We start from the raw sequence: 288,358 nt of genomic DNA, 5'->3' as shown, positions 1-288,358 counted from the left end.
TCATAGCACTGAATTCTTCTATGCCCCTAAGGATAAGTTGGAGGAGAACCCTTGTATAGTTAGATTTTAAGAACTCATAGTCAAGTAACACAGCCTTAATTGGGAGAGAAAGGAGATAGTGGTAGAGGAAGAAAAGTTAAGTGAATCATCATGTTGTAGATAAAGGCAAGGTGCACTTAGAAACTTTTCAACCTCTGTCTTTTGTATGCTCTTTTTTTTGTATGTTTTTATCAATTCAGTACATGTTATGATACATTTAAGAATATTAAGTTAATTTTTACTATCCTTGGTGTGGTCTATAGGGGTACTGGGTAATTGTTTGCTAATTGTTTTGACTAAATTAGCAATTCTTTCAAACAACTTGTGTAGCTAATCTAGTTTTTCACTGACTTAAGCAATTTTTTATTTTTCTTACACATTGGACGAGTAAGCCTAAGCACACTTAGCCTCTGAGTAGGTAACCCAGACTGCAGTTCAGTCCCCAAGACTATCTCTGGCTCACAGGGAGAATAGGAAAATAAATCAATCTAAAGGGCTTCCAGACTTCTGAGGTATGCTGGGATCAGCCCTGATGATCCCTTACTCATCTTTCTTCTAGTTCTGGTGAGATGACTCAGTAGTAATAAGATGATTCACCATTGTCTCACAAGCAATTATAAAAATATCCCTGTGTGTGTGGTTTTAAAAAAAAGTTCAGAGATCAAGCTAATGAAGTAAATTTCATGTAGACCTATATACCATATTCTATTAATATAAAGCAAAGTCAGCTTTTCAGCCTCTTCTTATTACTAAAAACTGTTTTAAAGTCCCTCTAGTACAACATCTTCTAAGAAAATCTAGAACAATGTGGATACTCACTGGAACAGAGCCACCCATACATGAAGACAGCAGGCAAGAGAAAATGAGAGCTCTGCTGCATTGAGTGACTACTATGTGCTCTTTTTAAAGATGGGGAAACAAGGGCCCAAAGATACTCAAACTTGCCTGAGGTCACACAGTTATAAGTAAGATTCAAGGTGAGGTCATCTAACTCCAAAGTGTTTCCACTGCATTGTGGTAGAAAGCCTTACAGAAATGTACCTTCACAACTCTAAATAAAAAAGTTCTCTCCCATCCAAGCTTCTTCACCCTGTAGGAAGCAATTATCAAATTCCCCTGTGCTTTGGGGTCTGGGCTCTCGTGATAGATAGTTTGCCATTTATTAATGTATGATCTGGAGCAAGTTGAATAAATTCTTTAAGCCTCATAAATTATATTTTTAAAATATAAATATTTTATATGATTATAAATATGTATGTCAAAGGATGGTTGTGGAAATTAGATGTGATAATGTTCTAAAGGTCTGAGTACATAGTAAGTATTTTATAAGGGACCGTTATTATTAACTATTATTATTTTTCACTGAAATAATGACTGCATAGATATGGTGTTTTTTTTTTTAATCATTGCAATGGGTTAATAACATTTTCTCCTCCTCTCTTTCTAATCTACTTTTAACTTTTTATTAATATTAGCCTCTTTTTTTCTTTGAAACTGTATATTTAACTTTTTATTATAGAAAATTTCAAACATAAATTAGAGATTAGAAACTCCAATATACATCATTCAGCTTCAACAATTATCAACTTGTAATTAACAGTCTAAAGGTTAACACCAGTAGGAAAATTCCTCTTCAATTTACTTGTTATATAGAATCACTTGAGTTTCTCTCATTAAAACGCCAAACATTCCAGAAATTGTTTTCAAATATATTGGGTTGGCCAAAAAGTTCATTTCCTTAAAAGTTCATTTTTCCTTTTGGAAAAATCTGAACAAACTTTTTGGCCAATCCAATGTAAATACTGTTCACAGTTATTTCCCTCTTTGCTCATTTAAAAAAAAAAAAAAAGGAGCCCAGTCTTTTTAGAATCACAGTATACAGTATAACAAGCTGAGAAAACTTTACAAATGATATATGATCCAACAAATTCTCAAATCCAGCATGGAATCAAGAAAAGAATATGAACTCGACAAGGGTCTAAGATCTGTGAAAAGTTTACAAATCCTCTAGCAAAGTTTTTTCCTGAATCTGATCCAAGTGTTGGATTCTAAACAAAATACAAAGAAAATGAGTTAAACCAAGCTTTGTCCCCTAGTTAGAGGAATTCCCCATAGCTCTATCATTGAAAATTGGGCCTTTGTCTTCCAATGTGGGCCTCCAAAGTTTAGGTTGTTGATGCAGAACCACTTAAGTTATTGTAAACCATATCTCATGGACTCCAAAAATGGTTTTTTAGTAATGGGGAACTAATTATGTGATTACTAGACTCCCTTCATGTACCATTAGTCATATGAAGCTGGAAAATATGCCTGTTTTCAAGGCAAATTGCTCATTTTGAATTATGCCTCAAAATGGAGCCTCTCCTCTGTAGGCCTAAACTAAAAACCCCCAAGCCAAATTTTCAATTATAACTTCTAAACAGCCATCTTTAGCCAGGCCTGTGAATGGTCTGGACTGAGTTGGGGAATCTTCTAAATGGGAGACAGAAATGAAAAGAATGAAGTCTTCTGCAGATTTTCTTCCTTTCCTACAAGTGCTTGAGGGGAATTCAAATCACAGCCATCTTTTTTCCCATAACTCAGAAAAACCCAGCATAACAATTATTTCCCCTGACAAATCTATGGTTCACCAAGATACTGGCTCCGCTTCTCTGATAATGACAACTGACCTCATTTTCCAGTCCAGATGCACAGGCTCATCCTTCTGAGGTGGTTATAGCCCTCGAACTAGGAAGACGATAGCAGAGTTAGGAACAGGGCCTGACAGAGTTCATCCGCGGCAGAAGGAAGACCTAGCGGCACGTGGTATAAAGAGAAACAGAACCATCACCCCTTCCCCAAAAAAGCGAGAAGGAGTGGGTGGTGGGGGAGGGAATAGAATATGGCTGCAAGAAAGCCAGGGAGAATGAGAGACTCCAAAACTTGCTAGGTCAAGAACTCCTTCAGGCACAAACCGCATCCCATTCATTTCTGTAACCACAGTGCTTGGCACACAGTAGGAATGCAATGAATGTTTGCTAAATTCGATTTAATTGAAATGAGAAGAAACAGATTGACCCAATGTAGCTGGCAGTGTCTCTAAACATAATTAATTCTGGAGATTCTCAAAGTCATCTGAGAGTTGCTTGCAGGCTCAGTAATAATTTTCATCTAATGACAGCTCCTTAGACCCGATATGAATTTCATTAAACGAGTCAGCATGCCAGCAGCTAGAATATGAGCAAAATGTTAAAGAAGATCTGTATATCGCCAGGGACAGGGGACAGAACAGGATATGGGTTAATTATGCTCTCTCAAGCTTTTGCTGTATGGAATTTGTTTCCTAGAACAGGAGCAATCTGTTTCAGATGGGAATCAGGGTGATAACAATTAGGATTCTGCCAAAGCGTGTGTGGCCGGGACCAAAGCTGCTGACTTCCAGGATGCTCAGCTGTGGCCAGTCCCAGCTCTGCAGGCACACCCTGGAGGGTGCAGCACAAAAACTGTGCATTCTAGGCCGGCAAGTGATGTCAGCCAAGCCAAAATTAATTGCTCAGATTGGGCTTTGGTCCCCTTTAAAACAACTCTACGAGTCAGTCTGATTTCTACTGTGACATTCGCTGTTTTAAGTTCCAAATGACACTCAAGTTCAATCTTGTTTCAGCACCAAACTTTTCATTCAGGTGTGGCCTCAGCAAAGCTGATAACAATTCCGCACTTTCCCTGACCTTGTCCCAACTTTCCTGTAAACAGGTAGAAGATGGGGAAAGAAATGCAGAATGGTAACCTAATACCAATGCCAGCTCTGGGGTGGCTGGTAACTTGCTCCGTTGTGTGTCTTTCTGCTTTCTGCTACCACTTTAATGTAGTCAAAGGAAAGGATGTGATACTGGAGGTCTAAGAGACAGCACTGTAAATTGTGTCTTCTTTTCATAAGCTGAAGATGAGCCTTATACCAATAAACATCTGGGCCTCCCATTGTTCTGTGTCTGAGTATCAGGAAGTTTTGGTAGCAGAGACAATGCAAAATGCTAGAGACAAAAATAATTACTTTAATCAGTACAAGTTATGCTGGTGTGTTGATTTAAGATGCTCTGTTAGCTACTGTACCAAGTTAGGGCTTGATTTCTTTTTTGTTGTGTTTGCTTTCTTCCTAAGTGAACGAATAAAAGAAGTACAAGACCGGAAACTGAAGAGTACATAAGACAGGTAGGTGGGATTTAACGAGTTAAACCTTTAAGCTTTAGAGAAAGCTAGACTTCTAGGGGACAAAAAGTTGCTGACTAGAGGCTTAAACTGCATGCTTTCATCTTTGGGATGACAGCTAATTAAATATGTCTTTACAGTATCTTAGATTTGATACTCTGCATGACAAAGCATGACCTGACATTGTGTAAATAGAATTTTCTATGTTTCCAAATGCTGTTTAGTAAAGATATATTTCTTTTATAATAAGAAAAAATTAATGTATTAACTATTTGAAAAGTGATCCCTCAGGAAAACAAGAGAACGGATGAAAGATTTGATTCCAATTGAAAGGGTCTGGGTTCAAGTTCTAGCTCTGTTACCTCCTAGCTCCATGAAATTGGAAAATTTCTTTACTTCTGTGTGAATTGCCGTTTTCTCACCTGTGAATAGTGAGTGATGACATCAACCTCTTCACAGAGCTGTAATGGGGACTGAAACAGTAAAAAGTGCCTCAGACTTACTAGTCACTCAGCATATGACAGCTATGGATGGCCATGACTAAAGAACTCCCTTCAGCCCACAGCTGTTGTGAGGAAAAAGCCAATGCCATTTTGCAAAAAAAAGCATTTTTAAAAAACAAGTCAATTCTATATAACCATAAGTTTTTCAAATGCTAATTGAAAAGCACAGAACTGATATGAAAGGGTATTTTTTAACCTTTTTTTTTTTGGTTGTACTGCTAGTGGGATTTCAGTTCCCTGACCAGGAACAGAACTCAAACAGGCCTTCTGCAACAAGAGCCCAAGAGCCTAGAATCCTAACCACTGGACCACCAGGAAATTCCCATAAGAGAGTATTTTTAAAGACTGTACAATTCAGTGGAAATAGCCAGGAGGCCTTGGCAGTCCCAGAAAGAAAGCAATCTTAGGTAAGTTTCCTTGTACCTCAGTCTCCTCATCATACCTAGCCCAGGCAATGCTGTGAGGGTCATAAAAAAAGCATGTGAAAGAGCTTTGAAAGCTAAAAGATCTATAGGCACAGAAGATAGATGTTACTATAATTCCATAATTTGAAAGTATACATGCATATTAGTATCTACTCAGAGTTTGGTCATTCTTTTGAAACATAATCTACCTAACCAGCAGCCCTAAAACAAAACCAAAAAAAAAAGATTTTGCTTGGTATAAAAAAGAAATCTCCTGATGATCTCATCCTGAGGATGAGAAAAAAAATCTTATTTCTATATATACTTTTACAAAAGATTCAGATAATGTAGTATGTATTGATTCTCTGTATGTTCCAGAAAATTTGGAAAAATATCAACAAATCTATAAAACCAAACAGGCAAATGAGCATTACATGCAACAACAACCTACTTTTTTTTCTAGAATCTGAACTATTAGAACTCTTGTTTATTCATCATACACAGTCTCTTTGTTTTATTTACTTATTTCTTATGAATGAATGAGTCAGAAATGGAAGGTCCTGGCAGACAAGGATCCTGGGACATGCCTTCACACATGGCTGGTGAATAATTGATTTAAAATAATCACTTTAAATGACACACATTCATTGCTGGTGTCAGGTTCATTGTTACTAGCCTTTGGAAAGCAATATGGCAAAATCTATTAAGAGCCATAAAAATGCCCATATAGTTTCACCCAGTCATCACATCCCTGGGGGTTTATTCTAAGGAAATAAATCATGCACAAATATGTTTGTGGCAGTTTCATATGTAAAAGTGAAATCACTTAAATGTTCAACCATGGTTTTAACAAACAATACTTATAAAGATAATACAGCAACCCAGAACCATATTAATTAAAAATTATTAAGCTACAAATATTAAGTATAAAATGGTATCCTAACATGATTTCAAATCTATAAAAATTTGATATGTGAATAATAACCAGAAAAAATATGCAAAAATAAAAAATAAGGTGTTAAGAAGATATGATACATAATTTAAATTTTTTTCTTAACTATGGTATTTTTCACAATTAAAAAAATAAATATCAGTTGAAATGTTTTTCATTTGAATAAAGCTGTAAGGGGATCAGCTGGCATGGTCTTATTTGATTTTCAACACAGTCCTGGAGAGATGGCAAAGGCGTATCCATTATCATTTGACAAATGGAGTATCTGAGACTTCAGTTCAGTTTAGTCGCTCAGTCGGGTCCAACTCTTTGCGACCCCACGAATCACAGCATGCCAGACCTCCCCGTTCATCACCAACTCCCAGAGTTTACCCAAACTCATGTCCATCGAGTCAGTGATGCCATCCAGCCATCTCATCCTCTATTGTCCCCTTCTCCTCCTGTCCCCAATCCCTCCCAGCATCAGGGTCTTTTCCAATGAGTCAATTCTTCCCATGAGGTGGCCAAAGTATTGGAGTTTCAGCTTCAGCATCAGTCCTTCCAATGAACACCCAGGACTCATCTCCTTTAGGATGGACTGGTTGGATCTCCTTGCAGTCCAAGGGACTCTCAAGAGTCTTCTCTAACACCACACTTCAAAAGCATCAATTCTTCCGCACTCAGCCTTCTTCACAGTCCAACTCTCACATCCATACATGACTACTGGAAAAACCATAGCCTCGACTAGACGGACCTTTCTTGACAAAGTAATGTCTCTGCTTTTGAATATGCTATCTAGGTTGGACATAACTTTCCTTCCAAGGAGTAAGCGTCTTTTAATTTCATGGCTGCAGTCACCATCTGCAGTGATTTTGGAGCCCAAAAAAAATAAAGTCTGACACTGTTTCCACTGTTTCCCCATCTATTTCCCATGAAGTGATGGGACCAGATGTCATGATCTTTGTTTTCTGAATGTTGAGCTTTAAGCCAACTTTTTTACTCTCCTCTTTCACTTTCATCAAGAGGCTTTTTAGTTCCTCTTCACTTTCTGCCATAAGGGTGGTGTCATCTGCATATCTGAGGTTATTGATATTTCTCCCGGCACTCTTGATTCCAGCTTGTGCTTCTAGAGAGATCCAGTTTTGTCTAGAGTCCTTCTTGGAAATAACTGAGCCAGGGCTTGAACCAAAAGTGTCTCCTGACCCTTAGTCCAGTGACCTGTCCCCAAAGTGCCTGAATCTGACCAAGCCTCTAGATCCACATACCAATTTATAAGAAACACAGATGGAAAGTAGAGGAATATGTTAGGTACACTGCAGGGATACAGTCTACAAAATCCAGAAATGAACAGTTCTACAGGCAAACAGTCTCATTTCTTCAGCAAATAAATAACATCACATGAAGAGAGAGAGGGGGGAAAGGAGAGAAACATATAGATTAAAAAGACAAAAAACATCAACAAATCATGTGTGAACTGCATATGACCGCTGATTTCAATAAACTTATAAAAAAGGAAATTTGTGAGACAATTGCAAATTAAAATAGTGACTAGGTATTTGATGATATTAAAGAATTATTGTTAATTTTTTGAGATATGATAATAGTACTCTGTGTTTTTATTTAGAGGCTTTATTTTCTGAGATATGTGCTTCATTACCTATGGATGAAACAGTATGATATCTGGGGTTTGTTTCAAAATAATATGGGACGTGGGAATGGAGGATTTAGGTGAAATAAGAATGTTCCTGAGTTGAAGCTGAGTGTGATGGGTTCATGGGGTTTCATTATACTATTTTTCTATTTATATTTGTTTAAAAATCTTCCTTAATAAAGAGGGGTTTTTGAAAATAAATGGTATCTGTATTTGTTAATTTTTATCTTACCCTTCTCCCATCAGTAAAGTAAAAGTTTAATACAATAACCTGGGTTGAAAATGAGAAGCTACAGCTGCATAACTTTTAGTTTGTTAAATATTTATCTATTTGGCTGCATCAGGTCCTAGTTGAGGCACACAGTCTGTGTTGTGGTGCACAGGGTCTCTTATGGCTCTCGGGTTTAGCTGCTCCAAGGCATGTGGGAGCTTAACTCCCTGACCAAGGATTGAACCCACATGCCCCACATTGCAAGGTTGGTTCTTAATTACTGGACCATGAGGAAGTCCCTTACCTTTTTAAATGGAGCAAATGATATCTTTGGTAGGCTACAGAGTAGAGCACAATGAATGAAATTGCCTGATACATTTTCTTCAATTTAAATGTTTTTCTTTGTTTAAAAGATTAAAAAAGAGAGAGAAATAAAACAGAATGGATAAAAGTAAGGAGGAAAGAAAGTGAAAGGGCCAACATAACAGTATAAACTGATAAGGATTTAAATAGGCCACTTGAAAATAATCAAGGCTGGGGGATTGTGAATACAATGAAATCATGGTATTAGTGATTGTACTGGCATCAGGTTTTCAGCCAGACAGATTTGGATTCCAAGCACTGGAAGTTTCAAGACTAATGACTTAAGTTCTCTGAGCCTCAGTTTCCTTGTCTGTAAGGGGAAGGATAATCACGTCCACCTTGCAGAGTTTGTGTAGAGATGAGATAAAGCATGTGGAATGCCTCCACAGAGGACCGTGAGTACATAATAGTCTGCCTCCTAGTCTAGTGAAGCCAAAGGCTTTGTTAATCAAAAATGTCAGATGAGAGCGCACTTAGCCAATGGGGCATGAGGGAACCCTGAATTCACGGTTCCATGGCTCACCTAAAACGCTGCCACTCAGCAATGAGGCCAACTGTCCATTCACCCACTGCATATCTCTAAGGCAAAGAGTTGGCAAAGTCTCTACTCAGTATTTCTGAACACTAAAATAGACTACCGTGTTGACTGGGAATAAATGAACTATTTAACCTCAAACATTTGGACAAGAATTTTTTCATCCTCAGAATATTCATCAGCAACAAATACTTGGATAAAATATTTCCTTTCTGTGACAAAGTCAGTGTCACCCTGGCTTATGAAACCTCAAACCCCCACATATAAACCAGGACCCAGCCAATGTCTTTATCTACCATCACATGGACTTGGAACTGGGAATGAGCATGAATGGCAACATAGTAAAGGCTATGGCTTTTTAAGAGAATTTCTGGGTACTTTCTGCCATTTGATCTTTCCATAATTATGCCACAAGATGCCAACTGCCAAACACAAAAGTGAGAAGCTCCGAGTTCAGTTCAGTCACTCAGTCGTGTCCAACTCTTTGCAACCACATGAATCGCAGCACGCCAGGCCTCCCTGTCCATCACCATCTCCCAGAGTTCACTCAGACTCACGTCCATCGAGTCAGTGATGCCATCCAGGCATCTCATCCTCTGTCGTCCCCTTCTCCTCCCGCTCCCAATCCCTCCCAGCATCAGAGTCTTTTCCAAAGAGTCAACTCTTTGCATGAGGTGGCCAAAGTACTGGAGTTTCAGCTTTAGCATCATTTCTTCCAAAGAACACCCAGGGCTGATGCTAAAGCTGAGAAGCTCTAAGAGTACCATATAATGTTTCTTTTCTTAAATTATAGTATTATCATTATTATTACTACCAAAGTAACACATATTCTCTGTATCTTCAAATTCAGATAAACAAAAAGAAAAAATTAAATTCCATGCTGTCCCACAGAGCATAGACAACTAATGCCAGGCTAGCACTTTAACATTTTGGAATTCATCTTCCAATCTTTCTATATGGATTTACCTTTTTCCCTTCTTTATCTTTCCATTTTCCCCCAAACTGGGATAATATTGTATCACAGATTTATAATTTTTTTTGGTTGTATAACAACATATCATGAAACTTTTACATTATCTTCTATTTCTCCACTTTTAATAGCTATGTACTATCCCATTATATGGACATATTATAATTTATTTAATAATTCCCTATACTGGGGATTTCCCTGGCAGTTCAGAGATTAAGACTCCACACTTCCACTGCAGGAAGTACGGGTTCCATCCCTGGTAGGAGAACTAATATCCCACATGACTCAGGATGAGGCCGGAAAAAAAAAAAAAAACTTGTATTGGGTACTTTCTCTACTAACATAATCTAGTTTATTAGTGAGAGAGTTGGGAAATTCTGCTTTAGTAGATCCAGACTTAATTAAACCTGATATCCAAATGGGCTAAATGCATGCAAGAAAGCCTGAATCTAAAGTTCAAAACTTCTTTGAACTTTGGCGCTTCCATTCAGGTGCCTCAGAAGACCTGCACCTGTGAGGCCACCGCCCCAGCTCGGCTGGAATTCCCAAAGGGACCATGCCATACGACGGAGCAGGCAGCTTTGTTTCTCCAGAATCCCATGGGAGCATTCATCTCAGGGTTCAAGCAATGTCATGTTTGCAAAAACTGAGTCAGAACCTCCACCACCCACCAAATGAAAAGCATTTTTACTGTAGCTTTGTTTCAAGTTTTGCCACAGACATAAAAGGAATGTGGGGGAGGGTAGGAGAAACTACCAAACTTAAAGCATGTTTTCATTTCCAGTTGGGTGGCTGATGCTCCATCTCCTTCCACTTCTTGCGTTCTCCGCACCAACTCCCATCAGTCACTGGAGCTGCTTTGACTCTCATGCAATCCTAGACATCCAACTTTATACTCTGGGTGGTTTTGCCCAAAAGAAAATGAATGACTCTTGAATAGAAGAAGCAAACCCAGAAGCAACTGTGAAAGGAAGTCAGATGTGGTTGGGGTAGAAAGTCCTTCTCAGAACGTGGCTTTTTCCAGTGTTAATTTTTCTGTACAAACAATATAAAACCAAAAAGCTGGCAACAGGATTCATCCTAAAGAAGAAGAAAAAAATATGTGTGTGTAAATATATACACATTTCTTTACAAATATTTTGGAAACATGAGGTCCAAAAGAATGGTTAGTGTTTTATGGAGGAGAGAGAGACCGAGAGGACAGAGAGGGAGCCAGGACAGGGCACACAGGGACAATTATTAAGGTGCCCCCTCCCAGAAAAAAGAGGTAGAGAATTTTCTGCTAAACCTGGATTATCTCACTGCTTTCGAGTGTTTGCAATGAATACTTTTTTCCTCCAAGCAAATTAGTTACCAGAAAAATATACTGCCTCCCAGCCCCTTGCTCTGCCTGACAGTACCTGTCAAAAAGATAAGATCTTTCAATGAATTAAAGAAGGTGAAAGGCCAATCCCTCCCAGGCATCTGGCTGTGATTTACATCAGTATAATTATATCTTCTATTGCTGTGGGAAATTGACTATACCTACAGGGAAAAGTTACTTGTATATAGGAAGTTTCCTTTTTAATTACTACAGAATGCAAATCTGCAACTTTATTTTTGGACCAATCTCATGTTGTGCTTGGGTGGGGGGAGTATGGTCCACAAACATGGAGACATTTTTTTCTTCATGAGTAAAAAATCTCAAGATAGAATTGGCTTAGTACTAAAGAGAAAAGGAAAGCAAAGGATTGATATTAATTGCAGTAATTCTTTAATTGTGAATATGCATGCACATGCATGTTCTGGGAGGGGTTTGTGTCTTAAGTTCTTCTATATGTTTTATTTCCATACACAAGATAGCTTATTAAACAGATCATACCCTTGTAGTTGTTCCTTGAGTTGCATTTAATCTGAGACTTTGATAAGTATCTTCATACAATTGAGGTTTTACTCCTTTGCATCATGCTCTACTGTCTACCTCATGTACCCTAGAATGTTATCACACACAGTGTGTACATAAAAAAGACATGTCAATGTGTACACCCACAAGTATATGTACACATATAAAATATTTTTATTTAGAGAGAGTCTTATCTACAGTCTTCATTTTTCATTGAAGGAGTGAAGCAACTTTAATTATTAATGGGTTCTTCTCAATTTCAACATTAGTCTCAGGGGATGTATTACTTTAAAAACATTAGTCTATGTTGTTTATTTAAAAGTAAGCAAAATTTGAACTTAAATTGAAGAAAGTAGGGAAAACCACTAGACCATTCAGGTATGACCTAAATCAAATCCCTTACAGTGAAAGTGATAAATATATTCAAGGGATTAGATTGATAGTGTCTGAGGAACTATGACATTGTACAGGAGGTGGTGATCAAGACCATCTCCAAGAAAAGAAATGCAAAAAGGCAAAATGCAAACAGATCTGAGGAGGCCTTGAAAATAGCTGAGAAAAGAAGAGAAACTAAATGTAAAGGAGAAAAGGAAAGATAAATCCATCTGAATGCAGAGTTACAAAGAATACCAAGGAGAGATAAGAAAGCCTTCCTCGGTGATCAATGTAAAGAAATAGAGGAAAACAATAGAATGGGAAAGACTAGAGATCTCTTCAAGAAAATTAGAGATACCAAGGGAACATTTCATGCAAAGATGGGCTCAATAAAGGACAGAAATGGTATGGACCTAACAGAAGCAGTAGATATTAAGAAGTGGCAAGAATACACAGAAGAACTGTACAAAAAAGATCTTCATGACCCAGATAATCATGATAGTGTGATCACTCACCTAGAGCCAGACATCCTGGAATGTGAAGTCAAGTGGGCCTTAGGAAGCATCACTATGAACAAAGCTAGTGGAGGTGATGGAATTTCAGCCGAACTATTTTAAATCCTAAAAGATGAGGCTGTGAAAGTGCTGCACCTAACGTAACAGCAAATTGGGAAAACTCAGCAGTGGCCACAGGACTGGAAAAGGTCAGTTTTCATTCCAATCCCAAAGAAAGGCAACGCCAAGGAATGTTCAAACTACCGCGCAATTGCACTCATCTCACACCCTAGCAAAGTGATGCTCAAAATTCTCCAAGTGAGGCTTCAATTTTATGTGAACTGTGAATTTCCAGATGTTCCAGCTGGATTTAGGAAGAGCAGAGAACCAGAGATCAAATTGCCAACATCCATGGGATCATAGAAAAAGCAAGAAAGTTCCAGAAAAACATCCACTTCTGCTTCATTGACTATGCCAAAATCTTTGGGTAGATCACAACAAACTGTGGAAAATTCTTAAAGAAATGGAACTACTAGGCCACCTTACCTGCCTCCTGAGAAATCTGTATGCAGGTCAAGAAACAACAGTTAGAACTGGACATGAAATAACAGACTGGTTCCAAATTGGGAAAGGAGTACATCAAGGCTATATATTGTCACCCTGCTTATTTAACTTACATGCAGAATATATCATGCAAAATGCCAGGCTGGATGAAGCACAAGCTGGAATCAAGATTGCAGAGAAAAATATCAATAACCTCAGATATGCAGATGACACCACCCTTATGGCAGAAAGCGAAGAAGAACTAAAGAGCCTCTTGATGAAGGTGAAAGAGGAGACTGAAAAAGCTGGCTTAAAACTCAGCATTCAAAAAAATGAAGATCATGACATTGGTCACATCACTTTATGGCAAATAAATGGGGAAACAATGGAAACAGTGACAGACTTTATTTTCTTGGGCTCCAAAATCACTGCAGACATAGACGGTGACTGCAGCCATGAAATTAAAAGACACTTGCTCCTTGGAACAAAAGCTATGACAAACCTAGACAGCATATTAAAAAACAGAGACATCACATTGCCAACAAAGGTCTGTATAGTCAAAGCTATGGTTTTTCCAGTAGTCATGTATGAATGTGACACTTAGACCATACATAAGGCTGAGAACCAAAGAACTGATGCTTCTGAACTGTGGTGTTGGAGAAGACTCTTGAGAGTTCCTTGGATTGCAAGGAGATCCAACCAATCAATCCTAAAGGAGATCAGTCCTGAATATTCTTTGGAAAGACTGATGCTGAAACTGAAACTCCAATAGTTTGGCCACCTGATGCGAAGAACTGACTCACTGGAAAAGACCCCGATGCTGGGCACGATTGAAGGAAGGAGATGAAAGGGATGACAGAGGATGAGATGGTTGGATGACATCCCTGACTTGATTGACATCATCACTGACTTGATCGACATGAGTTTGAGCAAGCTTTGGGAGTTGGTGATGAACAGAGAAGCCTGGTGTGCTACAGTCCATGAGGTCACAAAGAGTCAGATACAACAGAGTGACTAAACCAAACCAGTATTGCTTCCTGCCTGGGATTAACCGAGTACTTAAGAAAGAAGAAACTTTGTAAGTGCCATTAAGGCTAATTCAGTTGCCCGCCCCTCTTCTCTCTTAAATGGTCTGATTTTATCATATAGGAATGATCCTTAAAATCTAGTACATAGTCTCGCTAATTGAGTTAGTTTAAAAACTGATCTGATATTATTTGTAACTAGGGGAATTATTTTAAACTATCAGTTTAGACTCTGGTCTAATTTTTAATCCAGAATATCTCCATGGCAACATTTGATGGATTTTTAATGGACTTTTCAAAAAATTCATTAAATCTGAGCCTTCAACTTGTAAACTTTCTCAAAGGAAATTCCAACTCTATCTCAGTTACAAATATATCATTGTGACGCTGGATGTTCTCAAATCTCTTGCTATCAAGCACCATCTGATCTATGTGTTGTTTAGAAAAGAGATCACAAGCTCTCTCAGGTTGACGCAGAAAGCTAGCAAGCCATCCGAAATATATGGGCTAATTGTGATCCGCTTTATCTACGTTTAGAAGTAGAAGTCATCACCTTCTTATTTACAGGTGAGAAAACTGAAGCCTGAAGATGTTACATAATGGTCCCAATTTTAAAGGATAACATAATGGTAAAACTAAGACCATAACTCAAGCCTCCTCAATATCAAATCAATTATCACAGTATCTTCTACGATGGAATGTTTCATACATCAAGCTCCCTGTGGAAGATTATCACTCTTTTCAGCAATGGGTTTCTCATAAGGATTTCAGTGTCTCTTTAAGGGAAATATATTCTGGGAGATGGACTCCCTCAGTGGCTCAGTGGCAAAGAGTCCACTTGCAATGCAGGAGACGAGGGTTCAGTTCCTGGGTCAAAGAGATCCCCTGGAGAAGGAAATGGCAACCCACTCCGGTATGCTTACCTAGAGAATTCCACTGGACAGAGGAGCCTGAATTGGACATGATTTAGTGACTAAACAGCAACCACAAAATTCTGAGGGATGATATTTTTCCAAAAATGGCTGCAACGCTATCCGCCATCCTATATGCTCTTACTATAATGTACTGAAGCTTCTCCCACCAAAATGAGGGGTTTATGGAATTTCCCTGGTGGTCCAGTGGCTAAGACTCCACATTCCCAATGCAGAGGGGCTTGGTTCAATTTTTGGTCAGGGAACTAGATCTCACATGCAGCAACAAAGAAAAAAGATTCCAAGTGCCTCAACCAAGACCTGGCACAACCAAATAAATAAATAAATATAAAAGATGTGGGGTTTATGTTCCATTCCCTCAAATCTGGGCTTTTGTTTGTTGCAGAAGTGATGCTATGTGACTTCTGACACTAATCGTACAAGATGATATAGCTTCTCCCTGGTTATTCTGGAATATTCACTCCTAGGACCTAACTACCATGCTGTAAAGACATCAAAAACAGCCAGACAAAGAAGCCCTAAGAAGATGCTCTGGCCAATAGACCCAGCTGGGTTCCCAGGCTACAGCCAACATCACCCACCAGATATGTAACTGAATGAGCCCTCAACAGTTTATTTCTCCCCAGTGACCAAGTCACCCCCATCTCTGGATCCATTGACTCCTGGCTGCAAGCACAGCCTTTGTTGTTCACAGTGTATTGGGAAAGGTATGGCAGACAAGCCAGACTCCAAGGCAAGGACAGTCCAGTTTTCTCCCTACTTCTTCCTCACCCTGTTCTCAGCTGCTGAGGAAAGCTCAGCAGGAGTCACTTGGGTCCCCTCTTTTCCTGTCTCCAGTGATTTACTTTTTCTTTCACATGCTATCTCTTCTTTCCTTAAAGACTCAGTTCAAATGACCTCTTTTTCCAAAAAGCCTCCCTTGAACCCTTCACCTGGAATAGCACCCATATGCACCAGTTAAGATTATATCAGCTACAAATGACCAATAAAAATATAAACCTTCTTGGTTCCATCCATATTCAAAAGTTAACATATCTGGTAGTATTCAGTCTTGAGGCTGTGGGAAAGCAAATATTCTTATATGTTACTAGTGAGACCATAAAGCTGCTCATGCACTTTCAAAGGCAATTCAGCAGAATCTACTGGGGTGGCCAAAAAGTTCATTCTGGTTTTTCTGCAACACCGTACATTTAAAATATTTAAAGTGTTACACTTTTAAACATGCCTACCATAGACTCTATTTCTCCATTATATTTCTAGAGAAATATTGTTGTATGTTAGCAAAGAATTGGAAACAACATATGCGTCATCAATACAGAAATAGTTAAATAAGTTACGATACAGCCATGGCATGCTGTGCAGCAGTGAAGGAAGGATGAAATACACCTATAATTCAAAGATACAAGATTCTCCAAGACATTGTACAGTTTAGAAAAAAATAAGCAAGTTATCAAATAATGGATACAGCACAAAAAATACTTACATAAACACTTTTTTAACTTAAAAATTATGTATTTCTCTAGGTTTATATATTTGTAAACACATGTAAAGTAAAAGGTCTAAAAGAATACACACCAAACCAACAATGGGGATATATGTCGCTTGTAGGTTTTGGTCCAAGAGTCTTTATCTTTATCTGTATTTTTTTAATATTTTAAAGAGAATCCCTTCATATATTACTGGTGTTATTTTAAACGAATGCAATTTAAGAGGTTTGAAAACATGGCAATGCAAAATAAGTGCCCCCGAAAAGTGCCAAAACAGAGATATGAACAAGGTATTATGCAACCCAATAGAAGGTGAAAATAATCTATTTTGCGAATTTTCCAATCCACTAAACATACCTTTATTCATTTTAAAAAATAAATTATATATCTCAAGTGTTCATACACACTCAGAGACTTAGACTAAGCAAAACTACTTTGGCAGTCTGTGACAGCTTTAGAATGCTCATTAATTTACAAAAGTTAGAACCAAAATTATAAAGCACTCAGGCTTATTTGTTATTTCTGCCAGCGACTCTCTGCAGTGTCAGTATCCCCAGCCTTAGCTAACAGGTGGGAAAATAGGAAAGGGAAAAGGAGTGTCCTGCCCAGAATCATCCAGTAGTCAGTGGCAAGAGCAGAATTTCGAATCCAAAGGACCTGCTGAAATTGATTGTGTTGAAACTGTCAGATGACAATAGGTGATGGTTTAGAGACATCTCCTCTTCTCGAAAAAGAAGAAAGTGTGTCTGGCCTCACCTATTAGATGTCTTTACAGGGCCATGTGGCTCATGTCCATAGGACAACTGAGACATTTCAGTCCTTCTTCCAGAGAAAAGCCACAGCAAGAGGCAGGTCTCCAGGAACATTCTGAGCCTGCTTCTCCAAGCTCACTCCTCTGCTGCACATCAAATATAAACTCGGCCTCCACACAGTGTGAATCACTGCCTTAGAGAGGTCCTTCTATGTAGTAACAATTTGTCCTTATCTCAAGCTAGAAGAAAACCTAGTGACTTGAATAAATCTCCTAGCATTTTTTCCATGATAAAGTAAAAAGTTCAATTTATCCCTGACTTAGCTTCACAAGTAAAAGTGTTCCTGCATGCCACATGTAATTCATAAATAAAGCCAGCACTCCTGTCAGCCCTCATTTATTCCCAACAGGTGAATCAGAAGCACACGCTGACAAGATGTGATGCTGGGTAACTTGGCTTTTTTTTCTCCCTGATTTAACTGAGACCTGTAATGTTATTTGATGCAGTTTTCTGTATTTAATTAATCTAACATTCCAGATTTTTAATTTGCATTTAATTTAACATTTCAGGTTTTTAATTTACCAGATATTGTTTATCAAATATTCATTTCAGAGACTTTCACCGTATATACAGTGCATACCCCTCTTTAATTAGTGTGTGGCAAATTAATTCTTCTCTCCTTGCTCCGTCATCAGATATTGGATTAAGGAAGTTGCACTGTTTCAACACAGCACGTAAACGCGTTTATTAAACCAAGATGGTAAATTTCCCCGTGTATGTGCCTTGCTAGTCTGCTTTCATGTTTAACCTGATAAAAGCTGTTTTGGTTAAAACCAGAAATCTATTATTTAAAGCCCATCGCTTGGTTTGACAATGGGAGTGTTACATTTTGTTCAGTTCAGTTCAGTCGCTCAGTCGTGTCTGACTCTTTGAGACCTCGTGAATCACAGCACGCCAGGCCTCCCTGTCCATCACCAACTCCTGGAGTTCATTCAAACCCATGTCCATCAACTCGGTGATGCCATCCAGCCATCTCATCCTCTGTTGTCCCCTTCTCCTCCTGCCCCCAATCCCTCCCAGCATCAGGGTCTTTTCCAATGAGTCAACTCTTCTCATGAGGTGGCCAAAGGACTGGAGTTTCAGCTTCAACATCATTCCTTCCAATGAACACCCAGGACTCATCTCCTTTAGGATGGACTGGTTGGATCTCCTTGCAGTCCAAGGGACTCTCAAGAGTCTTCTCCAGCACCACAGTTCAAAAGCATCAATTCTTTGGCGCTCAGCTTTCTTCACAGTCCAATTCTCACATCCATATATGACCACTGAAAAAAACCATACCCTTGACTAAATGGACCTTTGTTAGCAAAGTAATATCTCTGCTTTTCAATATACTATCTAGGTTGGTCATAACTTTCCTTCCAAGGAGTAAGCGTATTTTAATTTCATGGCTGCAATCACCTTCTGTAGTGATTTGGGAGCCCCAAAAAATAAAGTCTGACACTGTTTCCACTGTTTCCCCATCTATTTACCATGAAGTGATGGGACCGGATGCCATGATCTTAGTTTTCTGAATGTTGAGCTTTAAGCCAACATTTTGTAGTCGAGCCCATTATTGGGTCCAGTTTTGCTCTTTTATTTCTCCTCAATCTGTGACTTGGCCACCTCCCTTCCTGGCCTTCTTCCTCTCTCTCCCTTCAACCACATTACCAATGTTCTCCCTCCCTAGTATATTGGCTAAAATAAGATTACACTCGTCAACTTTTCTCCAAGACACAGGCTCTCCCAAATTAAAATTTTACCTTCTCTTCCTTAAGTTTTACACTTCACTTTTCTCTTACCTCCTCCCTACCTCCCTGCAAATAATAACCAGTTCCCAAAGTGATTACTATGTCTAAATTATATTGGAAGGGACCATTGTGGCCTGAGGGGGTCTTATCTCTCCCATTATGTTGTCAACTTTTTGAGAACACATTTTTCTCAATTCTGCATCCCAAACAGGGTCTACCTAGCATAATATTTTACATAAACTGACAAACAGTCTGGATAAGTGAATTAATAGATGGATGGAGTCATAGATAGCAAGATGTCATCTGTGTGCCTGGTACCATGCTCGTTCTTTAAACTATGTTTTCTCACATAAATGTTTCTCATAAGGAGGAAATAGTCCCATTTAACTGATGAAGACACTGAGGCCCAGAAGTTCAGGTAAGGTTTTACTCATGATCTCATGGCTAACAAGTAGCTGAGCCCAAATTTGAACCCCAATTTGTCTGATTGTACTTAGCCAGGACCGGCTGCATAAATGTGGGACTGCTATGATATGAATGTGTCTCCCTCAAATTCACATGTTGAAACCCTAATGCCCTAAGTATCAGGACAGTATCAGGGGTTGGAAACTCTAGTAGGTGGTTAGGTCATGAGAGCAGAGCTACTCTTGTGAGTGAGAAAGACACTGGGAGACCCCCTCAGCCCTTCCCCCACATGAGAAAACACCACCAAGTCTGCAGCCCCCAAAGAGGGCCCGCACCTGACCATGCTGGCTTCCTGATCTCTGACTTCCAACCTCCAGGACTGTGAGAAATAAGTTTCTGTTGTTTCTAAGCTACCCAGTCAATTGCATTTTGTTATGGAAGCCTCAACAGACTAAGGTGGGGGCCCTGTGAAAAATTAAAATGTATAAACATTCAAAAATTATTAATAATTTCAAGACAGTGACATAAGAGCCTTAAACTTCAGCTGGAGCCCTTTTAGGCATGGAATTTGTGGGGCTTCATAGCCAGACACCCATGAAGCCAGCCCAGTTTCTGGGGCCCCTCACTCCCAGGCTGCCATCCAGCCCACCTGTCTAAGGCAGAAGTACACCAGCTGCACCCCAGCTACACACAGGAAACTTGAACCTGGTTCAGACACCTGTGGTTAAAAGTTAGATATACATCCTAAAATAGATTGGGGATGGCCATGGGCAAGGATCACCTCAAAATATGTTTCTATCACATTCTCCATGTCTGTCACCACCAACACCATCAATTGCCCTGATCAGGGACGGCAATGGGAACTAGGAAAATATTACACTTTGCTCTGCAATTTCTCACTGACCAACCAAATAAAGTCCCTAAGAATAGGTGTCCTGCCCTTGTTACTCTGCTGAAACAGATTTAATACATCAGCAGGTAAGGAAGAGCCAGATGGGAGATGAGAACCATGAAAAGTAAAGGGTAACAGTCCAGTACTTGAGCTCATGAGAGCTGAAACTGACCGTGATATCCAGAAAGGATCCTTTCTTTGAAATTCCATGAACCAATATCAGGGCCAGTGAGAGCTAAGTCTAAGGAGACCTAGAGTGAAACTCAACTTCATACAGCCACAAGCTAAATGACTGCCCCTCCTACCACTAAGGCCATCTCCCCATGGCTACTATTCTTTTCAAAGGAAAGATAATGACACACTGATGGCTATTTAAAGAAATCCTTCAGTTCAGTTCAGTCACTCAGTCATGTCCAACTCTTTGTGACCCCATAAATCAAGCATGCCAGGCCTCCCTGTCCATCACCAACTCCCAGAGTTCACTCAGACTCACGTCCATCGAGTCAGTGATGCCATCTAGCCATCTCATCCTCTGTCGTCCCCTTCTCCTCCTGCCCCCAGTCCCTCCCAGCATCAGAGTCTTTTCCAATGAGTCAACTCTTCGCATGAGGTGGCCAAAGTACTGGAGTTTCAGCTTTAGCATCATTCCTTCCAAAGAAATCCCAGGGCTGATCTCCTTCAGAATGGACTGGTTGGATCTCCTTGCAGTCCAAGGGATTCTCAAGAGTCTTCTCCAACACCACAGTTCAAAAGCATCAATTCTTTGGCGCTCAGCCTTCTTCACAGTCCAACTCTACATGACCACTGGAAAAACCATAGCCTTGACTAGATGGACCTTTGTTGGCAAAGTAATGTCTCTGCTTTTGAATATGCTATCTAGGTTGGTCATAACTTTCCTTTCAAGGAGTAAGTGTCTTTTAATTTCATGGCTGCAATCACCATCTGCAGTGATTTTGGAGCCCCCAAAAATAAAGTCTGACACTGTTTCCACTGTTTCCCCATCTATTTGCCATGAAGTGATGGGACCAGATGCCATGATCTTAGTTTTCTGAATGTTGAGCTTTAAGCCAACTTTTTCACTCTCCTCTTTCACTTTCATCAAGAGGCTTTTTAGTTCCTCTTCACTTTCTGCCATAAGGGTGGTGTCATCTGCATATCTGAGGTTATTGATATTTCTCCCAGCAATCTTGATTCCAGCTTGTGCTTCTTCCAGTCCAGCGTTTCTCATGATGTACGCTGCATAGAAGTTAAATAAACAGGGTGACAAAATACAGCCTTGACGTACTCCTTTTCCTGTTTGGAACCAGTCTGTTGTTCCATGTCCAGTTCTAACTGTTGCTTCCTGACCTGCATACAGATTTCTCAAGAGGCAGGTCAGGTGGTCTGGTATTCCCATCTCTTTCAGAATTTTCCACAGTTTATTGTGATCCACACAGTCAAAGGCTTTGGCATAGTCAATAAAGCAGAAATAGATGTTTTTCTGGAACTCTCTTGCTTTTTCCATGATCCAGCGAATGTTGGCAACTTGATCTCTGGTTCCTCTGCCTTTTAAAACCAGCTTAAACATCTGGAAGTTCACGGTTCACATATTGCTGAAGCCTGGCTTGGAGAATTTTGAGCATTACTTTAGTAGCGTGTGAGATGAGTGCAATTGTGCGGCAGTTTGAGCATTCTTTGGCATTGCCTTTCTTTGGGATTGGAATGAAAACTGACCTTTTCCAGTCCCGTGGCCACTGCTGAGTTTTCCAAATTTGCTGGCATATAGAGTACTGCACTTTCACAGCATCATCTTTCAGGATTTGAAATAGCTCAAGTGGAATTCTATCACCTCCACTAGCTTTGTTCGTAGTGATGCTTTCTAAGGCCCACTTGACTTCACATTCCAGGATGTCTGGCTCTATATGAGTGATCACACCATTGTGATTATCTGGGTCATGAAGATCTTTTTTGTACAGTTCTTCTGTGTATTCTTGCCACCTCTTCTTAATATCTTCTGCTTCTGTTAGGTCCATACCATTTCTGTCCTTTATCGAGCCCATCTTTGCATGAAATGTTCCTGTGGTATCTCTAATTTTCTTGAAGAGATCTCTAGTCTTTCCCATTCTGTTGTTTTCCTCTATTTTTTTGCATTGATCACTGAGGAAGGCTTTCTTATCTCTCCTTGCTATTCTTTGGAACTCTGTATTCAGATGCTTATATCTTTCCTTTTCTCCTTTGCTTTTCGCTTGTCTTCTTTTCACAGCTATTTGTAAGGCCTCCCCAGACAGCCATTTTGCCTTTTTGCATTTCTTTTCCATGGGGATGGTCTTGATCCCTGTCTCCTGTACAGTGTCGCAAACCTCCATCCATAGTTCATCAGGCACTCTATCTATCAGATCTAGGCCCTTAAATCTATTTCTCACTTCCACTGTATAATCATAAGGGATTTGATTTAGGTCATACCTGAATGGCCTAGTGGTTTTCCCTACTTTCTTCAATTTCAGTCTGAATTTGGTGATAAGGAGTTCATGATCTGAGCCACAGTCAGCCCCTGGTCTTGTTTTTGTTGACTGTATAGAGCTTCTCCATCTTTGGCTGCAAAGAATATAATCAATCTGATTTCGGTGTTGACCATCTGGTGATGTCCATGAGTCTTCTCTTGTGTTGTTGGAAGAGGGTGTTTGCTATGACCAGTGCATTTTCTTGGCAAAACTGTATTAGTCTTTGCCCTGCTTCATTCCATGTTCCAAGGCCAAATTTGCCTGTTACTCCAGGTGTTTCTTGACTTCCTACTTTTTTGCATTCCAGTCCCCTATAATGAAAAGGACATATTTTTTGGGTGTTAGTTCTAAATGGAATGGGTGAATTTAACTCAGATGACCATTATATCTACTACCGCGGGCAGGAATCCCTCAGAAGAAATGGAGTGGCCATTATGGTCAACAAAAGAGTCTGAAATGCAGTAGTTGGAGGCAATGTCAAAAACAACAGAATGATCTCTGTTCGTTTCCAAGGCAAACCATTCAATATCACAGTAATCCAAGTCTATGCCCCAACCAGTAACGCTGAAGAAGCTGAAGTTGAACGGTTCTATGAAGACCTACAAGAAATCCTTAAGATACCAATTTCAGAGGTGGTAGCCATTGATAAAATACCACAAAGCAGGGATGAGAAAGTCTGAAAACTTGTGAAACAGCACAAGGTGGTAATGGCAACTCTGCTTGGGACCTAGGAGAGTGCTAAAGACCAACAAATAATAAACAAAACACTGAGGTCATTCAGAGTGAGATGAGCCTCAAATTAGGGGAAAACCTTACTCCTTGACTGTTGAAGGCCACGTTTTTGTGTCCTTGAAGGCAGGGTTCACATCTGCCCTGTTCTTTGAGGAATTCCCCAGGATCTAATGCAGTCACTCAATAAATGTGGGTGGATAGAAGTAAAGGAAAATGTTCCAAGAGGAAAGATGAGACAAGTTTAAAAGGTCCAACTTCCTTTGTCCTTCCTTTGTCACTTTATTTCCAAAATAGTTTATGGCATTTGTGTAAATTCTTTGTTAAGATGTACTTGAGTGTTTTAAAACATATAAAGCGGTTAATTTCATCTCTTAGGTGTCATTGCTGTCACCTGAAGTCCAGAACTGAAGTGTCAGCATTTAATTTTCCCCTGATCATCTGCTTTCCCTTCTCCTGTTCACCTGAGTCCTGGCAGCCCCACTGGAACACAGCCCTACTAGATGGCAGCCAGGAGGCTCTGTTATTTGCTGTAAGGCATTTTTTTAAAAACATGTTTTTCATTTTGGATTAATTTTAGATTTCCAGAAAAGTAACAGACATAGTATAGAGTTCTCATATATTACTTACTTTGTTTCCCATAAGGTTAACTTGCATAACTACGGTAACTTTATTAAAACTAATATATTAACATTAGTACATTACTATTAGCTAAAATCCAGGATGTATTCAGATTTCACAAGCTTTTCCATTAGTGTTCTATTTTTAAAAGATTAATAGAATTTATTTTTTTGATTGAATTTTAGAATTACAGAAAATTTGAGCGGGTAGTATAAGTCCTACATACCCATTCTATTCCAGCCTCTCCACACCTTGCCCACAGTTTCTCTTGTTATTAACACCTTGTGTTAGTGTAGTACATCTGTTAAAGTAAAGGGCTAATATTGATACACTATTATCAACTAAAGTTCGTAGTTTGCGTGAAGGTTCACTCTGTGTGTTGCACAATTCTATGGGTTTTGACAGATGATGAATGACATTTATCTATTGTTATGGTATCATGCAGAATAATTTCACTGCTCTAAAGATACCCTGTGTTTCACTATTCATTCTTCCCCTCTCTCTCCTGAAACTCCTGACAGCCACTGATCTTTTTACTGTCTCTTTAGTTTTGGCTTTTCTGAAATCTCATATAGTTGGAATTGGGCTTCCCAGGTGGCGCTAGTTGTAAAGAACCTGCCTGCCAGTGCAGGTAGATGTAACAGAAACTGGTTACATAGATCCCTGGGTCAGGAAGAGCCCCTGGAGAAGGAAATGGCAACCCACTTCAGTATTCTTGCCTGGAGAATCCCATGGACTGACAGCCTGAAGGGCTAAAGTCCATGGGGGCACAAGAGTCAGACATGACCTAGCAACTAAACCACCATAGTTGGAATCATACAATAGATGCAGCCTTTTTAGATTGGTTTGCTTCTTCGAGCAATGTGCATTTAAGACTATTCCATGTCTTGTCATGCCTAGATTAATGTCCTTTTTTCTGTTTCAGGATCCATCCAATACAGAGTACTTAGTATTTAGTATGGAAGCATTTTTTAACACTCCCTTTTCTATGGTCAGAATTCTTTTCAAAGCAAGAGATTCAGTTTAGTGTCCTTTGGTAATTTTTTTATACTTAGTGTTATATTTATTTCTCTAGCAAATACTGGGTTTTGGCCATGTCACGCAGAATGTGGGACCTTAGCTCCCCCACCAGGGAGCAAACCCACACACCCTGCATCTCTGCATTGGGAACTTAGAGTTTTAACCACTGGACCACTAGGGAAGTCCCTTTAACAAATATTAATTGTGCTCTTATCATGTGCCAGGCATTGTCTTAAGCAAAGACTATTACAGATATGAGCAAGCGTACAAGATTCTTGCTCCTATAGAGTTTAAAAACCATTCCTAAAATTACTATTCATGGCTGCATACTATTCAATTTTATCAATTTATTTTGGAACAAATCATCTACAAATTTTTCTTATTTTAAATAACACTGTGATGAATACAAATCTTTGACTATCATTCATTCTGTGCTAGGAGAGAGTAGTTAAGATATGTATGACAGGCACATTTGAGGTGTTTAATACCTGGTGCCGTATTCCTGATCAGAAAGGATGCAGTTACTGACACTCCCTTCAGCCACGAACGTTCCCATCTTATGTTACCGTGTCTGCTATCTCCCCGCTGATGTTCCCCCTACTCTTGGTAGTTGCCCTCAGTCCGTTAGCTCTCTTCCAATGCAAGCAATCTAAGCAGTCAGCCTCCAGTCCCAAGTTGCTTTCTTGGCCCTAGATCAATTCATATAATCCACCTCCCACCAAAACTCCTTTTTTCTGTGTGTATACTGATCATGCATATCTCATTTTTCTGTATTCCATGCCATCTGGGACCCATACTTAAATTCGTCATGGCCAAGTTCCTCACTGTAAAATTGGCACACTCTAATGATGAAGGTTAACCATTACAAGGAGAAGGCAATGGCACCCCACTCCAGTACTCTTGCCTGGAAAATCCCATGGATGGAGGAGCCTGGTAGGCTGCAGTCCATGGGGCTGCAAAGAGTCAGACATGACTGAGCAACTTCACTTTCACTTTTCACCTTCATGCATTGAAGGAAATGGCAACCCACTCCAGTGTTCTTGCCTAGAGAATCCCAAGGACAGGGGAGCCTGGTGGGCTTCCGTCTATGGGGTCGCACAGAGTTGGACACGACTGAAGTGACTTAGCAGTAGCAGCAGCAGCAACCATTACATAGGGTTTACAACCATTAGTTGCTCGCAGGTGACCATGCTATATTTCCATGACCCCAGAATGGGATGCTGTGTGCGTGTGTTAGTAGCTCAGTTGTGTCCAACTCTTTGTGACCCATGGACTGTAGCCCATCAGGCTCCTCTGTCCATGGAATTCTCTAGGCAAGAATACTGGAGTGGGTTGCCATTTCCTTCTCCAGGGGATCTTCCCGAACCAGGGATCGAACCTGTGTCTCCTGCCTTGGAGGCGGATGCTTTACCATCTGAGCTACTAGGGAAGCCCCAATGTCATGCTAGACTATGAAAAGTATGTAAACTGAGGGCAATTTTCTGTCATTCATCTCAAAACCCACTCTCTTTTTAACTCCTTAATGTGTCACTATGTTCTTATTAAAAGTACATATTTAAGAGACAACCTCTCATTCTGAAAAGCTCACTGTCTTTATCTCACTGAATGCAGTAATATGCACTAAAAATAATATGGTCTTTGGAAGCAGACATACCTAGTTTTAAAAACTCAGTGCAGCTGGGACTCCTCTGGTGGTCCAGTGGTTAAGACTCCATGCTCCCAATGCAGGGGCCTGGGTTTGATTCCTGGTCAGGGAATTAGATCCCACATGCCATAACTAAAGATACTGCATGCCACAGCTAAGACCTTGTGCAGTCAAATTAATTAGTTAATTTAAAAAAATGTTTTTAAATCAGTGCAACCATTTCCTGATTAAATGGCAAACAAGTTACATAACCTTTTCATGTCCAAATTCCTCCCCTCTAAAATCAGGACATTCTGAAGAACTAGGGCTTCTCTGATGGCTCAAATGGTAAAGAATCTGCCCACAATGAGGGAGACCTGGGTTTGATCCCTGGGTGGGGAAGATCCCCTGGAGAAGAAAATGGCAACCCATTCCAGTATACTTGCCTGGAGAATTCCATGGATAGAGGAGCATGGTGGGCTACAGTCCATGGGGTTGCAAAGAGTCAGACACGACTCAGTGAGTAACACAATGAAGAGTTAACCCTTGGAAAGAGGTTACCATTTGCCAGACACTGTTAAACTGATCCTCATTACAACCTTACAAGACAAGTTTGATTATCATCATTTCCATTTTACAGAGAAACAAACTAAGCCACAGGCAGGGTAAGTGACCTGCCCAAGGTCATTCAGCTAGTGAGTAGCAAAACTGGGATTGAATACTGGGGGAAATGGCTCCCTATTCTAAATTCTTAATCCTTATATACATGTGCTCTCGCTAACACTGCTGACACTCCAGGAAATGATTATGAGTAAGTGAAACAACTTATACCAAGAATCTATTACACAGTGTGCAGGACACATAAATTTATACTCCCTTTTACCCACTCTTGTTGTATGCGTGCTCACTTGTGTCCAACTGTTTGTGACTCCATGGACTAGGGCCCACCAGGCTCCTCTGTCCATGGGATTTCCCAGGCAAGAATACTGGAGTGGGTTTCCATTTCCTACTCCATGGGACCTTCCTGACCCAGGAATTGAACCCACATCTCTTTCGTCTCCTACATTGGCAAGTGGATCCTTTACCACTGGCGCCACATGAGAAGCCCACCTACTCTTGTGAAATTGTCATCTTCCCAGTCCTGGGGACTCAGATCTCAGCCAAACAGACCATTCTGCCTCTGGATCAGACACAGCTTATCACGGCCTTTCTCATTCTTAGAGGGAAGCCTGAGCAGAGAGAGGTGAGACTGTTTTGATGGATGGAAGTGTAGTCATGGAGGGCTTTGAGTGTCCAGAGGGAGGCAGTGCAATGTAGGGTAAAAGACCTGGGCTTTGAAATCAGCTGGGTTTGGATCCCAGCTCTGCCTACCTTATAGGGTAGTTGGGAGGATTAAATGAGATACGGTGAAAATGACACTGACTATACCTTCTCTTAAATTCATTCACACTCACATAGTTGGACCTGTCCAGCTGCCTAAATAGAAATAAGACCAACCTCAGAGTGAAAACTTCTAGAAATATATAGTCTTGGGACTTGCCTGGTGGTCCAGTGGCTAAGACTCCACGTTCCCAATGTAGGGGCCCCGGATTCCAGCTCTGGTCAGGGGACTAGATCCCATATGCCACAAGTATGACCTGGAGCAGCGAAATAAATAAATTAAAGAAAAAATATATATATACAGGGATTTCCCTGGTGGTTCTGTGTTCAAAAAATCTGCCTTTCAATGCAGGGAACTCAGGTTTGATCCCTGGTCAGGGAACTAAGATCCCACTTTCCAGGGTGGCAGGGAGGGGTGGAACTAAGCCTGAGTGCTGCAACTGCTGAGCCCATGGGCCCTGGAACCCACGCTCACCAATGAGAGAAGGCTGCACACTGCAACGAAGAGCCAGTGAAGCCAAAATAAAGTAAAAAGTATATAGTCCTGTCTTAGGTTTAGTCAGCAAATAGATTGCACTGGCACTGCTGCTGGGAAGGTCTGCTGGGGCCTGAGATCAAGGCAGGCCTTTGTAGGGGAAGGAGGGGTCAGGGGAGGGGAAGCTGGTGTATGTGGTAGGTGATGGTAAGTCTGTCCTTAAAGCGGTGTGCTTGCCCAGGAGTCACCAAAACCTGAATGAAGTAACCCTTATGATTCTCAATCCTTTACAGCTTGGATTCAATATTCACCAAGCAACCTTCTGATGAATACCTAGATCCCCAAAAGAGTGTCCAGGTAAACTGCACAGAAATATTCTGGCCCTTAAGGGGAAAAAAGTCTCTGTCATAAACATACAGAAATCAACTTCACAGAAATTAAGAGCTTCGCTGTCCAGAAGGTAGAATAACCCTTATTCTTTTAACACCCTTTTGATTCTATCATCAAGAAAATTTTGGAAACCCCACCTTGTATCTTTGACTGCCTGAGCGCTGACTTTGTGCCAGACACAGTGAGGAATTCAACACTGAAATGACATGGTCCCTGCTGAAACAGCTTAAAACCTAGTAGAGATAATAAGGCAAATACACCAAGAACTGAAATAAGGCACAAGTTGGACAAAATGCCATCTCATTATCACCTTGAGAAACCCCCAAGGCCAAGTCCAGGCCTCCCAGTTCTATTCAATTTAAGGAAGTGATAATGAGGAGAAAATGTTCTTGCCCATTAAAAGGGTTCTAAACTGTAGATCAAGACTCGTTGCTAAATGGTGGGATTATACCTTTCAAATGACATAGGTAACACATGTTAGCTTTTAAGATATATACTTTACAAAGACTGTTTCTATGAAAAGAGAGAAAAAAAAGAGAAATGCATACATAGGGGAACAAAAGCATAATTTATTTATAGATAAAGAAACGGCAGGAGAAGCTGCCGGCAAAGGCCATTTGTCCGCACAGTGATGAGCGAATCAACAGGCATAATTCAGTGACTCCCAAATCAAGCCAGTGCTGGACAGGCTGAGGCTGATGACAAGAGTCTGCACTAGCCCACACCCCACGCTCACAGATAGACCACCCTCCCTCCACACAGGTGCTCTCTTCTTCCCCTCTAACATCTTACCCTGCCTTCTCAGCCCAGACCAAACAGTGTGTCTGTGATAAGCTCTTCCTGCCGTCAGCTAATAGAAGGTATCCTTCCTCTTCCAAATTCCCACATATGTTGTCTCAGAGGCTTTATTGGATTCCTCACATTTTGTCCTCCAGGTGGCTATGAGGTAACAAAAAGAACATCAGAAATTGATTCAGAAAGCCTGAGTTGGTACTCAGATTTTACTGCCAACGAACAGTCTAACAGTAGGAAAGTCATAATCTCCCATTTCAACAAATAGAGAAATTGTGTCCACTTCAAAGGGTAACCAGATTTCAATGAGCAAGTTTATGATAGTGATGAGCCAGCTGCAAGAGCCACACAAAACTGAACCCAGCAGGAAAGCAGAGCACATGTACCTCCTCAAAGATGGTTTCAGGACTTTGCAGGCGGTCCAGCGGTTACTACTCCAGTGCAGGGGACACAAGCTCCATCCCTAATCAAGGAACAAAGATCCTACATGCCGTGCGATGTGGCCAAAAGATTTAAAAAAAAAAAAGATGGCTTCAAAGGGAAAAATCTAGTTTTGAGGAAGAGGAGGAAAAACTGATAAAAAAATCCACAGAGGGAATATTTAGCTTATCTGTGATCTTCTAGTGGTGAAAGTAAAATCAAAATAACTGATGTCCCTTATGTTTATGACAGGGGTCAGAAAGAATTACAGACCTGAGAAAAGCAGGGGGATATGTGTTAATCAACTGTGTGTGTGGGCTAAGGTGCTTCAGTCATGTTTGACTCACTGAGACCCTACGGACTGTAGCCTGCCAGGCTCCTCTCTGCATGGGTTTCTCCAAGCAAGCATACTGGAGTGGGTTGCCATGCTTTCTTCCAGTGGATCTTCCCAACTCAGAGATCAAACTGCTGTCTCTTACATTTCCTGCACTGGTGACTAGAGTCACCTGGGAAACCCTGTTAATAAACTAAGTCATATTTTAATTTGAATATATAAACAATAGAGACTTGACTTTAGATAAACAAGAATAACCCCAACATGGACTCCACCAGAATCTTTAGTCTGTTCTGTGGACAAGACAGATGGTCTCTCAGAAGCTGTGTTATTAGAAGTGAAGTTGGGTTCCTATGGACCAGTAGTAACGACTTAAAATCAGTCCAAAGGGAATAAAGAATAAAGTAATGGGGAAAACATCAAATGGAGAATCAGGGGAACCAAGTTCCCATTGTCTCCCTGTTAATGTTTGTGAAGCAGCCTTGGGAGGGTCTCTGGGCCTCTGCTTCTTCAATTGTGTAATGAAACAAAGCCATGATTGCCTTCTCAGGGCCCTTTCAGCCCTGTGCTTCTCCGACAACTCTCAAATCAACAAAGTTCAAGAGGTCAGTAATAAGCCAAGGGGAAAGCCATTCTGCTCACAGTTCCACCTTGAGGTCCTAAATTATAAAGCCTCCATTCTCAAAGCGTTCAGCAAACCCTGTACTGGGCACTACGAGCTACACACAGGTCAGCTGGAAACTGAATCCCCATCGGGACAATCAAAAAAAAAAAACAGCCAGAGAATCAGAAAATCAGATAATCTTAAACCCAAAAGGAATTAGCTCTCTCCTATATAGAGAAGGAAACCAAGCATCACTGACTCAGAAGTCTTTCTTCCCAAGGATGAACAGCTGGAGGAAGATGCAAGAAGTACAGATGGAAAGAGCGCTGGACTGAGAATCCTTGCTGCTCAAGGAGCTAACTGTGCCGCTCGGGGTCGGTGGCCACATCTTCCCAGGCCTCAGTCTCTCCTTCTGGGTAATTGCATCTCAACTACTGCTTCCTCCTTCCTAACCCTCTCGACAGTTGTGACATTGAGATTGGAATCCAGGTCTCCTGATGCTCTGCCCTATCCCACCAAAAAGAAATACGGATGTCACAAAAATGCACCCAATGGCAAAGTTCTGGGAAGATGAGAAGAGGTAGAAACCAGCTTGTCATGAAGCCCGTTAGTACCCCCAGGAGACTCATCTGAGAATTGGTTTATGTGTTTCTCAAAATACTGTTTACCTGGCATGGAAAGACTTTTACTCATTTACTTATTCAGAAATGTGCAGTTTTTGAAGGGGCGTAAATCTAATAGTGAAGTTAGAAGATGAAAAGGTGTACGTAGACAGAGGCTGTTTTAAAGCTGATAAAAACTTCAGCTCTGAGTTCTTTACTAGCAGGGGCTCCTTCCGAGATGCTGGAAGGGTCCTAGCAGTGGGTTCACATGGCCATATGAGTGTATAAAATTTTCAGAAGTGAGATATTTTTGAATAATTTTTCATAAAGAAGACAATGAGCTTCAGGTCCTGTGAAACCTATATCCACTCCTGTTTTTGGGGCTGAATTCCTTCCCTTCTCTGCTCTTCTCTCCTCCTTCCTTTTTTCTAGGACTGGACAATGGAAAAGTGTGTGGTTTTGTTAATGAAAAGAAATATATTAATGTATTAATACAAATTAAGATCAAGTCAGAGTAATTAAAAATAAGAAGGTATAAAAAGCAAACTCTTAGTGAAATCATCACAGTCCCCTTGAACAAAACAGGTAGGGTGAGTTCTACTATCAGTGTAGTGACGTTTGTTGAAAATACATTGAGTCTGAAACCCGGACTGCCTTTCATCTCATAGAAGTATCAGTCATTGAACTGATTTGACACAACGGTGACAGATCAAAAACAAAAGTTTGTTCAACAACCTGTTAGGCCAGTTTTTAAACTTTTTTATTAACTTGTCTATTCTCCTGATCAGTTAAGTCAAATAAAAACAAATCCATTTGCTGACCTGGTTCACAAATTCATTTGTGAGTGAGATTTGGGGACTCATCACTAGAAGAACCCCAGAGGAGGATTCATTTAACTTCTGACCTCTTCTATCACGGAACAGAAAGGCCAGTTCCAAATTTTCAGCTTCGTTGAATAGAAGCCACCAACTGGGGACTGTTACTTTGTAATGGGAGAAGATGTTTTTTTACAGGAAGGGCATCTGGTAGCGTTCCATAGGTATGCCACAGAAACATCCTCTGCAGTGACTAGTCTGTCCTCCTGAGACACTCACATGTCTGACTACAGAATATTGTGAAGGCAATTAAATCAAGTTTCCCTGGTGGCTCAGATGGTAAAGAATCCGACTTCAATGCCAGAGACCTGGGTTCAATCCCTGGGTTGGGAAGATCCCCTGGAGGCAGGCATGGCAACTCGCTCCAGTATTCTTGCCTGGAGAATCCCCATGGTCAGAGGAATCCATGGGGTCTCACAGAATCGGACACAACTGAGTGACTAAGCACACAGCTGTTAACAGATGCCTCTACTGGGTGCAAGCCTGAACTTTTACATATGGCTCCAAAGATTTCTGAGCTCTGCATTTAAAATAGAAACCTCTGAGAAGAAACTGCAGGTATTTCACGACCTTCTTCCTGTAAGCAAAAATGGAAAAATCAAATATTTTAAGTATGAATCACTAGTAAAGTCTAATGGAGATCCTGAACGTTCTCTCACAGGCCCATGCAAAATGACACCCCGGGAATTGACAGCGCTTGCCCCTTTCTTTCCAGGGAAAGACGTTTATCTTCCAGGTAGAAGAGGTCAGCCTAATGACAGGATGATTCAGTAAAACATCACTTTCCTCTCAAGATTCTACAGTGTTTCCCAAACTTGCCAGATAAGAATTATCTGAGGGAACTGAGCAGATATCCAGGCTTAGGTGGAGTCCAGGAATCTGTTTTTAGCAAGCATCCCAGGTGATTCTTATCACAAAGCCTAGGTTCAGAGTGGCCCTCAGAGTCATCCTATTACTGGAATCAATATAGCAGTCGTGGGGAAATGTACTTTAACCTGTGCACAACTGGGAACCCACTGGGACTCATGGCTTAGAATTTCATCTTCCAGCCAAGATGTTAAACATATCAATGAGTGTGAGTTCCTTATTATCACCCATAATGGTTTCCTTCTTCATGTCTTAGGGGAATGCCATATGCCCAGCGTTCCTGGCAGCAGAAAACCAAAATATTAACAGAATAAATTACTCCAAATTAGACATGTGCTGCTGAACTAACCTAAGGTATTTGGAATATTAGCAAACTTGGACCCAGCCAAAGATCATTAATAGCATTGTCCTGTGAGCATATTCTTTGAATGAAAACCTTCAAAATTTGCTTTCAACTGCCCCAGTATTAGCATCTTCATCATTCTGCAAAGAAAGCAAGGCATTGGTTTTGACAGCTCTTCAAAGCTTTGTCTGTGATACCTGCAGTCAAAAACAGCTCACCTTGGGGACCGTGCCAGAACCCCTGGCTGCCTCCTCCCCTCATCTGCCAATTCCAGCATGACCCAGACAGCTGAAAAATGCAAAGAAGGGTCCTGTTGCTGCTGAAGGGAAGGAAAAGACCTACTTCCTCCTCTCCAGGGATACCCTCCAACTAAGAAGAGTTGCCAAGATCCCAAGGTCAAGCTCATTACACACATGAATGGTGGGAAGAATCCCAGAATTATGAATTAAATATAAACCTGTGAGAAAATGCCTCCTTACTATCAGACCCTGGGCTCTCTCACATGCTAGTAATATGTCATGGTTCTGCTTCCTCAATGCAAGTGTAAATCTTTATTATTATTATATTAATTTTTAAGATGATACATTCACATGTTTGGGTTTCCCCAGTGCTTCAACAGTAAAGAAACCACCTGCAATACAGGAGATGTGGTTCGATCCTGGAGTCAGGAAGACCCCCTGGAGGAGGGCATGGCAACCCACCCCAGTACTCTTGCCTGGAAATCCATGGACAGAGGAGCCTGGCCGGCTGCAGCCCATAGGGTTGCCAAGAGTCTGACACAACTAAAGCGACTTAGCATGCACACACGCACATTCACTTGTTCAAAACAAACAAGATACAAGATGAGAAGTCTCATTTCTACCTTTGTCTTCCATTTGCTTCATTTCCTTCCTCCAGCCCAAACACTACCACTGCATGTAGTTCCTTGTATAGTCCTCTAGAATTGATGCAAAAACAAACACTAATATACATATTTTCCCTTGCCTTTTCTCACCCAACAAACAGACCTTAGAACTCTTTCCATATTTGTGCAAAAAGAGTAGCTGTGTTCTTGTTTATAGCTGCATAGTATTCTATCATAAGGTGCAACAATTTGTGATGAAGCTATGTTTTCAGTCTGTTTTCTCCACAGTGAAATACTGCTTCCTTGGTGGCCCAGATGGTAAGGAGTTTGCCTGCAATGCAGGAGACCTGGGTTCAATCCCTGGGTCAGGATCTTCCCCTGGAGAAGGGAATGGCAACCACTCCAGTTTCTTGCCTGGAGAGTTCCATGGACAGAGGAGCCTGGCAGGCTACAGTCCATGGGGTTGCAAAGAGTCAGACACAACTGAGCGATTAACACACACACACATAGCTGCATAGTACTCTATCATAAGGTGACCAGTTTGTGATGAAACTATATTTTCAGTCTATTTTCTCCACAGTGAAATAAATCAATTTGTTTCAGATACCTGAAAATGAAATAAGACCAGGAACACCACGAGGATTGGCAATGTTGTACAGGTGAAATTTCTGGAGATGCTCAGATGGCTATGACTTGAGACATATACTCTGTTCCATATAATTACAGGAGGTTATTTACTATATCATATTATACAATAAGAGCAGGCATAAAGCATCTGAGAGAAATTAGAACAGAGCATGAACCCAAATCAGGGTTAATTAAGGTAAAAAAAGGGAAAACAAGAGAGACAGAAGACCAGCTTTGTTTCTGTAAGTCTCTTTCAGCTTTGTTAAACTCCTCAGTTCTTGGAGAGACCAAGGCTTATTTGAAAAGCCTCCTTGAGAACATGGGCTCAAATGGCCTAATTAGGAGGGAAGAGAAGAAACTAGGTAAAGGGAAGGCCAGAAGGAAGACAAGGAGAGCCGTTTCCATGTGTTTTCATTCTAAGAAGCCAAACCATTTCCTAAGTAGTTTTCGTGGTAGTGTTTTCCTCTATGTTGTGATTTTACAAAAGGGAAATTTTTACTTCATAACTCAATGTCTTCAATCACAACAGTATGTAAAGCTATGTCCCTTTGTTTTTTAACCACCCCTTGAACTGTTGAGTCATATATGTATCTATAATGTCCACTTTCCAGAGTTTTCCTCTCAGAAGTCAAAACAAGAGATTTCATCTTTGGCTTAAAACCTACTAATACATCAATAAGTACATTTCAAAGCCATTTTAAAGCTCAAAATAAAAATGTTTCAAAAAGTTGGGAGAACTTTAACACAATCTCCAACTTTGTACTCTAGCTGGTGTTCATGACCTGGGATGTTAACTAAATTTAGCCAAAATTAAATGAGCATAATCCAATGCTGATCATAAGAAAGATTATAAACTGGTACCACACTTCTGGAGGGCAATTAAGCATTATAGAGACAAACTGCTTAATACCTGCTTTTTTTCAAATTGAGGTATATTTGATCTACAATCTTATATTAATTTCAGATGAACAACATGATTCACAATTTTTGTGCTCCATTTATGGTTATTATTAAATGTTATGCCCCTGTGCCTATAATAGATATATCCTTGTAGCTTATTTATTTTATAACTTTTAATCCCCAATCTTGCTCGTCCCCCTTCCCTCCCTCACCAGTAATACTAGATTATTCTCTATTATCTGTGAGTATGCTTCTTTTTTTTGTTACATTCACTAGTTTGTTTTTTTAGATCGCACATATAAGAGATTACACAGTAGCTGTCTGTATTTATTCTTAGACTATAAAGTCTAAGATCTCTGAGTTTATACCAAGGAAATGTTATATTTTTCACTGCAGGAATGAAAAGCTCTAGGAGACTAGATTTAGCAGGTGTTCTCAAATATTTTAGTCTCAAGACCCCATTACACTCTTGAAAGTTATTGAGTACACCGCAAAGCATTTGTTTGAGTTGAATCTATTAATATTTGCTATATTAGAAATTTAAACTGAGAAACTGAATTAGAAACTCAAACAATCGCTCAAGGGCTTTTCCTCCAGATGTTCACCGTGACTTCAGCCTGCAGCAAGAGTGCCTTATGAGTACTTCTGATTTCATCACATAGCATATTAAAAGGATATGAACACGTGGGTTGAAATTTCATAAAGTTAGTAATCTGTTATCTAATTAAACCATTACTTAAATGATTATTTAAATAAATTATAGTTTATTCTTTCATTATCTAATTATTACTCAGTTATTCGGAGAAGGCAATGGCACCCCACTCCAGTACTCTTGCCTGGAAAGTCCCATGGATGGAGGAGCCTGGTGGGCTGCAGTCTGTGGGGTCGCAAAGAGTCGGACACGACTGAGTGATTTCCCTTTCACTTTTCACTTTCATGCATTGGAGAAGGAGATGGCAACCCACTCCAGTGTTCTTGCCTGGAGAATCCCAGGGACAGGGGAGCCTGGTGGGCTGCCATCTATGGGGTCGCACAGAGTCAGACACAACTGAAGCAACTTAGCAGCAGCACTCAGTTATTAATTATTATTTATTTGCTAAGTATTAGTTATTACTGCATCTATGCAAAATCAGGCAATAAAAATTGCAAGACTAAAAAAAAAACTATAATACTTACAGGAAAATGGGTTCGGGGCACAATATGAAAATCTTTGTCAGTGACACAATAAAAGGTACAGGAACTTAATTTTTTTTAAAAAAAGCACAGGTTTACATAAGTTAAATGTGAATTTTATAAATATGGTGGTAATTTACATTGAAAGAGACCAGGAATTTGTTGTGGAAGCAGGTGTCTGCCTGACTGGCAGGGTGCCCACTGGGGTCCCAAAGCCCAGCATCCTGTGTGGGAGAGGCAAAATACCACAGTGGGGGAAAGGGTGAGAGAACAGCGAGAAGAAAGGAGGAAAATAAGCAGAGTGCAGGGAGAAACAGTACAAAATAGGCTGAGAAGAAAGAGAGAAACTAAAGGCAGGGAGGGTACCCCAGTGCCAGGGGAGGGAAGGGTTACAGGTTGCCTGTTATGCAGAAGTGCCGGCAGGAGGGTTATCAGAACTGGGACAAAAAGTTGTAACATCAGGACTCCCCTGGTGGTCCAGTGATGAACAATCCACCTGCCAACGCAGGGAACAAGTATTCAGTCCCTTGTCTGAGAAGATTCTACATGCCTCAGGGCAACTAAGCCTGAGTGAGTACCGGGACGCTGAACCTGAGCTCTAGAGCCACGAACCACAACTACTGGAGCCCATGCACCCTAGTGCCTGTGCTCTGCAACAAGAGAAACCACGGCAACAAGAAGCCTGCCAACCACAACTAGAGAGAAGCCTTCACTCTCCGCAATGGGAGAAAGCCCAGGGGGCAGGAACGAGGACCCAGAGCAGTCAAAAGTAAATAATATTTTTCAATTTCCATTTAATTTTTTAAAACAAGTTGTAACAGCAGATGTTGGTGGCTGTGGCTCATTTTCCTTGGGAGGGTGTTAGTGTGTGTATGTGTGTGTGTGTGTGTATGGGTGCGCGTGCAAGGAGCCAGCAGTTTTCTGCATTCACCTGGCATTTATCCTGCAAGAAACTAAACATACACAAATCTGCTCAATTGCTTCCTACTAACATTAATCATGTTGGAACAAATTAATGTTTTCAAAACAAACATTACCAGAACCAACTGTATTTAGATGATCTTTATAAATCTGGAAATATGTATACCATGTTGATATTAGTTCTAACTCCATGTAGGATTATAAGTGATTTAAATTTTCTTCTTTCTGCTAATTTGTATTTGCTAAATTTCCTTTGAGCAACATGTATTAATTTCTCATAAGAAATAGAAGAAAATGTTTCTAAGTTTAAAAATCCAGCCAAAGGTTGTGATCTGGTCCTAAAAACCAGTTACAAAATGGATTCTCTCCCTGAACCAATCAAAAATGTTAGTCACTAGCGGGTCTCTGGGGATCACACTAGAACCTCATTTTGCATCTTCCAAGTCAATGAATCAAAAGGTGAAATTCCAGACCGCTGAAGACTTGTCTTGCCCAATCTCTTCATTTTACATTTAAGGAAATGGAGGCCCTAGAAGGAGAAATGACCTGCCCAAGTTCACACTTCCTTGGTGGCTCCGATGGTAAAGAATCTGCCTGCAATGCAGGAGACCTGGTTTTGATCCCTGGGTTGGGAAGATCCCCTGGAGGTAGGGCATGGCAATCCACTCCTGCATTCTTTCTTGGAGACTCCGCATGGACTGAGGAGCCTGGCAGGCTACAGTGCGTGGGGTTGCAAAGAGTCGGACACAACTGAGCGACTAAGCGCAAGTTCATGTAACTGGTAGGTGACAAAGAGGGAACGAAATCACAAAGTCTCCTAGCTTTCAGTTTAATTATGCTTTTCACTCTCACTTGCTTTACTTCCTTCTTTCTTTCTTTTTTCTGCCTAACAGTCACAGAGGTATTGTGGAATTGAGATTGATTTACACAATACCGAATCAACAAATCATTTCAGTCCAAAGAAATCTAACAAAACAAAACTGTCAAAGAGGTGAAAAACAAAATCATGCCAACTTCTTGTTTCACATTGTATAGACAAAACAACCAGTAATTACGTGGATGTTTCCCTTTTCAACTGGTTGCTTTGGCATTGGGTTCTCATAGCCTCAGTATTAGAATAACCAAACATGGTGGGTGGTGGGAGGGAAAGGAAAGAAAATCTTATTTTCTAAAGGCAAATTAAAGTCCTCAAAACCCTACTACTCATATAAATAACTGAATTTGGTTTTTTTGTTTTTTTAAATAACTGAATTTGTACCTTAGATTTAACTGCACTTGCCAGTAACAACTAACACTCCAGACTACAGAAGAAAACATCCATTGAGAGGTCAATCTGCTTGATAAGAATACTAGGTACTCACAAATTCCATGCATTCAAGTATCCTTGATGATCTAACAAAAATAAAATAGGAAATATGACACACTTTGAGGCGTCTTCAAAGAAAAATGGAATTGTATCTCAATGACATCAGGCTGTTTTCATTTATCTGCCTTAAATCAATTATCTGTATTCACTATAGAAATTTTTCAATTTGTTTTTAATATGCAGCTGATTCTGTATATAATTCAGCTGGCCAAAGCCTCAGTGACCACTTCAGGAAAAAAGTACACCTTTTGAATTAGAAAGGGTGGAAAACCTGGCCGGGCCAAACACCCACTGCTCTCAAACTCCTGATGGGAACTAATGAAAGAGGCCTGGTTTCCGGCCTTCAACAATTAAGTAATCAGCTGCCTTTGGTTACCCTTAACAACTCACACAGACAAGGAGATTACCAGTCAAACAGGCTGCGACAATTCAGGATCCAGAGCCAACTGGAGTGCTGAAATGACATATATTCCCAGGGCAGTCACTACCTTCTGGTGTGAAAAAGAAGGAAGTGAGTGGAATTATTTTTTAAAGGTCCAGGTCTTGGCAGCCATATGCTGAGGTGCATTCATCAACATAAAGCAGGCATAGAAAACCTACTCAAGAGGGCGGTTGCAGTCAGAAGGGTTAGACTGTCTGACAACCAAGGGCCCTTGCCTTTTCCCTTAAGTAATATTTGTTGATGTTTTCACTTTGTCTTGTTATACTTTCTGTAACTTTATTTATGGTAATGCTCAGAAAAGTACATTCTGTTAATGCAAAATAATCACCATCATCAAGCAAATGATCACTTAAATAAAATAAACCATCTTGCCCTAGAAATGAAGGATATTACCAATTTAGCAAAGACACACAATAAAATCTTATATTAAGGAAGCCAATTGCTGGATTCAGGGGGGGAATGAGAGAAGAAATGAATTAAAAGCAAAATTTTATTCAAATGGCTTTAACCCAAAGTAGCTTTGGCAGGGGTGGGGAGTGGTATTTCTTTTGAAAAGAAGATTTTTAGTTGCAAATGTAATGTCTTTAATAGATATAGGACTATTCATATTTTCTATTTCTTCTCATGCCAGTTTTGGTAAGTGACCTCTGAAGGAAGATGTTCATTTCTTTTCAAATTATTGACATGAAGATATCCATACCATTTCTTTCTATTCTATTATCTTTTTAATGTCTATATAGGTGATGTTACCTCTTTTATTCCGAATATTGGTACTTTTTCCCCTTGCTGAATCTAGCTAGCTTTTTGAATCATATAGACATTTTTTGAAGAAGTTTTTAATTTTCAAAAGTTACCCTCTCATAGCAACCTTATTTTATAAACATGATCCATCACTTCTACTTTATTTTCAAGATGGTTCTGTGTGTCCCAGCCCATCACCCACAGCAGACTCTGGTAAGGTCAGCTGGGTGGGTCAGAAGGAAAGTACTTACTGAATCTGTGTGCAGCAGGCAGTACTCACAGCATCCCTTTTTTCATCGTACATTTCATTGACTTCTGTTCTTATTTTCAATGTCTTCTTTTTTTTTTTTTTTACTTACTGTGAGTTTAATTTGCTCTTCTTTTTCTTGGTAGAGTGGCTTGGATTGTTGACTTTAGACCTTTTTTCTTTTTCTAGGCAGTTATTAGATTTATTTCCCTCTAAGCATTGCTTCAGCATCAGTCTACAAACTTTTATATTTTCTTTGACCCTAGGGTTATTTAGGAGTAATTGTTTAATTTCCAAACATTGGAGGATATTCCAGGAATCTTACTGTTATTTACATTTAATTCTATTTTGGTCAGAGAATATATTCTGCATTATTTCAAATCTTTTATATTTGTTGAAACTTGCTTTATTTGTTCAGTATATAATCTATTTTGATGAATAGGGAACATGGGCTATGCACCTAGAACCTGTCCTCTGCAACAAGAGAAACCACGACAACAGTAAGCCCACACACTGTAAGAAGAATAGATCCCACTCACTACAACTAAAGAAAGCCTTCGTGCAGCAACAAAGACCCACCAGAGCCAAAGAATAAAATTTAAACACACACACACATACACACATACATCTGGATTGAAGACAATGGTTCTCAAATTTAGCTGAATATTAGAATCAGCTGAGAAACTTTTTAAAACTTAATTTCCAGAACATACCTTAGGCCAGTTAAATCAGAATCAAATAAGAGAAGTGGTGCAGGAGCCTAATAGGAATGGTTCTAGGCCAGCCTACTAAATAGTAAAATTTCTCTTGGGAGGCCTTGACTTTCCTTTTTTCTTGCTTTCCTTTCATGAAGGCTTCTTCTCACTCCATATCATCTTATTAGGTCATAAAAGTTAGTGGAACTGGCCACAGAGTAGGAGGACACAGGTGCACACGACTACGAACGATTTGTGAATACAGTGGTTATACCCCAAAAGTGAAAGGGAAAGTGTTAGTCATTTAGACATGTCTGACTCTGTGACCCCATGGACCCTAGCCCACCAGGCTCCTCTGCCCATGGAATTCTCCAGGCAAGAACACTGAGTGGGTAACCATTCCCTTCTCCAGGGGATTTTCCTGACCCAGAGATTAAACCTGGGTCTCCTGCATTGAAGGCAGATTCTTTAAAAGGATGCCTGAAAATTGATAGGGACCTGAAGAGAATAAGATAATTTAACAGCTGAGGTATTAAAGACAATCTAATTGTGGTCAAATTTTTCCCCCTTTAAAATATTTTTACTCCTGTCACAATGTTGTAAGAAAGATTGAAATAAAGTCAAACTCTAAAAGCTCACCCTTATTTTGGATTATAAATTCCATCTGTAATATCCACTGAGGTTCTCTGGAGCCCTAAAACCCAAGCCTAATATCCTCTCTTCTGTGGTCTGAATATTTGTGTCTTCTCTCCTCCAAAAGCACTTGTTGAAATCCTAACTTCCAAAGATGCTGATATTGGTTAATATGGCTTTTGGGAAGTGCTCAGGTCATGAAGGTGGAGCTTTAATGAAGGGGATTGTTGTTGTTTTAGTCATCCAGTCATGTTGGACTATTTTGCTACCCCATGGACTATAGCCTGCCAGGCTGCCTTGTCCATGGAATTCTACAGGGAGGAATACTGGAGTGGGTAGCCATTCCCTTCTCCAGAGGATCTTCCTGTCCTCCTGCATTGCAGGCCAAAATTTTTATCTGCTGAGCCACCAGGGAAGCCCTGTGAAGGGGATTAGAGCCTTATAAGGCTCCAGAGAGATCCGAAGTCCCTTCCACCGTGTGAGGATATCATCAGAATGCCAAGTCTGTAACCTGGAAGAAGGCCTTTAGGCAGCTATGCTGGCACCATGAACCTGGACTCCCCAGCCTCCAGAGTTGTGAGATGGAAATTTTTGTCCTTTGTTGCCATCCAGTCTGCAGTATTTTGTCCTAGCCACCTGAATAGACTAAGACACTCTCCCCCCTTTTCAGAACACTTTACATCTGTTAATTCTCCTTTGTTTCTGCCACGTGAAGGAAAATTTTCTATTCAAAAGCCTCCGGCTTTTATAAGTATAATTTATTAATTTTAAAATATCATGTTATTCTTTATTCTTCATGTAAATTTTCACAGCTTCATACTGCATCATGATTTGCCTCTGAGTCCCTGTTGGACACTTAAGTTACTTTCACTTTTCACTCATGAATAAAATGCCAGTGAACATTTGTTGATAAATTCGTGGGTTCATTTCTGATTGTTTCCTCTAGATACTAGGCCACATGTCTGGAAGACCATGTTCTCATTCCCTAGATGACATCAGCATTTTGGGCCACAGCCTGAACACACTGCTTATTCATATCAAGCTTTCAATCAACCCAAAGAGCCCTCTTTCCTCACTTGCTCCTGTTTAACACATCTCCTCTACCCAGAGTCTGACACGTTTTGTTATCAACCCAACATTTAGAGCCTATCAAGATTATTTTAAGTTTTTATTTCTTAGTTTCAAAAGCAGTACAAGTTGAACGGAGGAAATGAGAAAAAACAGACAGGCTCACAGATACAAATAAAAACAATATTTGCCATTGGCATAGAAAACAAATTTATGGAGGAACTTTCCTGGTGGTCCAGCCATTAAGACTCCTGGCTTCCAATTCAAGGGGCACGAGTTCCATCCCTGGTTAGGAAACTAAGATCCCATATGCCGTGTGCTGTTATGGCCAAAATATAAATTCATAAATAATAAAACAACAACAAGCCCAACAAATTTATAGTTACCAAAGGCTGGGCAAGGGGTGGAGAGTGTGGGGAGGGGAAATAAATTAGTGGTAAAGAATCTGCCTAATGGTAAAGAATCTTGCTAATGCAAGAGCTGGAGGAGCCACAGGAGACCAGGGGTTCAACCCCTGGGTCTGCAAGATCCCCTGGAGGAGGAAATGGCAACCCATTCCAGTATTCTTGCCTGAAAAATCACATGGACAGAGGAGCCTGGGAGACTAACAGTCCATGGGGTCACACAGAGTCAGAAACGACTGAACACGCATATAAAAATTTAAAAATAAATGGATTAGTAGATACATACAAAAAATTCTTTTTGCTAGTCCACAATCCCCCAAATTTTTTTTCACAGAATTAAGACCACATAGTTTTTATTCTTGCTTGGGACCCACACCTTATAGGAGACTCTGTGGCGATCTCTCCTCCCCCACATTTCCCACCCAATTCTCTGCCTCACAAAGTAAGACTCACTCCATGACTCACTCCAGATGCCTGGACACGATCAGCCTTGCCTACTCTACAGCTTCCTGGCTTTCTCCCAATTCAGAAGGTTCACAGCCTTTGGGAGATGCCCCACACGCCACTTCCTTAGATCCATTCCCAGCCTATATTTCATGTCTACCTGCCTCCTTAATGTGGAATCATCAGAGGAATGAGCTCTGCTTCTGGCAGTACTCAATGCAGTGGCCCCTGTTAGGCAACTATTAATGATATTGCAAGTTCTGAGTTCAGCAAATATTTATTATGGGCTTACTATACGCCCAGATTCAAGCTGAGACACCCTCATTCACTTAAGATGCCAAAAAAAAAAAAAAAGCTTCCTCCAAAGAGCTCAGAGTTCAATGGGTTTGCATCAAATGAGAAGATAGGGAAGAAACGTTCCTCAGAGAGTAATTCACGGATTGTCTAGAAAGCAAATTTTAAGGTTTCAAAGCTAATGATACAAATAGCCTCACGACACCAGCCATCTTCACTGAGCTGATCACCCGGCTCTTTTGTACTGGAGTGGCAATACCCAGCAGAGCACTTAGCTTACCTTCGGACTTACATATTTACAAACCTGTTTGTCCCACCAAACGCCGTGCCCCAATTCCTCGCTGCATGCCCAATACCAGTGCAGTACTGAACAAAGTAGACTGTGAACAAATGCTCACAGAAGGTACAGATATTTTCATCTGTATGTGATTGCCACAGGGAAAACCAGTTTTAAAGTAACAAATACCCCACTTTGAAATCTGTTACTGACTCTTTTGAAATAGTCCTTAAGGATAGGGGAGAGGAGAAAATGAAAAGTATTTTGAAATCTCAAGACTCAAATGTCATTCCCACTATTTTACAACTTTGCAACCTCCTTATGGATTTCCCCTGAGAAGTATTTGTATCTGGGTGGTGAAACCCATGGGATGAAAATGTAGATGCCAAGAAATCTGGGTAATATCTCTGAATCAGATTGCAGGAGAGAAAAAATGAAAGCTCAAAAGTGCTCATCGAACTCCGAGCTGACAAAATAAAGACAAATTAATGTAGGCTTTCTGGAAAGTCTGGGCTGAGTAAGCTCTAGTGCTTGGGGAAAAAAAAAAAATAGGTAAACAAGCCCTTCTTCTGGTCATTATCTTCTGAAGTGCATGAGACATTAAATAAACAGTCATATTATGTTCAAAATACTTCTAAGATGAAAAAGACTGTCAGCCAAGCATTTGAAGAAGACAATGGCAAAGAAAAGACAACGTTGTAGAAGTAAGACATCCGGAAAATAAAAATCATTTAGCGGGTTTTCAGAGCTGACAGGTTTTGAAAGAGACAGGTTTATTCCTACCTAAAAAAAAAAAAAAAATTAAGAAAAAAAGCTTTTAAAAAATAATGTTTTGTTGTTAATTATTTTGTGGCTTAAGGGCTGGAAAGGATTTGGGACGTGCTAAAGCTCAACTCTGCCTTTTTCCCACTGACAGGTGAGGAAACTGAGGCCCTAAGGACTTTTCAAAGTCAAGAGCAGAACAAAACCTGGGGTCTCAGTCTGGAACTCCATTGCCTCTGATCCCAGTGAGCAAGCATGTGCATCACCATCCCCTGACCCTGTTACAAAGGACATTCTCAAAGGATTCAGGGGCAACTGCTAGGATTTAAAAAAAAAAAAAAAGTACAAGTATCATGTATTAGAGGCAAATTCTATAAAGCACATTATTGAGATAACTTCTGAAATCTGATTATCAATAATAGTATTTAATAAATGTTACATTTCCTAATTTGATAAATCCTGTGGTTATATAAGAAAATGTCATTTTTCTTAGGAGATACTCCCTGAAGTATTTAGCAGTAAAGTGGCACATGGTGGATGGAGCTTATTCTTGAATGGTCAGAAAAAACACATGTTTTAGAGATAAAGAAATGAAACAAATTTGGCAAAATATTAACAATTGGTGAATCTGGGAGGAGGGTATACAGGCATTCTTCCTATGAGTCTTGCGACTCTTCTGTAAGTTGACATTTTTTCAAAAGGCTCAAAAATATTTCAAAAGTAGATATTCTGTATATTTATTCTGGTCCAGGGAGCAAAAGTTCTTTATGACTCCATCTAGACTGGGCCTGCTCTGAAGGGGAAGGTGACAAGCCCCTACTTAGCACCGTTTGCAGGACACAGAGTTTCCATGAGACAGAATGCTGAGTCACTGAGTCAACCAAGCTCTCCATTCGAGTCAGAATCAATTGGAAACAGCAGAGGCAGAGCAGAAGCAGCTGAGTTACTTTTTAGGCACAAGCCCTGGGACCTGACAAGCTTATAGTCCTCACTTTGCCGCTCACTGAGGACAAGGAGCTCAACTACTTTGCATTTCAGCGTGTCCAGTAAATGTTGCTAAGAATATCTACTTCACAGAGTGATAGTAAGCATTAGATTACACAGTGCATAAAAACCTCTAAGTAAAGTGAAGTGAAAGTTGCTCGGTGTCCGACTCTTTGTGACCCATGGACTATACAGTCCCTGGAATTCTTCAGGCCAGAATACTGGAGTGGGTGGCCATTCCATTCTTCAAGGGATCTTCCCAACCCAGGGGTTGAACACAGGTCTCCCACATTGCAGGCAGATTGCTTACCAGCTGAGCCACCAGGAAAGTCCTGTCACAAATACATGTCAAAAGTACAGGCTGCCAGAAAACATCTTATTCACTCATTCATTCATTTGCCCCTTCACTTAAATCCACAACTTGTATTTCAGCAAAAGCTGAGCCAGGCACAGGGTATCCAGCAATGCAGATGACCATTCCCTCCTTCAGAGGATTTACCTTCTAGGGGAAACCAGCAGGTAAATGGACAATTACACTACAAGTGTGACCAGGGATGTGAATGGCCGGCTTGAGAGGAGGCTTAGCACTGGGTGAGAAGACTGGGACAGGCACCTAGGCCAACCTGAGGGCGCCAAGGAAGAGGTGCTATCTCGGCTGAGACCAGGAGGATGGGTAGGAGTCAGGTAGGCTAAGGTGGGTCAAAGAGAAGGCCATTCCTGTCAGTGGAAGCAGAAAATGAGAGAGAGATTGCAGAGCCTTTCAGGAACCAGCAGCCCAGGTATGTACCAAATGAGGTGCCAGGAATGCAGGAGACAACGTGTAGTGAGACATGCTTCCTGGGGATGAGGCGAAACAGCAAGTTTAGAGCCACAGAAAGATCCTCCATGTTGGGGATCTGGGGTTTGTCAGGAAGAAACTTCCAAATGATTATGAGCAGAGGACAGATGAAAAATCATGCTGACTGTAACCCACTCCTCTAAAACCAAGGCTGCTGACTGGAGATGATGGTGATAGGAGCTCCACTAGATTCTGGAGAATCTGGAGAGAGCATAACAGGATTTGGGACTTGCCTCAGGGTAGTTTAGAAGAGGGAGGAGTCTAGGAAAACCTGGGTTTCTAGGTCACAGGGGATGTTTCCTTGGCTGGATGGTGGCTCCATTAATGGAAACAGGGACTATCTAGAAGGTGGTAGACACACAGATGAGGAATGCTCTTCTGCTACTAGAAATTGCTAAGTTTACTCAGTGGGAGTAGTGGGGAGGGGCAAGGGTGCATCTGGGTGGGATGGGAGAGATAGGGAGAAGGTGGGGCAGGAGAGTAGAATCTAAAAGGGTCAAACGTGATACAGAGATAAAGTTCCCCCTTCTCACAGTTTTGCCAAGGGCCATTGACAAATTAAACATTTTGAGAACTTGTAATCCTCCCACTAAGAACTATGCGAAAAAATAGCTGACAACTGAAAAAATTTTAAGATGCATACACTCTACGAGCCAGCAATTCCACTTTTAGAAACCTGTCCTGCAACTCTACCCGCATTTGTGAGCACAAGATGAACATACAAAGTCTTCCAATGGGGAATTAATAAATCAACTATGATACAACCTTACTATGGAATACAAATAGCTATTAAAAGAATGAGGTAGTAGGGGGTGAATCTACCTGGGAAATGGAAAAATCTCTGAAATGAATTGAAAAAAAAAGCAGACACAAGCAGAAGGACAGCATCTCTAATATTACCCCATTTCTGTTTACTAAAACACCCACATGGATTTGGGAGCCAGGACTGTATTAGGTTTGTGTGCTTGTGGGTATGTGCAGTATAAAGAAATAAAAAGATATACACTGAACAGTTAATATCTCAGGCAAGAGAGTGAAAGAGGGGAGAGAAGGTTAGGGGGAGGATAAAAGGGAACCTGTAATTGCATTCACATGTTCTGTTTTATTTGATTTTTTTTACAATAAACATGTCTTCACATTACATGTGTATTTTTTTAAACCACCCAAAAATTGGAGGAAGACTTTCGGAGATGCAAAGAGGACTCATTCAATAAACTTTCTTTCAGATTCTACTGTGCATCAACCACTAATTAGATGCTGCTGCTGCTAAGTCACTTCAGTCGTGTCCAACTCTGTGCAACCCCGTAGACGGCAGCCCACCAGGCTCCCCCGTCCCTGGGATTCTCCAGACAAGAACACTGGAGTGGGTTGCCATTTCCTTCTCCAATGCATGAAAGTGAAAAGTGAAAGTGAAGTCATTCAGTCATGTCTGACTCTTAGCGACCCCATGGACTGCAGCCCACCAGGCTCCTCCATCCATGGGATTTTCCAGGCAAGAGTACTGGAGTGGGGTGCCATTGCCTTCTCCGATTAGATGCTAGGGATACTGCAGTGAATAACAATTGCAGGGGTGCTTCCCTCACAAACCTTATAGTCTAGCAGTGAAGGCAGATCATTAAATATGGGATTATATCAATAATGTGCTGTGCTGTGTGTTGTGCTAAGTTGCTTCAGTCATATCTGACTCTTTGTGACCCTATGGACCATAGCCCACCAGGTTCCCCTGCCACTGGGATTCTTCAGGCAAGAAAACTGGAGTCAGTTGCTGTGCCCTTCTCCAGGAGATCTTCCCAACCCAGGGATCGAACTTGTATCTCTTATGTCTCCTGCATTGGCAGGTGGGTTCTTTACTACTAGTGCCACCTGGGAAGCCCATATCAACAATAAGGAATGACAACACCTTGACCAAGAATGATTAGGTCCTACTGGGGCACATGGGAGCCCTAGAAGAAATCAAGGATGGCTTTCTGGAGGGGGTGACATCTAAACTAAGACCTGGAAGATTAGCAGGAGTTAGGAGGGAGAGTTTCCAGCCGAGGATACTGCAAAGGTCACTGAACTGAAGAGACTGATGGTGAGCAGCTGGGCAGAGCTGGAACCTAGTGAGAGAGCAGAGTGAGACCTGAGGCTGGAGGTTTAAGCAGATCTAGGTTATGAAAGAGCTAGTGAACGCCGGGCCATAGAAATTGGATTTTATCTTCACTGTGTGAACCACTGACACATTTTAAGCAAGGCAGTGAAATCTGCAGATTTGCCTTTCAGAAAGATCACTCTGTCAGCAGCTGTTCTCAGTTGTGTATTCAGACATATATAAGTGGGATCAGTTGGAGAGGAAAAAGGTAGAGGATTCAGGATCCCTGGTTTAAAAAAGAGACTGTGGAAGAGCAAATCTGGCACTCTGCTGCTGCTGCTGTTGCTGCTAAGTCGCTTCAGTCGTGTACGACTCTGTGCGACCCCATAGACGGCAGCCCACCAGGCTCCCCCGTCCCTGGGATTCTCCAGGCAAGAACACTGGAGTGGGTTGCCATTTCCCTCTCCAATGCGTGAAAGTGAAAAGTGAAAGTGAAGTCGCTCAGTCGTGTCTGACTCTTAGCGACCCCATGGACTGCAGCCTACCAGGCTCCTCCCTCCATGGGATTTTCCAGGCAAGAGTACTGGAGTGGGGTGCCATTGCCTTCTCCTCTGGCTACTCTAGACCAGTTGAATTAACACAGGCAAGAGATGCAATAACAGAGGTGGGAAACAAGTGGCTGACAGTCTGGTAGAGAAGTTAGGCTGATAACCAGTATGTACAAATAACCATATTAAATATTCAGGGAGAGGTAATTCTAGAGGTCTAAACCCTAACCCTGGAGCATGGAGGAAGAAGTAGCCGATCCTGAATCAGATCAGATCAGATCAGTCGCTCAGTCATGTCAGACTCTTTGCGACCCCATGAATCGCAGCACGCCAGGCCTCCCTGTCCTGATCCTGAATGGAAGGACCAAAAGGGCCCCTGGCAGGGGTGATATTTGAAATAGGTGATGAAGAAAGCCTAGAGCCTTCAAGAGGCAAACATACACAGTAGCATATTTTGTTAGAGGGAACTGTGTGGACACAGACATAAAGACAGAAGAGTCCAGAAAGAAATTCCATGGAGTTGGAGGACATTGGTGCTTGTCATGGGAAAGCAAGATGGAAAAGTGAGTTGGGATCTGATTCTGAATATAGCTCACAGGATTGACATGTGTGCAAAGCTCTGTGTTTCATAACAGTTGGCTTAACACGTATATGTTTCCTCTCCTATCATCTGAATCTGCACTAGCGTGAAAGTTCCATAAGGGTAGGACCTGTCAGTCACATTTACCACTATTCCCCAGTGACTGGCTTTAAATAAGTGCTCAACGAGTATTTGTTGAATGAGCACGTGAATGAGTGAATTAAAATATAAAATATAAAGCATTTATTACAAGAGATGGCACAAACTCTTGAAAAAGTGAAAATGAAAGTCGTTCGGTCATGTCTGACTCTTTGTAACCCCATGGACTGTATGTAGCCTACCAGGCTCCTCTGTCCATGGGATTCTCAGGTAAGAATACTGGAGTGGGTAGTCATTCTCTTCTCCAGGGGAATCTTCCCGGCCCAGGGATGGACCTTGGTCTCCTGAATTGCAGGTAGGTTCCTTATTGTCTGAGCCACCAGGAAAGTCCAAGTCATAACTATTATTCATAATAACAGTTATTATCCTCACCATATATTGGGGAGAATTGTAAGGAAATTCAATTCTTCCAATTGGGTTGCGGAATTGGCCAATTATCTTATCAAAATATTGTTTAAATTATTTCATTACTTCTCAAAGATCATGGACTATACTGTAAACTTAAAATCTTTAATTCCAAACTAACTTCTAAGAAGTTCAAGGTCCATTCATTACAAGCTGTTCTTCCCAAATCCCTACCCCTAATATAGCCAAAGTTTCCTTCCTCCTAGCTCATGTGGCAAACTCAAAAGCCTTGGGTGGTGGTGGTGGGGAGATAGATATTAACATAAAGGCATTAAATAAATAATAATAACAATATCCAGCATTAACCCATTCCCCAGAACTATGCTAAAACAAAGTACTCATTAACAATTTACAGGTAGCTATTATTCTTATTCCCACTCCCCTGGGTGAGTAATTTCCCCAAGGTCAGAGTTCCTAGGAGAGGAACTTGGACTTGAACAGCCCCAGGTGTCACGAAGAGGAACTAGAGAGCCTCTTGATGAAGGTGAAAGAGGAAAGAGAAAAAACTGGCTTAAAACTCAACAGGCTTTATTTTCCTGGGCTCCAAAATCACTGCAGATGCAGACGGTGACTGCAACATGAAATTAAAAGACACTTGCTCCTTGGAAGAAAAGCTATGACAAACCTAGATAGCATATTAAAAAGCAGAGACATCACTTTGCCGACAAAGGTCCGTATAGCCAAAGCTATGGCTTTTCCAGTAGTCATGTATGGATGTGAGAGTTGGACCATAAAGAAGGCTGAGCACCAAAGAATTGATGCTTTTGAACTGTGGTGTTGGAGAAGACTCTTGAGAGTCCCCTGGACAGCAAGGATATCAAACCAGTCAATTCTAAATGAAATCAACCCTGAATATTTATTGGAAGGACTGAGGCTAAAGCTGAAGCTCCAATACTTTAGCCTCCTGATGTGAAGAGCCGACTCATTGGAAAAGACCCTGATGCTGGGAAAGATTGAAGGCAGGAGAGATGACAGAAGATGAGATGGTTGGATGACATCACTGACTCAGTGGATGTGAGTTTCAGCACACTCTGGGAGATGGTGAAGGACAGGGAGGCCTGCAGTCCATGGGGGTCACAAAGAGCCAGACATGACTGAGCAGCTGAACAACAAGGGGTCATTGATAAACCACTCAACCATTTCTCTGTGCTGGCTTCAGGATGTCAAGGAAAGGCAGTGAATCCAAAATTTGAATTTTATTCTGAATCAAACTGTAGCTTGGAAGAAGGATCCAGGCTGTATTCAGGGATTGGTTCCCAGTCACATTTTTCCAGAGCCCAAGGTACATTTAAGGAGACAAGTTAAAAAAAAAAGGGGAGGGGGGAAGCTGGTTGATACGTGATTGCCAGGAAATTGTATTTTACTTGGTAAGAAACAGAGAAACAAAGGGAATTTGAGCAAGAAAGTTATGCAGATAGTTAAGTATTTGTCTGGCACCTCTGAGAAAGCACTGCTCCAGGTGTTTGGCAACATGAGTTGTTTATGGGATGATCACTTGGAGGAGGGCATGACAACCCTCTCCAGTATTCTTGCCTGGAGAATCCCCATGGACAAAGGAGCCTTCAGTCCATGGGGTCGCAGACACAGCTGAGCGACTAAGCACACACGTGGCTAAATGTGATTAGTCATACCGGCAGGAAGTTTATGGTCTAGCGAGGAAGGTAAAGCACACATATACTTAGGCACAAAGTGAGGAGAGCCTGACAAACCCTAGACAAGCCTCACAGAAAGGTGCCTGGTTAGTAGGCAGAAAGGTAAAGGGCTTAAAGGCCAGGAGCTAAAGTCAGTTCCCAGCCCACAGGCTCCTCTTGCTATCCTTTCCATCCCTTTGCTAAGTACTAATTGAAGATAAGGAAGACCTTTATCACTTCCTCACCAGAAATCTGCATTCTCATTCATATGAACTTTTCCCTGGAACCAGAAATCTCTAGTTAAAAATATTCCCCTCAGACCAATCTAGCCTTTTGCATTAAATTAAAGGGCTTCCCAGGCTCCCCAGGTAGTGCTAGTGGTAAAGATTCCACCTGTCAATGGGGGAAACATAAGAAATGTGGGATCTTCCTGGGGTGGGAAGATCCCCTGGAGGAGGGCATGGCCACCCACGCCAGTATCCTTGCCTGGAAAATCCCATGGACGGAGGAGCCAGGTGGTTTGCAGTCCATGGGCTGCAGTCTACGGGGTCACAAAGAGTCACCACAGAGTACACAAGCATGGTGCATGGAAACCTAACTACCTCAAGCTGGCCTCCCCTCGATTCTGGCTGCTCTAATGTAATTCGTCATCTGCAAAATGTTGAAGAGAAAGGACACCTCCATGGACCTGCCTGGGTTAAAACCTGGACAGGATAAATGGCTTTTTTTTTTTTTCCTTTTGGCTGTGCCACTTGGCTTGCAGGTTCTTAGTTCCCCAACTAGGGGGGTTGAACCCAGGCCTCAGCAGTGAAAGTACCAAGTCCTAAGCACTGGACCACCAGGGAATTTCATATATATATATATATATATATAAATACATACACATACACATATATATAGAAAACTAAGAAGAACATATGCTTCGCTAGTTTTATTTTTCACCTGATTTGTTGTTGTTCAGTCGCTAAGTCATGTCCAACTCTTTATGACTCCAAGGACTGCAGCACTCCAGGCTTCCCTGTCCTTCACAATCTCCCAGAGTTTGCTCAAATTCTTGTCCATTGAATCAGTGATACTGTCTAACTATCCCATCCTCTGCTGACTCCTTCTCTTTTTGGTTTCAATCTTTTCCTGATTTCACCTGATTACAAAGGCTATGTCAGGCGAGTGTATGCTCCTCGGTTCTGTCTCGTCACAACAAAGATTTGGAGTGACGGACATTAAAGCCCTCCGAGCATCTCTTGGGTCTTGGACAAACTGTGTTACAGCTCTTAGACAAATCAGTGCTACAGCTCTATTTTATTTAGAAGCTAGCAGGAGAATCCATCCTCGAAGTGTGAGGGCATGCCAACCCAAAGACGCGAAAAGAGAGTGGAGGAGCGTGCCAGCATGTAGGAGAGAAAGAGAGCTCACACACTGGGTTGGGGGTGGGGCGGGGGGAGAGAAAGAGCATATACACACGGGAGAGAGAGAGAGAGAAAGCACTTTGGCTCCTCCTTTTATATGTTTTTTCCTCCCCCTGGGCCTGCCCTATGCAAATTGGGCTTAGCCAGGAGTGCTGTTTGTTCTACCTGAGGTCTTCACTCCAGTCCTCGGACCTTCCTTTGTTCTATTTTTGCGGGCTTTTCCCTTCCTTGTCTTTTAGCCACCACCATTTTGGACTCCTTTTCCCTATTCTACCTACCTAACAGGTAATACATGCAATGAACAATTGAAGCAGTTTAACAGAGACTACATCTTTCATAACCCCACCTGCAACTGTGGTATATATCACCTCCAAATTAGACAACTAGATAGGCAATAGATAGGCAGACAGATAACGTTAATCCACATATACATAAATAAATAAGCAGTATATGCTGTTTTGCATGTTTTGTGGAATTTTCTTTCTTTTTTTATTTATTGAAGTATAGTTGACAAACAATATTAAAGTAGTTTCAGGTGTATCAACATAGTGTTTCAACATTTAAATATGTTATGAAATGATCAATTTAGCAACCCTCTGTCACCAATTATAATATTATTGACTTTTATGGGGAAACAGTGGAAACAGTGGCTGACTTTATTTTTTGGGGCTCCAAAATCACTGCAGATGATGATTTCAGCCATGAAATTAAAAGATGCTTACTCTTAGAAGGAAGGTTATGACCAACCTAGACAGCATATTAAAAAGCAGAGACATTACTTTGTCAACAAAGATCCATCTAGTCAAGGCTATGGTTTTTCCAGTAGTCATGTATGGATGTGAGAGTTGGACTATAAAGAAAAATGAGTGCTGAAGAATTGATGCTTTTGAACTGTGGTGTTGGAGAAGACTCTTGAGAGTCCCTTGGACTGCAAGGAGATCCAACCGGTCCATTCTAAAGGAGATCAGTCCTGGGTGTTCATTGGAAGGACTGATGTTGAAGCTGAAACTCCAGTCCTTTGGCCACCTGATGCAAAGAGCTGACCCATTGGAAAAGACCCTGATGCTGGGAAAGATTGAGGGCAGGAGGAGAAGGAGACGACAGAGGATGAGATGGTTGGATGGCATCACTGACTCAATGGACATGAATTTGGGTAAACTCCGGGAGTTGGTGATGGACAGGGAGGCCTGGCATGCTGTGGTTCATGGGGTTGCAAAGAGTCGGACATGACTGAGCGACTGAACTGAACTGAACTGAACTGATGTTGTATATGAACATCCCAGTGGCACATCACTGCTTAATCTTTTTGTCTCTCAGGAAAAATAAAGACAGAAACAACTGTATCATTTACAGTGCATAGTTTCAGAATGTGGAAATATTAGTCAGATCCAGGCATCTGGATTGGTAAAGGACTTTAGTTTTAGGCCGGAGATTGAAGAAGCAAGAGACCTTGATGGATGGAGAAATGCTTTTCTATGGCAAGTGATAATGTTCTAGTTTGGAAAGATTAATTTGGAAATCTCTAGTGTTCAGCTGGAAATTTTACAGTGTTTTAAAAACTTATCTTGGGGGCCACTACATAGAATACATTGTTATCAGACAAAATAAGTACTTTTGTGGTTAGGTAAGGCAGTGCTAGAAACTCTGAAGGGCAGCTTTTCTCTGGGAAATCACACTTTCTTCAAATACAAGAGCTGGTGGCTTTGTGCCACCAACACTCCACAGTCACATGGACACTCCTGCACCTAGAGGCCCCAAAAGAGCAGAGAGGAGAGTGCAACATGTTGGTCAATCAAGTGGAAAAGCCTGTGACTTGGGTGACAGCTCAGATACTGGCTGACTGCGCAATCCTGGACAAGCCACTTACCATAGCAAAACGTCTGTCCCCTTCCTTATAAAGTGAAAGCATTTGTAGGATGCTTTCCAAGGTATTTTTTAGCTCTGTAAACTGCCAGATTGTAGGTAAGCTAAAAGTTACTAATTCTCAGAGCTGGTGTGTATCAGATTGGCCTGGAGAGCCAGTAAAGAGCACTGAGGGTAGTACCTGGCCCTGCGATTTTTGTAAAGTTCCTGGGGGATTCTCATACTCACCAAGTTAGAGAACCACTGAGTTAGCGAAAGGGTGAGAGCAGAGTTTTTTGAAAATATGTAGCTATTGTGAGAATTAGTGGGGTGATACAGTAAGATGTTAAGTGATGCTAAAATATTTTTTATCCTAGGGGCCCTATTCATTGAACGACTTTACTTCTGGGAAGGATAAATTTTAAATTGTGGTCAGGTCTTTGTTAACTGGTAAAGGTGTCTCCTGCATCGGGTAAACGCATCCCAGTGGACGGTTTGCCCATCTGGCCCTTAGTCGTCACTCTTAGGTGCTATCATTTCCTTACTTCACTTGTGTTTATAGGTCTCTCCATTGCTGAAAATACTAATATCAGCTCTTCCAACGTGTATCTTACTTTGAAGCTTTCAAAGCACTTGCAGATTCATTTTATTTGATTTCACACTCATCCAGTGAGGTAGCAGGACAAGTATGATTATACCCATTTGGGCATGCTAACTTCCCAGGGCTCCCAAATGCCTTTTAGAGACACTGAAATACATGCCCATAGAGAATAGAGGAGGATATCTTGTTCACTGTTGTATTCTAATCAGCTGGAATAGATACACTCACATATACCTACTCACAAAAGAGTAGATATTCATAAGAATCAAATATAAATACTAACTTTTGCTACTCTTATTTCCTAAAGATGCTACATTTTGATCTCAGCAAAGACTATCTCTTGTTAATCTCAACCAGAACTTAACTCTGAGAAGGCGAAGGCAGAGATTTTTGTCTGGTTTGTTGATTGCTATATCCCAAATGTCTAGAACACTGTCTGGCACATGCTAGACCCTCAGTAATTTTTTTTTTAATAAACAAATACATTTTATCTGTGATGCCTAACTTACTGCTTAGACCAGATATAAGCTTACTAAGTATGTGATGAATAAAATACTATAAGAGGAAAAAACCTTAAATATTAAAGCCAAAAAGATAAAATTTTTTCATCTATAATTATTAAAATTATTAAGAACAATTATTAAGTAAATATCCACTGCTGCTGTTGCTAAGTCGCTTCAGTCGTGTCCAACTCTGTGCGGCCCCATAGACGGCAGCCCACCAGGCTCCCCCGTCCCTGGGATTCTCCAGGCAAGAACACTGGAGTGGGTTCCCATTTCCCTCTCCAATGCATGAAAGTGAAAAATGAAAGGGAAGTCGCTCAGTCATGTCCGACTCTTTGCGACCCCATGGACTGCAGCCTACCAGGCTCCTCTGTCCATGGGATTTGCCAGGCAAGAGTACTGGAGTGGGGTGCCATCACCTTCTCTGCTAGGGACTACTAAAACATCAATAAAATGATTATGTGCTGTTTAATTTTTAAACATATATACTTATTTCTTTCAGTGTTAGTCACTCAGTTGTGTCTGACTCTTTGCGACCCCATGGACTGCAGTCTGCAAGGCTCCTCTGTCCGTGGGATTCTCTAGGCAAAAATACTGGAGTGGGTAACCATTCTTTTTCCAGGGGATCTTCCCAACCCAGGGATCAAACCCAGGTCTCCTGCATTGCTGACAGATTCTTTACCATCTGAGCCACCAGGGAAGCACCTCCAAAAAAAACAAAAAAATACTCAGTGGAGGAACTAATTCTGAAGCTGAAGCTCCAATACTTTGACTACCTGATGCAAAGAGCTGACTCGTTGGAAAAGACGCTGATGCTGGGAAAGATTGAGGGCAGGAGAAGGAGACAATAGAGGATGAGAGGGTTGGATAGCATCACCAACGCAATGGGCATGAGTCTGAGATAGTGAAGGACAGGGAAGCCTAGCATGCTGCAGTCCATGGGATTGCAAAGAATCAGATATGACCTACCAACTGAACAACAACAATGTATTTCTTTGATTAAAAAAATAAATTTAAAAAGTATATGCTTATTTTTTTTGCAAGGTAAGTGAAAAGGCAGCTTTACAATATGATTAGAACTAAGTAGAATACATAAATGTTAAAAAAGACTGGGAAGTTTATGTCAAGATAAATGAGTTAGTGGCTAATTTTTATGTTATTTTCTTATCCATATTTTTTTAATTATCTATACTACACATGCATTGTTTTATTAATAAGGAGAAAAAGGAGAAAATAAAAGAAGAGATGGCAGAAAATGTATTAAAATTCTAACAATGGTTTCATATGGCAGTGAAAAAATGGGTTATACTTTTAAAAATTATTTTCTCTTTCTTTAAACATTTTTGAACTTTTCAACAAAAACAAAATTATTACCAGAAACTTGCAAGAATCTGATTTGCTGTGCAGTCTGAGACATACTCTGCAAAATCAAATATTTGTCAGTAACTTGAAGCACACACTGAGAGTCAAATTTGGAAAAAGGAAACTTTTACAGGTTATCAGTAAAAACCATAGTTGTGACTTCCCAGAAAATCCTAGGAACTTTTAGCTATGGGCACCAAAATATGCCCAGAGTGCTGCTGGTAGGGTGGGGAGTGGAGGTGGGGCCAGGTTGGGGAGGCTCTGTGGAATCCTTAATATTCCCATAGACCTTCTATGGCAGGAATGATTGATGGATGATATATAATTAATTTCACTTGACAAGCATAAAAGAAAAATTTTCCTGAACCACTGTAACCTGAGCTAATGAAACCCTATTTAACCAAGGGTGTGTATTTAGACTGGATCTTACCTTAGTGACTTAGCCATTAGTAGGAATTCACTGTTTACCTTTAGGATTCTTATCAGGACTTAGACTCTGTTTGCATGTGATTTTCACCTGATTGCTCAACTTGCTCAGCGTTATATGATTTGGGAAGAAATGAGAACTTTGCAAGATCACTAAAAGCTAATCTCAACTATCTAATCTACTTAAAACTTTATGATTTTCTCATCTCTTTCAGGATGCACTATGACTTTCTCTGAAAAGATTCTGTGAACAAACAAGACACCTGTTTCAGGTTTTGTAAAATACCAAATCCTTCCCATTCCTTTAAGGCTTTTGGAGACATGGGCCATGTCATCACACATAAACACCCCGCCCCAGTTCCTTTTCCAATCTCACTGGGGCAATTTCTTTCAAGAATCTCCCCTGGGGTCTGCTATCCATGAGATCCCTTTTATAGAAAGTTCCAAAAAAAAAAAAAAAAAAGATGAATGAGCTCTAAGAGTTTCTAAGGAACTTTTGGGGAACCCACAACTGGTAAGCCCCAGACAAGGAACCCAGCACACCTGGATTCTGGTTGTACTTTACCCTGTCTGTATGACATTGGATGAGTTGCCCAACTTTTAGAACCTCCATTTCCTATTTGTGCAAGGACAGGACTGAAGTAGATAACCTATTAAGTCTGTTTCAGTTCTAAAATTCTGTGACTCAGAAGAAATCACCCTTGATGGTCAGTGGCAGGAAGACCCAAGGTGGACTGATGGGCCCTACCTCACAGTAAGAGAAATGGGACCTTAACATGGGCTCTAAGTCTCGGGGGAACATGAGGTATTCCCATGCAGCTCTACTCTTGGAAAACTGGGAAGAAAGTGTTAGATTCAACTCTCCTTAAGGCTCCTTGGAATAAAAAATCTGGATGCATCAGGTGAGCTGGCATTTGTCTTTCTCCTGGATGGCTAGAGCTGTGTTTTTATTTCCATGGCAAAGAAACAAGATCATAGCTGTGCCACGCAGAAGTGTTCATGAATAATTAGGGGGCAGTGACAGCGGAACACCAAAAGGATTGTTCTGTGAGCCCTTGGATTTGGGCAGCCTTGAGAACCCTCCACACGAAGACCTAGTCCAGAGCTGCTGTAAAGTCACCCAGCGCCTGGGGCCAGCTACAAGCCCCGGCATTGCCTTGGCTTAACCCCACCCAAACCTCAGTCCTCTGCCAGGTGTGTTCACAGCGGGTGGCACAGATCTGTGGCAGGGGAGGAGGGAGCCCTGCTGGAGCAGCTTTCTCCCCCAACTCCCTGCCCAGGAACCACTTGACGGCCTGCCTTGGTCTCCAGGCTGAAGATGGCTTTTGGAGGACTGCTTAGCCCTCATCTCTACCCATCCCACCTTTGGTGGGATGAAGGAGGGCCTCCCTCCCTCCCTCAGCCTTTCTTGGAAGCCTTGACTCCCTGCCTTCTGCAATCTGCAGGTCCCTCAGAACTGAGGGAAACCCTGGAGTCTGGCCCTGTTTCCCCTCCCCCTCCCCCCAACCTGGTCTCACCTCCACAATACTGAGTCAGTCAGCCCAAAGCATCACATGATATCACTTGCCAGTTCAAAAATCCAGTATCACCTATTTCCTAGCAAATGAATCCAGATGTCTTAATCCAACCTTCAATGTTATATTACGAAATTCTATCATATGCCAGGCATTCCAACTCAAATGGAAAATCCCCCCAAAGCAGCCCAGAGTTCTGCACATTTTTCCCAGTCTACACACACCCCTTTATAGAGCTCATTCATCCTGCTAAGTCTAGCTTAAATGATTCTTCTTTAGGGAAGCCTACCTACCATCTCTCTGCCTAAAATCTTCTAAATTCCCTTAACTCTGATTCACACCTGTTTGGAGACATTCAGCATTTTCTAGTTAAAATCACAGTATGCTTTTAAAGGAACAAAGAATTGCTAACAATTACAACCTTTTAATCTTTGTATATCTGTAGCAGAATACATGCTACATTGGGGGTTCTCAGTGAATGCTCAATGAACCAAGAGGCCACCCAGATACTGCAGGTAGTTATTACACACCTCAGGGAGGTGAAAGATTAAGCTGAAAAGCAGATGTTAGTACCAGAAATTGGAATCCATAAGTTGGAAATACAGTAGCCTGCCTCCCCACACACCCTGCAATCCTTATCCACAGGGGATATGTCCCCAAACCTCCAAAGGATGCCTGAAACTGCAGATAGTACTGAATCCTGCATACTCTATGTTTTTCTATAAACACATACCTGTGATAAAGTTTAATTTATAAATTAGGCACAGAAAGAGATTAATAACTAATAATGAATTAGAATAAGTATAACAATATACTGTAATGAAAATTATATGTGTAATCATACGTAAAATTCTTTCTCAAAATACCTTATTGAACAAATTTAATGTCTGTTCCATCTTAACTAAGCACTTACCACACACTGTGACTGTAAGTTTTGCAATTTGAGGCGCAACAGAAAAACAATCATGAATTCCTTTTTCCTTTTTCATAATTTCACAGGTAGAAGATTTGTTTTTACTGTAGATCTTAGCAATTTCAACATACAATTTCTTTCTTTCCTTATTAAGTCAAGAACTTTCACCTTTTCACCTACAGAAAATATTCATGACTTCTCTGGCCAATTGCCAGCATCACAACTCTCTCACTTTTGGGCCACCAGTAAGTAAAATAAGGGTAACGTGAGCACAAGCACTGGGATAACTCAATCTGATAGCACTGTGATGGTCAATCTGATAACCAAAATGGCTTCTAAGAGACTAACGGGCAGCATACACTGAGCAAAGGACAATTCATGTCCTAGGTGAGACAGAGCAGGCTAGTAAGAAATTTCATCAGGCTTCTCAGAACAGTGCACAATTTAAAACCCAGGAATCATGAATTTTTTGGAATTTTCCATCTAATATTTTGGACTGCAGATGCTCACAGGTAATGGAAACAGGAATGGCAAACTGCTGCTAAGGGAGACTACTATACGTGCTCTTTCTCTTAAAGAATACACTTCTTTCCAATGGAAGATAGTCTTCTTCACAAATCAAGATGCTATATCTCAGTCACTTTTTTCTGTCACACATTCTTACAAAATCTAAGGAAACTGATGGACCTTCTCCCCATGAAAAGGTACATGTACACTTCCAGACAAATATCCATGTACAATTCCTTATTTGGTGATCATTTCAAAAAGATAATTTATAAAAAGTTGAGAAAAATAAATGTGTTGTAGAAATATCCATATATTCTTTACCCAACCTCCCCCACTTGTTTTATCATTTGATTCATCCAGCTCATTCATTCCTGCTCTGTGTGTATGTATATACAAGTAAAATTTTTTGTAAACAACTTATGTAATCACAGTAGATTCCACTTTATAAATTTGTATGTTTTTATCTAATTCACCCTCCCTGTTTTGATTGTACACTAATACTATCATTTTTAGCATTGTTTTCCCCTCTATGACAGGATTCAGTCTAGGGTCATGTACTGCATTTAATTGCCATGTCTAATTAGCCTCTTTTATCTAGATTTCCATAGCTTTTGTCTTTTTTTTGATATTAACATTATTGAAGAATAAAGATCCCTCATCTTTTTTTTTTTTAATTAAATAGAATACTCTTCATTTTGCATTCATTTAAAGTTTCTTCCTGGGTAGATTAAGGCTCTGCATTCTTGGTTGGCAAACTATCTAGGGGATGCTGTGCCTTTCACCATCCATCCATGCCTCATCAGTAAGGTTCATTCTGACCATCCAAAAAAGGTCAATTCCTCCAATGTATACTTGCTGTGCTTTTTTCTCTCTTGCACCTATAACAGACAATCTGTGAGGGCACACCTTAAGACAATGCAAAGATTCTGCTCTCCATCAAATGTACTTTCAGAGTAGCTTGAAGGCATTCCTCTCTGAGGGCCATCTGTGCATTCTGAGTTAAGAACACAAGTGATGTGTTTACTGTTTTTCTCTAGCAGGGGCAGTGGGTTTGTATAAGGTGAATCACATATATGTTCCTAGCACTAGGTGGACACTGAAATAAGAAAAATTCCACCTCTTGCCAGCTCTAACTTTTCACCCAGGTTGCTGGTGAGCATTAAGTGAGATCAGAACAGAGAGCTCCTCCCTGAGTCCCTGACATATGGTCTGTATTTAATCAATGCTAGTCCCCTTTCCCTCCTGATGAATAATTTAAGGCTACTGAGATAGAATAATCTGTGCCCAAGGATCCAAAGGAAAACTTCGCCCTGTGAGAGGCACTCAGCCACAGTCTTTGTTGCAATGAGACTTCTTAACCTCTCTGGACATCAGTCTCTGCATCTGTTAACAGGGTTGACATCATCACCTAACCTGTGGTGTTGTGAGGGTTAAATGAATTAATACATGAGAGTACATGGCACAGAGCAGGCACTGTATAAATGTTAACTCTTACAAATAAAATGTAAACTCCATGAGGATAAAGATTTTGCTCCCTGACATACAACTGCTTAGAAGACAGTCCTGCACATAGGAAACAATGATACCCCCAAGAAACGACTCAGAAATGCTAAGAAATCAGAACGAGCCTTGGACTCTCCAGCTGATGTACCATTTTCCTGTTTGGCTTGCCATTGCCTGTAGCTGGCTGAGACCCTGGGTAGGACAAATCTCTTTAAAGAATACTTTGCTCCTACCGACTCCTGGTAGGCAGTTCCTCAGTTGGAAGCTTTGTGCTCTTATCACAGGACAGGGAAGCAAAGGCCAGAAGCAGGTGCAGCCAACCAGGGCAGGCTCAACGGTGACTGGAGGAGAAGCTCCCCCCAGGCCTCACCTCCAGCAGAAAGAGGGAGATAACCACACAGTAGCCCTGCCTCATGGCACCCCACTCCAGTACTCTTGCCTGGAAAATCCCATGGACGGAGGGGCCTGGTGGGCTGTAGACCATGGGGTCACTAGGAGTCGGACACGACTGAGCGACTTCACTTTATTTTTTCACTTTCATGCATTGGAGAAGGAAATGGCAACCCACTCCAGTGTTCTTGCCTGGAGAATCCCAGGGACGGGGTAGCCTGGTGGGCTGCCATCTATGGGGTCACACAGAGTCGGACACGACTGAAGCAACTTAGCAGCAGCAGCAGCAGCCCTGCCTCATGTGCCGCCTCCTTCCAAAACACTTTGACCTCTGGATTAAGCAACTTAACTGCCAAGTAGGGATTTCCAAGCAGTAGGCTACTTTAGGAGGTTGTAGTTAACAATTGCATATTGAAAACAAGAGTTGCATAAACGGTGAGTCTTTTAAATATGAGCTCCCATCTTCAGAACTTGAAGGCAGAAATTAGGATTTCTGACAGAACAGTTTCCCATCCCTCATCAAAACTGCTGAAAATGCAGATTCCAGGGCCTCACTTCAGAACAGCTAAATCAGTATTGGTGGGGGAGGGGAAGCTGGAAATGGTGATAGGGATGAAATGGAGATGGGGGGAGGCGGGGAGGTGGAGAGGTGTAGCTGAGCAGGAATCTGCATTTTTAAAATTAATTAATGAACTTTACTTTTTTAGACCAGTTGTAGGTTCACAGCAAAATTGAGCAGAAAGTATAGAGTTCACAGATACTTTGTCCCCCCACACACTCACAACCTCTCCCACTATCAACATCCCCCACCACAGTAGTCCATTTGTTACAATTAATGACCCTACCTTGACACGTCAATATCACCCAGAGTCCATAGTTTACTTTAGGGTTCACTCTTGGTACCTTGCATTCTATGAGTTTGGACAAATATGTAATGATGTCCACCATCATAGTATCATATAGAATAGTTTCACTGCCTTAAAAGTCCTCTGGGCCCCACCTATTCATCCCTCCCTCCCCACTAACCTCCAAGAACCAGTGATACTTCTATATTATAGTCTCCATAGTTCTGCCTTCTCCAGAATTGGAGAAGGAATCATACAGTATGTAGTCTTTTCAGATTGACCGCTTCCACTTACTAATATGCATTTAAGATTCCTCCATGTCTTTCTATGGCTTGATAGCTCACTTCTTTTAGTACTGAATAGTGTACCGTTGTCTGGATATACCACAGCTTGTTTATCCATTCACTTACTGAAGAGTGTCTTGGTCACTTCCAGGTTTTGGCAATAATAAAGCCACTATAAACACCTCTGAGTAGGTATTTGTGTGAACATAAGTTTTCAACTCATTTAGGTAAATACCAAGGAGCATGATTGCTAGATTGTGTGGTAGAAGTATGCTAAGCTTTGTTAAAAAAAAAAAAAAAAAACTGCCAAGTTGTCTTCCAAAGTAGCTGTACCATTTTGCATCCCTACCAGCGGTGAATGAGAGTTCTGTTGCTCCTTGCCAACATTTAGTGGTGTTAGTGTTTTGGATTTTGGCCATTCTAATATGTATATAGAGGCATCTCATTGTTTTAGTTTGCAGTTCTCTAACAGCATGTGGTGTGGACCACTTTTTCATAAGCTTACTTTCCATCTGTTTATTTTCTTTGATGAGGTGTCTGTCCAGGTCTTTTGCCTACTTTTTAACTTAGTTTCCCATTTTCTTATTGTTGACTTTTAAGAGTTTTTTGTATATTTTTGGATAACAGTCCTTTAACAGATGTATCTTTTGTAAGCATTTTCTTTCTCCAGTTTGTGGCTTGTCCTCTTTTTTTATTTGCTATATGCAATAAAGTTCGTGCTTGTGCTTTCTGCTCAAACTAAAGAGTGAAGAAATCTCTCCTTCAGTCACCAAAGTGTAGCAATGCACTTTAATTTGTTTTTAAGCACAATCCTATAAATACTCAAAGTTATAAGTGTATAATGAATATAATTCAAATGTACACTTGTGAACATGCCCAAAAGTATCTTTAATCTTTTTAATCCAGTTTTATGAATATGGACAAAGCATCAGAAAAAGTCAAGAGATCCGGGTTCTAAAAAAAATCTGCTTGCTAATTAGCTTTGTGACCTTGCACAAGTCACTGTCCATCTCTACATCTTTTTCCTCAAGTGTAAAATGAACGGGGTGAATTAGATGAGCTTTAAATTTCCCTCTGGCCCTATGGTTCTAGGTTTTTCATCAAAGCCAAAGCAAGGTGCATATTATTACCAATGAAACTTCTGAGTAAGCATAGGTGGGTACATATTAATAAGAAATGCTTTTGACTTGGCATCCCCTAGACTGTGGGTAACAGTCTTCAAAGTCAGGACTTAACACAGATTTGACTAATGCATAGATGAAACAAGGTTAGTGTCCCCACAAAAGTGCCACTGTGGTCGGTAAAACAAACCCAGATTGATAATGGCTAAATTTAAATGAGAAACTGTGTGTGTACATATACACAATTACATATAGGGCAGAACATAGGAAATTTCAGACTCAACAGAGTTTGTGACTGCAAAGAGAAACAAAAATAGAAACCATCAAATAGCCAGATGGCTGAGCTTTCTATTTTTACATATATCATGAGTTCTGTGGGAGTATGTCAATGAGCAGCACTAAGAAAAATGTGGTAACCTTGAAGGCTTCTATTTTTTAAACAAAACAATATCACACAGGGTGTCAGATAGCAAAGAAATTATATAATGAAATGAAAGCAGTGAATGCTTTTAAGTTTGCGAAGCCCAGCCTTTAATATTACATCGTGATTCAAAGCACTAATCAAACATGCTTCATGCTTGAAGCTACAAGTTATTTACAGTGACTGTAAAATTTCCAAGGAACACCTAAATTAGTAGGTGAAGTTACCTTTTTTTTCCTGCTCTCAAATTTCTACACTCGACTTCTTTTCAAATGTCCTAATATAGTTGTGGCGTAGCCGCCAAACGTGACAGAATAAACACATCCGCGGGTCATCGATGAGCCTAACTCTGTGAAACATCTAAGAAAATGTGTTTGGAAAAGGTCTGCACAGTTTAGAAGAATTTTAGAGTAACTCACGAATCAGCTAACCCAGTCAAAAGATTACTCACTTAAGAATGATATAATTACTTTCAGTTTGCTTAAAGCCAGGGAAGAGTTGACACAGCGATTAAAGGAAAATGGGTGAAAAAAATAGAGTTACATTATACCGACTAAATTCAGGCTGTTCCAAGGAGTAGGCCCAAGGCTTATTTGAGGAAAGATTATCTTGACAAATTGGATAAACATTTTCTGCATGACAGGACGCTGATGGAGAGTCTGTTCAGCAAGCACACCTGGTGGTGGTTTGCTTAGTGTTTGACCAAGGTGTTCAGCTCGCCGGAGTTCTCCCAGGGGCTTTGTTTACCGTTTGGCAGGTAGAGGCAGAGCCGAGGTAGGCCTTGGTAACGGTTGTTGGGCTCTGCAGATGTCTTACCCCACCCCAGCCCCACCCCCATCTCCCCATTTGGGCTAAAACAACTCTTGGCTAGACCAGTCCACAAAAGCCAACGCCAGACTTTAGCAAACAGTCCATGCTTAAGGAGACCTGCAGTCTAATGTCCCTGAGGCAAATAAAAATGGCAAATGCAAATAAATGCACTGGCACCACCCCCCTCCCTTCTTTGGTTTCCCTCCATAGTCTGGGATGGTGAGATCAGGTCCCACATAGGCCATTGCTATGGATGGGAATTTCCAGCACACAAATCATCCCAGTATCAGGATGGAGAAGGTGTGAATTCCACTCAAGGCCATGCTTACCTGAGCCCAAATGACCATAGAATATGGGCGGTTGGTGGCCTCCTCTAAGGCCTTTGGGAAGACTCTCATGCTCTCAAGTTACCTAAAGATCTGTAGGCAGGCCCCCAAGTGTCTTTGCTATGACTTGGCATCCTTGAGAAGCCTTCACTTTCTGGAGGCAGTAATTTGCAGAATGGCTTCCGACAGTTGTCTTTCAGTACTTTTTAGTGCTGCTTATCATTCAGGGAAGCACTAATCTGGGGAGCAGCTTAAGAGATGTCATTAGACAGTGTAATGTCTAATTAGACTAAAGGGAAAAGAACAAACAAACCCACTTCCAGGATGAGTTGGCATTTTCCTAGGTCAATTTGGTTCATCCAGAATTGCTCTGTGTCAACTAATTTATGTCAGTTTGTAGCCCATTCAGCTGTTCCAAGCATAAAGGCCTCATGTTACCATGTAAGATATGTTGGCTAGAAATTTCATTAGAGGTAACAGTGGTTTTAATTTGTTGAGTCTATAAATCCTTGGGAAGTCAATCCCAGTGTCAGGACATGAAGCACCATTGAACTTCACCCTTGAGCAGCATCCACTTTGCTGTCCTAAAGCTAAAACTTTGGTTTTATAGACTATAAACCATAATCCACCTGATAATGTGAAAGTACCTCGTTTCTTTCCCATCTTCATCTCTCTACCCATCTTCTTAACTTTTTTGTTTTTTTAAACAAGTAAACAAACCAAATTAAGTAAAATAAAACCCTGGGGGAAAGCCAGAACAATGAAAGTGTTTGATTCAAAATTATCCAACATTTAATACATGTCTACATTCCCTATCTTGTATAATCCTCACCTTGGAGTAGGTATTATCTACCTGTGCCTTAAAGATGTGAGATCTCAAGTCTAGAAAACATTATATGACAAGTCCAGGTTCATACAGCTAGAATCTCCAGAAACCAGGAGTGAATTTCATCGACTTTCTGCCTGATTCAGTCTTAGGGCTCATTTTACAAGACTCCAACTCCTATGTCTTTCAAAGATGGATCAAATCAAAGCCAATGATTTTTCTCTGCTAGTAATTTAGGACACAAAAATGAAAAAAATATCTTTAATGTTATATGTTAATTGTACCTTATTTTCTAAGCCTAACATTTGAAAAAATTTTAGTGTATTTTTCTAGTAGATTTTTTTTTTTTAATTTTTTCCTAATGAAAGATGTTTTGTTGTGATTTGGATCTGACTTTAAATTCTGGTTATAACTCTGATGAATACACGAATTCCTCACTTAACCTCTGGTGGCCTCATTTACTGAATTTATAAACTGGGAATAAAGATACTTACCTCCAAAGAGTGTTACTATTACATATTACTTCTTCTGCTCTTGCTCCTTAGACATTATCTGTCTCTCTGTAGACTAGGAACTCATCTTAAACATGAACTTTGTCCTCATTATCTATGTATCTTCCATTCATTTCATTAGATTGTGCATATATTATTAGTGGAGTCAATAAATGATTTATGTGAGGGTACTTGTCACATAGTAGGACCTCAGGAATTGTTCAGTTTTCTTTTGGCCTTGTTTCTTATTGAGAACTGAAAATCTGTCTATTGTAGAAGACAGGAAATTGTTCAAATAAATAACTGTAGGCACTGTAGGCAAAAATAGGAGAGATATGCAATTGACTCCTTTGTCATGGAGCAAAGGATTTTCTCCAGGTGACCCACAGTAACAGAGGTACAAAAGAAGCCAAAATAACATGATTTAAGGTAAAATTTCTGTACACATTTTACACATGAGTAATATAGGGAACCCCGTTCCTTGTTGATATCACCTGGGTCTGAAAGCAGATCTGATTTCAGAACGTGCTAAAGCCTTTGATGCAACCTTGAATTGTTTGGGTAGAAGATGCTGAGAGGAGACATACAATTTGGGAAAAGAATACTAATCTTTTTGTGGTATCTAGTTCCTCCATCAGGAATCAAACCTTAGCCCTGGTAGTGAAATCACTGATTCTAATCATTGGACCACCAGGGAATTTCCAGAATACTTATCTTGAGGGAACAAAATGTCAATAATCACATGATTATACCAATGGATATGGAAAAATTTGACAAAATTCAACACTCATTTTTTTATTTAAAAAAAAAAACAAAAAACTTTCAGAAGAAGATTAGAGGGGAGCATCCTCCACTTGAGGAAGAACATCTACAAAGGTAATGTTATACTTACTGGAGAAAGACTAAATGCTTTTCTTATGAGATGGGGAACAAGAGAAGGATGCTTACTCTCACCACTCTTATTAAACATAGTGCTAGAAGTTTTAGCTAGAGTAAAAAGTCAAGAAATGTAAATAAAAGGTATAGCTATAAGAAAGGAAAAGGTAAAACCATTTCTATTTGAAGAGAGCCAACCTTCTTCATTGAAAATACAAAAAAAAAAAACCCACCCCCGAAACCCTCCTAGAACTAATAACTGAGTCCAGCAAGATCACAGGATATAAGATAAACTAAAAAATGGTATTTTTAAATTCTAGCAATGGACAGTAAAAAAAAAAAATTTATATGTCAATCTAACAAAATATGTATAAGACTTTTATAATGAGGATTACAAAACACTGATAAAACAAACTGAAGATGCTCTAAATAGAGAGACATACGGTGCTGATGAAGTGAAAAGACTCAACACAGTAAAGATATTTATTCTCCTCAAATTGATTTACAGGCTTAACACAATTCCTATCAAAATCCCAGCAAGATATTTTTATAAATGTTATCAAGATTGCTCTAGAACCGATAAGGAGAGGTAATTTGCTAGACAGTTACTGTGTGCCATACGCTGTGCTAGACAGTCTATTAATGCATGCTGTCAGGGCTGCCCCTTGTTAATATAAATCTCCCCACCCCAAAAAAAAAAGACAAAAATATTTACTCACTCTGACTCCCTGTGACTTCTGTACATACCAAGTGGCAGAAGTCTATCACCCCTGCCCCTGACTGTAAGAGGGGTCAGCATCAGTAAGAGCACTAGAGCTTGCATTAGAAGGGACTTCCCAGGTGGCACCAGTGGCGAAGAACCCACCTGACAATGCAGGAGACATAAGAGATGCAGGAGAGGGAGATGGACACTCCAGTATTCTTGCCTGGAGAATCCCGCAGACAGAGGAGCTGGCAGGCTAGAGTCCATGGAGTTGCAAAGAGCTGGACATGACTGAAGTGACCGTGTTGAATACTCAGCCAACTAGCTGAGGGCAAATCATTCAATCTTTCTGTTTCCTCATCTCTAAAATGAGGAAAGTGACATTAGAAGTATTGTAAAGCTCAAATGAGATAATAAAGGGAAAAGTACTGCTTAAAATTTATATAATTGTTATTTGCTATTAATAAATAAAAAATAACAAAACAGAATAATTAAAGGCTCTGGTGATGTCTAAGTTTGTTAAGGGCACAAGACTCCTTGGAATCTCATTCTGTTGGCATTTCTTCTCTCTCGCTCAGGCACACACACACACCACTCAACACACATTAGGTTCACTGCTATTGCTTCCCTTCTTTACCATCAGTTCTTACAAAAAAAGAAAAAATGATCTTTTAGTATATGAAAATAAGCCTAGGTTTTCTTGGCTCATGTTGTTCTGTCACTAAGTTGCGTCTGACTCTTTGTGACCCCATGGACTGACCCCATGGACTGCAGCATGCCAGGCTTACCTGTCCTTCCCTAGCTCCCAGAATTTGTTCAGATTCATGTCCATGGATTCGGTGATGTTATCCAACCACTTGGTTCATACACAGGGATAAATGTAAAATAAGGAAACAAGGAAAAACTGAGGGATGTGTACTCCCTTCGCTTCAGTGAATACTAATTGTGTGCCTAGTAGGTATTTATACAATGCTCTAAGAGGGCTTCCCAAGTGGTGCAGTGGTAAAGAATCTGCCTGTTAGTGCAGGAGACCTAAGAGATGTGGGTTTGATCCCTGGGTTGGGAAGATCCCCTGGAGTAGGAAACAGCAACTCACTCCAGTATTCTTAACCAAAAAATTCCATAGGCAGAGGAGCTTGGTGGCCTACAGTCGATGGGGTCGCTAAGAGTCAAACACACACAATACTCTAAGAACGCACAGCTGAAGAAAACACAATCCCTGCCCTGAAGGACTTCACAGCATAGGAGAGGAGACAGAACAGTCTAAAAATAACCTATAAAATGTTATAGAGAGGAAATTACCTGGCAGTCCAGTGTTAGTGGGCTTCCCCAGTGGCTCAGCAGTAAAGAATCCACCTGCAATGCAGAAGACACAGGAGACAAGAGTTCAATCTCTGGGTCGGGATGATCCCTTGGAGGAGGACATGGCAACCCACTCCAGTGTTCTTGCCTGGAAAATCCCATAGACAGAAGAACCTGGCAGGCTACACCGTCCATAGGGTCACCAAGAGTAGGACATGACTGAAGCTACTGAGCACACAGCACACTGGGTTCAATCCCTGGTTAGGGAACTAAGATCCTACAAGCTGCTCAGCAAAAAAAAAAAAAAAATGATAGAGAAACACAAAAATCCCTCAGCAATTCCTTGGTATGTCAAAAAGGACACCTGAGCTGAGCACAGTGAGAAGGGACCAGCAAAGGAGCAGGGTGCACAGGTGATTTCAGGTCCCCTATGTCACTAAGTATCAGCAAATATTCTCTTAAAGAGAAGACGCTATGGAGGTGGATAGAAAACAGGTCAAAGAAAGGTGTGTTTACCATGCTGAAAGCATGGATTTTACTCTCTTAACCATGAGAAGCCACTGGAGAGCTTTTAACCCCAAGAGCAACATGGGCAGAGTTGGTGCTCTAGATAGATTTCCTAGTGACAATGAAAATAAAAGACCAGAGGGGGATAAGAATAGAGGTAGTAGGAGAGGGCTGTGGGTTAGGAGGTGGGCAGGAAGTGTAATCATCCAGGCAAGAGATAAGGGAGGAAAGAATTAGGCAGTGGCAGTCAGAAATATAGGAAGGATAAAACTGATAAGACCGTGATTGATTGAACATGGGGATGGAGGCAGAAATGAAGAAAAAGGAAGTAGTCCATCAGTTCAGTTCAGTTCAGTCACTCAGTCGTGTCCAACTTTTTGTGACCCCATGAACTGCAGCACGCCAGGCCTCCCTGTCCATCACCAACTCCCGGAGTTCACTAAACTCACATCCATCGAGTCAGTGATGCCATCCAGCCATCTCATCCTCTGTTGTCCCCTTCTCCTCCTGCCCCCAATCCCTCCAAGCATCAGAGTCTTTTCCAATGAGTCAACTCTTCGCATGAGGTGGCCAAAGTACTGGAGTTTCAGCCTTAGCATCATCCCTTCCAAAGAACACCCAGGACTCATCTCCTTTAGGATGGACTGGTTGGATCTCCTTGCAGTCCAAGGGACTCTCAAGAGTCTTCTCCAACACCACAGTTCAAAGCATCAATTCTTCAGCGCTCAGCTTTCTTCACAGTCCAACTCTCACATCCATACATGACCACTGGAAAAACCATAGCCTTGACTAGACGGACCTGTGTTAGCAAAGTAATGTCTCTACTCTTTAATATGCTGCCTAGGTTGGTCATAACTTTCCTTCCAAGGAGTAAGTGTCTTTTAACTTCATGGCTGCAGTCACCATCTGCAGAAGTAGTCCATAGTGTCCCCTGTTTCTGTCTTGGATAATCAGGTAGGTAAGGTGAGGGTAGAAGTGGGGGGTTCATTTGAGAGCACTTGCATTTGGAGGAGTAGAATGGGACAGGGAAATGGCTATGATGCATCCATTCAGGTGACCCTGGGATGGTAAAGGAGACAAGTAAACAAGAGGAGTCCCTTGGAGGTTTCTTCCTATCAGAAGAGCTGGTGAATGACAGCTAGCTTGGGTTTATACAAGAAATGCTCAAATATTAGAATTCACAGAGACAGTGATGATAAATACCAAGAAAGTCAAAATCTCCATGCTTGCCCCCAGAATACTATCATTCCATCATCCAAACACATAAACATTCAAGAGACCAGCAAAAAGAAAACTGTGACGATTCTAACTTAAAATGGCCCAAAGCAGAATAAGGACACCAGTGTGGTTGGTGTGCTTGCGTCAAACATCTACTCCTCACAGAGCCCAGAGCAGCTACACACAGGCCCCTGCCTTCCTGCTTTACCATCTGAATAAGGAACAAGGAAATGCCACATATATGATGTGACAGGGTGCCAGCAGAGAAGCCTCAGAGTCACTTGTGTAAAATAAACACAAGCCAATACTACAGAGTCCACGTGGTCTCAAAGCCCTTGTGACTTTCTGCCCCCTAACTTCTCCCTCCTCCCACACCCTCCATCTCCCTTAGATCACTGAACCTTATTCCTCTTGTCGCAACTCTGTCACCAACTGGGTTGTTTATTGTGTTTCTGTTTGAGGATTACAGAAGCAAAACTCCCTTAAAAAAAAAATCTGTTCCTCTTACTGCAGGTGCCCCTTACCTATCAGATAACTCATTTGCCCCCATGCACCAAGCAGCTCTGTGCTTTCCCTCTGCTGTTTGCAGTCTTAGTCACCGCTCCATGGAAGGATTAGGTGCAAATGTCACTCTGCTGTTTCCTTCAGTAGATTGTGCAAGTGTAAGTTGGATTGTGTAAGTGAATATTAGCTCTTTCCCCTCCAATGTTAATACAGCGAGCAGTGTTTGAGGGTTTTTTTTTTTTTTTTTTCTTCCTTGCAGAGGAATAGAATGAGCAAGCAAAGAGTCATGCCTTTCTTTCCCTTGGCAGGCAGGAGTAGTGAACTGAGAAGCCTGCCAAACTGCCAGCCCACGTATGGAACGTGTCCAGTGACCCAGGAACTGAAATTCAGAATGGCTACTAACTGTTCCGACGGGTTTACTGGAAATGATTTCTTTAGGAGGAAAATCCTTTTTGGGGAGGGGAGAGGGGCAGTGGCGTGGCACTTTCAGTGAAGTTGTGACAGTAAGACCTCCCTTGCACTAGAGGGAGCACTGCAAAGAACACTTTTACTAGAGAACAGTAATTGGCAACTGGACAAGTGGTATCTTTCTCTGTGGTACCCAGCAGATCTCATCTCAACTTTGATTAGTCTCGTCACTCTTGCAAACTCAGATCCCACTGCTCCTTCAGATCTGTGTGGACCAGAGAGCTCAAATTCGGTCTGGGGACAAGTGCTTATATTGCCATCTGGTTGATCTGTGGGTTAGCCATAAGTATAAAAATTGGGAGTAAGTCTTTAGAAACATTTATAGCAGTTCAACAGGGTAGTTTACCTAGATCCAGGTGGTTATTTACCTGCCTGCCAATGCAGGAGACAAAGGAGATGCAGGTTCGACCTCTGGGTCAGGAAGATCCCCTGGAGAAGGAAATGGCAACCCACACCAGTATTCTTGCCTGGTAAATTCCATGGACAGAGGAGGCTGGTGGGCTACAGACCATAGAGTTATGTCTGACAAAAAGTCAGACACAACTGAAGCTACTTATCTAAAGGATAGTTTGATACCTAATAACTTAAATATTAGGTTTGTCCTTTTAAATATCATTTTTCTAAGAATTCACTTTTATTTTATAAAAGTATAAATCAGCCAAGGTTTAGAAAAAAATTTTAAGAAGATCTGGATTCCCACAGATTGATAGAGAAGTACTGATAAATAAAGAGCGCCAGACAGAATTCAGGTGTCCTGGGCTCCACGCTTTGCTCCTTCATCAACTACGTTGTTATTGCTGTTCAGTTGCCAAGTCGTATCCGACTCTTTACAACCCCATGGACTGTGGCACGCCAGACCTCTCTGTCCCTCACCATCTCCCAGAGTTTGTCCAAGTCTATGTCCATTGCATTGACGATGCCATCCAAACATCTCATCCTCTGACACCCTCTTTTCCTCCTGCCTTCATTCTTTCATCAGCTATATGAACAGACAATTCACTTTGTCCCAGGAGGGTAAAAACTCATGTCTATAAAGGCCAGGGTAGATGGAGAAGCTCTACACGGTCAGCAAAAACAAGACCGGGAACTGACTGTGGCTCAGATCATGAGCTCCTTATTGCCAAATTCAGACTGAAATTGAAGAAAGTAGGGAAAACCACTAGACCATTCAGGTATGACCTAAATCAAATCCCTTATGATTATACAGTGGAAGTGAGAAATAGATTTAAGGGACTAGATCTGATAGAGTGCCTGATGAACTATGGACTGAGGTTCATGACATTGTACAGGAGACAGGGATCAAGACCATCCCCATGGAAAAGAAATGCAAAAAAGCAAAATGGCTGTCTGAGGAGGCCTTACAAATAGCTGTGAAAAGAAGAGAAGCGAAAAGCAAAGGAGAAAAGGAAAGATATAAACATCTGAACGCAGAGTTCCAAAGAACAGCAAGAAGAGATAAGAAAGCCTTCTTCAGCGATCAATGCAAAGAAATAGAGGAAAACAACAGAATGGGAAAGACTAGGGATCTCTTCAAGAAAATTAGAGATACCAAAGGAATATTTCATGCAAAGATGGGCTTGATAAAGGACAGAAATGGTATGGACCTAACAGAAGCAGAAGATATTAAGAAGAGGTGGCAAGAATACACAGAACTGTACAAAAAAGATCTTCATGACCCAGATAATCACGATGATGTAATCACTCACTTAGAGCCAGATATCCTGGAATGTGAAGTCAAGTGGGCCTTAGAAAGCATCACTACGAACAAAGCTAGTGGAGGTGATGGAATTCCAGTTGAGCTATTTCAACTCCTGAAAGATGATGCTGTGAAAGTGCTATACTCAATATGCCAGCAAATTTGGAAAACTCAGCAGTGGCCACGAGAATGGAAAAGGTCAGTTTTCATTCCAATCCCAAAGAAAGGCAATGCCAAAGAATGCTCAAACTACGGCACAATTGCACTCATCTCACACGCTAGTAAAGTAATGCTCAAAATTCTCCAAGCCAGGCTTTAGCAATACGTGAACCGTGAACTTCCAGATGTTCAAGCTGGTTTTAGAAAAGGCAGAGGAACCAGAGGCCAAATTGCCAACATTTGCTGGATCATGGAAAAAGCAAGAGAGTTCCAGAAAAACATCTATTTATGCTTTATTGACTATGCCAAAGCCTTTGACTCTGTGGATCACAGTAAACTGTGGAAAATTCTGAAAGAGATGGGAATATCAGACCACCTGACCTGCCTCTTGAGAAATTTGTATGCAGGTCAGGAAGCAACAGTTAGAACTGGACATGGAACAACAGACTGGTTCCAAATAGGAAAAGGAGTATGTCAAGGCTGTATATTGTCACCCTGCTTATTTAACTTCTATGCAGAGTACATCATGAGAAATGCTGGGCTGGAAGAAGCACAAGCTGGAATCCAGATTTCCGGGAGAAATATCAATAATCTCATTTATGCAGACAACACCACCCTTATGGCAGAAAGTGAAGAGGAACTAAAAAGCCTCTTGATGAAAGTGAAAGTGGAGAGTGAAAAAGTTGGCCTAAAGCTCAACATTCGGAAAATGAAGATCATGGCATCTGGTCCCATCACTTCATGGGAAATAGATGGGGAAAGAGTGGAAACAGTGTCAGACTTTATTTTTTGAGGGGCTCCAAAATCACTGCAGATGGTGATTGCAGCCATGAAGTTAAAAGACACTTACTCCTTGGAAGAAAAGTTATGACCAACCTGGATAGCATATTGAAAAACAAAGCCATTACTTTGCCAACAAAGGTCCATCTAGTCAAGGCTATGGTTTTTCCAGTGGTCATGTATGGATGTGAGAGTTGGACTGTGAAGAAAGCTGAGTGCCCAAGAATTGATGCTTTTGAACTGTGGTGTTGGAGAAGACTCTTGAGAGTCCCTTAGACTGCAAGGAGATCCAACCAGTCCATTCTGAAGGAGATCAGCCCTGGAATTTCTTTGGAAGGAATGATGCTAAGGCTGAAACTCCAGTACTTTGGCCACCTCATGTGAAGACTTGACTTACTGGAAAAGACTCTGATGCTGGGAGGGATTGGGGGCAAGAGGAGAAGGGGACAGCAGAGGATGAGATGGCTGGATGGCATCACCGACTCTATGGATGTAAGTTTGAGTGAACTCCGGGAGTTGGTGATGGACAGGGAGGCCTGGCGTGCTGCGATTCATGGTGTCTCAAAGAGTCGGACACAACTGAGTGACTGAACTGAACTGAACCTTCTTGCCTAACAACACTACTGTCTACCCTGGCTAAAATGTACAGATAGTTCTTTAATTTTTTTCCCCTTTAAACATATCCAACTGGACAAAGTCCTGTGGATTTTATCCCTAAAATGCACCTCACACCTCCTCACCCTGCCTTCGGCCACATTAGAAAGTGAAAGTGAAGTAGTTCAATCGTGTCTGACTCTTTGCGACACCATGGACTGTAGCCTACCAGGCTTCTCCATCCATGGGATTCTCCAGGCAAGAATACTGGAGTGGGTTGCCGTTTCCTTCTCCACATTAGGTCTCCTCCAAATTGAGCCTCCTGTCTCCAGGTTTGGTTCACATCATATTGTTGTTAGAGGGACCTTAATGAAATAAGATGTGTTCCTCTGCTTACAGGGCTTCCCAGGTGGCACTAGTGGTAAATAACCTGCTTGCCAATGCAGGTTAGATGCAACAGACACAGATTCAATCCCTGGGTCAGGAAGATCCCCTGGAGGAGGGCGTGGCAACCCACTCCAGTATTCTCACCTGGAGAATCCTATGGACAGAGGAGCCTGGCAGGCTGCATTCTGTAGGTTCACACAGAGTTGGGTATGACTGAAGCAGCTTAACATGCATGTCTGCTTACAGAGGAGTGCCTTGTTGCCATATACAACACATTCCAAACTTTGCTGAATCTCCAAAGCTGTCGTTAACTGACTCCGGACCACACTTCTGGCCTCATCTCCAAACACCCTCCTAAACCACCCTAAGCCCCAACCACTCCAAGCTCCTTTCTATTCCTCAGAACCATTGTTACACCTCACCTCCATGCCTTAGTTCACACTGTCCCCTCTTTTTCCTCTTCCATGTCCATCTGGCACTTTCATCCTTCAAAGCTCAGCTCACATCACTATCTCTATGGATTTTCTTTAGCATTGCTCTTCTTCTACCAGATATTATTACTCCTATATGTAAATCTTTCTTCTCACTTTATATTTATATTTATGTAAATATTTCATATAGCTATTAGTTTACCTGTTTTGTTTCTGCTTTCCTTTTCAAAACCAAGATGCCTTATGAATTTTTTTTCTTTTTTTTTTTTTTGCCGTGCCACATGGCATGCAGAATCTTAGTTCCTCTGGCCAGGGATCAAACCCATGCCCCCCAAGTAAGTGTGAAATCCTTACCACTGGAGTGCCAGTCCAGTCCCACAATTTCCTTATGAATCTTAATTATGCCAGCAACTAGTATAGTACCCCACCTACAGGAGACAGTTGTTTATGTCCTTATCATAGGTTGAGACACTTTTTTATTCATTCATTTTGGACCATCATGTGCCAAGCTGTCAAGATTTAATGATGACTAAGATAGACAAGGTCACAGCCATCATGGAGCTTACATTACAATGTAGGAGACAGAAAACCAACAAATAGGATGATAAACAAAAACAAATAAACAAGATAATTAGAAAGGATCACTGAGATCATTGCTATGAAGAATCTAAACAGACTGATGAGATAGAGCCTGCCTGGGGAGGCACATCAGGAACAGCTTCTTTGAGAAAATAACCCTTGAACTGAGATCTGAAGACGAGAAGAGCAGAGAGGGAAAGGGCCCGGCCTGTTCAAGGAACAAAGAGAAGGCTGACTTTTTACATAACGAGCATGGTTGAGTCATATGAAATGAAGTTGGAAAAATGGGCCCCAGTATGTAGGACCTCACGAGGGTGTAGTAAGGAGTGTAGATTTTACTCTGGGCTAAGTCTTTGAAGAGTTTTAAGCATGGGGGTTGCCTTGGGCAGAATGAAATCTTAAGAAACTTACTCTAGTTCTATAAAGATTGCATTAAAAAGGAGCAGGGACTTCCCATGTGGTTCTGTTCAGTTCAGTTCAGTTGCTCAGTCATATCCGACTCTTTGTGGCCTCATGACTGCAGCACGTCAGGCCTCCTTGTCCATCACTAACTCCCGGAGCTTAGTCAAATTCATGTTCATCAAGTCAGTAATGCTATCCAACCATCTCATCCTCTATCGTCTCCTTCTCCTCCTGCCTTCAATCTTTCCCAGCATTGGGGTCTTTTCAAATGAGTCAGTTCTTTGCATCAAGAGGCCAAAGTATTGGAGCTTCAGCTTCAGCATCCATCCTTCCAATAAATATTCAGGACTGATTTCCTTTAGGATTGACTTGTTTGATCTTCTTGCAGTCCAAGGGACTCTCCAGAGTCTTCTCCAACACCACAGTTCAAAAGCATCCATTCTTCAGTGCTCAGCTTTCTTTATGGTCTAGTTCTCACATCCCAGGTGGTGCTAAGAACCCACCTGACAATGCAGGAGACATAAGAGACATGGGTTCGATCCCTGGGTCAGGAAGATCCCCTGGAGAAGGGAATGGCAACCTATTCCGGTATTCTTGCCTAGAGAATTCCATGGATGGAGGAGCCTTGCTAGCTATGGTCCATTGGGTCACAAAGAGTAGGACACAACCAAGTAACTGAGCATGCAAAGAGGAGAAGAGATCAGGAAACAGATGAAGAGGTGATTCCAGGGCAGAGGTGATGCTTGCTTAGACTGGGTAAGACTAAGCAAAGGTTGGGGGTGGGGGGAAATGGGCTTATCAGAGATGTCATTTGGAGTTCAAATTTGAAGAGTTGGTGATAGATTGAATATGTGTGGGGCTAGAGGGAACTAATGGGAATGTGGTAATCAAGGATGACCCTGAGATTTTGGCTTGAGTGTCAAGAAGAAATTGGTGGTGTGGACTGAATTGTATTGGACTGAATTTATTCAACTGAATTGAATTGGTGAGGAAGTTTAGGGACTGGGTTCTGTTCAGTGGGCTGTGGGAGAGACTAGGAATTAAGAGTTCTGCTTTGGTAGGAGGTGTGTATTAGACAACCAAGAGGAGCTGTCAAGGATTAAGAAACAATTGATATAAAAGGAAACTGAGGCTGAAAAATGGGTATACAGGTGCCAAGTGTTAGAACTCCACTAAGCTAAGCAACCTCTTCACTATACATGCTTGCTAAGTCATGTCAGCCGTGTCCAACTCTTTGGACTGTAGCCTGCCAGGCTCCTCTGTCCATGGGATTCTCCAGACAAGAATACTGAAGTGGGTTGCCGTGCCCTCCTCCAGGGGATCTTCCCAACGTGGGGATCAAACTTGAGTCTCTTATGTCTCCTGCTTTGGCACGTGGGTTCTTTATCACTAGTGCCACCTGGGAAGCTGTCTCCACTATATGGAAAAATTATCAGTTATTTCTTCCAGCCATGATTAGAATATACGTACAAAAGATTTCGGAAGAGAAAGGTCAAACAAATGGCCAAAGAACAGTTTTTGTTAAATTTGGGGAGGGGAGACTGTTTGTTTTTTCCCAGCATAATCTTTAGAAAAAGAAAGATGAGTGAAACAAAACTTCTCTTGTGGGGTCTAGTTCAGAACACGCAGTCTGCACCAGCTTGGATTCAGATACAATCTCTACCAATTATCCCTATGTGACCTTGAAAAAGTTTCCTCAAGACTTTACTCCTCAGTTCTTGACGTACGTGCTTCCTCTCTCAGTTGTGTTGGACTCTTTGCAATCCCATGGACTGTAGCTCCTCTATCCTTGGGGATTCTCCAGGCAAGAGTACTGGAATGTGTTGTCATGCCCTCCTCCAGGGGATCTTCCTGACTCAGGAATCTAACCAAGCTCTCTGGCATTGCAGGTGGATTCTTTACCGTCTGAGCCACCAGGGAAGCACTTGGTATAAAACATTTTAAAATGGGACCTACCTCCAAATGTTATCATGAGGATTTACAAGTGCTTCTGGTACCGCCTGACACACAAGAGGTCGCAGAGCCCTAACTCTAATCTTAGCTTCTGCAAGAAGCCCCAGCAATGCCGAACAATTTCCAGTCATCAGACAAGCCAAGCTTTCTCTCCACTGGGTCTTCCCCCAATTAGACAGGTGTCCTTAAAAACCACCATGCTCTGAAAAAATGTGAAATAAAAGCCACAAGGCTTACAGGAAGATATCTTCCGTGACTCATTTTTAATGTTTGTACCTCAAAGAGCACTATCAAAAGAGTGAAAAAAGAACCCACAGAACGGAAGAAATTATTTGCAAATCCTATACCTGATAAGGGTCCAGTATCCAGAGTAGATAGAGAGCATTTGCAACTCAACAACAGAAAGACAAACAATTCAATTTAAAAACAGGCAGAGGACTTGAGTAGACATTTCTCTAAAGAAGAGATACAAATGGTCAACAGGAATATTAAAAGATGCTCACTCTCATTAGTCATTCAGATCAGATCAGATCAGTCGCTCAGTCCTGTCTGACTCTTTGGGACCCCATGAATCTCAGCACGCCAGGCCTCCCTGTCCATCACCAACTCCCGGAGTTCACTCAGACTCACGTCCATCGAGTCAGTGATGCCATCTAGCCATCTCATCCTCTGTTGTCCCCTTCTCCTCTTGCCCCCAATCCCTCCCAGCATCAGAGTCTTTTCCAGTGAGTCAATTCTTCGCATGAGGTGGCCAAAGTACTGGAGTTTCAGCCTTAGCATCATTCCTTCCAAAGAAATTCCAGGGCTGATCTCCTTCAGAATGGACTGGTTGGATCTCCTTGCAGTCTAAGGGACTCTCAAGAGTCTTCTCCAACACCACAGTTCAAAAGCATCAATTCTTCAGCGCTCAGCCTTCTTCACAGTCCAACTCTCACATCCATACATGACCACAGGAAAAACCATAGCCTTGACTAGACGAACCTTTGTTGGCAAAGTAATGTCTCTGCTTTTGAATATGCTATCTAGGTTGGTCATAACCCTTCTTCCAAGGAGTAAGCGTCTTTTAATTTCATGGCTGCAGTCACCACCTGCAGTCTGAAAATCAAATATGATGAAATATTATTTCACACCCAATTTTAAAAAGAAGAAAAGAGAGAGAGATGACCCAGAAATTCCATTTCAAGTTCAGTTCAGTTCAGTTCAGTCGCTCAGTCGTGTCCGACTCTTTGCAACCCCATGAACTGCAGCACGCCAGGCCTCCTTGATAAGAGCCTTTTTAGTTCCTCTTCACTTTCTGCCATAAGGGTGGTGTTGTCTGCATAAATGAGATTATTGATATTTCTCCCAGCAATCTTGATTCCAGCTTGTGCTTCTTCCAGCCCAGCATTTCTCATGATGTACTCTGCATAGAAGTTAAATAAGCAGGGTGACAATATACAGCCTTGACATACTCCTTTTCCTATTTGGAACCAGTCTGTTGTTCCATGTCCAGTTCTAACTGTTGCTTCCTGACCTGCATACAGGTTTCTCAAGAGGCAGGTCAGGTGGTCTGGTATTCCCAACTCTCTCAGAATTTTCCACAGTTTATTGTGATCCACAGAGTCAAAGGCTTTGGCATAGTCAATAAAGCATAAATAGATGTTTTTCTGGAACTCTTTTGCTTTTTCCATGATCCAGCGAATGTTGGCAATTTGGTCTCTGGTTCCTCTGCCTTTTCTAAAACCAGCTTGAACATCTGGAAGTTCACGGTTCACGTATTGCTAAAGCCTGGCTTGGAGAATTTTGAGCATTACTTTACTAGCGTGTGAAATGAGTGCAATTGTGAGGTAGTTTGAGCATTCTTTGGCATTGCCTTTCTTTGGGATTGGAATGAAAACTGACCTTTTCCATTCTCGTGGCCACTGCTGAGTTTTCCAAATTTGCTGGCATATTGAGTATAGCACTTTCACAGCATCATCTTTCAGGAGTTGAAATAGCTCAACTGGAATTCCATCACCTCCACTAGCTTTGTTCGTAGTGATGCTTTCTAAGGCCCACTTGACTTCACTTTCCAGGATGTCTGGCTCTAGGTCAGTGATTACATCATTGTGATTATCTGGGTCATGAAGATCTTTTTTGTACAGTTCTTCTGTGTATTCTTGCCATCTCTTCTTAATATCTTCTGCTTCTGTTAGGTCCATACCATTTCTGTCCTTTATCGAGCCCATCTTTGCATGAAATGTTCCCATGGTATCTCTAATTTTCTTGAAGAGATCTCTAGTCTTTCCCATTCTGTTGTTTTCCTCTATTTCTTTGCATTGATCACTTAAGAAGGCTTTCTTATCTCTTCTTGCTATTCTTTGGAACTCTGCGTTCAGATGCTTATATCTTTCCTTTTCTCCTTTGCTTTTCACTTCTCTTCTTTTCACAGTTATTTGGAAGGCCTCCTCAGACAGCCATTTTGCTTTTTTGCATTTCTTTTCCACGGGGATGGTCTTGATCCCTGTCTCCTGTACAATGTCAGGAACCTCCGTCCACAGTTCATCAGGCGCTCTGTTTCTCAGATCTAGTCCCTTAAATCTATTTCTCACTTCCACTGTATAATCATAAGGGATTTGATTTAGGTCATACCTGAATGATCTAGTGGTTTTCCTTACTTTCTTCAATTTAAGTCAAATTCACTTACTTCCTAGTATCCTTGAATAGTTTGCTTAATTTCTCTGAGGTCTTCTCCTTATCAGTAAAACAGAGATAGGAGTAATTATCTCATCAGGTTTTTAAGAGGATTAAATGAGACCTTGCTGAATCATAAATCCAGTAGAAGCCTGATTTACTGCTTGAAGGCCCCAAGGGCTCTCCTGTGCCTTCCTGGTAAAATCCAATCAGTTTGGGAAGCCTGGTCAGCCCAATTCACCCAGGCTCTCCCATTTGCCAGTTACAGAAGCCTACTTATGGAGAGCCTTCAATCCTTCATTCACTCAGTACATTTTTTCTTTTCTTTCTTTCTTTTTTTTTTTTTTTTTTTTTGAGTCTCTGCTGTGAGTGAGGCCCTGGATTAAATGTTGGTAATACAACTATGGAACCAAACCTGAGGTCTGGTGAGGGCTCAAGGGGCTTCCCAGGTGGCACTAGTGGTAAAGAACCTGCCTGCCAATGTAAGAGACATAAGAGATGTGGGTTCGATCCCTGGGTCGGAAAGATCAGCTGGAGGTGCAAATGACAACCCATTCCAGTAGTATTGCCTGGGAAATCCATGGACAGAGGAGCCTGGTGGGCTACAGTTTATGGGGTTGCAAAGAGTTGGACTGAAGTAACTTAGCACATTTGCACAAAGAAACAAAAACATTACTCACTACTCAGCAATCCACACTGAAATAATTGATTTACTGAAAAATCATAAATGGATGCTAACATTATTAGGTGAAAAATTGGGAAATGGGATGCTCAAAAATCTCTTAAAATGGAAAAATGTAATGATCATCACTTAACCCAAATGATCAAACTCAGAGCTTTCCTCTGACCATTTGACAAGATTCTTCTCCCATATCTTTGATATTTCATTTCAAACTTTATTCTGTCTTCTTTTGCCTATTTCTCAATATATGTGTCTCTAGAGTTTAGTCTTCTGCCCTCTTTCCTTTTTCCTTTTAAATGTTCTTCCAGGGAGAGTTCAGCCACTCCCAAGATCCTTGGACCTGTTTCCATCCCACATCTCTTTCCACCTCTCTAAAGTCTTAGTCTAACTGTCTGCTAGCCTTCCTCATTGGGACTTCCTCAAGTGCAACTTTCTTAGTACTTAACTTCCCCTTTTTCTGGCCCTATTCAATAATATTCCCCATCTTGCATTTCTTCGCTTAATTAACGGCCTCATGATCCATCAATTATCCAAACCAAAATTCTGGTGGTCTTTATTTGTATTGTCAGCCAAGATTGATTTATTTTCTACTAATGGCTGGGTGCTGTGTTTATTGTTAGACATGCAATAGGGGCAAACCAATTTCAACACATACTTACCTGGAGAAATAAACATTGATTAAGCAATCATACAAATATATGCATAATTATAAACTGAGACAAGTGTTTTGAGAAAAAGGAATCAAAAGCTAAGAAAGTAAAACAGAGAACCTATGCTAGATGAGGGGTGGAGTGGGAAAGGGGACAAGGAAATCAATTTCAGAACATTTTTCTCCGAGAAAATATTTGCATTCAGATAAGAATTTGGAATTAACTAAGCAGGAGAGGGAAGAGGTGGGTGGATAAAGAGGTGGTGGTCTCCAGGAAGAGAGAACACATGCAAAAACCTTGAGGCAGCAATTTTGAAGATGATATGAATGGAACAAGTAGAGTTCAAGATCGAATTGAAGCAATCACTGGGACCAAAACTTGCTGAGTATTTAAAACTATATACAATGTTTTGAATATCATCTTAAAAATCAATGGGAAGGTGTGGATCCGTTTTAAACAGTGTCTGGTGGAAATGATGGTGTCTTTTATAACAGGCAAAAATGGAAATAATCCAAAATGTTTATCAATTGATGAATGGGTAAATGTAATGTGATATATCCATACAATGCAGTATTTTCATCTAAAGAAAAGCAATCAGAAGTGATATACGCTATAGCATGGATGAACTTTGAAAACACTATGTTCATGGAAAGAAACCAGTCTTAAACATATATATACATTATGATTTTTTAACTATAAAATATCCAGAATAGATAGAACTATAGACAGAAAGTGAGGTTAGTATTTGCCTGGTCTGAGGAAGTGAGTGGGGGATAGCCAATGACTGCTAACAGGTAAATGGTTTCTTTTGGAGATTAGAAAAAGATGTAAAAATTAAATTATGGTGAGAGTGGTACTGCTTGGTGAATATATTACAGATCATTGAAACCCTTGATGTTTACAATTTTGTACGCTTTATTAAACTATTTTATTTTATTTATATTGTTTTTGCCCACACACTGCTGGGCTTGTAGGATCTCATTTCCCTTGACCAGGGATTAAACCCAAGCCATGGCAGGGAAAGCACCACGTCCTAAGCACTAAACCACCAGGGAACTCCCTGAGACATATATTTTAAATGGATGAAATGTATGGTATATGAATTTACCTCAGTAAACCTGTTTCCAAAAAGGAAAAAAAAAAGAAACAGAGATTTAGTCCAGATAACAATAAACTATTTTTAAATAGATGTAATTCCTATTCATTGATTTCAAGGTCCTCTTATTCTAGATATCAAGATAGCTTGGAAACTGGCCATCAGAAGTTTGTGTGATACAGAGAGAATCAAAACAAAAGAAATTTAATGATTTTGAGTGAGGTCTCTCAAGTCAGCTAAAAATAACATAATCAACTAGTGACAGATGTATTTATACATTTAGCCTCCTGAGAATGCTGTAGATACTGTGACAAAACTCTGAGGATTCAAATCATTCATTCATTCATCTGTTTACTGAGAGCCTGTATCTGGTACTTAATAATACATGTTTTAAACAATAGTCACCTTTTTAAAAGTATTAAATCAATTACCCTGAGGGATGGGATGGGGGTTCAGGATGGGGAGCACATGTATACTCCATGGCTGATTCATGTCAATATATGGCAAAAACCACTACAATATTGTAAAGTAATTAGCCTCCAATTAAAATAAATTAATTAATTTAAAAAATCTACTGAAACTTGAAAAAAAAAAGTAGTCACCTTTTTAAAAATATTAAATCGAGACTCACAGTCTGACAATAGCACTGAATATTGAATAGAAATGGAGACTATTCTTTAAATATGACTATAAGCTCTCCTAGTGCACAATTCAATTCTGGATAGCGGGAAGCTGGAAGCAGAAAACTGACATTTATGGATGCCTACAATTTTGTCAAGTACTGTGAATTAATTCAAAAGTATGTTCTGATTTAATCCTCACAATAACACTTTGAGGTGAGTATTATCATCAGATGAGTAAACTATTCAAAGAGGTTATGTAACTTACGAAAAGTCACATCACCTGTAAGCTAGAGAGAAGATACCTGAAACGAGGTCTTCAGATTCTAAAAGCATTGTTTTGCTTTATTTTTGGTTTGTTTTGTCTGTTCTGGTTCCCAAGAAAACGTTTATGAATTAATTAATTTATTTACCAGGGGTTTATACACCATTACCATATGCCAGGTACTGTGCAGGACCCTACAAATGTGGAAAACAATCACTAACCTTGTAGTGCTCACAGTCTAATTAGGAAGACGAATCTTTTAACAAAGACAGCTTGAATCTTCAACATACTGTTAAGATTCGGTTCCCTTGATTGAATTTCACTGTTTTCGGAGCTGTGCTATGTGCTTCAGCATCCAGTAAGATGCCAGCCCCAGCTCTCCTTCCCAACAGCATCTCCTGCCACTTCATCCATGACCCTCTGTGCCAGACACCCTAACCCCTCCCAGCGATGCCCTAGACCACTGCTCTTCCTTTTCACATTCACTCTCCCTCTACTTTTGTATCTGCTTCCCCTTCTGCTGTTTCCTACCTCTTAGAAAAAATGTTAGCAGACTTCAAAATTTCAAGACAGGGAAGGACCTTGCATTCATTCTGAGTTAGCCTCTTCTTTGTAGCGCAGTGGAAGGTTGCTTGGTCTAACCCAGCTTCAGGGCCCCATCTACAAATTGAGAAAGATAATAACCACCTCACCTGATATCTGTGAAAATAAGAGTGATAAACAAGCAGAGTGTTGGTGCAAAGTCTTTTCAAAAATGATTCTTGAATATAGGAATGAGGATGAGAAATGCTATGCATTAATAAAGGAAGAAATACTTGAGAGTCAGGGATGCTTCGTGAAGAAGGTAAGACTTAAATTACTCCTTGAAACATGAGTAGATTCTGAATAGTCACAATTGTAGGAGAGAGGCTGGATAGAGACTTGCTCTTTTTCTGTGTTTTAAATATTCTCTTACAAGATACACTGTAGAGCAGCATCAGGAACTGGCGGTAATAAGAAGGTTAAGCCTCCTTTCTTGAATAGTTAGTGCACTGTGTTTGTAAGAATGTGGAGATTCTTCCACCCTTTTTACTCTCCTGACCCAAAAACGGCTTAAGAACATCTCTAATTATGCCATCCACCAACTCGGCTTCTGAGCCTGACTGCAGATGCCTCCTCCACACATCTTCTTGCCACAAGCTCACAATTATTCACTGATTCTTTTTAACAATTATTTATTAAGACATATTAAAATCTTAATTTTTGTTTGAACCTTGACTCAGCAGTTACATTATTAGGAATTTATTCCAGGGAAATAGTTATAGTTGAACACGAATACCCAACTATAATATAAGAATGTTTACCATAAAGAAAAAAGCCAGAGATGACCTAGGTGTTCAGCAAGGGGCCTTAGTTATGTAAATCCTTGAAAATTCATAAAAGATAATACCATGCAGCCATTAAGGATGATGTATAAAAGAACACAGTATACATGTGAAAATATCAATGTGATTTCATATCAGTATATTAAGAATAACAACGATTGCATCTGGAGTAGTCTTATAAGCATTTTATTTTTCTCTTCTATAGTGAATACCTATTTCCTGTATTAAGAAAAATATGAATATTGTTTTGTTTTGCCCACTCCTCACAGCTTGTGGGATCTCAGTTCCCCAGCCAGGGACTGAACCCAGGCCATGGCAATGAAAGTCCCGGATTCTAACCATTAGGCCAGTAGGGAACTCCGTAAGTTTTTTTTTTTTTTTTAAGTTTATTGGGTCTGGTCTTTAGAATGCCATATTAAAAGAAAAAGGCAGAAAATTATGGCAAGAGGCCAAAAAGATACACATGAAGTACCATAACTATTTTTTTTTCTGTAAGTTTCTTTAAAATAAGAAAATGATGAAAGATGAGTTCTCTTTATAAAGAAAATCACCTCTTTTCATCTTTCTCATTTCTATCTTATAAATGCTCAATAAATATTAGTAGTATTTTAGCAGAAAAAGTAAAATGTTACATAAATATGATATAGTGGCAGAATTGTCACAGTTTTCATCTGAATTGAAAAGTTACTAATATTGAAGTAATTTCGAAGTCCTTTTTACGCCTTTGAAAAGCATGTTTCTTCAAACTAGCAAAGGTAGATTTGAATGAAAAGCAGTTTTCTTTTTCCTCTCTCTTTTTATCTTTTTGTTGAAAGCTCTTGGAACACTTGTTATTTTAACAATTAATGAAAATTTTTAAATAAAATCATATGAAAACAGAATCAAAGTCATAAAGTAAAAGTTAAAAGATTTTTCTGCTTTTCCTTGCTAGGTCATCCGTAGTAACTTTATATTTCTTTAAAAAAATTTTTTTTTCAAACACAAATGGGATTACATTAACTATGCTGCTCCATAATTTATTATCTTACCATATTTTGATATTATATATAGAATTTATTCATTTTTTCTCATATATACATAATTTTAATGGACTTTTTCATATTCAAGAAATCAATGTTCCATCCAATTAATTAAACTAAAAACAGTATCAGCAATAACTTTAAAACTGAGAAAAGAGCACTTTCAGCATTTTGGAAAATCATTTTGTTATATCATTTCTGATTTCTTTCTATGCCAATACATACTAGTATTAGAAAAACAACTACCATTTATTAAATACCACATATGTACTAAGTGCTTTACATATGCTATTCAACATAATAAGATAAAAATATCAGCTTTCCATTTTAGCAATGAGGAAAACAAACTTCAAAGAAGTGAGAGACTTGTCCAAAGTTACATAATGATATGTGACACAGTCTGAATTCAAACCCAGATCAGTCCCCAAAGATCATGTTCTCAAACACGTGCATGTATTAATACATATATGAAAAGGGAACCGTATTATACATATTATTTGGTAACCTTTTTTTTCACTTGAAAATACAGACTTATTTTTATCACAATAAATTACAACATTTTCATCATTATTTCTTTTTTTGGCCATATTACACAGCTTGAGGGATCTTAGTTCCCAAGCCAAGGATCGAATTGGGGTCACGGCAGTGAAAGTGCCGACTCCTACCCACTGGACATCCAAGGAATTCCTTTGTTATCATTTCTAATGACTGCTTTGGCCATCATTATATATAGAGGATCATAAAATATTGATGCCAATTTGTCATTGTTAGATACAGGATTGATTCCAATATTTTACTATTATTGTAATAACTGACATAAATATTTTTATTTGCTGCACATTTTAAAGCAGTCTCTCATATAGAAAATGTCTTTATTATTGCCTACTTCATGCAATAATTTCGTGTAGAACTTCAAAGAAGCCTGCATTAAAATGAATGCAAACTTCTCAAGAATTAATACATGTAATAAAGCAAAAGTAGTTCCTTTTTGTTCTAAAGTTTTACTTGGTTGACAACACTTTGTTTTAAGGAGAAACTGGAAACAATCTAAGAGACTAGCAAACGATTTTAATATAAAGTAGAAATCTGTGCTGTCAAATATGGCAACCACCAGCCACACGTGACTATTTGAATTTAAACTAAATAAAATTCAATTTCAGCACCTCAGTTTCACTAGCCATATTTTAAGTGCTCAGATGCCACGTGGAACTAATGATGACCATATTGGATAGGGCAGATACAGAATATCTCCATCAACACAGAAAACTCTATTAAATGGTGCTGATATAGAACACTCATACTATGAAATACTATACAGTATTTCAAAAGAATTCAGAAGACCTATATATATTGACATGAGAAGGTACAATTTTTTTTAATTTGTTTTAACTTTTTATGTAAGTGATATTGACTCATAGGGCCTTGAGATTTTTATAATTTTATAAGAATGTAGTCATATCTGATGTGAATTTTTATAAAGAACCAATTAAAATTTTTTTCCAGTGAAAATTAAATGTATAGAGTAGTGAAGGGACACAGTGAAGAGATGAAGTCACTTCGATTTAATTTATTGGAGAAAGTTCTCATAGAAGAGGCAACCCTGAGCTGTCTCAAATGTTAGCAAGTAAGGGGATATAAGACAGAGAAAAAAAGGAAATTTATCTATGGGGATGGACAGAAGACTAAAGCCACAGATGAGGGTTTAAAATCCAAAGCACTTTGATCAGTTTTAAATTTCAGGAGTGTCATGAGAATTAAGTAACATAATATATATGAAAACACTTTGTAATCTATAAAGTACTATCTAAATGAAAAAGATTGTTGTAGGAATCAAAAACCCTAATCTATATACTTTGAAAATTTGTGTACTTTGAAAACAAACTGCATGTAAGATAACATTCTTTATATGAAAATAAATGAAATTATTGATAAACACAATTACAAAAATAATGAATGCCTAGATAGCATTACATATGCATTAAGATTGAATTAATAGAATATTTACTTGTTTCATACACCTAAAGAGTCACTATTACAAATTATTTTCTCATAATTATGTTAAAAAAGAAACAGAAAAGCAAAAACATCTACCCAGAAATATCATTCTACCTCACGATGACTTCGTTTTTCTTTTGCATAAGCCTGTGTCTTTCAAATAATCCACAAGCAAATAGCTCCATTCTGTAGATGAGAAATTATAAAAGACCATGTAATCAGCTGACAAAGGAACTGAAAACAAGCCCAGAGGAAATGCATGGCTGTTCTTACAAAGTCACAATGTACTGTTCTGTTTGCCTCCCACTCTCAAAGTGTATATTCCTGACATTTCTTGTCTTATAATTGGACTTTATGAATGAGAGCTGTAGGATGCTGTCTGGTGAATGATCTGAAAAGGATATACTGAAACACAGTGGAGGTGCTGCAAACGCTGAATGCTAGGTTTTGTGTGGGAACTTAAATAAGAGGCATGAATTAGAAATTCAGAACCCCAAATTTTATTCTGTATAAAATAAGGGCTATTTTCTCAGTCCTTAATGGAGACTTTGAGTAGGTTTAGGTGACATATAATGTGAAAACCAAATGCATAGGCTTGGATTTCAGGATAGTCTGGAGTCCCATGGCTTCCCAGAGTTTACCCTTTACAAATGCTCTGGTGAAAAAGAGCTCAATAATGTTTCCTCTTCTTTAATTTCATTTCTTCATCCTAACTGCTGAGCAACTATTAAAACACATGCCTATTAACGTTTCTATAGCATGTTCTTTCTAACGTGCATTCAATTTCATCTCACATGGTCCAGCTGATGTATATACCACTGGTTACTCAAGAATTAGTTCACTGGGACTCTGGAAATAATCAGCTATATTGGTAAATGTGCCCTGTATTCCTACTATGTGCCACGTGAGAACCAACAGCTGGACAGTTTTATTCACATTCAGACAGGGCACAACAAGGATTCTCTTTTGTTGGCAAAACTACTAGGGAAAACGTTTCTGAAGCAGGGGCAGGCAGGAATCAAAAAAGTAGGCTTGAAGAAATTCTCCAAGGAAACAGGCCATTATGTTAATGGTCTGTTTGTCTCTGGGTGGTAACATTGTGGGTTTTTTCCCTTCATTATGCTTTTTTTATACTTTCTAATTTTTTTCCACAATAGGCATATATAACGTATAAACAGAAAATAATAAAGTAAAATCTTAAAAGAAAAGGAGTTTCCAAAAGACTATACAAAACGAGGAAGAGATTCAAATGTAAATAAGTCCATTGATTGGTATAGTTGACTGCCAATCATATTGATGGACAGCATGACTCCAGCTACTTAATGAATTGTTTTTTCTAAATCAAGCATTGGGCCTCAGCCTTTGGTAAGAAGGAAGTGTACCATTCACCTTTTGAAGGTATTAACTCTTCCTGGACTCTAGGACTTTGCTCTACTGAAAGAAGAATTCATGCACCAGCTCTTCCCCAGAAGCCCTAAAATAACTTGAAGTTTTCATCTGTTTTTATCAAGGATAATCATGAGATCCCTGAGGAGAATAATATTGCACTATGGGTTAATATAATACAGGTTAAAAACAACCACCAAATCAACAACAAAAAGTAGGAAATTCAGTCATTGCCTTTTGTTTTTACATTTGTGTGAACCTTTCTGTCACTAGAAATGTCTAGGCCCAGCTAAGTTCTGGCTAGTAAGAAAATCAGAGGGAGCCCCCACCCCAAGTATGAAAGAGTCATTCATCGAGAGCTGGGCATGAAAGTCCTCCGTCCATAGTGCGTTTTATCCTGAACACATACCCTCCAAGTACAGATGGCTCCTCAGGGCAGAAATTAAAGATGAAGAGAGAAATGGCTCTCCAACAGAACACAGTACGTTAATTCACTTAGAAGGCACAAGGGTGTGTCTGCTTTACTGACTTTTCCGAAGGCACAGAATTTGGCCCTATTTCTAGTTATAGTTAATATGTTTACTCCTTAAAATGTGCCTCTAAATTTCCCCCAAATGAAAGCCATGGCTTATCACCAAATTCTAAGAGAGCTGCTCACTGGTTTGAAAACACTTGGGGCCACTTGGGTCTCAGAGTCACTGGAGGCCCAGACGTCACCTTTGTCTTCACCCTCCCCTCAAAGCTCCCAAGAGCCGGCGAGGCCTTTCACTCATGAGTTCTGGCAGTTGGCTGAGGTCTCCCTGCGGAAAAAAGAAAGGGGGAAAACTGTGCTGGGTGAGGTTGGCCTCTCCTAACGCTTATTAATAGAGAACATGTGGGCTGAGGCTAAGGCGGGGGCTGGGGTTGCTGAGTAAACAGGATGGGATGAGAAAGAGAATGATGCTTTTATATTCTTGTCTATTATAGATCCAGCGAGGCTCTTTAATGGAGATAAAAGGGAGAGACAGATTTAAAGGAAGTCGCTTCCAAAGCTAAACGTGCCGACCACTGACGTCTACTGTCTCATTTCCCGGGAAAGAGAGCTGTGTGGTCCTCAGCACTGCTAACCAATCTGCTAATCAGATTCCACCAAGGTGTTCTTGATCTCTGGCTCTGTTGTACCTCTATCATTTGAGAATTCTATTTTAAACTGTCATTTATTTATTCATTCGGCTAACGTTAATTGAACACTACTATTGCCAGGCACTGTTTGGGGCACTGTGAACACAGCAGTGAACAAAAGAGCTTTCATGGACAGTCTAGAGAGAAAGGCCAGCAAAGAAGAATTAACAGGAGTGCAGACTGCAACACCAACCAGACGTAGGTGCCGGGAAACCGGGGGAGGAAGTACTGACCCTAGCTTTGTCTGGGGAAGGGTGGTCAGGGAGGGCACCCTGAGGAGGAGTCCATGACACCTGAATTGGGCCTGGAGTTAGCCAGCTGGAGAAGGGAAGGGAGGGCTTAAGGCTTGATAGGACAAGAACATTCCAAATGGGGGAAATGCCGCCACTGCTTAGAAAAGTCCCGTTCCTCTTAGGGGGAGAAGGCAGAGGTATCCCAAGGACTTTAAGGAAATATACTATAGAAACTACACAAAAAGGATGCTGGTGTTTCAGAGAACATCCAGGTGAGATGCCACACTTAGAGGAAGAATGAGAAACAGTGCTGTTTGCATTTGAAACTTTCTTTCCACACGATGACCTATTTTTGATTCAAGCCCATAAATGCCTTTTTATAGAAAGGGAATTAAAGACTATGAGGCAGGCAGATATGGAAGGGAGTTTTTTCTTTCCTTATTGAAAAATGCTGGTATTTCTACAAATATACAAAGTGTTTAAAGTGTCTTAAGTGTGTTTGTCCCTGTAGTCTTAGACACAGTGTTGCTAAGATACATAAACCATCACATTTTAAATTTTTTGTTGACATCTGAATATTAGGAAGGTTTCTTATTGTTAAAATTTAATTTTTAATACTTTATACATATATCAAATATACTGAGTATTCAGGAGATTGCTATATAAATTTGAACCTTCCCCCAAATTTAGAAAAAATACACAGGAAAGTATCTATGATAAAGTTTTAACCATGAAAAAACATAGTTGTATTAGAGAACTTAGCTGCTACAGTTTTTTTTTTCATTTATCAATTTTATTTCAGACAATATAAAAGAATGAGAACTTTGTCAGTATTAAAAAAAAACTTTATTCATGCCATTATTTCTTTTCAATCTGCTAGCTAAAAACATGTCCATATCAAGCTTTTGTTTCCTGATCCTTATTATAGTCTCCATAAAAATCATTAGAAATATACTGTCTCAAAAAGAGAAGCTGATTCCTCTCCTGTCCAAATTGTTAGTTTTCTGATTGACTTTGAAAACCAAAACTTTACTCTCTTTGAGGGAAAATAATCTATTTTTCCAGAGAATTTCAGTCTGTCAGTCACTCTGATAGACGCATAGCTCCTACTGTATTATTTTTTGCTTCAGCTAACCTATGTTAAAGCAAAATCATTTTTAAAGCTGAAGACAATTCAACATTTCTGATTAGCTCCAAAAGTTCTGCAGTCAGCTGGTGACTGCCAAGTTTTCCCAATGTAAGCCATTATCCTGACTCATTTTCTTCAAGGATCAGACAAGCGTGTGTGCGATCTGCCCTACAAATAAAGTTGCATCTAAACAGTCCGTCTGAGCAAAGAAATTAGAACTGCTAAATTTTTAATGCATATACTTTTCATTTTAAACTCACAGAAAGATACTTTAGCTCCAAGACATGAGATGATTTGTCATTGTTGTTCAGTTGCTCAGTCCTGTCTGACTCTGCAACCCTGTGGACTACCTAAGCACGCCAGGCTTCCCTGTCCTTCACCATCTTCTGAAGCTTGCTCAAACTCATATATATTGAGTCAGTGATGCCATCCAACCATCTAGTCCTCTGTCATCCCCTTCTTCCTGCCTTCAATCTTTCCCAGCTTCGGGATCTTTTCAAATGAGTCAGCTGTTCACATGAGGTGGCCAAGTATTGGAGCTTCAACTTCACCATCAGACAAAAAGTTCAGAAAGTCTTCACCATTCATCATTTTTAGTCAATGATCCACTGGTATGTTGGCCAAAAAGTACTGTTACAATAAATTACTATATGCAGGCAGAGGCCACAATCTTCACTGATATTTCCTCTTGGGGACCAGAGAAGTCAGTGCTTTGGTCAAAAGTACAGATTGAGTTTAGATAGTTGGGGATATTTTTCAACAATTCTTTTTCAGCAAAGTACGGCTATGAAAAATTGTTATTGTGCACACTAGCTGTTATATAAGTCAGTCATCCCAAAGAACTAGAACATCCGAAAACATGGCCAAGGTCACTAAGTTGCTATCCTGAAGGAAGAAACCTGATTAAAATGTTAAGTCAGTGGAATAAAATGAGGAAACTAGCTTACTTGCTAGTTTTTACTTCCTCCCTCCCTCCTTTCCCCCTCCTTTCTCTCTTTTCCTTTTTTTTAAATCCAGATATCTTTAGCCTGAAGCCTGTTTGTTACATGTTTTTACAACTCAGACTCATCGGCATTAAACCACACTTCTGTCAGCCAGAATAGTTATAGCATACCAATTATTTAAATTGTCAGAACCCTCAGGTTAAAATTCTTCAGGTGCCAAAAAGCAGCAAGTCTCTTCAGCCTGTGGAGAAGTTGTTTCTCCCCAGGATTGGAGAGCTGGGCTTTCCTCTGAATCCGAGGGACAAACACCCTTAGACGTTGAGCGGGAGCTTCTTCCCTGCCGCCTGGAAATGGATGTTCTGAAAGACAACAATGTCACTGACCCACCTCTCCCTGGAGGTGAGCCAGGGGTTCAGAGAGACTACATGAGAGGAAAAGGCAGACACTCTGATTCTCAAAAGTAGCTGCTCAGCAGAGCTACCTGGAAAGTATTAAAAACTATTCCGATGCCTGGATTCTATATAATTGGCCTAGGTATTTTTAAAAGCAGCAAAGCATGAGGATAACTGTTTTGAAGTATGCACATTTCACATTTAGGCCTTAGATAAGCTAAGGTTAAAAAAAAAAAAAAAAAAAACTGCCCCTCATCTAAGCTGGAAAATGTATCCAAGGAAAAGAGAGAAAACAGTTCTTACTACAGTGTTCCTCACGATTATTCTGTTGTCATGGCCATCTATAAATCCATGAAGATTGTTAATCAGTTTACTTAGCCCCTCTTCAGAAGCTCTATGTCAGAAACTTTACATCTAAGCAACTGCAAACAGCTGTCAGTACAAACATCCTGCTTCTTAGCTTCTCAGGCCTTCTGCGAGAGAGGAATAGAGAACTAGGTTTCTAGGTACAATACTAGTGAGCTGTCCTTTTCATAGGGTGGCCCTTAGCCAGGGCCAGCAATTGTTGTCTGGCCAGAATGTGGGCCCAGGGTCTCCAGATCATCCCATTTTTCAAAAGAACCCAGAAATCTTTACATTTATGTGAAATCTTCCAATTTCTAAATGTTGGCAAATAATTAAATTGTGAATAATCAAAACACATCTGCTAACCAAAATCAAACTGCCAGTTTGCAACCTCCTATCTGGAAGGCTCTTCTTCATCTCACCATCTCAACTTCATGTGGCTAGTTCATATCAGCCTTCAATACTCTCTTCTGGCGACAGTTCTTTCAAAATGCCCCCACCCCTACCTCTCCTTTACCACCAGTCTAGTGCTACAATTCTGGGCATTCAAACACACCTCCAAAGTTTGTCTCCTTACATTGCTTATCTCCCTCCCCTAGTAACTATCCACCCTGAGGGCAGAGATAGCGCCTTAGTCTTTATTTTAGGAGTTAACTTTAATATGTTAATCCCAAATTGGATTCTGATTCAGCAAACTAATGCTTATTAAATGTTTACAATGTGTATATATAAAAATTTAACCAATTCAAATTATGGTCCCCTCGAAATATAAGCAAAGAAAATACACACTAGGAAAAAAATACATGTTTCTCCAAATTCATATCTTTAACTTTTTGATTTGCGTTTCCTCCCAGATCTAATTCCTTTGTGAGCATACTGGAAACATCTCCATACGGCACTTTTATCTTTAGTATTGCTTAGTAGTTGGCCTTGGAAGCCACTATGGGTTCAACTTTGGGCTCTACCACCTGGGTGACTTGGGTAAGTTACTTGACCTTCTTATTCTAAGTTTTCTTACAGTATTTAAACTGGGGATAATAATAGAACCTGCCTTAAAGGCTTGTCATGAGGATTAATTATGCCAAGAACTACCTACTGTGCTGGGCCATTACTATTAGTAATGATTGAAGAGAGTGGCCTCCAAGAACCCTTAAGGGTAAGCATTATTATCCCCATCTGATAGATGAGGGACCAATGAGACTCTGATGTCAACTGCCCAAGGTCTCTCTGCTAGTACATCACAAGAAGTGGGACGTGAACACGAATCTGCCACCAAACCCATTGCTTTTCCAATTATCCTAGGGAAAATTCAACCCAGTCTTCCCAAATGTTTGCCAGATTACCAATACTTAAAATCTGCTTCACATATTAAGTGAGCCCTATTCACCTTAACAAGTCTCCAACTGCAAGTAAATTTCTTTTATCATTATCCAATATTAATAAAAATAAAAGCTAGCACTACTGAGCTCTATGTTGTGCTAAACACAAGTCTTTCATTGTCTTCTTTAACCTCTGTGGGCTTCCCTGTTGGCTCAGTTGGTAAAGAATCCTGCCTGCAATGCAGGATTCCCAGGTTCAATCCTTGGGCGGGGAAGATCCCCTGGAGAAGGAAACAGCAACCCACTCCAGTAATTCTTGCCTGGAGAATCCCATGGACAGAGAAGCCTGGCGGGCTACAGTCCATGGGGTTGAAAAGAGTCAGACACGACCTAGCAACTAAACCACCAATCTCTGTGAAGCAGTGATTATTATTTTCAGATGAGAAACCGAAACCCAGAAAGTTAAGTCACTTGCCCAAGGACACAAAATAGCAGTTAAGCCTAGACGTCAAACCTCTCTGCCAGGCGTTGGAATTTCCCAGACAGATACAATTTCATAAAATAATAATAATAAAATTATGAACCAACTTACCAACTCTTTATTTCAATTCCATTAACTCACAAAAGAAAGAACATTCTAATACACCATGGAGAGTTCATAATTACAGAATAAAATCATTAAATACATTTAACCTTATGAAAAGTTCCTGACATTGTTTTAACTTTTCTGTGTGAACTGGTGGAAGCTGTGTACCATTGCCTTCCTGCCACTGTTATCCCTCATCCTTCCCCTTCTGGTCACCTGGAGCCCTTTTACTTCATATCCTCCTACTTCTTCCTTCCTTCAGAGCCAAGATAATTGCCCGCACTTAGGCTTGGAATCTCCCACGGGAGGAGGAAACTCAAATGCCAGGGTAAGAAGGTGGTTGGCCCAACCAAGACATGGGAAAATGGCCTGGCAGCCAGGATGTAAATGGTCCTCCGTGCGTGGAGCGAGTGGTCGCTGAGGGAGGCCATGGTGTGCCGCCATATGCAATGCACAGTCCAGGAAAAGGGAGCAGGACAGGGGGCAGTTCCACCTTCCAAATCCCAAGATGGAGACAGGGCTGAGCCTGTGGCAAGAAAAAGGCCCAGTGACAAAGAATGTTTGAATGCCCTGCCAACCAGCCCACCGTACCTCCTAAGTGCGTTCCTCCCACAGAATCACCCAGATAGGTAGTTGTGCTTCATGGGACTAACACCCAAGAGGACAGTTAACCTGCAGTGTCTGTTTTAGTTCTTCTTACTGACATATTACCAGGAGAAGGTTTTGTTCTTTTGAAGATGTGCAGGGTTGGGGGAAAGGGGTAAGGGAAAGAAGAGGGCTTCACCAAATCAGAAGAGAAGTCAAGGGCTTCGCTGGTGGTCCAGTGGTTAGGAGTCGTCCTGCCAACGCAGGAGACGTGGGCTCCATCCCAAGTCCAGGAAGATTCCACATGCCCCGGAGAAACTAAGCCCACGCTTTAGAGGCCCTGCCCAGAAACTAGAGAGTAACTTCGCTTTGGGCAACTATAAAAACCTTGTGCAGCAACACGAGACCCAGTGGCAGCCATAAATAAATAATTTTTTTTTTTTAAAGAAGTCAAAGCTTGTCAGCCCCATCCCTTGTATCAGGAAATGTGCACTTCTTTTATACCCAATCTGTTCTGAACCTGTTTGACTTTAGGTCAGTGCATGTGACCTGCCGAAGTTAATTCTACAGAACAATGGAATTGAGTTAGCCAGGCTTCATCCTATTACCTTTTGATAACAAATTTTTTTTTCCCCCTCTCACAGTGAGTTCCTGACACTTTCAACTATTGGTGTTGCCAGTGAAAAGGGCTGAGTTAAAAGATGGAACCAAGTGCATTTCCTAAAACTCTTTGGTGGGTTTAAGGACATCTTACTTCTTTTCATTGAACATTTTCCTTTTCTCACTAACTTAAAAGGATAAAATGTGTACATGGGGATGTGGGCAGGATTTGACCTCTAAATTCAGGGGCTGGCTTATGAATTCAGTCATGTTTGCTATTAGATTCCAAGAGGTATTTGCCAACAGAAAGCTGATAAAGTTCTTTAAAAGCCATTCCTGAAACATCGCCTATGATATATTCATAAGTAGAAAACAATTAGAAATATTCATTTTATCACCAGAATTTTGCTTGAAAAAATAAAACAAGCAAACACACGTAAATGCACATACAAGTAAAAAGATTAGGAGGAAATATACAAAAAAGTTAGCGGTGGTTAGCTTTGGATGTTGAGTTTTATTTTCTTCTTTGTTGCCTGAGTCTCCTTTGCAATTTTTCTGCTTGTAATAAATATTTGTCTTTTATTAGGAAAAAGAGTGTTTTAAAAAATTTAAAGCTATTTTGTTTATCCTAGAGACCTCCAGATTCATTCCTGCACCCTGCATAGCTGGGTGACAACTCCTCACCAGCCCCTGACAGCTTAGATATGAGCAGGTGGGCAAGACTGACAGACTGCTCAGAAAAGCCTCTAATGTTAAAATAATGTAAAATAAATGGGTGGAAAAGAGAAATATGAATCAAACAATGATTATACAATGAGAAGAAAAATAAAAAAATAAAAATCAATACTATCGGATAAAATATTGCAGTTATGAAACAGGATAAGATTTTTTTCACGAACATTCAGAAAACAAACAAAGAATTACTGGAAATCAAAAATCTGAAAGACACAAAGGTAGGGTTGGAAGCTAAGGCTATTCCAGAAAATAAAGCAAAAAGACCTAAAGATAAAATGAATAGAAAATAGAAAAGATAGAGATACAATATCCAAAGAATAGGAGTTCCAGAAAGAACAGATAAAATATTAATAGAAAGTAGGAACTTACAGTAAAATTATTTTTAACTTTTTTTCTAGTAGAGAGAACATGAGTTTTCAGATTCAAAAGGGCCTACTGACTATCCAGCAAAAAGGATGAAAACAACCCCCCACTAAAGCTATTTTTCCCTGTAATTTTTGGCGTCCCCATGTGGCATGCAGGATCCTAGTTCTCCAACTAGGGATGGAACCCAGGCCCTCTGCGGTGGAAGCACCATGTCTTAACCAATGGACCGCCAGGGAAGTTCCCAACACTAAAGCACGCTAGAGAAAAGTGGAATATCACTGGGGTAAAAAACAAACAAACAAACAAAAAAAAACATCTTACAAGACTCTAAAAAGAAAAAAAAAAACATGTCACAATAAAAGAGCTTCAGATTTCTTGATAGCAACATTGGAAACTAGAAAGCAATGGAAAAAAGTCTTCAAAATTCTAAAGGAAAATGATTATTACTGTGGAATTTTATATCTAACCAAACCTTTACCATGTATGATAGTAGAAAAAATAATACTTTCAGAATTACAAGTTTTCAAAACAGTTACTTCTCCTCCATACTTTCTCAGGAAGCTAGAGTTTGGTCAGTAAACCAAAGAGAGGAAGCCATGGATACAGGAAGCAGTATTTCACCCATGGGAGTGGTGACAGGAATGAGCAGGGTGCTCATGATGGGAATCTATGAGGACAGCCAGTCCAAGTTGGTGCAAATCATAACGCCCCTGGGGAGAATCTGCAGGGAGATCAGATTGGTAGAACATGTGATATCTGCGCATCTTGAGGGAAGACAAATACCAAAGATGAATTAATTAAAAGAAAACAACAGTTAAGAAGCAAGAGAACTGTACATGGAACAACAGACTGGTTCCAAATCAGGAAAGGAGTACATCAAGGCTGTATATTGTCACCCTGCTTATTTAACTTATATGCAGAGTATATCATGCAAAATGCCAGGCTGGATGAAGCACAAGCTGGAATCAAGATTGCCAGGAGAAATATCAATAACCTCAGACATGCAGATGACACAATCCTTAGGGCCAGAAGCAAAGAACTAAAGAGCCTCTTGATGAAAGTGAAAGAGCAGAGTGAAAAAGTTGGCTTAAAACTCAACATTCAGAAAACTAAGATCATGGCATCTGGCCTCATCACTTCATGGCAAATAGATGGGAAAACAGTGACAAACTTTATTTTTTATGGCTCCAAAATCACTGCAGATGGTGACTGTAGCCATGAAATTAAAAGACGCTTGCTCCTTGGAAGAAAAGCTATGACCAACCTAGACAGCATATTAAAAAAGCAATTTCCAGTAGTCGTGTATGGATGTGAGAGTTGGACTATAAAGAAAACTGAGGACCAATGCTTTTGAACTTTTGAATGCTTTTGAGAGAAGACTCTTGAGAGTCCCTTGGACTGCAAGAAGATCAAACCAGTCCATCCTAAAGGAAATCAGCCCTGAATATTAATTGGAAGGACTGATGCTGAAGTGAAATTCCAACACTTTGACCACCTGATGTGAAGAACTGGCTCACTGGAAAAGACTCTGATGCTGGGAAAGATTGAAGGTGGAAGGAGAAGGGGACGACAGAGGATGAGATGGTTGGACGGCATCACCGACTCGACAGACATGAGTTTGAGTAAGCTCTGGGAGTTGGTGATGGACTGGACGGGGAGGCCTGGCATGCTGCAGTGCATGGGGTCGCAAGGAGTCAGACATGAGTGACTAACTGAACTGAACTGAAAAGAAAACAAAGCAAAATACATAGGAAGATAAAGCAAATGGGAAGATAAGATAATTATCAGGGAAAACAAAAGTTACACAAGAAAAAAAAAATCATGGTTTATGAGATGACTCAGCTGTGAAAAGTCATTGTAGTATAAACCCTAGTGCTGACCAAACAAAAATTAGAACATAAATAAATCGGGAGAAGAGGGAGATGAGAAGGGTGGTATGTGAGTGAGTGGAGTGGGGGCAAAGAGAGACAAAGCTTAACCTCATCTTCTACCAGAGTGAAAAGTTGTTAGTTGGCACCTACAACTGAAAAAGCAAGAAGCTAGCAATTAAGCATGTTATATGGAAACGTGGAGGTAAATATAAACAGCAACAGCTGATACATGAAAGTGGTTCTCTCCAGGGAGAGGGAAGTAAGTGTCTAGGAGGTAGAAAACTATTGCTTTTCCTTTTAAACCATATGGAACCATTCTATTCTTTAAGCTATGGGCATGTATAAGCTTGATACAAGAATAAAAACAAAAAACTGAAAATTTAAATAGGAAAGGTAGAACTGGCTTTTATAGCTCTACGTTAAATCTTGGGTTGTAGCACTTCTCTACATCTAACCATGCTTAAATTCCTTAACCTCTCTGAGCCAGTTTGTTTCGTCTGTAAAATCAGGACGCTGGTGGTTGTGAAGATTGAGTGAGGTTTTAAGGCCCTTTGCCTACACTGGACAGTTCATGTCAGCTCCCGGTCAAATGGCCAAGGCTTCCACCCTTCATGTGGTCATTGTAGGAGCCTAGCAGCCGGAGTCTTTCTACCCTTTAAAGTAGAGTTCTAATCACACCAGTGCCCAGTTGTTTCAAGAAAAACTTTAGATCCATGTTAGTTTCAATGGTGGTTCAGTGGTTAGGACGCCACACTCTCACTGTGGAAGTCCTCAGCTGAGGAACTAAGATCCTACATTCCCCACAGCGCAAACAAACAAACAAAAAAGTAGAGCTAGCACTGATTTAGATTATTTTTATTTATTTTTTAGACTATTTTTATTATAATGTTATTTAAATATTGTTTGGGTGTTTAACTCTGTCTATACATAGAACTTAAGCAACAATAAAGTAAAAATAAATTTAAATGAAAGCCAAATCACAAAACCAATAGAATCCAAATAAATATTAACATAATGTGACACAGGTGACGTGCTGAAACCAAATCACAGCTCTTTGAGAGAACATGCTATCGAAGGGTCTTATCGGTCTTCATGACCAGGCTACTGGATGCTAGGTGGTGACCCAAATTCTCCCTACTTTTCTGTGAATCCTTCCCTAGCTGGCTGGGGAACTCTTCAGTCTTAGCTTGATACTAGTGTAGTTCTTATATGATCTTTTCCTATTAGTCAGGTACAATGAAACTTAACACAATTTGGCACCAATTTAATCATAAACGGAAACCCAGGTTCAAAATATTGAGGAAAACCCTAAATTTAAAATCATCATGGAATTCCCTGGCAGTCCAGTGGTTAGGACTCCACGCTGTCACTGCTGAGGGCCAGGGATCAATCCCTGATCCAGGAAGTAAGATTCCACGAGCCATGTGGCAAAGCAATGTGAGAAATTCTAAGACTGATATATGATATGCTGTGGGAACACAGAAAGGAGCCCCTCAACTTACTGGGATTGACTTTGAGTTGGTCTTCAGGCTGCATTAGAGTTCTTCAGCTTAACAAGAGTGGATGGGGGAAGGAGTCTAGGCAGAGAATATTGCATGAGACATAATAAAGCACAGAGCATGCAGGGAAGAGTAAGTAGGTCTGAGGTTACATAATGTATAGTAGATAAAAATAACCAGAAAAGACATCCTGGAGTAGATGATTACATTTGGATTTTTCCTATTGGTTTTCATTTGATGTGTGTGCATTTCTATGTGTCATTCATATAGATAGATAGACAATATATATATATATATATATGACAATATTTCTGTAAATAAAGCATTGTTCTAGATTTGGGGGATAGAGAGAGAAATTTTTTCAGTACTTCTTGAAAGAAGGATACACAGAGCAAACAATAACTCATAGGAAGTAATTCTATAGGAACCACAATAGAACTGGCCAAGTAATGCTTATGGTTTTTCAATGAATAAAATCTAGAATAGCTAGAATGGATAGACTGCATGTCCTTCAAACAGTTTCTTCATAGATAACATTTCTATCAAGTGGGATAGAAATGGGCAAAAAGTGGTTGATTTCAAAATCTTTGTAAAATCTTAAGTCTGGAGTTGTTTTTCATGGCAACTGGTAGCCATTGAAGAGTTGTAATCAATAAGCTGATAGGTTAATATATATAAATTTTAGGGGGTGGGGTGTGGAAAGAAAAGCCAGGAGATGGATGAAGGGTCTGTGTCATTGTCTAAGATGAAAAAAAACAAGACAAAAATGAATTAGGTAGTAAGAATTAAGTAGTAATGATAGACATGCAGGAATGTACAGATATTAAACTGGTAAAATTGATAAGCTTTATGACCAATTAGTGCTAGGGAGTGAGAAGTGAGAGGAGTCAGATTTCTGGCTTGAGTATCTGAGTGAGCTTCAGTTCTCTTTCTAGAATAATATGAAACATATTGAGAGAGATGGGTTATGATGATGAGTTCTGGTAAAATTTGATATTAAGACATGAAGACAGATTGGATGTAATTCATTTTTTTTTTTGGATACAAGAAGACATATTGAGATAGTGAGGGGACTGTACATTGCTACGGCCACATTATGAGGCAATTTGGCAGTATCTCATATAATATTAAAATGCACATACTGCCTGACCCAACAATTGCATTTCTCAGTATCAGCCTCACTAGGAAGACTGTGCCTTGCAGTATTGTAATACAAAAAATTCAAGTTACTTAAATAGCCTTTGATAGGGAAACAGAAAAATAAACCATAATAATGTTTCCAGATTTGCCAAGTAATAAAATCACCTGGGATATTGATTGAAAATCATTTCTCCAACTCCCTTTCCAGTCCTCCTATGGCAATAGACTCTCTTGGGGAGGGTCCTGAATATTTCTGGGGTATATTTTTTTACCACAAGGAAAGTTTCCAAGAGAGTTATGAAAGAAAAAAAAAGAGTTATGAAAAGTGTTTTCAAAACTGTATCTAGAAATAAACAAATGCTAGGCAGGATTTAAAAAGAATGAGGGGAGCTCTCTGTGAAATACCTCACAATGAGCTCCAGGATATATTGAGTGATAAATGCAAGGTATAGAATGAACACACAGTATGATACCATTATGCAACCACAGACCCACACACAGAACAATATATTTCTAGAAGTAAATATGGGTTTGAATGTGATGATTTCAAAGGGAACGTCTGTAATGCTTGGACTTTTTTATGATAAAAAAAGTATGTGTGGGGACTTCCCTGGTAGTCCAGTGGCTAAGACTCTACATTCTCTAACGCAGGGGCCTCAGGCTTGATCCCTGGTCAGGAAACTAGATCCCACATGTTGCAACTAAAGACCTGGCTCAACCGAATTTAAAAAAAGTATTTGTGTGTTAATTCTATAATTAGAAGCACGTATTTATCTACTGCTGGTGTGACTAAGGTGACGAAGTTAGCCTATGCAAAATACGATTTGTCTTAGACCATACACCCTGAAGCATATTCTGAGTATATTATATTATCAAATATTTGAAGTGTTTCTCTACATATATTGAGCTGGTTCAGTGCTTGGAGGGGCCAGGGCAAGGGAGGTGGCAAAGATGGGGAAGAAGTACCCAGAAATTCCCTGCTACTTCCACATCTGCCTATCTTGAGATTCAACTCATATACTGTCTCTAGGTCCCACCAACCTGAATTCATCTCTTCTCTTCTAAACCCCACCCCAGTTCTTTCCTCTACTGATATATACATGTACTCCAAATTTCCCCAAGCCCAGCAGTGGCCTGCATACCTAGCTCTCAGTACTTCGTGATTATTGAAGGAGATGCTCCCAGCTCCGCCTTGGAGGTCTGAGAATGGTCTTCTACTTGCCGCTGTGACTACTGCTCCCTAGAAGTCACTCAGTCCTCTCTCCTCACACATTCTCACCCCAACTCTTCCCTCCTCCTCACTGCTGTCTACAATCCTTGCAATAGGAAACATATGCTTTCATTATATAATTAAAGCTGAGTTTCAAAATTCAGCTCCCCTAGGGAGAGCTGTAAAAGTTAAATGGTTGCATCCCATCCTTCCCGGAGGACCGGATGGGCAGGAGTGGGTGGAGAAAGAGTAGATGGTTCCTACAGACCTGGGAAAAGGTGAGGGGCAGGGGTGGGGAATATAAACTCTGTTGATTCTTTACAAAGGAAAAACAGATCAAAATGGGGAGGGGGGAGCTCTCTTCATAAGTCTGCTACATCAGTTACCCACTCCCACGTTATTTTTTCCTTTTTCTACCACTACACATGGCTTGTGGGATCCCAGTTCCCCAATCAACTGAATCCACACCCTCAGCAGTGAGAACGTGGAGTCCTAACCACTGGACTGCCAGAGAATTCCCAACAACCACTCCCACTTATGATCCCCTTGGCTATCCTAATAAGAAAAATCTTGACATGAGACAGCTTATTTCAAGGCTTTCCTTTTGAAGTCAGTCCATCTATTTGAGATGGGGAACATCTTTGGACAGTGTCACCCTTCAAGCCTGCTGTGAGTGGCTCACTTAGAGGCAAGACTGAGGACACTCTCCAAGAAGTGATGCCATGTCTCCATGTGGTTCCAGACTAGCAACCCCAACAAAACGGACAAACCATTGTTCTTTTTACAGATCGTATGCTCTGGAATCTCATGTCTTTTGGCATTAGTGCCGTCAGCTCGCTGCTCTAACCCTCCCCGACAGACACATTGATTGTATTACTTATTCAAGATATGTATCAGTCAAGGGGCTGGCAGGAAACATTTGGTAGCTCAAATTGGGTAATTCAGGGAAAGTTCATGAAAGGACTATATACACAGTAAGAGATGGTTTCCATACCTCAGTGCTTTGATCACGGGAAAGAAAGGCACACGGATCTCTGTGAGAAAGTCACCCAACAGGTGCTGGATCTTCCATCAAGGCAATAAATACTCCAATAAAGACCCAATCTTAGTCTTCTTCCTTTCATTTCTTCCCCATGTCTCCTTGGCTGAAGCCTACTGGAAGCTGGAGGGCAAGGAAGCCAGTTGATGGGTCCACAGTCTGTCAGCCCCTGCGTCATGAGCAGATGGAAGTGAGTGGAGGGTGACTCTAGAGGGGCTGATGAAGGGTGTCCAGCACAACTTCCATATCAAATCTGCCTCTTGTTCAAGACACTAAGACCCATGGTTTTTGAGTGGTCTTCCACCTGGAGCAGTTCAGCCCTCCCTCTCCCCACTCTCCCATCATTCTTAGCCATGTGGCAGCACTAGGTTCAAGACACGGAATGACATCCCTGCCCAAGTCTCAAACTGTGTACCCTTATGGTTGCCTTGTGCTTCTCTGCCTGGACTGCTCTGCTTCGCTTTCCTCTCCGAGAATTTCTACACGTCTTTCACGGTGAGGATCCCACGTTTCTCTTTGAAGCCCCCCCTCTTCACCTCGGCTTCATTGCTCACATACCTTCCTAACACTGAGGCACTGTGCGTGTTAGTCACTTAGTCGGGTCCGACTCCTTGCGACCCCATGGACTATAACCCACCAGGCTGCTCGGTCCATGGGATTCTCCAGGCAAGAATACTGGAATGGGTTGCCATTCCCTTCTCCAGGGGATCTTCCCAACACAGGGATCTAACCCGTGTCTCTTATGTCTCCTGCATTAGCAGGCAGGTTATTTACCACTAGCGCCAGCTGGGAGGCCCACTTTTATTCAGGACTTTATTCACATACATTTTCCCTGCTGCTATGCTGAGCATGCCTCAAAGATGAAGCCTGCATCTCATCATTACCAGCAACAACCACTATCATCATTTTCTGAGGACCTATTAAGTGCCTGGCCCAGGCACTTTAATTCATGTTCTCAGCTCATTCTTTTGTCTAAAAAGCATGGGTATCCGAGATACCAGTGTAAACACTGATTTTCAGCAGATTGGTCAGCTTGCAGAACATCACTCAGCCAGTAAGCTAGCTGTTGTCACTTGGACTGCTAAACTGAGATTCAAACCCATCTACCTCCCACTCCCAACCTGGAAATTAAAACTGAAAATAATCACAGTGACCATTGCCCCTCAGCTTTGCATCCCTAGAGATGGCCCGGGTCTGGATGATACACGATTAGTGTCCAAGATATGTTTTTGAATAAACAACCAGAAGCGTGATGTGCTGACAGAAATCTTTTGACTGTGTGTGTATTGTTTTCTCCTGACATGAGCTGGCCCACACTCTTGAATTTCTTTTGTCTTTCTCTAGGCTGATGGTTTACAGTCAAGTCCCCTGTTGCTGGTAAACACTGTCTTGACTATGTTTAAGTGGCTTTTCAGAACAGAATCACCAGCAAACTGAATCCCTTAGAAGACTAAGGTATTGGTTTTTCTCCTGGACTGAGTTAGAAAATTTTCCCAAGAACTGGAACAGCTATGTATGAGGAACTTCTAAGCAACATCTCCTTATATTTTTTACATATGAACTGTGAGAGTAGGGAGCTTCCCAGGTAGTGCTAGTGGTAAAGAACCTGCCTGCCCATGCAAGAAATGGAAGAGACATGGGTTCAATCCCTGGGTTCAGAAGATCCTCCAGAGGAGGACAAAGCAACTCACTCCAGTATTCTTGTCTGGAGAATTTTATGGACAGAGGAGTCTGGCAGTCTACAGTCCATGGCGTGGCAAAGAGTTGGACATGAGTAAAGCGACTCAGCTCATACACATGTGAGAGTGGGAGCTGAAGGAGAATGTTTTTTTAAAATCGACCCTGTTATGCCACCATGGGTTGGATACTTACTGTGTGACCAATTCAATGCTTGTTGCTTTACATACATTATTCCTAATTTTTTAGCAGCCCTGCAATGTAGGTCTTACTATTCCCATTTTACAGAACAGGAAACTGAGGCTCAGTGAGCCTAAGTAACTTGTCCAAGGCGTTCCAAACACACATGGTATCATACTTTCTCATCTCTCCACTGTTGCCTTTTTTCCTTACTATTTTCACTGACTGCACAACTTTTTTTTGCTGCTCCATGCTGCTTGTGGGATTTTATTTCCCCAACCAGGGATCAAACCCAGGCCCTCCTCTGCAGTGAGAACATGGAGTCGTAACAACTGGACCACCAGGGAATTCCCAGTTGCACAGATATTATAATAAGAATATGGAAAACAATTAGAAGAAAGTTGTTCATAATTTCAGTACCCCAACATATCAATTATTTTTAGGTTTCTGTTATTTGTCTGTGCATGTGTGCTCAGTCATATCAGACTCTTTGCGACCCCATAGACTGTAGCCCACCAGGCTCCTCTGTCCATGGAATTTCCAGGCGAGAATACAGAATGGGTTGCCATTTCCTCCTCTAGGGGATCTTCAGGACCCAGGGATCGAACCCACATCTCCTGCATTGGTGGGTAGATTCTTGATCACTGAGCCACCTGTCCTTATCCAAATATTACCAAAAAAGCACACACACACACACACACACAAATAATTAAGCCCCTCTAGGAGACTTGGTTGGAGAAGGCAATGGCACCCCGCTCCAGTACTCTTGCCTGGAAAATCCCATGGATGGAGGAGCCTGGTGGACTGCAGTCTATGGGGTCACTAAGAGTTGGACAGAACTGAGCAACTTCACTTTCAGTTTTCACTTTCATTCATTGGTGAAGGAAATGGCAACCCACTCCAGTGTTCTTGCCTGGAGAATCCCAGGGACGGGGGAGCCTGATGGGCTGCCGTCTATGGGGTCGCACAGAGTCGGACATGACTGAAGAGACTTAGCAGCAGCAGCAGCAGGAGACTTGGTGATGATTGAAAGTTGGTGGTCACAAGCTCCTGATTCACAGAATCCAGACAGCCTTGCACACAGTTTCCTCTGAGATAGCATGAATCTTGATATCACAAGCCAGAGAGCTAGAACATTTTGCTCTTGGAGCAAAAGACTTACTCAAAGTTAGTGACCATTCATCTAAAGATTTTTAAAAGAGCCATCACTACCATATCCAAATTCTGATTATGACAATTATTTCTCAGTAGGAAGGACCTTCCTGGTCCTTTGAATGTTATCTTAATAAGAGTGATATTGACCAAAATGTTAACAGCGGTTATTTCTGGGCAGTGAGATTACAGTGATGTTTATTTTCTTTTTGAGTCTCTTTTACATTTTCTGAATTTTCTGCAATGAACATGTACTGTTTTTAGTAAGATTAAAATGAATACCAATGTTGAATAAAATATGAAGTTGATCTAAAGAAAAGAGTCTAGAAAAATTAGAGTCAAGGATATAGATCATATAGTCCCTACAACTGGAGTGCCTACAACCAGTGCCTCCCTCAGATCAGAGAGCCTACTACCCACTAGAACCCAGGAATTATGTAGGATTTCTAGTTCAACTCTCTTTCTAAGATCGGCTGACAAGCCTGTTCTTTTTGTTGTTGTTGGTTTTTGGTTTGGGTTTGTTGTTGTTGTTGTTTTTGTTCCTAAACCATTTGTCAACAGAGAAGATTTGATTCTGAGAATATGTTATGGATTTTCTGTAGCAATGGTCCAATATCATTTAGTAGACAATAACACGCCTAGAAATGTGTGGGAGCCTTGCTGTCAAGTCCCGTAGTGTTTTAATAAAGGAACATGTCATTTTTCTTCAGCTAAATTTCAGCTAGGAAAAATACTACATGAGGTTTCCTTGCCATTCATTCCATAGCCTTTCTGCAGTTTGGACACCTTAATGATTTCATGCAAAATTCACTGTCTAAAGAGTCTTGGTGGCTTCTGTCTGATCCTGGTTTTTCCTTTTGATGCAGATTACTTACGTGCATCCATCATGGTAAAAACAGCAGAGTTTGGGCAAACACTGCTCTCTCAGACCCCTGCTCCCTTTTAGGCCTGGAGATCCTTCATCTAACCCAGTTCCATTCTTGTGCCTCTTCCCGCTGGCTTCCCCAGTGCCATTTTTATTAAAGCTCCAGCTCATCCTACATTCAGCCGCATGACTTCTTACAGGCTTCAGAATAAATCACCACATTGCTCCGATCTTGGCTTCTCTGCCCTCGGCTTTCAATTAAATTTAGAATTGACTTTAAAGGTACAACCTCAATGTACATGGTTGAAAATGACCTTGTTTCCCCTTTCCCACCACCTGCGACTTCCTGCGCGGGGCTCTTATACTCCAGCTCCTGGTTCAAAAAGTAGAAACAGGAATTTGCTACATGCTCCTGTGGCAAACTATAAGTCTCAAGCTGTTTAAAGTCTTTAAAGTCCCATCCAAAAGGTAAAGTACACTCTGCAGAGAGAAATCTGGGGCCTGAATCTCTGGCTGCCTGTGTTCAGGAAGAGACAGAGAAGGAGGAGAAGAAGAAGAAGAGAGAGTGAGACAGAGGGGGAAAAAAAAAAAAAACCTTTGAGCTAAACACTTAATTTGTTTAATTTCTACAGTTTGCATTCAGGATGATTAGTCTATTTATAATACACATCACTATTAAAGTAATTATGTTAAGTTAATATAAATGATCTATGACAAGATCACAAGGACACAGAAGCTGACTTGAACATCAAAACTGACTTTTATCTTCCGTCTTGACATTTGTCTTTCTACTCTTAGCAAGGAATAGAGAATAGTAAGCAGTAGATTTGGGCTATTTAGAGTTGGGCGTGCTCCTGACAATTTCTTCCTCCTCCCTTTGGAAGTGTTCTCCAATCAGAATGACTGAACTAGAAAACCGTTCTTCTTATGTAAAATACTAATACTCTATTAGTATTTTAAGACACTTCAGTTATATCTAAAAGCTATAAGGTCCCTCCCAGTTCAAAAGAGAAGGGAAGAATTATTTGATTGCCTGAAAAAAGAATAAAACAAGATCCAGTATGTGAACAGGATGTATAAGTTGAAAGAACTCTACAAGTGTAATGGGTCAATTTATTCACTCCACCATCACTTAGTTATTGAGTATTTACTATGCATCGGGTTCCATGGAGGCTGTACAGTGTTTAAGAGCTTGAGCCTTAGTTTTCTCACTCTAAAATGGAAACAGAAACCCTTCATTTCAGGGTGTGTGATAATCAAGTGAAAGAATTAATATAAATTACCGGAAAACAGTTCTTAGCACATAACAAATGTTGAATGAATAGCCATATATATAAAAATATGAGAGAGGTAGTCCCAAATGCTAAGCAATTTATAGCCAAATGAATTATTATTCAAAACTTCAATTATTATTCAAAAGTTTTTTGCCTTTGACCCTAAAATTTGCGAAACTTTGAAGATTTAGCCATGCAAATCTCAGAACAAAATACTTTCCTACTGGCTGCCCTTTAGAAAGATATATTAAAAATTGTGGGTGCTTTACCAAAAAAGGAAGAAAGGAAAATGAATTAACACTTACCCGCTAAATGTGAGATCTCAATGATTTTTTATCTTTTTTAATTGAAATCTTGTTAGATCTTAATTAATAGATAGGGATGAATAGTCTCATGTCCTAGATGGGGATACTAAAGAGAATTAGTAACCTCCCCATGGTCACAGAGCTAGGAGGGAGAAGATTAAATCCAAACTAGGTAATAGAATTTCATAGCAAACACCCTCTTCCAACAACACAAGAGACAACTATACACATGGACATCACCAGATGTCAAGACCAAAATCAGATTGATTATATTCTTTGCAGCCAAAGATGGAGAAGCTCTATACAGTCAGCAAAAACAAGACCGGGAGCTGACTGTAGCTCAGATCAGGAACTCCTTTTTGCAAAATTCAGACTTAAATTGAAGAAAGTAGGGAAAACCACTAGATCATTCAAATATTACCTAAATCAAATCCCTTGCAATTATACAGGGGAAGTGACAAGCAGATTCAAGGGATTAGATATGATAGAGTGCCTGAAAAACTATGGACGGAGGTTCGTGACATTATACAGGAGGCGATGACCAAACCATTCCCAAGAAAAAGAAATACAAAAAGGCAAAATGATTGTCAGAGGAGGCCTTAAAAATAGCTGAGGAAAGAAGAAAAGCTAAAGGCAAAGGAGGAAAGGAAAGATATATCCATCTGAAAGCAGAGTTCCAAAGAATAGCAAGGAGAGATAAGAAAGCTTTCCTAAGTGATCAAAGCAAAGAAATAGAGGAAGACAATGGAATGTGAAAGATTAGAGATCTCTTCAAAAAAAGTGAAGATATCAAGGGAACATTTCATGCAAAGATGAGCACAATAAAGAACAGAAATGGTATGGACCTAACAGAAGTAGAAGTTAATAAGAAGAGTGGACAAAAACACACAGAAGAACTATACAAAAAAGATCTTCATGATCCAGATAACCACAATAGTGTGATCACCCACCGAGAGCCAGACATCCCGGAGTGTGAAGTCAAGTGGGCCTTAGGAAGCATCACTATGAACAAAGCTAGTAGAGGTGATGAGATTCCAGTTAAACTATTTCAAATCCTAAAAGATGATGCTGTTAAAGTGTTGTGCTCAACATGCCAACAAATTTGGATAACTCAACAGTGGCCACAGGACTGGAAAAGATTGGTTTTCATTCCAGTCTCAAAGAAAGACAATGTCAAAGAATGTTCATACTACCACACAAATGTACTCAGTGGAAACAGTGACAGACTTTCTTTTCTTGAGCTCCAAAATTACTGCAGCTGGTGACTGCAGCCATGAAATTAAAAGACGCTTGCTCCTTGGAAGAAAAGCTATGACAAACTAGACAGCATATTAAAAAGCAGAGAAATTACTTTGCTGACAAAGGTCCATATAGTCAAAGCTGTGGTTTTTCCAGTAGTCATGTATGGATGTGAGAGTTCGACCATAAAGAAAGCTGAGTGCCAAAGAATTGATGCTTTTGAGCACTGGTGTTGGAGAAGATTCTTGAGAGTCCCTTGGAACCGGTCAATCTTAAAGGAAATCAGTCCTGAATATTCATTGAAAGGATTGATGCTGAAGCTGAAGCTCCAATACTTTGGCCACCTGATGCGAAGTGACTCATTAGAGAAGACCCTGATGCTGGGAAAGATTGAAGACAGGATGAAAATGGGGATGATAGAGGATCAAATGGTTGGATGACATCACCAAGTCAATAGACATGAGTTTGAGCAAGCTCCGGGAGTTGGTAATCGACAAAGAAGCCTGGTGTGCAGTCCATAGGGTTGCAAAGAGTCAGATATGATTGAGTGACTGAACTGAACTGATGGAACTTCAGAGCCCACGCTCTTGGTCAAATTACCAGCTGCCCTCATCCACCATAGGTCCCAGGGGAAAGACTTTGAGTTCTTATCTGAAAACACTAGAGATATTTGGAATCTGCTTAAAGTAGAAGGGGAAATATCAAAGAAGAAAAATACTGCAATAATTAATTTCCTGCTCAAGCTTCTGAACAGTAGTATTATAGTGAGTGTCCTTCCCTTCCATTTAAACTCTTCAAGGTAGAAACTTCTTTTTTCAGTTCTAAAAGATTACTGTTGACAGGCACATGTTTGAAGACTTTGATTCTCATTTCCTTTCTTTCAGTAACACTTAACGCTTTTCTGGGGAAGGAAACCATACAAAAGTTTAAACCTATGAATGGAAAAGTTAGGGAAGAAGGTTATACCATACTGACCCTGTTTTGAAAGACTACAGCCACCCCTAGGTTAACTGATCTTTCCACACTAGCTCTGTATCCACTCTTCCTAAATGAACTTTTCAAGCTCTCAGTCAGCCTTCTTCCATGGACTGCAGAAACAACAGTGATTGCCTGTACCAAGTTCAACCCAGGAGGACAAGGGCCTACAGAGGCTAAAGACTCCTCTGCTAGGCGGGCCTCAGTAGACAGCTCCTTGGGATTTTAAGGGTGTTAAGGAGTTGGGTTCTTATACTTTGTGCCTACCCCCAACTATAACACAGCTAGACCACACTTGGTCACAACCAGCTAATTAAACTCAGTCGCCCCACAGAAGGTCAAATGGCCATACACAAATAGAAATTTCTCTTTCTTACCTGCTCTGCAGTCTTCCTTCCCTTCCTTCTCTGTCTCTTTTTTTTAGTTTCCAGAAATAATTGTTCTTTTTCTAGTGCCCAAAAAGAAGGCACCCCACAGTTCATCTTACTTGGCAGTAGCCTAAACAGCTTCTTATCCTCTCAATATAGTCTTTAAAGTACAAGGATGAAAAAGGCTGAAGGGCGAAAATACCATGTAACTAAGAGAGTTTACAATTATTTATCACTCCAACAGTTGTGCATGTTTGTGTGTGTGTTTTAATATTCCAAACCTCAGAAATCAAACCCATAATTTTGTTAATAACCAAATAGATACATACTTACAGTAAATTTCTGGGAACTTGATCATTTCTTTTATGTGTACATCATTTTCCTTTTCAAAGTACTTTCACATGTACCTAAGCTGGAGTTAAATTATAACACCCATTCTTCAGATCAGGAAACTTGACTCAGATGGACTAAGGGACATGCCAGGGTCACAGAGCTAATTAATTGCAGCATCAGAATTGGAATTCTGGCTTTCTTTACTGTATTGTTTTATATATATATACACACAAAGTTTATAGCATAGCCTTTGAGATTTCCTCCTGGGAAAAAGAAAGTACTGTTCCACAGTTTGTGCCTTGGAGCTTCTGTCAGGAGCTGACTTTTATGTACATTCTACTGACTTTTATGTAGAATGTACTATTGGCATACCCTATTAGTATGACTTATGGCTCCAAGGCATTGAAAGACAGTTTGTAGAGAAAAGACCTGAAATCACCATTTGATACAATATAACTATGGAAGAAATGTTCTTTTACCTCTTTGAGTCAGTTTCTTTACCTGCAAAATGGCAACACTGCCAATCTCATAGAACTGGTATAAGGCTTAAATAAATGACATTTGTAAAGCACTCCGGCAGTAGATTGTGGTGGTAGAATTCTTTCTCTTGAAAAAGTGCTGTTAGAATAACAGAGTGAGACGAATACAGAGAATGGTTAAGAAAAGCTGATGTTGGACTTTCCTAGTGGTCCAATGGTTAAGATTCTTTACTTTCACTGCAGGGGCATGGGTCCTATCCCATGGTTGGGGAACTAAGATCCCATAAACTGTACGACCAAACAAATTAAAAGAAGAAAAAAAAGAAAAGTTGATGTCCCTTACCCTCCTCAAGGACACTCCACTTGCAGACCACCTCTCCCTCCCAAACTGTAAAACTTAGATAGGAGGAAAGATAGATAGGTAAAGGCCAGATCATGTGATGCCCTGAAGGTCTCAGTATAGAATCAGGAATGAAAGTGAAAGTGTTAGTCACTCAGTCTTGTCCACTTCTTTGTGACCCCATGGACTATATAGCCCACCAGACTCCACTGTCCACGGAATTCTCCAAGCAAGAATACAGGAGTGGGTAGCCATTCCCTTCTCCAGGGCATCTTCCTTACCCAGGGATCGAACCCAGGTCTCCTACATTGCAGGCAGATTCTTTACTGTCTGAGCCACCAGGGAAGAATTCATGGAGTTGGGATGCAAAAACAGGTTGAGGCTCTTCTTTCTGTTCCTCTAAGTCACCAAGCTTGTGCCTGCTTCACAGCCTTTGCACTTTCTGTTTCCTCATTTGAACTTAAGATGCTCATTCCCTCACTGCATTCAATGCCATCCTTCAAGGAGGGTATCTCCATCAGCGTTTATTAAAATACTGTCTTCCTACCCTGGTGGCTCAGATGGTAAAGAATTTGCCTGTAATGCGGGAGACCTGGGTTCAATCCCTGGTTTGAGAGGACCCCCTGGAGGAGGGCATGGCAACCCACTCCAGTATTCTTGCCTAGAGAATCCCCATGGACTGAGGAGCCTAGCAGGCTACAGTCCATGGGGTCGCAAAGAGTCTAACATGACTGAGCGACTAAGCACAGTCTTCCCACCTGCCCTCAACCCCTTATCTTGACTGAATTTTTCCTCAACACTTACCAATACCTGAAATTATATTGCATGTTTATTTAATTGTCTATTTCTTCTGCTGGAAAAGTGTGAAAGTGTTAGTCACGCAGTCATGTCCAACTCTTTGTGAAGCCTGCCAAGTTCCTCTGTCCATGGAATTCTCCAGGCAAGAATACTGGAGTAGCAATTCCCTTCTCCAGAGGATCTTTCCAACTCAGGGACTGAACTCGGTCTTCTGCATTGAGGACAGATTGAACTCAGGTCTTCTGCTTTGTGGGCAGATTCTTTACCATCTGAGCTACCAGGGAAATCCTTCTGCTAGAAAGTAAGCTCCATAAAGACAGGGACCTCATTCACTCTGCTTCCCCAGTACCTAGAGGAGAAAATGATTAGTCTCAGATGTTTAATAAATAACGAGCAGATGAATGAATGAAATATATATATATGAAATAATAATACTAGGACCACAGTTATTAACACTGTGGATTCCTTAGACTGCCATCCTTATATTGATTTTAACCACTAAGAACACTTTCAGCATTACGTTAGGATTCTTATAAAGATTAAAACTAAATGACATATTCAAAGAAACTGTAGAAACGTGAACCATTCTTTAAAATTTCACTTAGAATAACTTTCCAAGACTGCTGAGAAAACTTTAAAATGTAAACCTGATCTTGTCACCAGTCAGCCCTAATCTTCAATGGCTGCCGTTGCCCCAGGTGATACTTAAAACAGTTCTCCTCTGAAGGACCCTCAGAATCTCTTCAGAGCTCTTGCTTAAACATCATCTCCTGTTCCCCATATAATGATTCATCATACCTCCTTTCACTCTCCAAAGTGTCCTGGTTTGAGTAATGATATATATGCTCATCCTACCTACATACTCCTTTTCTGCAGGGGCTCCACTCCAATCGGGCTTTCCTAGTGGCTCAGATGGTAAAGAATCTGCCTGTAGTGCCCAAGACCTGGGTTCAGCCCCTAAGTCAGGAAAATCCTCTGGAAAAGAAAATGGCTACCCACTCCAATATTCTTGCCTGGAGAATTCCACAGACAGAGGAGCCTGGCAGGCTACAGTCTATGGGGTCACAAAGGATTGAACACAATTGAGCAACTAACACTCACTCCAACCAGACCCATCTACCAGCAGGTATCCAAATGGCAGAGACTCTTTCATATCTTCCTTTGAGCAATTTTCCCTCAGCCTAGGATATCCTTCATTCTTCCAGATACCAGCTGTAATATCAGCTCCTCCAGAAAGGCCTTCCCAGAATTTTCCTCCAGCCTAATAAAGATTAGGCAACCCACACAGCCAGAGCTACTTTGGAATTGCCTGAGGAGCTTTTGGAAATACAGATTTCTAGACCACCTAATGCCAGGAGGGGTGGGGCCCAGGAAATCAGTTTGCCCCGCCTAACTGTTCCCACCACATCTTCTGCATATTTCCACAGGTATCCCTGTTATCACCAGTTTACCTATCTGTTTCCTTCACTATAAATTCCTCGAGGGCAGGACCTATGACCCTCACCTCTAGTGTGTCTCCATTGCCTGGACCGGGCACTCGATGAAGGATACATCAACACGTGAATAATAGTGGCAAATGTTTGCAGAGCCCCTGCTGTGGACCAGGTGCTATTCTATGTGTTTTTTGTGTGTTAACTCATTATTTCAGAAAAATATTTAACCCTTAGCATTATAATAGCCTGAACGACAAAGGGTATTAAGGGCATTACAGTACTAAGAATTAACTCTGGAAAGTGCAGAGTGTGACATCCAAATTAATTTTTTTCAGTAAACATTTAAAAACAGAATACGTCTGAAAGTCTTCTGTAGGCCTGTGCACACTGAAGAGTGTTGATCATTTCCTACGTGAACATCCAATGTAGCTTGAGGGGGACTTCGTAAGGATGGCAGGGAAATACCTACACCCTCACCCCTACTTCCTGACTGCTTTGTGCTTGATCAGCAGATGCACCATCAAGGGTTTTATCTTCTATTTCTGACCTCTTCGACAGAAACAGCTTCCACAGTGCTGGGGAAGAGAACAAGGATAGAACTTCTTCATTCTTTCAGTCTACATCTCTCAGCTTCAAAATTTAGCCTTCTCTGTGCATATCCTATAAAAACTAAGGGGAGCTTAAGAAGGGCCTGTAACCCACAAAGAGCTTAATGTGTTTTAAATGTACAACTCTGGTAACAGTATCAGATTATGGATTTCCAAATGGCAGCCACAATCATGATTTAGAACAGATGGCCAAAGGACAGGCAACAGAATCAACAGAATTTTCTGTCATTCCCAAGAGGCTAACAGAATCCAAGAGAAGTATCTGACATCACTTAAATTGGTAAACAGCTCAAAACAATCTTAATTAACAGTTTGCTGGAGCACTTAATGACAGAGAGCATGCCTCAGTAGAAATTGGTATTCTTAGGCAGCAATCGTGTGTTATTAACCACATAGGAAGACAGTCTAAAGCCCTGGGAAAAACAATCAAAATTAGGAATTAAGAAATCTTAGTTTGGGCTCTGACACTGGGTGACCTTGGGTAGTAATTTGAACTTTCTGAACCTATTTCCTTGTCTGTAAAATGACATCTGAGTTGCCTTCTCTTAGCTTTAAATATGAACCCAAACCAATCAGGGAATAGGAAGGACTTAAACCATAAAAGAGCAAAACAGGAATCACAAAAACATTTTAGATTACAATGAAGTAAAATTCATCTCTCAACATACAAAGAGACTACAGTAGGTGAAAGTTTACAATTATTGTTTATTTTGCTTACCATAGTTACTATGGCAGAGGATATTATTTTACTAGAAATATTAATGCTTGCAGCAGAGCAAATCAGACTGTCTCTGGGTAAGGAGCCTTTCTTAAATCAACAAAATCATGTAACATTGTCAGTTAAGAAATGTTGAACTATTTTTTATATAAATCATCTTCGGTTCTCCATGTTGTCAGTCTTCTGGAATTGGCTTTGAAAAGAATGGGTAATCTTTTCAGCATTGCTTGTTATCCAGTGCAAGAAACTCTGATAAGGAAAGACTTCACAATGAGCCTCAGCAAGTAAGCAAAAAAAGTTTCAGCCTGAAATAACCCAGAACTAGTTAGGTCTAAATGCCAATAGGCAAATTTACTCTGATTTTTTTTTTTTTTTTTTTTTTGCACCCTACCTGTTTCTTTGACCAAAAAAAAAAAAGTTTAAGGACTGTGTTCAACTTCTCATGAAAAGTTATATTAGTCATGTATTTTGTGAAATGATGGAAGAAGAGAGGAGAGAGGTTGAAGAGAAGGGACAGAGTAGTAGGGGAAGGGGACAGAATTAAGCTTCTGGGAAGGGAGCCCACTGCTTCTCAAGTTACCATTTGTAAACCCTTTACCCAGTTCTGTTTGGGCTATTGTCCTGGGTAAATCATCCATTGAAAATCAAGCTCCTCAGCTCATTATATATTCTTCATTTGAGGTGACCAGAACTATTTCCTGAAACCTGGTTTGGGTGCTAATTACCTGCCCAAACACCTTGCAAATATCTCCGTGGATTTGTCATAGGAAAATTACACTTCTTAAAATTTTTCTTAAATAGAGCACACTTATTCCAAGTTCCCCTTTCAACTTGCTAGTCATGACACTACAACTGCCTAAACAGAAGAGACTCCTACTCTGGTTACTGTGAAGGGACCCTCCCGCCTCCTCAGTTACCCTAAGGCATAGCTTGCAGTTCTGACTCAACTGTGGAGAAATGTTTACCAAAGTCAGCCACGTATTTCTATACAGAGAAGTAAACTGCTTTTCCTTCCTCAGGCTTCTCTCCCTCCCTCTGCAAGGAGGCAAGAGCCCCCTCCTGCAAATAACCAAAGAACACTGTACAAAATAGACTTGCCCTCACAGACGGTTCTTTCTCTTTAGATTTTAAAATAACTCTTTCTGTCAGCCTACCTCCTCTCCTAACCCTCAGAGGGGGGAAAAAAAAGCACCTCAAACTCATAGCATTTGTCTTGCCATTGTGATAGGATAACATTTCTATCAATTTTGAAACTGAATAAAAAAATTTTATTTTACTGGGGAAAATGTTCATTTATGTATCTCTAATTGATTCAATACAAAATGGTGTTGCCTTTTCTTTCCCTTCCACATCTAAATAAATTTATGTCCAAAAGCATGAATGTAGGTGTCATCTTCAAGAAAAATAATCAAGTAAAGCCAGAAAAACGTGGAACATAACTGAACCAATAAAACCAGTATAAGTCAATATTCTAAATACACGTACTTCAATCCCTGGAAAAGAACTGGAAGATAGGAAACACTGCATCCTGACTACACAAGATTTTTTTTTTTTCTTTCCCGTTTTCCTTAAGAAAGCTGAAGGTGAGGGCTGTCTCTATGTGGCACTGTGGTATAAGTGACCGCTGTTGTGGAGGAGAAAAGCCCATGAAGCTTAAAAATTTTGCAAGGAGAAAACAATCCTCCTGCAGACCACAGTAAATAAAATAACAGCAGTGGGGTGATTTGCAACCATGTAACGGGGCTTTTGTCTGGGTCTATTTCTCTAGGCCTTGAGGGTTTCTGTGTTCCTTCTCCGCAGGATCTCAGTGTTGCGCCCCTCCATCACAAAGGCCCAGGGCTTGAGCCCCTCCTCCAGCTGTTCACCCCCAATCTTGCCCATGCTGAGGCTTACTTACAGCAGACTGAAGAGTTTCAGTGGGGTGCAGGGCACTGCAATTTAGGATTTCTGCAGTACAGGGTGAATTTTCAAGAGTGTATCAGAAAGGGGAGCCAGACTTAAAAATAGCCTTTACTCATCCTATTAACCATTTCATTGCTGAACTAATTTCTAAGGCCAGACCAGCAGGGTTGGGTTTTTTTTTTTTTTTTTTTTCTCTCTCTCTCTCTAGCAAACACCAAAACTGGTACAGCTGCCTCTAGTCATTTGTATAAAGGCAACACTTCACCATGTCTTGGATAACAGCTGAATAGATGTTTTGAGTCGTTATAGAAAAAACTATTAAAAAACCGTTGTATTGTATATGACATGTTTGAAGGTGGGAAAGAAGGGAAGGGATTAGAGAAGTAGAGGGAAAATGAAGAGTGAAAGAAAAGAGAACGAAAAGAGAAATCTTGGTGAATAGAGGCGTGAAGCCTCTTATTCTGGTTTGTATTGATCTTATTTAAGTATGGGGAGAACTGATGAGTCTGTGATTATTTAAATGACCATGAAACCTGTGCATTCAAAGAGATAAATGAAGCTATGTAATGACCTTCTACATAATATCAAAGGACCATAAAAGGACAAGGAGGAGGGGCGTCATTGTAGAATAATATTTACGTCATACAGTTTACCACAGGCAAAGGTAAACTGGGGGTTGAAGAATTTCCAGGGAAACAAGAGCCTAAGTTCAATACTTTACAGGCCTGATCCGTCTAAGTTATTGAGGCAATAACTGTTTCTATTTTGTATGTTAGCAACGAAAAGATTGATTTTTTTTCTTTTTTTTTTTTTATGGTGGCGGGGAGCAGTTGTGAGTAGTTTGTACAGCAAGTAAAACTTCAGAAATGCAACAACACAGAATATACCATCAATGGGCAAACTAAGTCATAGGATGCGAACTAGGTAAGGGTCATTAGGACAATATGCTCTAAATTTTATATAATAATAAAACATACTTGGTTCAAACAAAAGACAAACTGATTATTTTAAATATTATGACATTCTTTTAATGTGACATTATAAAATTATGACTGCTTGTCTAAGGGAAGATGCTAAAATGTGTATGAGACACTGACACTACCCTTGCAATTAGCAAGAAAAAGGCAAATACACACACACAGAGATGAGTAGCAATATGATGTTTTTGGTGGTGGTATAGTCGCTAAGTCCTGTCCGACCCTTTTGCGACCTCATGGACTTGTAGCCCGACAGCTGCTCTGTCCATGGGATTTTCCAGACAAGAATACTGGAGTGGGTTGCCATTTCCTTCTTCAGGGGATCTTCCCCACTCAGGAATCGAACCCATGACTCCTGAATTGCAGGTGAATTTACCACTGAGCCACCAGGGAAACCTGTGATGTTGTTTAATGAGTTCTAATTAGCTGATTCCATCATTTGTAACTTTAGTGAACATTCACATTTAATAAGCTATTGCAGCTAAGAGGAGAAGTCTCAACTATGGACTCTGACAAACCTGGTTTTCAATCCTAGTTCTCCCACTTATTAGTTGTCTAGCTCAAGAAAAAGTGTCTCTGGGCCTTGGTTTTCTAATCTGTAAAATGGACACAACATCAACTGTCTCTTCAAATTGCTGTGAAGATTAAATAAGATAATAAATGGAAGGCACCTGGTTGTATTTGGGCAGGTGCCCAATCAAAGTAGCTATTATCATTCATCCCATTACTCTAAAAAGGTAACAGAAAGTCTTAAGGAAATTAGGAAGCCCAGAAAAAATAAACCTAATTTAAAAAAAAGAAAAACCTAAACCCTTCAAACCATAAAGTTTCTGATCATGAATTTATCATTAATCAATCTCTGCTACAAATACCATTGACAGATTTTTTTAAAAAGACACCACTTAAATTTTAATATCAGATGAACAACAAATATTTTTTGTATTGTAAGATGTCCCATGCAATACTGTACCTAAAAAATTATTTGTTGCTCATCTAAAATTCAGATTTAATTGATTGTCCTCTTTTTTATTCACCACATCAGGCCACCTAACTGCAAACAGTAGAGACCTGAGTTTATTTAATTCCTACTTCCTTTAGCCCAGGTCCCTACTGTGCTAACAGGAAAGAAATCTTTATTTCAAAAAGTTTAAAATAAATTAATAGATTAATAAATTAACATTATTAAAACTTTTCAAATATCCAGAACTTTAGCTTTTTAATATGAGGAAAAAACAACTGCCTTTTTTTTTTCTTCTTCTTTTTCATTTTATAGTGTAGCCATTGGCTTTTGGTTTTTAATCATCTCTCACACAAACCATGGCAATGTGCAGTTTCCAGGCTCCCTTGGCCAGTTCTGAATTTTGTTTTGTTTTGCCTTTCCTCTTTCTCCAGTGCAGGGCTCCATGGAAACTTGATTATGCAGACAGACCTGTGGAACTGAGAGTAAACTGACAAATAAGACCCAAATTGAGATGCTCTGTCAAAAAGAATGGTCCTTTCCAGTAAAGTGGTATTGTGTAGTAAGGCAGGATGTATGTCCAGGAGAGGTTCAGGTCAACCAAGCAAGTGTAAAGGGGCGCAGTGAACATGTTTATGACATTTTGCATTTGCTTGATTAACTCTTGGTATTCCTTCGTTGGTTTATATTTTCTAAACAGGGTGACAGGGTGATAGCCTCCCACAGTTTAATGAAATCAGAAACTTACATTAACAATAAAGTTAATACTTGAAGCTTGAGCTTTGAGCTCTTAATTTTGTGAGATACTACCTATGTATGGAGCACATTAATACGAATATCTGATTTAACTTTGTCAACAAAAGACACCATACTAAAATTTGCTTTCACACATATGTACTTGGCTTTGTGGTAACATGGCTGATAAGATGCATGCTTACATATAAATTCAGGTATATTGTTCACTAACAAGTAAAAGGAAAAATGGTTTCAAGAGTAATTTTATTTTACTGTTGAAAAATGTTAAAAAGTTCAAAAGTGGCAGTTTTTACCTCCGTTAAGTTCCCTTATCCACCACTGACACAGATATGTTCTCTTAATTTTTATAATAATTTTATGATATCCCAATATTTATTTAAAATGCGCAAATCTCTTTAACAACTTCTAAGTAAATGGTAAGAACTGGTTGGCTTTAAAAACTCTTTGTAGATATTATTATCCCATCAAAATCCATAGTTCATCTTAATTTAGAATTTAAAACAATGAAACAAAAAAAGAAAAAGAATTGCGAAAGCAAACAAAAAGCCAAAAGAGCATTAGAACTCCGCATTTTCCTTTGAAGGGCAGAGAAAAATCACGGGTAATTCGGGCGAACTGATTTCTAGAGGACTCCAGCCATCAGAATGACTTTGTTGGGAGCAGCCGCCCAACGGTCCTGGCCATTACATGTCAATCTGTCAAACCAACAAACAAAAACACCACAGGCTTTAGCACAAATGGCATATGACAAATGCAGATGTGCCTCTGAAAAGAATCCTTTGCTTTTTAAACACCTGCAAGAATTCCAAAACAACTGCAAGCCTTCCACTCTGCTAGAGCCACTTTCCTGACCCTGAGTTCGGAGTGGTAAAGACAAAAATGCCTAGAATGTACAGTCTTCCATTCCTATTTGGAAGAGCAGTGGGGGGCTGATGAGGAGCTAGTACAGTGTTGATATCACAATGCTGTGCACCTGCTTTGGATGTAAAAAGAAAGGGTTTATTACAGAAACTGCAGCATTTTTCATCTTCTCATTAAGCAGTTGTGAGCAAATTCAAGTGTGTCTCCGTTTTATTAGGTTAACCCATCCTGAATTAAAAGGGCTTCTTGAGAATTTTTTCCCTTTTCTTCCCCAACAAGTGTATTGTCCTCCTTTCACAATTAAATTGCCTCCTACATTTTGGTTTAGGCCGATGGGTCATTTGTAGTAGTGTTGCAAAAGAGAATTTCTTAGACACTTAACAACCAAAACATAAAATTTAGTTTTACATTTTTATAGATTTTTCTTTAACTTTAAAGACAAGCACCCTCCAAACATTTCTCTATTCAATGAACACTTTTATGTCTAAAAACTATGTTACCAAAGAAACTCATTCCCAGAGAGTATTCCTTCTGTGTGTTTCAGTTGGCGTCTTGTGAAATGGCATCCTTATGAAACCAGTACTGTGAAACCGTGGCTAATAGAAATGTCTTTAAGGTTATCAGCTGGTAGAGGAAAATGTCCCTTGGCCCAGTAATTTTGTTTGCCAGAGGCAATTTGATAGTATTTTTCATTTCTTCCTTAATAAGAGTCTGTTATAATATGTATACCTAGTTACCAAATAGATCTCTCGGGTTAGTCGTCCAGCTATAAATAAAGAGAGGGCACTACTCTGTTATCAGAAAGAATGTCAGCGAGAGCAGGCTGCCCAGTAGCAAATTACAAAGTTTTGGCTCCCAAGAATGAGATGCGTTGTTTCTCTTGCACACTGCAGCTGCCTCCCCACCCACCCCCCCTTTTTGGTGGTTTATTACACACAAGCTACTCATGAATGGGAGCCGCTGTTTTACAGTACACCACACTTACAGGACTTATCTCTAGGCCTACCACACATTTGACTGATCAACAGCAGGGCACCGCCATCATAATTCTTCCTAGAAACAGGAGTATAAAAAGGGGTTTGTTGGAGGTTGGCTGGATCTGCAGAGAATCCTGCCCGCAGGGCCTGCCGATGCCATCACTAGCTGTTATGGTCTTTGGCCTAATAAGGTACAGAAACAAAGATTGTTCACTTATTCAAGAAGACTAAAGCACTAGAATGATGGAAAGTAGAGGCAGTAGGGCACACATCCAAGTGGGATTAAGGCCACAAGTGCAACTTTATAGGCCTGTCTGGGTGGCAGAATAAGGATCTGCAGCTGAAAATCCAGTTCAAACATAATTTATTATATGTCATTCATAGTTAGAGGTGGCTGTCATTAGTGGTTAAATTGTTGCCTTGTATCCTACTGAGTTTGATAAGTATTTTTGTAAGCTGCTTATACCTTATCATAATTCAGAAACAGAGGCAGAAGGTAAACAACAGATGGATAAATAAACATACTTCATGGTAAGAAATCTATCTGGAAAAGGCCACGGTGCTTCATTTTTTACCCATTCTCTACTATAAGTCACACTATGTCCTTCACATTTCTAAATGTTGGCATTGCAGTAAAAGGTCACATTTGGCATCTCCGAGGCTTTCTCAAACTTTCAGATAAACACCAATAAGATGAATTCACCTATTTCCCAACAAAATAAACACAGAAACCATGTTTTATATAGGAGGAAAACTTCAACTTGGAGAAGTCATTGTCCCAGGCCTAAAGACAGTGAATGACCTAGTTGAGAATAAAATTCTGAAGTTAAATACTGCTGGAATTAGAAATGCGGCTTATTAGAAGGGTATTTCCACAATGAGCTCTATACACTTTGAAGTCATTGTACAATAGTTTCTTGTCTGAGGGAGGAATATACTTGGCTAATGCTTCATTGTATTATAAATGGACTATATGTTCTAAGAGAACAATAATTTAAAGTTAGTTTCATATTTGTAATTAATGAAGGTTTGATTATCTTATTATTTAATAAGAGTGTGATAGGTTATAGATTTTGGGTATGGGAGGTATTAAGTATTAATATCAGTCATACTAATGCCAGATCAGAGTTAATTAAATGTGTCCCATCTCAGAAGACGAGAGGTCAATATGGCTGTTTTTTAAATAATATTTTTCCAAAAAAAAAAAAATAAATAAATAATATTTTTCCAAATAGTCAAATAGCAAGTCATCCTTTATACTCCCTCTCCCACCACTATGTTTTATTATCCTGATTTCAAACCATTTAAGCTTTTAAGATTGGGGTCATAAATTCAGTATTATCTGTAGTACCTAGGACCTCACCAGGTTTACTATTTCATTCAGTCTTTTAGTTCATTCTCTTATCTCTCTCTGTTCATGCCCACTTTTGCAGCACATTAACTTATGCCTTGTGCTTATTCCAGAAAGCAGAAATGTCTTATTGTGACATAAGGACCACAATGTCTGTGAAACTGTTTTAATTCCAATGGGAAGATTTGAGATACAACAGTGTGAAACTGTGTTAAACTAGTTCTCTGAACTCTGTTACTTATTAGCTGTTTGACCTTACGCAGTTGACTAAATTTCTCTGAGCCTCATTTTGATCATGTATCAAATGGGAATGCCTATATGCCTGCCCCTTCTGCATCTCTTGTTTTATACTCAAGGACAAGATATGAGTAGTGGCTTTGAAGCAGAAATATCTGGAAACAACCTAAATGACCATCAATAGGACAATGGTGAAAGAAATTCTGATTCAACCCTTCTGGGGGATATTAGGCAGCAGTTACAAAGAGTGAACTAGATCGACCTGAGTTATAAGAATGTTTTCCCTGACATATTATGAAGTGAGAAAAATATCATAAAGTCTCATTTGTTTTTAAAAAATTAGTATATATGTAGTCATAATAAGAAGAGTAGTTAACTTCACATAAAATGGTTACTGTGTGCCAAGCGCTGCTCTAAGCAGTTCATATATAAACTCACTTAGTCCTTGCAATAACCCAATGCAATTGTACTGTTGTGATCTTCACTTTAATAGATGAGAAAACTCAGGTGAGATCATACATGGGGTGAGTAGTAGAGTTTGAACCAAAACTTTGACTCTCTAGATCCAGAATCTATGTTCTTCATTCTCTGTTTGCCTATCAATCTATCAACTCCCCATCATCTGTCTGCCTATCTTTCCATCCACCATTCACCCATCCAGCTATTGTCTATCTATCTGAGATCTGAAAGGTTATATACTTTTGGAGAAGTGACAAGGGACACTTTCACTTTTTATCCTACACAACACTTTCACTTCTATAAACCTGTGTATTGTTTGCCATTCCACAGTCAAGTTTAGAAGTACAGTACTGGGGAGATCTGATATACAGCTGCAGTGATTATAAAGGAAAAGCTTTACAGCAAGTGGTCCTTAAGTGGGCACTGAAAGCAATGTCAATAATTTATTTTGGGTGGGGCCTTAAATATGAATATTGTTTGTATCTTTGAGATGGGGGGTGGGTACGACACTTTTCCTTTTAATTGCAACACCTTTTTATTTCAATAGCACCTACGTAATGCATTGTCTCCTATGAGCACTCAAAAGTTTTGTTTCCTGACCAAAAGGAGACTATATGTGAAGGATTTCTGTTAGAGCAGGACTATAATTTGCGGGTATGTAGAAGGGCAAAGTTAAATTGAAATTAAATAAATGATTCTGGACAATTAACCAGTGCTTTATCCAACTTGATTAAACAGCCACAGATAAGAATAAAGGTTTCTTTTGCCCTCACTGGCTTCCCTGGTGGCTCAGCTGGTAAAGAATCTGCCTGCAACACGGAAGACCTGGGTTCCATCCCCGGGTTGGGAAAATCTCCTGCAGAAGGGAATGGCTACCCACTCCAGTATTCTGGCCTGGAGAATTCCATGGACTATATAGTCTATGGAAACACCAAGAATCAGACACGACTGAATGACTTTCACTTTGCCCTCACAAACTCTCACACCAATCCTCATTATTTACCTCATATTTTACTCGAGTTTGGTGTTTACATTTTCTTCTTAAAATATTTCTTGGACCTGGATTTCTAAGCTTTGGAGCTCAGATTTAATTTCCACTTGACTTGAGGTTTCGTGTTAGGAAGATTGCCACAACAAACATTCCATTCTTGGACTCTCGTGCATTACATCACCAAAAACATTTGTATTCGCTTATTATTTTGATTATTGCAGGATGAGTATGAGGTTGCTAGAATGTATTCAGTGAGCTTTTATTCCTTGCTTCTGTGCCTTTTAGTATCTTTTTATCAGAGACTTTGAGTTTGTTTATACAACTGGCTGATACTTCCTGAGTGCAAGATATCTCAGTAGCCTTTTAAACATATTTAAATGTATTTCTAAACTTTCATTCACTTACATAAGCATGAATGTAGAACTTCGGAATGAAGAATTTAAAAAATGATTTTTTTCCTCTCAAGCTGAAGATTCACTAACTTAAAAAATAATACATTTGGGGACTTCCCTGGTGGTCCAGTGGCTAAGACTCCAAGCTCCCAATGCAGGGGCTGGGTTTGATGCCTGGTCAGGGAACTAGATCCCACATACTGCAACTAAATATCCCCAAAGCCACAACTAAGACCTGGTGCGGCCAAATAAATAAATAAATATAAAAAAAAAATAATAATACATTTTAAGATGCAGTATTTATTTGTAATCCTATATTGGAACTCTGAGTGCAAGTGGCACATAGGGAGTGACCCACAAAATATCTTTGAAAAAGTATAATTGATTTTTCATAAAGATCTTCAATTTAATAATTGATATGTTATTTCACAAATATAAGAAAGAGATATCCAGATGGAGATACTGAGGATCACAGAGGCACCCAGATCCAGGAATAAAACAATATGAAAAGTACTAGATTTCTCACACTCAATTCTCATCACTGAATTTTAACTTCCTTTAAGATAAATGCTTTTATTATTAATAAAATGTTTAATGACAGTATTTACTAAATGAATAAAGTATAGGATGACCCATTAAAACAGAATATTCAGCCTCACATTGTGTTATTCTAGAAGCATTTTAAATCCATTAAATCATTTTCTATGGTACACTGTACAATCTCACTTCTCTACTTTCCCCTTCCATATAGAATATGGTCCCATCTCTGTCTACCAGAGCCCCACCTACACTTTAAGGCCCATGTTCTCTATCAAACTTAATACTCTATCAAACAGAAATACTCCATATTTTTAGTCATTTGTTCAGACCTTTATCAAAAACTTATTCTGACGAGACTTCTATACATGCTCATTTCTCTTTCCCAGATAGCTGGACCCAAATCCTGAGCTTTTAAAATATTTTTTAATTCTAATCCTTACTTCCACAAAATTCCACGATGGCAGGGATTTATACTTTTCATCTTTGAATAACTTAAAGGAATATGTTATACTTACTTAGAGGTAGTCAGTTATGCTTATTCAACGGGTAGTAGGCACCCAACAATACTCAACATAAACAAGTTACGCTAACAAATTAAGTTCCATAATCAGCAGTTACCAAAGTTATAAGATCAGCATAATCACCAAATCCATAGATGCAGCAGAAACTGCATCTATCAGCAGTCAATTATATAAGATATATTCACAATATTGAGAGACAGAAAAAAATCTGATATTATAGAAACTAATACACAAATAATTGACTGAATTTTCACTACATACTGTGATCTTCTACTACATAGATAAATAATATTCCTTTCAGAACAATATAAAACATTTTTGTGCTTGGTTGACTTGCTTAAAAACCTCATTGGGGAAAATGTTTGTATCACTGAAAAGAAAATCCTATTTTGCAAAATTATAAGTTTTTTAGATTGATAACAGCTTCAGGAGAGAAAGAGGAGAGTAGAGAAACAGAAGGAAAGAAAGAAAACATATCTTTGATACCTCAGTATATTGGGCAGGAGTAACTTAAAAGAAAAATGAGAAATCTTTAATCTTTATTAATGCTTCCCAACGTTAGTGTGGTGCTTCTATGTACTTATATGCAAGTTTTATGTAGCAATTGATAATATTTCTTTTTGGATTCCTTAAGTAATTCTTCTCCTCCTCCTTCTTCATTATCTTCTTTTGCAACATGAGAAGTTTACATGAAAACTAACCAGTAACTTAGTTGGCTTAGAAATACTATGAAGACAGCAAGAGGGAGGGACATTGCCAGACTCTATAACATTAAAAGTTTACCCCTAGGAGTAGAGTTTGGCTATCAGAAAACTCTTGGTATTGTACTTAGCTTCTCTGACTTGTAGGTTCAGCTGCAGTGAGTGTTGTGTTGTGCTGAATATTTGTCTGGCATAAGGCACTGCCTTAGATAAGCCTCTTAACCCAAGCTGGGTTTAAAACAAAACTACTTAAAAACTGATGAGTTAAAAAAAAAACAAAAAACTGATGAGTAACATAAGAAGGAGGAAGGGAGGAAAAGAGAGAAGGGAAGGAGGAAAGAGAAGACAAAAAAGAAAGAAGGAAAGGAAAGCAGGAAGGGAAGAAGTGGGGAAGGAAGGGAGGAAGACAGGAGGGAAAAAAGCCTGTTTAGGACAATGGTAGCTGTTAAAGGCAGATAGATTGAGACTGGTAATGTACAAAACAAAAACGGCATCTAAGCAAACATATCAATGTGAATATGAGAGTCTTTATTTTTACATTTCTTAATTTGCAAATTCTAGAGAAGACATAAGAAGTTTGAACTTGGGGGCTTTAACATCTAAACAATTCTCAGTCTAATGTCATATTTTAATTGAAAAACCTTGGCCCAAGAAAGCTTATAATATATGTATGTCATTATTAATACACATTCAACCAGAACACTTGTTTTCCCTTTTCCAGACACCTTTTCATTTTTTCCTAATCCTAAATATTTTGACTGGATTTGTCTAGCTGCTAGCAAAATTCAGGAGCAAAACCTTGATTTAAGTATATATAAAGTGACTAATTTGAGTATATAAATTTTAAGAAATAAAAAAAGGATTTTTTCATATTATCAATAACATTCACACATCTATATTACATAATTAAAACAATATAATCAAAAGCCTAATTAGAATCACATGTTGTAATCCTTTCATATTTTTTGATTTCTGTGTTTAGATAGGTTACATCAACATCAGGTGAACTAAACCTTTTATTTATCATTCATAAAGTAGTTTGCAAACTTTTTTTTATACACATAGAGTAAAACATCCAAGAGAAACAGGAAGTAGCCCTTCACAACTTTGTTTATCCAAACTTGATAAGATGTTAAAAGTACCAGTTTATAAACACTGGAAAGCAGAGCTGGAGAGTGAGGGAATTAGAGGTTAATAAAAGGGTACAAACTTTCAGCTATAAAATGAATAAAGGTCTGAAAATTTAATGTGTAACATGGTGACTATAGTTTATAAGACTGTATTGAATAACTGAAATTTGTTAATAGAGTAGAACTCAATGGAATTTCCCTGGAGGTCCAGTGGTTGGGACTCCAAGCTTCCGCTGTGGGGGGCATGGGTTCGATCCTGGTTCAGGGAACTGGGGTCCTGCATGCCACTTGGCACAGCCAAAAGAGAGACAGTAGAACTTAAATATTTTCCTCAAAAAATATATAAATAAATGCATAGGTGATGGATGTATTAATTGACTGGAGGAATCCCCTCACAGTGTATGCCTGTATCAAATCATCATGATGTGCATTTTAAATATCTAACAATTTTATTTGTCATTTATATCTCAACAGAGCTAAAAAAACAAAAACAAAAAACACTAGACAAGAAACCTCACCTATAGTATTATCGATGGTTTTCATGTTCATTTAAAAAATTCCAGGTAGTTATTTAATTTATGTAGGGCTGCCCATGTTTGACTTCTAGAGATTAACTCTGAAAGACCATTGATACATAGATAGATACACACAAAAGAAAATAATAATTAGTAAAATTCATTTCTAAATGAAAAAAAGTTTTTAAATTGTGTCATAACTTTTTTGTGAAATATAAAAACTTTGCTCCTTAATACAAAATCTTGGTTTTTGGGGATATAGAACATAAAAACAATTAAAAAGCCTATTGCTATAGGTTAATCACTTGAAGCAGAAGCTATAAAATCTGAGTTGGTATCCGAGGTGTCCCATTTATCAGCTGGATCAGTGTGCCAATGACTCAGCTGCCTCCTTGGTAAAATGGGATTAATGATATTATTTCATGACATTATTCTAAGGATCAAACAAAATTATGAACTAAGAAGTGCTTTGTAAGTTACAGGGCATTAAAACAAATTTAAGATGTTTTTAAGTAATAATTTTATCTAGTTGAGAAATTATTATTTATGCAACATATCTTTCCTAACAGTGAGTTTGATATCTAGGCATGGGTACCACTGTGAAATCATACATTTACCAATAGGAAGTAGAATGTCTTTCTGGCCACCTCTCAGACAGATTAACAAACTGTAAGAGAAGGATCCACAGTTTGAGCCATGCTATATTAGGTGGACAGTGTAATCACTAGGACAACTCTGAATACAAAGAAAGTGGAAACATGAGTCTGAAGAGGGGAACTATCAAAGGTACTCTTTATCAAGAGTGAAACTTTGAAATCCATCTATTTAAGATTAATCACTATTCTTTTAGTTAAGCTGTTGTCATCTCTAACTTTCCCTAAGTAGAAAATAATCTACACTTCCAACTAAGTTATTCATGGTCCAATTTGTTCTCAGAATACTATAATAGGCTTTGTGAAGATAAGTTTTATAATAGGGATTTAACATAGTGAGAAGCCAAGACACAGAGGCCTTCAAACACAAAGAGTATATATGTGTATAAACTGCTCAATCCCCTCCCCCTCTGCTTCCACTCTTCCTGGTTTATTCTCCGGAAAGGACTTTCACCCCTACTTAAAATCTTATTTTTACAAAGGATTCAGATGAAATGGCATCTCAGTTTAGCTACCGTAGAGTTGCTCTGGAGCCATTTCAACATCACTGGAAAATGGGGGAAACTGAGCAAAGTACCACTGGAAGGAGGAATGTTCCTAGGATAAAATCTTCTCTCTTGGCAGTTTTGTCTTGCTTGATGACCACATTTACATAATGAGTTCACAGGCTAGAACTCTCAAAGAGTACTCTACTTGCTTGGAGAAAATAAAATATTCAGGGTGGCATCTGGGAGAAAAAATAAAAAAATGAAGGAGGAGAAGAAAAAGAAGGAAAAAGAATCATTGATGATTTACACATTTTATATTTATTTCCCAAGCTTCTGATATCTTAAACTATTGAAAATACATAAAATTAATTCTAAGACACTATACATTTATAAATTTGTTCTTTTTTCCTCTTTGACTCTAAAGATCTAACTTTCCCTATTTATAATTTTTACCTCATTTGTATACAAATGAGTATATCAGCTAGTTGTTTTACAAAGTACCAAGGCACTTGAAGTGAAAAACAAGCTTATCTTCTTTCAGATGGTGATTATTTCTTTTTAAGGTTCCATATTTTCACATTTTAAACATTTCAAGACACAAGCTCATTAAGTGTAATATTTAAAATACTTGAGAAAGTAAGATAAAATACCTGAAACTCTTTATCTATTATGTATTTTAATAACTAGCTTTTCTTTTCCCTAGTTTTACATCCCTGCTACTTATTTTGTTGTAAGTGAGGCTATCTTATTTGTATATTTGTAACAAAGTTTATAAAAGGATGAAGATGTGTGGTTCATTATTTAATTCAAATTTTTTTGATTAAAAAATCTTTAAAATCATGTAAGAATTACACAACCAATAAACATTTTAAACTTTTTTAAGCTAAGAAAAAATTTTAATTGTTTTTTTAATGTGTTTTTAATGATTTCTAGCACTCACACCTCCTTACTTGCTTTCCAAACTGTTTATACTGTCCCCAATAACACTCAGTGGAAAGCTGTCATTCCTGGCTAAATCCTTACTTAGGGTGGATGCTATGCCTCCGTGAGACAGGGTCAGGGGGTCAAAATCGATTTTGGAGGCCACCTGGAGAGTCCAGGCCATGAACTGACTCAAAAAATTTATATCAGAGCCGGAATAGTCCACCTCCCAGGGTCAGATCTGGCCTGACACTCCAACCGCAGGCTGGGGCATGCTAGACCGAGCTCAGAGAGAGGCTAGAGTTGTTGACCCTGCTAGCTGACCTCTTCAAACTTCAGGAGAATTTTTTTGGCAGTTACCACGGTGACTGGGTACTCTAAAAGCTTATCCTTCTTACTGAAAGAAGGAAAAAAAAAATAGGAAAAAAATATGTTAAAACCTACCTTGCAGAGATGCCTATCACAAGTTTTTTTTTTTTTCCAAAGGGAAAAAACTGAAGGAGTTCTAAATTGTCTATGACTTTAATTTCCACTGTTGTCCTAAAGAAATTGGAACTTGTAAGGTCTTTCAAAACCAAATTTCACATTTGTAACAGATACTGTTTTTTTTTTAAACCAATAACTGAAAACAATTTGAATAATGTATTAAAATACTTTTTAAACAACATAATTTACTTGGAAATTCTATTATCTCTCTGCTTTTCTTTGAGACTAATCAGCTTTTAAATAAGATCCACCATAAACGCTAATTTAGTTGGGGGAAAACACTGTAACTAAATATTCATTTTTGTGTCAAAAACACACTCAATTTTTTTTTCTGACAGAAAAATGTCCATTTTTGCTTGACTTGAAATAGTAAAATTAAGAGAAAAGCAAATGACCATTATTCTATATTTAAACAATTTTTTAAACTAATGACTTAATAAAATAATGTTTACATTAAAAACAATGTCATGAAAATACTCTAATATAACACAAGAACACTAGGAGGAAAAATTCAAAGTGTACTTTCTTTCAGATCAATTTGAAACTAAAAAAAAAAACAAAAGCTATAGAATATTCTTCTATGTTAATACCAAATGCTATCTTGTCCTAAATTTCTACAGTGATAGAAAGACTTATAAATTAAAATTTAATTCCCATTGGGTAAACCTACACACATTATAAAACTCTGCTAGTTGATTTTTGGTGACAGATTATAATACAAAATACTTTTAAACGGCTCCTATATACATCTTGAAATTAGATGAGAATCATAATACTTTAGAAGTATATTATTTAATTATAATAATACTTGCTTTTTAAAAATGCCTGTGTGGTATATAAGGACTTTTTGTAAAGTGAAATCATGGACTCTTAGTGTTGCTACTGTTCTGGCCTCCTTCTGGTCCTCCTTTAATTTTCTCATCTGCCTCTTACATGACCCAGGTCCTGGAAGTCTTGAAAGGTTTTTCTCCAGCATGTGTGTGTGTGTGTGTGTGTGTGTGTGTGAACATAAGCACACACAAACGATTAAGCATTGGTGAGGGGAGGGTGGTTTTGCATTTTAAAAAGCACTGGCTATGTAACAAAACAATGTCTTTGGTCTCGATATCATTTCTCATCTTGACTGTAAGCCAAGAAAGAAAAAAAATGATGAATTACAGAAATGTAGTAACTGACACTCCAAAAATGAATACTGAAATTTCAGAGGAATGCTTTAACCTAATCTGGAATGTTCATTTTGCTGTGACCTATTTTCACTGCTTTGTAATCACCACTAAATTCCTAGAACGGAATGGACATAAAACCAAGTATCTGTTAATTAATCTCAATTAAAAACAAAAAAACATATAATTCAGAATATAATTTCCTTTGGGTTCAAAACATCCAGTGAAAGGAAAGATTGGAGACATATTTTGAGAGGATTTTGCCATGTGATCCAATTGCACTTTGTTAAAACACAGGTCTTTCAATTAGATAGTGTGGTTCTTGCCATTGCAAAGTTGCAATGAGGTTGGTGAGTCAGTACAACTGTGGTGCCAGCTCATTCTCTATGATGAACTCAGGCTGTCCTTCCCAGCCGGGAATTCTTGGCAAGCTTCGTTAAAGACCCGGAGGCTGGCAAAGCATGAAGAACTATCAAACAGGAAATGAGGTCCTCCTCAGGTTTTGAAAAGAGATGATAGAAGTCTTAAAGTGAGGCAGGCCAGACCAGAATCTCCTAAACCACAAGCCTTATCTTGAGTGAAACATTATTTCTAAGCTGGATCTGAAAAGGAAAAGAAGTTAAAGTATGAGACAATGGTTCATTTGTATGTAAGAAAACAGTGCCAAGTCTCTTAGTTTGGTTTCCTCAAGTCAAAGTTAGGACCTCTCCCAGGGAAAAAAAACAAAAATCACTTATCAGTATTCTGCATAAATTTCTACTAAAAGGACAATGAAATAAATAGATATTTAGAAGATTCATAAACATGGGTCTTCTCTTATGTTGAAAATTGGTTGGTTCTAGAACTACAGAATTCAGGGACTGGGAGGGATTTAAGAGATCATCTGGTCCTATCTCTTTACTCAGATTCCACTCCGCACTTCTAGCTTAGTGGATTCTCCACTATAATGTGTGATCACTTCACTGGGTAGAAAGGGTGTTAAAACACCATACCTGTAGACCTATTCAGAGCCTTGGTGACAGTTATTCTAGAACCATGGTATAAAATGATTGTAAAACTCCTTCAAGTTACACTTCCAGGAAACAACTTTAATTCCATAAAATCAGGTAGGAAACAATACAATAATGTGTGCTGTAGGAAGCTTAAAAATTTTCAGGAACTTAGATAACAAGGGTAGGCTGTTAATATTATTTCTTCAGCTAATTGTTTTTATTGATTTGTTATGGCTAACAGGCACTGATTGATTTTCTTTTAATCAGTATGGAGTCTTCACTCTGCCAGGTTTATAATTAAATACTGAGAAGAAGGGCTCTTGGTGTTAGTCTAAGTTTCCAGTGGTATGAAGGTCTGTCCAAATAACCATGAGCTATGTAAGATTTGATGGCTGCCAGTGTAGAAAGGGCTTAATGTGGTTTTTCTTTAATATTTCTCTAATTAGCTTTAGCTTTAACTTGTTTCTATTAGGATCAGTGGATCTTAAAAATGAAGTAAAAGGAAGCCCCTAGAAAAATATGGAATTCATTGCTCATACCCCAAACTGCCATTTGTCAACTGCATTCAACTATAACATTTATTTTCTATATCATGTATTTTCAGTGCAATCATCAAAGTTCCCTTCTAACTTGTCATGGTGTTTGGGAGAAGACCATGATTGAATCCTGAGAATCTGGTTCAAGGCTCCAGAGGGGAAAAAAGAGTAAAGGATAAGAATTTGAGGGGAGGAGGAAAAGTACTAGGTATGCTGAGGAATTTTAATATGGAAAGAGGCTGGTGTTTAGGAAGATGCTGCTGCTGCTGCTGCTAAGTCGCTTCAGTCGAGTCCGACTCTGTGCAACCCCATAGATGGCAGCCCACCAGGCTGCACCGTCCCTGGGATTCACCAGGCAAGAACACTGGAGTGGGTTGCCATTTCCTTCTCCAATGATTGAAAGTGAAAAGTGAAAGTGAAGTCGCTCAGTCGTGTCTGACTCTTAGTGACCTCATGGACAGCCCACCAGGCTCCTCCGTCCATGGGATTTTCCAGGCAAGAGTACTGGAGTGGGGTGCCATTGCCTTCTCCGGTTTAGGAAGATAGGTATGTGTGATTAAGAGATGAAGGCAGCAAGAGTCAGGTAGTCCCTTAACTGCCATCTAGAATTTCAAAGAAATGCTATATCTTTTCCATAGATTCTAATGGGTGTTGGTTAAGGGAGGAATTTGGGATACTAATTACTTGTTAAAGTTTTGGAGGTGGTGGTGGTTGGGGGATGGGAATGAAAAACAACTCTGAGGTTGAGGGTCAGAAGAATGTTTGCTTGGCTAGTCAAGGCTCCTGATGAAGTTCAGCTACCTATCCTACAGTTATGTGTGTGAGTCTATCTATCGTTCTGTTTCTCAAAAACACTTCAGTCGTCTCCCCTTTTCCCAGAAGTAGACTTCACCCAAAGGAGAAAGAGCTGTTAAGGGAAACTCCTTTGCAGAAGGAAACTTTTCTATATACACACATTTTTTTTCTTTTTGGAATCAAGGATGAGAAGCCAGCCAAGAAAGTCAGTGGGGAATTGTGAGATTAAAGAGTGAGAACTTCCCACCTGGTTCTGAGCTCTAGCCCCAGGATCAGCCAGGCTGTGCTCCAGAAACAATGTGGACGATGCAAGAGCTGATTGCCTTCCCCAGTTTCTTGACCTGTCTTGAGACTTTGCCAGGGCTGTTCCCTCAGTCCAGGTGGGCAGAGCACTCCTGTCTAAAACATCATGGAAAGGATATAGCACTTCTTTGAAATTCTAGATGGCATTTAAGGACTACATGACCCATTGCCTTCACCTCTTAATCACACATAACTGTCTTCCCAAACACCAGCCTCCTTTCCTGTAACAATCCACTGCACTGCTCCTAGAAGGGCATAGTCTAGGGCTGCTGCTACTGCTAAGTCGATTCAGTTGTGTCCAACTCTGTGCGACCCCATAGATGGCAGCCCACCAAGCTCCCCCGTCCCTGGGATTCTCTAGGCAAGAACACTGGAGTGGGTTGCCATTTCCTTCTCCAATGCATGAAAGTGAAAAGGGAAAGTGAAGTCACTCAGTCGTGTCTGATTCTTCGAGACCCCATGGACTGCAGCCTACCGGGCTCCTCTGCCCATGGGATTTTCCAGTCAAGAGTACTGGAGTGGGGTGCCATTGCTTTCTCCGCAGTCTAGGGCAGGGGTCCCCAACCTCTAGAATCTAATTAAATGCCTGATGATTTGAGGTGGAGCTGATGTAATAATAATAGAAATAATGTGCACGATAAATGTGTTTGAATCATCCTGAAACATCCCCACCCCCACCAACCCCAACCGACCGGGTCCATGGAAAAACTGTCTTTCACGGAAGTCGGTCCCTGGTGGCAAAAAGGTTGGGGAGTGCTAGCTAAGGCAACTTGGCCAGTGCCTTCCTTCTGCTGAGACAGGACCACTAGAAAAGGGGCTCACTCTTTTGGCATCCTTCAAAGGCTCCTTAGGAAATTGTTGAAGACAGAAATTTTGAAATTGAATTGTAAAGACTGAGAAAAGAGGGGTGAGGCACCGGCAGCTGCTCCCAAGCAGCTGCCCCAGCTGCTCCCGCCTTGAGAAAGGCCAGCCTCTTGGGCACCACACCCACTAGTCCCAGAAGGAGGCAAGAAGAGGGGCATGAATTGAAGGGGTCAAGTTTAGAGAGAGGGCCCTGGCTCTGAGTGTTGGAGAGACATCCATAGCCACAAACGCCAAGGAAAAGGTGAGCAAAACAAATAAACAGCTATCACTCAGTCCCAGGTTGCTGAAATGACTTGTAGGCCCAAGAACACACATTGTGTGTGCATGTATGTGTGTGTGTGTGTGTGAGAGAGAGAGAGAGAGAGAAAGATGAGGCCCTTTTGTGAGGGACCTGGGGGAAAGGGGAGAGCTCTGTAGGAGAAGGAACCAGTTTTCTCTCCTGGATCCCCATGACTTGTATGCTGGAGTGACTGTGGTCACATTAACGCTCATTTCCCTTCTTCTGCCTGCCCGGGGCCACGTCGAAATGAGAGGCAGCACACACGACAATGCCCTCCCACCACCAGCTTTCTCATCCCCAAACTCAAATGCCTGCGAGTGAAACGTCACCAAAAGTTATTGCCAGCGACAAATTGGGGCTGACAAATTGTCGATAATCGCGCCTTCAACGTGCAAGATGACTTGCAGGCAATAAAAAAGCAGACGCACCAAGAGGTGGGCAGGGGGCGCGCGGGTCGCAGTCGGGTCCGCGGTTCCCAGGTGGCGCCCTGCCCCAGCCCGGCGCCACCCCAGCCCTTCAGCCGGGGACCGCGCGCGGTGCAGGACCGCCGGGCTCCCACTCGCCCGCTGGAGCTCTGGTTCTCTTTCAGCAGTCTGAATCAACACAGACCGCAGGAGGAGCCTCTCTCCACCCTCTCCGCCGATTAACCCTTTTGGGCGCGCGTGTCTATGGTCTCAAGCGCCCTTGATTTACAGTCACGTTACCCGAGTTTTCTTTTGTTTGAAATCCTGGGCCCGCAAGACTTTGCCATGTGTTGGACGTCTAGTTACTTCTGCATGCCTGTCTGTATCCTGCGACAGAGAAAATGATTAGGAATTGAGGCTCAAGAGAAATAATATTTTTGCCTGTGGATGCATTGGAAGGTGTGCACGTTAAATCGTTTCAGAATTTAAGATAAATCTGAAAAAGCTCTTTCAAAGTGTTTGCAAGTTAGTGCCTCCACCCACACACACACATCGGCACACGTTCTCCCACCCCCCCCCCCCCCCACACACACACACACGCCAGATTCACTAGAGTGCCCTTTGATTTGTTTTTTACATTTTGGATTCACTTGTGTTTCAAATTTAAGAGTAACTTCAAACATACACATCGATCTAAACATGAATTCTCTATGTAAGATATGATTTCTTATGTGATTTATCTGTAAACTTAAGGCTTCAGTTTCCATTATCAATCACAGCCCACCTAGGTGGCTGATTTAGCTATTAAAGTTTGAGTTCACAGTTGAAGCCACTGTTCCACTTTCTCCAAGTTGAATTCTGATTTCTGCAAGTAAATACCACACAGTATTTGAATTTAGGGTCTTGTTAAACTGAAGGCGTTTCCCATTTCCTTGAGCTGTATAAATGAACTGCATTGTCACATAATCGATAGGAAAAACTCAGCTGTCACAGATCCTAAGCAATTCCTTGCCACAGAAATAACACGATCTGGCATTTGTGAGTTTGAAAAATATGCTGTTTGGATGACAGGAGACCAGAACTACCTAGACGGTTTAAATGTCATGGTCTCTATGATTGGCTATGGATGGACCTGCTGAGATATTTCAAATAGGCTTCTCTCCTGGTTAGAGACCAGGTGCTCCTTTTTTTCTTCTGTTATCCAGTAGTATAAAAACATTGGGATCTGGGATTCAAAGCTATTTCTAACCTCATCTAAGTTTGTCTGCTCTCATAGAGTTTATGAGAGAATTTTAAATCAGGCATTTTCCTCCCTGAGCCAATGAGCAATTCAGATGTGGATTTTGGAGTCGAAATCTGAAACTAAATGTTCAACAACTTCAACACCCATCCTTTGAAGTCCTACATCATTCCATCAATGTGATCAGGATTTCTGCAGTATATAAATCTTTTGGCTCAAAAGTAACTGAATGGCATCTGATCATAAGTAGCAGGAACCCATAATCTCTCTTTTTCTGCCTGAAAGTTGCTGTCTCTAGTTGCATTTTTGGCTTTCTCTCTACAATCTGCCATGTACAAATGCTGCCATATCATATAAGAACATGAAGAAGATGTAATCTTTATCTATATTTTCTCCTCTTTTATCTTAGATAAAGTACTTTCAACTCAATGACTTCTTTCACCACTGGCAGTGTTTTTAAAGTGGTACTGGGTGGACCTACTGTGGAATCTACGCCACTCAATAGATTAAATTATGTGATTAAAAGGTTAATTTATCTCACAAGAACCTTGCTAAAAAGCCTCATGACCTTGACATACTATTTGCATACCATTCTGTACTTGGAATCCTTTACACACCAAAGGTGAAAGGTAATTTCATTCATAGATTTGCTCTGTCAATGAAATGATGTATTAAATAGTACAGCTACACTTAGCCTACCTAGACCCACTTCTACAAAGCAAAGTACTAGATCAGACAGTAGCAAGCTAGGTTAGACAAATTCAGTTTATAAATTCAAAGCATGAAGGCATAAAATTTGTCTTTTCTAAAACTAAAGCTATTGGAATCTGCATTTCCCACATATACCACGGCTAAGATCTTTGCAGTAAACTAAGAAACACCACCTCTAATTAGTTCATTTGTCATCAGAGAACCACTGCATCAAGCCAGGTATTTTGCTCCTATTCAACTCTACAAGAAAATGGGACAACGTGGGCTATTATAAAAAGCTCAGCATTCAGTGCCAAAATTTCAAATTGGCTTCATTTTACAAGTTCTCAGAAACCCCCAACTCATTCAGACTATGTCTTGGCAAACTTGTTCCAGCCCCAAACAGGACTGTTAACACAGTAGAGTTTATCCATTATCATAGTTCACAGGCTTCTCCATAGCTGCAAGTTGACATTTGGAACCTGTGACATGCAGACGGGATGAAAATCCATCCAGCAACCAAGTCCCTTATTTCCGAAGTAACTGCCACGGGTAAGTGGGGGCAAGGCCAGAGAAGGGCGGGGAGTGGGGAAGAAATAGGCACAAAATAACTAGGCTGGGAGTAACTGAGTTCTGATCAAGGACATTCAGGTAACTGATGAAACAAGATCTCTTCTTGGATTCTTGCTCAGTGTGTCAATTTATCTTACTCACGATTATGAGAAATGACTGATCCCATCCCAGACTATTTAGAAATGTGGTGCATTAAATCATCTTGTCCTTGATTCTTGAGACATAAATCACATGAGGTCAATATCACAAATTTGAGAATTTGCCTGAATTCTTTAATCACACAGTGCACAGATATGACACACTGGATACAGATGTACTGGACAACATCAGTGTATCTATGGCTCTGAAATTTTTAAGTTGTTCATTTTTGTCTCTATAATTTCATACACACCCCCTCCACCCCCACCACCACACAGAAAATATTTCTTTCCTTTACTGTCTACAATCTAAATTTAAGAGCACACAAATCATGAGCTGGAGGTAACAGATCTATTTATGAAATACTTCTCTTTTCCTACCCAGGCATCCACCCCAAGGGACTGAGTGATGCATGGTGCTACTCAACTAGGTCTGAGAGAAAAGGCGGGGGTTGAAGAGCATCTTCACCGTTGCAGTACTCTGGCTGCATCTGTTTTCTCAGGCAGTTCCCTGAACTCACTCTAAGCTCAATTTTACAAACACACTATCTGGGTCTCCACTTATCTGTTAAAATGGTTCAGGGTGTGTGCCAGGAGTATTGTGCCACCATAGCTGGCACATTCGTCTCTTCTGTCTAATGTCTGTCATTACACAAAGCATTCTAAAAAGCTCATTTTCAACTCTGAAAAATATACTCTTACTACAGAAGTCATTATATTAGCATAACAAGCGCAAAGTTCCAAGTGGTAATTTGGTTATAGATCTCAAATCCTTCCTCTTCCATTAGATTGGTGTTGAGGTATGAGGTTGCCCTGTGGCCACTAGGATCTGAGTCAGTGGATCCCCTGCTGGAGGGAGGTTCTTCTGACCTGAACCGTTTGTCCTGAGGAACTCAAAGTGAAGTAAAAGTTTCAAGTGTCAGCTGCCCTGGTTGGGACATTTCTTACAGATGCCTCCATCTTTTTTTACCTTCCTCTTTCCATACACTTCTTTCCTTGACCACCAAAAAAATGTCTTAAATGATATTCTTCCGCAGGTGTCTCACTGGACATGGGCAGATACCGGTCCTGCTCTCACAAGCAATACGAGCACTGTTTGGTCCTTTTGTTGGGGGCGGGGTTTGGGAAACCTGACCTCAGTCTGCCCTGCCAATTGTGGCCTTGTAGATTAGCTGAGACTCTGCTGAGGCCCGGATGGCTGCGGTGGTGGCAAGGGTCAGCAAGGTTGAGATGTATTCAGATGTTAATTTACACCTGAAAAGGCTGAATGCAGTTACCCACATGGGGGGTGACTGGAGTTTCTCATGAATGCTGGCCTTAAGTGCTTCCTTGGGAAACGTGAAAGTTGAAATGGAGGGGAAAGTCATCCAGAAGTTATGGGAGCAGGGAGAAGGGTGGGGAGTAGGGACAGTCTTGATGAATTAAAGGTAATTTATTTAGCCACCAGGCAATGGCACCCCACTCTAGTACTCTTGCCTGGAAAATCCCATGGATGGAGGAGCCTGGTAGGCTGCAGTCCATGGGGTCGCCAAGAGTCGGACACGACTGAGCAACTTCACTTTCACTTTTCACTTTCATGTATTGGAGAAGGAAATGGCAACCCACTTCAGTGTTCTTGCCTGGAGACTCCCGGGGACGGCAGAGCCTGGTGGGCTGCCGTCTACGGGGTCGCACAGACTCGGACACAACTGAAGCGACTTAGCAGCAGTATAACTCTATGTTCAACTTTTCCTTTTTAGCATAGTTTTAAGGTACAAGGGGGCAGGTGGTAATTTCCTGTTTACTAAATATTTGGAGATTGTCTATCAAATCCAGAAACACTGATATGGAAGGAAGGATGAGAGAGTAGCCTTGTCTCTCTTCTGTCATCAGGATGGGTGTCCTTGTTTTGCTGTCTTTCTGTTTAACAACTGCTACCTACCTTTCTTAGTGGAATTCCAAAGTACTTCATGAGTACTTTGAAAAAAGAAAAACCAACTACATTCCAATACTGCCTTTAACCTCAAACATAGTAAAGGGTTCATTCAGACCCCAGGACCACACTGAAGCATTAATTAGGCTGATGAAATCCATCGAAATGTATGAATTCAGCATAATCAAGTTTCTACCACAGACTATCGTTAAGGAATACGTGAGCAGCTGGGAGAATAGAAAGTACTGTTAGAGTTAAGTCATGCATGTAATTGAGTATATTTAACATAACCATTTTAATGATCAGTGATTAAAAGTGCATCTTACTTAAATGGTATATCCTCTGCAATTTGTTCATATCAACTTGATAATATTCTCAAAAGGAAAAAATAGGGATACACATTTCTAAACAAGATCTTTTTTGAGTTTGGGGGGGGGGGGAAGCAGGAAAGTGAACTGGAAAAAAAAAGTGGGTTTTGCATGCAAACAGAGACAAGGGTGTGATATAAATTAATCACTGTTTTGGGTATCTTCTGTGCTCAGTTCAAAGTAATAGGAATATATTCAGGTGAGTTTTTTCATCCCTCCAGAAGAATGTAATTTCTTCTTTCTCTGTCTGACAAGATTTTTTTTAAGAGCCAGAGAGAGGGGTCTGCTCAAATCCTGATGATTTTAAAAGCTTTTCTTAGGAACCTGAGAAGTTCACCTTTCCAATCCCACTTCCCACCTTTGGGGTTGGCTGATCTTAGTGGAACTCACCTCCGTGAAGATGGCATTGGGAAGGAGAGAGATGACCCTGGATATGGTCATCTAGGGCCACAGACAGGAGAAGCTCTCAGGGAAATGAGCTGTTCAAATCAGCTAGTGGCCTGAGTCTAAACTCCGTGTGCTTGGAGGCAGACTCTGCTCTGCTGTGGTCACTCAGACCTGGCCAGATAAATGAAGTCATTGTGGAGTCACTCGCAAGCCAGCCCAACTCTTTTTGTAATAGTTTCTCAGCTTTTGCTCTCAAAACACGCAAATCACTGATTACCTGGGAAAAAAGAGCTGGATCTAAATCTACAGCTAGAAGTGGGCACATCCCACAACATCTACACATCTACGAAGGCACTATAAAAGTGAGGGTTTAAGAGAGTGGATGCAGTTGTCCCAGCTCCCAAAAGTTGCCTCACAGGACTTTTTTCCTCCCTTCACCCCTGCCCCCACTCCCATAAAGAGGTCAGTCTATTCTCCCACTCAAAATAGGGTTTGAAGAGTGGCACATCTTGAATGTCTAGGAGTTGTACCTCAACTTTTTACAAACCTGAACCAGGAGAAAGGGAGACACAGGCACATAAAACTATGCTGGGGCAAACGATCTGTTTGCTATAAACAAACCAAAAATATATTAAGGGGAAATTTATTTGAAATCCTTTCACCCAGTAGCATGTCTTCCTTGGCTTGGAGGGACAGCTTTTGAGAAATCAGGGCTCTCAGGGAGCTCTCTCGCACCCAATGTATAGTCTATAAATATCGTGGAAGAGTCATGCCAGGGGTAGTCCGTGCAAGAGAATCTGGAGTCTTGAAAGCATCTTTTTCTTCTGGCTATGGTGGCACTTAAATGATAATGTGGGCAATGGAGCTAGGAGATTTATATCTTTTGGAAAGTAGGGCGAGCCAGATGGTAATAGCGTCATTAACACACAAACTTGGGATGTGCAAGTGAAGCTTGAAATTGGGAAAGAGATCGGGAGAACAAAGGGGGCTGCTGTTGAAAGGCTACCCCTCTTCTGCCGGCCAAAGCTAAGAGCCTCATGGTACTGGGGTCTGCTCCTGCCCAGAGCTGATAATAAACGACAGCTTTCCTCCTCCCCTGTTGTGACTTAGAAAGCACCGAGAAAACTTTTGCAATAGGCAAATGTGGCACTTATTTATGTGTAACCCTTTGTAGTCTGAAATGGCAGGAATGGGCCTTTAATTCAACTGCAACTCCCACCCTCCACCCCCTACCCTAGTTTGATAAGCTCTTGCAACTGTTGACATTTATTTTATGGAATCAAAGTGCCGCTTGTTGCACGTTTCAGACAAAAGTTCATTTTCCTCCCCTTATATAAACACTCAAAGTAAATATTAAAGGCTGAACAGGCACTACCTTTTTCATTTTGGTGATGGGGGATGGTGTGAAGGTGTTGGTGGCAGGTTAAACTACAGTTTTACTTTTGGAAAGCTTTAATGTTTAAGCTAAACTCCCACTTGCTCAAAGAGATATAACTCAGAGAGAATACAGAGAACATACTAAGACAAGATTAACAATGCCAGTAATAATAATAATGCATGTCTATAATAAACACCCACACGAACATCTGTAAACAGGCAGGGCAGTTTGTAACAAAATTAATGACTTCGTTAACATATATATGATATATATATATATAGTATACAAATAAAAGCAGCAAAGGTAACGGCCATTAAGTATTGAATAGCTTGAGTGATGCCTGTTAGCGACTCAAAGTTGACAACGTCTAAACCAAAATCGAACGTTTTTCTTTTTTTTTTTCTTCTTAAAAAAAAAAAATACTGGAGCTCTTTAAAAGCCCGAAGGACTTACCCTCAAGGCATTATTCCGAGAAAAACTGAGACTGGCCGTTCGTCACAGGCAATTGTGAAGGGTTTCAAAGGGCCGATCAAACGATCGCCAGAGTAATCTACATTCAAGTCCGGATGGTGGTGTTACGGCACACACCTGCGGGGTGTTTGCTGTCCGTGCCCCTCGCCGAGCTACAAATCATCATTAAAGCGAGCTGCTTAAGCTTCTTCCCAGTTTCTAGACAAGAGTTACTTGGGACAGTTCACTTTGATATTGCTACAACTCGCAATTGACAAGCACGCTATTTTGGAGCTCAAACCCGAGCCCACACCCTAGTTAGCGCGCGGCAAAGTAAGGAGGGTGATGCGGTGCGGGTAAGGGGGGGTGTGAGCACATTGTAAAAGTCTGTTTCTCCAATTTCCTGAGCAGGCTTGCCACAAAAATGTATAGGAAACCAGGTGAGAAGCGCCTGAAACCTGCCTCGAGTTTTCGACTGAGGGTCTTCCAAAACTTCACTATCTTTGCCACAACTTTTAAACGACTCAGAGAAGAGACAAATCTCAAAACCTCAGTTTCTCTCCTTTCCTCTCTGACATACACACGACTCGGGCCAGCACACTCTCTTGAGTGAAAGATAACATTATTTTTCTCGATCAGGACCGGGTATCTACTTTGAAACTTTCACTTTTGATTCATTCGTTTGGGATTATATCCTCCCTTTCTTTGCGACCCTGCCCTCTCTTGCCATCACCTTGAGGTAGAGAGAGAGAGAAAAAAAAAAAAATTCTAGAGTTGGGTAAAAAGAAAGGGACGTGGGGGTCGGACAGTTGGAGCACGGGAAAAAGCAGGAAGGTCGGTTTCTGTCTGCTGCCTGCCTGGCTGTCTGCGAGCTCTGCAATCCGTGTGCGCACCATTTGGGGCGTGGGGAATAACCGGTTGCCGGTGATGCCAAAAAATGAACCAAGACTCGGAGCGAATGTATCAATAGACCAATTTTCTGCTCCCACCGCGAGCTTTTTCATTTCAACCCTGAGAGGAGGCGTCTGCGCTGCGCAAGACGCAACAGCACGGTAGCGTCGCGAAAAAGAGGGCGCTAGACACGGGAGGCGCAAATATGGAAATTAACTCATTAGGAAGGGGTGTGGTTACTGCGAAGCCCCCTCCTCCATCCTTTCCTTTTCTCCCTTGCTGCCACCGTCCCGGCTTGCTAAATATGAGATTACAAACAAACAAATAAAGCAGAAGCTGACTACGCAGTCCCAGATCAAACACGCTCCAGATAATGCGCTTCACTCAGCGCTGCGGCCAGAACTACGGCGCAGCGCGGGCCCCTAACGCCCTCGCGGGGCTTCTGCGTCCGCTCAGCGCCAGCCAGGCGTCCCCGGCTCTGAAAGCCAGGGCCCGCGGCGGCGTTTCGAAGGCACAGCACGTGGCCTTGGCGCCCCGTTTGGTATAACTTTTAAAACATCAGACAAACGCTTGCACCAATATGGTAACCCTTAAAGGGCTTCTGCTGATCTCAGCGGTCCTGCCCTGATGCTGCATAGAGGGGAATGTGGTGGTGTTCTCTTTGGGAGAAAAAAGACCCCAAACTAGAAAGTAGTATCCCAGAGTACATGGTCATGGGGGCTTCCCTTGTGGCCCGGCACCCCGAGAGGGGAGGCTTGAGGTGGAAGGGGGGAGGGGGGAGTCGGCGTTGAGAAAGGCTGGGTCCAGGCTTGGGCTTCGGGTCGATTCGAGCGTTAAAGACCCGGGTTGAGATATTAACCAGAGACCAGGTCCCCAAGAGTGAAGGCCAGGGGGTTGGAAACGCTAGGCTGCACAATTCTGTGTCGAAATAAAATGTTTGGGAGGGGGTGGGGGCAGAATAAGAAAGAAACAAAATGCAAAACCTCTTACATCCCCCTCCCCAGCCGCCCTTCCCCCACGTCCTCAAAGCCGACTTCTGTGGAAGGCTGGGGAGTTTGGGGGGTGGGGTGGGGTGGGGTGGGGGAGGAAACTTGTGTTTTTATGGTTTTTCTTTCTGCGCGGCCCGCCTCCCCGGCCCTGTTCCCTGCCCGGCGCTCCCCCAGCTGCGGGCCCCTTGGAGGAAGGCCGCCCAGTCCCCTCGTCTCCCGCTGCCTGCAGGCCACCGAGCCTCAAAGCGGGCATTGTCCAGCGGGGGCGGGGAAGCCAGCGGGCCCCTGGAGAAGAATAACACTGCGCCCAAGTCCTGTTAGGGAAAGTTTCCTAATGCACTCCTTGTAGTAAAATATACTTTTAACAGGGCGGGGTGGGGTGGGGGAATAACTTTTGAAAAATCCATGGCCTTCTCTCACTTTCTCAACTCTTTCCTTTGTCACTTTTTCGGTTCTCAGAAAGGGGGAGAGTGGACCGGAAAAAATTGGAAGAGGGGCCGAAAATGTGAAAATGATTCTAGAACCGTCGATGTGACGGTTTTAAAATGCGGGTGGGAAGAGAAGGGTGGGGTGTCTCCACTCAGGTCTGGGCGGAGGACAGCTGCACAGTCAGTACGCCGGGGGAAAGGGGAGAGGGGCCCCGAGGGCGCGTGTGCGGGCGAAGCATTTCGCACCTCTTGTTTATCTTAGAAGCGAGGCGGGTGGGCAGGAGGGGGGCGAATTGTTCTTCCTCCCGACGGGCAGTAGAAGTTAAATAAAATGGAGAGGCGAGCACACGCAAAAAACCAAAACCTGCTGTAGACTCGGAGTCTCTCTCCTTGACCCGAATTGCAAATGGTGAGGGTTCCCCATTTGCAAAAAACTCCAAAGTCTTAAGACCCCCAGAGACAGCGGTCCTCCTGAGTCTGCAAGAGCCGCGACAGAGAACCGTTAGAATTGGGGCTTTGGGGGCAAATGTGACTCATCTCTCATTCGGGCCACGAGGGCCCATCCTTCCAAGCGTTGCCATCTGCATTTGAGGGGTCTCTGGCTTTCATCTGCTCTTGCAGGCATTAGCAAAATAATGACTCGTGCCTCTTGTAAAACTCTACCTGAAAAAGTATATTCCAAGACACTGCGTTGGTGAATCCGTTTTAAAAATCAAATCAAAACAAAATAAGACTTTTTAAAAGCCCCGAGTCCGTGCTCTCCGTGTCCAACAACCAAAATAACCGAAGGGGCGCCATTAGTGGTTGTGGCTCTTGGGGAGTTGCGCTAATTTGGTATGTGGACTCAATGCCTTAATGCTAAATCGGCAACATAAAGGGCTGAAGAGCAAGCCCGATAAAAGCTCTAATTGCTACTGGAAGATTTGGGTGGTTGCTAGGATCTGAGGACCACCACCACCACAAAAAAACCTCCAATAGAGTGTTTGGGCTGAGTACATTGGGGGTGGGGTGGGGGTAGAGTATCTATGGCGAGTAGTGCCCACATCTGCTGGAACTTCCATATCTAAGCTGTTCATTTACGGGAGCCAACTTATGAAATCTCCACAATTAGATCTTCATTGTTCTTCCTCCACAACACTGTCTAGAAAGAAAAGGTCTTCTCGGTCGGGGCCAATCCAACGAAGCGTTTGACGTTATTAAATAATAAAGCGATTGTGATTTACATTGTTGTTCAGAAAAAAAGGCCAATTATCCACTGTTATGTTGCCATAAAGATCATATTAACTCGAATTAGTAATCAAACAATATGCGAGCGTTTAAAAAAGTACAGCCGAACTGGGTGACAGCTACCGCGACGTCTTCACTTTCACCAGCGAACCCACCCGCGCCTGCAGCCGGAGCGATAGAGGCAGTCGCCGCAGACCCGAAAGGAGGGAGAGAGCAGCAAAGTGGTGATTAACGGTCTCCAGTGTTAATTATTCTCAATTAATCCCAAACAGTGCAGACCTTCCCTGGTTCTCTGGGAGTTCCCTGGTTTGGGATGCTCTGAAAATGTCCTCCTTTCTGGGAGGGGTTTATAAGAAATCCGGAAGAGGCAATCTCAGGGCAAGTGTACCTGTGAGCGATGAAGGTGTGTGTACGGAGGTTGCGCGCCGTGTGCGCGCGGGAGGTTTGCTGTCTTTCCCAGAGCCTAGAGTGCAACCGGAGGCGGGGGCCTGGGGCGGGCAAGGCCCGCAGCATCCTCACACTCCTAGTGGATCTTTGCGTCTTCTCTACTCAAATCACTCTCTCTCGCCCTCTGTTATTAGGTTTATAACTCTTTGCCCACTTAAATTTGTGCAGCCAACCAAGGAAATCTAAATAGGTTTGAGTCGCCCCTTGGGTACAGAATGGAGGCTTTAATAAGAAAGATTAATTGTGGGTGTGTACCTGCCGGAAGACGCGGCAGTTATCAAGTGGTGGCGGGCAGCGGGTCTAGGGGAGGGAGACGCCTCTCCTCCGAGGCCCAGACTTTAGTAGGCGCCGTAGGCATACTTATCGCAGGTCATCGGCAACTCGTTGCAGTCCCAAGCAAAGGGCGCCACGGAGATGGTAAGATACATCTCTTCTGTGTTACTTGAGGTTCTTAGAGAACTTGGTCCTTATTTACCCTGCTCACCAAATCCTCGGACTCCCGACTCCTTGCCTCCACGCCGTAGGCGAGTGTTGGGTAAGGCTGTGACTTCGGCCCTGGGAGGTCTGCCTATTCCCGCCCCCACCCCACTGAACAATGTTCAGGCGAATGATAAAGGTTTTGCTCCAAGGGCTAGAAAGTTGATATTTTTGTTGCCGCGATTAAAAATGTATACGGTTACATGGTTTTTAAATAAGCAAACAGGGGAGCAATTTTCCTCGGCGCGATGCTTCAGCAAGTCCGGGCACAGAGGGAAATCAGCCAGTGGCAGGGCCATGGAATCTGGCCCCGCGCGGCGGCGGCGCTGGGGGAACCTTCCTGGTCCGCACAGTCCTTTTCTTGCCCCTCCCTCTTTCCACCAAACGCTCGGATCCCAGATTAAGCAGTGCGGGGCGGGTGGGGGGGTAGAGGTTGGGGGCGGAGAAGAGTAGGAACCGCGTGGGGGTGGTGGCAAGAAGGGATGGACGAGAAGAATTTCTTTAGTAGCGAACCCTCCTTGAATAATTCCATTTAAAACTTGAGGCACCGAGGCCTGAGTTTAAACAAATGTAAAAATGAAATCTTCAGAAGGCTTCGGGGCAGCCAAAGGGTGGTCGCATCTTTGTCGAGAGTTTTGGAACAGTTGCTGCCTTTCCTAACCCCCTTCTCTATCTCCCAGTAAAACCAATTCAAAAGGGGACAGACTCCACTCCACCAGATTAATGTCCGTTCATTTGCAGGATTAACCCTCTTACGAAGCATAATAAAATACTAGAGGTTCTTTTAAATTTAAATAAACACCCCAAATTCGTGCCTTCTCTCCCTTCCTGTTTGGTCTCTCTCTCCAGACATCAGAAAACAGCGTCTTGGAACCTAGTGAATCTTAGAAGAACTTTTAACTCAGAGTTTTCAGATCATCTGGGGGCGGAGGGGCGGGGGTGGCTGTTGTGGGCATGGGTATTGGGAGAGAGTGGAGAGACCAGCTTAACTTTAAAAACCTATGGCTATACGTTTTGATTTGGAACTCTCGATTAAAAATCTATTTGTTCCTCCCAGGGCTCAGCAGATTTCAATGTTGGTCATGGAGCCACAAAAATGTTCATTAAAGGAACCTAACCAAGGCTACTGTATGGCCACTTTGTGAACTCAGAACTATGGATGGGGGGAAAAGTATGAAAGTGTGAGTTGATGTCACGCTGGCTGTCAGTGTGTGGTCTATTGTGGAGAATGGTGCTTTTTGACTGAACAGAGGGAGCCCCCCCTCTCCCCCTTCCCCAGCTCTACTGCACCTGCACTGGATGAGGGAGTCTCTGCCATTCAGCCCATCGCAGATTGTTCAAACAGAAGACATCTCTGACAGCACTCAATTCATTACATTTCTTCCTGCTTTTCAAACCAACACACACACACAAAATGAGTATTGCCAGCCAGTGACAGCCAAAAAAATCTTAAAATACTTTATATGCAGCTAATTTGGAAGCTCACACAACTAACCATGAAATATTTTGTATCCTTAACGTGTAAGCCTTCTTGAGAAAAGATTACCTGATTTTTCCTATTGAAAACATACCTCCATATTTTACACCGGCATAGTAAGTTTGCAAAAAGACACTGCAGCATGGCTCATGGAGAAGTTTTAATGGGAACGAAAGTAGAAATTTGCAAGAGAAAAGCCCCTGATTTATCTTACAGAACGGTGACTGGAAATGCATTCATAATTTATGCTGGTGAACCAACTTGCTAATAGAGGTGAGGTACCCAAGAGCCAAGGGTGGGCAGTGAGCAAAGTGAGAGAGGGTAGTAAGGGAGGCAACCAGGCTGAAGTGTGAGTTAAACATTTAAATCAATTTTCTAACAGTAAAGTCTTCCTCCCATATGCTCAGGTTTATTTTGCCATCTTAGACTCCAAGATGTTTTTGCACCATTTTACAAAACTGATGAGAGTGTTTAGAAAGCTGATGAGAGAGTGTTAGTCTAGTTTAACAGAAGTTGGAGTAAACAAACTCTCACAAGGCAAACTTGAGTTTATGAGATTTTCCTTGGAGGTAGGAGTAAGGGGGGAAACAAAGAAAGGGAAGAGGACTTTGAGCAGAAGGAAACACAACTTTGCCAGTTAGTATTTCAGACTGATTAAACTGTAATATTATGCAATAACCTAGAATTGAGTTACATGTGATAGTCAAATCAACCTGGATGTAAGTTGATACTAAACTGACTGTATGTGAAATATTGGCTCATTCTCAGCAAATCATTAGTCTAGCCAATATAAGGCCCTGCAATCCTTCCTGTTGCAAGGGCATTCAATGAATTACATTGGGTCGTAAATAAAACTTGAGAAATGCAGAGGTGTTTCACCTAATACATAATTTTATCCATTTCATATGGAGTGCACACACCAAATGTCATTCTTATCTACAGTTTAAATCACTGTTCCAAGGAGTTCTCTCAGCAATACTTTTTTGATTCTAAAAAAAGATTATTACAAGCTACACAAATTATTAGGGATGGAGAAGGAAAGAGAAAATCGAAATGGCATAGCAATGGCAAGCCAGAAGCAACTGTCCTAATCACCTCTCCATATCAGAACCGGAAAACTTTTGAGAGTCCAGTTCTCCAACCACCAGTGAAACTTCTGCAGCACCAAATAAAATAAGGATGTGGTGTACTTTGTAAAGGTGTTTAGTGTAATTTTTTGATCATCTCAAAACACATGTAAATCAAAATCAACTCATTCAGACTTCACAACAAACTCTAGTTAGCAAATCAAAAAACTATAAATATTGTTCTTTACATATATGTAAATGGATAAGTATATAAATATATAGAGTGCCAAGGTGATGGAGATGGTTGTCCTGTGGCTAACTGTATGTGTAGTGAAGACTCTTGCTATCGCTGTGTTTGGTTGTGTTGAGGCGGAGACTTCAAAAGCTGGAGCTGGGTGCTGGGGAAGGGGGCCAGCTCCCCTGGCCTCGTTCTGCAAGTGTTCGGATGGTCCTTTCTGGGACGCTCAAACGAATCATCTCATCCCGGAGGCCCTGCAGACCCTGACGTCACGAGGTGGGGGTGGGGGCGCAGTCCTGTTACTGGTCTGGCCGCCAGCGATAAGAACCCTTGGGAAGAATTTGCTGCTCCTTTTAATACAGTAATTATTTTTTCTTCCTTTTATGGGTGGGGGCGGCTCCTGCCAGGAATATCTGTATCCCTCCCTTCAGAAAGATGCCCAGGGGTGGCAAGTTTGGAGGATAACTTCCTAGGCGAACCCTAAAGCCAGGAAGGGCACTGGAAAAGGGAGCAGGGTGGTCCGAACAAGGCTAATTTCATGGCCAAAGACCAGCAAGCAGAGGAGGAACCCAAATGTCGATATTGAACTCGGAGTCCAAATGAGACTCTTTTGACTTCCCTATCACCTTCCCTATTACCATTGGGCAGTAAGAAAAGTAATAGCTATTAATCCTGTTCAGCGTCAGTGACTTTCTACTCATCTTCTGCGGGGTAACTATATATTATCCCTATTTTATAAACGGGAAAGAGAGATCTGCATCCTCCCATCCCCACCTACTCTGATCCTAGAGGGGGAGCAATATTCCCGGGAGCCCACATAGCTCCTGTAGCATCCCACAGCCATGTCTATCCGCAACCTCTGGCACTGGGAAGGACTAAGATCAAGATAACTCATGCTGAGCCTCGGCGCCAAACAAGGACAAACAGCCCCTTAAAAATAAGGGTCTGGGTTAAGAGGCAAAAGGAAGGCAGAACTTGAGTCAGTGAGCCTCTGATTTGGGAAGTCTAGAGTCTAGAGCTGTCTTTGGCGTCACGATGTCAACGTGGAGAGGGCTGGGGTACAGGAGCTAGAGCACTCTGGAGGGGCGAGAGCTCTCAGCACCTCGGGAGACTGCAAACTTGCCTGACGCGGGCACGGCCCAGGGCCTAGAGAGGAAATCGGGCAGTTTGGGCAGGGTCCGCGCGGAGAGAACTCGAGCCCCACGCAGCACCTTCTCAGGGAGCCCGATGGGGGCCGTGGCTACGGCCGCGGTGACGTCAGGGCCCCGGCCCAGCGCTTGGCCGCCTCAGCTTCCATCTGCCGGCGCATCCGCTCCCAGCGCTGGGCGCGGCGCGCTCCCTGGGGCAGACGGTGGGAGGCCCGCGCGCTCATAGCCCTGAGTCGCGCCCCGCACAGAAGCACGGGGAGGGAGGCAGAAGATAGTTCAAAGCGCTGAAATCTTTACTAATACTGCACATTTCATCTGTACATAAAGGCAGACGAGGGTAATGAAACGAGTGACTCCTGGGAGCTTTTACATCACCTGGCACTTCTTTGCAAAGTAGAGCAAGCCTCTCAAGTCCAAAATCCCAAAAATAACAAATATCTTTGCATCCTGAAAAGAGAGGACGTCCTATTTGCTTTTAACAGAAACTAAGTGCACCGCTCAAGGAATAAGAAATACTACCGTTACACCAAGATATAAAATAAAATCCCTTGAACCCGCATACAGAAAGAGAGCTGTCCACCATGGGAAATCTTGGCCTTGTCTTAGGAGCCCACGCTCCCAAAGAGAAGTCTCTTAGTTAAAATAAGAAAGTCAAATCTATAATTTCCTAAAGGCCACATAAACAAAACAAAAAATTGAAAACAAAAATTGTAAAACTGGACAGCATCGTCAGAAGGGAGTGATGTTACAACGTCTCTCTGGGTGATATTAGAGGTCATATTTCCAGGAAAGTTTTTAAATAGAAAATAACTATGAAAGACACTAAACCAGTTCTCTGGTTTGGGCTATTTCCTTATCTCTGGAAAGCTCTTTCCACATTTGCTTACTCTAGAACTCTGGAAGCCGTGTCCCTTTGGACTTTAATCCATATTTTCATAGTAAAGGTCAAGAGTTTCTCCCTCTTCTCCTGTCTTAAAGGGATTCACCTCATCGAGGAGGTCCCTAAGGAAATCCATCCAGCCATCTTCCAAATTCGGTCAAAAAAAAAAAAAAAGCAACGAAAATAAATCAATCAACCCTACCCCCAATCTCACTTGTAGTTGTCCTGAAAACAGCCTTTGCTCTGAGAGCAAGGAAAGGCAGTATAAAAAACAGTGAGATGCAAATTATTTTAAGGCAATATTGCGGGGGGGGGGGGGGGGGGGGGGGCGGTGGTGGTGGTGGAAAGGAAGTTCAGGAAAATGTTAATTCAGGCCTCTGCTAAAGCTCATGGCAAAGGAAATTCCTTCCACAAAGCAAAATATAAGAACCCGTTTTGCAAAATCCTCCAAAAGCAAGAAATAAAAGCAGGGGGGAAGGATATTTTAAAATCTTTTAATTACAACAAATAAATTAATTAACAATGCCAGATATCAGGCAATCAAACCACAATCAAAGTTCAATCTCAGGGCATTTAGCTATAAACTGTTAGCAGTTGAAAAGTAAACCTTGTGCACACAAAGGCACTGTTTAATTTTCTTCTTGTAAGGGTTCTAAATGAAGACCCCATCACTATGCAGTTAAACGGTATTTCTTGTCCTCCTGAGGTGCTGATCAGTTCCTTATAATGTGAGAAAAGTGGCAGCTCAAAACCCATCAATGGAGCGCCCACAACAAAAGTTCTGAAAAGCTGAATGAATTGGGTTTGTAATTACTGCATCCCGTTCCCCGTTCCCCCACCCCTTGCAGCTTATCTCTTATTCATTCACCTTATATTATTGTCAAAGAATCTTACTCTCAAAATCATTCTCTTCCCATTTTACCTGGGGTCTCAGAGGAACTTATGACAGGGCAGAAATGGAACATTCACCCCCCCACTACACCTGGAAATGTTCATACCCAATAGGTAGAGAGAGGAGGAGGGATTATCTTGTACCCTAATTTACTGTGAGACTACTAGAACTCAGTACTCAATCTACAGAATCTTCCATTTTAAAACCTGAATTTTACTGGCAAATGGGAATCTGTATCCTTTCTAAATTCAGAGCCTGCTTGAGTTTCTGAAATTCTGTGACATCTCCACTTAGAAAAGGCAAAGGTTATAAATAAATCTCCTCCCCTCTCTCTCCAAATTGCAAGGCCCTGAAAGACTATGCCAGACATGATGCAGAAATAAGACAACTTATTATGTTCTTGTTTTCTTCCTTTGAAACCTAAAACCAGTAAATAAAATAGAAAAAGAGACTATAACCCCCCTCCCCCTTAATACACATACACATACTCCCAATCCAGGAAAAGATTTTATGAAAAAGTCAGCTTTAGAATGCCAGGGCTCTGTGTGTATTTCAATTCAAGGCACTGCTGATGGAGAAGATTCTCCTGAGATTTCCTACTATAAGAATGTGTCGGTTCTAGAAATAAGTACAGCTATTACAACCAAATCTACTAGCAGACTAAATAATTAATTGAAGCGTTGCTCTTTGACCCTTGAAAAGTCCAGTAGGGACACGTTTATAGTAATAATACCTCCGAATGAGCCCTTGTCAAATATTCATTTAGTGGTTAATGTGAGCCATTTTCCCCTGGGACCATCTGTAATACCGGCTTCCCAGCACTGGCAAGAAACCTTGCTAATCTACTACAGCTCAGCAAAATATTTTAACACTCTTTATTTAAAGTATGGGAGGGGATGCAGGGAGAGAAAAAAACTGCAGAGGGAACAAATAATCTCATCCTTCTGCCCATTTCTATCCTGTGTATAAGGTTAGCAAAACATTAAATTCACCTCTTTCACTGCAAGTTGAATAGTTTTAGTGAGCAGGATAATATCCCAAGGAAGGAACTGAACACTCAACAACTTTAGCACTGGGAGATAATCATCTCTAGGCAAGCTTATGGGTTTACCCCCTTCTTGGAAATCATGTTATAATTAAAATATCATATGTTCAGTATCGATCTAGCCATGAAACTACACATCTTGGGGAACCGTTTAACCCAATCCAATGAGTGATGAAATATGCATCATTTTCCTCAAACGCGGTTTATCAAAAGCATTTATATTTGCAAACAATATGTTTTTCCATTCATTGGTTAGGACATATGGAGGGTTAGGAGGGAGAACGCAAGTACTCTCCTTTCAGTAGACAGTAACAGTCATTCAAAACTAGTTCAACTTCCCACAATATCACTCTTGCAAAATATTTGAATCTGAGCATTTTGCCAATAAGTTTTTTTCTTTTTCAGTCTGATCCTGTGGGGCTTTTTAAACAGGTTAGTGCAGTGCAATTACTCCAAACCCCAATACATATTTCTAATATATCTTTTTTTTTTTTCAAATATATACACTCTATATAGTTGATTGGCTCAAATTCCGGGAATATTCTACCCACCCCCCAGCAAGATCATTTGGATCTTTATTCAAAGTTTCTTTTATTCGTATGTGTGAGCAAGAACTGGCGAATGTGCTCATTACCACGTGAATAATCTGTATATGCATTACAATGGCTGGCCAGGCCAGGGGAAATTCTTTTAGAGTCTCTGCATTAATTAGGGGGGGAAATGCCTCACTTAGAATTGGGAACTGGCATAATAATTGTCTTTCTCAGTACAATATTACCCTAAAAATGAGGATGAAAAAAGGGAATAAAATAAAAAACCAACACATAAAGCAATCCATATGAAATAAAAAGAGAAAATATGAGGATATCCTCAGCTGAGCCCAGAACTAATATAACAACACCACGAGAGAGAAATACTTTTTTGGAAAACGAGAAGATGCAAACCAACGGGATGAACTAATTTAGTGACTGCAGCCGATACTTTACTCAAGGGTGAAAGGCGCAGCTGGATTCCAACTTCTCCAAAGTTGTGGCAAGTTCACACAACAAGCCCTTGAAATTGTAGGAAGGAAACCCACGCTCCTAAGGCAGGACTCTAGGTTCCTGGTCCCCTTCGGTAGGGGAAGATGAACGACTTAAGTAGTGAATAAAAGAAAAGTCCCCGAGTCGGTCTTACAGATTCTCTGCGCCAAAGCGCGCGGATTCGCTGCGAAGCTGAAACATCGCTAATTCAAAGACCGTGGCGATTCCCTAACTTTTCCGCTCCCACTGAGGATAACTACAGTCTTTCTTTACCTTTCCTAGGGCAAAAGAAAACAACAAATCCAATCTTGTTTCTCCACCCCCTTTCCCCTCCCCCTACTTCTCTACTACTCTAGTAAAACATGGTTAACAGATCAAAAGCACAATCATCTCTAAATGTGATTAGACCGGACAAAGTAAAATATCTACCTCAGAGTTGATTGTTTTCTTCTTTAATATGGCTGTTGCCTGGCTTCTCTTTTGCTTGTTATCAGCTGCAGAGATTATCCGATTTGGGGCTACAGGCTTGGACCCACGCTGTCAATTTAAGAAATGGAATTCGTGGAGGGAGAGAGAGGAAAAAAGAAAATAAATAATAATAATAAATAGCTGTGATAAGTCGGGGAGTTTTTGCAAGCCGCTCTCTGCTTTCCCTTGTCCCTAAACAGGAAAACGTAGAGAAGAAAGTTTATGAAGTGATGGAACAAAGAAGCAAACCACTTGTTCCTTCTCAGACAATAGCAGGGCCAGAGTAATCTAAACACCCACCCAGCAGATGAGCACTTTGCTTGTCTAGTTTGCAATTATTCCTATACAAGAAGCATCATTTCCCCCTATAACCACGTTTCCAAAGGGCCATTGTGCTGTGAAGAAAACGAAAACAAAACCAGCCAACCTGGTTCTGATTTGGCTCAATACCCCATCTGCTAAGCTACATGAAAATTTTCAGAATTGACTCCTTTCTGGCAACAAGTGGCATAAATCAGTTTAAGTCCCCATCATGCTTATTCATGCTGCTTAGAAAAGGAGGGGGTGGGTTTACAATATATGTCCCTAGTTTCTGTTTTGGAAATGACATAAGCATTTCCATTTTTTCGAGAATACTTATTCAATTAATCATCCAGCCATTTATTTGTTGCTGTTAACATTAGCACATGCTACTGGACTAGAATACCAAGGTTTTAGGTACTCTGCGTTCTTGGCTGAGCACAGTATATTCCCCGAGGAGCTGGGTTATAATCACAATGTTATCCAAATAAATGAAAGACTCAAGCATAATTTCAGTGTCCATATTTCAAAAATTTATTTATCTCAAACTGTGCATAATGGAGTAAAAACTTAAGTTGAAAATGTACCTGTTATAAGGATGGTATTAGTTCAAATATATACATGGATTCTCGGCAGACTGATTCAATAATACAGAGCCGAATCTTTAAAATACAACTACGGAAACTAAAAGTGGGAAAACCTTAAAATATCACAATAAATTTACAGAAATATTACAAACCATAAGAAAATATTTCAAACACAGTAATTTCATGTTGGTTTTTCATCTGAACAAAATGGAAAGTTGGAAAACAAAAAAGCTATTATAAATTACCAACGATGTCAACCTGCATGGCCATTTTTGCTTTTAACAGTTAAGTTAAAAAAATTTAGTACAATCTAAAACTTTTGCCCCTTTAGAGACCACGGAGATGGTTTTGCCAGTACTTATTCTAATTTTTTCCTTTTGTACAATTTTTAAACAATTAAAATGCCCAATCTGATTAATTTTCTTCTTTGCACGTTTGCAACTGTCCTAAATTTCAGCTGCAGAATCAAAATTCAGCAAGAAGCCTCTCCTTGAAAAATATTGGCAAATTCTCAGCTTATAAACAATGGACATTTTGATTGCCATGTTTATCTCGATAAATACTGTACAAAAGTTGCTTGCAAATATTAAAACATTTTTTTCGTCGCTTGGAGACTAGCTCTAAATATTATTGGTAAAGACTTTTGCAAACTTTCTGCAAAGCTCCTACCGTATCACTAGAACTTTTAAAAAGTTTTGCGTAGTTTTCTTTCCTCCAGATCTATACAAGGTCCATTCCCTCGCCCTCCCCACCTGCCCACCCCAGGTTTTCTCTGTACAAAAATAGTCCCCCCGAAAGAAGTCCAGGATCTCTCATAAAAGTTTTCTTGCCGGCATCGCGGTTTTTGCGTGAGTGTGGATGGGATTGGCGTTTTCTTTTGCAGCTGTCATTTGCTGTGGATGATTTTTTTTTTTTTTTTTTTGAGCGTACCGGGTTTTTTTCCATGCTGTTTCTTGCTGTCCTCCATTTCCCTCTTTTTCTTTGAAAATGTCTCCCCCGCCCCCTCCAGTTCACCGTCCGGCCCTCACATGTGCGAGAGGGGCAGTGTGCCGTTAATGGCCGTGCCGGGCACCGGGCCGCTCTGGTAGTGCTGGGACATGTGAAGTCTGCTGGGGGCGGCGGGCTCCGGCACCTCGGCGCCGGGGAGGTACATGCTGATCATGTCCCGGAGGTCCCCGGCTTGGCAGGGCGCCCTGGAGTGGGAAGAAGAGGTAACCACGGGGGGGCTGGAGCTGGCCTCGGACTTCACCACCGAGCCCATGGAGCCAAGCGCCATGCCAGGGGTGCCCTGCTGAGAATAGGACATGCTGTAGGTGGGCGAGCCGTTCATGTAGGTCTGCGAGCTGGTCATAGAGTTGTACTGCAGGGCGCTCACGTCGTAGCGGTGCATGGGCTGCATCTGAGCGGCGCCGTGCGCGTTGAGGCCCGGGTGTTGCGGGTAGCCCAGCTGGTCCTGCATCATGCTGTAGCTGCCGTTGCTCCAGCCGTTCATGTGCGCGTAGCTGTCCATGCGCTGGTTCACGCCCGCGCCGAGGCCGGCGCCCACCCCGACCCCGCTGGCCATGCTGTTGCCGCCCGGGGCGAGCAGCCCTCCCGGCAGTGTGTACTTATCCTTCTTCATGAGCGTCTTGGTTTTCCGCCGGGGCCGGTATTTATAATCCGGGTGTTCCTTCATGTGCAGCGCTCGCAGCCGCTTGGCCTCGTCGATGAACGGCCGCTTCTCCGTCTCGGACAAAAGTTTCCACTCGGCGCCCAAGCGCTTGCTGATCTCCGAGTTGTGCATCTTAGGGTTCTCTTGGGCCATCTTGCGCCGCTGCCCGCGGGACCACACCATGAAGGCGTTCATGGGCCGCTTGACTCGGTCCGGGCTGTTCTTCTGGTTGCCGCCCGCCGCCGCCGCGGTGGAGTTGCCGCCGCCGCCGCCGCCGCCCCCCGAAGTTTGCTGCGGGCCCGGCGGCTTCAGCTCCGTCTCCATCATGTTGTACATGCGGGCGCTGTGCGCGGGCCCGGCCCGCCGGCGGCCGCCGACCCTCGGCCCGGCCGGGACTTTGGGGGGCCCGAGGGCGGGGGGGAGAGGAGGAGGGGAGGCGGGCGGGGGTGTCGGGAGCGCAGGGCTCCGCGAGGAAAATCAGGCGAAGAATAATTTGGGGGAAGAAAAGAAAGAGGCAAACTGGAATCAGGATCAAAAAAGCGCTTCCCTCCTCTTCTGGCCGATCCAGCCGCCGCCGATGATTGTTATTATTATTTTTTGGAAAGGCTTAAGCCTGGGGCTCAAACTTCTCTCCCTTTCTTTCTCTCTCTTCTTCTTTCTCTCAGTCCTAGTCTTAAAGAGGCAGCAAACTACTTTCCCCCTTTTGCAAACACTCTCTTCTCTGCCTTGACAACTCCTGATACTTTTTTGAACAAGTTAATAGACAACCATCCATGTGACGGGGGCTGTCAGGGAATAAATGGGTTTCCAGCGACCAATCAGCGCGCGGCGGCTCCTCCACTCGAGCCCAGCCTCGCCGGCGGGTTTTGCATGAAAGGGGGCGGGGCCTGCCGCGCCGCCAGCCGCGCGGGGGAGGCGGGGGGGGGGGGGGAAGGCGCGGGGGGGAGGGAGGGGGAGGCGGCTCCCACAGCCTGCCTGCCAGCCACTGAGAAACCTTTGTATCCCCTCTCGCAGCAACAGGTCACACCACACGCCTTTTCGGAGGAAGTGGGTAAACAGCCCTAAGACTACGATATTTTCTTCTTTAAACTTAATCTTGAATTTACTCTTTTGGTGCGGACTGCTGAAATGAGGAGGGGGGCGCGAGAAGCTGAGGTGGGGGGGGGTGGGGCGGGGCAGAGAAGGTGGCTCAGTGAGACTGTCCCACTAATATTTCGGGAAACCAGCCGTGCTGGAGTTGGTGTGTCATTGTTCTCCCGCTCCTCCGCACACTTCCCCCAACTCCAGCCGCTCCAGCGCTTCTCCCTAAGCTGGCTTCTCCGCTCGCCCGGCTCGCTCCAAGGGCACCGACACTCGCTCGCCCCCTTCTCACACTGTCCCGACAAGAAGTTCTGTCCTCAAAACCTTCTTGCTTCCACGTAATGTACTCTGTTCCTTCCCCCCCCCCCCCCCCCCCAATAAATCCTGCTCCGACTGTGCGGTTGCCTCCAGAGCTGAGGTCAGACCAGGCCTGTGTGAGCAGCCGAATCCACCCTCTTCCCGGCCCAGCTCAGCCCGCGGGGCAGGAAACCGCAGCTTGGTCCTCACCCTAGCCACAGCTCCCACCCATCTTCCTCCACTCAGTCCGTGCAAAATGGGACGTTCGTCCTCTCTCCCCATTCTCCTGAGCTCCCCGCCCCCACCCCACCCCCGCCCCAAGGAGGGATCTCAGTGGAGCGGGGTTCCAAAGGGGGGCTGGGGGAAGAAAAAGATCAACCGAAGGGCCCTGAGAAGTGCAGGCTGTGGGGGAGGGTAGTCTCAACTTCCTGGCATCCCCGGGCACTGCTTGGAGGTGGCTTTTGAGCCGCACTCACAAACTCCCTCCCACGCAGAGTTCCCAGGACTCCAGCAGAACCAGCCCTGGCATTTCCCCCACTGACTTCTACCGCGGTGGCCGCATCGCCCGGGCAGCCTGGGTCTGGGCTGCCCCCGAAGGGGGTTCCGGGCCTGGGAGGCGGGGGTGGTGCTCTCCAGGCACAGGTGCAGGCCAGGCAAGGCAAGAGGAAGGCGACCTGGGCTGGAGAAGGGAGCGAACCCGGCCAGGCCCGGGCTGGAGGAGGATGGGATGGGGGCGGGAGTAGGGGCTCAGGAATCCTGCCCTCCCAGGACCCAAGAGGGTAATTTTAGCCGCTCTCCCATTGTCCCGACGTAAAGATTTCAATAGGTAGGCGCTCAATGCGCAGAGCAATGGCAGCACGTCCGTTACAAATAGGTAGTTTTGTTTCTCTTGTTGTCGCTACACGGAGTCAAACAAAGCCCCGTCTAAGTTTCCTTCCACTCTCTTGTTGGGATCTTTGTGGCTAAAATGCACTTGACTACAAAGCGGGGGGGGGGGGGGTGGGCTGGGACGGGGGGGACGGGAGGAGATGGAAAAAAAAAAAACCTGATGCCATTTCTTTTTTATAAAGGGCTTAAACCATCAGGGTTACTTATTTTCTTTCTTCTATAACACTCTCTCCGCCTCCCTCCTCCCCTGATCTACCCTTACTCACCCAAAGAAAATGTACTGAATAGTATCTGTCGGCCACGTTCCATTTATTATCTTTACAAAACTGTGCATTGTTTTGTTCCTTACTAACCTTCTTCCCATAACCTACCCCCTACCCCATCCCCCGCTCCAGCTTCCCGATCCCTGCCTTCCCAGGCTTTTCTGTTCTAGTCAAACTCAAGTCTGCTCCCTGGAAACCCAGAAAAGTTGTGGAAAAGTTGCAGACTTTTCTTAGTAAAATATTATTTCCAATCAGCCTCTCCTACCCCTGCAGTTTCTCTTATTAGCACTTAAGTTATGATTAGTTGTAGTTATCAGGAATCCGGGAAGGATGATGCTAGTTCGAAAACTTACACACTTACTCTTCAAAATAAAGCAGAACCTTCTATTTTAAAGTCTTTAATGTTTTCAGTTTATTCGAGGTGTAATATTAAGCTAAACAGAGACCTGGAGTTAGGAAAGAGAAAAGGTTGAGAGGATCTGGGTAACAGAAGGCGGCCACCGGCTTTTCAGCGCGTCTGATTTCAGGGATGTGGCTGGTGCGCCCCCTACTGGTGGATTCACTTTTCCAAGACTATTGCTTTTACCTTTAAAATAAGGTGTTTGGAAATAATTTAAAAAAAAATGAGGGGGATGGGAGTGAGACCAAACTAATTGCACGTAATCTAAACAAAAGAAAAGTTAACATGTATAAGCTATGAAACCAAATCACAAGAATCGGATTTAATTTGCTTAGCTTAGAAATGTACATATAACCTCGAGATAAGTGGGAGGTTAAACCATGGGAAAAAATAGGTACAAATTATGAGATTCAACATATGAATGAATTGTGATTGTCCAGACGCCATGAAGGGCAGACCAAGCATTCACTTTATGATTGTGTATGCATTGGTCTGCGCTTAATAGCATTATCGGAAAACTAAAAAAAAAAGGTTATGGATAATTAAGTTTGAAGAAAAAAAATACAAGGGGTTGATGTGGATAATGGTGTATATGTATTAAAATAAATACTAATAATGGATGGTTATAGAAGCAAACGTTATTAATCTCTCTCAAGGGTAGTAGTAAGAGGCACAAATTTTTCCTTGGTATGATATATAAAAGCTTTTATACATTCTCAGATGCATGTGTTTGTGCCTGAACTCTATAATAATGCATTTAAGAGGTTAAAGGGGCTGGCTAGGTCTTTTGTTAATTGCTTTTATCATATAAATAAGCTATGGAAATACATTACAATTGTGTTATCATTGGTTGCATTTATTTACAGCTTTATTTTAATTAAGCCTGCTGTACTTATCAAGGCAATAAACTAACTGTGGCTGGCGTTTATGCATAATAATGTGCTATGAAAATAAGATTAAAGAAGATGGTGATAGCAGAAACAATTTTCTCATTAGATTTTTTAGAACATATGCATTAAAAAAATCAGATCACCGGCCACTCTATTTCAATCCAGCACCATCACTGGGCCCTAAATATAATAATAACTATAACAATCATAATAGATGACAGAAGCAGCCCGGCTTTAGGCTTCTAACAGACGGCTACAGTACTAATAACAATACACCATTGACTACTGAGGAATCAAAATAAGACTTGGAAGAGGGTGCTTCATCCTCTGAGAATTTAAAATGTTGCCACTGGCACAGTTTATGAAAATGTGAAAGTGCTTAATCTAAAGATAGTGTAACATTTCCCTTCCTTGGGCAGCAAAAAGCTGCACACTTTCAGAGTAAGCTTAGAAATTAAGAATCCTTAATGCCCAGGATATTTTGATTCGATTTTGTTTTATTATAGGCCCCAACTCCAAATCCTTAACTGATTAAGTGTAACTCAGTTTTTTAAAAAAACCTTTTGCATTCATATTTCCCTCCTGAACTCCTGCATCCCTCCTCAAGTGTTGTATCTGAAGCCAACTAACAATTTTGTGGAGATGGGGGACTGTAGACTTATTTTTTCTCCTTAGTGGCAAATAGAGGTTTAACTTGCAGTAATTAGGTGAGAACTAGCCAGGCATCTTACTATTATGATGCTTGTTAAAAAACGCTTCTTTTCTGCATCTGCATTTGAGTGTGTTCCCCTCCTCTCTTAATCTTCTTATGGAAATGAAGGCAAACGGCAGGGAACCTGCAGAGTCTTGGAGAATGTCCTTGTTAACTGGAATTTCTCAGCATTGCTAATTAGCAGAGTTTGACGACCACCAGTATTGGGGGGAAAGCTCTGTTTAACCACTCACAAACCATTCCGAGGAAGAGCAGACTAATTTTATTTTGTAATTAAAATCTGAAAAGGGTCCTATTTGACAGTTAGGGCTATGAGAGTTTTATCTCCCCGTGAAATAATTACTGCCTTGATAACTCAATTTTCTGAAAAATGTCAACTGTGGGTTCCAAAAGTTTTAATTTCATTATGTAAGGAAAAAAAGAGAGAAAAATAGAAGAAAATGTACAGAAAGAATTTCTAATTCTGGAACTGGTTAAATATATTAGGAGTTGGATTTGGCCAAATGAAGGGTTTTTTTTTTTCTCTTCTTCTTCTTCCTCTTTTAAATCATATTTCCTTCGAATCCTAACCTTCCAACCAGCTCCAGGGAAAGTGACCATAGCAGTGATCATACTGGAGTGAAAGAGATCATACCAGCAGTATGGGAAGTAAGAGGCGAATACAACTAAAAAGAGAAGTACGGCAACCCAAGGAAAGTTCCTGACTTTAAAAGACAAAAATAAAGGAGGATTTTCAGTGTTTGGGACAACGTTGGTGCAATCTGGTAAGATGAGATTTTATTGACATTTAGCTCCCAACGCAAGAAAAAAGAAAACTGAGAATTATAAAGAAAGGAAACTGGTATAAGTCAATTTTTAAAATGCTTCCTTCCCCCTTCTAAACTGGAAAAAACCTCAGTCACTCCAAACTGGATCATGCCACAAGACTTTCAAAATGATCAACACTTGAGTCTCCAAGATTTATCAAACAAACATAGGTAAATGAAGGTAAAGAAAGAAACGTATTAGAGGATTTTTTTCCTTAAAAAAAGCACCATATATTTCCCCAGAACATCAATACAAAATAGTCTGGAAAAAGTTAGAATACTGAAAGGAAGAGCAAAAATTAGAATAGAATTGTCTTGTTACCAAACTTCATTTGCTTTAGGAAATCCAAGAGGGGGATACTTCAATTTTTATAAAGCAATTTTCAAAATGATAGAAACTTTCACTTGTATTTCTCCCATTTTCTTCCTATTGGCAAAGTTGTCAGGTTTTGGAAGTGTGGAGGATTACTGACAGCAACAGAAATAATAAATGTTTCTAGCTGATACAAAGGACTAGCATATACCTCTATCCCTTTTTATTTACTAAGGCATAGACATGCATGTGGATGCATGATAGAGTGACAATTTTAAATTGCTTAATCATATTTTTTTCTTCTTGTCTGTCCCTTCAGCACCTTGCATTTAATTTTCAGAAGTGGTATTACACATAACAAATGAATAAGGGGATAACAAATGCTATTTCAGTCCAGACCCAATTTCACCAAATAATTTCACTCAAGAGCTGTAAGGACCCTTGAAACCTAAGGAATGCAGGGCTACTCTGCATTCAGTTCCTTTTTATACTCATTTCTTTCATCTAATTCCCACTGATGAAATAAATACATTTTAAAAAGAACTCAATAGTTATAAAACTAAATATATTTCTCCTTTCAAATTACAGAAACAGAGTTATATATAATCACTTGTGTATGTCTTTAGGGTTGTATATAATAATAATCATATTGCTTATAGTATGTATTTGTGTGTGTATATATATATATATATATATACACACACATCCCTGTATATTCCAGCTTAAATATTTTCTGGAAAATATTTAACACAATTTCACAATTTCATTTCTATTCCTGAATTATCAAGCAGTTTTAACATAGGATTCAGTCTCTGTACTGCAGCTATTGTGCAGGGAAAATTCAGTGTGGCCATTAAATAATCTAATTATTAAAATAGAAATTCTCTTTTTAAAAACACAAACTGAAAACTTAAAGGCTGCCATTCTGGGGGAGAATGGATACAGGTATGTGTGTGGCTGAATCCCTTTGCTGTCCACCTGACACTATTACAACATTGTAAATCAGCTATATTCCAATACTACATAAAAAATTTAATTAAAAATAAGTAAATAGCTGCCACCAGTGGTTTTCATTTGCACTGAAAAAAAAAAGATCCTCTGATTTTGATATTAAATTTAGGAGAAGCAAATGAAAAATAAAAATCAGCATATAGATCACCAAGAACTGCAAATGGCCCAAAAAACACATGGGCCTTTTCCCACCTCTAAATCATTGCTTGTGAGTCTAAATACGTATCTCCCTGATTGACCATACTATCTCATGCAACTAATCATACCAAAGGAACAGGGTTTCCTTAGAATCCTAATTTTCCAGCGACTAGGATTGTTGCCCCCATTTTGGGAAAAAGACGATTGTCTCAAATTTTCCAAATGTGATTATTTCAGTTGACTATGACCACAGCTTTTATGTGAAAAACAAATCTAAGTCCTCCTTAAAGTTTCTCTAGACCATATTAAATGACAGATAAGTAACACCAAAGTGTGGGCTGGGCTCCTCACAGCCTGCACCGGCAGCCCACCAAGCAGAGAGAACATCTTTCCCTTAGCCTGGTCCCTTCCAAGCCACAGTAGTGGGGTTTAATTTCCTTCCTTTTGGAGATCTCATGGTGCACACTGCTCCTGTGTTACCTGCAAAATCCCCTTTCCAGAAGTACAGTCAGGCATAATACAAATTCCCCGAGAGTGACAACTCAACAACCTCACAAGGCAGAGGTGTCTGACACCCCAAAAAGCAAGTTGGGGGAAGAAAGATCTGCTTAATTAAGGTATGTGTGAGGGACAGGAACACTATCAAAGGAAAAGGAATTAAGATTTTCACCTGTTTCCATGAAAATACACTGAAAGAAAACCATTAGAACCAACAAATAAACACCATACAATTACCATCAGCTCTAAACAAAACTGTTACCCACTTTTGCTCCAAGATTTGCAGCAACATCTAGCCCTGGAAAGCACTGTAAATGAAAGTGCACACCCATACTGGATGGACTGGCATCTTTAAGGCCTCCCCTCTACATCTGGAGTACTCTCCCCAAAGCTCTTCTGCTCTCAAAAGAAATGTCTGAAGAGTCTGCCTTCCCAGGGGCCCACTTCTGCTCAAGCCCTAGCACCCCTGCTTCCAGACCTGGCTCAGGCTCACATGAAGTTGGGCTTCCAAATCCATCCCAATGGAATTCTCAGATCGCTAGCCTGATAATCTTTAAAGGCTCCTTGGGAGCTGGGGCTCTGACTTTTATCTCCCCTCCCACACTTCTTTCCTTTTTGCAGGCTCTCCTTACTCCTTTTACCTCCCGCCCCACCCCTCTCCTTAATTTGAAGATCATTGACACGATAGGCTGTAATGAGTCCTTCAGAAACTGTTATGATCTACGGTGACAATCTCTGCACCTAATTCACAGATTATTGACAAGCACTGTGGGCTCAGTGGTGTCAAGTTGTACTTGTAGTTTCAACACCCTTCAGCAACCCACATAGCAGCTGGGCCCTGGATTAGGACCCACAGTCTGGCAGCACTTATCTGCCCACTGAGTGGTGGAGAGGTGAGTATCTGTCTATACCCCAGCTCCTGCCCAAGCTGGGCTGTACTTTCTCCCTGGGTCCCTGTCTGTCTCAGGGTTGGATCAAATGAACTTAAAGATCTTCAAAGTTTAAAGACAAAGTAAAAGAGCAAACAATAATAAATGAAGGTTCATCCTTATAATCTTGGTTTTAATAATCATTTTCTACACTCCCAAATAGCTACAAAACTCCAAGCCTCATATACTGGCTTTCAGAAGGAGGGTTTGTATTCACCAGGAAAGGTGTGAGAGATGGAGGGGAGAGGGGTCTGAGGACTTGGCACCCAGTGGGCCCAAAGCTAGGCTAGCCCATCCTCCTGGATCGCCCTCAGAAACGGACAAGATTGACTACTTACAAAGCAGGGGGCTCAGCCAACAGACGCGGGCACTGGCGTGGACACTGGGACAAGAGACCAAAAATGCCCGCCCCGCCCCTAAAGGGCACTTTGCTCCTGCAGAGAAAACGCAGCGGGTTGCCAGCGTTGCGGCTTTGCCTGCTACCACGGAGTCAGTTGCTGCCTCCTCCCTAGGCCCCAAAGATGCGAGGCTGCTTTCCTGCTTGCCAGCGTGGGGCGTGAGATTCCTGCAGGGGCTGAGGCCGCCTGAAACCACAGCAATGACACTGTGCTGGGAGAGCTGGGTGGTATTTCCAGGCCTAGGCCACCCACTTGTTCAGTTCTTTTTCCTAAACTTGGGGCTGTGCTTTCTCCCTGGGTCCTGGGAATCTGGGGGCTCATTGCTTGCCCTCTGGCAGCCAGGTGCAGCTCCTTCCTTAGACTTCTCCCAGTAGGTTGGGACCCCCGCGGGGCAGAGGTTGCGAGGGGGTAGGGGGGAGCAGGGCGCGCGCGCGCATGTGTGTGTGTGTGTGTGTGTGAAATCTCGGCCTCTGCTTTTGCAAATTCTACATCACTTCGGAACAGCAAGCATATATCTAGCCCCTTTAGCTGGTCACCTCCAAGATTCTGGTCACCTCCAAGATTCTGCTGGTTTTGGCCTCCCTACGCCTTAGGCAGCCTTGGACCGCGGCTGTCAGAGCTCAGTTTGTCACCTTAAGGAGGTTGGCATGAAAGTTTGCCCAGACTTAATATTTCTGTAATGGGGACTAACTAGCCTTTCAGTGAAGCAAAGGGTGGGGGGGGGGGGGGGAAGGGGGAGGGGAAAGTCTGCTTGCCTGTCTTTTCCATAGAATTCCAGGTAAAAACGGAATAAAAGCCTTGAATCTCTTTCTGCCACTGTTTCTGAACTCAAGTATTGAGAAACAGAAACCAAGATTTGATTCTGGAATCAGGGAGAGAAAACATCTCTCCTCTCACCCAACAGCAATTTCCCTGAAAACACAATCTCAGATCTGCTGACTGGGAGGTGAGAACAAAGGTAAGACCAACGTTAAAAACAACTTGTGTAGCCACAGTATTAAATCTTTTAAAAAGTAATTCTATTATGAAAATTAAGCTAGTTTCCTTCAAAAGGCAAACTTCAAGCAAGCAAGCAAGCCTTAAACTTCTTAAGGTTTTTATCTAAAAGTTAGAATTGTAAGTACAGCCCTCAAGAACCATATCACCAAACACCTTGCTGAGATCATGTGTGTTCATTTAGCACACACGTCGTTTCAGTTTGATCTTAAACACCTAAACAAATCCATGTTTCCCCACTGTTTTAAATTCAGAGAATGTGTCATTTTTATAGTTAATCTTTCTGAACGATTTCAAAGTGTACCTTTGCCCTCACTCCCAAACCAAAGAAAAAGTCAAAGCTCTTTCTTACGTAGACAGGTAGTTTTTGAAAGTGTAAAAAAAAAATACTCCTTTTCCCCTAGGATGATTTGGATTCCTAGTCAACGAAAATGCTGAATTTCAAAAGAAAATACTCTTTACCGCCGGCACAGCTTTCCTGGAATCCTACAGCTCCGGGTGGGGGTGGAGGGTGGTGAAGAGAGAGGGAGAGGTATCAGGAACTTGTTTCTTAGAGAATACCTGGAATTTAAGCGCTAGCCGGAAAAGGAAAAGTTTGATCAAGATTGGTCTGGGGGAATGGAAACATTCAAAGAGACTGGCCTTTTAATTACACTCTGAAAATAAATTTTTAAAGGAGCAAGTTATTTCGTTTAGTCAGAGACTCTGTTACTACATGTGAAGGACCTCTTAGGGCAACAAGATGCTGTGGACAACATCAATACAGCACGCAACAGCATCTTCGGTTTTTTTTGTTTTTTAATGTGTACAGAACGGGAGAGGTAACTTTTGGTTGGTTCTCCACTGCTACAGAGGAAAATCCTCTTTCTCTCTCTCTCTTTTTAAAATCATGCTTCTGTACCTGTTTTACTCTCGCTGAATCTTTAAAGAGATTACCAAACCCAAACGGGGGACAGGATGTGGCTGCGGGATGTGAGGAGGGAGAATAGATTCGTCTTTTTTATTGAATTAAAATTGTGTTATCTCCTTTTAGTTTTTGTTGAATTAAACTTATATTATCTTTCAAAGATACAAGAACTTGTTTCCTGGTCCCATCTCCTTTTTGGACGGTAATAAAGCGTGTTATCTTTAACCCCAGAGCAAGGTTCTAGCGATTTCCAGGACTGGCGCTGCGCAGCTCCGACTGTGTCCAACAGGGGGCGCTGGGCTCGAACCTGCGCGGCGGCTCAGCGCCGCTTCACATCTGAGCCGGGTTCTAGCCCCTGAAGGCGAGAGCCGCTCACGGGGTCGAGTACAGAGCTTTAGTCTTCGTGGATAAAAAGAGATTAAAGGCTAAATTCTTTTTTGGGGTGTGTGTGTGCGCGCGTGCGTGTGTGTGTGTGTGTGTATGTGTGTGTGTGTGTGGCGGGGGTTTATCAATTTTAACCAACTACGAAAATGTAGAGCTTTTTATCCTTTGATGTTCTATATAAAGAGACTCCTATCGGTGGGGGAATTACATGGTTTCTGAGCCAACACTGCAGCTACAGTGTGAGGGAAATTATTTAATTAAAAATATATTTTTCCATCTGTTCACATGATCTTTTTAGAAGTACTTAAAAAGCTGACACTGATCTCTTTGGCCTGTTCACCCTGCCCCAAGTTTCAAATACTTTAGCTATTTCGAAGGCCCTTCTATTAATTTGAAGGGGGAAAAAAGAGACCCAAATATTTAAATCCCCCAAAACAGTTACTCCTCTGCATCCTTTTTTACTCATTTTCTTTCTTTAAATAGGGACTTTTATGTGATTGACACATTTCACGTTGCCTATTCTGCAAAGCCATGTATAAATGACAAGAAGCGACTCTAAAAAATTTTTTTTTGATGTTGGACTACATAACACCCAAGTATGTAAGATGAAATCTAAATAAAATTGTAATCCACCCACCCCCACCCTAACTTAAAAAAAAAAAAAAAACCTTCACCTGTATTTAAATAGCGTGTCTTTAATTACAGCAGTTGGGGATGCATGAGGCTGAAATGAAATTAGCAGTCATTACCAGTCCTTTAACTCTGTGGTGCTTTTGATCAGCACTAAATTAGCTTTCCAGTCCTAACAAAGACTCTACAGCAAGCAGTGGGCTGTAAATAAGACAGCGCGACCTGCCCTCAACACCTTTTCTCTTGTCAATCATAGTTCTATCATTCAGCCCAAGATTAACCTTTATCTACCAAATTTAGAAAAAAAAAAAGGAAAAAAGCAACGAAAGAAAGAAGAAAAAGAAAAAGGAGGCGGGAAGGAAAGCCCTCTTACCACCACATGTCGAAATAACAGAGGTTCCTAAGAGACCCCTTAAAATTGTATTATAATGAACCTATGTCAGAATCTGCAATTTCCAAATCTTCCCTCCTCACCCCAGCCCGCTGCATTTCTCCAGTGTAGTAAGAGAGTCAGAATGTTGTTCAGGTGGGAAAGAAATCTTTTCCCCCGAATTACTAATTGGGCATGGGCCACCCTCCATAAGTCAGTTTGCCATTAGCTTCTCCTTTTCTATTACTCTTAACAAAATTTTGGAAGAGGACGAATGTTTGAGGAAAATATACTGATAATTTTAAGGCACGTACATAAGTTTCCAGGATGAAAACAATTAATTTACACAAGTAGTCTACAGTTTCTAAGTCTGCGGGGAGTGGTGGGGGGGGGGGGCGGGGGGGGGAGCCCACCAACGGTAACGACAAAACCCAGCTGCTTTTCTGTGTAGACTTGAGAAAGTAAAACGTTGGTTTAAATTGCCATTAGAGGGCACCAGAGAGCAAGCCCTATCACCCCTTCGCACAACTTCCCACAGAAGCCCTCCTAGCTTCCAGCTTCGCCATGCTCTGTAATTCCTTCTCTCAGGTAATATTTCCGGCTTATCCTGCCCTCTTGCTTTTCTAGCCTCCTCAGTGTCAATCTCTCATAAAGAACAAGGTGTCGCCATGTCCTTTTCCTTCTCTTTTCACACCCTTCCCCTCAGCCACCACCAAAATAGTAAGATGCCAGATAAAACAGCAGCAGCCCCTTAATGATATATACCTTTTGACGCAAATCACTCGTTCTACTCTGTGTAATCTAGGTATGGAGAAGGTTCTTTGTAGAGATGAAATGTTAGAATTTAATATTTTTGAAATGGAAGCCTGAATTGTTCATTTCTGCATTTCTCTCTGGGGGCTCACAGATTTCTTCATTTTCATAGAAAAGGAAACACACACCAGGGAAGGCAACTATTATGTTCAGTGCTAAAACTGCTCAGAAGAGAATAAAATAATGTCATTTCATTTCTGCATTTGTTAAAGAAATCAAAATTAGTGTTTAATTCCAAAAGTTAACGCTTTCAGACTTAAATCTGTGTAAAATGACTGCCACACAGAGTGTATTTCCAGATCTCTTAAAGGTCAAAAAAAAAAAAAAATAGAATGAGAGGAAGAGTGAGTTGGGGGGGGTGGGCGGAGAGGAGGGAGCTAGCAGTGAATGTCAAAGTTGGGTTGCAAGCTACTTACATGTCCATGCCAGATCAGGGTGTTGTCTTGTAGCAGTTTGATTGGCAGGTAAAAAAGCAAAAGAACGTGAGGGCTCCCTGAGCCTCTTGTCAGCCCAAGCTTGATCACTTCTCACCGGACAGAACGAGTTGAAGGAGCTTGCAATTCTCCTCTCGTCCTCCATCCAAGGCACCATGAATCCATTTCGGCTTTTCTTCCCCCCAGTCTCTCCATCAGCCTCCTGCCTTCACCCGCTTCGCCTTACACCAGCCTCCAAGACCTAGCCTAGCTTTGCCACTGCAATCCCCTGCAACAAGAAAAATCGTTTATGGCTTAAAACCCCAAATGGCTGATTTTTTAAAAGAGAGAGAGAGAGAGGGAGAGGGAGAGAGAGAGGAGAGAGAGGGTGAGGGGGAGAGAGAGGGGGAGCGAGAAGAATGCACCCAGAGAACAACAAAAAAGTCAGTTATCCTAACACTGCTCTATCCCCCCACCGTACAGAAGAAGAATAAAAAAAAAAGCTTTATGTTTTTTCAGTGGGTATTCAAAGATAATTTGATGCCATTGTTTCTGCTACAGATGGTTCTTTTAAATACAATAACACGGCTCTTTGTGCAGGCTACCCACAATAAAAATCGAAAGCGTTCCCCTGAATAACCATTTTGTTCTCTCTTGTATGGGGCCAACAAAAGATGCCGTGAGGTAATGGGTTCTGTTTATTGAAGCCATAGAATAGGGGTTTGATAAAGATTTTTTTAAAGCAGAAGACCTTGCAAGGTCGGGCTGATCTCTTCATATTTTTTATTAAAATATTTGTCCAATAGATTATTCCTTGGTGCAGCTGCAGGTTTCCTCCTCGATTCTTAATCAGCCCAAACATCTGTCTCTTTGAGGAAGCTTTAAAAAAAAATCTGCAATTGTATCAATGGTGCAGTAACCTTATCAAATCTTGAGTTTTTAGGCTCAGTGCAGGCAAAGGCAATGGAGTTTCAATTCTGTTTCGTTCTGATGGGGTGAGGTGGAGGGTTGGGGGAAGAGGAAACACACCAGCCCCAGACAGAGTAACTGTGGGGGGTGGGGGGGAAACAGGCTTTCCTCCCTGCCAACCCCCACCCCCTGTTGGCCATGCATAACTGCACAAGCCAGACACACAGATCACTGAGGACTTGAGATGTGTCTGCTGATCTCTGCAAGCTCCACCCGTGCGTGCATGTTGGACAGGGGTTAGGCATGTTTTCCTACTATGCTTCCCTTCTTCTCTAGGTAGATCTCCAATCACAGAAAACCTAGGATGGGATCCCAGGGGGAGGACTAGAACAAACTAGAGGTTAGTCTTTAGTACCCAAAGGGTCCTACTCTTGGCTCTCTTTCATTTACTATTAGTTAGCTTAGACTCATGGATTGCTATCCTGCAAGGGGACTGTTGGCCACAGCCCTCCTGCTACAGTGCCCCATGCCCTCAGGGTTCTTATAACCACCCTGCTTCCCCCTTGGTTCCACAGAGAACATCTGCTTCCCCTCACAGGGGGAGCCCTGACACCTAGACTCAGCTGAGGTCTGTATCAACTTTGAGCCCTGAACCCTAAGGCAATGAGGGTGCCGCAGGAGAAGTGCAGAAGATGGCTAAATTCCTCTACCTTTCTACAGGAATTAATGCCAGGGCTCTCTGGGCCTCCAATAGTCCAAAGTGACAGTAACCCACTTTCATGACTTCTGTTCTGTGTATTGTCACTTGTGGAAAGACAACAGTCTGGGGAAATGGCTTTAGTCTTAAAAACAAGTTTTCATTGGGTTCTCTTGCCCCCTTCATCATTCAGTCCTCCCTTTCTTCCCACAAACCATTCAAAATAAAAGATGAATACTCAAATGAATGTCTTGACAGAACTGATCTTAGCTTCTACTTTCCCTTTTGGAAACTGTAATGTTATTTGTTTACAACTGGTCTGAAATAATCTAATAAGGAATTCTTGGGGCTATTACTTAGACACTAATTAAAGCCTTTCCTGCAAAACTTGAAAAACACAAACAATAAAACAGAAAATTAAACAGTATTCCCCATGGCTGTTTCTCAAAAATTCATTTTGTGTCTCAGGATGAACACCTTAATATCAGTTTGAAAGGAATGAAAGTTAAGGCAATACTAAAAAGTTATGTACCTCTCTGCATGCTCTGGATCAAGAAAAATGTGCCTGTATAAGTGTATTTTGGTGAAGCAAGCAAGTGGAGAGTGTAAATCAAGAGCAACCTTTAATAGAATAGGCTGAGGAGTGTTACTTTCCTCACCAGGGGAAAGGTGTGTGTGTGGGAGGGGCATTATGCAAAACTGAAAGTCAATAGTAGAAACACCTCCTCCAACTAAGGTGGAGTGGGAGTTTATTTACAAATAAACATTTGTAAAATGTTTATTCCAGGGTTTCATAACTTTGCACTACAAAAGTAATCCACTGAAATAAAGGAATGATCTCTTCCTGCTTCCCCTGTCCTATTTTTTTGAATGTCAAAATTTATAAAGGAGGTCCCAACCTGCTGAAAGCTATTTTCCTTTTCATAATGAACTGAAAGAAGATTCTGAACTGCTTGTCCTTTTTCCAACAAGGGAGGGGTTTGGGACTGAATGTGTCTGTAGGCTAGGAAGGCATCAGTGAGTACCCTGAGGTGTCTAAAGAGTGAGTAAACCTTACATATTTTATCAACTAATCTATTCAATCCCAGTCAAAAGGAAGTTTAAAAATCTCTCAGGTGGCCTCACTCTCTCTCTGGTTAAGGATAGGAGGACAGTTTTGTAGGTAAGCCTCCAAAATTTGTCTAAAAAGCTGTAATGCAATTCATTCTATCTGACATGTGAGGAGACTTCAGCCTATGACTAAAATGTGGAGTGGGTGATGATGAAGGGAAAGTGACTAACTGCTTTAGTAGGTGAGGGAATCAAGAACCAGCTGCCTTCAATTGGAAAACTGCTTAAAAAAAAAAAACAAAAAGCAAAATAACCTTTCTGTATCCACAAACTAATTTGACTGGTCAGCTCCCCTCTCGTTGGAGCAAGCACACACCACAAAAACGACTCTTAAATTACAGGGCCGGCTTTCTGACGGGGGGAGGGGGTGGGGAATACGTGTGCACTATATAGGGGCGTTTATAGGTGCCTCTGAATCGGAAACTTCACTATTCAAAACTGCTTTGGGGCCAAATGAGCTCTCCAACTCTACAAGCAGAAAGCCCTACTGGGGATATGTGGAGGGGGGACATTCCACCCCCACCACCAGACTAGGCTGCATTCAAAAAAGACTCAGATTGAGGGAGGGAGGGAGGAAAGGAAAGAAGAAAAAAAAAAAAAAAGGAAGGAAGGGAAGGAAGAAAGGAGGAAAGAGAAGAGATTTTTTAAAAAGAGAGGATTTAATTGGACTTAGTGGCAGAGGGGATTAGCAAGAGGGGCACTTGGGACCTGGTTTTAAATTGGCGAGTGCTTTTTAGAAGAAAACACTGTACGCACAATCAGGGTCTGGGTGTTCCAGCGAACTGATGACCATACAAATCACGAGTTTCACAGGGATGACATAGTGTCATGCTTTAGCCATGAGCTATCGTGGAAACTAGCCTCCCTCTCGTAGGCAATCCATCATTCACTAACTGGCCGCTCCACCATTCCACACGGAAAGAAGTCGGACTCGGAGCCTCCGGCGCGGGCTGGGTCTGGGAACCCTCTGCGGGCGCGGGTGCGCGGGCGGGCGACCGAGTGCCGGCCAAGCGGGGCTCGGATGGGAGCGGCCCGCGCCAGATCCGAGGGCGATTGCCTCTCCAGCCTGCGGAGGGTACGGCCGCGAGTGCCTCCAAATCACTAGCGGACTCTGAACGTGTTGCTCCCGTCAACTCGCTCAACATGATTCATTTATTCACTTAGATAAACCACCACCGCCACACCAACCTGCCACTTGATGCGCACTTAAAAGGACAGGGGAGCGCGGGCCAGGCAGACCCTCCGCCGGACACGACTCGGGGAGAAACGTGTTTTAAAATCCAAGCTCTTGAGCTTCTAACCAGGGAGCGCGCGCGAGTGTGTGAAGAGGCTGGGAACCTCGGTTTTCAGAGACTCTAGAATAAACTTCTCGCCCCCCTCTCCTCCCGAGGACAGTCGGGACTGTGGGTGATCGAGTCTCATTGGGTCGGGTCGGTCTTCTAAGTTGGCGGGGCCCTGCGGGACCGGTCTGCTTGACCCGACCGCGCTCGCATTGGAGAGCCGAGGCTCGATCGGTCTGCCGGGCTGCATAACCCCGGCCCCGCAGCAGCGGCGTCCCTCGCGCGCCGCCGCGTTTCCCGCGCTCTCGGCCCGTACTTCCCGGCGCGGCCTACAAGGCCCCGCGCGGCCCCGCCTCCGGGTCCCGCTCGGTCTCCGGCTGCGAGAGGGAAGGCGGAGGTTATCCGCCGAGGGACAAGCGGCGCGGACCGAGTAAGTGGAAGCTTGAGTCCCGGGTCGCCTGCAGGCCTGCTTTCCAGGCCACCCTTTCCCACTCTGGTCGCCCCGAGGCGCGGACGGGCGCGCCTGCCTCCCGGACTCTAGACTCAAGTGTGTTGAGACTCGCTCGTATACTCGAGTGCACTGTATGGTGGGTTTGGTTCTATTCCCACTACGCCGCGTGTGGAGGCCGAGCCCGGCACAGCCCAGGAAGAGTGGAGAGCGTGGTGTCCTCCCCGGGGCTGGGTTGCGGGCATCTCGACGGCTCGAGGGATTCAGGGACGTTTAGTCGGGAGAGGAGGGCAGACCCTCCCAGGGGAGGCGGCTCGCGGGTCCGCGGCCACTACTTGGGAGGCCCAGGTGAGAAGCCGAGGCTGCAGGCTCCAAGGCGGCCTCTTTCCTCGCTGGTCACATGCGAGGCGTGGTCTTCCTCCCCACTAGTGTTCAAACTTCTGGAACTCTCTGAGGATCCCCCAGTCTTTGTTTTACGTTAAGAAGGGACTAAGAAGGATGTGTTTTTGTAATTAAGAGGCAAGTTGGGAGGTAGGAGTAAGGCCTGTGAGTAGCATTCATCAATGGCCTCCTTAAACTTTCTTGAGATACATGAAATTATTCATGCAATCGTATGTTCTATGTTTATGTGTTAGCACTTAAAAGTGTTGAACATTGAAGATATGCCACACATCTGTGACTTTTGAAAAAACTTTATCAGTTTTAGAGTTTCAGTAAATGGAAATGTCTCTGGTCTTTCAACTTCTGAGGGTAGTGGAATATTTGTTTTGTGTCCCTTTGGCATAGTCATACTAGTACTATGCTCCCAAGATAAAGTAATTTGCGTTTTAGTTCAAATAGTATCACCATCTACTGGACTTCAAGAATGACAATAAACTGAGGATATTCTCCACACATATACCTTATTCAGTAATGTAACTACCAGTAGGCAGTTGGATTTGATAGGCTTGTAACTGAACTGAAATGGTGGAGTGCGGCTCCATAACACCCTTGAAGACCCAGTGCAAAAGTTTTATGTACATAAATGTTTAAAAAGGTACCTCAGAATGTGGTGATTATTCCTTGCTTCTCTATTTCAGAGGCCCAAGGATGGGCAGTTGGTATGGGTAGATTACTGATACATTCTTCTTTATATATATATATATATTTTAATGGGTTCATTTACAGTGGTGTGTTTCTGATATACAGTAAATTAATTCCATTATATATATTAATAAACTTTTTCATATTCCTTTTCATTATAGTTAATTGAATATAGTTCTGTGTGCTCTACAGTAGGTCCTTGTTTATTTTATATATAGTAGTGCATATCTGCTAAACCCAAACTCCTAATTTAAACCCCCTTCCCTTTCCCTTTGGTAACCATAAGTTTGTTTTCTGTCTGTGAGTCTATTTCTGTTTTGTAAATAAGTTCATTTGCTGACACATTCTTAGAGTAAAAATTGTGAATTTGGGGAGAAAAGGACCATCCCATTTGAAGTTTTGCCTGTGGAAAGTAGTTAATGATCCAAGGAAACTGATTCTAGGGAGAATTCCTACTTATATCTTCCCTTCCAATCCATTTTTCCAACATTCTTTCTTCACTGTTGAAAAAAGAGCAATATTCTATTTGTTTGAGGGTAATAAGAGGAAAGGTCCTAACCTTTAATGGACATCTATTATGTACCAGAAACTTTCTCATATTTAATTTTCATAATCTTATAAAATGGAATTATTATCCTCTTTAAAAAAGTAAGGGAAAGATCCAGCTGGTTTAAATATCTGTGCTCACACAGGTGGCAATAGTTAATCTAGGTTTGAAATCTAGCTCTATAATTCTAAAATCCAGCTCAGTGTTTAGAATCTGGTTAACTGAGTCTAAATAGACTCAAGCAAGCACCATTGGTTACTAATTATTGCAGGTTCAGGTGGAAACTGTGAACAGTGTGTCATTTTATCTTTTTTTTTGTTTTTCTCTCCTTTTTCTAGAAGGCGAGGTCTTAATTCTGGCTCTCTTAGGATCTTTTGGCTATGAAGAGACAGATTTGAAGCAGGGATATAAAATTCTGTGTCTTTTTCCTGTGCCATACCAAAATTGAACCTACAGTTTAAACGCAGGTTTTCTGCATTTAGGTCTCAATTGGCATCAGATGTAAGGCTACCCATAGGCTGGCTTGGTCAAGGTATGATTTCGTGAGGATAGACTCAGGTCAAACTAAGTATCACTCTTAAAACTCCAGCCTCAGAAATGAAAAGGGTGGGAGGGAAATATAGTAATAACAGAACACATGATTGCTAATTAACCTTATTAACAACTGCAAGCCAGTGAACATTTATATTTTTATTTTCTCAAAGGCAATTAATTTTTTTTGCCTTCTATTAACTACCTTTCCCCCCCGATAATCACCTATATCAAAACCACCCTTTAAAAGGTCAGTAGAAATTATTTTAAGACATTCAAATATAAAAAAGTATTGTTATTTTAATAGGCACTGTGGATAGTTTAATTTGTATCTTGTATTAAATTAAACATATGGTGAACAGGGTATAATAGATTTTCTATAATTTAGCTGCCAATGTGGCAACAGCAGCCAGTTACTCTCACCAGCAGACTTGTCAGTGGTTTGTTTACTAGCTTATTTGAATTAAAATAAAGCTTCGCTTCTGCTGACTGCACATCATTATCTATGAGACCATAATCCTGCTAGCAAATCCTATATCTTCCAGAACTGGCTCTTTTGTTTGGGATTACTGAGAGCTTAGCCTATAACAAAGAGGAATAAGGCATCCCTCTCATCCTCATAATTAAGTGTGGGGACTAATTTAGAAACAAACCCAGAAAGATGTACTATTTGGAGTTATATTTCGATACAGAATGGGAGAGAAACAGGATAGGCCAAACACCTGATTGTTAACAGAATGTTTAAACTATTAAGCAAGTGTACTACAGGAATCCAGCTTGTTAAAATTAAGAGCAACAGCAAATAAGGCATTGATGGCCTTTGCACGGGGCAGTAATTCTATATGAAGGATCTAAAGGTATGTTTGGGAAGAGGAAGTATTAGGTTGTCAGGCAGCGGAAGATGTGCTATTTGCTTTGTGAATGCCATTTATTTTATTCTTTCATTATCCTAACAGCCTGTGCAATTAATAGTTATTGTTATGAGCAGAGTTATTAAAATACTGAAATAAAAAATAAAACACTTTTATTCACTAGAAAAAATAAAACTGTCTTTGGAAATAGTTAACATTTTACTTTCATGGTGCATGAAATTTAGCAAAAAGAAAAGAATAGGTGATTTCCTGGCTCTTTCCATCCACTCAGCTCTAAACAGAGCTTCATGAATTCTGGTAGCCCAATAAAATCTATGTTAAGGGAAGAACTTAACTAGGATGTATATAAAAACAGCTTTTACAATCCACAGTCCATATATAAACGGATGCATGTTTATTAAAAAAGAGGGAAGACACACGGGTTGATTTGTCAATGTCTTTAAAACTAATTGTCACAGATGGGAATTCTGAGGACCTGTGTGAAACCAAACCAGACCCTGGTGAATTATAAAGCAGGTCTTTAGACTTTAAAAACATTTAGGCAAAGTGACAGTTCAGAACATCTGTTAGCCTTCTGTCTGAGTATAAACTAGATGTCATGGAGTGCACAGCTGTAGGCATTTTAGGCTTTTTTGCCAACATCTGTCACAGCAGTACAATAATATAGGTAATTATCAACACCTTATACAAACTGTTTGCCATTTTAATTTTTAGAAAGAGTAAAATTAGTGTTACAGTCCTTGGCAAAAATAATTGAGATGAATATAGTCATTTTTATCAGATGAATAAGTGATCTGATCATTCTTCGAAAAACACACATTTTAAATATTTTCTGCAGCCAATATTGGTATTATGCCATTTTGAAAAGAAAAATTCTAAGTGCTTTTTTATAAAAAGATTAAGTTAGAAAAAGAAAAGTACAAGTTAAATAAGAGGGAGGGCAGAAAGAGGCCAGTAATTTGCTATTCAGAGCAACCAAAGGTGTTTATGTCTTATGATAAAAAGATAGGTTTTAATACCACATAATTGTGATATTGATTCCATAGTCATAAAGATTAATAATTTGTTTTATAATGTCAGTATAGCAAAATCTGTATTGATGAATTATAAAAATTGCCTTCCTCCACTCTCCTTGCCATAGAACTTCTCTGTCCTAGAATTTTGCAGAGAAATGGCATATAAAACTAAAATTCACATCTTGCCATCTTGGTAACTAAAGTTAATTTGAAAGGGTTGGCACATCATATAAATTCAAGGACTATTCATTCTTTTAATGCCACCTGGGTATGGATCATCTACAGTGTTCATCCTAAGATACTGGGAATTATTGTCTCATATCTGATTCCCTTGACCTGTGCAGTTGTTGTGTTTCAGTCTAAAGAACTCGAAGCAGCAAGACTGTATTCCGAATCACCTGTTCTGGGGAAGATGCCAGTCAATAATGTCTTATTGAAAGACCGGGCCCAGCTAAAGAAAATGAAGGAATTGAGCTGCAGTTGGATTTCATCATCTAAACATGCAATGTAATCTTAACCAATTCATTACACACTCCTTTTGTTTCCACTACAAAAGGGATGTTGCCTCTGTCAGAGGTTGTAATTCCAGTATGTTCAAGCAAAGACAAGGGAGAAATTGAAAAAGTGCTATCAATTCTACCCACAGCCAGGAAGAACTGTAGGGTCAGAAGGTCATTATCACTGTCCTATGTACAGTTCACACTAGACCATGGATAGCTAAAGTTTCCACATGGCAATAGAAAGGTATAATAAAGGAGACACAGAGAAAATATTGAAAAGGAACAGGAGTAGGAAATCATATTCTTAAATACGTTTGATTTAGCACATGAAGAATCAAATGAAGGGAATCTCTATTTGGACAGTAGTTGTGGATGCTTAAAATTATGCTTGCTTAGAACAGTCTTGTGGAGGAGGGAAATTTTATTCATGAAAGGCCGCCTTGGCAAAAAATGAGTCACAAATGTCAGCGTTTATAATCTAAAGGTCTGAAAAGGGTCAAATGAGAAAAGAAGGGAAAATAAATATAGATATAAAAGGCAGACAACTTGGCCCAAAAGGAAGGATTAAAAATAAAAGACCATGAAAAGAAAAATGTGATACTGATGAAGAATAAGGCTTATGGGGTTTCTGGGAAGAGTAAAAGAGGATATTGATTACCAAATAGAGTATTAGGGACCAAATGAAAATTTAGGGCCTTGTGAGTGTCAGCACTTCCTAAAGAGAGTTATCAGCTGTAAGAACTTAGTCTTGGAGAGAGAAACATTTAGAAACAATTGCTTAGTAGTATTGTTTTGAGGTCTCTTAAGGTGAATTTACTTGACACTTCTTGATGCCATATTTCTTTATCATTGAGTAAAAGTCAATATAGTTGATGCCTGGAATGAGAGAGGGAGAGAAAGTAACCCATTTCCCAAAAAACTTGGAAAATACTTTATTTTTAATGATGAATTCCACTCCTTAAGGATATTACTTTTTTTCCCGTCCTGTTTTGAACATTTGGGACAGAATAGTAGAACAAGAATATCTGTAACGTCAGATATCAGAATGAGCTTCAAAATGGTTGGATTAAAAGAGTCTTCACTACAGTGGTGGTTTAAATGAAATACACATGATTTCAGAGTTTATATTGTGAATATAAACGTACATTTGTGTTTAAATATCCCTCCTTAATTACTTGGTGCTCCTTAAATGATAGGAATAATACATTTTCAGGGTCCATTTTATATGTTGAAAATTATTTGCTCAAAGTCACAGCTAACTCTGATCAATCCTCTGAAATAGAGAGTACACTGTCAGCATGCTCTCATCTTCCCTCTTTTGTTGCTATCACTTCCTCTGTTTGTACCCACTGCCCTCATCTTCCTTCATTAAGTATCTTAATCCTGGCTGATCTTTCCTAGGTAATGTCCCAGCTTTACCCTACCATTCCGCTTTTCAAAATCTGAAACAAATGGCCAATAGATTCAACCTAATATACTAATGACTGGTAATAACATTGTGTTCTTTCTTCAAAGTTGCTGTTACTGAAGGAGAAGGTGGGCAGAGATCTTAGAGTCATTTTTGTATCTTTGTATCACTCATTAACGTCTTCCCCATAATAAATATACTATACATTAAATCCTAAAGGAATATTTGTTGCTTTATGTTTTTGTCCGCACATCTAGTTGTATATAATTGAGACTAATCTTATGTTTTTTATTTTTAAATTTTATGTATTTATTTTTTAGGCTCCAATGGTTAGGTATAGCAATCAGGCAGAACTGGTCTTTAAAAGTGATGTTAATTTTTCCTTACTGATATTTATTAAAAACACATTAAAGGGAAAGTTTAAAAGGAAACTGTCCTCTATAATACAACCAACCTAACAATGTAAATAACTTAAATTTTCTGTATTCCTTTCTGATCTTTGGCCCATAGATAATTAAAAATTATATTTGTAGTACACATAGTTTTTTATTTTTATGTTTGCTTAATTTTTTGTTTTTGAAATTGAATCTGTCATTTAGGGAAGGGACAATGACTTCCCTAAATATTAAAATCTCTAATGATAAAATTTTATACCTTCACAAAAAAGGAATATTTTTGAATTGGGGAGACTTTCAGATCTCAGTAAGGGCAGTGTATCTGAAAGCAGCTAATCTTTTATGGTATAAATCATAGGATCTTCTGTTTTAGAAGAAGAAATTAGAAACATATGATTTTAGGGACATAAAGTAGGTTTTGGGGAAAGAGAAGATCCAAAATGAGATTTAAGAGTAGGTATCAACTTCTGAATGTTGATAACTGAAGGTATTTATCTGTCCTTCCCAGAGTCTATCTAGAAAAAAGCCTGAGCTTGCTGAGTTTTTCTATCATTGTTTGGTCAAACGGATTTGGATTGGTAGGCCATATTCACCAATGTAAAGAGCAATTAATTCTTTAATTATCAATCTGATCAGTCACAATCACTTTTGTAGATACCCCAGAAGGAAACAGTGGAATGTTTTGTTAAGCAAGGCATCAGATTGAACACTTTAATGTGTTATGTAATTAGTGTGTATATATATATATGTGTGTGTGTGTGTGTGTGTGTATTTTACCACTATTAGTCAAAAAGATTTAGAAGAACTGCTGCAGTGTGGAGGTTAGCCTTGAATGTCCATTACCAGCAAATGAATGATTAGAAGAATATTAGAAAGTAGTACATTAGAAAGATACACTTTAATGCAGTCCATTTCTTTCCTTTTTACCTACATTGTTATGACCTTATTATTTGTTGTGATATTTACATATTCATTGCAAGTAGTGATCCTCTTTCTTACACGTGTTGTGTGTGTGTGTGTGGGCTGCCCCTTGACTCCCAATTGCAGGGAATGATTCATTGTGCTATGCAGTTTAATCCACCATTTCTTATTTAAGTAGGATGGCAGCTAGAGTATTTTCCTTCCTAATATAAAACTAAAATCTTACAACGTGTAATATTATCAGTCTAAACATAGGAGATTGCTTCCTTTCTAAAGTAAGTTAGAGTTCATAAGATCATAGAACAAAGCCCTCTGGAATTCTCCCCTTTATAACTCAGCTTGTCCTGAAGGGGCCAGAAAATCAGGCCACAGCCCAGACAGAGAAAATTGTGCTACATGGAAAATGCAGAGCTGAGTCTCATCTCACACCTGCAGAATCTGCTGTCAGCTGTTCAATTCTAAGTTCTGTGGCTTTTCTCCATTCCTGCCTGTTTGGCTGGCTAATTTGTTAACTCCTTGTTATCTGCTACAAAAACTGCATAGGGAAATATTTACGGATCAAGAAAACCACAAGAATGAAAGGGTGATTGAACCGGCTGACTGAATTTTGTGTTTACTTCACTAAGCCATTGCTGACAGTGGTCTTGACAGCTGCACACAGTCCATAGTGGCATCTCAAAATTAGGCCTTGACTCCCTAGCCTAGCTTCCATTCATTCCACCTTCAGCAGCCATCTAGCTATTCTGTACACCATCCTCATTTTATGTTGCAGGCAAAAAGCCAACAAAAATATAGTCACATTTAAAAGCCTTTTAAGCAGTGAGCACCTCCCTCCTTTCCCAATTGTTCCCTGCATTTTCACATTCCTAGTTAATAGGTTTTTAAAGCAGTTTCCCCAACTCTTTTCCTGCCACATACTGTCTTGCCTGGCATCTATGCAGCAAAAGGCTGTTCTTCAAGAGGCTTTTAAATCCATTCTACCTCTTTGTGCCTTTCAACTGCTAACTCTTCAGGTATGGGCTGTGTTTCTTGCTTAGTATATTTTGCATTTTCCAAGCCATTCATGGCGGCTACAGCAAAAGTGAGGATAAAAATATAAATAATAAATACAATCATTTTAAGTGAAGTTTAGGGCCATGTATACCATTTTCTATTTGCTCAAGGTGTCTCAGTTACCTAGCAAGAGGAACATCTTCAGGAAGCGTACAGTTTTGAGTTGAAATATAAATAGATTTCTTTTCTCCCTCCCTCCAATCCTTACTTTCTCCTTTTTAAATTTTTTTTTTTTTTTTTTTTGAGAATTAAAGTCCCTGGGTCAGGATAGTCCCCTGGAGGAGGAAATGGCAACCTACTCCAATATTCTTGCTTGGAAAATCCCATGGATAGGGGAGCCTGGAGGGCTGTAGTCCATGGGGTTGCAAAGAGTTGGACACAGCTTAGATAATGAACGCACACACAGTAATTCTTGGGGCTTTAGTTTGTTGGATCACCAGTAAACCACAAATTAGACTGTTTAGAAATATCCCCCTTGTTTTTATCAGTAGAAGAATAACAAAAGTATGCAAACGATGAGCATTAAAAACTTGAATATTGCGAGCTGGAAAGGATATAAAGGTCTGTATTTACATTTTTCATTTAATAAGTATTTATTGCCTGTTAAGTGCCAGAAATTGTGCTTGGGCCCTAGATATAAAGATGAATAGGAAATAGTCTTTGTCCTAGAAGAAGCTCACGGTTTAGAGAGGAAAAAGCCCAGTAAATAAGCAGTTAATTAAATACATATTTTGAGAAATAACGCTTTGTGACTTTGCTTGAAATTAAAATGATTTACTTAGCTCAGAGATAAGAAATCTCAGGCAGGTAAGCATTCTGTTAAAATATGAAGTAAACAGGCCTTTTTCCTCTTGACTACAGAAAATAATTATGACTAGCCCCCTCCCCCCCCTTTTTTAATGGTAAAAGTACAATTATTAAACAAATTTTTCTTGGCATCTAGTTGATTTACAGGGATTCCCAGATGGCTCAGTGATAAAGAATCCGCCTGCTAGTGCAGGAGACATGGGAGAGATGGGTTTGATTCCTGGGTTTGGAAGATTCCCTGGAGGAGGATTGTTTGTATTCTTGCTGGGGAAAATCCCATAAACAGAGAAGCCTGGCGGGCTACTTGTCCATGGGGTCGCAAAAGAGTTGGACATGACTGAGCATGTGTGCAAGATTGATTTTTTTTTTTTTTTTAGCGTTTTGTTAGTTTTAGGTGTACAATAAAGTGAATCAGTTATACATATATCCCCTCTTTTTAAGGTTCTTTTCTCATATAGACCATTACAGAGTAGAATTACCTGTGCTGTAAGTAGGTTCTTATTAGTTTAGCCATCACTTTTAAATACTTGCAATTGTATGTTGTTTTTAGGCCCTACAATGCTATATGCTGCTGCTGCTAAGTCGCTTCAGTCATGTCCGACTCTGTGCAGCCCCATAGACGGCAGCCCACCAGCTCCCCCGTCCCTGGGATTCTCCAGGCAAGAACACTAGAGTGGGTTGCCATTTCTTTCTCCAATGCGTGAAAGTGAAGTCGCTCAGTCCTGTCCGACTCTTAGCGACCTCATGGACTGCAGCCCACCAGGCTCCTCTGTCCATGGGATTTTCCAGGCAAGAGTGTTGGAATTGGTTGCCATTGCCTTCTCCTACAATGCTGTATGCTTTTCTTCAATTTTAAGATCAGTGATCTCATTATTTGCCTAAATGAACTGAAGTTTTCTGAGTAATATAGCCATTATTCAAATACTTAAGTCTTGTAAAATATTCTTTTTTCTTGGTTTTGTCTGGTGAATGATCTTGTATAGTAATTTATAGAAAAACTAGCAAAGGCTCTAAAGGATAAAACTGTTAACAGTTTTTTTTTCTTTTTCTGTGTTGCTGCTATACCTGGCACAAACTTTACATTTAGATTATTTTCTCATCATTTGTTTCTAATTGTGTCTCTCTTTTAAAGAAGGGCTCATGTCTTTATCCTACTGGATACCCTTAGTGCCTACCATAATGATCAGCATGTAGGATGAATTTAGGAAGGAAGGAATGAAGGCAGGAAAATGTTCAATCTTTTCTTCACCCGGAAGTAATAAACAGATTTTTCAGCCACCTGTGCCACTCCATCTTTGAAGCTACAAGTTATTCTTTTATGTATATACTATATAACACTTCATAATGTAGCTTTTAAGATGAGCGGGTCACTCAACACATTCAATTTCTGACAGCCACAAGTACCATATTTATTTTTTGTTTGCACTGGTTATCTACAAAAATACAATTAGAATAATTCCATTCAAGTAGGTTTGGATGGTAGTGTCACTAAAGAGGAAGTAACCACATAGTCTTTCAGTTAAAGGCCCAGAGTTCTTATTCTACTCTTTCTTTAAAGGAAGATTGACTTGTGCCAAAGTCACACTTATTTTTGGTTAGAGACCATGCAACAGTTTCGGGCTTCCCTGGTGGCTCAGATGGTAAAGAATCCACCTGCAATGCAGGAGACCTGGGTTCAGTTTCTGGGTTGGGAAGATCCCCTGGAGGAGGGCCTGGCAAACCACTCCAGTATTCTAGCCTGGAGAATCCCCATGGACAGAGGAGCCTCGAGGGCTACAGTCCATGGGGTCGCAAAGACTGAGTGACTAAGCACACAAACACATGGATCATGTTGTGATCAGTCATACCTTAAGTTGGATTTCATCTCTTGTATGTAGTTTATAGAAAATACAATCTTTTAAGAATTCAGAATAGACAACTTACGGAGTATAGGTATGTATGCATTTGAAGAGAAAAACTATTGGACTTCCCTGGTGGCTCAGTGGTAAAGAAACTGTCTGCCAACGCGAGAGACATGGGTTCAATTCCTGATCTGAGATGATCTCACATGCTGTGGAGCAACTAAGCTGGTGCTGCACAACTGTTGAACCTGTGCTCCAGAGCCCGGGAAACTCAGTTACTGAGCTCTTGCATTCTAGAGCCCATGCTCCACAATAAGAGAAGCCACTGCAGTGAGCAGCCAGAGTACCACAATTAGAGAGTAGCCTCTGTGCACCGTGATGAGATAAAAGCCCATGCAGCAATGAAGACACAGCCAAAATAAATAAAATTTAAAAAGAAAAACGATTAAAAACAGCAACCAAAAAACCAAAAAGCAGGTGGTTTCTAAATCTTTATTAAAGGAAAGAAAACTTTGTTTCTGATGATTTGGTCTCATTGATTTAACATAAGAATTGCTATTTATTGACTGCCAATACTGTAAAGGGGTTATACAGGTGCTATGAGGGAAACAAAAATGATTAAGAAATAGCCCCTGTTCTCAGGGAACTTTTAATTGGTAAAGAAGAAGACAGTACACATGCAGTGTAAAGCAAAATATGATTAATATGATTGATGTTCTAAGGGAGGCACATTAGGGAAGTAATGTTTGAGCTGAACTTTGAAGGATTTAAAACAGCAGAGGATGTGACGAAGAGAAAAGAGCATATTAAAGCTCCATGATAGGAGTATAGGGAAAGTGTTGAAATGAAGGCTTGTATCAGTTTAAGGTCATATAATAGAGACACTTGAATATAAACTATGAAATACAGACTTAAATTTGGGGAATACTGGGCAGTTATTTTTTAATTTAGAAAATAGAAATGTTCTGTTTTTTTAAGGAGGATTAGGTTGTCAGTCTTTTGGAAGGCTAGGTATGAGGGAAGGAAAAACTATCAGTGGGTAGCTAAGTTGGAAGTCTGTGATAAGATTCCAGGATAAGAGGCTCATACTGGAATTTGGCTGTCGTGACTGTAAACAAGGAGATTAATATTGGATGAAGAGTGTGGCTGTAGGAGCTGCTAAAATTTGTCAAAGTAGAAGTGATGAAAAGCAATAAAAAAGAACCAAGTATGTCACCAAATTTTGGGCTGGGATGACAAGGAGAATGATGGTATTAGGAGTAGAAAGAGGAAAATCAGGTGGAGAAACTGAATTAGTGGAAAAGATGTGATTTTAGTTTTGATCCTGTTGTATCAGCATTGTTAGTTTCCTCAGGTTGAATGAAGATAGCTATCAGAGAGTGATGAAAATGGAGGGACTTGGGAGGGAAATCAGGACTACAGACAGAGATCTAGGAATCATTTGCCTTGTAATTATAGTTGAAGCTTTATGGGGAATACAGTCTCAGAGAGATAAGATGGTGAGAGAAGAGTTGTTCAGTCGCTCAGTTGTGTTCGATTCTGCGATCCAATGGCCTGCAGCATGCTAGGCTTCCCTGACCTTCGCCATCTCCCAGAGCTTGCACAAACTCATGTCCATTGAGCCAGTGATGCTGTTCAACCATCTCATCCTCTGTCACCCCCTTCTCCTCCCATCTTCAATCTTTCCCACCATCAGGGTCTTTTCTAATGAGTCAGCTCTTCACATCAGGTGGCCCAAGTATTGCAGCTTCAGCATCAGTCCTTCCAATTAATATTTAAGGTTGATTTCCTTTAGGATTAACTGGTTTTATCTCCTTGCAGTCCAAGGGACTCTCAAGAGTCTTCTTCAGCACCACAATTCAAAAGCATCAGTTCTTTTGTGCTCAGCCTTCTTTATGGTCCTACACTCACATCCATACATGACTACCAGAAAAACCATAGCTTTGACTACACGGACCTTTGTTGGCAAAGTAATGTCTCTGCTTTTTATTTTTATTTTTTTTTGACTGTACAATTCCTTTTATATGAAGTGTCTAGAATAGGCAAATTCATAGGAACACAGTGTGGTTGCCAGAGGTTTGGGGAAGTGGTAATGCGAAGTGACTGCAAATGGGTAAGGGCTGTATTCTGGGGGTGATGGAAACAGCTGGAGTCAGTGGCGACACCCGTACAATCTTAGGAATACGCTGCTGCTGTGTTCCTCAGTTGTGTCCAATTCTTTGCAACCCCATGGACTACAGCCCACCAGGCTCCTCTGTCCATGGGATTTCCCAGGCAAGAATACCAGAGTGGGTTGCCATTTCCTTCTCCTGTCTCTGCTTTTTAATGCACTGTCCAGGTTTGTTGTAGCTTTTCTTCCATGGAGCAAGCGTCTTTTAATTTCATGGCTGCAGTCACCATCTGCAGTGATTTTGGAGCCCAAGAAAACACAGTCTGTCACTGTTTCCATTGTTTCCTCATCTATTTGCTGTGAAGTGATGGGACTGGATATCATAATCTTTGTTTTTTGAATGTTGTGCTTTAAGCCAGCTTTTTCACTCTCCTCTTTCACTTTCATCAAGAGGCTCTTTAGTTCCTCTTTGCTTTCTGCCATGAGGGTGGTGTCATCTGCATATCTGAGGTTATTGATATTTCTCCGGGCAATCTTGATTCCGCCTTGTGCTTCATCTAGCCAGGCATTTCACTTGATGTACTCTGCATGTAAGTTAAATAAGCAGGGTGACAATATACTCCTTTCCCAATTTGAAACCGGTCTGTTGTTCCATGTCCAGTTCTAACTGTTGCTTCTTGACCTGCATAGGGGTTTCACAGAGGGCATGTCAGGTGGTCTGGTATTTCCATCTCTTGAAGAATATTCCACAGTTTGTTGTGATCCACACAGTCAAAGGCTTTGGCATAGTCAATGAAGCAGAGGTAGATGTTTTTCTGGAATTCTCTTGCTTTTTCTGTGATCCAATGGATGTTGACAATTTGATCTCTGATTCTTCTGCTTTTTCTAAATCCAGCTTGAAGATCTGGAAGTTCTTGGTTCACGTACTGTTGAAACCTTGCTTGGAGAATTTTGAGCATTACTTTGCTAACATGTGAGTGAGTGAAGTTGCTCAGTCATGTCCAACTCTTTGAGACCTGGTGGACTGTAGCCTACCAGGCTCCTCTGTCCATGGGATTCTCCAGGCAAGAATACTGGAGTGGGCTGCCATTTCCTTTTCCAGGGGGTCTTCCCGACCCAGGGATCGAACCCAGGTCTCCCGCTTTGGAGGCAGACATTTTAACCTCTGAGCCATCAGGGAAGCCCTGGTGGGCTAGTGTGTGAGATGAGTGCAATTGTGCAGTAGTTTGAACATTCTTTTGCATTGTCTTTCTTTGGGATTGGAATGAAAACTGACCTTTTCCAGTCCTGTGGCCTGGAGTTGAGTTTTCCAAATTTGCTGGCATATAGAGTGCAGCACTTCCACAGCATCATCTTTTAGGATTTGAAATAGCTCAACTGGAATTCCATCACCTCCACTAGCTTTGTTTGTAGTGATGCTTCTAAGGCCCAATTGACTTTGCATTCCAAGATGTCTGGCTCTAGGTGAGTGATCATACCATTGTGGTTATCTAGGTCATTAAGATCTTTTTTGTATGGTTCTTCTGTGTATTCTTGCCACCTCTTCTTAATATCTTTTGCTTCTGTTAGTCCATACCATTTTTGTCCTTTATTGTTCCCATCTTTGCATGAAATGTTCCCTTGGTATCTCTGATATTCTTGAGATCTGTTGTCTTGCCCATTCTGTTGTTTTCTTCTATTTCTTTGCGTTGTTCAGTTAGGAAGACTTTCTTATTTCTCCTTGAAATTCTTTGGAACTCTGCATTCAGACAAAATCCAAACACTTAAATGGAAGATTTTGTTGTTTAGCCACTCAGTCATATCTGACTCTTTTTCAACTCCAGGCTCCTCTGTCCATGGGATTTCCCAGGCAAGAATACTGGAGTGGGTTGTCATTTCCTTTTCCAGGGGATGTTTTTGACCCTGGGATCAAACCCATGTCTCCTGCATTGCAGTTGGGTTCTTTACTACTTATCCACTAGGGAAGATAAGCCCATAGGGGAAACAGGTAGAGTTGTCAAACAGATTAAACAAATATTAGAATTGTGAAGCATTATAGGGACCAAGAAAGGAAAGAGTTTAAAAAAATGAGACGAGATCAATAGCAACCAGAAATGTTCACGTTTCCAAACAAGTTCTCACTGTCTGTGTTTTATCTGCATGCTTTTGGTGTAATATATGTCACAAGTGTGTTCTGTGTTTGGAAGGATATACACCAAACTGTTAATAATTGTTAATCTGTTGGAGTCGGAGTTGGATTTTCTCTTTTCATCTCCATATCAGGGTCTTGGGAGAAAACAGATGGTACTTTCAAATTAGGATAATCAAAACAGTTACTAAAGAGACTGTTTACAAACATGTGGATGAGGTGTTGGGAAACCACAAAAATTAGTGTAGTATCCCAGGCCTAGCAGCAGCAGGGACTGTTAACACTTTGAGGCCCAAAAGAATGAAGAGAAGGAGCAATTTCTGGAATTCAGAGACAAAGAGTGGAGGAGGGACAGCTACCTTGGGAAGGGCTATGACTTTGGTCATGGAGGCAACAAGCCCAACAGGGGCGTGAATGCTCTGCTCCCTCTCTTGGATTTCTCATTGCAGATTGCCTAATAGTCAGGGAGCTAGAATCTAGGCAGCATGTCTATACGGGGCAGCCTCCTGAGGCAGAGCAGGGTGGGAAAGGGTCTGGATGGGCAAATGGAAGATACTCGGCACAGACTGCATTGTATGAATTTAAAAATATGATGGTGTCTTACTTCTCTGTTTTTTTAAAAGGTGTGTGTATAATTTTCTGTATAACTTACACATTCACATAATACAAGGTTTATAAAGTATGTGAGTATATATATAATGATTAAAAGAAAAAGAAATTATAACCTCTCTACCAAAATAGGCTCCCTCACGTAGATGGTTTTCCAATGGAATTTTACAAAACTTTCAAGGGACAAATAGTATTTATTTTATATATGTTGCTCCAGAAAATGAAAAAAAAAAGAGCAAGAGAAGAGCTGCCCAGTTGCCCAGCTCATTTTATACAAAGCTTTATAATCTTGATTATCAAGTCAAGGAAAATGAAGATATAAGACAGATAAGGAAGATACAAGATACGAAAAGCATATATCTGTTTCATTATGGATGTTGGTGCACTAATTCTAAATACAATATTAGCTAGCCAAATCCAATAGTATGTTTTAAAAAGTACTTTTTTTTTTGGCTGGTTCCCTGAACAGGGATTGAACCTGGGCCCTGCCAGTGAAACCACTGACTCCTGGCCACTGGACTGTCAGGAAATTCCCTAAAAAGTACATATTGATTAAGTAGTGTTTATGCCAAGAAGGAAAGGATAGTTCAGTGTCAGAAAAATTGTATCTATGTATTTCATTTTAGTATTAGATCAAAGAAGAAATATATAATGATTTCATGAGACACATAAAAAGCATCTTATCTATGATAAAAGTTGCAGAATAAAGTATTAATACTTATTTATGAAATATTAACACTGAAACCATACTCACAGAAAACTAGTCAATCTAATCACACTAGGACCACAGCCTTGTCTAACTCAGTGAAACTAAGCCGTGCCCGTGGGGCAACCCAAGACGGGCGGGTCATGGTGGAGAGATCTGACAGAATGTGGTCCACTGGAAAAGGGAATGGCAAACCACTTCAGTATTCTTGCCTTGAGAACCCCATGAACAGTATGAAAAGGCAAAATGATAGGATACTGACAGATAAACTCCCCAGGTCAGTAGGTGCCCAGTATGCTACTGGAGATCAGTGGAGAAATAACTCCAGAAAGAATGAAGGGATGGAGCCAAAGCAAAAACAATACCCAGCTGTGGATGTGACTGGTGATAGAAGCAAGCTCCAGTGCTGTAAAGAGCAATATTGCATAGGAACCTGGAATGTCAGGTCCGTGAATCAAGGCAAATTGGAAGTGGTCAAACAAGAGATGGCAAGAGTGAATGTCGACATTCTGGGAATGAGCGAACTGAAATGGACTGGAATGGGTGAATTTAACTCAGATGACCATTATATCTACTACCGCAGGCAGGAATCCCTCAGAAGAAATGGAGTGGCCATCATGGTCAACAAGAGAGTCTGAAATGCAGTACTTGGATGCAATCTCAAAAACGACAGAATGATCTCTGTTCATTTCCAAGGCAAACCATTCAATATCACAGTAATCCAAGTCTATGCCCCAACCAGTAACACTGAAGAAGCTGAAGTTGAACGGTTCTAGGAAGACCTACAAGACCTTTTAGAACTAACACCGAAAAAAGATGTCCTTTTCATTATAGGGGACTGGAATGCAAAAGTAGGAAGTCAAGAAACACCTGGAGTAACAGGCAAATTTGGCCTTGGAATACGGAATGAAGCAGGGCAAAGACTAATAGAGTTTTGCCAAGAAAATGCACTGGTCATAACAAACACCCTCTTCCAACAATACAAGAGAAGACTCTGTACATGGACATCACCAGATGCTCAACACTGAAATCAGATTGATTATATTCTTTGCAGCCAAAGATGGAGAAGCTGTATACAGTCAGCAAAAACAAGACCAGAAGCTAACTGTGGCTCAGACCATGAACTCCTTATTTCCAAATTCAGACTGAAATTGAAGAAAGTAGGGAAAACCACTAAACCATTCAGGTATGACCTAAATCAAATCCCTTATGATTATACAGTGCAAGTGAGAAGTAGATATAAAGGCCTAGATCTGATAGATAGAGTGCCTGATGAACTGTGGACTGAGGTTCGTGACATTGTACAGGAGACAGGGATCAAGAGCATCCCCATGGAAAAGAAATGCAAAAAAGCAAAATGGCTGTCTGGGGAGGCCTTACAAATAGCTGTGAAAAGAAGAGAAGTGAAAAGCAAAGGAGAAAAGGAAAGATATAAACATCTGAACGCAGAGTTCCAAAGAATAGCAAGAAGAGATAAGAAAGCCTTCTTAAGCGATCAATGCAAAGAAATAGAGGAAAACAACAGAATGGGAAAGACTAGCGATCTCTTCAAGAAAATCAGAGATACCAAAGGAACATTTCATGCAAAGATGGGCTCGATAAAGGACAGAAATGGTATGGACCTAACAGAAGCAGAAGATATTGAGAAGAGATGGCAAGAATACGCAGAAGAACTGTACAAAAAAGATCTTCACGACCCAGATAATCACGATGGTGTGATCACTGACCTAGAGCCAGACATCCTGGAATGTGAAGTCAAGTGGGCCTTAGAAAGCATCACTACGAACAAAGCTAGTGGAGGTGATGGAATTCCAGTTGAGCTATTCCAAATCGTGAAAGATGATGCTGTGAAAGTGCTGCACTCAATATGCCAGCAAATTTGGAAAACTCAGCAGTGGCCACAGGACTGGAAAAGGTCAGTTTTCATTCCAATCCCAAAGAAAGGCAATGCCAAAGAATGTTCAAACTACCGCACAATTGCACTCATCTCACACGCTAGTAAAGTAATGCTCAAAATTCTCCAAGCCAGGCTTCAGCAATATGTGAACCGTGAACTTCCTGATGTTCAAGCTGGTTTTAGAAAAGGCAGAGGAACCAGAGATCAAATTGCCAACATGCTCTGGATCGTGGAAAAAGCAAGAGAGTTCCAGAAAAGCATCTATTTCTGCTTTATTGACTACGCCAAAGCCTTTGACTGTGTGGATCACAATCAACTGTGGAAAATTCTGAAAGAGATGGGAATACCAGACCACTTGATCTGCCTCTTGAGAAATTTGTATGCAGGTCAGGAAGCAACAGTTAGAACTGGACATGGAACAACAGACTGGTTCCAAATAGGAAAAGGAGTTTGTCAAGGCTGTATATTGTCACCCTGTTTATTTAACTTATATGCAGAGTTCATCATGAGAAACGCTGGGCTGGAAGAAACACAAGCTGGAATCAAGATTGCCGGGAGAAATATCAATAACCTCAGATATGCAGATGACACCACCCTTATGGCAGAAAGTGAAGAGGAACTCAAAAGCCTCTTGATGAAAGTGAAAGTGGACAGTGAAAAAGTTGGCTTAAAGCTCAACATTCAGAAAACGAAGATCATGGCATCCGGTCCCATCACTTCATGGGAAATAGATGGGGAAACAGTGTCAGACTTTATTTTTCTGGGCTCCAAAATCACTACAGATGGTGACTGCAGCCATGAAATTAAAAGACGCTTACTCTTTGGAAGTAAAGTTATGACCAACCTGGATAGCATATTGAAAAGCAGAGACATTACTTTGCCAACAAAGGTTCGTCTAGTCAACGCTATGGTTTTTCCTGTGGTCACGTATGGATGTGAGAGTTGGACTGTGAAGAAGGCTGAGCGCCGAAGAATTGATGCTTTTGAATCGTGATGTTGGAGAAGACTCTTGAGAGTCCCTTGGACTGCAAGGAGATCCAAATAATCCATTCTGAAGGAGATCAGCCCTGGGATTTCTTTGGAAGGAATGATGCTAAAGCTGAAACTCCAGTACTTTGGCCACCTCATGCAAAGAGTTGACTCATTGGAAAAGACTCTGATGCTGGGAGGGACTGGGGGCAGGAGGAGAAGGGGACGACAGAGGATGAGATGGCTGGATGGCATCACTGACTTGATGGATGTGAGTCTGAGTGAACTCCGGGAGTTGGTGATGGGCAGGGAGGCCTGGCGTGCTGCGATTCATGGGGTCGCAAAGAGTCGGACACGACTAAGCGACTGATCTGATCTGATCTGAACAGAATATTAGGAATATCAAAGGACTTCTCAGACAATTTACAGAAAACTTACTGGAATAAATTAGAAGCATTTCCATTGAAACAAAGAGCAAGAGAAAGATGTTTAGAATTTTCACTATCACTTAAACATAATATTACAGGTCCCACCTGTCTTTTAAGGCAGGATGACTGAGCGACTTCACTTTCACTTTTCACTGTCATACATTGGAGAAGGAAATGGCAACCCACTCCGGCGTTCTTGCCTGGAGAATCCCAGGGATGGGGGAGCCTGGTGGGCTGCCGCCTATGGGGTCGCACAGAGTTGGACATGACTGAAGTGACTTAGCATCAAAGGTATGTTAGAATTGGAAAGGCACATATGATTATCTATGTAGAAAGTTCAGTTGAATGAACATACTGTGAGTAGTAACAAAAGTTTAATAAGATGAATAGAATTTGTATATTTCTGTATTTTTTATCAACTCAAAAAAGTACTCCTTTAAATAAGGTATTATTTTAAGAAACATAATTTTTTTGTTTCCTTTAGTAGAAAAATAGAAAAGTACATAAGATTTTAATAAATGGGAACAGATACTGTGTGCACTGTTGGTATTATTTAACCTAATAAAGTTATTAATTCTTTCCAGGTATACATGCAAAGTAAGTGAAATTCTAGTCAAAATTCTTGAGGATTTTTTAGGAACCCAACAAATTCTAAAATTTATATGGATGGCTGATTGTTCCAACATTTCTAAAACTGTGCATAGAAAAAGATAAGCCAAATTGATAGTCACCCTTAGTCATCGCATAATATATGTTGTAAATGGTGATGGTGATGATGCTGCTGTTGTTCCAGCAATGTATAAATAAAACAGAAGTGAGAGCTCAAAAATAGATCTAGGTGTATATAAAGACTTATATGATAAATGTTTGTATCACAAAACAGTTGAAAAAAGATGAGTCATTTAGTAGATGATGTGAGGATAACTATCTCATTATATAGAGAAAAATATAAACCTCTAACATATAAAGATTGGCCCCTAATAAAGTGAGAGATAAAGGTATAATGCTAGTAGAAGATAATAGAAGAAAATGTGAAATAAAATCTTTGTGGCCAAAGGATAGGAAAAATATTTTAATTTTATTGCAGTATAGTTGATTTACAATGTTTATTAGTATTAGGTGTACAGCACAGTGATTCAGTCATGTGTATATATACTTTTTCAGATTCTTTTTCCTTATAAGTTATTACATATACATATACACATATGTGTGTGTATACATATTCTTTTTCAGGTTCTTTTTCCTTGTAAGTTATTATAAAATATTAATATCCCTGTGCTATGCAGTAGTTACTTCTTGGTTATCTATTTTATATATGGTAGCATGTATATATTCATCCCAGCCTCCTAATTTTTCCCTTCCTGACCCTAGAAAAGACTTTTTCTTAGAAGCTCCAACTGAAAGTCAAAAAAGAGTGGTCGGATTTGGTTACACCACAGTTGAGGATTTTGTTCAGTGCAGTATTCCATAGATGAAGTTGATGAATAGATGTTAGATTGGGAAAGGATATTTGCTGTATTTAAAACCAGCAAGGGATAATATCCCCATCTTAAATCAACATGAAAAATATGGAGAACCCAAGCAAAGAACTCTAACAGAATGAACAGGTAATTCAGAGATGTCTGAGTAAATAGCAAATGTATGAAGAGCTGCTACAGTTTATGTCTAAGGAGGTGAAGTGTAAATTAAAGCAATGATAAAATACCACTTTACAAGTATTGGCATTTGAATGGCAGCAGTTAGAAAGGTGAAAGAAAAGTGAAAGTGAAGTCACTCAGTCATGTCCGACTCTTTGTGACCCTGTGGACTGATAGCCTACCACGCTTCTTCATCCATGGGATTTTCCAGGCGAGAGTACTGGAGTGGGCTGCCATTTCCTTCTTCAGGGGATCTTCCCAACCCAGGGATCAAACCCAGGTCTCCTGCACTGCAGACAGACGCTTTACCATCTGAGCCACCAGGGAAGCCTTGGAAAGGTAGATAATACCAAGTATTGGAGAGGATATGGATAGGGGAAATTTTTGCACTGCTGATGTGGTTTCCCTGGTGGCTCAGATGGTAAAGAATCTGCCTGCAGTGCAGGGGACCTGGGTTTGATCCCTCGATTGGAAGATCCCCTGGAGAAGGTATTGGCTACCCACTCCAGTATTCTTGCCTGGAGAGTTCCATGGACTGAGAAGCCTGGAAGGCTACAGCCTATGAGGTTGCAGAGAGTCAGACACAACTGAACACAGCAGTGAGTGATGGGGATATAAATTGCACAATCATATGCATAGCAGTACTACTCATGGGTCTGTTTTCCAGAGAACTAGCAAAAGTTTTAGTGAGGACATGTTCATGGATATTATATTCCTGCAAATGGAGGTAGAGAGTTAGATGCATCTGAGATTATATGCATGGATGTTATAATATCACTAGTGTTGGTAGAGAGATGCATCCAATAAATAATTTTAATAAGTAAAATAGAGTGGATGCATACTATGAAGTGCTATGCAGCAGTAAGAAGCAATGAACTCATTGATCATGGAAGAATTTTAAAAACATAATGAAAGAAAAAATAGAAAACAATGAGTTATAGCACAAATGCTATTTATTTAAACAGAACACACATAATTCTTTACAAAACAACTATATCTGTTTTATAATGCTACACATTTATTTAAAGATATATCTATTATAATGCTACACATATTAAAGATGTATCTATTTTATAATGCTACATGTATTTATAAAGATATATCTATTTTATAATATTTTATAGTAGTATTTTATAATACTACACATAATTAAAGATACATGCTAATCTCTTTAAAATGGGTTAATACTCGAGGGAATTGCGGTGCAAATTGAATAAAGAGTGAAAAGTAAAGATCAAAGTGAAGAAAGAATAAAGCAAAGGAAAGGGATCTGGCATGGACTAGTGACGACAACATGTTGAGAAATTAAGGCCACAATTAGATGCTGTCTGTGTGTCTGAAGTTCAAAATCTAACAACAGATCAAACAGGTCGTTTTTAGTCTTTTGCAACAGTGGCTATCTTTATCATACATTACTTTGTAATTTAAAAATGAAATTTTTTCTTGCACTATGCATTTCTTAGATGTCTTCTGTAGTCCTGTTCTTTTCTGAAGTACTTTAGGCAGAAGTAAAATCATAGTTATGTGCCTGGCAAGCATCAAGGGTATTCACATGAACTGCTTGACTGATCCTGAGAGAAAAACACTATTTAAGCAACTTTCAAAGATTTTGGTCTTGGGATCTCTATATTCTTATTATTGAGGATCCTAAGAGCCCTTGTTATTTACCACATTAGAAATAAAAATGTTAAATATTTAATTTTAAAATAATAATCATAAAACATAAAATGTTAACATAATATTTTTAAATTAAAAATAATATTTTGCAGTGCAAACATTTAGTGAGAAGAGTGGCATCATTTTACATGTGTACAAAGCTCTAATGTTTGACTTAATAGAAGACAGCTGGATTCTCATATTTGTTCTGTATTCATCTCTTGTAAAATGTTGTTTTGATTTAAATATATCTAGAAAATCCAGCATCACGGATATGTAGTTAGAAAAATGAGGGGTATCTTAACAGCCTTTTCAGTTAATTGTGGATATTTTTCTTTGATATTGCACCAAAGCTCGACAAGTGGTAGTTTCTTGAAGGTGATTTTCAATCACCTTCTGAGATCTGAAACTATTATCAATGAACATTTTGTAGTTCGTTACTGGTGTATCTTATATTTTGATGAATCTTTAACCATGCATGATTTTATAATTTCATGCGTTGGTCAGTTGGAAAATTCTGCTTTGCTGAGTTTGTGTATCACTATTTTGTTGTTTAGTTACTCAGTCGTGTCCAACCCTTGCGACTCAATGGACTGTAGCCCACCAAACTCCTCTGTCTGTAGGATTTCCCAGGAAGCAATATATAGAGTGGGTTGCCATTTCCTTCTCCAGGGGATCTTTCTGACCCATGGATTGAACCCAAGTCTCCATATTGGCAGGTGGATTCTTTACCAGTGAGACATGAGGGACCATATACAATTAAAAAAAATGACATTTGTTAGTTATAACACTGATCTCATCAGGAAAGTGCTTAAGTATTGGGAAACTTTGAAGTTCCCAGCAGTTGCATACAGGTTTTCCAAAATTTTAGTTTTCATTGCAAGTTATCATTGGCAACTGTCAATTTTTCCCCTTCAGGTTATAGACTCACTCTACTTCTGAGAAAATACCAAGTACCCAAGTCTGAATAAACCGTAGTTTGTTTGCAGTCTTTTCTTTCAGATAAAAATGGTGTTCCATGAAAAAAGATACTAGTAGTTCAGCTTGCAACTCAGGTACAGCACACAGTATCGTGAGATATACACAGGCCTTTCTTTGGGGTGCCGCAGAAGTGTTTTGTGTATACTTCCCATTTTATAACAGAGTAGTAAAAAGGCTTGTACGGAAGGGTTGCGATTTAATAAAACTAATGATCTCTACTGACTCATGGAGGACGTTCTTAAATGGATCTGTCTTTCCTCCTAGCATGGTGCTGAATGACAATGAGAGAATGGTTTGGTGCCACTATCTTTTTTTTTTTTTTTTAAATATATCATTGTGATGTGGATTACATTATTTTATTTATTAAACTATACTTGATTTCCAATTTGTGTTAGTTTCAGGTGTACAGCTTCAGATTCTTTTCTATTATAGATTATTATGAGATAATTGAATATAGTTCTGTCTGTATACAGTAAATCCTTATTTATTTTATATATAGTGCTGTAGATTTATTAATCTCCTACTCTTAATTTATATCTCCCCCTCCTCTTTCCCCTTTGATAATAAGTTTATTTTCTATGTCTGTGGATTTGTTTTTGTTTTATTACTAAGTTGATTTGTGTTATTTTTTTAGATTCCATGTATGAGTGGTATAATATGGTATTTGTCTTTCTCTTTCTGACTTACTTCACTTAGTTTGATAATCTCTATCAGAATCAGTGTTTCTGCAGGTGGCAATATTTCATTCTTTTTTTATGACTGAGTAATAGTCCACTGTATATATGTCCCACATCTTCTTTATCCGTTTGTCTGTTGATTGACATTCCAGGTGCTTCCATGTCTTGGCTATTGTGAACAGTGCTGCTGTGAACACTGGTGTGCAGCTATCTTTTCAAATTATTTTTTGAGTTTTATTCATTTCTGATATTTGCCCAGAAATGGGATTGCTGGATCATATGGTAACTCTAAAGTTTTTAAAGGAACCTCCAGGTGGTTTTCTGTGGTGGCTGCAACCAATTTACGTTTCTCACCAACAGTGTAGGAAGGTTACCTTTTCTCCACACCCTCTCCAGCATTTATCATTTGCAGAATATTTGATGATGGCCATTCTGACAGGTTTTGAGGTTAATTTTGATTTGCATTTCTTTAATAATTGGCGATGTGGAGCATCTTTTCACATGCCTGTTGATCAACTGTTTGTCTTCTTTGTGGAAATGTCTGTTTAGGTCTTCTGCCCACATTTTGATTGGGTTGTTTGTTTTCCTGTTATTGAGTTGCATGAGCTGTTTATTTTGGAAATTAATCCCTTCTTGGTCGCATCAGTTGCAAATATTTTCTCCTAGTCATACATTGTCTGTATATCTATCACCATATATTTTGTTTTGAAAAAAACTGAACATGTTACCCATTACATTTAACAGATTTTTAAAAATGGTTTATACTACCTGGCAGGTACTAAATTTCTCTCTATGGTTGCAAAGATGGAAAATGGGAAGAAAAAGAATCCATATATTTTCTGATACGTGAAATTGAAATTATGTACCTAGTATTTTCAGTAGTCACTTAATACATATTGAATTAATGAGTGAAAAAAATGGACAGTGACATTGCAGTGCTATTAGTTATGATAATGTTACACATGAGATAAAACTCACTTTTAGTTCCATGGTCTTTCTTCCTTGGGACAGTATCTTATTTCCTACACCTCCTTTCTCTCTCTCTCTTTTTGTTTTTATAAACATGAGCTTCCAGTCATGCTCCACTTCCCAGACCTGAATAAAAATATGTTTGAGCAAAGACTACTCCATGTGAATGGACAAATGTCTATATAAGAGCTGGGGGTTCTGAATTATGCCCTTTTTTTTTTTTTTTAAACAAACAGTAAAGCAGGGTCCATATTATACCAAATGAACTGATTTAAATTGAAAAATTTATTTACCTTTTTGTGTACAGGTAGACAGAAACCAGATTGTTGAGTTCTGGGACTAGTCACAGAGCTTGAAATTTTATAATCCATTGATTCCTGAATTTTCATACTTTTCTTACATCAGTCAATCACTTGGTCAAATAGAACATATCCCATAAGAACTGAAAATCCAGTAAATCAAAGGTATAAATTTACATTTATAACTTTATAAATGTAAATAATATATACTTAATGTAAGTGAATAATAATAACCTCTTACTGTTTCCTCAAACTCATGAATCATACATAATACAAATTATTATTGTAAGCTCCTTGTGCATATACTGTAATTGCAATAAGTTTTCTCTTATTTTTTTTTTTTTTCTTTACTCTGGGCAACAGAATACGCTTACATGGTGTCAGATTTCTGACATATAATTGGAAAACAGAGGAAAGATGCAATTCAGTTTGTTTGAAGCATTTTACAGTTTTACATGTCTTTATGGACCTACACATATGTTGATACAAAATAATCCACTTACCACTTTTTAAAAAGCTTTCATTAATGAAAAATGCATATTTATAACTGACATAATTGTAGCATTCATTTTTGATATAGCACCTTCATCATTAAATTATTCATTATTTTTCCAAGTAATAATTATTTTCTAACAGACTCAACTTTAGTAACTAACAAAATTAAGGTCAAAATTTTCTTAAATTTGTTCTACATGAGATCAAACTACATCATTTTTATTTCAAATGAAGTTTTATTTTTGGAAAAATAGATAAATATTTATGTTTAGAAGAAAAATCAGAAATTACTCAAATGAGGGCTGAATCAATTTTTTAATCTTTTTCTGTGTTGCACAGAAATTTCTGGGGATGGCATCATTTCCGGCTTGGAGGCATCACTGTTCTATTTTCACATGTGGTTGGAATGAGAATTTCCTTGCAGAAACTGCCTTCCCTTCCCACATGGGAAGAGCAAGAATACAGCTATGGAATAGTCTGTCAAAGATTTTTCTCATTATTAGTAGACACGTTATATTGTCTGCCTGCCTGAGAATGTTTATGGGAACTTGTGATTTCTGCATCTGGAATTCATTTCTGAGAGTGCATGCAAATCAAACTATTGAATAGGTAACAGATATTTTGCTTCCCTACAGACACAACTTGCGGGCTTGTGTATAACTACAACACATCTTCAAAGTTCTCCAGCATGGTTTGAAAACTCCAAGATGGTTTATCCTGAGAACTCTTGGAAACTCTTAGAAATTGCTTTTTTTAAATAGGGTGCATTCTCTCATTTCTAAAATGGCTTTATTAAAATCTCACCTGGAAGTAGAGATAGGAATTTTCTTTTTTTTTTGTCTTAAAAACTTAGTTGTTTTGGTCAGCGAAGACTAATGATAATTTATCTAAAATTTAAAATTAGGGCAGCCAGATTTTTACAAATACTTTTCAAATACAATTCTTAAAATAATTGATAGGTCTAGACTTGGCATACCCTATATTATTGGTTCCTAAGTAGTGATTCATGATTAAATTTACACCTGTCTGTGGTAAAATAGAAATATTAGAAGAACATAGTAAGTTTTTCATCATTAAATTTAAGTTTATATTAGGACTGTCCTTTACACTGAGATTATGTTATTTCCTACTTTAAACATTTTTTAATTTATTTTTGGCTATTCTGGACTCTCATTGCTGCCCAGGCTTTCGCTAGTTGTGGTGCAGATTTCTCATTGTGGAGGCTTCTCTTGTTGATGAGCATGGGCTCTAGGGTGTGCAGAGGGCTTCAGTAGTTGTGGTGCTTGGGCTCAGTAGTTTCGACTCCAAGGGATCTAGAGCACAGGCTCAGTAGTTGAAGTGCAGAGCCTTAGTTGCTCTGTGGCATGTGGAAACTCAAGCCTGTGTCTCCTGCATTGGCTGGCGGATTTTTTACCTTTGAACCACTAGGAAAGTGTGAAAGTGAAAGTGTTAATTTGCTCAGTCGTGTCTGACTCTTCGTGACTCCAGGGACTGTAGTAAAAAGGCTCCTCTGTCTATGGAATTCTCCAGGCAAGAATACTGGAGTGGGCTGCCATTCCTTTCTCCAGGGGATGGAGATTTGGCTTAAAGAAATGGGATTTTAAACGTGGTTAGGTAAATCTAGATTAAAGAGGAGAATTATCACTTTTGTAACTTTGGATTAAGAATGATATAAGCAGTTGGTGATTAATGAAGGCTCAAAGGTAATTAAACCTGGAGTACAAAATCTTTGCCTGTCTTGTTTGCTGCTCTGGTACTGGTTCCTAGTGGGCTTGCCAGGTGGCACAGTGGTAAAGAATCCACCTGCCAATGCAAGAGACGCAGGTTCAATCCATGGGTCAGAAAGATCCCCCGGAGGAGGAAATGGCAGCTCACTCCAGTATTCTTGCCTGGAAAATTCCATGGACAGAGGAGCCTGGTGGGCTGAGTCCATGGGGTTACAAAGAGTTTGACATGGCTGAGCGACTGAGCAGGCACACACTGGTACCTAGTAGATGTTCCATAAATATATGGCGAATGAAGAACATGAAAGAAGAAAGAGAAGGTGGCTGCTGGGGAAGTAGCAGTGGAGAACTGTGAAGAACACCAGGAAGATGAATTTTAAAAGTAGCTAAGACATTTCAGAGTTTTTTGAAGGTCTCTTTTAACCCAGGCAACATAATCTTATTGTCAGTTGCTCTGCTCTACTAACTGAAAGTGTGGATGGCAAAAAGATTTTGTATTGATTATCAGCTACTGTTTTTGTTCAGTCGCTCAGTCGTGTCCGACTCTTTGTGACCCCGTGGACTGCAGCATGCCAGGTTTCCCTGTCCTTCACCATCGCCAGGAGTTTGTTCAAACTCATGTTCATTGGGTTGGTGATGCCATCCAACTATCTCATCCTCTGTCATCCCTTCTCCTCCTGCCCTCAATCTTTATCAGCATCAGTCTTTTCCAGTGAGTTGACTCTCTGCATCATGTGGCCAAAGTATTGGAGCTTTAGCATCAGTTCTTCCAATGAGTATTTAGGACTGATTTTCTTTAGGATTACTGGTTTGATCTCTTTGCTCTCCAGGGGACTCTGAAGAATCTTCTCCAGCACCACAGTTCGAAAGCATCAGTTCTTTGGTGCTCAGCTTTCTTTATGGTCCAACTCTCACATCCATACATGAGTACTGGAAAAACCATTGTTTTGACTGTATGGACCTTTGTTGATGAAGTGATGCCTTTGCTTGTCTTTTTTTTACTTTAAAAAAAGTATTTATTTTTAACTGATTGATGATTGGCTTATATTATTGGTTTGATTTCTGTCATACATCAACATGAAATAACTATAGGTGTGTCTGTGGTTGAATCTCCCTCCCACCTCATGCCTATTCCCACCCCTCTAGGTTATTATAGACTCCTGTTTGAGTTCCCTGAGTCATGCAGCAAATTCCCATTGGCTGTCTATTTACATATATTAGTGTATGTCTTTGCTTTTTAATACACTAAGTTTGCCATAGCTTTTCTTCCAAGGAGCAAGTGTCTTTTAATTTCATGGCTGCAGTCACCATCTGCAGTGATTTTGGAGCCCAAGAAAACACAGTCCATTGTTTTCCATTGTTTCCTCATCTATTTGCCATGAAGTGATGGGACTGGGTGTCATGATCTTTGTTTTTTGAGTGTTGCATATTAAGACAGCTTTTTCACTCTCCTCTTTCACTTTCATCAAGAGGCTCTTTAGTTCCTCATCGCTTTCGCCATTAGGGTGGTGTCATCTGCATCTGAGGTTATTGGTATTTCTCCCAGCAGTCTTGATTCCAGCTTGTGCTTCATCCAGCCTGGCATTTCGCTTGATGTACTCTGCGTATAAGTTAAATAAGCAACCTTTATGTGCCCCTTTCCCAATTTTGAACCAGTCTGTTGTTCCATGTCTGGTTCTAACCGTTGCTTTTTGACCTGCATACAGGTTTCACAGGAGGCAGGTAAGGTGGTCTGGTATTCCCATCTGTTTAAGATCAGCTACTACTACTGGAATTTACATGATAGCTAGAAGATAACAGAATCTATGGTTTCAGTTCAGTTCAGTTCACTCAGTCGTGTCCGACTCTTTGCGACCTCATGAATCGCAGCATACCAGGCCTTCCTGTTCATCACCAACTCCCAGAGTTCACTCAAACTCATGTCCATCGAGTCGGTGATGCCATCCAGCCATCTCATCCTCTGTCGTCCCCTTCTCCTCCTGCCCCCAGTCCCTCCCAGCATCAGAGTCTTTTCCAGTGAGTCAACTCTTCGCACGAGGTGGCCAAAGTACTGGAGTTTCAGCTTTAGCATCATTCCTTCCAAAGAACACCCAGGGCTGATCTCCTTCAGAATGGACTATTTGGATCTCCTTGCAGTCCAAAGGATTCTCAAGAGTCTTCTCCAACACCAAAGTTCAAAAGCATCAATTCTTGGGTGCTCAGCCTTCTTCACAGTCCAACTCTCACGTCCATACATGACCACTGGAAAAACCATAGCTAAGATGGTCCTAAATCCATTTGTAATCCTAAAACTTTAGTGAACTTTAAGCAAAGAACTTCACTTCTAGTTACATATTTATGGGCCTCAAATCATTATCAACTCTTAAAATTACCAAGTAATAGCATTGGAAAATGATTCCAGAGATTATTTCTATCATCTTTCCTGAAAAACTAATTTTCAGAGATCTTATTGATATTCTGTACCATATTGAATCAGGCCTACTTTAAATTTATTTTTGAAAAAAAATATATAATTCAACATCTGTATACATGACAAAGTGATCACCACAAGTCTAGTTACCATCCATTACCATACAGTTAACTCTGTTCACCCACCCCCAATCCCTTTTCCCCGCTGTTATCCACTAATCTGGTCTTTTTCTCAGTGTTTTTGTTTTGTTTGTTCATTTGTTTTTTGCTGTACCACATGGTATGTGGAATCTTGGTTTCCTGACCAGGAATTGAACCCATGCTCTCTGCAGTGGAAGTGCAGAGCTCTAACCACTGGGCCATGAGGGAATTCCCTATTCATTTGGTTTGTTTTTTTAGATTCCATAGACTTCCCTGGTGGTTCAGACGGTAAAGCGTCTGCCTATGATGTGGGAGACCTGGGTTCGATCCCTGGGTCGGGAAGACCCCCTGGAGAAGGAAATGGCAACCCACTCCAGTACTCTTGCCTGGAAAATCCCATGGAGAGAGGAGCCTGGTAGGCTACAGTCCATGGGGTCACAAAGTTGGACACGACTGAGCGACTAAACTTTAAACTTATGAATGAAATCATACAGTATTTGTCCTTATGTGACTTATTTTACTTATTGCTAGCATAATACCTTCAAAATCCTTCATGTTGTCATAGGATGATAATAGGATTTCATTCTTTTTTATGACTGAGTACTAGTTTGTTATGTATTTGTATACCGTATCTTTATCCATTCAGTGATCCATGGAGACCTAGGTAGTTTCTGTATCTTGGTTATTGTAAATAATGTTGCAGTAAACAGGGATGCCTGTATTTTTTGAATTAATGTTTTTGTGTTCTTTGGATAAATACTCAGAAGTGAAATAGCTGAGTCATTCCCTTGTGACTCAGCTGGTAAAGAATACGCGTGCATTGCGGGAGACCTGGGTTTGATCCCTGGGTTGGGAAGATCCCCTGGAGAAGGGAAAGACTACCCACTGCAGTATTCTGGACTAGAGAATTCGTGGACTGTATAGTCCATGGGGTCGCAAAGAATTGGGCACTACTGAGCAGGGAAAAAAAAGGTAGTTCTATTCTTAATTTTTTGAAGAATCTCAATACTGCTCTCCATAATGACTGCACCGACTTTCAGTCCCACCAACACTGTATGAAAGTTTTCTTTTCTTCACATTCTTTTTGGTATTTATTACTATTATTATTTGATAATAGCCATTCTAACAGGTGCAGGGTGGTATCTCATTATGGTTTTGACTTTTGCTTCTCTGATAATTAGTGATGTTCAGCATCTTTTCTTGTGCCTATTGGCCTTCTGTATGTCTTCTTTGTAAAAAATGTCTTTTGAGAGCCTCTGCCCATTAAAAATTTGTTGTTGTTGCTGAATTGTATGAGTTCTTTATATGCTTTGGATATTAGCCTTTTATGTGATATATCATTGCAAAGTCTTCTTCCCTTAGTAGTTTGACTTTTCATTTGGATGATGGTTTCCTTTGCTGTGCAGAAACATTTTAGTTTGATGTAGTCCCATTTGTTAATTTTTGCTTTTGTTGCTCTTGTTTTTGGACTCAGGTCCACATAAACATCACTAAGCCCATGTCATTAAAGTTACTGCCAATGTTTCTCCTAGGAATTTTATGGTTTCAGGTCTTATATTCAAATCTTTAATTCGTTTTTAGTTAATTTTTGTATCTGGTATAAGATAGTAGTCTAGTTTCATTCTTTTGCCTGTGGCTGTCCAGTTTTCCAACAAACTGCTTATAGTTTTTTCTTATAAGTTATTTGGCCAAACAGTCAAAATTTGGTAAGGAAGAAGTATGAATGAGATTCATGAAAATTCATCTTTTTTTCCAAATAACTTTTTGAAGTATGATTAAATATAAGATCTATTTTTCATTTCTCTTCATTTTACAGTACTTCATTTCTGCGTAAACCGAAAGGGATACCACTGTAGGCTATTGTTATAAGAAAATCGCATCTTGGTAAATTAATTTTCAAATATATAAAAGTCCATATAGCTGTAATAAATAAAATTTAGGTGTCCTATATATGTAATAAGTAGACAACAGAGGACTATTTCTGTGAGATATTACAATTTTCAACAGTAGAATTGCTCTCACTGGTTCATCTCATGTTAGCATATTTATGTTCCTTTTCCTAACTCTTCCCCCAACCCTGTCTCAACACATGAGGTATAGCACTCACTGATTATTGTGTGTGTTAGACATTTGAAAGTGTGTGGTCTTGCAAAACTGTGAGGCATATTGAAGTTCTTTATAGCATAAAGTTAGTGACATGTAGTTGCTTTAAATCATATCCACTCTTCTGGTAGCCAAAAGAAATGCAATCATGTATTAAAAGTTTCCTTGTTTATGAATAATTAAAGGTTCTCCCAAAACATTTCTAATTATTATTAGAAAATAATTTCTCTCATTTAGCAGAACTTGGGTTTGCAAAGTGCATATTGTTTTCCTGAAGGCTATTGCTTGTGAAACGTGTCATTTACTTGCATAAGAGCATATGTGTGTTAACTGTTAAAAACAGTCATGGAAGCAAAGACAGAAATTCACTTCATCAGATTAGCAGTGTTGAGATCAGTTTATTGAACATCTTCCCAATCTTCTATTGTGACTGTAGTATTTGTCCATCTTTGCAGCCCAGGTATTCCCCAGGAAGTAGGCCTCAACAGTGTCTCCTCCCTGTGATCTACTCAGGCTTGAATGGAATATGCCTTAACAGCCATTCATGTTTTCTGTCTATTTTCTCATCTGGGGACTGCTCTTTGCCCCAGACTCTGGTTGTCTCAGGAGGGAGAGCATCTTATTTCTGAAGTACGATTAATGTCTGTCACGTGTGAAGGAAGCACTCGATGAAGTTACTCTCACCTCATTGCCCTTATTCTCCTCTTACTGCTGTTGCTTTTTGAAAACCATCCCCTTCATCACCTTTCACCAAAGTATGCTTTGCTAGTTTGGGGAGGTTTATGATTGTATATCTCAACTCAAATGGAGAGAGTATGCAAGTGAATTCTAATAGGGACCATCCAATAATTTTTCCACAGGTTTTAAGCAATGTGTTTTCCAGACTTTCTAAAAAGAGAGTAAATATAACACAACAGTTTATACCTAGGAAACTATCATTTAGTCCAACCATAACTTATGGAACCTTATATTAAAAGCACTCCTGTATTTTCTTCTTTGTGGGCCAATGAAAGTGTGCATGTACAGGAGAAGATAGAGATATGAGGAAGAGGGGAGTCTTTTCCAACTCTCCTTGCACACTGAGCCTTCTGAACTCATATGAGTGTGGAGAGAATAAGTAATATATGTCTGAGGATTTTTTAATTTAAGGTTAAATTGTATCCATCTGCTCCAGCTGTTTTTCACATTTGAATATTTACAGTTTTACTGAAAGTGGAAAGCAGCTATTGAGTGTTGCATGTATCATTGTAAAAAAAGGAACCTTTTCTGTCCTTAATAGGTCGAGTATCAGAATTGTACAAGAGGTTAGAGACCAAGGCTATCTTATTCAACACTGAGTTTCCAGAGGCCAACCTGGTACTTGATATCTTGTAGGTGCTCAATATATATTTAAGAGAATGAGGAATGATGATTGTTGTCCTGGTTGATAAAATACATAATGATGCCTACATTAAAAGTTTATAACTTTGTGAAAGTCAAAAGATTAAATTGCCTTTGATTATGTTTGCATAGGTACATGTATTATAAACTGTATAATTAAAGGCTTTTTATAAAAATAAAATTAATTTTGGTTTTGGCTGTGCTGAATCTTTGGAGCTTCATGTGGGCCTTCTCTAGTTATAGCTTGCTGGCTGTAGAGCACAGGTTGTGGCACATGGGCTTAGTTGCCCCTCAGCATGTGGAATCTTCCTGAACCCGGGATTGAACCCATTTCCCTGCATTGGCAAGTGGATTCCTAACCCCTGTACCACCAGGCAAGTCCCCATTTAACTGTTGATTTGCTTATTATTATTTGCTTTCCCTGGTGGCTCAGTGGTTGAGAATCTGCTAATTCTGGAGATGTGGGTTTGATCCCTCAATCAGGAAGATCCCTTGGAGGAGGAAATGGCAGCACACTTCGGTATTCTTGCCTGGTAAATCCCATGGACAGAGGAGCCAGGCAGGCTACGGTCCATGAGGGTGCAAAGTAGGATATGACTTTGCAAATAAACAATAGCAACAAGCATTAGTATTTGTTTTTTTAAACTAAATTTTAAAATCTGGTAATCTGAGAAAATTTATAAGAGGAATATTTACAGCAGTATTTTCCTGTTTCAGGGCAGTTTGAAACATACATGAGTTATCATGTTTTATTTTATTTTATTTTTTTTTAAGGCTTTTAAAATAACATTTATTTCTTAAAAGTTAACATGTGCATAATAGGAAACCAAAAAGCACAAGAAGCAAAAAACGAAGTCATTCAGAATCACAAGCAGTTTACCGTGACATGTCCTTCTAGGTCTCGTTTGTGTATCTTCACAACTAAGCATCCATTTTTATGTAATGAAGACCTACCGTATCAGTTGTTTTGACCTAACTAACCACTGTTTCCTCTATAGTTGACCCTTGACGCCTGTGGGGTCAGGGATACTAACCTCCTCATGCAGTCAAAAATCCAGGTGTAACATACAGTGGGCCCTTCTGTACCTGGTTCCTTCATCTCTGTGGTTCCTTGGTATTCATGGTTCCAAATTTGAGCATTACTATTGAAAAAAATCAGCCTGTTAAGTAGACCCATGCAGTCTACAGACCCATGTAGTAGAACAACCAGTGTTGTTCAAGGGTCAACTCTAGTCTAAAATTCAAAACAGAAAGTTTTCTTCCCCATCCTTGACCCCTAGCCACCTAATCCCCCTCCTCCCAGTTGATGTTGTTAGTTTCTTGCATAATTTTCCAGAAATAATTAGTTTTGAAAATTCAGCTAATTTAAATCTATTATAGAACTTTCTGTATCATTTCATATAGAGTGTATTCATTCTTTTTTGTGGCTTCATTCTCTGCTGCATGAGTCTACTACAATTTATGTAAACAATTCCTTGATAATGAACATTTAAGTTATTGCCAATATTTTACTGATACAATGATGACATGAATAACTTTGTAAAAGTCATTCTTTACACAGGTTTTCATTAGAATAAATTCCTAGATGTAAAATTGTATTAAAGTATATGTATTTATAATTTTGATAAATATTTTCCAAATTGCTTAGAGGATAGGTTTCAGTGATTTTTTTTCTTAACAATTTGCTTGACTCAAACTATTCTACCAGCTGATTTTCTAATATTCTGTAATCACACCACATAAAATTGAATCCCATAGTCCTTAGGTGAAATAAGCAACCGTGTTGATGATATGATTTAAGGAGCATTGAGTGTCCTACAGTCCAAGTATCTGTAAGTCAGCAGTGTGTCATAATGTCATTTGAGGCCATCCATAGATCTGTATGATAATCATACCCAATAATTTTTTTGGTTATAATTATTTATATTCATATCTTGATAAACTATAAAATGTATCTCCAAAACTTTTGTTTTTTTTTTGTGTGTGTGTGTGTATATTTACAGCTTATTTACTGAAAGTAAATGACACACCATGGCCTTTTTACTATAATAACCTCTGAAATATCCAAGTTACACAGAATATTGATAGTACTGTGAGGGGTGGCAGGGAGCACAGGAGGAAAGAAAGAGAAATTTAATTCTTCAAGTTTTTTTTTCCCCTTGGTTAAAATGCCTTGGAAAGTTCTAGATTTTGATGGAGATTGCATTGTACATCTGCACAGTCATTGTTTATGAACTTGTTTCTGCTGATGGAGTTAATTTTGTCTGGGCAGATGAATGTCATTCTGGAAAAAGAGTGCTGTAATCTGTGGACACTTACCGATCCCCCACCTCAAAACACTGAACATTAACAGGAGAGGGGAACTGTGGCCCCGGTAAGAGTTGAAGGTTGGTAGCTTCGGGAGCTTCCCTGTGGTCCAGGGGTTAGAACTTTGCCTTCTAGTGCAGGGGATGTGGGTTCTATCCTTGGTCAGGGAGCTAAGATCCCACATGCCTCATGGCTAAAAAACCAAAACATAAAAAAGAAACAATATTGTAACAAATTCAATAAAGACTTTAAAAATGATCTACATCAAAAAAATCTTAAAAAAAAATTGAGGGTTAACTTAAAATTGGTAATTTCTGTTTAGACTAAATAGTATGGTTGTAAATTGTAGTCATCTAGGAAGGAATTTTTTTCCCCTAAGATTTACAGTATTTGCTCGTTCTTTTTCTTTCTCTTTGGAGGTTAGTAATACCCCAGGAAAACCACCTCAGGAGGGTATCAGTGGGATGGAATGAAGGGTACAAGAAAAGTAAGCCAAGAGCAGGTGAAGCAGAAGGGGATCTCTATATAACAATGTTAGGTACAGTTTTTAAGTCATTCTTGTGTTATAAATGAGAAATTTAGCATCATGGAAAACTGGAGAACATGAGCAAATAAAAAAGGCTTTGGATCGAATGAGATTATTAACAGAAGACTACTTTTCACTGCTAATTTCTAACACTAAACTCTAGTAAATCAGTGAAAAACATTTTCTTCTTGATGGTCTGTGTATGTTGTCAAACATGAAAAAGAAAATAACTATGATAGAAAAGAGAGAAGCTTTGGAGATCTGTGGTTTTGGTTTATGTAAAGCTGCTCTACAAGCAGTTTCTTGTTGAGTCAACAAGCCTTGTGTGTTTTGGCATAGAACTGACAATGCTAATGCCTAATCCTTTTAGAATAACCCTTTCAGGGATGTTGAGATATCCAGGCAACAAATTGATGGCAATAGAGGAGGATGAAATGTTAGGAGAACTATATCATCCATTAGGAAAAGTTGCAAAAACTGAATTTGCTGGTTTGTAGACTTGCAGTTTTCTATCTAGATGATTATTGGAATTTCTGTTACAACTTTCAGAGAATAACTTTCTCTTGGGGTAATAACGAATACTTATATCAACAAGGCAGCATAGTATCAAGGAAAGAATGGAATTTGGGAACCAGGTAGATCTGAGATTGAGTCCCATCTCTGCCACTTTTTAGCTGTGTTAATTTAGACAAATTACTTTACATTGCCAAACCTCAGTTTCCTCACTGGTAATATGGAGGACAATAGTTGTAACTTGAAGTCTTCATAAGGACTAAATAGGATATTTTATGTTAACCAGCTTCCACAGTGCCTGAACTATGATAGGACTCCTTAAGTAATGGGACTCTAAGTGATAGTCTTCCCTCAGCTATCTTCTTCCTGACTCCAGAGATGCAGACAGTTGAAGTTTTAATAAATATATATGTATGATATGTCTTTAGAAAGTATTTAAGGTGGTTATAATTTGGTGATTGGACCTAATGATTTCCTAATAAAATTTGAGAATGAAGAAGTTATTTTTCCTTTTTCTTGAGAGACATTTTAAGGTTAATAACCTTTACCTTTTTTTCCTTCCATTCTGTGCATTATATTTGACGATTTTTAGGATAAGTAGTCTGGCAGCATATTGGCAAATCGCACAACAGTGTACTGGATGTCAGTAGTGGTAAATTTTATGTGTGTTGTATCACAGTTAAAAAAAGAGGAAATAGAACAATAGAAATAGTTGTAACTTAAAAAATATTGGCAAAGCCAGCGGTTCCAGATAAATAGCATCTGTTCATCCACTGCTTTATAGCTGAAGCATACAGCTGAAACAAGTTTTTAAAAAATGGCTGAAGATTTTGGATTGTGAAGAATATCTTTAAAAACTCATTCATTGCAAAGATGTTTATCACATAATTGTTTATAATAATGAAAAGATTGAAAGCAATCTAAATGACTAATGTTTGATAAAATGAGTAGCAACAGTAATAATTAAAATTTATTCAACACTTACTGTGTACCAGACACTTCTAAGTTCGTACCAGATACTTTTAAGTATTAAGGCTTCCCTGGTGGCTCACTCAGTAGAGAGTGCCTGCAGTGCAGGATACCCAGGTTCTATCCCTGGTTTGGGAAGATCTCCTGGAGAAGGAAATGGCAACCCACTCTGGTATTCTTGCCTGGAGACTTCCATGGACAGAGGAGCCTTGTGGGCTCCAGTCCATGGGGTCACAAAGAGTCAGACATGACTGAGTGACTAACACTTTCCTTTTTCCTGTACCAGACACTTTAAGTATTTTGTATGTATTAACTCATTTAATCCTAATAATAAAACTATGAAGTAGGTAGTACTGTTATTCACATTTTTACAGAGGAGGCCCAGAGGTGTTAGTAAATGGCCCAAATTCACACTGCTGGTAAATGGCAGAGCAGGATTCCTACCTAGGCATGTGAATTTGTGCCCAAATTTGAGGTATTCAGATAATGTAATATTTTGCAACGTTAAAATACTGCCTAAAACTTTTTTTTTTATGACACAAAAATGATTATGGTATAACAAAGCAAAAATAAAAGTAGGATAAAAATTGAATGTGTGGCGACTGCTGGGCTCCAAACTGGGCACCAGGCCAGGTACCCATCCTCCTTCTGTGCTCTTGGACCCAGAGGCATCTGCAAATCCCTAATTGTTGCCACAGGTTCTTTCAGGTCTACGTGTCTATTGTTCCCAGAGCTCTGTAGGGCTAGAGAAAGAGGAGGAACCTATCCAGAATCTCCACAGAACAGGAAAAGGAGGGGACACTCAACAAGGAAAAACTCTTCAGTGAAAATGAAGGAAAGCCTGAGAACCAAGGCAAGATGGAAAACAGAGGCGAGCCACTGGATGTGGCAAAGCCAGGAGTAGCGTGTACTGTGGAAGACAAGGAAAAGTTAGAAGACAGGGGAAGGACAGATCACAAGGGAAAGATGGAAGATGAGGAAATTCTAAAGGATAAGGAAAGGTCAGAGAGTGAGACAAAACTAAAAGAAGGAAACCCAAAGAGCCAGGGAATGCCAGTGAATTAGGAAAAGCAAAAGAAAGAAAAGCAGAAAGCAAGGGAAAACTAAAAGAAGACAAGCCAGCCAGCGAACCAGGTGCCACCAGAAAGCACTCAGCTGGGGAGAATGTACCCAGGAAGGCCCAAAGAAAAACCAACAAAAAGGCTGGCTCTAAGTGTCTTAAGGAAATGAGGAGGCTGTACACGATATGCAATTGAGCAGTGAAGAGAAGAGAATTGGATGAGATGGCCAGGGTGGAGGATGAGGTGAAGAAAACCAGACAGAAATTGAGGGGGTTTATGTGGATGCAAACAAGTTTATAGGACCCCTTCTACCTGAGGGGCCCAGGGGAACTCAGGGGTGGCTGCAGGGCCCCACAAAGGGACTTGGAAGACATTCCTTTTGTGTAGTGCCTCTGGCAGGCGTTTACCAGGCCTTGTGCTTTATTTAACCTTATGCTAATCCTGTGCTTTAGGTGTCACTCTTGTTAGCCAACTGCAGCCCTCTGTGTTTCAGTGGCAGATTTCCATTCATTGGATGGAAAAATGTTTATGATGCATTGTAAATTAAAAACGAAAGCAGTTTTCAGAACCATAAAAATTGTATGAGCAATAAATTTTCAACTTTGGAAAAAATTCTGCGGAAGAAAGACTGAAAGAAAATGTTTATGATGGTCATCTGTGGAAGGGTAGAATTAAGATTATTTTCTCTTGTGTTGGGGTTGGCCAAAAAGTTGTTACATAAGATGTTACAGAAAAACCCAAATGAATTTTTTGGCCAGCCCAACATATGTGTTTTGGTACTATATTAATCTTTTCAGTTGATATACATTCTCTTCATATTCAGAAAAAATAAACTATTTACAATAGCATCTCACTTAGCATTTTTATGAATCTCTAACAAAGCTGAGTGCTGAAGAATTGATGCTTTTGAACTGTGGTGTTGGAGAAGACTCTTGAGAGTCCCTTGGCCTGCAAGAAGATCAAACTAGTCAATCCTAAAAGAAATCAGTCCTGAATATTCATTTCCTGAATATTCATTGGAAGGACTGATGCTAAAGCTGAAACTTCAATTCTTTGGCCACCTGATGTGAAGAACTGACTCATTTGAAAAGACCCTGATGCTGGGAAGGATTGAAGGCAGGAGAAGAGGACGACAGAGGATTAGATGGTTGGATGGCGTCACTGACTTGATGGACATGAGTTTGAGCAAGCTCCAGGAATTGGTGATGGACAGGCAGGCCTGGTGTGCTGCAGTCTGTGGGGTCGCAAAGTCGGACATGACTGAGTGACTGAACTGAGAGTATTCTACATAAATGAAATATTGTTTTAGTTTTGTAAAGGATCATCTTGAGGTGATTTGTCTTCCAGCCAATGCTTAAATCCATTCAACAAAACCCATACCAAGAAACTTTTAAAGTTAAATTTGAATACTCATTTGTTGATGGAAAATTCACTACTTTTCAAGGCAGTACAATTCATTTATAAAGATCTTTTTACTCTGAGAACTTCCAAAGCCTATGCAATCTTCCTACTCTGGAGATGATGCTAATGCTGATAATGTTTAGAGAGATTAAATAATTAACCCAAGATCACGAAGCTAGGGAATGGGAGAGTTCGGACTGTATCCTAGGTCTTTCCATTGTTAGTGTTCTTTCAGTGTCACTATACTGCTTCTGTTCTTAAATGACAACTCTTTTCTTGACTCAGGATCATAATGATGAACATCAGTTATTGTACTGTGCTGTTTCAGCAATGGCGACTGTAGAGGCTATAGGTTTATAGGTCATAGAAACTTTGCTTTGGGAGTTTTCTGTCCTCTAACAATGAAGCTGTCAGGTCCCATGCTGCTTATGAGTGTGCCAGGCCCATTATATTTTCTGATACACAACTTTTTATAGACCATGTCTGGCATTAGTTAAATGAATATCTTAATGGATTGCATTTCATGGAAGATTCAGTAAACTTTGAGGGAAGGTTTGAGGGGCTTCTCTTTTGTTTCTTCGTAGGCACATGAATGTTAATGGGTGTGCTTTGCCACTCAAACTCGGTTCTGGGCTAGTCCATATGGCTGAGCTTGCTGACTAAGTCAGATGAGGTATGTTTTTAACTACTTTACCAAAGTCCTATCAATCTGTAGCCCCATGGACAGATTTTATAAGTATACGTATCAAATGCAGAAAAATAATATTTGTCCATATCTCCTTACCTACCGCTGCTTAGTTGCTCAGTCGTGTCCAAGTCTTTGCAACCCCATGGACTGTAGCCTGCCAGGCTTCTCTGTTCATGGGGTTTTCTAGGCAAGAATATTGGAGTGGACTGCCATTCCCTTCTCCAGGGGATCTTCCCAGCCCAGGGATCGAACCCATAGCTCCTGCATTGTAGGCAGATTCTTTACCGTTTGAGCCATCAGGGAAGCCCTACCTACCATTACCTCTGCTCCAAATCTTGTCCTTTTCTTTCTTGCCTTTAGGTAGGGTGCCTATACATCTGTTTCCCAGAACTATCCTGGGTTAATAATCTTTATAATTATATAAATATTAATAGCACCTCTTTAATTATTAAAAGAGTTATAAGTGATAAGGTGTATGATCACTGTATCTTCATGGCTGTGCTGACTGTGTGGCACTCCTTCTGTGTGGGTCTTTTCTTTGGAAATCCAGACACTGAGCTTTAACACCTTAATATTCAAGAGTATTTGTCAAGACTTTTTTCTTGCCCTTTTGTTTCTTAGAGTCTGTTGGGCTACTCCAGCGGTGTCACATTCAAGCAGCTCTTGCCATGTTTCTGAGATCAAAGGAGACAGAGTACCTCTCACAAAGAATCTCAGCAACAGGAGTAGCAGCAATAACATCACTATTGAGTGCCTTCTGTGTGACAGGTGCTGTTCTAGGAGCTGTGCGCTCACTCTCACTAAGCCTCTTAACAATCCTGAAATATAGTATTATGTTCTTTCGAGGATGAGGAAGTTAGCTTCAAAGAGTTAGGTAATATTCCCAAGATCACCTGGCTGGGGTTTAACTCAGGCCTCTATTTCCAAAGATGCTCTTTCTACTGTAGTTGGCCATGCATTGCTAAGACAATAAACTTCTTATTTTCATACTTCAGTCAAGTTTTCAAATTTAATGACTTATTTATCCTCTTCTACCCTAGGAGACAGTACTCTCTGCCCTCTCTGAATGCCAGTATTCTTAGACCACTCAGAAGACTCTAAACCATATCCTGCTTGGCACTGTAGCTATTGGCTCACACTGTCTATCTCCCTTGTTAGCTATACTATGTTCCTAAAAGAGTCATTTTCATCTTTGTATTTCCATACCACCCATCCTTACACATGGGTTTCCCAGGTGGCGCTAGTGGTAAAGAATCCACCTGCCAATGCAGGAGATGTGAGACCTGGGTTCAGTCCCTGGGTGGGGAAGATCTGCTGAAGAAGGGAATGGCTCCCCACTGCAGTATTCTTGCCTGGAGAATCCCATGGACAGAGGAGCCTGCAAAGAGTCAGACATTACTGAAGCAACTGAGCAAGCACAATCAAGCACGCATCCTTGCACACAGTAGCTACTCAAGAAACACTTGCTGAATAAGGAGTGAATGAGTGTCACATAGTGTTAATACTGAGATACACGTACTTCAAAACCTGTCTGAGCACGATTAAGAGTAGCAACTGGCTCCCTAGCAGTTTTCTCCTCAGATGTTAACTGTATATGCATCACTTTGGAATTGTGTTAAAATACAGATTCTGCCTCATTAGGTCTGGAGTAGGGCCCCAGATTCTACAGTTCTAACAAGCTGACAGGTGATGCCCATGCTGCTAACCTGCTGTTCACACTTTGGGTAGTAAGGCCCTAGAATGAGGAAAGTGAAGAAAACACTGTGGTACTTAGTTTTTTTTTTTTTTTTCCTGTTGACACCAAAGGGAACTCTCAGCAAATAAAGGGAGTGTTTACTTCAGAGGCAGATTGCAGTGGTATGTGTTCAAAGATAAATCCATGCACATATGGACACCTTATCTTTGACAAAGGAGGCAAGGATATACAATGGATTAAAGACAATCTCTTTAACAAGTGGTGCTGGGAAATCTGGTCAACCACTTGTAAAAGAATGAAACTAGAACACTTTCTAACACCATACACAAAAATAAACTCAAAATGGATTAAAGATCTAAACATAAGACCAGAAACTATAAAACTCTTAGAGGAGAACATAGGCAAAACACTCTCTGACATACATCACAGCAGGATCCTCTATGACCCACCTCCCAGAATATTGGAAATAAAAGCAAAAATAAACAAATGGGACCTAATTAACCTTAAAAGCTTCTGCACAGCAAAGGAAACTATTAGCAAGGTGAAAAGACAGCCTCAGAATGGGAGAAAATAATAGCAAATGAAGCAACTGACAAACAACTAATCTCAAAAATATACAAGCAACTCCTACAGCTCAACTCCAGAAAAATAAATGACCCAATCAGAAAATGGGCCAAAGAACTAAATAGACATTTCTCCAAAGAAGACATACAGAGGGCTAACAAACACATGAAAAGATGCTCAACATCACTCATTATCAGAGAAATGCAAATCAAAACCACTATGAGGTACCATTTCACACCAGTCAGAATGGCTGCGATCCAAAAGTCTACAAATAATAAATGCTGGAGAGGGTGTGGAGAAAAGGGAACCCTCTTACACTGTTGGTGGGAATGCAAACTAGTACAGCCACTATGGAGAAGAGTGTGGAGATTCCTTAAAAAACTGGAAATAGAACTGCCTTATGATCCAGCAATCCCACTGCTGGGCATACACACTGAGGAAACCAGAAGGGAAAGAGACACGTGTACCCCAATGTTCATCGCAGCACTGTTTATAATAGCCAGGACATGGAAGCAACCTAGATGCCCATCAGCAGATGAATGGATAAGAAAGCGGTGGTACATATACATAATGGAGTATTACTCAGCCATTAAAAAGAATACATTTGAATCAGTTCTAATGAGGTGGATGAAACTGGAGCCTATTATACAGAGTGAAGTAAGCCAGAAGGAAAAACACCAATACAGTATACTAACGCATATATATGGAATTTAGAAAGATGGTAACAATAACCCTGTGAACGAGACAGCAAAAGAGACAGTGATGTATAGAACAGTCTTATGGACTCCGTGGGAGAGGGAGAGGGTGGGGAGATTTGGGAGAATGGCATTGAAATATGTAAAATATCATGTATGAAACGAGATGCCAGTCCAGGTTCGATGCACGATACTGGACGCTTGGGGCTAGTGCACTGGGACGACCCAGAGGGATGGTATGGGGAGGGAGGAGGGAGGAGGGTTCAGGATGGGGAACACATGTATACCTGTGGTGGATTCATTTTGATATTTGGCAGAACTAATACAATTATGTAAAGTTTAAAAATTAAATAAAAAATTAAAAAAAAATGGTGCATGCAAGTGTGAGCAGTGGAAGGTGATGAATTTGTAAACAGTAACTAGATAATAAAACGCCAGGCATTGTTCTAAGAAAAAAGTATGGGAAAAGGGTTAGAAATTTGGGAGAATTTAGAAGTAAGCTCTTTCAGTCAACAAGCATTTAGTAAGTTCCTACTCTGTGTAAGTCACACGAGGCACCATCAAACATGTTTTTCCCAGGTTGCAGTGGACTGGGGACTACTGCTAACTAGCTGTGTGTTCCCCATGAGCATGGGTTCACAAATACATATGTGCACTAGAGTCACCTGGAAAGCTTGTTAAAATGCTCTTTCCTGGGCGCGTTTCTCAGAGGTTTATATGGAGCAGGTGGGAGTGGGGCGCATGGTTTTGCATTTCTAACCATCTCACAGGTGAAGCCAAAACTGCTGTTGTGAGGTCTACACTTTGAGAATCACTGCTCCAGGGCAGTGAACTCACTCTCTGAGGTTCCTTTCAGTGCAAAACCTGAAATTGATGTTTACCCTGAACATATTAATAAATACAAAACTTTAGGTTAGCTGGCCAGAGACCTGGGTCAGTTAACACAGTCACCTGTGCTTTGTAGGCAGTGGGAGCACCTGAAGGCGTCTACTGATACAAACAGCAAGCTCAGCTTTAATGAGACAGTTGGTTAAAAGATACACAGTTAGAAGGAGCTACAAAGAATGTCAGCTTTGGTCACTTATGGATGATTGTTTCATATTTTTATGTACATTATACATTTTAAATAATGGATAGAAAAGTTTTCTAAGTAGAAAACAAACTTTTGTTTTTAAGCCAAGGTGCAGGGTCCCTGCTATGACCTTCACATATACTTTTTCTATAAAAACATCCTTCAACTAAATGATACATGAATCACATTATTATCAACTATATTTTGATATAAAATAAAAAGTTTAAAAATCCACAAAAGAGGTAAAATTATTATATAAATGGAATAATAGGTAAAGTAGTTAAAAAAAGTAACACATGAACCAAAGTTACCTTTTTTCAAGCATATCTATTCACACCAAAGAAGGGCTATCGTTTTGATTGTGTTTTAGCAATAATGTCTTTGGAAGGCAGCTCTAACTGAAATAGAGACACATTTTAATTAAGTATTCTACAGCAAATCTTTCATCTAGGGGCAACTTATGTATACTTCTAAAGTACACTTCAGTCAGTATGTATTACATATGCATGTGAATAGATACGTGTGCATGTGTGTGTTTGTGCATGTGTGTATGTTTAAGTCAGAAGGAGGTACTGTGAAGTGATCAAGTTTACCTTCAGAGTTCTCACTGGCTTCTATCCGTCTGTCTCCTCAAGAACTCAGAGTTGAAACCTGGCCATGCAAGTCCTTTGACTCCCAGTCCCTAGCCCAGTACACACACACACACACCTGCTCTGAATCATTGTTTCAGCAAAGCTTCTATTCCGATCAGACGAGTATCTTTTCTTTTATTGAAGTATAGTTGATTTACAATGTTGTGTTAGTTTCTGCTGTACAGCAGAGTGACTCAGTTATAGATATATATTCTTTTTCATGTTTTTCCATCATGGTTTATTACAGAATATTGAATATGTTCCCTGTGCTGTATGGTAAGACCTTGTTTATTTCTGTCACCCCCAGCGAACACTAAACTGAAGGCCTTTGAGGACAGGTCATTTCTATCTATTGTTCATCCACTGAAGGCACCCGCACAGGGCTTGGTTAATGTTTTTGAATGAATGTTACTAGGTTCTGTCACCCTCAAACAGACACTTGCTGTCACTCTTCCCAGCAAGTATTTTCCCCTCTCCTTTATAAGGTCTTTTGAGGCTGCTTCAGTCTTCTCCGGAGCAGGCCTTTCCCTGAACCACTAATGCATTGAAATCTCCACCCTGTAGGTTAACATATGTACTCTAATATTTTTGCACGCAAAGATTTCGACCTTCCACAGGATTACAAGTTCTGGCAAGATTTTGCTTGCCAGATTTTTTTTTGTTTCACAGGATTACAAATTCTGGCAAGACCGTTTTCCCACAGTTTTAGAGCAAGAATGTAATTCTGAGATTAATTCTTCTCCCCTTTTTGTTTCCTGGAGCAAATTTTTCATAAGTGTTAACGACTGTTAATCACCTGATGCATTCTTTTCTCCACTATGATACATAAGCATCAATATATGTTCTATATCACCTTTTCCCCACCCTTCCTTGCTAACTTAACCCTCTTCAGTGGCTCTCCTCCTCCTCAGGATGAAGTGGGCCCTTCGCGCTCAGCTTGTGTTCACTTTCTGTCTTTGTGTCTTACACTTCCTTCCAGCTCTGGGGTCCCCGTGCCTACGCCTGCCACCTGATAAGTTTCACCTCACTTTGTTGCAGCTTGCCTTCAGGTCTCCTGAGTGCTTGACACACATCCTAACCCTGTGCTAACACATCGTTTTCTACTTAAATTATCTTATTTCTGCTCTCGTTCCCATCTAGATTTTAAATGCCTTTAGGATAGAGCCCAGTTATTATTCATTTGTCACTTTTTAAGGAGGGAAGCATAAAGAACATGTGTTGGGCACATAGATTCTTAGTAGATATTTCTTCAGTGTTGAATATGTAAATAATTCTTTGTCCCAAAGGAATGACTCTTTAATGTGGATGTGTCAAGCACTTCAGCAAGTCCCTAGAGGACCTATTTTAGAGGTGGGAGGACTGTTTTTCTCAGATCATACTAGAAGGTGGTTATCTATGCCTTGCTCCAATCTTAGATATCTTTCAACCAAATTGCAGACTAGAGGAAGAGAGAAAACAGCTGTTGCTCTTTTCTCTCCCAGTCCTTGGCTTCTCACAAATGGACGTGAACATTCCTTCAGTTCAGTTCAGGTCAGTCACTCAGTCGTGTCTGACTCTTTGCGACCCCATGAATATTCCTTAGGGTGTGGTATTTTGGAATCTAGAGCTTTGGAACTGTTGGCTCATTATTCTCAGGAAATAATGGTAAAAGGAAAAGTGGCTCTGATTGCTGGTGTTCAAACGTACATGTCTACAGTCAGCCCACATCCCAGAATCTTACCCCTCTTCACCTCTGCCTGACTGCGTCCCTAAGGCAAAAACTGTGTTTCATTATACCAGCCCACTCAGACTGTATATTACACAGAGTTGTCCAGTCAAAGAATTTTGTGCCACGAAGGAGACCTGGGTTGTGATTCTAGCTTTAGGAAGAAGGGGCTAATTTATACTTTGGGTCTCACTTGGTACATCTTCCAGTTGAGAAAGTAGAACTGCATTGTCTTGCTACATTATCTTCAGTTTTCCCTCTGATACTCATTTTAACCTGATGTCATTAAAAAAGGAATGAGATAATAAGAGAAAAGAAAAGTGGTAGGGGTGTTTGACAAGATCATGGTTTGGTTGAGGGTTCACATTTGGTGGCAATTTTGTCTCCAGAACTACATCCCTGGATGTGACAAGTGTAGATTCCATCTTATTGATCGGGCAGGCTCATCCCAATGGATTAGGGATCCTCTAGATCAGTACACTGCCTGGAAAAAGCACAGCTAATCTTAGAGAATGCTTTTTGAAAAGTGGAGATACTAGATTTAAAGTAACTTGCTTTCATCCTTTCTGTCAAAAACCCCAATTCATATTATTGCTTGCTTGCTCAAAAGCTGTTATTCTAGTGTGCTTTAAAAAGAGTTCCTGAGCATCTAGGTAATTAGAAAAAGATCAGTTTTATCTCTCCAATGATATATCAGTTTTTGATTATTGGAAAAGCCAGCTGAATTTTCATACTCTAACTTACACAGCATTTACTTACACATGGAAATGTGTTTTCTAGGCAAAACCATCGAACTTTTTAAAAATCTTCATTTAAATAATTACATTTGCTAGAATAATAATCTTCACTGCTCTGAAACACTATTGGTTTTTTAATCTTAGAATTGCTTAGTTTATTTTAAAAAGTGCAGTATGTGTTCCTTGCTGGAAAAAAGTCAGAAAATATAATCAAGTAAAAAGAAAGTAGAAAAGATCCATCCATATAGAGACCACTTTAACATGTTTCTCTCTCCCTGTCAGACTTTTACATTTATGTATATAAATGTGACTGCACTATACGTACTACTCTTCAGTTTCCTTTTTTTCATATTAGTATTTTGCCAGTATCCTCCTATGTCTGTGTACACGTGGATCTTCAAAAAGCTCCAGATTCAGAGTGAGACAGTGGTATGTTTTTGGGCTGCTTAACCTAAGTCTCAGCCCTGTCATCTTTAAAATGACAATTCTAACTACAGCTGCTTCAAAACATTGTTGAAAGGATTGAAGGAGATATTGCATTTAACTCAGAGTTTGGCCCTAATTATAGCTACCTCAAAGCATTGTTGAAAGGATTGAATGAGATGCTGCATTTAATTCAGAGTTTGGTCAGTGGAACTTGACAAAGTTAATATTAATACTATTCATCTTAATGACTTTATAGTATTCCATTATATGGAAGCACCATGATCTATTGAACCATTTACTTACTAATGGACATTTAGTGTCCCCCCTTTTATGTGCAGTTATAAACACAAAATGCCATGCTGAACATCCTTTTACACACATAATGGACAATATATACAATTATTTCCTTGGCATAAACTCTTGTAAATGGGAAGGGATTGCTGGGATACAGGGTATCTGCATTTTAAATGTGCATATTAATGGATTTCTCCCTAAGAGATGCTGTACCGTCTGAACTCCTCTGACAGTTTTTCTTTCAGTTTTTCTTAGTGCTGTTTGTTATACAGAAGTTTGTTGCTGTTGTTTTCTTTTATACCTTCTGGCTTTTATTTAACCATAATAAGGTTAAATAAATAGTTTTGTATAATTCCTTTTAGTAACTAACTTTATAGCTTAAAGTCACAGCTAAGGTAATACATAAGAAGTATATTTTTGTATATGATTTGAGGTAGATAAGGATTAATGAAAATCTATGTCATTTTTTTTTCCACGGTGAATGGTGCACTATACATGTATATATACCTCAAGCATAAAATACTTTATGTAGTAATATTCTGAAGCTTGTTTTTTCTCACTCAGTGATATGTTTTAGGAATCTCTTTTGTGCCAGTATAGAGGGATTGATCTCACCTTTCCTACTTATGTATTATATTCATAGTATTTGGCCAATCCCCTGTGGTCGTTTGTAGTTTCCGATTTTTCACTGCTCAGCTAGTGCTGTGACCTTGTACTTGTGCACATGTGCCAGTGTTTGTCATGGGAAAGTGGAATTGCTGGGTCTTGGGCTATGCATGTCTTTCATCTTAACAGATACTGCAAAAATTGGCTTCTAAATTGGCTTACCAATTTTACATTCATACCAGTAGTGTCTGAGAGCAGCCCTCTCTATTTAAAATGTCGTTTTTACCGCTACCAAATTCCCAGATTCTGTTTATTATATTGCTTTGTCTGTTTCACTAACATCTTGCTTTTTTGGCAGAATTTGGGAGATCCATGAACCAGAGCCAGGCCTAAAAGCCATAGATAGTTTCTACTTTTTCAAATCATATATGACAACTTTTCCCTATAATCAGCACCAAGAATGCTTGAGTGGGCTTAGGTGTAAGATTGTCTTCCCTTCTTTCCTACAAAGGTGTTAGAGTTTTAAAGTAACTATTTGGGGGAACATTCCCCTGGAGAAGGGAATGGCAACCCACTCCAGTATTCTTGCCTGGAGAATTCCATGGACAGAGGCTATAGTCCATGGGGTCAGGAAAGAGTCAGACACGACTGAGCGAGTAGCACTTTCAGTTTCACTCTAAAACTATTTAAAGGCATAGCTGTTAATACTGTATAACTTTGACTAATGCAAGGAGACAGGAATTAGGGAGAGTGTAAAATATTTCTCTGTGTGCCCTTTTAAAATTCTGCCTCTCTGTGAGATGGGAAAATAGAGTAACAAAGTTTTCCAGTTCTTACATGCTTCTGTGATAGCTGTCACCTCCCCCTTCGTCTTCTCTAGGGGTCAAACCCTAGGAATATTGATAGGAAGAAAAGGTCTCTCACCATTGCTGCTACTGTTTTGCCTGTTTTCTCCCCTTTGGGTTTGGAGAGTGATTTAGACTATATGACATTATAATTTAATAATGAACATCATCATAACTGGGGGCCCAGGAGATACAAATTATCTACTCAGGAGATACAAACAGAACACACACTGTTTAATTACTGAAGCTTTACAGAATGCTTTGCCACCTGGTAGAACAAATCGTTTCTCCTGTTTCTTTCTTAACATTTTTTAGACTGTCATCACACATTTATTCTTCCAAATAGAGTTTAGAATTAGTCTCTAAGGTTAAAAATGGCATTAGGGCTTTTATTTTGTTTATATTACATCTGTACACTTAGTTGGAAAGAATTAATCTGTTTATCATTGAGTCTTCTCAGTCAGAAAAATGGTATATCTTTCCATTTTTCAAAATCTTCTTTTGTATTCTTTAGTAGAGTTTGAGTTGTTTTTATAGATATATTTTTTCCTGATTTTACTTTGTCCCCATTTAAAAAAGGTTTGATTGCAATATTAACTATAATAGACATTCCCAGAGTCAAATGGTTTTACACACACACACGCACACGCAAACACAGTTGTTATACTAAGTAGGGCTAGCAGAAGTCATTAGAACTTTATCTCATAGTCATTAGAGAAAAGCTGTTTCTAAATTCTTTGATCATTGGAGTAGAGTTCAAAATTCTGTGTCCCATGGGAAAATAGATACTGTTTAATATCTTGGCTATCTTTAATATTCATTTATGTGAAAATATTGGTCACTTGGAAGTAACAGATCTTCTATTAATGATGTTTCTTTTATCAGAGGAGTTTTGGAATAGGGTTATTAGTGTGTAATTAGCCACATTAAAGTATTCCCATTAGACCAATTGATTAATCTCAATATTTCATTGTATTACATATATATTATAGCAAAGCTACAGATGCTATTTGTGGGTTATGGCATTTTGTATGTGATTTCATTTTCTTTTTTATAAAATTAACTATTTTATAAAATATTTCAAAAAGATTTCAAAATACCACCTGAACATAAAATCCCCTTTATCCCACATTTCATCCTTCTTCCCAAGGCATTTCTGGATGGAATGAGGCCCTACTACCAACAGATCTCAAGATGGTTCCCTGTTTTGTTGACGTTGCTATTGCTTCTCATCATGATGAGTAAAATTATAAAGTCTGTATTCTTTCTGGAGGCCCACTGTGGAACTGAGGTCACCCTAGATGTGATAAATTCTTATTCAAGAGTATGTGCAGACTAGGTTATATTTCTGTCCAAAGTCCAGGACCTGGATATTCAGAGTTGACTGGAATAACCTCATAGTATTTTTCTTACCAGGGACTGAACTGGGTTCTCTTTCAACTAGAGTTGTTTGGAGCCTCATAGATAGTATCTAGCTAGGAGAGGCTGCCCTTGGAAAACTATGGACTCCTTGATCCTGGTGGCTTCAGATACTTTATTTAAATGGGATTAGAATTCACAATAGTGTATAATTCACTGTTAGTGTTAGTTGTTCAGTTGTGTCCAACCCTTTGTGACTCCATGAACTATACTCCACCAGTATCCTCTGTCCATGAAGAATTCTCCAGGCAAGAATACTGGAGTGGGTACCCATTCCCTGCTCCAGGGGATCTTTCCAACCCAGGAAACGATTCCATGTCTCCTTCATTGCAGACACCAGGGAAGCCCTGCAAATTGAAATCACTGCAAACTGAGGCCAAACTAAAGCAAGTTGAAAACCCAAAAGAATAGTCAACAGAAAGGTCATTGTTTGGAACTTCTAGCAACTCTCAAAGGTTCCAGTTGGCTCCCATTTGCTGATTCATGGACCCTCCTGGGAAGTCTTCAAGAATTAACATGGTTTTAAAGAAGTGAAAAAGTAAGATTAAAATGTTAGTAAGAGAAGCAAAACAAAGTGAGGAGAATTAGGAATCAAATTTGATTTTTTTTTTTGTCTATCATCATGAATTTAAAATTGGGAGTTACTATTTAGTTAATTTCAAGAATATTTCAAGTATTAGGGATTTGAAGAAGATACAGTTTCTTTTGCTTTGCTATTGGGTTCAATTTAAGTTCTGTTAAATCTCTAAAAATCAATATTAAGTATATGTATTATGTGACAGTTCCATCTAAAGTATCTCGTATAGAATATAGGGCAGATACAATGGAGCGGCCAAGCACATGTAATTTACCCCACAAATCTAAAGCACTTCTACATTGATTTTTTTTTTTTTTTTTGCAGTTTTCTAGCCCCCAGTCACTGAACAGAGAAAAGATGGCTTACTTTCATAGCATGGTGATACTTAACAGCTACAAAATGTTCATCTGTCATGCCCTCTAATTCAGGACTGTCTTTTTGTTACCTTTCTTGATAGGCTTTTTTAGGTCATTTAAAAAATTCTTGTCTTCTCTAAAATGTTATGACAAGAAAATCAAATGGTTTTTAAAATGTTCTGATTTGTTGATTAATTTTGCCTCTAAAATTATATTATACTAGTGTTGTTTTTAATGCTTTAACTATTTCCAAATGTAATTATCTTGAAATAACTATGAATAGAAAATTGTGTATAACTGAAAAGACAGGCTTTCATAATGTATTAAAGTACCTAATTTAGTAACTAAGAATAAAAAGGACACACAGAAACCATTTTTGAGACTGTAATTATAAGTTAAGTCACTATTAAAATGACATGTATATATATTTCCAGTTTAAAATAATTAAAGCTTTTTTCCCCCAAATGCTTTCACTCACAAGAGGAGACAGTTGTGAACTTATGAGTTCATATATACACAAAAATATTGCATGGCTTCATGTACCATACATAACAAAAAAAGGATCTATCTCTATTGTTCAGAGCAGTGTAAACAAGTGATATTTGATTCCCTCCACCTCACCACCTTCACTAAATGCACATTTGCTTACATTTTAACCAGTGTAGCCAACTGTGAAATATGGTCAGATTAATATTTGAAAACCTGAATAATAGTAGAGTGACAATACTTAAACATAACCAAGCCTTAGGGATGTTGTATGTCTCTAGCTGTAGCTGCCCTCTCCCATTTTATTTACTCATAAGTATCATTAATACCAAAGATATATAACCTTTGGTGCCAATGCGTCACTTTCTCTCTTCAAGTCTTTAGTAGTTGCATGCTTATCTATTTCAGTCAAATGTATTTCTTATCAAAAAAAGAGTGAGAGAGCTGACAATACAGTGTTATCGAATTTTTTCAGCTGAGACCCACATGTCATTCAGCATTCAGACATGCTTGCGCTTGATTGATGGATGGGTTTGTGACAAATAAAACTAGGATCAACAGCTTTGCACCTTTTCCCCCATCAGAGACCAGAGTAAAGCATAACTCTGTAACAATAGTGGGATTAGGGATGCATTAGCTCTCCATCGACCAAAACCATCCATTCCCATCAATACTTCGCACGTAATAACCTGAAGCTATGATAAGGAAACAAAAGAAGGAGAAAAGGGACAGGAGAAAACAAATCAATAATAGAAGGGAATGTCTGGAAGATGCACTGTCCAAATGAAGATTTTTTTTTCCCACACTGCTGGACTAATGTCCCTGAATGTGGAGACAATACCTCACCCAGAATTTTGGTGGGGGAGCAGATTGGTACTTGGTTTAAACACAGGTTTGATATCTGAGGATTGATATTTAGACTAGGTTTTTTTTTTTTTTTTTTTCCTTCAGGGCAAAAGAAGCATTACAGAATTTACTGTTAACCTGTGTCCCTAAAACTGCTCTTAAAGAAAAGGGGTGTTTTCACCTGAATGATTCAGACTGTGTGGCCGCTTCAGGGATAATTGGAACTCTCCTGTGTGGATATGGTTTTAATGTCCAGATGCTTAGCCTCGTCACAAATATTCCCTTAAATATGGGTTAGTATGAAGAATCTTAATTAACCAATTTACTGAGATTTACATAAAGCATATATTTTCCCTTACCAGACACAGACTGATGCTCCCTTTATGAAAACTAATACCTGTCCTAGAAGAGTCTTACTTTTTTAGATAGATTTTTTTTTGTAAAATCTTTCCACATAAAAATGTATCTTCATTCTCAATTCATAGAATATTTTGATGATAATTTCATCATTTCCCCCACAAACAATGGACCGTTAAGCTTATTTATTCAGGTTTTTTGTTCCTTTTCTTTTGAGAGCTTTTGATTTTTGTATTACCTATCATATTTATCCTAATTTACAATTTATTCTAATTGGCCATTGAGTGGGCCAGTATGGTTTTCTCCTGGTGAGGATGAACATTAGTGATATTTGTTCAGAAGAAGAGGTGTGAAGGGAGGAAAAGCCCAAGTTCTAATTGTGGAGCCACTGATCTTGGGAAAGGCACTTCATCATTTTACTTATAAGAAGAGAATGATATTGTCTAATTCATCATTATCATCAATGTCACCATCATTATTAATATTATCATTATTCTGCATTGACATGCTGTAGGGCTTCATTTTCTTAAAGTTTGCAAAGTGTTGAGAAGAAAAAAGCCATTTAGTTCCATTCTCTTTTTCTAGTTCTGTGGGTAGATGGATGTCCAGTCTCTTTATTTTAAAGAAAGTAGAAGGAAAAGAGAGAAACCGTTCCGTATCCAAACAACTGTGTACAAAATCCTTAGGATAGTTGACAGTTTTTTCTAAACTATAGGCTGGGGAATCCAAGAGATTAAAAAAATTTCTAGAATAAAAAAATTTTAAGGATTTTCTACTATCTTATTCATAGAATAAATTCTACTTGCATTCCTTGAGCTCAAATCTTATTTCAGGCAGTAAAAGTCAATTATATGTGGTTATGAGATCATCTGTATGTGTAAAGGCAGATTTTGGCTTATGTTAATGAAGGTCATGGGTATAGTAGTCAGGAAATGTAGTGGTGTTTATAATTATAAAGAGACTAACTGCATTTTAATTATGATTTTAGAAGTTTTCTTTGGACCTGAAATAGTTAAAATTGTTAAAGCCACATATATCTGACATTTCAGGTCATATAGCAATTATATAAATATATATATCATCATAGCTGACACTTTCTCTGAAAATTTCTGTCTGAACTGAAAACCTTTTAGGTAACAAGCTTGATTAAAGGCATATGGTCCACTTTTTTTGGACCCCAAATTTGACCCATTTTATAATTGGTACGATCCAGTGGGTATTTTCTTTAAGATCCTAATACAAGACCAATCTTGGGGGCACTCCAAGTAAGTGATTTTGTGGGGCACTTCTGCTGAAGATGAATGAGCCCCAACATCCAATTCTGATACCTGTGACCAGGTTTGTTTCATCTTCAATGAGACCACTCATTGCTTCCACATACGTTCCCGTAACATTTAAAGCTGATGCTGGCCTCTGACTCTAGCCACCTTTATAACCATATGGAGGAAGAGTTCCAGGGTTTTTCAGAGGCCCAGGATTTTAATATAAAAGATCATTAATAAGCCCAGTCTGTGTTTTAATGTAAATGGGAGCATGACCTATGCTACTATTACAAAATATATAGTATGTGGCTGACCGATAGCTTTTCTTTCCTACATAGTCAAACTTCAAGCTTTCTGTAAAAGCTTTTTAAAACACTTCCATCTATGACCTTATACAGAACTCTGTAATTTGGTTCCATTTAAGGGTCTGTAAGTGAAGAAACAGGGTTCACATATATATGTATGTGTAGGAACTCAGACAGGACAAAGCAGTACCCCTGCATGCCAGGAATACATGTAACCTTTGGTTGATGTTTTAATATATGTTACTTTACTGTATTATCTATTTGCTTTGTGTATATCTTCCAGTTCATTTCAGTCCCTCAGGCTCTTTGCGACCCCACGGCTGCAGCACGCCAGGCTTCCCTGTCCATCACCAACTGCTTGTAGCCTACTCAAACTCATGTCCATCGACTTGGTGATGCCATCCAACCATCTCATCCTCTGTCGTCCTCTTCTCTTCCCGCCTTCAATCTTTCCCAGCATCAGGGTCTTTTCAAATGAGTCCGTTCTTTGCATTAGGTGGCTAAAGTATTGAAGTTTCAGCTTTAACATCAGTCCTTCCAATTAGTCTTTGATTAGAAATCAGTCCTTTAGGATGGACTGGTTGGATCTCCTTGCAGTCCAAGGGACTCTGGAGTCTTCTCCAACACCGCAGTTCAAAAGCATCAATTCTTCAGCATTCAGCTTTCTTTACAGTCCAACTCTCACATCCATACATGACTACTGGAAAAACCATAGCTTTGATTAGATGGACCTTTGTTGGTAAAGTAATGTCTGCTTTTTTAATATGCTGTCTAGGTTGGTCATAGCTTTTCTTCCAAGGAGCAAGCATCTTTTAATTTCATGACTGCAGTCAACATCTGCAGTGGTTTGGAGCCCAAGAAAACAAAGTCAGTCACTATTTCAATTGTTTCCCCATAGATTTGCCATGAAGTGATGGGACCAGATGCCATGATCCTAATTTCCTGGATGTTGAGTTTTAAGCCAACTTTTTCACTCTCCTCTTTCACTTTCATCAAGAGGCTCTTTAGTTCTTCCCTTTCTGCCATACGTGTGGTGTCATTTGCATATCTGAGGTTATTGATATTTCTCCCTGCTATCTTGATTCCAGCTTGTGCATCATCGAGCCTAGCATTTCACATGATGTACTGTTTATATAACTTAAATAAGTAGGGTGACAATATATAGGGTCCTTGATGTACTCCTTTTCCGATTTGGAAGCAGTCTGTTATTCCACGTCCAGTTCTAACTGTTGCTTCTTGACCTGCATGCAAATTTCTCAGGAGGCAGGTCAGGTGGTTTGGTATTCCCATCTCTTGAAGAATTTTCCACAGATTATTGTGATCCACACAGTCAAAGGTTTTGTCATAGTCAAGAAAGCAGAAGTAGATGTTTTTCTGGAACTCTCTTGCTTTTTCAATGACCCAACGGATGTTGGCAATTTGATTTTTGATTCTTCTGCTTTTTCTAAATCCTAAATCCAGCTTCAACATCTGGAAGTTCAGGATGCACATACTGTTGAAGCCTTGCTTGCAGAATTTTAAGCATTACTTTGCTAGCGTGTGAGATGAGTGCAGTTGTGTGGTAGTTTGAACATTCTTTGGCATTGCCTTTCCTTGGGGTTGGAATGAAAACTAACCTTTTCCAGTCCTGTGGCCACTGCTGAGTTTTCCAAATTTGCTGGCATATTGAGTGCGGCACTTCCACAGCATCATCTTTTCGGATTTGAAATAGCTCAACAGGAATTCCATCACCTCCACTAGCTTTGTTCGTAGTGACGCTTCCTAAGGCCCACTTGACTTCACATTCCAGGATGTCTGGCTCTAAGTGAGTGATCACATCATTGTGGTTATCTGGGTCATGAAGATCTTTTTTGTATAGTTCTGTGTATTCTTGCCACCTCTTCTTGTATCTTCTGCTTCTGTTAGGTACATACCATTTCTGTCCTTTATTGTGCCCATCTTTGCTTGAAATGTTGCCTTGGTATCTCTCATTTTCTTGAAGAGATCTCTAGTCTTTCCCATTCTGTTGTTTTCCTCTATTTCTTTGCATTGATCACTGAGGAAGGCGTTCTTATCTCTCCTTGCTATTCTTTGGAACTCTGCATTCAAATGGCTGTAGCTTTCCTTTTCTCTTTTGCTTTTTCCTTCTCTTCTTTTCACAGCGATTTGTAAGGCCTCCCCAGACAGCCGTTTTGCTTTTTTGCATTTCTTTTCCATGGGGATGGTCTTGATCCCTGTCTCCTGTACAGTGTCACGAACCTCCGTCCATAGCTCTTCAGGCACTCTATCAGATCTAATCCCTTGGATCTGTTTGTCACTCCCACTGTATAATCATAAGGGATTTGATTTAGGTCATACCCAAATGATCTAGTGGTTTTCCCTACTTTCTTCAATTTAAGTCTGAATTTGGCAATAAAGAGTTCATGATCTGAGCCACAGTTAGCTCCCGGTCTTGTTTTTGCTGACTGTATAGAGAGAGCTTCTCCATCTTTGGCTGCAAAGAATATTATCAGTCTGATTTCGGTATTGACCATCTGGTCTTGCTTCATTTTGTACTCCAAGGCCAAATTCCAGGACAGAGTAAATCCCTGGAAGCAATGTTTGTGTCTTGTCCAGGACTCTGTACACAATGAAATATAGTGCATGTGGGCATTCTAGAAATGTTAATCATATTGAGAGGATTATACAAATATATTCATGAGGATAAATATATACACATTTCCTATGGGATTGTCAATCATAAATAATTATAATGTTTTTGGACAAATTATACTGAAAACAAAGCATGCAGCATAATATTAAATGGAAAGGTCTATTTTTTGTCATTTTGGTACTGAACTGAACTGAGAGTCGTCTTCATAAAATTTGTATCAGTTTGCTTAATTGAAACTATGTATACTAACTCAGGTTCTATCAGAATACAAACATAAAATATTAAGTCTAATGTAAAACACTGTGACTAGAATATAAAATATAAAGTAGATTTTCTCCAAGCTTGAGAAGTTTTTTCTTCTCTTTTCCTGCCAAGTGCCAAATCTCTTCCTGGTTTCTCTCATATTCAGAAAGGATCAGAAATGCTCTAAGACTAGGTTCATCTAACTATTGCCTGCCTGCCTGCTGCCTGTTTTCCTAAGTGAAACTTCCTTATAACACAGCCATACCCATTTTTAAACTGAATTTTCTGTGACTGATTTTGTATTACAAGAGCTGAGTTGAGTAGTTGGGACAGATACTCTATGTTATAGGTTGAAATGTGTGCTTCCCTCCCCACCAGCTCCATTTGTTGAAGTCCTGACCCCAGTATTTCTGAATATGATCTTATTTGGGGAAATAGGGTTATTGCATATTTAATCAGTTAGGTTAGGATGAAGTCATATTGGAGGAGAATGTGACCCTGATCCAGTATGACTGGTATCCTTATAAAAACGAGAAATTTGGACACAAGCATGTACATAGGAAAAGCACCATGTGAAGCTGACAACAGAGATGAGGGTGATGCAGCCAAGGAATGCTAAGGATTGCCTGCAAACCACCAGGGTTAGGTAAGACGTGAGACGGATGGCTTGCAGCCATCAGAAGGAACCGGCCCTACTGACACCTTCTTCTTAACTTCTAACCTCCACAATTGTGAGGCACTACTTCCTGTTGTTTAAGCCACCCAGTGTGGAGTCCTTTGCTAGAGTTGCTCTCGCAAACCAATATATTGTATAACTCACAAAGCCTATAGTATTAAGTAATGGCTTTTTACAGAAAAAGTTTGCCACTTCTGCTGTAGGGCTCTGGCTTAATCTTGGTGGAATTAGAAGTAAGAACTAGTCATAAGTGACTTAATGGTTGGGTTGCCCTGGTGGCTCAGCAGTAAAGAAAACTCCTGCCAATGCAGGAGATGTAGGTTTGATCCCTGAGTCGGGAAGATACCCTGGAGAAGGAAACAGCAACCCACTCCAGTATCCTTTCCTGGGAAATCCCATGGACAGAGTAGCCTCGCAGGCTACAATCCATGGGGTCACAAAGAGTCAGTCACAGCTAAGCTCGAGCATGATTTGATGGTGGGTTATGGATCATTTTTCCTGAGGTCTTTTTTCTGGCTTCAGAAAAGTTTAGACACGATGCTTGTTGATTTTGCTTGCAGGCATGTTTTAAAATACATATACACTCACAAGTTGAAGTCTCTGCATACTGTAGCTTTCTATGAAGAAGTGTGAATAGATAATAGTGAAAAAAAATGGCTAAATGATTAAAAATTAATTTAATCTGAATCTGTGAGGTCAAAAACGGCAAGGTCAAAACAGTCATTTGACTGGATTTAGGCTTTTCAGATCTGAATGCTGTTCAATTTAGCTCTTTGCCAAGGCCCAACTTTGGTCTTAGCAAAACAGTGTCTAGTAGTTTGAAGCTCCTAAACAATCAGAACTCTTTTTATGAGAAATGTCAATGCTTTATGTATTAGTGGAACACAAACATGTGGCTTACATTTCCCTTGAAATGCGCGTGAGGTTAGAATTAAAGAACTGGTTACTTGGCGAAGGTCACCATTTGGCAAGAGAATGCTTAGTTTTGCTAATCCCATCCCTATTTGGAAAACAGATGGAGACATTTTTGCCTACCTCAAAAAAGGTCTCAGTCTTTTAGTTTATAATTGATGAGCAGAAGAGAGAAACCAGTTTTGGATCCCAAGGGTAAAAAATCATCACATGCTTAAGGATTAAAAATATTTTATGTAATTCAAGATATAGTATCTGTGCCATTTTCCTCTGAATCAATACTTATTTTCCAACATTTTATTGATCCATGACCAAAGTGACAAAAGAGACTGAGTTAAAGGAAGATCCCTGGAGAATTTTCTTGTTCTGGAGAAAGAGCCTCTGTGGCGGTTAGAATAGGTGTTCTCTTGACACTGGTTTCCTGCAAGTGAGCTCTGCAGACCAGCAGCATCAGTGCCACCTGGAAGCCAGTTAGAAATGCAGAATCTTAACAGGTCCTCGTTTTAACAAGATCTCCAGGTGATTCATAAGCACATTAAAATTTCAGAAGCACTGGCCTTTGTTTCTGAACTGTTGAGACATGGACCAATGAGACAAATTTTAGCCACTTTATGCTGGCTTGTCTCCATTCTTTTGCATGACATAAAAGTATTTAGATCTTGAATCTTCTCTTTGCCAGTTTCTTTCCGTCATCCTTGAGGTCCTTGTTAGAGAATTTGGATTTTACTTTGTGTCAGTAACTTTTCTAATTGTTTTACATATATTATTTAATCCTTGAAACAAACTTACGAAGTAGCACTGTTAATCTCTAGATTTGACAGATGAGGAAACTGAGGCACACAGGAAAATCTTGCCCAAACTTGGACAGCTTGTACATGACGAAACCTGTACAAACCTGTACAAACAGAACCACTAACCACTACACTGAATTGCATCTCAGTACGATGTATATTATGGAAACCCTGTTCTGAGTGTTACAGTATCCACGAAAAGTAATAGTAAGGAAGATACCATTTCATAGAAATGACAGAGGAGTCCCAAAATATACTGCAAGTAAGAGAGGCATCTTGGGTCATGAACTATTTCTTTTTTTGAACTTAAAATATAGTTATTTTTAGTATTTTTGTCCTGCTCTATGGATTGTTTCCTTTTTATTATTATTTTTTTTAATTAAAATTGATTTACAGTGTTATGGCACCCCACTCCAGTACACTTGCCTGGAAAATCCAATGGACGGAGGAGCCTGGTAGGCTGCAGTCCATGGGGTCGCTAAGAGTCAGACACGACTGAGCGACTTCACTTTCACTTTTCACTTTCATGCATTGGAGAAGGAAATGGCAACCCACTCCAGTGTTCTTGCCTGGAGAATCCCAGGGACGGGGGAGCCTGGTGGGCTGCCGTCTCTGGGGTCGCACAGAGTCGGACATGACTGAAGCGACTTAGCAGCAGCAGCATGCCAATTTTTGCTGTACAGCAGTGAGTCAGTTATACATATATGTGTATACATTCTTCTTTTAATATTCTTTTCCATTATGGTTTATCATAGGATATTGAATATAGTTCTCTGTGCTATATGATAGGACCTTATTTATCTATTCTGTATATAATGGCTTATATTTGCTAACCTCAACCTCCCACTCCATCCTTCCCTGAACCCCTCCCCCTTGGCAACCACAAGTCTGTTCCCTATGTCTGTGACCGTGTTTCTGTTTAATAGATATGTTCCTTTGTGCCATATTTTAGATTTCACATTTAAGTGATATCAGATGGTATCTGACTTACTTCACTTAGTATAATAAGCTCTAGCTGCATCCATGTTGCTGCAAAGGACATTCCTTTTTTCTTTTTTTATGGCTGAGTAGCATTCCATTGAATATCTGTACCACTGCTTCTTTATCCATTTGTCTGTTGATGAACGTTAGGTTGTTTCCATGCCTTGACTATCATGAATAGTGCTGCTATGAACATAGGGGTACATGTACTTTTTTGAATTATAGTTTTGTCTGGATATATGCCAGGGAGTAGCATTGCTGGATCACATGGTAATTCTTATTTCAGTTTTCTGAGGAACCTCCATAACTGTTTTCCACAGTGGCTACACCAACTTACATTCCCACCAACAGAGTAGGAGGGGATCCTTTTTCTCCACACACTCTCCAGCATTTATTTGTAGACTTTTAATGATGGCCATTCTGATGGCATGAGTTCGTAAGTCACTGTAGTTTTGATTTGCATTTCTCTAATCTTAGCGATGTTGAGCATCTTATGTACTCTTTCTTATACTTGCCCAAATGAGTAGGTAGAATCCTAGCATGTGTTAAAAATAGATGCAGAGGCTAGAACTTTTAGAGTTTATGCTGCTCACAATTCCAAGTAAATTTGATAGATTGGAAAAACCTGGTCTTATATTCATTTCAGTTCTGCTGCGAATGTATTCTGCCTTTATATTGTTCCTGTAAGATGCCAAGCCCCAAATCCCTTGGTTTTTCTGAATATGTTTGGATACACTGAGGGCACTTCATGGCATGGTACTCAGGGTTCATTCTGTGAGACTGTTCTATGGGATTAATTCCCACCATATTCTAGATTTACATGGCTACAGAGGACTCAGAAGTTCTTCTGAGCCATTTTCTGGTGAAAATGGAGCTGTGGCCTTGGTTTAATCCATATTCTCCATCCAAATCCTTGCTCTGTTCATAAAATGATTCCACCTTCCACGTGCCCCCACAAAAGAAATGATATCACATACATGTTAATGGAAACCCATCCACATGCTAATTACCTCTCTCAGTGAAATAAATTTCAGATACTAGCAAGCAGATAGGGATATATTTGTATGTCTTTGGCAGGGTCTACTGTTGTACTCTAAGCTATTTTGGTCATGTGAGAAGTAGGGGTAGAGGGGATTACTTGAGGAGGTTAATGGATATACTTCCTGCTCCACTGAGCAGGACAAACTTCCTGTCTACTTTCTGGGATCGACTGGTCCTCAGCACAATTTAGTATCACTGGGAGATGTAAAGTGGTGGTGTAGTACAAAGAGCACTACATTAGGATTTTGAAGACCCAATGCTAACTTACTAGCTATGTAAACTTGGGTGAGTTACTTTGACAATACTGGAAACAGGGGTTTGTGATTCTTACCTAAGGATCTTCGTGAGAATTAAATGAGGTCACTTGTGTAAAGGTCCCAGCATGATGCCTACTACGTTGTAAGTATTCAGTACGTGTTCATTTTTTTCCCCCCTTTCTTGTAGCTGCCGTCTTGGGACTTGGGGTCCACTTTGTGTTTTTTGTTGTTATAATTTTATTGAAGTATAATTGATTTACAATGTTGTATTTAATTTCTGCTATACAGCAAAGGGACACAGTTTTATATATATATATATATTCTTTCTCATATCCTTTTCTATTATGGTTTATCAAAGGATATTGAATATAGTTCACTGTGTATACAGTAAGATCTTGTTGTTTGCATCTATTAATCCCAAACTCCTAGTCCTTCCCTCCCCTATCTGTCTTGACAGAAACTAATTTTTTCTTATGTAACTGAAACTTTTTGTTTTAAATTGGAGTAAGATGCACAGTGGTAAAGAATCCTCCTGCCAATGCAGGAGACACATGAGACTCTGGTTGGATCCCTGGGATGAGAAGATCCCCTGGGGGAGGAAAGGGCAACCCCCTCCAGTATTCTTGCCTGGAAAATTCCATGGACAGAAGAGCCTGGCGGGCTACAGTCCATAGAGCTGCAAAGAATCAGACATGACTGAGGACACACACACACACACACACACACACACAGTTGCTTTACAATGTTGTGTTAGTGTCTGCTGTACAGCAAAGTGAATCAGCTATACATATTGGGGTCAACTTTGAGCATAAGTTCACACAACTGGTGAGTTCTGCTGTCGGTCCTCTACCCCTTTAATTTGTTCCCGTAAAGTCTTCCCCTCCAAGTCTTCTCCTGGAGAACATACAGCCATTTTCAGTATCCTGCCCTGGCTTTGGTTTCTCCTCAGTCTTGCTTCTGTAGTATGACCCTTATAACTGATATCAGCCCCATGGCCAAGAGTCTCAGCTATCTTGAGTCCTGCACTCCCGGCAGGCTGGGTGGGAGCTAGAGGCTCAGTAGAGAGCTAAACTGGTGAGGACCAAAGCACTTGGGTTTCTAGTGGCTTTGGTTCTATGCATGTATGTGTTTTAGGGAGAAACTATTATTAGTACTAAAACATAACAGTTTTATAGATTACTTATCATATGCCATGTGCTTTATGTTCCTTTCCTCACTTATCCTCATAGCAGCTTTGCAAGATAGATATTATTACTGCCACTTTGCCAGTGAGAAAATACGCTCTGAGAATTTAAGTAACTTGCTTAAAGTAATACAGTTTGTAAGTGGCTGTGGTAGAGAAAAGGCTATTTCTGCATGCTCAGTCATGTCTGACTCTTTGTGACCCCATGGACTGTAGCCCGCCAGGGTCCTCTGTCCATGGGATTTTCCCAGCAAGAATACTGAAGTAGGTTGCCATTTCATCCTCCAGGGGATCTTCCCAACCCAGGGATCGAAACCACGTGTCCTGCATTGGCACTGAGGTTCTTTACCGCTGAGCCACCAGGGAACCACACTATTTTTTCTAACTGGGCAAGTAGTATTTACCAGGCTGTCTTGTAATTCAGTTCGGGTTGTGTGATTGTTTTTTAGCTGATGCGTCTGGATGGAAGTGACGTAAGTCATTTCCAGGACCGATTGTCTCTAGGTTCTGCTTTCCCTACCAGGATAGCAGAGGTACAGGATAAAGGAATTATCATCTCTTATCAGACTTATGACATGAACAAGAATAAATCTTATTGAAGATTTTGGGGCTTAGTTGAGTGACAAACTGGGTTTTAGAGCAAGTTGTTGGGACCCCAACATTCTAACACACTGTGCTGTAGTGTCTTGATATTGACACTAATGATAGACATTAGAGAGTGAACAAAATTTGAATGAAGAGAAAGATAAAAGCTAAAAATGTGCTTTGCTTTTGAAAAAATAATATTGATTACAATTATTTGAGTGAATTAACACGTAATTACCACTCAAAAAATGATTATTGGTAAGCATTATTTCATTTCAGAGTTGATTCTCTATATTTAAAGGTGTGAACAGTAAGTTACAAGCCATGCCCAGTCTCAGTGCTTAGAGATACACATTTGATGGCCATAATTGTTCTAGGCATAATAGTCATGTTCACAACTGTAAAAAGTTAGAATAATATGGGTTACAAGTGAACGAATGTTGAAGAAGGCCATCCATTTTAAAATTCTTAAACATAGTGGTTACAGGCTGACCTGAATCATAGTGAATTTTAAGCCACAATGAGATATTATACAGATACTCCAGAGGCTGTTGGAAGAACCTCAAACTTTTTTTATTTATTTTTTAGTCATGTATTTACTCATAAGTAGATTAGTTTTATCAGTTGGGCCACATAATTAAAAATACCTCAAAGGCACTGTTTGTGTATTATAGGTTTTATGTAACATATAAACATATATACAAACCTCTAATAGAATTATAACAGTTACTTTCTTGAACAGTAAATTGATTAGAATATTCCCTTTTAGTATCAGAAAACTCAGACCTGAGAGTTCCCTGGTGGTCCAGTGGGTAAGAATCTGCCTGCCAGTGCAGGAGACAGGGGTTTGATTCCTGGTCCCAGAAGATCCCGTGCACCACGGGTCAACTAAGCCCCTACGCCACAACTGCTGTGCCCACACGCCGCAACTACTGAAGCCCTGGTGCTAGAGCCTGTGCTCCACAGCAAGAGAATCTTGTGTACTGCAACAAAGAGCAGCCCATGCTCACTCTAACTAGAGAAAGCCTGCACAGAACAGGGAAGATCCAGCACAGCCCCCCGGCTCCAAAAAAAAATAGATTTTTTTTTTTTAAAAGAAAGAAAACTCAGACCTTTTTAAAAGGAACTTAAACACAGAAGGGTGTATTTTCAATAATAGCAAACTTACAAAGCATCCTCTCTAGACATAGACAGCTCTCATTTAATTTTCACAATAACCCCAGGAAGAAATGGAGGCCAGAGAGAGGTTGAGTAACTTCTCCAATGTTGCACAGCTTGTAAAGGGAAGAGCCAAAATTTGAACTCAGCCAGTCCAGTTCAGAATCTGTGGTCCTTCACCACGCTATGCACACTGCTGCCTCTCAACAACACTGTGGTAATGCTACCTACGGGCCGGGCACTGGTGAGGCATGCTCACTGTTTACTCCTCTTTTTGTCTGCAGAGAGCTTAATCTGACAAATCAGTGTGGACTTGCCCAAACCTTTATTTTGATCATGTTTCAGACTTATGCCCTTAGGGTCAATATCTTGCTGCCAGAGAAATTAGAGGAAATTTAATGAACAATTCAGTAGGTAGACTATTCCAGCACAAGGATTTTGAGAAGAACTTCCAGTTTTGGCAGACAAAAATTATGATTAAAAGGACAGGGTAATGCCAGAGTTTATGAAAAACCATACTGAACAACATTAATAGATATTACTTAGAGTTTTCTATGGGTCAGGGTCTAGGTTTTATATCATTATTTTACTTCTATCTCAGAACAACTCCATAAAGTATATATTATTTAACCAAATCTCACATGTCATAGATTATAAATTCCACAATTTATTTACTAGTAAGAAAAAAGCTTTACTATTTAAACCAAGACATATCATCAGTTTTAAGATGCATTCTTATATCAGAGATGTTAAAATGTGAAAGAATATGCGCCTTAACTCTGAGGACTATGATATACTCCCCACACTACAGAAGAGGAGATAGACTTAATGAGGTTAAGTTGTCAGAGATCACATGGTTAGCCAGCAGTAGACCCAGGGCTCACATTCAGGTGGGTCTAAATTGAAGCCCATGCTCTTAACTGTTTGATGGAGTATGTCTCAGTTTGTCATCCTTTTAGCTTATAATGAAAAAAGAACATTTTTTCATATAAGATTTTACTTTATGAAGCCATTGCTTGGCCTGCTGTTCAGTTCACAAAGTACAGTTTTTTCTACTTTTAATAACTCAAGATGTTTCATAACTATGTCGTGGTTTGAGATTTGAGAACAAGCAAACAAGACCACACGAAGCTTAAAGAAGCACAGAACAACTTCATAAAAATATTTTTAGCAATAAAGACCCACAGGACAGAAAAACAGAAAATGCATACGTACTTGACTCAGAGTCCCAGTTTTCTTTTTTTTTTTTTCCAGGAGGCGACAGCAGCTTTAAACATTGCCTTCCTCCTGCGTAGGACTATGCACGCACAGTACACAACTGCAGTTCTTGTCCTAAAAGCACTGTGGGCCATTGTTTTGTGAGTGTCTCTTGAGGCCGAGGGAAAATGTTATTGGTGGTCTGAAAGAATAGGTTTTAATATAGACATTTAATTCTCTTTCCATATACTCCATGATTAAAACAAGGTTTGCCCCATGTTCTATTTTTTTTTTTTTTAAGCCATCTTTACTCACATTAACAAAACAGCATACTGACTGTGGCTGTGACTTTGGCGTTGACTGTCTTAAATTTATTTATTTTTAAAATTTATTTTATCTAGGTATAGTTGATTTTTAGTATTGTTTAATTTCTGCTGTACAGCAAGTGACTCAGTTACACATATATGCATTCTTTTTTTCCATTATGGTTTATCACAAGATATTGAATAGTTGCCTGTACTGTATAGTGAGACCTTGCTGTTTATCCATTCTCCATGTAATAGTTTGCATCTACTAGTCCCAAACTCCCAATTCATCCCTCTCTGGCCTTTAAGAACTACAGATCTGTCCTCTATATGTCTGTGAGTCTATTTGTTTGACTGCCTTCAAGTTTAGATCGAACTTGATTTCTGTCTCTCATATTATATCCAGGTATTGAATGAAATCTGGTTGCACTGACAAAATGTAATATTATTTGTCCTCCCCCAAATCCTAAACTGAATGGCAATATAGTTTATTGATAGATTTAATTGTTTTTAAAATTAGTTTATAAGATTATGAAAAGAATGTACTACTCCTTAGCAATTACTGAAATAAGTAAAACATTTAAATTCACAAAGGCCCTGAACAGTGAAGCAAAAAAAAAAAAAATATATATATATATATACACACACACACACACACACACATGTAAAAATATAAGTATAAATGTAATTTACAAAAGTGAGATTTGGAACATTCAAAGTTATTGCTGTCACTCATGGTAATAATAATGTATCTAGGCTATAGAAATAATATGCATTTTATTTTAAAAATCTGAAAATATAGACAAATACAAAGAAGAAAGTGAAAACATCCTAGATCCAACTTCTGAGATTGTTATAGTTCTGAGAGATTAGAAAGTTGGAAGAGTAGCAGTTTAGATTCAAACTCAGGTTTAACTAGAAACCATATACTTTTTTTTAACTATACTGTGTTGCCTTCTAATATCACTTTAAACTATACTCACTGGGTGCTAGATCAACAAATGTAGTTTCATTCGAAGAAGGCTGAATATGGAACATTCTGATAAGACTTAACACTTACATAAACATAGCCAGAAAAGAAAATGTTAAAATGTTCACACAGATTGGAAGCCTGGGCTTGGGTCCAGTTGTTCTTACGCTAGGATAAATGTCTGAGTTCTGTTGGGATTACATGGTCAGTTCTAATCTATTCAGTTTCACTGACATGAGCTCTTATTATGTGCTGGATACTGTGTGAGGTATTTTATACATACAGCATTTCTCCCCGGTAACTCTGCAAGTTTGGTAATTATTGGCACATACTTTAAAGATGAGAAAACAAAAATAAAGATGAGAAAAATGGAGCTAAGACAGGTTAGGAGACTTATTCTGGTAAATGGTGGAGCCTCATGAGATATGCACCCAGCTCTGTGCACCCCAAAGTTATGTTCCTTGATGTCTGGACAATACTGGATCCCATCCTCAAGGAACTTAGAGTCTAATAGGATATGATATAATTGTAGAAATAACTAAGATATAAGAAAGGATACAAAACCAACCAACCAAGATATAAACAGAGTGTTAGAAGAATTCAGATCCAGACATGCCTATCTAGCTCTGTGTGGGAGTTAGGAATGAGAGGAGATGGAGAGCAGGAAAGCACTCCCATTAAGAGCCTGGATGGGAAAAGGGACTAAAAGGAAGAATGAAAGAGATGTGATGAAGGCTGAGTGGAACAAAATTGAATCAAGAAGAAAAAATAGAAATCTAATGTGTTGGTGACATACAAGGTGTGAGTAAGAAGTAAGGAGGGATAAAATTAGAAAGGCAACTTTGGCTATAATATTTTTGAAGGTTTGAGCCTCGAGGGGAGAAGTTTGTATGTAATTCACCAGGCGGTGAGGCTCCCTGGGAAGTGTCTGAGTAGAGGGAGACCTTAGGAAGATTGATCAGGTGGTAGTATGGAGAGGAAGCAGGCCAGTTCATTGAAAGTCAGTTCCCTTGGCTTTCAGCAAGATACATATTACTATCCTCATTTAAGGATGAAGAAATTGAGGGTCAGAGGGACTAAGTAGCTTGCCCCAGATTACAGTAAATAGAAAAGCCAGGACTTGAATCAAGTCCCTCCAACTCCAGAGCCTCACTCTGTCTCTAGACTAACTACTTCAAGTGAGGTCCGTGGACTGAAGTCTCGGCCCCCAGACCACCTGACAACTCATTAGAAATGCAGACCTACTGAGTCAGAATATGCGTTTTCACATGATATACGCCCCCTAAACTACTAGGTGACATTTTTTCCCCTTAGAGTGATCTGTATAATTACTGGAAAAATCATTTAGTTGGCTGCAAATCCAATTGTTTGATAGTTTCCTCACATAAAGAACTATCTAAGGAAAGGGGCCTTCAGGATTTTGTACTCACTGGCAGACAAATCAGGAATTTAAAACCCGAAGTTCTAAGTAGCTGTGTGGCCTTGAGCAAGTCCCTTCACCTCTTTGAATTTTAGTTTCCTTATCTGCATAATAGCCTGTAGGAATTAAATAAGGTGATACCTGTGAAAAGAGCTCATACACTGGAAAATCATCATAAACATAAAAAATGCTGTTACTAGGAGATAGAGCAATGAGATACCTTATTAAAAAAAATAGGAAAGAAAAGGAGGGAGGTCAGGGAAAGAGACGAAGGAAGGAAGAAAGGGTAAAAAGAAAAGAGAGGCAAGGACAATATTTAAAAAAAGCAACAGAAGGAAAACCAGTCACTGCCGCAGGGGTTTGGAGAACTTATGGGTAGAAGAAGGTAAAGGAATCTGGGAAATCTAATTTCTGTTCCACATAGGTGTTGATGAAGATACCGTGACCACACCGCACATGGAATTGGGAAGAGTGTTAACAAGGGCCTGTGTGGTCTTGGCCCAAAGTAACAAACTCGAGGCCGGTAAAGTCATAAAAAATTAGTCAGATAGTAATTAAAGGAATGAGAAACAGTTCATCTGAGGAAAAATTACTATAGATTTTTAATCTTGAGCAGAGACGCTTACATACTGAATTAATAATGGAACATTTGTTATCCATTTACTGTAGTTACCACATAAAACCAAGATACACTAATTGATTTCAAGCAGGAGACTCTTTAGCTCAGACAGTGAGGGAGGTTAGACAACGAACACATTAAAAGGAGATTATGGACTCCTCATTCCTAATTCTGTTGGTATGTATTTATTGAAGGCCTACTATTTGCCAGGCATTGTGCTAAGTGTTAGGACTACAAAATGCATAAAACACAGTTTCTTCCTCAATTAAGTAACAATTCAGCAGAAAAAAAGATACAAGTTATTATAATGCACCATAAAAAGTGAAAAACTTCATAAAATGGTTATAAATAAGAGGATAGGAAAATTTAGAGGCAAGAAAGTATTAACTTCAGATGTAGAAAGTATCAAGAAAGGCATACTACCTTTTATAAAATTTTATTCTTTGGTCTTCTAAGAATAGAAGACCTGAACTAACCATCTGCTGAGATTCTTTCTTATTTTGTAATACTGTGACTGTTCTTACCATGTTATCAAATAATCGATTAAGTTTGAATACATTTGGAACTGTGGGAAAACTAAGGGAGCAGTAACCCTGGCATCACTTGACTATGGAAAACCATGTCTATACAATATTTCAAAAGTAAGAAAAAACTGAGGAAAAAAAAAGCCTCAAGTTTTAATTCCACCAAACAACCAGTCAGTTTATTGAGACATTAATGTCAGTTCATTCTGTTGGTTTGTTGGTCCCATGGTGACACAAACCTATAAAGAGAATATAAATGTATAAAAAACTAATCAATCACTGATCACCCCCCTTCCCTCCTAAATCCATTTAAATTAAAATATTTCTGAGGTAAGGAAGGGGAAGTAATGGTTATAGTATGTACTGTGAAGGTAGTTTGTATGGATGAACAAGTTAAATTTTTTTATACTGGTCACCAGGAAAAATCTGGGAAAAACTGCCTTTCTGCATGTTGTAAAGTTCTGACATAATAAAAATCAAGTGGAATATATTTAAAGAGTTCTAGTATACTGAATCTGCTAATCAGTTATTTGAGCTTTTATCAGTTAAAAGCTTATAAAGAAGAAAATGCTGCAAACCAGAAAATATTTTTTTTCTATTTTTGTAATTGCTGTAAGGCTAAGTAATACACTGAGATAATTTTAGAAGAATTTAGACAGATTAAAGATATCTGGATGGGGGCAAAAACATGTTAGAATTTATCAACAGAATGGAATAGAATGTTAGTCAAAAATTTTTTAATGTAGTTTCACATATATAATAGATTAACTGAATATTTTTTGGATGACTATTGATAAATGCATAAGCTCTGGGTTTGCTGAACTTCTGAAGGACATGTGCCTGTAATTGGCCTTTCTCATTTCTGTCTTGTTAACAAGTATATAAATAAGAGAAGGCTTCAGTAATTGGCTCAGAGTTACTAATGAATTAATTAACTTCAGTCTATTTTACCTAACCTTTAATAATAAGAGTCTTTTTATTTTTTTGGTTCAGCAATAGGTCTGACAGACTGAAAAAACAGACATGCAGCAAAGCTCTTGAAAATTAATGAGAAACGAGGAAAGAATCAATGTACATTCTGCTTGCAGAGAACTGACACAAAAAAGACACAATAAACCATGAACAAACACAGTCAGTTTAAAAAATAGGTTAGAAAAAGTGGGCAAATTCAATTATAGAAGTAATTAGAAGATATAGGGCAAGGCTGCCTTTTGGGACTGTGCCAGAAAACATGAATTAATATGAGTGAATAGAAAGAACCCATGTAGTAATTAAGAAGCAATCACCTATGGCAATGAGTACCTGAAAACAGGCTGCAAACTATTAATTCAGTGATCAAAAATATTTTTAGATGATTAATATGGCAAATTTATTTTAAAAGACTAATTTCTGGAAAGATATCAAGACAATAGCACACTATTTGTTCCTCTGGCATTTATATAGCTAATTAAATTTTATAATTTGCAACAACAGTCATTATTATCTGAAAACACTAAAAGCAATATTTCGCCTCCTTTTTAAAAAACAGTGGTTCTAAAATCATTGTTAAATCCAGCTCCTGCTGTCCTCCTATAAGTGCCTAAGCTTTGACTGTTATATCCTTTCAATGTGCATTTTCCTTATAAGTCTGTGTTTGAGTAACATTAAAAATTTGAATTAATGTACATATTCTCAAAGGTTTTATAAGTCCCCATACTTGGGCAGGGATTCCACAAACTGTTTAATTTCAACAATAACAAATAAAAGCAGTTTAATGTACTATTTGTGTATCAAGGACTTTCTTACTTGGTTAACAGAGGTCTGTTACTTCAGTACACACCATTCCTCCCCCTAGAATACAAAGGCATAGACACGTTACAGTGAAGAGTGCTTAACAACACACAGAAGGCTAATGGCTTCTGAAATAGGTGATTATCAGAGACCCGTAGAGCAAGATGAGGGTCTGGCTGGTAATAAATAACCTTGCAATATGAATTATTCTATTTCTACAGCTTTTAAAAAAATGTACATTTCATTTGTTGATCAGAAAAGTCTGGAAAATACTGTTTCTTTGGAAATAACAGGAAGCTACTAAAACGAATCAGTGTCTCTGTGGGGAGTTATTGAACACCTACTAAGGGCCTAAGGCATGAAAGTCAATCCTGAAATGCTAACCTTGTAACAGATATTTATATGTGTATGCATGTATGATTTCCTTTTGGAAGTCAATGAGCAGAAACCTTTGTATGCCATGCTTTAGAGATGCTAGATTTTTAGTTACTAAATTTGTTCATGGAGTATTACTGTTTTTGAGGTTAAGATATTAAATTCATTACCTACAAAATAAGATCAAGCTAGAAACTCACTGAGTGTCCCTGTTGCAGACGACATGGAGGTACAGAGTATAGGTATTTGAGAAGAATAAACATGAGAGGTTTTAACAAGATACCAAATTAAGCTGATATTAGACCTATCCAGTTCTTTAATTATTTGTATTTCTCTTATTTTCTTAAACTAGGTGCTTTTGAAAAAAACATATGAGAGAAAATAGCCTCTAACAGAGGTCTCTCAGTCTCCGAGTTTGCTTCATGTTGTTCAGTATCATAACTTAGGTGTGACAACAGCAGACAGACAACTCTGCCAGCTAGATGATGCTGATGACAGAGAGCTTCCCAAGAGGCAGGCAATTGGGAACTAGTGAAGTGAGTACAGCTTAGAGGTGTGGGGCTGAGGCGCTGCCAGCTGAACAGGACCCACTCACCATGAAATGTTAATGTGTCAATGAAGGCGGAAAGCATGAATGAACTACAAAGAAACTGAAAATGACTCAGCTGGTTGGAAATGGAATTTGGGCTCTTTGCCAAAGTAAGGTGTTTAAGGGCACATGCCCTAACACCTCGGGAATAAAAGGCTGCCCCTGAATTTGAAAAGACAAAATATTTTGAAGAAAGACAAATGGCTTTTTTCATCAGAAATAAACTTCCTTTTTTTCTTTTTTCTTCCTTTCCATACAACATTTTCTGAGTTCCTACTTTTTGCCAGATTCTGGGTTAGGGATGAAGAACAGAGGGAGGGAGAACAGAATATAAAGGTAAATGAGACCCAGCACCTCTTTCAAAGCTGCTGTCCTAGAGGAAGGACAGATGGAAGCAACTGCAATAAAAGATTTTAATAAAATAATTGCAAAAGAGGGGAAGAGGTAACTTGTGGTGATAGTGCAGAGGAAGGAGGCAATTAGTTAGGGGGCTATATAGTAGATCAAAAAAGGTTTTCATAGAAGAGGTGGCAATTATGCCAGTCTTTGAAGAATAATGGTGCTTCCCTAGTGGCTCAGTTGGTAAAGAATCTGCCTGCAATGCAGGAGGCCCCAGTTTGATTCCTGGGTCAGGAAGATCCACTGGAGAAGGAATAGGCTACCCACTCCAGTATTCTTCGGCTTCCCTGGTGGTAAAGGCTTCAGCTAGTAAAGAATCTGCCTGCAATGTGGGACACCTGGGTTCGATCCCTGGGTTGGGAAGATCCTCCTGGAGAAGGGAATGGCTACCCACTCCAGTATTCTGGCTTGGAGAATTCCATGGACTATAGTCCATGGAGTCACAAAGAGTTGGACATGACTGAGCAACTTCTACTTTCACATTTTCTTGAAGAATAATAGGCAGAACTGGAAGAGGAGAATTTTAGCTGGAGGAAACTTTCTTTTATCCTGCTATCATCTCTGACTTCCTCTTTTGCAGATCAAAGTTATTTTAGGAAGAGAAGATAGACAAGACAACCATGATGTGTGTACCTGAGGATGGTGATTGTGCGTGTTGGGGTGGATGGGGAGGAGGATGGGTGTGAGAAGAAAGATTGGGTGGTATGGGGATTTCTTTAGAGTTTATAATATATTGTCCTCATTTACCAAATTTTGCCTCCTCCAGGTTAGTATTTTTTTTTTTCAGACATACTCTTTTTCAATATTTGAATGATGTTTTGATTCTATTTTGATTCCATGTGACTCTCCAATAGCTTTTATTTTTTTATGTTTGATGGCTTAGTCATTTTGGACAATGATAAGTTTCTTATTCTAACTTATAACTTGATTCCTGTGGATTGTGCTATATTTATACTTGTACCTAGTTATTCCTTTATTAATATCTTTTCTTTTTCTCATTAAATATTTAAGTATTTACTACTTGATAAGTATCTTGCTAGGCATAGTTTATTCTTCCCTTGCTTCTAGCTTGGAATATGAAACATGGAAGTTATTTAAAATGCACTATCTAAAAGATCAGACTTATGCATATGGTTCGGAGAAGGCAGTGGCACCCCACTCCAGTACTTTGCCTGGAAAATCCCATGGATGGAGGAGCCTGGTGGCTGCTGTCTATGGGGTCACACAGAGTCGGACACGACTGAAGTGACGCAGCAGCAGCAGCAGCAGCAGCATGCATATGGTTGAATCTTATTCAGTGTTGAACATCAAAACTAATCATGTTTTTGACTGATCTATTAGTCAGTGGGGCCATGTATACTGGTCTACTTAGTTCTTAAGATGTTTTCAAAGGAAGACTATAGAGCAACAGCCTTGTTAAGATAATCACAGCAGACTTATCTTTAAATGGAGAATTTCAGGCTGGTATGAGTCAAAAAATTTCCTATGTACAAAACAAGACTTATTTACTAGATAGTTCAGTTCATTTCACAGTCACTCAGTCGTGTCCGACTCTTTGAGACCCCATGGACTGCAGCACGCCAGGCTTCCGTGTCCATTTACTAGATATATAAAATCTAAACCTCCGTGTCTGTCTAGAGGCTAAGAAAAGTATCATACGTGAGCATTAATTCATTCAGTGGATTTTTAAAGTAGTACTCTGCTAGAAACTAGGGATACAAAAATGATTAAAAATGAGCTTTGCCCTTAAGGAACTTACTCCCACAAGAAATAGATGAGTCAGATAAGTAAATCAGTTATTATAACTGATGAGGTATTAAAGTACAGCTTTCTGTGAAAGCACAAAAAAGGGAGATCTCGATTGGGACAGTAAGGTAAGAAGATAAAATACCAGAGGTTAAAGTTTAGGAACAAGAATTTAATTAGCTGAAGAAGGGCACCAAGGGCCAAGGAAAGGTGATGTATAAAATAGCATGATGAGCTTGGAAATGTCTTTTTGCAAACTTACAAAGAATTGGCTCCGTATTAAAAGAAGGGTGAGTGGAATGGTTAAAATACCCCTTACACAGATCAGACTCTCTCTGAGGTCTTCAGGGCCTTGTCTCATTTCCTTTTTCCTAATTCCTTTTCTTTTGCCCAAGGTTTTTGGATAGAACCGTATCGAAAGTCTAGTCTATGGTAATTTTAGAATTTGAGCTGCTGGCCTGCTGATGGGGTAAGTCAAATGGGCGTTCATGCTAATAACCTAGGTGAGAGCACAGAAGAGCAGTCATGGATGGGATCCCAGTATACTTGTGTGTGCCTCAGCAAGTTGTTGACTGTATGGAAATGATTTCTTTTTCTATGCCAGTGTTTCCTTTTGTCTGAATTCAGAGCCTTGAATAGGCTAACTTGTTGCAAAGGTCTCAAAAGTTTTACTTCATGAACAACATCAAGAAAAGGAGTTGAGACAGTTCTCAGGATTAGCTCTAGTGTATCTAGTATATCACATGGTAAAGGTGCTTATTAGAAATGTCTACTCTACCCACCTAATTCCTTTCCTAATTCCTTATCTTTCAGGAATCAGCTTAAATGACTTTTTTTTTTTTTCTGAGAAGCTTTGTCTCATCTTCTGTATTAGATCATGTCCCTCTGTTATATGCTTTCTTAGCACCCTGCAATTTTCCTTTGTAGTGCTGAATATGACTCCAGTTAAATACTAAATTATGTAATTAATGCTTTCACACCAGACTCTTTAAGTAGAATATTAGCTTTATGAGGGCAGGAGCTAGATTTTATGCTGCTGTATCTGCAATGCCTAGCAGCATTCCTGGCTCATAGCAGATGCTCAGTATTGATTTTTTGAAAATAATTCAGTTACTTGTTATCCCAGTTCCATTCAACAAATTGAAAAGTAGCAGAGCTTCTAAGTAAAACCAGATCTGTAGATCCTAGAGCTAATGGGAACTCCCAGGAATCTCTCAAAACTAACACAGGCTTCTAGGAGAGTTCAAATGATGGCTCTGGGTTATCTCCTCTTATTATTCTACCTGGCCTCTCCTGATGGTATTTTGGCTCAAAACTAACCCAGCACCTTCTCGTTCATTCGTGTCAGCAACTTGTTATTGTAACTTGCTTGCCTCAGGCCAGAGCTTCCTTCATTATTGAGTGCCAGATATGTTTGTCACTGTGCCAAATACTTGGGATAAAAACTTGGAAAGGCATGGACTTGACCTCAGGAGAGCCATAGGCTGCCATGAAGTGACAAGATCAGAGCAAGCTTCATCAATCTCCAGGGAACCATTGCTTGGAATTAGAAGACCATTGCCCTTTTAGAATAAAGAATTTGATCACTGTGAAAATGCACATCACCTTGGAAATCATAATTATTGTTAGCTGTTATCAAGTACTTCTGCCTTCATATAAATGAAAAATTGAGGAGCAGGTTTTGGTTCCGAGGTGTAGAAGGACAGAGAAAAGGCCTTTGGGAGTGTGAGAAGAAGAGGGACAGGAGAGCTAGTAAGTTGGGAAAGGGGTAAAAATGAAATAGCTAGAGCAACAGTGCCTAGCACATAGTAGACACAATTTACTCAAGGCAGTGCTTGAATAAAGGGCAAGTTTTACCTTAGGCTGTTTCTTTAGGTAGCTAGTGATTTCTGGTTGAGTAAAAGTTTACAAAATAGGAAACAGATGGCTCCAGCTGTTTGGGGTTGACGCCAAATCCCAGTTATGCTCACAAAGTAGGACTTCACAGGGAGACCGTACAAGATGTATTTTTTTTTTTTTTTCTCTTCTAGCACCGTGAATTCAAGATTTCCATTTACTCTGGGGTGGTGGGGTGATAAATTGGGAGATTGGAATTAACATGTATGTTCAATTCAGTTCAGTCACTCAGTCGTGTCCGACTCTTTGCGACCCCATGAATCTAGGGCCTCCCTGTCCATCACCAACTCCTGGAGTTCACTCAGACTCACGTACATCGAGTCAGTGCCACTGATCTCCAGTAGCATATTGGGTGCCTGCTGTACTACTATATATAAAATAGTTAACTAATAAGGACCTTCGGTATAGCACGGGGAACTCTACTCTGTAATGGCCTATATGGGAAAAGAATCTTAAAAAACAGTGGATATTTGTATATGTATATCTGATTCACGTTGGTGTACACCTGAAACTAATACAACATTGTAAGTTAGCTATACCCCAATAAAAATTTAAAAGTTCAGTATCAAAAAAAGTTAGCATGATGGTAAAGAATCCACCTGCCAGTGAAGGAGAGACAAGAGACTAGGGTTCAATCCCTGGGTCGGGAAGATCCCCTTGGAAGAGGAAATGGCAACTGACTCCAGTATTCTTACTTGGAAAATCCTATGGACAGAGGAGCCTGTCAGGCTACAGTCCGTGGTGTTGCAGAGTCAAACATGACTGAGCGACTAAGCACAAATCAAAAAAAAAAAAAAAAAAGGTTATATAAAGGAGTCATACACTGTTTTCAAAGGTTCCATGTAAGCTTGAGCTTAGATGCGTATGCTGGGTTCTCTTAGCTATTTCAAACATTTTTTTAATCAAAGAAACTCCAATAGACTTAAATTGGTTATGAGAACTAGTGATGATGTTTCAAAAGAGGACAAATATACCATAATGGTGTCTGAATACTAAGATTTTTTTCTATGTCTGTGAGTATAATGCTTGCTTACACATACTAGCAAAGAACACAATTAGCATACTAATTTGATTCTCTACCTAAAGAATGAAGAATTGCTTTGACACAGACAGCTGTCCATGAATGGCTGGGGTGACCTTTGGTCAGTTTTCCATCTGTCTTAGAGTAGTAAAAAGTCCAGATTTAGACACGTTTTAGCTGTATGACCTTGAGCAGCCTTCTTATGTTGCTTTTTCTCAGTATCTTCACCTGTAAAATGGAGGCACATCTAATATCTGACTCATGAGGTGGTAGTACAGGTTAAGTTAGCACCTTGCTTGCAATAGATATACCATATATATATATATATATATATATTTTTCACTCTAGTCTGAATCTGTGTATTCTGAGGAAGTCTGTAGTAGGTATAGGACTATCTACTTCTACCTGCCTCTAAAGAGAAAGAAGTAGAGAAAGATTTTAATGAATCTATTTTAAGAGAATTCTGCAGCTATGCAGAAGTCAGCACTTCTTTTTGCCCTGGCTCCCAGGGATATGAGGCTCCAAGGATAGAGGCACAGGGAGACAGCAAATGATTGCCGTTGGGGAACATCTTAGGCCCATCTCTCCAATGTCATTGGCAGCTTTAAGAATATCAGGTTGACAAATCTAAATAACACCAATTATAATTGCATGACCACAGTTTCTCAATATTGCCCTGTACTAACTTCCCTCTCCTGCCCTTTTCCCCCTCCTTAGACCAGTGGGTCTTAATCTTGGTTACACCTTGGAATCATCTGTGGAGCTTTAAAAACTACCGATGACTTGGTCCCATTCTCAGAGAGTCTGATTTTAATTGTCTTTTTAAAAGCTCTCCAGAAAGTCATTGCACTTTTGAGCACTGAAAATTTCAAAATTAATTTTGTTTTTCAATGTAAAGTCCAAGTTAACCCATGCCAAAAATGCAGTTAATAAAAAGAAATTGAGTCACAGGGCATAGAATTAATTTCATACTATTAAGAATATTTTGGTATCTTAAGGTTATTTGCTGTAAAAGTAAATGGCAACCCACTCCAGTATTCTTGCCTGGAGAATTCTATGGACAGAGGAGCCTAGTGAGCTACTGTCCATGGGATCGAAAAGAGTCAGACACGACTGAGCAACTAAGCAACACACACACACACACACACACACACACACACACACACACAGTTATTTAAAATCTAGTTTAATGTAAACACCCTCTGTCCTGCCCCGCCTCATAAAATTAAGGCTGTTGAGCCAACTTGGTATGAAAGGTACCAGGCTGGAAGGAGCAGAGCAGTAGGATTTGATCCTATCATTTACAGAAAGTTTCTTAAGAGGCAGTGGTAGTTCAGAGTGCTCTCTCGCATCTCTGGTTAGCTCTAGGGATCAAAGGATCTCCTCATTTATTAGCTCTTCTTGTTTGGCTGTTAGTTGTGCTAAATGGGTATTTTCAGCCCCACTGTCCACAAGACTTTGGTGTGTGTGTCATGATCTGCTGTAATTGAGATATGTTACAAGAAACGTGAAATGATAAGTTTTCGGGTTTAAGAATTAATTCCAGAAAACTCAAGGTTATCCTTGTAACAGCGTTGTTTTCACTCACTTGCACACCAGAACAGTATCCTGAATGGGAGAACATGGTGGAGTTACAATTACTATGGGGGACTGTCATTTGACATGTGTCCTTGTGGAACAAAGATTGGGGTTTTGCAAAAAATCCAATCTCCTAAGTCAAAAGCGTTCCTCACTGGGCCTCATTTGCAGCAGTGCATATTAATGGGGGTGGTGGAGGGAGCTGGACAAAGGGGCCTCTCTGTGTTCCAGTGCCCAGTCTTGTTTTTGGGGACAGAGAGGATCTTGTTTTCTTACATTGGGGAAGGAAGCTGGTGTACAAGGTCACACCTTAAGGCATCTTTGAACTGAAAATGGAAAAAACATCTTAAGTAACTCTACCAGGCTTTATCATCACAAAAATCAGTATATAAACAGGTCAAATGTAAACAAAATATTTTTAGGAAAAATAAGGACAAAAGTATTACATACTTAGGGGGTTCCTCTGATAATTTGAGTAATTGTGATCTGACCAGTAATTTTAATATTTTCTGCTGAACATGAAGGAATGGGGTACTCCGTTCAGCTTTTTCATTTGTTAGCTGAACTTGCTAGTTGAATAAAGAGAGAAATTGTCAGTTAGGTAATTTAGATCAACACTTTGTTGTTGTTGTTTTTTGCTTTTTTTTTGCTTTTCAGGGTTCCTGAGCAGAAGGGAAAATGAGCTTAAACATGAGGCTTGGAGGAGAAAGAAGGGCTGGGGAGAAATATGGTAAGCACTCAATAAGTGGCTGTAGGTGGTTGTCATGGTGGTGATGATAATATTAATAAATCTCTCCTGAGAAAGTTTTCAAATCACAGGGAACTTTGATTTTTATGAGTACTTTGATTTTTATGAGTACTGAGCTATTTAAAGTATTATTTATTACTTTTGTGCTTAATTTTTTTTCTAGTAAGGAATTTGAATGCAAGATAGAGGGATTTTTGAAAAGCTTAGCATTCTCAAATTGAAATCATTTGAATCATGTTTTTAATTTTCCTTGTTTGTAACAAATGACTTAATTATACTTTGGCATCTTAGTTTTCAGCTTCTCAACTTATTAGTGAGTAATATTATGTGGAGTCCTTTGAGTTAAATGGACACAATGTCAAATAAATTTGATTTTATTTTATAATGCAATCGATTAAATTGGGCAAGTAACATAAAATATATGTTGAAGATTTGATTCCTTGTGGCAGTATGGCAAATGAAGTGAAGGACTTTCAAAAAGTGTGATAGATTGCTGTTACCATCTTATTACTACTAATACTATTAGCAACAAAAAGTTTCAGAAAATTCATGGATACAGCTCAAGAAAAACTTGCTTATGGAGAGAAAATCAGGAATGTTTGGGGGGTACTTCCCTAATCTTTCAAAGCAGACACTATCCTGACTTCCCACAATACATTTGACTGGGTTGCTTCCTGAGACAGAAATCTGCAAGGCCTGGTCTGACACACGGCATTTGTTGCACTGCTAACATTGAAACATGGTATTTTCCTTTCCTTCCAGCTCTTAGTCTTTATTTTACTCTGCTCTTTATTTCACATTGCTTTTTATTTTACACTGACCCTAGGCTATTGGTGGCACTGTATGAAATCTCAGTTTTCTAGTCTAAAGATCTGTCACTGTTTACTGAGCTTTTATTGTCACTAGAGACAGCTTTGCATTTTAATACAGTTTCCAGTCCTCTAGGACCCTCTCCCCTGAAACAACTCCAGCTCCCCAGGGCTGCTGCAGAGTGGAGCAGAGAGAGGAGACGCTTTTGTGGACAGTGATGCTGATGGTAGATAACTCCAGCTGTCATTACAAGATCATCCAGATAAGGGGGGGACAATCAAGTAGGGCTTACAGTCCACTTGAGTTTTTCTGATTGTAAAACCAGCCATTTTTCAATTTAAATAATTTAAGGATTCCTGCTTCTCTATACTCTAAGGCTCATTTAGCCTCTTATTAGCTAACTGTTTCTCCAGTTCAAGAGGTAGAAGGGAGGAGTGCAGATTTTTTGTTATTGTTAATTCACAGCAGTGGGTAGTGGTGTGTAAATAAAAAATAAGCCAAACAAATTTGATGAGAAGAGAGAATAGAAATCCATGCAAGTAATCATAATTGATTTTTAAAAGTTAATTAAAAGGAATGAAACAGGACAAATAGTGCAGTGGCCTAGCATATTATCAACAGGCAAATGACAGAGAGGAGAATGAATTAGAAAATTGATTCCCAGCTAACTAGAACAAGAAACCAGACTAACACAGCTCTTAATTTTAAACTTGAAAATCCCAAAGTCTTTACTAAGTCCTTTCCTCATAGTATTCTGACAATGATATTATCTCACATTATTTCCATTGAAGGAATTGCTGGGAGGAGTTGGAGGGAAAGAACAAAATAAAGTTGTGATTTCCTAGAGAATGCAGCTCAGAACCAATTTACAGAATCACCTGTGGCACATCAGTGATGGCAAATGTAGCCAATAAACCATAGGTCTTCCTTTTTTCTCTCTTAGTTGTAAGCTTTTTTATTTTTCTCTTATAAATTTTGCAGCCTTTCCTTCTTCCTAAATTTCTATGATCAAAGACCAGTAATCTACAATATTTACTTTCAAGTAGCATATACAGGAGCTACCCCTCAGGTCATTGACTTCTACTCAAGAAAACAGACCTGAGGAAACCATCCAGTAAGAAGGCAAGGCTCTTCCTAAACCTTTCAAGAACATCTTTTGGTAGGACTATGTCTAACATTTTTGTGTAGGCATTCTTGGGCTGGGATAGTTCTAGAGAATCATGTACTAGCTGAACCCACGGGCCTGTCTTTTCCTTTGCTTAGGAGACATCTGCTCAGATGAAGACACAGATTCCCCAGTATAGAGGTCAGAGCCTGAGCTAGTAGAGTTAATTAAAGAAAATATTTCCTAACAGAAGTAGGGCTTGAATCTGATGGAGGGATATTCCTGAATTATTAGAAAGACAGTGATGACATGCAGCCTGTTGTTGAACAAGCAAGGTCTTTAGCTTACACTTGAAAAAGAATTATCTTATATAGAAGGTAACATTAATAACTAAGCAGTTACAATAGGAGGAAAGAGCAGAAAACACTGTGTTGCATTTTCTTTCTCCCCCCATCCTCTTCCCTCCCTTCCTTTCGGCAGTTCTTCCCTCCTTCCTCCTTTGCTTTCTTTTCTTTCTTTCCATTCCTACCCATCTCCCTTGTTATAAACAATGGAAGCCCATCTTTGGATTATTAGAGAATTATCATAGATCTAATTGATGCATAAGTAGACCTCAGGAGAATATGGCATATCTCTATTCAAAGAACAGATTGTAAACAGATTGATATTCTGCTTTTCTTTTTTCCTTTCCCTCTTCTCTCATTTTAGAATTAGGGAAAACAAAAATAACCAGATGTGAGTGCCAGAGAGAGCTAAAATTGCTTGTGCTTCTTCTGTTTCCTTTTCTTTTTTAGACACTAGAGCACTTGGGGTGATTTTTTTTCCTGAAGCTCTGTAAGATCATGGGCCCCAATTGATTTCCTCACTACTATACTCCTGGCATTTAGGATTGTGCCTACATATTTGTTGAGTGATTGAATTAATGGGATGTCTATTAATATCCTGTCCAAAAAATTGAGGATAAAGGATGGGTAAATACAGAACCAGTTAACATAAATAACATAAACATTATGTTTTCTTTAATTTTATTTTCTTTAATCTGCAAAAGTTCTATAGAGAATTTCCCAAAACGTATTTAACAAAACGTTAGCTCTGAAGAATAGATAGATTTTTAAAATGCAAAATAGGTGAGGAAAGTCTATGAAAAAAATTGTTTAGGATACTCTATATTATACAAAGTTCAAAGAGATATTTACAATATGATTTCTCAGAGCTTTTCAGGTCCAAATTGTCACTGTAAATTTCTTAGAGCAGGATATAACATGCTACATTTTAAAGATTATTTGACTATGTTCCTCTTTTACTTGGCACATCTTATAGAAAGACTATTCCATAAAACACAGTTTGGGAAAAGTAGCATCTTCATTCAGCTTTACTTTCTTTAATTATCTTTTGAATTTAAGTTCTAATTTCTTTCACTGTACACAATACCCTTAAGCACAAAATGTGAATACAATTAACAGTACTGAATTTTACACATAAAAATAGTTAAGATGGTTAATTTTATGTTCTGTTTTTTTAAATCACAATTAAAAGTTTAAAAATACTCCCCAAATATTACTTTACTAAAAATAGATGAATCAGTATTTTACCTAAGGGCTATAATAATGAACCAAAAATTTAATGTTATTGCCAAATAAAGGGCATGATTTGGGGCTACAACCTTTACTCAGTTGTATTACATATCTGGATGCTGTATTCTCAGTAAGTATCTTGGTTTTGAACATTGACTTATGGATCTCTTAGTGTGTGTTTTTAGTAATATTGTTTAGGATGACTATGCAAAAAGATCTGTAGATGTGTAGGGAAAGTTTATTGTGGTTTAGTAGAGTGAGTTTAAGACTAAGGCACAAGAAATTGCACCAAAAAATTGATATTGTTACTGACTTGGAGTGGTACATTAAGTAAACCCTGGTTATCTTATGGATAACGTTTCTTTATCCATAAGATATTTACTTCTTCCTTCCAGCATGGTTATCCCATCTTACATGGAACTCTAATAGTCACAGCAGATAAAGGCAAGAGGTAAGAGGCTACTTGGCCTCCCTTCCTCCATGGCCCTAAGTATCCCCAGAGAGCCCGAGAGCTCAAGGGAACATAGTTTGAAAATCATGATGTTAGATAATCTTTAGTTTTACCCAAGCCTTTTTCCTACCACTTGAAGTAAGACTGAAGCAGAAAAGAATATTTGTGTCCATATTAAAGCCTGTGAACCCCTGTAATGTTATACAGACTCACACAGCATTTAGCTATTACAGAATGTAGAATACTGCCATACCACATGTGGCAAGCACCTTTTGAATTTCAACATATATTTTAGATTAAAAAATAAGAAAAATATTACCAGAATGTATCCTTCCCTCAGTCATTTTATGGATACATTTCAAGATACCAACATGATGGTGGATTAAATTTGAATGCAAATATTGTCACTGAGAAGTTGCCCATTTGTATGGTTTCTAAGACTCTCTTATTTTTAATGAGCAAGGTTTTACTAAAAACAAAAAGTGTTAATTACATAAATATGCGTATTCTTTTCAAAGCATACACTATATTATGGTTAAAAAAATAGAAAAATGAATGCAAAACTATTTCAACAGAAGTACTGCTTCTTGAACAGCCTTTAAAATTATGACATGTTTACTGGGAAAATACGTTACTTGTGACAGGGGTTACAAAAGCAATATTAACCTTCTTGAAATTTAATAGCAAAGCCAGACATGTAAAAATCAGTACCAGACATGGTCACATAACTACTTTTGTTAAGATTGTATGTAGGATAAAACAGATATTTAAAACTACATTAAGATGTGGGTAAGTAAATGGGCCTTTAGAAGATTCACAGCACACATGCATCATGAATAAAATCTTGATGCAGATTGTGCTAAGGATAGCATTCTTGGAAATGAAAAACCTTGTTTTTTTCTTTTGCTTCTGTTATATTAGGGACTGTTGCTTTTGCAACAAGGTGTCAGACATTAAATTTGCCCTTACATATACATATATCTATCTTTTGAAGGCAGGCATTTGTTTACACTGACAAGCTACCAAACACTTTTGCTGCATTTAATATGTGACTAATGAGTTTTTCTCATTTATAATCAAAGAGGATGTTTGCTTCTGCAAAAAAATATATGATTTACCTAAACATAGCATTGATATTAAGCCAAGAACTCCATGGTAGTAGTTTAAAGATGTGATGAAATATAGATTATAAAATTTTACTTACCATCAAATACAAGTTTGTTTTACAAAATAATTTTTTTCTGAAATTTATTGTGTCACTATAATTTTATCATATAATGTTATTTATCATGTAACATTGATATTTAAAAGAGATTCATGTTTTAAATTATTTCATTGTTTTTATAACCCTAAAATATTTCATTAAAATCTCTGAAAGCGTTTTTACTTATTTTAGAGAGTGTTCTAGGTTGACACATATTAAAAAAATAAAGGTCAAAAGTCATAAAGGATAATAGCTGATGGTTTTGATAATGCTAATTATATATTACTGAGAATAAAAGTAGAAAAGGAAATATGAATACTAAAGAAAGATAAACATCCCAATGCTGGATTTAAAAAAAATAATGAAAAAACTCTTAAAATGTCTTTGTACTTCACTGTCATAATTCAAAGACATAATGAAGCCTGAATTAAAAATGTCAGTTTCTGTGAGTGTTGATAACTTGGTTCTTTGTTGGGCAAGTCAAAATGTGTCTGTTTGATAGGCAAAAATGACAGACTAAAAATGGGAGAAGTTGGATCTAAAAAAAGAAACACACACACATACACAGACACTCGACTTTAAAAAAGGTCCATAATGTACTTAAAGGAGAAGACCTGTAGGGTAGGAGGCAGTATCTTTAGGAAGTCACCGAGCAGCACTAAAAGGCAATGTCCACGGCCAATCAAAACGATTTCTGTGACTGCTGGGGCTCTTGCATCCCCATCTTTACACTAGACTGGAAACCCTTTGTACTAATTACCAGACTGTACCAGATTTTCTGGTTCAGTTCAATCCTATAATTGACTGACAGTGATGGGCAAGGAAGGGGAAAAATTCAGGCTCAACACTGCAAGCAGAGGGTCAGAAATGGTTTCACAGAGAGCTGGTCACAGCCTGGCACTAAAAGCAGGGTTAAGCAAGCATCATCAGCACTTTCTTCTAATTCTCAGGTTAAAAAGGAAATGAGGAAGAAAAAACAACAGTCCAGGCTGTTCTCCTCTTACAGACCAGTTCTTAGCGTGCAACCATTTTGCAAAAAATAGAGAATAGCTTCATGTGTAAATGGTAATTTTAGATGTCATTAATTTTTATTTTGCTTTTTGGAAATAGAGGTTTTTCTCCAAGAACTCAAATAGGGTCATTTTGCTAAAGTTCAACAGTCTTTTGTTTATTTACAGAAACTCGCTCCTCTCCTACTTGGATAACTGTGGTAATTCTAGGAAAAACAATGCTGCTATTTAATTCCTAGGGCTAAAAAAATCATTAAAGTGCAAGTCTTATTTAGAGAGCCTGTGATAGGTTACGTAATCAAACTTAAGGATTTGAAAGCATCATAATTCTCACCTCTTTTGCTTGTTTGTAATTCTCTGATTTGGATTTACTGTATGTCTTTAGTAATAAAATGGTTTAGTAATAAAGTAAAATACATGAACCCATACTTTTTAAAACAAAAGTTTGAATAATAATTTACATGACTTGCAGTTAATTCATTAAAGAAATAGAACACATTGAGCACTGGATTAAAGACTTAATCGGCTGACCATCATTTGTTATTTGCTTAGAACTGTTCTCCTCCCACTTTATTTGTAACCAAAAGAGCAACCTCTAGCTTTAGCTACACCAAACATTAAAAAAGCAGGTGCCAGAATCAGGGTCAAAATGAGACTCAGGCCATTCAGTAGGCAAGTGAGAATTATGTACTATCTTGTTGAGGTCAATTGACTTGAAATTTAATCACAGGTTAAGCCCCCTTTCTTTCCAGGCTAAAGAGTAAGCAACACCTGTGCCAGCAGCAGCTCACATTGCAGTTGACATAGCAGCCAGTTCAATTTTTAGTTACAAGTCAATTACTTACAGGAATAGAAAGGGAACATTTCATTCATTCCATGGATGGTCACTTTCCCGGAGAAACCTGTCAGGCTTTCTTTCTCCAAAAGAAGAAAAGAGAAGAAAAAAGTGAAAGTTAAAAATAAGTGATATGCTGCAAAAGTTCTAGAGCTAGGCCAGCACACTACAGCAGAGAAGTTGCGCAAATGGCTTACCTTCCAAATACTGAACAGAGCTGTCTTGGCAATGAGGCCTATCCCTGCTGATAAGTCCTGGGACTTGCCTCATCAGAGAATCAAAACAGGTGAAATGATAATAGGTGATCTACACCTGAGAAGAGGGCCAGCTAACTGTATGAAAGGAGAGAGCAAATGAGTAAACTGTCTTTCTCCAGCTACAGTCAGCCCTTGTGCAAGGGGAGTTTCAAATGCACTGGCTATAGACTTTTGTCCAAAGCTGTGGTTCTTTTTTTTTCCTCTTTTTTTCTTCTTTCTTTCTTTTCTTTTCTTTCTTTCTTTTTTTTTTTTTTCCTTAGTGAAGCTAGATTAGTTCATACAAAACTCAACAATACAGCACTGAAACCCATTGTTGATATTCAACATTTTTCACATAGCGGAACAGAATAGACAATACGGTATCTAGGAAACCATGGGCTGGATTACAAACTGATGATATCTCATCCTTCTGGGGGCCTGTAATCCTTTTTATTACCTACCACAGTAAAAAAAAAAAAAATCACTGTGTGTGGGGGAAGCTCTTTCAGAATAAATCAGTAACATTGCTATTCTTAGGTAAATAGGATAAATTAAAATGAAGTCTTGCTTGTAACACTAAATCCCAAGTGCCATTTGCCTTTTATGCAAGTTAATGATTTTTAAATCTATCTTAACCTTTATATGAGCTTCCATAGGTTTAAAACATTAAAATATTTGTAGAAATTTGCTTAATAACAGTGTTTAAAATTAACTTGGACTTTCAATTTCTTATGATAAATACCTGGAAAGTTCATTTCAAAGAACCCATATTGATGCTAAGGGCTGAGTACAAAATAATTTTCATTAATTTGTATTAAAATACTTGTGTTGGATTATTAATATACTATATTTATTTCCTCCATTAAGAACACACTGAACTCCAAAATTTGGGGGCTTACTTTCCTGATATCTAGTTTAATACATTTTTTTAAACTTTTTTGACCCCATGTCATTTAAATTGTTCATTGTTTTTAAATGCATTTCCTGATCATGTTTAACTGCAAAGCCATTCTATGCGAGGAAGTTATGCCTATTAACCTTTTAGAAATCTGGTCCAATCCCTTTTTAAGATGCAATCCAGTTCCCATACTTTTCTTAAGCCTGCAAATGGTCTAGGTAGCCACAGAAGTGATTGTTCCTACCAGTTTCTTTTCATCACTTCTGCAATTGACCAATTGACAACTGATTGATGGTTATCTTTTCACTTCAACAATGAAAGAAATTACCATCACTATAGCTATGTACAGTAAATGCCTCCAGAGTAAATTACATGATTCTAAAATTCTCCTTAGCTCACTTAGTAAAACATCAACACAAAAAAGTTTCTTTTTGCGCCTCCTTTCCTGTACCACAGATTTGGCCTTTTCTGTCAGCTGCAAAAAAAGAACTTGACAGCTTCTTTAAAAAGAGGAGTATAAAGGAACTTGAATAAAGGATGGCACTGGGCCTGTCTCAAGCAAGTGGCCATTCTTTGCACTTGGAAAAAAATTAGGCATGTGAGCACAGATAAGCCCTATAAGAATACTCTAACGATCATTCCCAGTGACCTTGAGATTCTCTTTCCTTCTGTAACCATTCCTGAACATCAGACTGACAACATAGATTCTGAACATGAATCTCCAACTTATTTTGAGTAGGTGTTGTTTCTCATTGAAAAGATAACATCCTTAAAAATTTAAACTCCTTTACTGCACTGCAAAGACTCCCCCTGCTCTTTCTAAAAGTGCTCAAACAAGTGCTATTATGCAAGTGTCACATTCGTTATGATATGTTGATGGCCATGAGGTTTAAATTCCACCACCAAATCTAAACTTAAATGTCAATTTTTTTTCCTCACATCAAAGTCCTGAATCTTGTCAAAGATGGATATTCAAACATTTTTTCTATTCCTGTAGAATTAAAGTTATTATTATTATTTTTGGTGATGTAAATATGCTATGAAAGATTGAACTGATTTACTCTCTTATTCCACTCCCATCCCTCTATAAGATCTTGTTTAAAAGTGAAAAAACACACCCAAACAGACAAGAAACATGACTTCTCACTATTTCGCCTTGATGTCCTAAGTCCATAGAATTTGTTTTATTGAATGTCACAGCATAAACTGAACTACAGTTTTATTGTGTAGAATGACTTGACAGTGTTCGCAGCTTTTTCTCTCTCAATGTTAGGCTCCTCTGTCCATAGTATTTTCCAGGCAAGAATACTGGAGAGGGTTGCCATTTCCTTTTCCAGGGGATCTTCCTGACCCAGAGATTGAACTCTTGTTTCTTGCGTCTCCTGCATTGGCAGGTGAATTCTTTACCATTGCATCACCTAGGAGCCCCACATATTCTATAAATATATGTATGTGAGAGCATTAGATACTGTCACTCGATACTGGCATACTGACAGCACTAAATAAGTTTTGTTTACTTAAACAAATTAATGTCTTCCCTGTTACCTTTGCTGTACTTGCTATAGCAGTGATATTATTATTCAAAATATCCCAGATAAAATTCATGAAACATCACTTTTATATCTTTACACTTGCTCTCCAAAGACCTATGTACTAGTCTAGTCTATAGCAGGTCATACAAGCATTAATAGAACTGCTTTGAAGATGATCTGATCTTCCATCTTAACCCACAACATCACTGTTGGAATAACCTCTCTCGGACTCTGCTTTTGCCATGTTACATACACCTTGGTTTTAAAATCTATGATACTTCTCTCTCTCTTTTTTTGTGTGTGTATATGTGTGTGTGTGTGAATCAAGAAAAGTAGAATTATATGATACAACGTAGGTTTGGTGGTTAAAGAATCTGCTTGCAATACAGGAGACCTGGGTTTGATCCCTGGGTCAGGAAGATCCCCTGGAGAAGGGAATGGCTACCCATTCCAGTATTCCTGCCTGGAGAATTCCATGGACATAGGAGCCTGGTGGCCTACAGTCCATAGGGTCAAAAAGAGTTGGACAGGACTGAGCGGCTAACTCTTTCCTTTCTTCTGTTTGGTTCTTGGGCATCATTTGTGGTGTAAGGGAAACAGGGACCTGGTTAACAGAGGTGATCCTCTGCTTGCTGACAGGTACTGAGTGGTGCCGTAACACCAGCAAGGAGCAGCCTTCCTGTATCCTGCTTACACTGGGTGAACCTCTGGAGGGTCATACTTATTTTTGGGTCCTCAGTTTTGAGAAGGATACTTCAAATCAGAGGTTGACAAGTAATATTAACTCAGGTGGGTTGGACTCTGGAAAACACGTGAGTGATGGTTGAAAGAATTGGGCTGCTGCTGCTAAGTCGCTTCAGTCGTGTCCGACTCTCTGCTAAGTCGCTTCAGTCGAAAGAATTGGGCATTCAGAGTTTTTAAAAAGCTATCCTAGTGATTCTAAAGTGAAGCCAAGTTTTGAGAATCATTGTTCTAAGCTAGTGATTCTCAAAGTATTGCCCTCGATCAGCTGCATCCTCTGTCTTCAGCCTACTGTCTTCACTTTTAATTCACAGATGGCTCGAGAGAGATGGGAGTACCAACGTAATCTTTCTGTCAAGACAGGAGATACGGGCTTGAGAGCCACTGGAATAGAAATGGCAGTGGAAACTAGCAGAATGGATGAATGGTCTGAAGGAACATTGCATGTACAGTGAGGAAATAACAACAAGGTTTGCAACTCAGGGAATACCCACAAATTGAGTTAGGAGGAGGAAGAAACACTGCTAGAGGAGAGACCTGGCACAGAGGCAGGTCGAGACCATGGACACCCCAGTGGCTTCGAAGACAGGCTGACCAATCAGCAATGTCAGATGAGGCAGGCAATTGATTAGGCTGATCTAAGAAAAGGACAAAAGAGTTGGCTGGAAGAAAGTCATTGCTAACCTTTGACCAAGGAATTTAATACTGGGGTGGAGGAAAAAGTCAGACTATGGAGATTCAGAAGAGAATGGGAGGAGAAGAATGAGGTGCAGTAGGTATAAAAAATATTTTTTCAACACTGGTTGGGAAAGGAGGAAAGAGGGCAGTTATTGGGAGCAGCAGCCTCCAAGAAGCCAGTGTTAGGGAAGAAGTTTTCATATTTTAAGAACTAAAGGAAGAAGCCTTCAGTTCAGTTCAGTCGCTCAGTTGTCGTGTCTGACTCTTTGCGGCCCCATGAACCACAGCATGCCAGGCCTCCCTGTCCATCACCAACTCCCAGAGTCCACCCAAACCCATGTCCATCAAGTTGGTGGTGCCATCCAGCCATCTCATCCTCTGTTGTCCCCTTCTCCTCCTGCCCTCAATCTTTTGCAGCATCAGAGTCTATTCAAATGAGCCAGCTCTCCACATCAGGTGGCCAAAGTATTGGAGTTTCAGCTTCCAGTCCTTCCATTGAACACCCAGGACTGATCTCCTTTAGGATGGACTGATTGGACCTCCTTGCAGTCCAAGGGGACTCTCAAGAGTCTTCTCCAACACCACAGTTCAAAAGCATCAATTCTTCGGCGTTCAGCTTTCTTTATAGTCCAACTCTCACATCCATACATGACCACTGGAAAAACCATAGCCTTGACTAGACAGACATTTGTTGGCAAAGTAATGTCTCTGCTTTTTAATATGCTGTCTAGGTTGGTCATAACTTTCCTTCCAAGGAGTAAGCGTCTTTTAATTTCATGGCTGCAGTCACCATCTGCAGTGATTTTGGAGCCCAGAAAAATAAAGAAGCCTTGAGGAGACTGTATTTGTTGAAGTGGGAAGAAGATCTATCATGAGAACACAGAATAAAGTGAGGAGTAGAAAAGAAGTAAGAGGACTCAGAGTTGCCTTAGGAGTGGAAAAAGAAAAGAAACATAGAAGGATTTATATGGAAAAATGGTTTGTGAAGGTAAAGAGTGTGTAATAAATAGGTCATACCGGATGGCACCAAGCTTCTTTTTGAAGCAGGAGTAAAATCATTCACTAAGGCTTTAATTTCTTTTTTTTCTTTTTTGAGTAAGAGATAGCAGAGGGTAAAGGTGCACAGAGATTTAGAAGAGGAAAAAAAGGATTGAGAAAAAAATGCATTTCTCAGAGGCTTAGCACTGGCTTTCTCCTTACTTCCACATTTCTAGTTTGCATACTTCTATAATGTTAACTCTTGCCTGCTTGACTTAGAGTAACTTAACTTTTCAGTAGCTCTTTCCCCACACTCTCCATAATGGTCCACGGTCTTCAGAATTGGCCCTTAACCATCTTCTCAACTCAGTCTGCACTTTCTCCTTGCCTATCACTCCCATGGCTTTATCAAATTGGTTATCAAATTCAAAGGCAGCCCAAGTCTTTCTCTTGAATTCTAGATCTGTATTTAGCTGTCCACTGAAGATTTAGTACCTCAGCTGCGTAGTATTTTAAATCAATCTGATTCTTGATTTGCTTCACTGTGAAACAACAAAAACATGTTCCCCTGTCTTCAACATCCTGTTCTGTCTTTACCACACTTAATTATGGTGAACTCCAAAGCAGGAGGCTATCAATGATCTCTTATTTCTCAATTCTGATAACTGATAATTGTCTAATTTTTAAAATTTTACTTTTCAAATATCACATCTTTTCTAATTCTTAATTTGAAGTTCAGCCCTCCATTGTGACTTAGAGTAAGCTTCTAATAGATCTCTCAGGTTCTAATAATCTATTCCCTCTTTAAGCGTCTCCATTTTATGACCAGAGATGTTATTATAAAATGCAGATCTGTTAGTGTCTCTCACCTTTAATGACTATCCATTTCCTATTACTATGGTTTTCATAGTGTTTTCTGGAACCAAGGGTTCCATGGAGAGTTTTTTAAGAACTCCAAAATCAAATTATAAATATGATCTTGTATCACTGATGAAAATCTATTACTGTAGCATACATGGTACAGATGCACATGTTTGTGGTGAAAAGTGTTCTAAATGTACTATTAGCTCTCTGGAGAATCCAGAGAAAAATCCAAGAATATGCACCCATTATGTTTGAAGAATAATAAGTATGAAAACTGATACGGCGAGGAAACTTTCCAAACCAAACGGGCAAAGTGCAAATATTGCCATTTTCTTTATTTTGCATGTCTTTGCATGCAATAAGAAAGGTTTATTACAAATAAACTACATAACACATGCATAACAGGAGGAAGTGCATACTTCTGAAACATCAAATAAAATGAGAAGAATGTGGAAAGATGTATTTGTACTTCTTGAATAAAAGTGATAGTGGCAAAAATACAGGAGTAGTGATTTTTTATAAAAGTGACTACTGAAAATATGTTTGAGGAATCATCCAAGTTGCACAGATAAGTATTAACTCTTAAGAAAATGTTTTCTTTTCAAAGCAGTTTTAGTTTATTATATTCAGATCACCAATTTTTATTTTATTTGGATGCAATATTTTATTTGAGGTCTACTTGATTTGTAATGTTTCAGGTGTACAGTAAAGTGATTCAGATATATATACACATATTTACTTTTTCATATTCTTGTCCATTATAGGTTATTCAGTCAGTCAGTTCAGTCACTCAGTCGTGTCCAACTCTTTGTGACCCCATGGACTGCAGCACACCAGGCTTTCCTGTCCATCACCAACTCTTGGAGCTTGCTCAAACTCATGTCCATCGAGTTGCTGATGCTATCACTTTATTGGTTATTACAAGATATTGAATACAGTTCCCTGTGCCATGCAGTAAATCCTTATTTTTTAATCTATTTTATATATAGTTGTGTGTATCTGCTAATCCCAAATTCCTTTCTCCCCTTTGGTAAACCATAAACTTGTTTTCTGTATCTGTGAGTCTATTTCTGTTTTGTATGCAAGTTCATTTGTATCATCTTTTTAGATTCCACATGTAAGTGATATAATGTTTGTCTTTGACTTCATGAAGTATGATAATCTGTATGTCCATCTATGTTGCTGTAAATGATGTTATTTCATTCTTTTTTATGGCTGGATAATAATCCACATATATATCACATCTTCTTTATCCATTCATCTATTGATGGACATCTAGGTTGCTTCCAGCTATTGGCTATTGGAAATCATGGTGCTATGAACACAGGGTGCATGTATCTTTTTGAATGAGAGTTTTCATCTTTTCTGGATTTACACTGAGGAATGAGATTGATGAATACTATGGTAACTCTATTTTTAGTTTGTAAAGGAACCTCTATACTGTTATCCATAGTGGCTACACTGGTTTACATTCCCACCAACGTGTAAGAATGTTTTTTTTTCTCTGTACCCTCTCTAGCACTTATTATTTGTACACTTCACGATGATGGCCATTCTGACCAGTGTGAGGTGATACCTCATTTTAATTTGCATTTCTCTAATAATTGGTGATGTGAAGTATCATTTCATGTGCCTGATAACCATCTGTATGTCTTCTTTGGGTAAATGTTTATTTAGGTCTTCTGGTCATTTTTCTGTTGGGTTGTTTTTGTTTTAGGGTTTTTTTTTAAATATCAAGCTGTATAAGCAGTTTGTGTTTTTGGAAATTAATCCCTCATCTGTCACATAATTTGCAAATATTTTCTCCCATTCCATAGATTTTTGTTTTGTTTATGGTTTCCTTTGCTGTGCAAAAGCTAAGTTTAATTAGGTCCCATTCATTTATTTTTGCTTTTGTTTTTATTACTGTAGGCAATGGATGCAAAAAAAATACTACAGCACTTTATGTCAGAGTGTTCTGCCTATGATTTCCTCTAGGGGTTTTATAATATCTGGTCTTACATTTGGGTCTTTAATACACCTTGAGTTTATTTTTGTATATAGTGTTAGAGAATGTTCTAATTTAATTCTTTTACACGTAGCTGTCTAGTTCTCCCAACGTGACTTATTGAAGACAGAATCTTTTCTGCATTGTGTGTTCTTGCCTTCTTTGTCATAGGTTAATTGACTGTAAATGTATGGGTTTATTTCTGAGCTTTCTTTTTTTTAATTAATTTTAATTGGAATATAGTTGCTTTACAATGTTGTGTTAGTTTCTGAAAAGTGAAAGTGTTAGTTGCCCAGTTGTGTCCGACTCTTTGCAACCCCATGGTCTGTAGCTTGCCAGGCTCCTCTGTCCATGGAATTCTCCAGGCAAGAACACTGGAGTGGGTTGCCATTTCCTACTCCAGGGGATCTTCCTGACCCAGGGGGTCCAGCCCTGGTCTCCTGCATTGCAGGCAGATTCTTTACCATCTACGCCACCAGGGAAGCCCATGTTCATTTCTATTGTATAGCAAAATGAATCAGCCATACTTATATGTATGTACCCTCCCTTTTGGACTTCCTTTCTATTCAGGTCACCAAGCTGCATTAAGTAGAGTTCCCTGTACTATACAGTATTTCTCATTAGTTATCTACTATATACGCAGTATCAATAGTGTATATGTGTCAATCCCAGTATCCAGTTCCTCCTGCTCCCTTTCCCCCTTGGTATCCATACATTTGTTCTCTACGTCTGTGTCTCTGTTTCAACTTTGTACATCGTATCATCTGACCTTTTTTTTTTTTATTACACCTATCTGTATTAATATACAATATTTGTTTTTCTCTTTCTGACTTATTTCACTCTGTATGACACTCTCTAGATCCATCCACATCTCTACAAATGATACAATTTTGTTCCTTTTTATGGTTGAGTAATATTCCTTTGGGCTTCCCTGGTGGCTCAGATGGTGAAGAATCTGCCTGAATGCAGGATACCTGGGTTTGATCCCTGGGTCAGGAAGATCCCCTGGAGAAGAGAATGGCTACTCACTCCAGTGTTCTTGTCTGGAAAATTCCATGGTCAGAGGAGCATGGCAGGCTGTATAGTCCATGGGGTCACAAAGAGTTGGACACTACTGAGTGACTAACATGCATATACACAATGTTGCCGTGTATATACGTACCACACCTTCATTATCTGTTCCTCTGTTGATGGACATTTAGGTAGGTTCCATGTCCTGGCTATTGTAAATAGTGCTGCTGTGAACATTGCAGTGCATGTATCTTTTTAAATTATGGTTTTAGGCTGGGTATAGGCTCAGTAGTGGGATTGCTGGGTCATATAGTAGTTCTATTTTTAGTTTTAAGAAACTAAAATCATACTGTTTTCCATAGTGGCTGTATTAGTTTATAGTCCCACCTATTTCTGAGCTTTCTATTCTGTTCCATTGATCTAGTGTCTGTTTTTGTTTCAGGATCTTACTGTTTTGATTACCGTAGATTTGTAGTATTGTTTGAAGTCAGGGAGCTTGATTCTCCCAGCTCTAATCTTTCTCAGAATTGTTTTGGCTAATGGGGGTCTTTTGTGTTTCTATGCAAATTAAAAAATTTTTGTTCCAGTTCTGTGAAAAATGTCATTGGTAACTTGATAGGGATTGCTTTGAATCTGTAGATTGCTATGGGTAGTATGATCATTTTAAAATATTGATTCTTCCAGTCCCAGGATGAGTGGTATATCTTTCCATCTGTTTGTGTCATCTTTAATTTCTTTCATTAGCATCTAGTAGTTTTTGGAATACAGTTCTTTTGCTTTCTTGGGTAGGTTTATTCCTAGGTATTTTCTTCTTTTTGATGTAACGGTATGTGGATTGTTTCCTTAATTTCTCTTTCTTATAGTGCGTTATTAATATATAGACATTAAACAGATTTTTGTAAATTGACTTTGTATCCTGCCTCTTTATTGAATTCACTGATGAGCTCTAATAGTTTTCTGATAGCAATGTTAGATTTTCTATGTATAGTATCATGTCATCTGCACACAATGACAGTTTTACTTCTTCCTTTCCAATTTGGATTCCTTTTATTTTCTTATTTCCTTTTCTTCTCTGATTGCTGTGGCTAGGACTTCCAAAACCATGTAGAATAAAAGTAGCCAGAGTGGACATCTTTGTTTTGTTCCTGATCTTAGAAGGAAGGCTTTCAGCTTTTCACTGTTGAGTATGATGTTAGCTGTGGATTTGTCATGTATGAACTGCCTCCCTCCTTGAAGTGGTCATAGCAGGAATAGAATTAGGATTAGAGCTTGAAGGGGAGACATGATCCACCAAGGGAGAAGGAGCAAATGGTGAAGAGAACATGTCCTGCCATGTTCATTCTGTATGGCTTTTCACAGATTACTTAATCCCTTTTAATCTGATTTTATTAGCTGTAAAATGAGGTTAATAAAAACACAATTTGGCCTGTTCTTTTTCAGGGAAAAAAAAAAAGCCTCTGGGAAGGCTTCTAACCCAGTTCCTGGCACTTACTGGAGCAACAGTTGACTCTCCTGACAGCCAGACCATTTGCATCTCTTTCTTTTCCCTTCCTTTCTCTGCCTGGACACTAGTTGATGCCACTTCCTTAGGCTGCTCACATTTCATCTCCATGCAAAGCTGTCAGGGACTCACTGCAACTGAATTGCTTCCCTCTCATCAGGGTGGGCACCTCTACTGAAAGCAAATTCTGTATCTTGGTAGAGTGAAAAAGAAACTGGCCACATCATCATCGTTATTACTTTTTGAAGCACGAATTTAGAAGGTCTTTCTTGTAGACTCCCTGAAAAAGGCATCATCTTTTTACTCACTGTTTTCATTATTTTATTCCTCAAGCAAACATATTAGACAATTAAAACAAGTTGGTTTCAAGCTTTTCAGTGTTTCAATTAAGATTTTTATGTTCAGTATTCAATGGTATGTAATTTTGGAAGTATGATGCCAATTTTAATTAATTTTCATAGGTTTGCTAATTAAAACAATTAAGATGTAGGTCTTATGCTTTGGAAAAATAATTGGAGGAACTCTTGAACATTATCCTTGAGGTTTCACACAAGCATGAAATGGTGTAAATTTGTTTTAAAAATAGCTGGAAACCCAAAAGAAGTAATTATAACATCAAAGTTGTGTCTGCATCTATCTTTTAAAAAAATTATAGTAGATAAAATTTTCCTTGAGTTTCTGGAAGCTGATTCTGCCTGCCTCTGTGTTCATGGTGGTAATTAGGAGTAATACTAAATAAATTTTCAATAACAGCATGACATGGAAACTTTAAACTTTGGAGATAAATGTCAACAAGACAAAGTACTGAGAGATGAAAAAATGAGAGAACAAATACAGAAAACCCAAAGGAATGGAAGGAGAAATATGTAATGTAAATTAATAATCCTATTGCCAACAGGATACAGTCCTTGAGATAAATGGGTTTCCAACTTTTTTGAAGTCACAGATCTTTAGAGTCAAAGCACACTTCCTAGAAGGTTCACACAGAACATAATTCTTAATAGTAGTAGTAATATGATAGTGTATATGAAAAGAAAAATGAACAAGAAGCATGAATACTCCAACTGTTTAGCAAAGTGGTTAAATGCAAGAACGCTGGTGTCACAGTATCTAGGTTTTAATCTTCGCTGTGCCTCTAAAATAGGGGTAGTAAAACCTATCCCAAAGGGTCGTTGTAGGGACTAAATGAGTTATTATATGTAAATCACTTAGAACAATATTCTATCCAAAATAAAGATTAGTTATATTTATAAATATCCTCACAAATATTTAAAATATGAAAAATTAGTGATTTCTGCAAGCAATCTCCCCATTATTTAGTTTATCCATATGTTGTTATTCAATCTTGGCAGAGGCCTAGAGTTTTGGCAAACAAGGATTTAAAATCTCAGTATATTTATCACGGGTCATAAAAATGTTGATACCCTTTGATTCGATAATTTTGCCTTAAGGAACCTAGTCAAAGGAAATAATAAAAATGAAAAAAATATTAACAAAATTATTCACCACAGCATTATCTAGGAATAAAAATTAAAACTAAATGTCAGAAAACAGGGGAATAAATAAGGATTCTTTACATAGATGATGACATATTTAAAAGGTACAATATATACTAGCTTAAAAAATGTTGGCCTCTGGCTATCTTTCATAATGAATGTTAATTACATGCACAAATGCTGATGGTATAGTGGTAAGAGAGCTCAGCAAAATATATAGTTGTATTTATAGTCTGATCCTCACTTTAGAAATATGTCTAGAACATACCTTTGAAAATGTAGTTAATATATTAACGTTGTTTCAGAGGGTTAGAACAAAGGTCATCAAACCTTTTCTGTAAAGTGCTGGCTGATGTAAACATTTTAGGTTTTGTAGACCATAGAGTTTCTGTCATAACTACTAGACTGTGCTGTGGTGGTATGGAAAGCAGCCGTAATTAACAGTCAACAGATGGGGGGGCGGGGTGGGGTGCTGTATTCCAATAAAACTTAATTTACAAAAAATAGGCTTGCTGGCCATAATTTGTCCACCTCTGGGTTAGATTTGCAGATGCATTTATTCTTTTTAAATATTTTTCTTAATTTTCTACAGTGAGAAAAGGATAAATTACTTTCACACTAAAAAATTAAAACGATGTGTTATAAAAAGCAAAATATCCTCTGCTATAAGGAATAAGAGATACCATCAGTTCAGTTGAGTCACTCAGTCCTGTCTGACTCTGCAACTCCATGGACTGCAGCATGCCAGGCCTCGGTCCATCACCAACTTCTGGAGCCTACTCAAACTCCCGTACATTGAGTCAGTAATGCCATCCAACCATCTTATCCTCTGTTGTCCCCTTCGCCTCCCACCTTCAGTCTTTCCCAGCATCAGGATCTTTTCAAATGAGTTAGTTCTTCACATCAGGTGGCCAAAGTATTGGAGTTGCAGCTTCAGCATCAGTCCTTTCAGTGAATATTCAGGACTGATTTCATTTAGATTGAACTGATGTGATCTCCTTGCAGTCCAAGAGACTCTCAAGAGTCCTCTCCAGCACCACAGTTCAAAAGCATCAATTCTTCAGAACTCAGCTTTCTCTATAGTTCAACTCTGACATCCACACATGACTACTGGAAAAACCATACCTTTGACTAGACGGGCTTTTGTTGGCAAAGTAATGTCTCTGCTTTTTAATATACTGTCTAGGTTTGTCATAGCTTTTCTTCCAAGGAGCAAGCATCTTTTAACTTCATGGCTGCAGTCACCATCTGCAGTGATTTGGGAGGGGAGCCCCCCCCAAAATAAAGTCAGCCACTATTTCCATTGTTTCCCCATCTATTTGCCATGAAGTGATGGGACCAGATGCCATGATCTTAATTTTCTGAATATTGAGTTTAAGCCAACTTTTTCACTCTCCTCTTTTACTTTCATCAAGAGGCTTTTTAGTTCCTCTTCACTTTCTGCCATAAGGGTGGTGTCATCTGCATATCTGAGGTTACCGATATGTCCCCTGGCAATCTTGATTCCAGCTTGTGCTTCATCCAGTCCAGCAATTCTCATGATGTACTCTGCATAGAAGTTAAATAAGCAGGGTGACAATATACAGCCTTGATGTACTCTTCCTATATGGAACCAGTCTGTTGTTCCATGTCCAGTTCTAACTTTTGCTTCTTGACCTGAATGCAGATTTCTCAGGAGGCAGGTCAGGTGGTCTGGTATTCCCATCTCTCTCAGAATTTTCAACAGTTTGTTGTGATCCACACATTCAAAGGCTTTGGCATAGTCAATAAAGCAGAAGTAGATGCTTTTCTGGACCTTTTTTGCTTTTTTGATGATCCAGCAGATGTTGGCAATTTGATCTCTGGTTCCTCTGCTCTTTCTAAATACAGCTTGAACATCTGGAAGTTCTTGGTTCACGTACTGTTGAAGCCTTGCTTGCAGAATTTTGAGCATTGCTTTGCTAGTGTGTGAGATGAGTGCAATTGTGCGGTAGTTTGAATGTTCCTTGGCATTGACTTTCTTTGGGATTGGAATGGAAACTCACCTTTTCCAGTCCTGTGGCCACTGCTGAGTTTTCCAAATTTGCTGGCATATTGAGTGTGCCAGCACTCAATTGGTACTTTTACAACATCATCTTTTAGGAATTGAAATAGCTCAGCTAGAATTCCATCCCTCCACTAGCTTTGTTCATAGTGATGCTTCCTAAGGCCCACTTGACTTCGCCTTCAGGATGTCTGGCTCTAGGTGAGTGATCACACCATCGTGATTATCTGGGTCGTGAAGATCTTTTGTATAGTTCTTCTGTGTATTCTTGCCACCTCTTAATATCTTCTGCTTCTTTTAGGTCCATATCATTTCTGTCTTTTATTGTGCCCATCTTTGCATGAAATGTTCCCTTGGTATCTCTAATTTTCTTGAAGAGATCTCTAGTCTTTCCCATTCTATCATTTTCCTCTATTTCTTTGCATTGGTTACTGAGTAAGGCTTTCTTATCTCTCCTTGCTGTTCTTTGGAACTCTGCATTCAAATGGATGTATCTTTCCTTTTCTCTTTTGCCTTTCACTTCTCTTCTTTTTACAGTTATTTGTAAGGCCTCCTCAGATAGCCATTTTGCCTTTTTGCATTTCTTTTTCTTAGGGATGGTCTTGATCACTGCCTCCTGTACAGTGTCATGAACCTCTATCCATAGTTCTTCAGGCACTCTATCAGATCTAATCCCTTGAATCTCTTTGTCACTTCCATTGTATAATCGTAAGGGATTTGATTTAGGTCATATCTGAATGGTCTAGTGGTTTTCCTTACTGTCTTCAATTTAAGTCTGAATTTGGCAATAAGGAGTTCATGCTCTGAGCCACAGTCAGCTCCTGATCTTGTTTTTGCTGACTGTGTAGAGCTTCTCCATCTTTGGCTGCAAAGAATATAATCCATCTGATTTTGGTATTGACCATCTGGCGATGTCCATGTGTAGAGTCTTCTCTTGTGTTGTTGGAAGAGGGTGTTTGCTATGACCAGTGTGTTCTCTTGGCAAAACTCTTATTAGCCTCTGCCCTGCTTCATTCTGTACTCCAAGGCCAAATTTGACTGTTACTTTAGGTATTTCTTGACTTCCTACTTTTGCATTCCAGTCCCCTATAACGAAGAGGACATCTTTTTGGGGTGTTAGTTCTGGAAGGTCTTGTAGATCTTCATAGAACCATTCAACTTCAGCTTCTTCAGCATTACTGGTCGGGGCATAGACTTGGATTACTGTGTTATTTAATGGTTTGCCTTACAAACAAATAGAGATCATTCTGTTGGTTTTGAGATTGAATCCAAGTACTGCATTTTGGACTCTTGTTGATTATGATGGCTACTCCACTTCCTCTAAGGTATTCTTGCCTACAGTAGTAGACATAATGGTCATCTGAGTTAAATCCACCCATTTCAGTCCATTTTAGTTTGCTGATTCCTAAAATGTCATTGTTCACTCTTGCCATTTCCTATTTGACCACTTCCAATTTGCCTTGATTCATGGACCTAACATTCCAGGTTCCTATGCAGTATTGCCCTTTACAGCATCGGACTTTACTTCCATCACCAGCCGCATCCACAGCTGGGTGGTGTTGTTGCTTTGGCTCCCTCTCTTCATTCTTTCTGGAGTTATTTCTCCACTGATCTCCGGTAGCATATTGGGCACCAACCAACCTGGGGAGTTCATCTTTCAGTGTCCTGTCTTTTTGCCATTTCATAATGTTCATGGGGTTCTCAAGGCAAGAATACTGAAATGGTTTGCCATTCCCTTCTGCAGTGGACCACATTTTGTCAGAACTGTCCACCATGACCCTTCTGTCTTGGGTGGCCCTACATGGCATGGCTCATATATATCGTTAGAAAATGGCTATTATAGACTTCTGTGATTTAAAAATTCATATCAGATCAACATCAGAAATGACATGCTTAAAAATAAAAGCCTCCAGTCACTGCATGGTAAACTTAAAGTCCAAATATTTTATGTAGGCTCTAAGGCCCAAAAAGACCTGACCTCTGGCTCTATCTCCCAGTTCATGTCTTACCACTCTCTCCCTTGGTCACTTGCTCCAGTAATGCTTGCGTTGATATGGGGCCCTGGGATTTAGCATTTAATGCAGACTTAAATAAACAGACTGTTAGCATTGTAAGAAGACTCTGCGTACAAATCCAAGAGTCCTGGAAATGACTGAAAAAAATTACTCAGGCTTCTAAATTCTTTTTAAAAACCTGGTATTTTTATTGCATACACAAAATAGTCTAATATTTTATTAGTTTTCTTTATTTTTCATCCAGTCCACACAAATTTAAAGGAACCGACTAAAATACCAGCTAGCCTCAGATTTTATTTTTGAACTTACAAAAACTAAAATTTTATAAAGCACAATAGATAATTTTTAAAAATTAATTAATTCAGGCTGCACTAGGTCCTCCGTGCTGCATGTGCGCCTTCTCTAGTTGCAGTGGTTGGGGCTTCTCTTGGTGTGGAACACTGGGCTCTGGAGCGTGTGGGCTCAGTGGTTGCTGTTTGCTGTCTCTACAGCGTGGGCTTGCTAATTCTGGTGCAGAGGCTTAGATTCATATACATATATACATATGCCGTATATCTATATGAATATATACACATATCTATCAAACTTTTAAAATTCTTACGAAGCAGGTAAAAGGAATGTCTGGTTTTATGTTGTATTTCTTGTATTATGAGAAATTTAAGTACATTCTAGTATGTTTAAAAGCCATTTATGTTTACTAGTTTCATGACCTTAGATTTTCTGTTATCCTTTAGTTGTCTTTCTTTGTGTGTGTGTGTGTGTGTGTGTGTATTGTAGGACTTATACTATGTTATGGAAATT

The 288,358-nt window shown here is 39.8% G+C and overlaps 3 protein-coding genes, 1 long non-coding RNA gene and 1 pseudogene across 5 annotated transcripts; 3 read left to right on the top strand and 2 right to left on the bottom strand.

Annotated features, from left to right (window-relative positions):
- Positions 1 to 37,564: 37,564 nt before the first annotated feature.
- Positions 37,565 to 46,217, top strand: LOC147379604 (uncharacterized). Of its 2 annotated transcripts, XR_015133781.1 has the most exons (3): positions 37,565 to 38,235; positions 38,905 to 39,168; positions 45,915 to 46,217. It is a non-coding gene; the product is annotated as an uncharacterized LOC147379604 (long non-coding RNA). The 2 variants fall into 2 exon arrangements; XR_015133780.1 differs by lacking the exon at positions 38,905 to 39,168.
- An 87,166-nt stretch (positions 46,218 to 133,383) lies between these two features.
- Positions 133,384 to 180,059, bottom strand: LOC147379602 (uncharacterized). Its single transcript, XM_086415405.1, has 6 exons — positions 180,050 to 180,059; positions 177,915 to 178,021; positions 162,199 to 162,306; positions 142,707 to 142,793; positions 140,803 to 140,954; positions 133,384 to 138,834 (listed from the first exon to the last, which is right to left on the bottom strand). Exons 1-6 carry the CDS (start codon positions 180,057 to 180,059, stop codon positions 138,801 to 138,803), a joined length of 498 nt encoding a protein of 165 aa, XP_086271531.1. The 3' UTR covers positions 133,384 to 138,800.
- Positions 163,048 to 165,548, bottom strand: SOX2 (SRY-box transcription factor 2). The gene has a single exon (XM_086395694.1). It carries the CDS (start codon positions 165,109 to 165,111, stop codon positions 164,149 to 164,151), a length of 963 nt encoding a protein of 320 aa, XP_086251820.1. The 5' UTR covers positions 165,112 to 165,548; the 3' UTR covers positions 163,048 to 164,148.
- Positions 180,060 to 180,076: 17 nt separating the features above from the next.
- Positions 180,077 to 278,574, top strand: LOC147379600 (uncharacterized). Its single transcript, XM_086415389.1, has 7 exons — positions 180,077 to 180,109; positions 181,502 to 181,702; positions 181,792 to 181,946; positions 182,044 to 182,337; positions 237,174 to 237,361; positions 264,518 to 264,590; positions 278,289 to 278,574. Exons 1-7 carry the CDS (start codon positions 180,077 to 180,079, stop codon positions 278,563 to 278,565), a joined length of 1,221 nt encoding a protein of 406 aa, XP_086271515.1. The 3' UTR covers positions 278,566 to 278,574.
- Positions 221,360 to 222,439, top strand: LOC147379601 (transcription elongation factor A protein-like 2; annotated as a pseudogene).
- Positions 278,575 to 288,358: the final 9,784 nt, after the last annotated feature.

This window comes from Bos grunniens, chromosome 1 (genome assembly GCF_055505025.1).
Source record: "Bos grunniens cultivar Pamir isolate PY7600 chromosome 1, Bosgru_T2T1.0, whole genome shotgun sequence".
Classification (NCBI taxonomy): Eukaryota; Metazoa; Chordata; class Mammalia; order Artiodactyla; family Bovidae; genus Bos; species Bos grunniens.
Note: the sequence above shows the minus strand (reverse complement) of the source record. Positions and strands in the feature narration are given on the sequence as shown.

Coding starts and splice junctions, on each gene's coding strand:
- SOX2 (XM_086395694.1), bottom strand. CDS start 165,111: ATGTACAACATGATGGAGACGGAGCTGAAGCCGCCGGGCCCGCAGCAA.
- LOC147379602 (XM_086415405.1), bottom strand. Junction 142,794..162,198: donor AGAAAACAATCAACTCTGAG/GTAGATATTTTA, acceptor TCTCTGTCGCAG/GATACAGACAGGCATGCAGA. Junction 140,955..142,706: donor TCAAACAAAAGAAAACTCGG/GTAACGTGACTG, acceptor ATGATGTTTTAG/ACAGGAGTGCTCTGCCCACC.
- LOC147379600 (XM_086415389.1), top strand. CDS start 180,077: ATGTGCCTGTATAAGTGTATTTTGGTGAAGCAA. Junction 182,338..237,173: donor GGACAAGCGGCGCGGACCGA/GTAAGTGGAAGC, acceptor TTTTTCCTTCAG/GGCAAAAGAAGCATTACAGA. Junction 264,591..278,288: donor AAGGGCTGGGGAGAAATATG/GTAAGCACTCAA, acceptor TGTCCATTATAG/GTTATTCAGTCAGTCAGTTC.